General features: G+C 33.9%; 1 protein-coding gene, 1 long non-coding RNA gene and 1 other non-coding gene across 4 annotated transcripts; 2 read left to right on the forward strand and 1 right to left on the reverse strand.

Annotated features, from left to right (window-relative positions):
- Positions 1–18,178: 18,178 nt before the first annotated feature.
- On the reverse strand, positions 18,179–234,602 carry LOC143346552 (glutamate receptor ionotropic, kainate 2). Of its 2 annotated transcripts, none has more exons than XM_076774731.1 (16): positions 234,405–234,602; positions 183,259–183,372; positions 92,551–92,706; positions 89,830–90,041; positions 80,625–80,924; positions 63,572–63,670; positions 51,891–52,064; positions 50,743–50,961; positions 49,212–49,427; positions 48,163–48,247; positions 47,939–48,077; positions 46,815–46,952; positions 28,594–28,792; positions 26,148–26,376; positions 22,388–22,653; positions 18,179–21,456 (listed from the first exon to the last, which is right to left on the reverse strand). In XM_076774731.1, the coding sequence occupies exons 2-16, from the start codon at positions 183,350–183,352 to the stop codon at positions 21,220–21,222; spliced, it is 2,763 nt and encodes a 920-aa protein (XP_076630846.1). In that variant the 5' UTR covers positions 183,353–183,372; positions 234,405–234,602; the 3' UTR covers positions 18,179–21,219. The 2 variants fall into 2 exon arrangements, with proteins under 2 accessions (XP_076630846.1, XP_076630847.1); XM_076774732.1 differs by having other exon boundaries at positions 18,179–21,451; positions 22,383–22,653.
- LOC143347282 (U6atac minor spliceosomal RNA) lies at positions 171,362–171,465 on the forward strand. The gene has a single exon (XR_013080575.1). It is a non-coding gene; the product is annotated as a U6atac minor spliceosomal RNA (small nuclear RNA).
- A 43,706-nt stretch (positions 234,603–278,308) lies between the features above and the next one.
- Positions 278,309–278,860, forward strand: LOC143346537 (uncharacterized). Its single transcript, XR_013080431.1, has 2 exons — positions 278,309–278,601; positions 278,754–278,860. It is a non-coding gene; the product is annotated as an uncharacterized LOC143346537 (long non-coding RNA).
- The last annotated feature ends 9,498 nt before the right edge of the window (positions 278,861–288,358 follow it).

A 288,358-nucleotide genomic window follows, 5' to 3' on the forward strand; every position in this document is an offset into this window, starting at 1 on the left:
TCACAGCTTATTTTGTACCCCATTTTTTTAATAATATTTATTGTAATTTTTGAATTCATACTTTAATAATTGCAATAGTAGCTATTAAATTTTTCACCTAAAATTTCAAGCAGGGAAACGTTAGTTAAATTTTTACTTCATTTATTACAATACATTGTCGTTTAAAGTCGTAATAAGTATGACATTTATTGTGTTTTTTTTGAGGAGCAGAATAATGTATATTAAATTTCTTATTCAAAAGGTTGGAAAAATCTGTTTACGTAGATTTTGGGAATGGAACAATTTTTTTCGTTTTTTTTATGTTGAAAATAAGAAAAAGTAACGTTACGATTTCTTAGTCTAGCGAATTTCTACAAACCAGAATTGATTGTAGATGTAATCACACTGTAATTATATTATAATCACACGGTAATTAGAAGGTTATTACACGTTTGAAAGATTTTTGATTATGATTACATCGAACTGAGACAATAATTACCATATAATTAAAGTGTGATTACATGTAATCCTGTCGTGGCAAATATAATTACATTATGTTCGGCACAACTTTGATATAAACCATAGGAAGAAATAATGTCCTTATTTGTATGCTCGCCTCTGTATTAGGCTCTTGTAATTAATCCCTTGAATAAAAATGACGAATTGAGTTCCTATAACTTGTTTTCACAAATTTAACTTTGTCTGGTTACACTAGCCAAAATATTTAAAATATTTAAATACCATATTTGGAGATAAATTAGGAAACTTAATAAAAAATGAACAATGTCAATTTAATTTATAATAATTGTGCGTACAGTACTGTAATCAATAAATAGTCTGATGATGTAGGTTTGCTTCAAAATAAATCATAAATCAAGGAGTTAATACATATCAATACTTTTGGAGAACAATACATGTAATAAAGATCACAGATTTATTCAAGTAATCAAATGCGTCCCTTTTGTTGCTGGCAGAGTGACTTCCTTTTTTTTCTGGCTGTCCGATAAAGGATCAACAAACTGCCAATCTCCATAAATCCACATATATTAAGAAGCCATTTTCAAATAACAAATTAAAAAATAGATGTTTTTTAAATTTTATTTTCTGAAAGTATGTTGTCAAAAATATATTTGCCAACGGATACTACTCGATTTGTAAAAATAACGTATTACGCGTTCGTTCGTAACTTTTATATTAAAAATTGCACAGTAATAAAACTACACAAACACACCTTTGCACAATAATGTAAAACTTTAAATGCTGATATCTTAAAACCTACCTAGTTATCCCAACACTTAAAATTTGGAGTATGTGAACTAAGAAGTTTAAAAAATATTGACGTTTACTATTTTTTTTTATACCAAGGATAAAAAGAAGGTAAAAAATCGTAAATTAAACTTTAAAATGTCGCCATTTTTTTATCTACAAAGACTAGTACTTCCTAGTACTTCTTCCTAGTTCATACCATAACTGTATTCATACTAATTAAAATGCTTTTAGATTCATTCGTTTCAAATGAACAGAATTGCTGGGATTTTGGCAGTCACAAAGCTACTTTTTTTTGCAAGGACGTTATGTAAAGACATAATTCCCATAATAATCATTACTTTTGTATGAAGAAATTACCTTGTATTCGTGAAACAATACCAAATATATGTACAAAAACTTAGAATCATACAATCTATTGATTTAAAGAAAAAAATTTCTAAAGAAGGCAAAGAAAATGACGCTCCATCACAAGACCCCCCTAACTAATATTTGAGAAGGTTATTTTGAGGATCATTGTGCAGAAAGTGCCGACGAGCATCTTTGGAATGTCAAAAGGTGTTCGGGAATAAGAAGTATTAAGAATCATTGATCCAAAGAAAAAAAAACCAGACCAACTTTGCGATATTTCAACAAGGCCATTAAACATTTCCAAATAGAATATCGAACAAAATATTCGATTATTGGCATAAGGGTTAATCCGATCACTAACTATATAGAACCAGTAGAAAAACAAATAATCGTGTTATACTGCTTGTTTTAAAATACAATTTATTAACTGTAGTCTTTCGAATTATCTAAAAATCATTCGAGGCATATTGGAATCAAGAACATATTATATTTGTACCAACATCTTAGTACAAGTCTGATAAAGTGATGAGTGATGTTTCCAATTTACAATGACTCTTCAAACTATTTGTAACGAACAAACCCTAATACTTATATAATTTTGAATAATGTTACTGTTATTGGGAATGCTATAAAAGATCGACTATATCGTTAAACTTATAAATATTTCTATTTTAACAATATGCTTTGATTGGAAGATGGGAACATTCTTATACAGGGTGTTCGGCTACCCCTAGGAAAAATTTTAATGGGGGATTCTAGAGGCCAAAATAAGACGAAAATCAAGAATACCAATTTGTTGATGGAGGCTTTGTTAAAAAGTTATTAACGTTTAAAGTTCCGTCCGTACTGAATTTTTTTTTCAAAAATGCGCAAGATTTCGGGGGTATGTCTATTCACTAAAAATGATTGTAATTTACCCCCACAATCGAAAATAATTTTTCCAGAACGATTTGAAATTTTTTTTTCGTCGAGAAATTTAGGCATCTAATAAGATTTTCAATAAGAAATTTTTTTTTCGAAAATGCGTAGGAATTCGAGGGTATGTGTAATGACAAAAAATGATTGCAATTAACCCTCGCAACCGAAAATAATTTTTTTAGAACGATTTGAAAAATTTTGTTTTCGCCGAAAAATTTCAGCACCTATCCGATTTTTTTTCTCAAAAGTGGGTAGGATTTCGGGGGTATGTGTATTCACTAAAAATGATTGTAATTGACCTCCACAACTAAAAATAATTTTTTCAGAATGATTTGAAATTTTTAATTTAATTTTTTAATAACTTTTTAACGAAACCTCAGTTAAGAAATTGTTATTCTTGATTTTCGTCTCATTTTGGCTTCTAGAATCGCCCATTAAAATTTTTTTCAGGGGTGGCCGAACACCCTGTATATGGAAAACTGGCATGACAGCCAACGTATTATCATATAATAGTTTTAAGCAAAGTATGACTCATGGTAACATCGTTAATGGATTTAGAGCAACCTTGATGCTGTACCTGAAAAAACTTTTGCACCATCCTCGTTCACTGAAATTCTTAAGCTACAATCTCAAAATCACAAACTCTTAGCTTACACAAACAGTTCAATTATCTTCTGGATCGAATGTAATAAAATGGCTATTTATTTATAATTCTAAATCGACCTTTTGACTCTGACGTGTTCATTAACCAAGACTTCAACTTTATAAAATTGGCAGTTTCTCTGAGTCTGAGAATGGAACTATTGATTCACTGCAAAGGGACATACAGAGAAAAAATACGAAACAAACATTTTTGTACATTAGATGAAGAATTCTACATCGAACTTTAGATTGCAACTTGATAAAATTCACAGTTTCCCTACTTTTGAAAAATTGACATATTGGTCCACTGCATAAAGAAGGAAACACACACAGAAAGGATTGTAAACACACAGAGAAAAAATAAGAAACAAACATTTTTGTATATTAGACGATGAAAATGGAGAAAACGTTTGAAGTCTCCCTTCCAGTTATAGGGGCTAAACCAAGACAAAAAATGACAAAAATTATAAAGATAAGAGAATAACAAAAGATTTATTTAAAGTTGAAGATAATGGGTCATTTGACGGGCCATCGAGATAAATAAGATCTTCGATAAGTTTCCACCCTTCCGTGGCGTCATCGCGGGCGGCTTTTTCCACCCGTCACGAAATCGGTACAGGGCATTCGCGAAGAAGGTAATTCACCGCGCTGTAACCCGTGACGCCACTTTCGGCATAGGGCCATTACTTCTCTTACTTTTTAACGATCCGTCTGGATGCGCTCGGTGTTCCTGTGGGCTGGGATCGGGGCCTCGCGCTCTCTTGGAGGTTCGCCGCCGAGGCGGAGCACCCCGCTGCGATAGTCTGGAGTCCCCTTAACAAGCGCCGATACCATCGTGAGCTCGCTGCCCCGAGACTCGGCTTTGCATACCGCTGCGCGCACGGTGCCGCCGCGTCGGGACGCCTCCTACGCTTGAATTCCGACAGCAAACAGTGAACTATGAATGAGCCGCATCCTTGTCCCGTTCGCTTTATAAATTTTACAGCTTCCTGCCTCGCGGCCCTCCCGTGCGAGACCAGATCTTCCTTCATAACTGACACTTGCTTGGTACTTGGACGGTTGAGCCGCGTGTGCTACAAAGATGGGGACAGGCCCGCCTTAGATATTTGCGGGGATTGCGTGCAATCTTTTATCACCCAGTTTTAATTAAAGTACTAGCTTTTATCGTAAATGTTAGTTTGGGGGAAAAGAAATCCATTATTTTCACGTTTATTTCAAAACTTTATTTAACATGGTTCGGATTGTGCGACTTGGGCCAAATATGTACCGTTTTGTTTGGCTAAGGCTTCGCAGGTGGAAATTCGATTCATCAATTCGTGTGGCACCCAAACATCGAGCTTCTTTTTGAATCTAGCTTTATGCAAATGATTTAAAACTGTTTTATCGTCGATCTTTAGCTCCTGGGCGGTGCTACGACTGCTAACACGTCGATCTACTTCGATCACATCCATGATTTTATCGGCATTTTTCGATGTTGGCTGTGACAGTATCGGGACCATAAACACCATTCACAATTTCAGCTTTCTGGCTTGCATTTTCACCTCCATCAAAGCAAAATTGTAAAATATACTGAATTTTCTCTTTGTTAACTTCCATCTTTTACACCATATAACTTACAACTGTAACCACCAACCAAAAAACTGTAAAAGAATTCTTTTTAGTACGGAATGTCACTTTTCCAACGACCACATAACTACCATCGATATTTATTAAAAATATGTGCAAAACTCTAACAAAATGACGAATGTATAAGCCAACGTAAGTACAAGGAAAGTCAAAACATTCGCCATGTTTACTTCTGAAGTGACAAAATTAAGTACAACATTTTAGGAAGCTATTTTTCTTGTTTTTCTGTTAGCACAATTTTTGATGACGCATTTATATACTGTTTCGTTTATCAATTGTTGTTTTATTTAACCAGATATGTCAATCGCAAAGTACACGTAGTATATGTATACACACCTATACCAGTTTTAGTTTGAAAAAATTTCTCTCACAGTTAGTTAACAGTATCGTGAAAAAAATCTGTAGCAGTATTACAATATTTAGAACCAAGGGGGCCCTTTAAAGATTTTTTTTTTCAGCGATGAATTTTTCCTTATTAATGTCATCGTAATCATGATTTAGTTGGCACTCATTAAAATGATTCAACAAGGTAAGAAAAGTATATTTTTCAGTAAGATTATGCAGTTGTCGAAATCTTAAAATTATTTTTTCATAACCCTATTTAGCACAACAAAAAGTCTTGCTTTTTATTATAGTAGTTCTAAAAGTGCCATCTCCAAAAATGTGCTACTCAGAGTGGACTACCCCCTCCGGTCACCCTTAGCAACACTACTAATCGAAACATTAATAAATAAATCTACATCTTACAAATTTATTTTTATTATCAAAGTCTTGATTCAATATTCTTATGTTATACCTGTTACAATTATCTTAAGGATGACTCTAAATTAAAGGTCGAAACGTCAATAGGCATAATATAGGCTTGTAATTGGAATCGAATCTGACTGTTTTGCATCTTATTAGTTTTTTCAAAATCCTTAAAATTAAAGTTCTGCTTATTAAAATTGTTAGATAATATAAAACGTTTAGTAGTAGATAAATATTTCCTCATTCGAAGATTCGAACAATTTATAACAAATAGTAACTGAATTCGTCGACTTCAAATTTACTAAATTCGTTTACTTCAAAAACAAATTTATTTTGATTTTGGTTGAGTATAAAACGTTTGGTAATTAGTTTGAAACAAGAGTTAACCCAATTAATCCCCACAGCGCCATCAACACCCAAGCATCTTCGCTCTAAATTATAAAGTAATAATTTCGACACATTTCGTGTTCCCGCTTTGCTTGGCATACTAATAAGCTGCGTCAAGTCGACGCCTCGGCGCTTCCTGGCTGAAATTCCTACCATCTACGTAAACTATGCGCGGCGTCTTTTGTTCTGGATACACGCGACGGAATACGTATTCGGAAGCGTCTGAAGCATCCCCCGGCGTATTCAGATTCTTGTATGAATAAATTCCGCAAATCGTACAACCTGCCGCCCTTTGCACGTACACGGCGTTTAATTGTGAAACTTGTTCATGGGCGAAATGAAACGACCGCTTATTAAAACATCGATTACAGGCACACGAATTCCCTAATTTTCGATTAAGATATTTCTGGTTTCCGCGGCCCGGGTTCAGACGATTAATACTGGTTAGGAATCTTGGGCAAAGCAACAGATTATTAATTTAAAGTCATATCATGCTTACTGATTATTAAACAATTAATTACGATTTTATTAATCATAATCTATCATTAAAGAATCAATAATTACGGATTACTGAATAATAGAAGTAATCATAGTCTTTGTAATCAAGAGGAGTGATCAATTAAGTAATTGTTAATCATAATGCGATTACATTTTTTATTATGATCAATAATTTATTTGTAGTAATAATACTGTGAATATTTTTTTTTAAAATACAGTATAAGATTTCAATTATTGTTATACTCCTTTTGAAGATCATTACCACCGATGTTCCTCCATGTTTGAATCGATATCCACATTTTTAAATATATTTATTTAATTTGATTCAAAATTAAGTTTATCTACTGATTTTGATCGATCGAATTTGTTATTCATTAAACAGGAAAAATATTTAAAGAAGACCTTTGACCAAATTAAGTGTTTAAATACTACAATATATATTGTGCAAAAGGAAAATCCAGCTTGTATAGTTTTTCTTTAAATAAATGTGGATATATGGGAATTAATTGAATGTGATAAGTAGAATATTTAAATTGTATCCCTACAGTTGTTAACCTTTCATGATAAATATATTGATATAGCGAGAATTAAAGATGTTGTTTTGCGCTAGTTTCGAGAACACTGACTTAGAAGCAAGATTACGGGGATTTTGATTATTGAAAAATTCATCATCCGTGAAACAAACTTTTGGGTGCCAACTTTTAAGGTGTCGACAAATATCTTGTTCGTTGGACGGGGTAAGTGGTCGTCAAATATTCTACCTTCATCCGCGGTTCGTGAAACCTGAATGCGTCTCACAATTCATTATTCGATTCGTTGAAACGTTCGTGTACCAATGTAATACTCATGTACTCACGAATTCGAGCGAAAGTTTCTTGAATTCCTCGACGATTCCGGGCAGGTAGTGTTCCCCGAAACGGAGTCCGGACTCCCTTACCGGGAAACCCAAGTATAGAAAGATTCCGGAAGTTCTGGAGTGATACCTACCGGGTGGTCTCGGTTCTCTGATGATTACCGTCAGTCATAAAGGGCGCCCGACCAATGACACAATAGAAAAATCTGACGAGTCCATCAGGAATTCTGACCCGGTCGTTTGGCCCATAGAGGCAACACCGATGACTAGGAGGACGCGATCACCGCGTTGTACGGGGTTACAGAAACCTGAAAAGCTGGTCGAAATTAAAATTTCTCGTTCGCCAGAAATAATTTGAAACCCTGTTGGATATAAAGAATATTATTTGGACTTTATATCTGTGTATATTATAACGGAGATATGGTGAAACTTTCACCTATTTAAATAGTTGACATTTACCTTTTAAAGTGTTTTATAAAAGATCATATTTGAATTGTTTTTTTATGTTTAAATTTTAAAAATTTTGATATTTTAAACAGTTGGCAAATATATCGCGCCAATCATGGAAATAATTTCCGAATTCATTACTTATCTTTTGTTTGAATTAAATGTTATTACCATTTTATATTGGTACTGTAGAAAACCCTGATTCTCTTCGGTTAAAAGTTGATAAGCTATACCAACTTCGATAAGCTTAAACGTGAGAACGTAAACTTCTTTAAGCAGGTATTCAAAATATCGACGTTACTAAGTTGAAGTTGGATGTCGTGAAAACGTAATCAGTTATTAAAACTTTAGAAACTTCAGGAGGGCAGATAATTGAGGATTTGCTATATAATTTATTTACCAATGCAATAGTTTCGTAAGCATTCAATTTTATGTAAAGCTTTTTTCAACTAATTTTTTAAACTTGGAAAGTGAAAGATTAAATAGATCAAGATTAATAAAATCAACGTAGATTCAAATTACAGTAGAATCTTTCTTATTCAAATTTTCATTATCCCCACTATCCAAATACTTTATTATTCGAAAGTTCTATAATTCTTCTAATATTTTAAAATGTTTGTACCAAATTCAGTATAAATCTAAATGTGGCACGAATTGTTCACATGGCATTCTAATATCGAATAATGTAATGGAATACGGAAATATTGACAATGTTAATATACCTCAGAATTTTTAAGCACATGAAACTCTAGAAAAAGGTATGATGTGGAATGAAGCGTAAGAAGGATCCAATTTTACTCTAATGAGCCTATTGAAAAATTTGTGTTAATTTAGCAACTAAAATAATACGCAATCAAATTGATGTACAACCTTATTATTTCTTATTTCTATTGTTGATATTTGTGTTCTTTTTTCTAAAATCTATGAAGATCAATATCAGAAAAGAACATATTGTATTACCCAAAAATTTTCAATATCCCTCAATTTGCATGGAAATTACGTTTTACATATTTTATAAATTATAAATATACTTATAGACCCTACAGTTACTCAAACTTTCTAAGCGATCCAAATCATATCCCAATATGACTAGAGTTAATTCGGACAATCGCACAATGGGACGATTCTGTAGTAATGTTGGACATTGGAGAAAAATGCAAAAGTTCAAATTTGACAATTAGACTACATTTGGATTAATCCATATATTTTTCACCATTATGTTCAATATTATTGTTTCAGATTATGTCTGTATTTATTTCAAGGTGTTTAATAATAGATGAGTTATGACATAAATATTTTTCGTAATTTATAAAATTGTGTTGCTCCTGTATGGTAGGTTTACAAATTCTACAATTAATAGAAAATGATCTTAAATAAAGAACGGAATTTAATTACACTACATAGATATTTCGTTCAATTTAAAAAATTGTTTAACTTTTGTTAGCAAAACGTTTTTAGTAATTGTCTATAAAAATGAAGCTCATTCAAGTATTTTTTGTTTTTCACTGCTTCCTCATTAGAAATTTAACTTAATTGCAATCGTTACATATTAATTAGCCTATCTTAAACTATAAATTAAATTATTTTATTATAACTGAATCAAGATTGTATGTATTAATTTATGTACATATTTGTCTTTATTAGTCGGCTGTAAATATTGATGTTCAATATGTTATAATCATTTGAATACTATTTGTTTTTCTTTAGTGTCTTGTCTCGTTGGACAGTTTCCATCGTAACTAATAGAAATTTAATTTAATAAAAAATTTATGTCATCATAACTTTTTGAAATGGCATTATGGATATTTTATTTCATAGCGTTATATCTAAAGAAAAAATAAGTTCAACAACGTGTTATATAATGACCTTTGTATGACCTTTAGATTAGAAATCTACAATAAATAAAACGATAAGAATTATGTTTCCTACATACAGTTATTGTAAAAATGATTCGTACAGTATTTTAATGTCGTAATGTATTATAATGTAATTATTATAAGTAACGATAATATTATAAGGTAAGTCCGGAATAGTTCGATCATTTTTTGTAGAAAAAAATCATAGTAATGTTATTTCTCTTTCCTGTTTGTAACAACGGTCATTATGAGATCAACAAACTAAATTATTTATTTCGTTTACGTCACACAGAATCCTATCTTACCTTTGTTTTAAAATATCAATACTGGTCGATCTCTGCCAGTCATCAAAGTATCACAGTCATTTATAATAATGTGTGTTATTAATAAAAAATCAAATTGAGAATAACTGTGTTTACATTGTTTAATGTGAAAGTATCAATGACTATGAGTTATGTTTACGTTTTACTTATATGTAGGAAACATAATTTCTTGTATTTTATTTATAGCAGATTTCAAAGCTAAAGATCACAAAAAGGTAATTGCATAGTACGTCATTGAATTTGTTTTTTTATCAGTTATAACGTTATGAAATAAAAAATACATAATGCCATTTTTATCATATAAACAGATTTATCGAAATTTTTAATACTGCAGTTCATTCCCATCAAAGTACCGAATAATTTTTGTTGAAAACATTCTTTCATAAAATTAATACATATAAATACCATGTATAAACAAATGTCTATCGATCGCATATACATACTTGTCCCATTGTGAACCAAGACTCTACCGTAATCGATCTTAAGCTTATCAACATTTTTCAGTCTATAATTTCCGGACACAAAACTTCTCTTTTCGAAGAAGGGGCATCATCGAAAGAGTTTGAGGACGATTGGTGTGCAATCTACGTAAATCTCCTGGGCCAAAGGTCGCAAGCTTCCCCGGGGGATCCCCTCGTAGCCAGCTTGCGAACCTTTTCGGCTCATCCCCAACAATTTCAGCCACCCAAAAATTGATTCCATACCACCGGTGGGACGCGATAGAAGGGAGGCCTCGAGGGGAGGGAGAAAAGTTTTGACTCCCTCTCCTGCTGGCAAAACTCGCCAGGAATTCCTGGGGCACGGCTGGCTGGAACCTCTCGTCTCGTTCGAGCGGGTCCCGGCTACGGGGGCAAGCCTCTTATCCACGTAGGATCGGTCTGTGACTTTTGTCGGTGCGCGTTCTCCGGTCCCCTTTGAGTAATGGAAGTCGACCGAAATCAATTTCAATTCCTACGAGCCGGCGCTCGCTCGCCGGCCGCGGTTCTCTCTTTGAAAGAGCCTCTCCGTTTGAGCTTCCATGCACGCTTCCTTGCTTAACACCTTCGGATTTTATGTGAACGGCCTCACTCGCCGATCTTTCCTGTCGTCTCTCTGGCCCCTGGTATGCCGACCATTTCGCGAATGTCACTCGAACGGAGATTCGAGGCCAGCAACCAGCTGATACCGCGCTGAGCTTATCCGGTGATATCTAATTTCGGAACGGCGTGCACCACCGTCGGGACTAGGAACCTCGACAGAAGGAAACAGGCACTTTCGTCTGGGAGCAGTTGCTCGTCTCTCGTATCGGTACTTCTCGAGATATCGTCTGCCGAGGCTGGTACCGATTAGGACGGTCAGGTCCGGACGGATGTAACACGTAGGGGCTGTAGACGTAACGATCGGGGTCCTACCTAAAGTCACTCACATTGAAAATCGTGCAGGTTGTATCGTAAGAAATACTGACTCGGTATAGTTATGGGATAAGGAATTTGGTCGAGAATAAATTAGTAATCTATAACTTAATGCTTGGTCAATTCTCATACGAAGAATGAAGAATTAAACATTATTCTTTATTGATGAGAAAAAAACAATAACAACATTATGCGTCAAATCATCCTCACATTTAAGTCCAAATTTATATACAGGGTGTTCGGTCACCCCTGGGAAAAATTTTAATGGGCCATTCTAGAGGCCAAAATAAGACGAAAATCAAGAATATCAATTTCTTGACTGAGGCTTCGTTAAAAAGTTATTGACGTTTAAAGTTTCACCAGTATTGAATTTTTTTCTAGAAAGTGGGTAGGATTTCGGGGGTATATTTATTGGCCAAAAATGATTGTAATTGACCCCTGCAACCGAAAATAATTTTTTCAGAACGATTTGAAAAAATTGTTTTTTGCCGAAAAATTTCAGCACCTACCCCCTGTCGATTTTCTTTAAAAATTCGTTTTTCATTTTTAATAATTTTGTTTGATATCCTACAGAAAAGTTGTCTAATACTTTTTTGTAGGTACTCATGAGCTCTATTTCAGAAAAGAGTTTCATTGAAATATATTCACTATCGTAGAAGTTATGGCTGTTTGACAATTGGACCATTTTTATGGGGTTTTTCTCATTTTGCGGGGTCAAGGACCAACTTTTCGAATATTTTTGCGATTTGTACATATTCTCCACCAAAATACGCGTGGTTTGCTTTTTTAAATATTAAAATCGTTCAATCCGTTCAGAAGTTATGACGTTTTAAAGATTCACATGAAAATTCGGACAGATATTTCTGGCCAGAAATTATATTTTCGGTAAGGAATTTTTTTCTCGAAAATGCGTAGGATTTCGGGGGTATGTCTGTTGACCAAAAATGCTTGCAATTGACCCCTGCAACTAAAAATAATTTTTCCAAGACGATTCAAAAGTCTTTTATTTCACCCAAAACTTTCAGCACCTACTCGAATTTTTTTCTGGAAAGTGGCTAGGATTTCGGGGGTATGTATAATGACCAAAAATGATTGTAATTACCCACTGTAACTAAATATAATTTTTTTAGTATGATTTGAAATTTTTTAATTTCGTCTAAACATTTCAGTACCTACTCGAATTTTTTTCTCGAAAGTGGGTAGGATTTCGAGGGTATTTCTATTCACTAAAACCGATTGTAATTGACTCCCACAACCAAAAATAATTTTTCCAAAACGATTTGAAATTTTTGAATTTAATTGTTAATAACTTTTTAAGGAAGCCTCCATCAACAAATTTGGTATTCTTGATTTTCGTCTTATTTTGGCCTCTAGAATCCCTCATTAAAATTTTTCCCAGGGGTGGCTGAACACCCTGTATATCATATTACTATTATAATCGAAAGACTGCTTTTTCGTAATACATCGACAACGACGACAACACAGTATAAATATGACTGCTTACATTCTTGTGCGTAATAAATGTTCACATAACTATTATAACCCTAGTTGAAACTAACAGACAATATTTTTGCCTTGATCAAAAACCACTGGCGACAGAAGCGGTCCAAAACAACCTTTTACAACGTCTTCCTGGCAGAAAGCTTGTCGGCGGTATGTTTTAACGTCCGACCAGAAATCATTCGCACGGATGGATGTTGCATTTCCCTGTTTCTCTCTGCTGGTCGACGAAATTACACGAGGGTCGACGAGTTCTACCGGGAAAACACCGGGCGACGTAGAAGGATACAATTTTACGATCCTATTTGAAATTCGGCGCGGTCGTAAAGGACATAAGAGCGGGATGTCAGATCTTGAAAAGGCGGCCGTGATTTCGTGCACCTGTTGTTTTCGCTGGCGCGCGATAAGATCGTGGCTCGCACGAGCGCACGAGACCGTGCGAGTACCATCGGTAGGAGAGAGGCTTCAATTGACCAAGTCAACCTTGCGAAGATGAAGATGTATCGTAGATAACGCGGCCCGTACACCTGCATAACGGCCGTACCTCGCTCGTACCATAAAACTTAATTAACCCCTTCTTCGACGATTTATTCCCTCGTCGATTAAGGGGATTCCTCGATAATCTGAATCTGCCAGGCGCTTAAATCCACGGTCATTTAAATCACACGCGATTCGAGTTTTACTAGTCACGTTTGCTCCGAATGGATTCCGCTCGGTGCTCGTTCCGAATACGACATTTTATTGGACGAGGGTATCGTTCAAAGGGTCTTCTCGTTTTAAAGCCCCGATAAATGGGTCATCTTTCAGAATTTTCTTTTCTAGAAAAAGTAGAGGGAACATTGCATTTTTGGAATACCCGTTAGTTTAAGACGAATGAAAAATTACGGCAGGGGATAGGAATAAATATAACTGCATGATACATACGATCAAGGAATAAGTCCTTAAAGCCTTGAAACTCTTCCTTTTAATACTCCGTATACAAGTTTTTGCTATGAAATCTAAAGGTTAAATGTTCCACTTTGTATATCTACAAATGATCATTCAGAACTAATTATTTCTTCATAGGAAAATAAAGAATACCTAATTTTTGGTTGAAAATATCAGATGGTTTTCTCGGGATGTAAAATTTCAAGCTCCTACCAATCATGGTTGCATGTACAGAGTGTTCACTAAGCGACGATACAAAGAGTAACGTTGTGATTCTATATGAAAAAATAAATGGAATATGTAGAAAAATATGTTTGAAGAAAAACGACTTCGAAAAATCGGATATGCGTGCATCAGGATTTCTTGATTTACCAGATTTCTTTGTATACTACATGTATTTCGAATTCATTTTAATCGGTATTTAAGGTTACACAAAAAATTGAACGTTCACTTTCGAATCAGACTCTTATCATCTACAATATTCCTCAAAATGTTGCCCATTTTGGTATATGAATTATCGTACTCTTCTTAATAAATTTCAATAAGCTTTTTTCAATGTAACAGTTTACATTTTTATAATAATTTGTCTTAACTGTCTAATACAAACGATATTGCTTTACATTATTTCTTTTTCAAAATCCAAGGAATTAGCATCAGAATGCTACGATAAAGTCCTCTATATAGAGGTAACCTAACGCGTGCCCGACAAATTTTTGAAGTTCTTTTCTTTGAATACAAAGCCTCGAATGGAAAAATTTTATTCTATATTTTCGATTTACTTTTTTAATTTCTCCACAAAAACTAACAAAATGTCATGATTTTGATCGTAACGCTTCGAGGTAACGTGACATCCGATATGTAACGCACAGGATTTCGTTCGATAATATATCCACTTCCATATCAGGCTCTAAACCGTGCAACTATGCGGCGACTCGTAAAAGACACGTCACCGTGACCGTAAAAAGACGAAAGTTTCGTTTCATGAAACGCCCGCGATTATGAACGTCCCGTCCCGAAAAATACCGTACAGTTAACAGCTCGTTCGGCAGCCGTAAATGTTGCCCGTAATCGTGTTACGCGCTTTTACGGCCGCAATGAAAAGGAGTATTAATTGATGTCCTTACACCTTTATCACCAAACTGCTGGTAGGCACGACGATACGACTTCATACTTCGAAATCCTTTGATTCGTACCGGTGGAAATTAACCGCGGCTGCGTTTCGCTTTGTGAACGCATCGCCGCCTCCGAGGATCGAATCAATTTCCGCGTATTTCCCGCGCAGCGTAATCGCATGCAACCGGGAGAATTGGCGTGTAATTAGTGGGTAATTGTAAAAGACTCAATGCGTTTTGAACGAATAGTATTGAGCCGGTACAATGCCTGCCCATTGTTTTAAATAGGATTGTACGATACGAATGGACTAATAACATAATCACGAAATACATATTTCTGATATTTTTATATAGAAAAAAGTCCCTTTTGGACCACGACTTTTGGATTATCGTCATGTATTTATTAAATAATACAGTGGAAAAAGAAATTTTGTTTAACGAATTTTAACAACTTATTTCAAAAAATTATTCAGAACAAATTGCGAGACTAATTTCTTAATTTTCCATTATATGGACAGTCTTTTGCAGTACATAGTATTTACTGATTGTTTAAGTACGTACAGAGTGTTCGGTCACCCCTGGGAAAAATTTTAATAGCAGATTCTAGAGGCCAAAATACGACGAAAATCAAGAATACCAATTTGTTGATGGAGGCTTCATTGAGAAGTTATTAACGTTTGAAGTTCCGCCCGTACTGAATTTTTTTCTCGAAAATGCGCAGGATTTCGGGGGTATGTCTATTCACCAAAAATGATCGTAATTGACTCCCGCAACCGAAAATAATTTTTCCAGAACGATTTCAAATTTTTTTTTTCGCTCTGTCGATTTTTCTTAAAAATTCGTTTTTCATTTTTAATAAATTTGGTTGGCGCTGTGCAGAAAAGTTGTTTAATACTTTTCTGTAGATATTCATGGACTCTAGTTCCTCCCAAAATTTCATTGAAATATATTCACTATTGTAGGAGTTGTGGCTGTTTGAATATTGGACCATTTTTATGGGGTTTTTCTCATTTTGCGGAGTCAAGGATCAACATTTCAAATATTTTTGCGATTTCTACATATTCTTCACTTAAGTACGCGTTGTTTGCCGTTTGAAACATTAAAATCGTCCAATCCGTTCAGGATTTATGTTGTTTTAAAGATACGTATGATATTTCAGGGAAGCATTTCTGGCCATAAATTACATTTGCTTTTAGGCATTTTTTTCTAAAAAATGCGTAGGATTTTGGGAGTATGTGTGACGACCAAAAATGATTGTAATTGATCCCCGCAACCAAAAATAATTTTTCCAGAACGATTTCAAATTTTTTAATTTAATTTTTAATATCTTTTTAACGAAGTCTCAGTCAAGAAATTGATATTCTTGATTTTCGTTTTATTTTGGCCTCTAGAATCTCCCATTAAAATTTTTCCCAGCGGTTGCCGAACAACCTGTATAATCTACGTTTGACTGAATGTATCCTAAAGAGAACAATTCTGTATGAAGCTAACAGAAAAGAGCTGCTTAAAAAGTTTCTGTTTTCATTTGAGTAGAATAACGAAGAGGAAATGATGAAGCTTTATAAAAATATAAATTTAAATTTAAAATAGAGTACCTCCCTCCATATCGTTCGTGACGCGGACCCGAACCAGCGAAAATTAACAAGGGATCACAGTATATGTGTACTACCAACCCTAGTTGTTCTGCTCTTAAACATTACTAAATAAAATGATAAATTACGCAAATCTTAATATTGCTTATTAATGACAAATTTAGTTCCATCTTCTATTGATTGCTTCCCTCATTAAAGGAGTAATCAATTATGAAAATATAGAAAAATAATGATTTAATCTCTCATAATTTCTCTTTTCAATGTTATAATATTCAATGTTGTTTATACTTTAATTCAATAATAATCTTTCAATAATAATATTTGGACTCGGAGTATAGAAGTGATCGACGTGGCGTAAAATGGCCCTCACGAGTCTTATACGGTGGTAATAGTTTGCCGCTCGTTCCCCTCAGAGTGTCCACTCGCCGCGGGTGATAGAAGAGGAAGATTAATACGAAAAATCACCAGACGTGTTTGGCGTCGGTTAAGTGACCGGTTGCTAGTCGGCTTCCCTCTGACACAAGCCGCGTCTCGTCGGTAAAGTTAAAAGTGTCCTTTCCGCCGTCGATCGATGTGCTCACGCGGAGAAACGTCCCTTGGTAATAATGACACAAAGATGCCGGCCTACTCTCGGGGGGTTCTGGTACCGCGGAACCTCCAGGTGATTTCTCGGGACGAAAATCTTCTAAACCAAGGGCACGGTTCGTTAGCGTCATTGTGGCCGAGTCCAAATATTGTTGGATTCCATTCCGGACCTACAGCGAAGATTTCTGCCTTCCATGACGTCGTCATTGTGCGACCGTTTTCGAGAATGACGACTTTATGCGCGGTGGTACAAGGCAGTCGAACATTTTACTTTTCTGCCTTCTCGACTCTCCCTCACAGAGTTGACTGCATTTTGTAACGCTTAATTTTGGTCGTTTGTCATTGACTAAATGGCAAAAATGGTAACTATATTACGCACACAGAAACATCTAGATTTCGATCGATTTTATGTTTCTTTTTTGGTGGTATAATAATAAATAATATGCTTCCTTACATAATATAGTATACTACGTATCCTTTAAGTCTGGCCACCATATTTTCATGCATCTTCACTAATCTACCAAATAAATGTTTCGAACAAAACTGTTAGAGAAATCGTCCTAATCGCCACATCTCTATTTTTGCTTTGTAACCAATCACTTCCACTGTATGACGTTACACTGTCGTCCTTATATATTTACCTACTGCCCCAGCTCATTGTCGTGTAATTTAACATTAAATTTAATTGTAACAAGAAGTCTGCTGTCCTTTTATCCACGGCCTAACAAAAACGATTTTTAAATTGGCTGTAAACTTGGATATTAAAATTAAGTAAAATATATATTTTTTTAAATAAAATGTTACGGTCAACTTTCAACCTTTTTCAAACATGTTAATATTGTATATTTTTAGTAAATAAGGGTAACTTAAACATAATAAAAGCGTTTGTTACATTCTTTATATAAATTTTTTTGTCCCGTTATAAATAAACTGACTGGTATGTTCGGTATAATTATTTAGTGTTAGAGAATCTATCAATTATTGTTGCAAACCCAATTAATCACTATTATTTTTAGATCTTGTTACTTGTGAATGATTGTTTAAAATTCTTTCTATGCAGAATACTTCCTTTTTAAAGTTTAGTTTTTTATTTTTAATGAAAATTATTTAGTTACTGTGGAGATAAAAAATATTGACGAGAAGCAAATTAATGGTTTTTCGATTTATAAATAGTGATATATTCTAATGGTAACCTCTTTTACGTTTTGACCTTCATTTGAGGTCTTCAAAAATTTCTACATAATATAATTTTACAACAAAGAACTATCTGTCAGGAATTATAATTAGTGCATAGTAGTTATGTGTGAATTATTTAGAAGTAATTAATTAGAAGTTTCATTATTTTTTTTTCAAAGTGTTAATGCTTTTAATAATAGAAAGATTGTCGCAAATTTTAGTTAGATATTTAAAAGATGAACTTAATAAAGTTACAAAGTATATCGGCCCAAATCCTCTCAACTTTAAAATAAAAAGGTACTAAAGTTTTAACTAAAATTTAAACTTTTCATCGACACAGTGTCTGCCATGAACGTTTACTTATATTTTTGGTGAACAGAGTATTATCCATGCTCATAAAATAAAATAGTTTAATATCCAAGATGACCTTCCTAAATCCTGAATACTATGATAGAGTCAGTAACAAAGGTTTCATTCCGCAAACAGCATTTCCCTTTCTGAACGTAAACGGTTAGATCTAGAATAATTTAAACATTCCAATTGTATATTATGTATATTATGTATATTATGTATATGTATATTATGCAAAACAGAATGCAAATTCTAAAACCTTCTTCTACGACTTATAAATATTTAAAAAGTTAAAAGACAATTTATATATTAGGACTAAGATACTATCTAATAAAATACGTGAACGACATTTAATTTTTACACGAATAATAAATCAACAACGTTTTGGTGCACATTGTTAGTTATATCACATATGATCAAAAGATTTATTCATTCTGTGATTATTTATTGTAATTGCAAATTTAATAAAAATATTTTCGTTTTGTTGTATCAATTTTGAACCATTTTAAGAGTACTGTTAAAATATGATACTTGTTATGATCAGAATATATTTACGTCTTAAACATCTCGAAAAAGATTGCGATATTTTTTTTCATTTTGCAGAGACGAACAAAATTTCATTCAAATAATGAATGCTGAATAAAAATTCTATGTAGCAATTTATTTGTAAAGTTCATTAAAAACAGTTACTCAGATGATCTCCTCATTCAACACGATGCCTATTTCTATTGTATAATTCAAATTATGATTTTTAATCTTTTATTCCTTGTTCAAAATTTTGTATGTGGGTGAGAAGTTTGTCCACATTTGTCCTTGGAAGAATATTTTTATTAATGAAATCAAATTTATTTAGAAAAGTTGTAAGTTTTCTCTGTTGTACATCGATTCTATTAGCATGATTACTATAGACAAAACGAAACAAATTGATCGCTTAAGGCCATTGATAAGCTATTCCTTCTGCCGACTCTCTACTACTATTGAGAGACGAGATGTTGGCACATTATCCATAAACTAAACGACTCAAGGAGCAAAGGGAATCGTTCGCACGCTTCACTTAATCCCCTCCACTATTTAGGTTCTTGGCTCGACCTTGGTTCGTGACCAACTTACTCAATAATAACCAAGAACCTAAGAAGTGGAAGGGATTAGATGGATCATATGGACGATGCCTCTTATCCCTTCCATCATCTCGTCTCACAATAGTAAATATTTTGTATGTGTATATGTGTTCATATATGAAATTATATTTTCTTTTCTTTACTTTGGTTATGTGTTTAACTTTATCTTTGGTAACGTATATTACTGAGAAAGAAAAATAAGTCCCCGGCAGGAAGTGTTCAACAAACATTCTTCATACTAATGATTTCACAATATTGTTAACTCGGATCTAACTTTTCTTCGTTCCTCCAATACATCGTATTTGTTCAATCCCCGAGTGAATTAACCACGTAAACCAAGGATATACTGTACAGCAATGTTTTGCGAAGTATGGGTATGGAAGAATGTTTTTTATGTAGTAAGTTTAACAACTGTGAGGGTATATTATTCTTATACCGTTTTAAATTTACCACTTATCTACAACACAGAAATTATTTTTTTCCTAGGAGGTGACTTAAGAGACCTTGAGTGCCTATAGATTAGTATCTAAATGTAAGTATATCACTCGTGTATGGGTAATTCGACTACTTACTAGCGTTTCCCAACGTGGACGGTAGAGTCTTTCAGAGGGGCGTTTGGACACATTACGGTGATGTTAATATTGAAAGTCGAATGCGATTACTGAAATGCTTAAGTTAATTTTATGAATTTTCAAACATTGTCGTTCCAAGTAAAAACAGGGGGTTTAGTCAAGCAAATTAAGAATTAGAAAAAGATCGGAAGAGAAAAATTATATCTGAAAATGTACTTCCAAAATTTAATGTTGAAAACTTTATTACTTTATTGATCTGTTTTAGAAACACGTCACATTCTTCAAAATATTCAACACCTATGTTATTTACTTTAATTCAATCTTTAAGAATATATTTTCCAAGAATTAAATTTATAAAAGATGCAAAAACTAAATTTTTTATTTTTTTCCTGACGCCGTGGTTATTTCACTTAACTCCTATGACGTCTAATGAAATAATACATTTCATGAACTTTTCATTACGAAACTGTCTCGATTGTTTCAGTGTTTTATGGCTTTATTTATAATTTCCGTTACTCGTATCAAATAAAAGATTTAAGGTGAAAGACTGATAAAAGTAAAAATATTATGGGCATCCTTAAACGTTTTCGAAAAGAAAGAAAAATCAATTGGAATACAAATTTTCTTCACACACTAGCAATGCAAAGTTCCATCGTGTTTCGATTATCTTAGTATTTCTCTAAATGTTAGAAAAGCTTTTTTTATGAATTATTATTGCACCATAATAGCTAAGAATCATTTTTTCTTCCACGCTACTGAGATGCAATTCTTTTATAGCTATGCAATAAATATTATTGGTTATAATAAGTATGGCCAGCAATTTAAGTATCAAAAATTTGCTTCCAAAGTTCAAATGATTAGCTGCATTATAGAATCGTATTTGTAAGCTAAGGGGAGAGGAATGTCGGATCAAAAAAGATTTTGCGAAGGGGCGTTAGGCCGAAAAAGATTGGGAAACGCTGTTCTACGGCAGCGAAGCGTCGATCGATGGGCAGCTTAACCTTAGTTGATCTTGCGATCGTTGTTGCGATTATTCGTGCTGTTATCTTTGTCGAATTTGTCCAACATGTCCAGACGAAGGAAAGAGCCGACTATAGAGCGTGCAGTGGATGCCGCTCTGCCGATGCCACCCTCCATCGAACTCGTGCCACTACTTTTAGAGATTTTAACGGGTTTCGTCTCCGCCCAAATGTTCACGGCGAATTTTAATTCTGCTACCAGCGCCTCCCAAGGAGTAACCTGCAAAAAAGTCGACGAAAAATGGTTTCTTGTCGGAGGACCGTTTAATTAAGTCAACGTCGTTTATTTCGCCACGCGTTTTAATCGCCTAATGAAATATTCTCGTTGTGTTGCCCATTATCGTTTCGGAGAGTAAGCATTCCTGCGCGACTTAATTTTCATTTCTTTCTCGTAGAAATTTCACGACCTTTCCAAACTCAAAAATTACGAAGGTGCACGAGAATTAAAATCAAAGAATTTTAAATATTATGGGACAATATGTACGCTTTGAAATTATAATGTAAAATATGTAGAAGATTTAAACCGTTAAGTACCGGATCATTGTTCTTCTTAAATTGATGTTATATTTCGTTAAACAGGAAATATAATTTTTTTATGAACGGAAAAATTTTACTAACGTGATAACATATTATATAAATAATATACTGGTATATGGGAGTATTTAATTGCATGTAGATTCTTTACAAACATTTTTCTTTTCCGTTTTTAAAAATGTTTAAATTCCAAAGAATTATAATAATGTAAAATAGAATTTTATTACCCAAACAACGAAAATTTTCTAAACTAAAGAAATCAAATAAATTATTGCTGAATACAATTTTTCTTTTTATGTAAGATATGTTATTTATTTAATTTATTAATTTATTGTTCTAGCGGATAAGAGCTCCTTTGCCACAACATAAAGAAAGTAACGTTGATTGTATTGTTTTTCCAGTATTACTTAAAATCGTATAAAAAAACACGAATATAGAAAAGATTATACGAATTTTGTACTTCATTTAGGTCTCACCTTCGAACCTTAAAGGTCATATATTATTGAAATAAACTTAGTTCCAGTTTTTTTAAACATAACAAACATAACATTGGTACTTAATGGGTTAAGTTCCAATCTCAATATGATGCGTAGGAAAGAAGGAACGCAAAAGCTGACCTTTTCGTTCACAGCGATCTTCCGTATATTCCAGAGGAATTCGCAGATGGCGATGACGAATGATCCACAGCATCCAAACAGAAGAACCAGGAACACACCACCAACGTTAGCCAACCCTAACTCGCTTGAGTTCGCTGGTTCTGCATCGCCCTTTGCGCACACTCCACCCCCGTGGCCCTGCCACCATTTATTTTTCAGTTCCTGTAGCACCCCTTTCTCTTGCAGCATCAATATCGCGCCGCTTATGGGTGTTCTGTATGGCGAATCTATACAAATATACGCTTTTCTAAATTGAAATTTGCTAGAAAGACACTATCCTCTTGTTCTAAGTTTTGGGAATGCAATCTTTTACACAATTACAATGAAAAAATGTGGTATCTACTTCGGACGAAGAGGATGTATAATAAGATATTATGTTAAATTGTGTACTTCTTCTACTTTCCCATTATTCCATTAATTTTGTTGACCCACTGGTATCGAATGAAGATGAATTAAAACAAAATACTATTTTCAGGTTCATATTATTTCTTAAATTACTACGTTTCCTTAAAATAATTGAAATATAATATTTTGTTTACTAATGTCTTAAATCTTTCCAATAGATATTTAGTCGAATGAAGAATATTTAGAATGAAATTGATTATTCATACTCTGTGATACTATAGTCTATAGTATAATAAATGTCCTTGCTGCTAACAAAGTTGTAGGTCTAAACTAGTTTTAAGATTGCAGTATATGAATCTTTATACTGTGTAAAGTAATTATCAAATAAGTAGCTTCTTATTTGCTCTTTCGTTCTCCACTTCGATCATCATTGCTTGTTTCAGAGAAGCAATAGCCTAAACGATTAGTTGTCATAGTCTGATGGTCTGATTCGAGGGAAAGATGCTTTTGGTTGCAGATGAGTGTGTGACAACCCGCATCTGTCTACGAATGTTACTGATCTCTCTCTTTGTCAGAGGTTGCAAGTCGTGACCCTTGATTCACAGGATGCGGGGATCAATGGAGAACCCATCGATCAAGAAGATCGTATTTTTCTTCGATCTAATTCACTAAGGGGAAACCAATTTTGCCTCGTTTTCTTAGGTTGAATAATTGCTTGATAATTTTCATTCATTTTGTCTTCTTACAAGGGACATCACCCAAGTATTATACTCCGATTTGGACGAAACTTTATACTTTGTGAATTAATATCTCAGTCAGTAACTTGGTATTTGAGAAAACTTTATATTTTTTCTCATTATTAACACAAAATTGGGAAAATATGTAAAATATGCATGGTCTGTTGATTAATTTAATTAATTGTCAGCTAAGAAAAATTTGTTTCATAAAAAAAAATTTGTAAAAAAACTATTTAATCGAAAATAGTGGCGCTACTTATGGCTTAGCGATATTTTCATTTACACCACCTATTGCTCATGGAAAGCTATACATTTCTTACATTTAACATTTTTTTTCTGAGATACTTAAGGAAATGTGTTTTCCACCCCCAAAAATGAGGCTGAAAAAATTAGCCTAGTCTGAGTATAGATTAAAGAATGTTTTAAAGTAACTAAAATAGTTTTTAAAGAATATTTATGTACCCTAGCAATTTGGTAAAATATGTCACATTTAATTTGTTGCTATGTTTGTGAACTTTTTATAAGCAATGATTTATTTTTTAAATAAGATATACAGTGTGTTAGGAAATGATAGGTTCACTCACATTTATTATCGTAACTTATAGAGAAATGTGTCAACTGCTCTCAAACTTTCAAGATATAATGTCCTTGTATTAACAAATCTGATTGCTAAATTTCGTTTTGGAGTAATATTTCAAAATGATGTAACATAAGAATATCATAATTTTAACATATTTCAACCGTTAATAAATGATAGGTTCACTTTAAAAAACATATTTATACATAGTCATTAAATAATTCTTAACAAAGTAAAAATTAAAATTAATATTTAATAGGTTTTCCACCACTTTTAATTAATAAATTGATTCGCTTTGGCATAGATTCGACAAGATTTGTGAGTTGCCGAGTAGTAATGCGATCCCAAGTGTTCGTAATTGCCGTTTTGAGCTCTTTTACACTATTGAATTGGCGACAATCATCGTAAACATCGCATACTAGTTGTCCCCATAAATTCTCAATCGGGTTAAGATCAGGAGACCTTGATGGCCATATTAACGTGTCTATATTTTTAGTTTTTAACCATTGTTTAGTGCTTGATGAAGCGTGCACTGTTGCGTTATCATGCATGAATGTTAATTTTGCAGACGAAAAACGGCGAATATAGGGCAAAAGGTGTTCTTCTAAAACAGCTTGATATTTTTTTGAATCGAGTCGTGTATCAAGGAAGGCTAATGTCATCTTGCCAAATCCAGAGAACGCCGCCCAAATCATCACAGAACCTTCACCAAAGTTACGCTTTGAAAAATAACGTGGTTCTGTACATAGATTGTGCCAATAGTTCGCCAACCCATCTGGTCCATCTAAGTTGAATTTCTTTTCATCAGACCAAATAATCTAAAAATTTAAAAATATGTAAATTGCAAGGTCCTCGCTAAAAAATGTGCACATACCGAATGCCACTGATGGGTTCACGTTTGATGCAAATCTGCAAATGTTACACGTGTTTTGCAATGCTCCTTTTTAAGCGTTGGGGCAGATTTCATTTTCTTGTATACAAGATTAGAAGATTCTTTTAAAACATTCCATACTGCCACATGTGAAACATTTGGCGCGAATTCGTTGCGTAATCGTCGACTTCCTATTGTTGAATTTGATGCACTCGCGATAATTGCTCTTTTATTGCGTGGTGTCAATTTTGCTGGTCTTCCAGGTGATTTTTTCACACCATATTCATCCCCATTTTTTATAAACTGATTCACCACATTGCAAGATCTGTCTATGCGACGACCAATTTCTCGATGAGACATTCCAGAGTCTTTATACGTCAATATCTGTCCTTTCTCTTTTTCATTCAAAACTTTACCCCTGCCCATTTTTAAAAAAATGCTTTAACACCTTAATAACTCGATACTTCGATACTTTAATACATATCTTTTACACTGCAAATGCATGGGAAGATTCATGAGAAATTGTTTACTGTTTGTTTCCTTTGTAACCAGGATACGTAACAAACGACACGCAAACAAAATGACGGTGTCAAGCAGTCAAATTCACAATGAATGCATTATAACGAAAGAATATTGTGATGTATTAAATTTTGGTACATTAACAAATCGTTTAATCGTCCTTTTAACAAATGAACCTATCATTTATTAACGGTTAAAAGCTGGTTACATTCAGTAAAAGATTTCTAGTTTCTTTTTGAACCGCTATTTCCATATAATGTTTAGCAGAACAGTTTGTTAATATAAAAGCTAAAAATTCTGAAAATTTGAAACTGATTCATGTACTTCTTTCTAAATTATTATCATAAGTATGATTGAACCTATCATTTCCTAACACACTGTAGGTTATCAACGATGACGATACAAAACATAAACATGCGCATATGCGATATTTTTATTAAAACAATGAAAATTGCTAAGGAATACAATGACTTCCACAGCGTTGGCGGAAGGTCATAGCTCGTATTTTAAATTATGTTTTTCACCCTGATATTTGAGAAATGAATTAATGGAATACAATCCTTTTCTTTTCGTACGACGGAATAGGTTTCTCAGTAGGCCTTTAAAACAAATTGTATTCGATTCGATTATAGTTAAATCTAATTCATAATTAATAGTTCCATCGTAACTTACTTCGAGGCAAAGCAATCCCATATCCTTTGTTATCAATAAGTCCTCCAACCTTATCAAGTTCGCAGTTTCTTTCCATCCTGTACTCGATTGTGGTGGATTCCATGAGGAAGGCATAGTCGTATTTCTTCAAAACTCGTTCTACACCCTCGTCATTGGACTTGGTGAAAACACTCGGTCGTGCTTCCATCATTGCAGCCCACATACGTTGATAGGTCGAGTAATTAGAATCCTAATAGATCGGAAAATAACATGTATCAAGGAAATGACCAATGTTTTACAAATCTAAATGTTCGTTTTGACGAGTCCGAAGATGCACACAAAATATTAACTGTGTACGTGACCAAATTAATGCAATTACACAAGCAGAGTGACATATGTTTGTTGAAATTATGTAATATATCATAAATGTATATTATAGTAACTTGAAAGTTGAAACAGAAGCGCAGTTCTACGTAAAGTATACTTAAGGGGTAAGACCACTGTAAAAATCTGAAATAAAGCGTTTTTTTACGATTTTTGTTTTTTTTTGATAGATGGAAAAGTAAGAGGATAATAATATTCAAGAATGTTATTAACCATGTCGATAAGTGTTAAAAAAAAATATTTATTCAAAAATAGTGCAAAATGATGACGCTGGAGCTATTCTCGCGAGGCGTGTTTTGAATTTGAGGTGCTCTGACGCAAATTTGTATCTGGGAAAAAGCAAAAAATTTTTTCTTTATCTACGTGAGTATAACTAGAGAAATACATAGGGGATTTTTGAAATATTAATTTTTATGTAATTGGCGAGCATTTGAAGTAGAAAGTTCAATTTTGTATAAAAAATGGGGCAATCATTTGTCAATAAATAATGTTAAAATTAACTTATCGAAGATCCCCTACGTATTTCCCTAGCTATACTCACATAGATTAAGAGAAAATTTTTTGTTTTTTTCCAGATACGCGTCAGAGTGCCTCAGATTCAAAACACGCCTCGCGAGAAAGGCTCCAGCGTCGTCATTTTGCACTACTTTTGAATAAAAATTTTCTTTTTAACATTTAACGTCATGGTTAGTAACATTCTTGAATATTATTATCTTCTTACTTTTTCATCCATCAAAAAAAAAATCGCAAAAAAACGCTTTATTTCAGGTTTTTACAGTGGTCTTACCCCTTAATCCCTTGGCTGCCAGGTAAATTTTTTAGAGGAAAGCTTTATTATTTACTCTTTTCAAACTTAGGGGATATGGAATATAATTGTTGTGTAATAAAATATTTAATAATAAGTAATGTAAGCTTTTATATTTTGATTATATGCGTGAAAAATTATTTTCTATAGTAATATCTCTTTACAAAGTGGCAAGAAAAAAGCTATGAGAACAGATACCAAACTTATGTGCATATATGCAAGGTGTTCGGCTACCTTTGGGAAAAATTTTAATGGGAGATAGCGGTTGTAGAAGGAACGCCGAGAAATACATTTATCGTAAGTTTAAAAGTTGTTTTCCTGCAAATCCTACATTATTACTTTATATTAATCCCTTGCCTTACGATTTAATTTGCAATTGTGTGTACCATAGTCAGAAATTTTTCACACGTTAAAGAAAACATCTAATTTACATTTATTAATCGATTTAAAGACGATGGAACCATGATTAGAAAATTAAAAAGGTTAGCTGTTTGAAAAGATATGAAATATTAAGGAATACATATAGAATACAATTAGTTTTAGTACGTATTAAGTAGTATTAAGGAATACATATAAAATACAATTAGTTTTAGTTATGACTCGTATTCATCATGTTTTGCTAATAATATGGACCACGAGTCTAACTTGATATTATAAGGGATTAATAAAAGCTTTGGTATACGTATAATTACAATTTCTTTTACTAAGATAAATGGAAAAGTATTTACGATTTATAACTGAATTGAATTAGATATAATCCATACTGCTGAAGAAGGGTATGGTCTTAATTAATCCCTTTATGTTATTAAGCATATTTTTCATTGGTTTTGAACATGTATTTTTAATATCTTTTTTTTAACTTAATAATTGTCCATTTTATGTCGTTCACTTCGGAATTAATTTTAGACCATAGGAGCATAATTACATCCTTTTTCTTATGCAGAAACTTTATTACTTATAATTTTAAACGCAGATCGTAGATCTGAAAATCATCGTACTGAAATTATTTATGTCAGACGGTACAAAAATTCAAATAAAAACTAGTTCGTGTATAATTGGCAAAGTATTGATAGGAGTATAAAATTTCATCAGGGATTGTATTGAATTGGCTATGCCCAAATTAATTTGGACAATATAAACACCAGAGAAATAAGTGAAACGATGCTTGGTAAACATTAGAATGCAATTGGTAATTATTTTTGAATACGTGAAATAGAAAAGCGTTGATTATTTAGATCGGCTATTAATTAGACCGACAGAGAAATAATTAAAACATACTCGGAAGAAAGCAGAAGTGGATCCGCCAAGAACAGCTCCGTATTTGATTTTCGTTTGCTTGGCCAAGTCTTCTACGCCCTTGATCGGATTGTCCATTTTATCGACCGTAAGGAATGCGGCCAAATTGGCAGTATACGAAGAAACCATGATCAACGTGAAGAACCACCACATGCCGGCTACCATACGAATCGAAGGTGCTCTGCAAGAAACAGATATTACGATGAAAATTCACAAGAAAAGAATAATTTTCGTAAAAGTTGAAAAGATTATTGATAATTCTGTATTTTGTAGTTGTTGTGAATTCTGGACACTTTTATTCCATTCTTCCTGAGCGAATATAATTTTCGCTCTATATTTTCTATAATATACAAAGCAAAATGATTGTCTTCATTTATACAGGGTGTTCGGTCATCTTTGGGAAAAATTTTAATGGGAGATTCTAGAGGCCAAAATAAGACGAAAACCAAGAATATCAATTTGTTGATTGAGGCTTCGTTAAAAAGTTATTAAAAAATTTCAAATCATTCACGGAAAAATTATTTTCCTCCTACTCACTTTCTAGAAAAAAAATTCAGTACAGGCAGAACTTCAAACGTTAATAATTTTTTAACGAAGCCTTCATCAACAAATTAGTATTTTTGATTTTCGTCTTATTTTGGCCTCTAGAATCTCCCATTCAAATTTTTCCCAGGGGCAGCTGAACACCTTGTATATGATTGAGTGTATGATATTGTTATATTTGACTGCCAAAGAATACGTTTGACGATATTAAAAATAAATGACGATTAGTTATGGGTCTTATGCAAGTTCTACTAACGTTTTGAATTATCTGCTCGTACGACCAAATTTTATTCCATATTTTTCGAGTTATTCGACTTTTTCTTTCACACAGAATCATCCGCTTACCTGTTGTATCACGATTATTGGAATACTCTATATCTTTTTAAGTTTCGATAGTATATTAATTAGAAATATATCATATTACTGCTCACAGAAAGTATTATTTGTAGAGACATTCTAACGTTAATTCAAATGTTGGCACCTTAGCGTAGCTTACTGCGGGGATTATTAAGGTTAAAATTAGGTTAGGTCTGCGTCGACAATGGGAGAACAAAGCATCGTTACGGTAAGGAAATCCTTGTGGACAATGAATTTAGTGAAGCAGAAAAAACGCTACATATTTTATTTCATTTGACCCAGCAACAAGGAAGATCGTGTATCACTGCATCTATTCTTCCACGAGTTAACAGTTTTACATAGACAGTGATGTTAACTGTCCACATTGACTTTAAATTGAATTATAAAACTAATGACGAGACTACGTATAAGTGTTACTATAATTATTGGAAATAAATGTGGAATAAAATTTGATAATCCCGAAAAAATCGACTTTGAAAATAATTCGGATATTCGTGTAATAAATTATTGCATCGAATAGAGCATAACTTGAAGATCAGCGTAAGTAGAAATGGTGAGTTTGAGTTATTTCGAAAACGAAGCATGAGAAAAATTTTATTCTATATATTCCATTCATTTTTTTACGTGTAATATTGTAGGATATAGTTTACGACACTTAGAATATTGCGTTCGTGTAGGGGAAATTAAATCGCTTTATCATAAATTCGGGGTGAAAATCTCGCGTGTTATCTCGCTCGCCAACAGCGTCAGCTGATTTGTTCCATAGATAGTCGAAAGTTCATCAGATGGTTTAAAATATTGACTCCGACGATAACAGCGAAGAATTTCGGTTACTAAATTTCCAAGATATTACAGGAAAGTAGTGGTGTTTGGTGTTCGGGGCGAACAGAGCGCGAAAGCCAGCGGAGACACGGCGGTGGTGGCGCGAGAAGCACGCATCGCGTTTTCCTAATTAAGCGCAAGCTAAAGGGCCGCGTATGCAAATGACGCCTGTTTGCCTAGTATAGTATACATTTACGTGAATATTCACCGTGCGTCGCGCAAGCGTGCGTAAGGGACCAGGTAAATAGAAATAAAGGACATTGTTCTCTCGCAAACGGCGCGACGCCTCCGACGAATGAATTGTGATTAAATTGCTGGGAAGATACGACGGATGGCAACGATAAGCAATGGATCTTCTCGATCCTGCTAAAACTAATTTATACTAATATACATGGTGTCCCAGAAATACGTACTAACATAAATGAATAATGTTATATCAACGTATCGATGGCTACAAGCACCTATTTTGTATGTCCAGTTTTAGCAATATCGAAAAAAACGGATTCAAAGATTCACTGGTATTTATTAAATCGTCCCATAAGTTTATGCCGTTCGCTATTCTGAAATTGACGACGATAAAATTTGTAATGTAATGGAAAACAAGCATAAATCAGTTTAGGAGATTTCTGAAATTTTAAACATACTAGCATCAATAATTCATAGAAATTTGAAACAAATTGATATTGTGTCAAATCTCGAAGTTTGAAATCCACGCTGGTTTACGGAGTCAAATTTTCTTAATCGTGCTTGAGCCTGGTTGCATGAATATATTTGTTAGCACATAATAAAACTGTATCTTACAAGAAATAAAACACAACAATCTCCAGGCTTATTAGTGTATAAACAATTTGAAATTGTCAACGTTTTAATGAAAAGTGTTGAACTACATTTTAATAAGAAATCAAAGAAACTTTGTGGCGACAACACAATAGCTTTACCAAAGGAATGGGAGGGAGTTGTCGAACGAGAAGAGGTTTACTATTTTTCATAAAATTCCATTATATGTTTAAAAAGTTGCTTCAAGTTGTAGTACAAAACTCGGGACGAATATATGGGACGACATAATATAGTCGAATAAATACTTTCTATGTTACATGTATGCTGCAATGTTAATATCTTAAATATAAATGAATGTATTTAATTAATAACTTAAGCTTTATTCCTCAAAATAACAACTCAATAAAAAAAATTATAAGATCAATATTTAACACTGATGATTTGTGATAACGCATGCTCGGTATATCGTCACTTCGCAATAATAAACTGAAATAATATTTTGTGATTCGAACATCGTAATAATAAAATAAAATAACAAACTGTGACATATACAGGGTGTTCGGCCACTTCTGACAAAAATTTGAATAGCAGATTCTGGAGGCCAAAATACGACGAAAATCAAGAATACCAATTTGTTGATGGAAGCTTCATTGAGAAGTTATTAACGTTTAAAGTTCCGCCCGTACTGAATTTTTTTCTCGAAAATGCGCAGCATTTTGGGGATAGGTATATTCATAAAAAATGATTATAATTGACCTCCGCAATCGAAAATAATTTTTTCAGAACGATTTGAAATTTTTTTTTTCGCCGAAAAATTTAGGCACCCTGTCGATTTTTCTTAAAAATGCGTTTTTCATTTTTAATAAATTTGTTTGACGTTGTATAGAAAAGTTGTCTAATACTTTTTTGTAGATACCCATGAGCTCTATTTCAGAAAAAAGTTTCATTGAAATATATTCATTACTGTAGGAGTTATGACTGTTTAAAAATTGAACCATTTTTATGGGGTTTCTCACATTTTACGATGTGAAGAAGCAATTTTTCGTTATATTTTTGGAATTTCTATATATTCTTCGCCAAAATACGGGTAGTTTGATTTTTGAAACATTAAAATCGTCCAATTCGTTCAGGAATGATGATGTTTTAAAGATTCGCATGAAAATTCAGGCAGACATTTCTGGCCAGAAATTATATTTGTGGTGAGGAATTTTTTTCTCAAAACTGAGTAGGAATTCGAGGGTATGTCTGTTGATCAAAAATACTTGTAATTGACCCCCGCAACCGAAAATAATTTTTTCAGAACGATTTGAAATCTTTTTTCACCGAAAAATTGAGGCCCCCTGTCGATTTTTCTTAAAAATTCGTTTTGCATTTTTAGTAATTTTGTTTGACGTTCTACAGAAAAGTTGCGTAATACTTTTTTGTAGATACCCATGAGCTCTAGTTCTGTACTAAATTTCAATGAGATACGTTCACTATTGTAGGAGTTATGATCGTTTGAAAATTGGATCATTTTTATGGTGTTTTTCTTACTTTACGAGGTCAAGGAATAACTTTTTTAGAATCCTCCAATCCGTTCAGGAGTTATGATATTTTAAAGATTCGCATGAAATTTCAGGGAAACATTTCTGGCCTCACATCAGATTTTCGCTAAGGAATTTTTTTCTCGAAAGTGGGTAGGATTTCGGGGCTATGTGTAATGAACAAAAATGATTATAATCGTCCCTTGCAATCGAAAATAATTTTTTTAGAACGATTTGTAAAATTTCAGCACCTACTCGAATTTTTTTCTCGAAAGTGAGTACGATTTTAAAGGTATGTGTATTCGCCAAAAATGATTCTAATTGGCTTTTGCAACTAAAAATAATTTTTTCAGAATGATTTGAAATTTTTTAATTTAATTTTTTAATAACTTTTTAACAAAACCTCAGTCAAGAAATTGATATTCGTGATTTTCATCTTATTTTGGTATTTAGAATCTCCCATTAAAAATTTTCCCGGAGGTGACCGAACACTCCGTATAAAACGATAGAGCAAAAATGAAATAATATACCTTGATATTAAAATTTTGATTTGTCGTGTGTCACTTAGAACTTACAGTGCATCGCTCGAAATTTATCGTTCATCAGTCGCAGTTTATCGTGAGTCATGTGTAGTTTGACGTGGGTCACTCGTAACATATCGTGGGTCACTATTACTTTATTGTGGTCATTTGAAATTTATCATATATCTGACGTAACTGATTGTAGATTACTTGCACAAAATGTATCGTAAATTGATCACAACATGTAGTTCACCGTAGATTAATTGAAACTCATCGTGGCTCACTCAAAACTTATAATGGGTAGCTGGAAACATATACTGGGTCAGTGGTAATCTATCGTGGTCATTTGAAGTTTGTCTTCAATCAGTCGAAACTTATCATAAGTCTATCATGAATTAGTTGCAATTTACAGTTTACCATAGGTTTTTTAAAATTCGTTGTGGGCTATTAAAATATATACGTAGTATGTTACTCGAAACTTATCGCTAGTCACTTGAAATTTTTCGTGAATTATTTGCAATTTAAAGTTTACAATAGGTCCCTTGAAACTTATCATTGGTCAATCGCAATATGTCGTAGTAGATTTAATATTTTTATGCGAATAAAGGTTTCCTGTATCGTGTTTGTATGTTTTCTATCGATGCCATTAATTATTTGAAAAGATTGTAGATGGCGAAATATTGTCATAGGGATTGCCATATTTTGTTTTATAGCGTAGAGTTACGTTGACAAGTGGATTCTTTGACAAAGAACAAATTCAAAATTAAAAAATGATCTTGTATTCTTTCTCCTCTGTGATCTCAAATTTTGTTGTTACTAAAAACGAAAGAATTTGATACATTTTGAACAAATACCCAAAAAGTTCCACATCAATATTACCAATATTACGTATCGTTTTCGAAACTAACTTTGAATATTGCTATCTGCTACGCCTGTGACTGAACAAAATTAAAAATTAAAATGCAAGTATAGTTTCAAGAAATCAAGAAAGATTTATATTAATAAAAGCGATATTATAAAATTTCTTTCAAAAATTACAACAACAGCAGAAATTTATAACGTCTTCAAATGTTTGAAAACAGTTCTATTAATTATTAATGATGTACTTACAAAATCAAGATCTTTTGTTTATACTTCAAGTTTTACTTACAATACAAATATCGGCTACTTTGTGAAATAAAGGCTATCCAAAGAAATAAAAATCTAGCCGACGCGTCGCGACGTTCGTAGCATTCTATCTCCACATTCGTAACAATAAGACACCGTGCCTATGTCGGAACGATCGTCAACGACGCTATCGTCTTGGAAAATTAACAATAACGTCAGTTTCACGGCGCGCCATCAAGTGGGCTGTGGAAGATATCCAAATATTACTTACATGCAAATCACGGCAATCCATGTCGCGCACGGGTAGCATAAACTAACGCGTAGGAAGCAGTTAGAAGGCTCGCTGTTGTTAGTTGTTCTCCTCGTATAGTCGTCGTTGTCTTTAGTCGGTTCGTCGTCAGTATGTAGCGAGCAAACACGCGCAACGTTACGAGCGGAGAGTTAGCGCCGTGTCGGCGCTAATAAGTGGGAAGCCGCCTCAAATATGTCAGGCAAACAACGGCTCGTTAAGCTTAATTGTCGTGAAAAAAAGAGGATCTCCGCTGGAGGGGGGCACACGAGAACGGTCCGGGGGAAAAAGCGCCGCGTCTGCTTTTGGCACCGTCTCTGTAGGCTTTTCTGCAAACGAACCGCGATATTTTATTCCCTTAAGTAGAATAATGAGATCGGGGATGCCGACGGTGCACGTCGAGGATTTTTATTACTATCTTGCGCGCCGTGTTCTCCAAGCCAAGATGCTGAAGGATGATCGCGCGTCACGAGACTCGCAGTTGCATTTCAAGATTTTCACGCGTGGCCGGCGCATAGTGGGCTGGATCGAAGATTTTGAGTGACGTTTTACCAAAAAATGAACTTTCACATGTCGATTTTTAATCAGTTGGTATTACCTTTCAAATATCTACTGACCTTAAAAATGAAAAAATTGGTAAAATTAATTATAAATTATAGTTGTATCGAATTGTTAAAGTTTAACATCTTCAAATGTACGTTTGACGCTTGAAAAATGTACTTTCTTTTTCACGATACTTTGACAATGTCGTTTAATTTTTTTTCTTCGTTTCTTTTCTAAAATAAACAGCATTATTTTCCATTAAAAAATATTAATTACAGCTGAAATTATTCTATTTAATGTACTAGGAACGTAACGTTGAATGTATAATACTATAGAAAATTGTCAATATTTTTACAATTGACAAGAAATATCTTTCGAGTCCTAAGTTGTTCCATGTTCGGACATATTTCAATGTTTTCGGGATGCTTTCTTTTAGATAATATATAAAAATCATAACCACCTTCGTCCACCTTTTTGAATTATTAATGTTCTACGTTGGACAATTGTCGGAAGAAACCTAGGAAACAAAGTACAAAGATTTTAAAAAGTTTCGGAGTTACAAGAGAAGGAAATATCAAGAACAGCAACAAATGAAGACATTTTTCACAGACTACTATTAACATCTGATCCACTCATATAAACATAAGATTAAAACCATATGAAAGGAGAAAAAAATTATTAGATCCTGAAATTATACAATTACTCAAATAAGGGCAGCAGAACTCAGCCCATAATTTCAAAAACCAAATGGTAAGATTGTATCCTCTCTATACAGGGTGTTCGGCCACTCCTGGGAAAAATTTTAATGGGAGATCCTAGAGGCCAAAATAAGACGAAAATCAAGAATACTAATTTGTTGATGAAGGTTTCGTTAAAAAATTATTAACGTTTGAAGTTCTGCCTGTACTGAATTTTTTTTCTAGAAAGTGGATAGGATTTCGGGAGTAGGTCTATTCACCAAAAATTATTGTAATTGAACCCCGCAACTAAAAATAATTTTTCCAGAACGATTTGAAATTTTTTAATTTTGTCGAAAAATTTCACACCTTCTCGAATTTTTGTCTCGAAAGTGGGTAGGATTTCAGGGGTATGTATACTCACCAAAAATGATTGTAATTGAGCCCCGCAATCAAAAATAATTTTTTCAGAATGATTTGAAATTTTATAATTTAATTTTTTAATGACTTTTGAATGAAGTCAAGAAATTGATATTTTTGACTTTCGTCTTGTTTTGGCCTCTAGAATCTCCCATTAAAATTTTTCCCAGGGGTGGTCAAACACCCTTTATAAGTAAATCTAAATAAAAACGAAAGGTAATACCGCAGAGATGTTTCTAAGATGTTGTAAAGTAAGGCAGGTATAAGGCACAATTTACAGCTTGCAGCAGGGCCTTCATATTTTTTGATTCTTAGTGCTTTTACATGACAAATGCGAAAAAATATTTTAGTTAGGAATTCTCAAATTTTATTAATTGTTTTCGAAATAAATAATTTTTCATCTAATTAGTTTAATGCAGATTTATAGTTAATAATGAACTAGATCAACTGATTCATTAAAAAATATACAATTTTTAATAATGACAAATTATTTATGCATTAGTTTCAAGATTTATTAAATCTAGTAATAAGTCCACCCAAAGTTATACATTATTTATTTTAAAAAATTTGTGGTGTCTGTCACAGTTTCCAAGAAAAAACCGCGCAATTTAGTAACGCGGTCACCCTGCATTATAGAATAGGGCTGTACAATCAGGCGGGAAAAAAGTGGCAGCTAATTTTTGCAAATTCTATAAGATCAAAGTATCAAATACAAGCCTGAAGAGGAATTTTACCGTGATATTGTGGAATATGCAACTTTTTGCTTACTTGTTTGCGATGTATGCATGAAATTTTACATTTTATTTTCAGTAATAAATATACCAGTTTACGAACTTATTGGATAACAATCTTTAATATGTTAGTACTCAGAAATGTTCTACTTACTTCCAGGAACAGCATTCATTTTGTAGAATTGAAATTGATGCCTTCTAAAAATACTTGTACACTTTCCACTTTACGGTATGCACTGACGCTTACGCTCTCGACAAACGACTGACTAACGAAACCGAAGTTTGGATTACAATTGCCTTCCAGATATAAAAATATGACTCATTTCATTTTCTCAACCCTAAGGAGACATCATTAAATTGACGATTTTAACAGGTCAAACCTCCACAGCGAAAAATTATTTTTTGGAGTTTTGGCTACGATTTTGCGATTTGGGACCACTGTGCACTGTGCGGCGATCGAATATTTGCAAAAATATTTCACTCTCCGTCTACTTTTTCGTATTCAACGTATAAAAATAACTTCCAGTTCCTATAGTTTATTCGCAATATTGTCTGTTTCTCAATTTGTGATTAGTCTTCGGCTGGACTTTCTACAGCTTCGAAAATCTTAAAAAAAACTTCCATTGCTAATACAAACTTTAAGAATTCTGTCTGAAATCTAAGTACAGGTAACCCTCCTATAACACGATAGATAGGTTCCTAAAAAATGCCGTGTTGTGTGAAACCGTGTTATTCGAGATCCAGAGCCAGTATAAAAAGGGGAGTTACATTCCGAAAGCTTATTAAAGACAAATATTTTTTTTAATTCTGCATAAGCAACTTAATTTTTATGTTAAATATAAATGTATGTATAACACAAAACAAAAAATATTATTTTAATTTAACGCAACCTTAATTTAATAAATTATAATTTGTTTATATATTTTCATGTAAAGCCACTATAGTTCATTGTTCCTTCGCGTCATTATTTCAAGGTAATTTAGTTTTTAAATATGTTAAGCAAAAATCATGTTATCCAGTGCTGTAGAAGTACAGTGTTATACAAAGGCTTTTCAAATTTTCTTATCGTGTTATAGCGAAACCGTATTATAGGATACCGTGTTGTATGAAGGTTACCTGTATATGGATAATACACTAAAACTTAGCCACCCGAATCTATTTGCTTTAAGAATAATGGAACATGAGCTGAGTTTTCAATTTCCCGAAACAATGTAAATAATGTATTTTATAACCATCACTTTGACAGATTAAATATTACAAAAGGCAAGCTAGTTTTTTAACACCTTCCAAAAATTTCAATAGTATTTTTCTTTAATTTTTAGTATTTGCGATACTAATGTAAAATACGCCACGAATATTCAATTATAGAACCAACAGAGAGCAATTAATAACTATATACTTTGTTTAAAGGTCTACATTTTCAATCGTATGGAGTTTCAACGATGCAACGATTGTTAAAACGCTAAGCCTTGTTACAGATATTCGTTACGACATTTGTTCTCTCATAATTGTTGGAATATTTGATTAATCGCGATTTAATAAAGTTGAAGAGACTTCAATTTACTTGAAGTGGAAGGAACACGTAATTCCAGGGTTGCAGTTGAGCCGGTAAATTAGTTGGAGTCGCGTTGTGGTTTCCGGGCCGCGATTATTGTACGGCTTTGCGTGTATGTAAGGTGGGCTGCGGCGAAACAGGGCGCTCTGTTCAACTCAAAACTTAGGGTATGAGTATAATGGAGCGGCGAGGTGAGCGTGGGTGAGAAGATCCAACGTTAAAGTTGACAGGTCAATTCGATTGTTCGATCTACAGAAGAATTACTTCGGTTGATCCCACCACTTGAATCTTCACTGTACTGCTGACATGTTGTCAATCTAATTGTTGACCATTGATGAACATAAGCTGTTCATTATTGGGCATTGAATGACCAATTAAAATCATTACAAAGTCGAAAATTAAAGTTTTTTTTACAAGGATCTTCTTAAAATTTGATAGAGTGTACACTCCCAGCCAAAAAGATAGCACATGTGTGCTATCTTTAATTTCTCACTGTCACACGTACAATTTTGGGTTTGTAACGCATAATATAGTAAGCTTACGAGCTCAGAACATGCGGATTACTGCAAAAACGTTGCGGCATCACGTTGTTTTGTTTTTCAAAACAGAAACAGTGTTGTATTCTAGGAACGAAATGATTGCACACTCCGTCTACATGTTTATAAACTGCTCAGTATTTCGCGATCTCTTAGGTTTTCAAGACGCGAAAGTATTGCCTAATAATTTACAAGAATGGGACGGGGGGAAAAATTAACGATATCAGAAATAAAGCATATTTTTGAACTGAAAAGGCAAAATTTATCAGTATCTAAAATTTTGAAAATAACTAGTAGAAGTCGCAAGGTAGTCCATAATTTACTTAAAGACGTGGAAAATTATGGTAAAAAGAAGAGTAGTGGAAGACCATCATCGTTGTCACAACGGGATAAACGAACTGTTTTGCGTATAGCTTCCAATACCCAGTGTACAACAAAACAAATCATGCAAAAGGCTGGCGTGAATGCAAGTGTTTCAAGTGTTCGTCGTATATTACAATCATGCAAGCACATTAAAAGACTAAAAATAAAAAAGAAACCTGCATTAACTCCACGGCACAAACAAGAACGTTTACAATTTGCCAAAGATCGAATACACTGGAAGAAGAAGTGGCGAAAAGTGATATTTTCCGACGAGAAAAAATTTAATTTAGATGGACCTGATGGTTTAAACTATTATTTCCACGATCTAAGAAAAGAAAAATTGTCAAAAATTCGGCGAGCAATGGGCGGTGGTGGAGTAATGGTATTGGCGGCAATCGGTTACTTCGGTAAGACGAAAATAAAATTTATTCATAGAAAAATGAACAGTAAATATTATTTGGATTTGATAAAGCAACAAATTATAAAGCATGCCCTACGCATATCTGGGTCTGGATTCATATATCAGCATGATAATGCAGCGGTACATACTGCAAAACTTGTAAAAACCTATTTTGAAAAAGAAAAGATACCTGTTTTATCATGGCCTGCGCGCTCACCGGATATTAATATCATCGAAAATTGTTGGAGTCAACTCAATCAAACAGTTTACAAACATGGGAAACAATACGAGAATTCCACGAACTAAAAGAAGCTATTGTCGCGGAATGGAGCAATTTAAATCAAGAAAGTATTCAAAAATTATATAAGTCGTTACACAATAGAATGATTGAAATTATAGAAAATAAAGGAGGATGTACTCATTATTAAACAATTAATGAATAACTATATAGATTGATAATAAATTAAATAAATGTTTATTATTTTATAAGTGTGCTATCATTTCGTCCTTGGTATACAACATTGTTCTGTTTTGTAAACAAAACGCCGTGATGCCGCGACATCATTACAGCGATCCGCATGTTCTGAGCTCGTAAGTTTACTATATTATGCGTTACAAACCCAAAATTGTACGTGTGTCATTGAGAAATTAAAGTAAGCACACATGTGCTATCTTTTTGGCTGGGAGTGTATATTATGTCATAAAACACATGTGATTTGGAAATTGAATTTCAATCAAATACGCTCCTACAAAGTGGAATAAAATGTTGAAAACAGTCTCACTCAGACTACGGAATCAATCGGACGTGTTATTGTTAGCTCGTACCGTCACGCGTGCCGTAGTTTCAGTGTTGATGAGTACCGTCTCGGAAATAAAATAGCGGTGGTACAATCACCACTACATAAACCTCTGACATAGGTATTCGTACGCCGTACGTATCACCATGTCACAGACAGTAAACCGTTAAAGTGACAAATTCCAATCTACGTATCCTTTCCAAACTAACGAGAACCAAAGTATCCAATCGGAAAATAGCCAAATAACCCAAAAATTCAATATGACCGAAACCAAAACCTCGTACGCCAACATAACAAAACATGAATACACACCAACCCAAGATCAAGCTATTATTCTACAATCAATAGATGGAATCACCATTAAAGAGTACGCCCGGGCAATCGGTAACAAAAGGACTCAAAGCTATCAAATATCTATCAAGGATCTCCAGTGGAAGAATTTGTATGTACCTAGATAGCAAAGAAACGATTACAAACTTAACCTCTAAACACAAAATAATTGCAATAAATAACGTAAATATAGAAATCCGCCCAATGGTATTACCAGCCAAAAGAATCATACTATCAAATATCGCATCTATAATTCCCAACACAGTTATCGAAAACGTTTTCAGAACAAACAATATCAAATTATACTCAAAAATAACCTCACTAAAAGCAGGAATCGTCGACCCGGACCTGGCGCATATTCTAAGTTTCAGAAGACAAGTCTACGTAGATCTAGAAGATGCAAAACAAATTCCGGGCTCCTTTCTTATTACTTTAGAAAATAACACCTACAGAATATTCGCTACCACGGAAAAACAGACATGCTTCAGGTGCAACGAAGAAGGACATATTGCCACATAATGCCCTAACAACCAAAATCCAAATGGAACCAGCTCACCAAAAAATGCCAACCTTCAACCCTTCCCACCGCCCCACACCGAAGATCGGCCTAAAGAAACGGAAATAGATATAGAAATACCAAGTACACTTGAACACATTGAACCAATGTCGCTAGATGATTCTAACACAACAGAACCAATAGCAAGAACATTAGATGACTCGATTACAGATAAAATAAGTAGCAAAAGACCGTTATCCACAACTTCAGAAGAAAGTAACACAAAACCAGTAAAACTAAGCGACCTTGAATTCAAGTCACCAGGCGCAATACTCAAAAAACCCCATAAGAACACTGAACCAGTATCTAGGAAAAGAAAACGGCCCCCATCACCCACCTTTTTGCTAGACAAAATCGACGACATGCTGGAACCAGCCAAAAACTACATTGAAGACCAAAGAAACAACCACGTACTAAGTTATATACAATTTAAAAGCTTCCTAGAAGACTCAATCACAGCTCCAAACCCCTTAGAAATTTCAAAAACGTACACAACCAACACCCCCGCCTTAGCTGGAATGAATCTAAAAATCCACACCTTGCTTAAGGGAGTATTGCTGTCTAGGCTGTCATTTATTCGGCCTTTTTTTGTAATTTTTTATAACGACAGGTAGGTTGTTTTGTAGTGACATTTTGCAGATATATTTATTCGTCTTATAGGTATGTACAGTATTTTTTTCATCAAAAAATATTAAAAATTGTGAGAGTTATAGCTTTTTGTTTAAAAAAAACGCATTTAAACTGGCTTACATGATATTTCAAGATCTAGCAGACCGATTGACTTCAAATTTGGAGAGAATATTCAGCAGATACGCCTTTATAGCTGAAACTAGAGATTTAAAAAAATATTGAGTTTTACTATCTTTTTTGATACGCTAACGACAAAAGAACGATTAACAAATAGAAATTCGAAACTTGAAGCGTCGCCATTTCTTTATTTATCAGGATTTTGACTTCTCCCTAGTTCCTGCTATAACTACAACCTTCCTTATGAAGATACTTTAATCCCCTCTGTTTCAAATTAGCGGCTCGGCTGGAATTCTGGAAGCCATTGGAGCATCTTTTCCAAAAGAGCCATTAAATAAAAAGTTATAATTCCCACGATTTTTAATATTTTTCCATGAAAAAAATATTGTACGTGCTTATAAGATGAATAAATATGTCTACAAAGTCTCAGTACAAAACAGCCTACCTATCATTAGAAAAAAAATCACAAAAAGGGCCGTGAAATTGACAGTCTAGACAGCAATACCTCCTTAATGAACGTAGCATGAAAAACAGACTACACAGACTACATAAAAAAGTAATCCAGAATTCCTCAACAAAAACAGCCACCAATTGGTCATCGGAAATAGAGAGTGACTCCTCTTAATCACAATGAAACATATTATTCAATGGAATATAAATAGCTTTTACACGCAATTCGAACAACTACAGCTCCTCCTTAACCAACACAATTGATCCATCATTTGCCTACAAGAGACAAACCTCAAGAAACTCTACCTCCCAAGACTCAAAGGGTTCGTCATCTTCAACAAAAATAGAGACTGCGACACACAAGCGGGGGAGCACTCATCGCAGTATTTGAAAAATTCAATGCCGTCGAAATTCCGTTAAACACAAACCTAAAAGCAATCGCAGTCATAGTACTATTTCCAAACAAGATACACATATGCAACATCTACCTCTCGAATAGCCATACCCTAAACCCAACTGACTTAGAAACGCTTACAAACCAACTTCCAACACCCTTCATACTAATGGGCGACTTCAATAGCCACCATTATATTTGGGAATCGTGCAAAATAGACGGCCACGGGAAAATAATTGAGAATCTACTAGAAGACCCCGATATCACTTTGCTAAATTCAGGAAGCCCAACACATTTTACAGTAAGTACTGGGAAAACGAGTGCGATCGATCTAACACTCTGTAGTAGTAAATTGACGCAATCCCTAGAATGGGAATCTTTATTAGACCTCCATAACAGCGATCATTTTCCCATAAAAGTTACATACCTAAATTCTACCCCACAATTGCAAAACAAGTCCACTGCCAAATGGAACATTAAAAAAATACACTGGTGTATATAAAACAATAATCATAAATACCCCCCAAAAAGCCCCAAAAAGCGAAATCGATCCTAACAACATCAACCAAGAAATCGAATTACTGGAAATTACTATTAAAAAGGCAGCGCAGGAATCTTCTGATCCAATTAAACCAAAAAGCACAAAAAAAAGAAACACTCCTTGTTGGAACGAAAATTGCCACGCAGCCATGAAAGAAAGCCATAGGGCATTTAACAAAGCAAAGAGACAACCAACAATTGAAAACTTAGTCAACTTCAAAACACTTCGAGTAAAATTTTGCAAGATAATAAAAGAAAGCGAAAGAAAATATATATCAACTATTACAAACAAAACCCTAACAAATACCCTGTGGAAAAAAAATTAAAAATATTAATGGAATAGAATCTTACACTGAAATTCAATTTTTCGATCTAGGAGATAACAAATTTATAACTAATCCACAGGATATAGCCGACACCCTTGCAGAGACATTCCAAAAAAATTCAGAAAATAAAAGCCACGAAGAAATAATCCACATACCCTCGCCGCCCCTTACAAACCCAAAAAACAACAACAGCCATCTAATAGACCCCGTTTCCGAATCCACTTTAAATTCAATCAAACCATAGAAGAGCTAATGAACACTCTCCAAACCAACCACCATACTCAATGGAGTTCTACAAGGTTTGGTAATTAGCGTTACGCTTTTCCTGATAGTAATTAACGACGTTCTAAATAATATCAAACCGCCAATTCAAGAATCCCTGTTCGCGGACGATCTAACATTGACTTGCAGCGGGAAAAACCTATCCATTATCATTGAGCTCCTACAGGAAAGCATCAACGACCTTTTGTCATGGTCCGAAAAATCAGGATTTAAATTCTCTCCCCAAAAAACAAAATTCACCATCTTTTCTAGAAAACGCAAGACAACCATACTTCCCCCAAATACTGAAATCGAAAAAGTAGACAGCATTAGAATATTTGGACTCATCTTTGACCACAAGCTAACGTGGGGGCTACATATGAAATATCTAAAAACCACATGCATAAAAAAAAATGAACATCATAAAAGCTTTGGCAAATTATAGCTGGAGAGCTGATCAAAAGATCATCATACAAACCTACCAGGCTTTAATCAGATCCAAACTCGACTACGGGTCAATAGTTTATAACTCGGCTAAATCCAATACCCTGAAAACAATCGACTTAATTCCTAACGCCGCTCTAAGAATAGCCACATATTGTTTGAATCAAAAGAACCATCATTAGAACAAAGAAGGAAATACCTAAGCCTAAAATACGCAGCCAAAATGTCCTCCGCTCCAAATAATCCCACATACAACAACATATTTACAAATAGATATACCCACCTACAATTAAAAAACCCAAGCTTCCAAATTCATTCTATGGAAGAATTGCCAAATACGATAGTTTCACTATGATTATATTAACATTAACTATTCCATGTAAATTCAGGAAAACAGCTCCCTGGATCCTAAAAACACCAGAAACCAACGTCGAGCTCGCAAAGCTTCCCAAAGACCAAATAAGCAGCACAGAACATAGATTTCACTTCTAACAACTATACAACAAATACCCAAACCACCAAACGATATACACTGATGCATCAAAGACAGATCAGGGAATAGGAGCTGCCATCGTTTGCGACACCACGACAAAAAAATTCCACCTCGCAATGACCTCATCTATTTTGATAGCAGAAACCTGGGCAGTTCTTGAAGCTCTTAACCACATACGAAACCACAATGTCCAACCTTACATCATTTTCACCGACTCAATGAGTATACTCATGGCAATAGCAAACGTAAATCGCGAAACCAAACATGAAGTCATTCTAAACATCCAATATACCTATACGGACCTCAGCAATAACGGCAAACAAATAACCCTAGCCTGGGTTCCGTCCCACCAAGGCATCAAAGGAAACGAGACAGTCAACACAGCCGCCAAAGAAGCAACAGCACTTCCACCAAATAACCCCGCAGACAAGTCCCACACCAAGACTTCATCGCATTACGCTATATCGAACGACAATCATGGAATAAAATATGGATCACGTCTAAGAAAATAAAAACACACGACGTTATTCAAGACTTCTTCCAGATAATGCCTAGCAACAGTATGAGAAGGAAAGACAGGATAATCATGGCCAGGCTTAGAACTGGTCACTGCAAATTCACACATGAGTACCTAATTAAGAAAACGGAACCACCAATGTGCACTGTCTGCATGAAAATCATTACAACCAACCACCTACTATTCGAATGGAGAAGATACAACACCCAAAGACAAAAATATAAAATAACATCGACAGAAGCTCTAACGACAAAGAAACACATAGAAAATACCCTAAACTACCTAAAAGACATCAATATTTACCACTGCATATGACCGGAGAGAAAAGAAGGAAACAGGTCCTAATCGTCACTAATGACCCGTAGGTCGATGCGACGTAAAAGCCGAAAAAAAAAAAAATATGTTGAAAAAATTTGTACATCAGATTTTAAAGAGATCTTTAAATTTGGTCTTCAAATGGGATAGGCAGATAAAGTTGAATTATTTTATTATTATTGTCAGGAGTAACAAGACAAAACATAATCGTAAATCTCACTTGTGTCGATAAAGTAGAGCAGGTAATCGATCGCCACCTGCTGGATTACTTATTGATTATAAATCAGTCTGTAATGTAATGTAACACGTGTCGTACTGCTAATTGTTTTTCTCATTACTTGTTATAAATAAAACATATATAATTAAAATAATACACTGTGCACTAAAAACCTCAACAATTATGAATGGTTTCTTTCTCTATTTTTATTTTGAATTAGTATGAGTGTTTTGCTATGTATGATATTGGAAGAAAAGGATGTATAATGAAATATTTTGTTGACTCGTGGACCATTTTTGTTTCCATACTATTTCATGAATTTTGATGACACTAATAAGAATTTGAGAAATAACGTGAAAATAGGAATTTTATTCTACTAAAATTTGCATTAACATTTTGCTGTAACACATCGTTTAATTCTTCAGTATTTTCGTTTTTCACTTTCTTATTATTTCATAAATTTGACAATCCCTTTAGCTATGTATAATATCACCGTTAGATTTGTAGTCTTAACGCGTATGTCTGAATGTCTTAATAGATTTATTCTTAGAAGGGGAGTCACATAATTTTGACAGAATTTTTTTAAAGTTAATTCTGTATCGTATAAAAATGTTTTTCTGCCCTCGTCTCTCCACTATAATCGTGTACTTACTTGGGAAGTATATCGGAGCCCTGTTGCATGATAGAACCAACGGTGAGCCACATAGAATTATTTAAGTCAAAATTGTTTTCCAATTCCTCCGGATCGGGATTGCAAGGGTGTGGATTATCCCATTCACCGGGCGCTATTCTGGAAGCAAACATTCAAAATGTCACGACTAACGTAGTTCACGGTAGGGATTATGTCCGAAAATTTTCTAAATTTCGTTATTTACTGTACAGGTTTTTAAAAGGAAACAATTTTTAAGGATTTTCGGATTCCCAATTCCTGAATAATATTTGTTAGAATATTTTAGTAATCTTTTAATATCTTGAATATTTTTCAGATGCATTGAAACAATTAAGTAAATTGTAATTAACTTTGAAAGTCTAATATTTAAAACGCCATATTAAATACGATCAAGAATATGGAGGTAATTCAATTTTCCAACTTGTTTAATTTAACTCACTTTTACTCGCACAGGTTCATATTGTGTGATAACGGGTACAAATAATCATTCTATGTTAAAACTGATAAATTTATGGTCGAAGTTCATTTCATAAAGAGTTAATGAGAAGTGCACGTTACTTGTCCCATTAAATTTAACAGAAATGTATGGTTTCATATAAATAAGAAATGGTAATTTTGAAATTTTTACCATTAATGGTTATAAAGATATTCAATTTCATCCATAAATATCCTTTAGAAATTAAACAATGTGGTAGAAATTACTTTTTTTAATAACATAGAGTTAAATTGAGTATTATACATTTAATATGGAATACTTCAAATAAAAACATTATAACAAATATATTTTGAAGAAGCGTAGTTTATAAAATTAATTTTAACAATGTTATCATTAAGTTTTACTTTATACTTTTTTAAATACGAATAGTCAACTTCTGTATGCTGAAATTGATTACTTAAATCTCGAAAAAAGTGCGATGCAGCGAGTTCATTGAAATTATTTATCGATATAAACGTCGCGATCATCAAATATTAAATGAAAAACTTCTGAAACGCAACGTTATCGTAACTTTACGTTTCCTCGGGATCAAGTGTTCAACTAATTTGTAAGAAAAGTTTCGCCTTGGTAGGAACTTCCGGTACATATATTATTCTTCTTACCATCTTACCTAGCTTGCAGGAACAGCATTACTGAAACTGCCAAGAAAGCAGTCGCCATGTAAATCCAGACGTCCGTTGACAGCGGTGACAGGAACGAGAAGAGATCTGGCTCCTTTGCTTCGGGCTTTCTGAATAAAATGCTGATACCTGCCTCGGACACATGAAATGAGATATCAGTGTCGCAGAACTCGCTAGAAAAATGGCGAATAACAAATAACCAGAGGCAATGTACCTAGATTCATAAACGGCATCGTGAAATCGACGGCGCTCTCCCGTTCGTAAGTAATAGTCAGATCGCAAATAGCGAGATCGGCGTCCTGCAACCAAATTTCTATCTGAATTATCAAATTACCGTTGTTTAAATAGTTTTTTATGTTATTCATTTATTTGTTATAAAATAATATAGAAAAAAATGGAAACGTATAGCAGAGGAGAATTGTACAAAAATAATGTATAGGTTATAAAAGTCTGACTCTCTAAATTTTTGAAGTTTATAAAATGTAGTAAGGGACATTTTTGTTTTCAAATAATACCATGGATGTAAAAAAGAATATTGTTAACTTGTAGTAAGAATAATTTGATACAAACTTTTATTCGTTCTGCAATGTATCGATTATTATAGCTATCATCCCTTACCGAGCACAAAAGACTTTAAAAGCAATAATTGAGACTGTAGCACAATGATTACAAAAAGATAGAAAAATGTGAAAGGACAAAGAAGGAAAAAGATTCAGTACAACACTCAAAACAGAAAAAAACATCTGAAAACGAAAGGGAGACTACACATTAAACATATTATAAGAACTGAATTGATTTTCTAAATAAATAATTAAATAAATAAATTTATCGAAAAATCGAACATTTTAAAATTCATTCTTCTCCAAATCTTCATTAAATAATATGAAACGCAAAATGAAAGCAAAACGAATGAATCAAGCAACAGAGAAAACAAAATGATTGATTCAATAATGGTTTAATGGATGGAATAATTTTGACTAGTACCAAACTTCCAATCGTCAATCGACAAACACATTAAATATTTTTACAAAATTTGTTTATAACATAGAAGAAGTAAAAAGTTAATTAGAAATTGTAAATAATTTTGCTGAAATAGTATCAAATGACTATTGATGTCGATGAGTACCTAGAAAGTTCGGAGTAAACACCGAAGGGAATAGAGGAATGGTAACATTTATTAAACTGTACTGTATACACGTAGGCAAAGTTAAATTGCGTTTACTAGATTAGTTAAATTCTGTTTGCATTGATAGTGTTACGTACACGATCTAGCAGACGTCTGATAAGGCCATTCCACTGTTTTGTCTCCGGGTTGTAATTACCGTAGTTTTTGTCAGGTACTAACTCAAATTCGTATTTAAAATTCAGCAGCTTGGAAATCTCCTCGATAAGATCGATGCAGAACCCTTCGTACCGTGTTTGATCGATCAGGATGCCCCGTGTTGCGCTATCCGTCACTTCCATTATGTACGGTGGACCCTATTAAATTGTGTTTGCTCGCTTCAACTTCTATTTCTCATTAGAAACTTTCTACCACTTTGCAATATTTCAGAATAATTGAAAAGACTACTGGAGATTTCTAAGTCTATTAAAAAAATTGTTATCGATGACTCCAGAGGATTTTCATTTACCATCCTTCGCAAGTTGATCGCGAAAGATTGCACGAATTTGCAATATTATAATCAAAGTGATGATATTAATTATTATTTTCACAAATTAATTACTAGTCCTTTGGGTATTGGTTTCGGTAAATTCTGCAAATGTCAAATTATAACAGATTAATTTAAAGTTCTTTTTTCTTTTGGAAACATCTTTTCTATTATAAATTCAAACCAAAACAAAATTCATTTTTTAAAACCAAGTCAAGTATTTGAATATCCAAGTAGCTTGAATATTCGATCAAACTTCAGAAAAGTTTAAATTCAATCTGTTTAAATGTTTGAACAACTTGATTGTTTATACAAAATGAGATAATGATTGTAATGTAATAAGATATTAAGATAATAATAAGAATTATATTTATATTACATACTAAGATTTGTATTCTTGTTTCAAAATTATCTTATTCTAAATTCAAAGAAGTTAAATATTTAAATCGTTCCTTAACTTCTCTTAATTTGTTAGTAAATCAAGCCACCCTAAGTTATTTAAATGAACAGATATTTTCTTTAAATTTCTAGAATTATCATGACTAGTCTTTATTTTATGTAAGCTAAACTAAATGAAATTTATTAATTAAATATAATACTAGAATCAAGCTTGCTTGGATAATAAAAATTATTTAAATAATCAAATACTTAGTTTAATGTAGACAATTTAAGCTAAGCTTGACTCAGCTTGTATTTTCAAGTATTTAAATACCTCCAAGTCGAAGACGTCGTTATTCAAACTATAATTTTAATGCCAATAAGTACATTTGTAAGGTTCCTACGTCACTCAATTTTTTTTATTTTAATAAAATCAAGTGAAATTACTACCTATTATATTTATTAATTTAAAAATTAAACTTGATAAGAAAAAAGGAAACGAAAATCGATAAAAAAAATATTTACAAAAGAATGTAAATATAAATATTGCAGATGTGTTCAAAATAAAGTTTACAGAAATTTACCGTATTATTGCTGACCTTTGGTTCTGAAGATGAACAATCTCTTAACGGTTTGCACGATTAGCTTACTTTGATATTCATGCTATAGTAGATGCATGCAGACTCCTGTGACTGACTATAGTTTATAGTACAGATATGTACTTCAGAAAGTTTGACGAGGAACATCGAAGTTTTCAAAGTACGCACCACTTTGGTGGTAATCATGAATTTCTTCTGCTCGATGGACTTGTACCAGTAGCTCTCACGTTCCTCTTCGCTGTCTACTCTGTGAATTCCATTTGGATCCCAATATCCGATTTGAACGCTCTCTCCTGGCCTCACGTCCATGATTCGGATATTAAAATAGTCTCGATGACCATTCTCGTTGATCGTTATCGGCCCTGTAATCTTACCTTGCTTCGACAACTATAAAATCAACGTTCCGTTACTTAGATTCTATCAAGAAATAATCTTCTTAAATAATCAAGAAGGTGAACAACTTCGGTCACAATTTTAGATCAAGAAAATAGCTATTATAAAAGATGTGGACAAACTGAAATCTACGAATTCCTCATACGAAAAGGAATTAATAAGTTCTTTACTATTTTGCAATTTGAGGCTTCTTTTTCGAGATATAAGCAGTTAAAGTTTAAAATGTCATTCTTGACAGCCGCCATTTATATTCCAAGCAGTTGATCGCAGTTATACAATACTGGACAAAAATATAAAACTTTTCGAATACATAGTTATGTATTTTGTATACATATATAAAAGAAGCATATTCTACATTTCATACATCTTATATATTGCATATATCAACAGTGATGACAAAAAATCTTAAGTTCGAAGGGCATGCAATAAAATGTTGGGCATAAGCTGATTTTGGTTGAACAAAATTCTAAGACAATAACAAAATAATTGACATTAGAAATGTTTGATCAAACGTCACATTAATATTTTTGTATGACCTCTAGCTGTTTATCATTTAACAAACTTTTTCGAATTGCTTTAAATAAATGCAATAATATTGTAAGCAAATGGCAGAGTAAAAATCGAAAATAAACGTCTTATAATGTTGTTCGTTTAAAGTGAACTCAAGTATACATATTTTTTCTAACTTCTGCGTTGTATTTCCTTCAAATTCAGGATTTTGTATACTCATTTTGTAGATGGCATGTACCATGTGGAATACATAAAATGTACATTTTCTTTTTTTAAGTATAGAAAATATAGAAATATGCGAAGTGTCATATTTTTGTCCATGACTATAGTCGGTAACTTCCGGCACGCATAGCTCAGGGAGTTGTTAAGTTGGTGATTTCCGGAGTCTACAGAAAAGTAAAAGATGATTTTACCTCGCGCATGAGGTTGGTAATGTTGGGACCTGCGCTGTATTTCTCTGTATTTTCACAAGAGAGCGGTACCGGGTCAATGGTTACGGGCTCCTCGCTGTCCTTGTTCCTGGCGTTTAGAGCCTCCAATGCGTTGAACAGCAGGAATACAGAATCGTAGAGAACGGCCGATTCCATCTTTATTGCACGAAAGTATTAAACTTTTAAGATACCCTTTAACCAAAACGCCTCGGTATTATATTTTTACCCCTTTATTGGCTCCCAAGGAACCATAATTCTCGAATAAAGTGGCCGATATGAGATGATAATCTCGGATGAAGATAACAATGGCTATGACCGATAACTATTTTACTTTAGGCGTACTTATGAATTGTTTTTCAAAGATTAAGGAATTCTTGCATTTATTCTAAAAAGTTTGTATTTCGACGTGCGTTAAGAAAAGTAGCTTATTTTGTTTGCCTTAGATAAACTTTTGAACTTTTTCACCATGATACTTTCCGTTATGAACCGAAATATACTAGTCTTCCTAAGGCAAATAAAATATAGTATTTTACTCAACAGTCGATTTATTATTCCAAAACGTTATCCCTTTCACAATAGTTCCATTGAATATTATATACTCGTGCCAAGGTTTTTTTCAGTCTTCGAAACATTCCTGAAATTTTGTGATGTGGCGTTGTAAAATAGTACATATTCCTATATTTTTCATTTTTTACGTTTCAATTGAATAAATAAAAAGTTATCATACAAGGTTATCTTGTAGTATCTGTAATATGTTAAAAAACGGTTCAAGGTATAAATTTTAAAAGTTAAGGATTTAACAATTTCTCATTTCCTTTAAATCAAAATAAGTTATTAGTTATTATCCTTTGTTATTTTACCGTAATATTAAATTTTATTGCTTGTGGAGACTAATGGGCAAACTAATAGAATACTAAAAAATTTATATTGATATTGTCATTTAACGTCTATTAGATTTGAAACGATATTGTCATGGTGTGTTTTTCCGAAAATTAATTCTGAGTATTCCTTTGCAGTTTCGGTGATCATTTCTCTAATGCAATATTTTAAATAACTTAAAGAGGTTTTCTAGTTTGTAAGTACAGAAAGAACAATTCTTTCAAATATTTCCTTAGTTTTAGGTCTTAGAAATATGCCTCTAAAATATCATGTTTTGATATGAATTTTGAAATATTTTCGTAGTTGTGGCCTTCGAAAAGCAACCACGTGCAAATGAATATCGGAGCACTTGGAGAAAGTTTTAATATAAATGTGCTTCAGATAATATCTGATGTTTATTCTGGCTAGTACTAATTCTATCTTTTCAAACATTTATTAAATGAAATATAATGGCATGGCTAATTGTATTCAGAAGCTTCTCTTGGTAATTTCTATCGTGACAAGTTTAAAGGGCGAAACTACCCTCCAAAGTTACGGTTTGTTAATGGTATATTATTTAAAACAATTTGATACAGAAGGAGAGTTTTTAAACACACTCTGTACAGTTGTTGGTAGGAAGTAACATGATATATACATTGGGGAAAGCATTTATTGAAAAAGTAAAAAATTTACTTGGAAACACAGGTTAAGGGGCTATTCTACTTTGTAGGCACGAAAAATACATGTTTCTTTGTGATTTTTTTTACGGGCTATTAAAGAGCGATTAATTCCGGGTTTTGTGGATATATTTATTATATATTTAACTATATTTACGAATTTTTGCAACGCATAATATCTGTTAATTACGCTGTTTTTGTTGACAATGAACAACAGTTTTTACGAACGGCGCCCGACTGCATATACAGGGTGTTCGGCCACTCCTGGGAAAAATTTTAATGGGGGATTCTAGAGGCCAAAATAAGACGAAAATCAAGAATACCAATTTGTTGATCGAGGCTTTGTTAAAAAATTATTAACGTTTAAAGTTCCGCCCATAATGAATTTTTTTCTAGAAAATGCGCAAGATTTCGAGGGTATGCGTAATGACCAAAAATTATTGTAATTGACCCCTGCAACTAAAAATATTTTTTCCAAAACGATTTGGAATTTTTTTTTTCCGTCGAAAAATTTCACACATTCTCGAATTTTTTTCTCGAAAGTGGGTACAATTCCGGGAGTATGTCTAGTGACCAAAAATTATTGTAATTTACCTCTGCAACTAAAAATATTTTTTCCAGAACGTTTTGAAATTTTTTTTTTTCGTCGAAAAATTTAGGCGCCAAATTAGATTTTCGGTAAGGAATTTTTTTCTCGATAGTGCGTAGGATTTCGAGGGTACGTGTAATGACCAAAAATGATTGTAATTGACCCCCGCAACCGAAAATAATTTTTCCAAAACGATTTGACAAATTTTTTTTTCGTCGAAAAACTTCAACACCTTCTCGAATTTTTTTCTCGAAAGTGGATAAGATTTCGGAGGTATGTGTAATGACCAAAAATGATTGTAATTGACCCCCGCAGCTGAAAATAATTTTTTCAGAACGATTTGAAATTGTTGAATTTAATTGTTAATAACTTTTTAACGAAGCCTCCATCAACAAATTTTTATTCTTGATTTTCGTCTTATTTTGGCCTCTAGAATCCCTCATTAAAATTTTTCCCAGGGGTGGCCGAACACCCTGTATAATATCTTGCGAACAAGTTATCCGAAATCCACAAACCAAAGATATTCTTAATACAGATAAGTTTGGTTATAGCATGAACTAGGATTTTTTCAAAAAAACCAGAAATGGCAAAATGGCAGCTATTTTACGAAAAAATACTGAATATTTTCATATATTTGGTTGCTGTTTTGTTAATAAAAGAAAAAGTATTGCATATATCGCAATTATCCTAGTTCATGCTATAGGGACGCCAGTTCTAAAGATACTGTATAAATTTTATGTTGATGTCTTGAATAGTTTTCATGTTATCGTCTATACAGTGCCGAAAAACGTAGTTTCGAGAAAAACAGCTTTAAAGTTTCACGTCCAGTTGTTATACCTGCGCGTGGTACATTTCAGCAGGCTATAACTTCGTTGGTTTTCCGAATTTCAGTTTAATATTTGGTAGATATATTTTCGAGACTATATACTAAAAGGAAACGCAAAAAAAATTCGATTTTTTAAATTCCACAAAGTAGAAAACCCCTTTAAGCATGAAAAAATGCCATATGTTAAAAGTAAAATAGTACAACCACTGTAACTAAACCAGTACAACCACTATAACACTAAACCTACCGGCACTTCGAGTATACCCATTCCTACCATGACCGGTCAAATGACCAGTCTTTCTTTTTCTCTTTTACGAGGCAACGTACTTCTAATTTTTGCATTATATGTATAGAAAGTTGTGTTTTGTTGTTTATTCGTAAGATATCCTTCTCTTTTATGTTAAAAAATTTCTTAATTTTCATCGGATAGAAGATAAAACGCCCTTGAAAACGAATTTTGTTGCAAGTCGATACCGTAGTTAGTTCTAGAGAAAACAACTATTTAAGACAAAGTGCTGGCTAGTAATTACGCAAACATCCTGTATTTAAATTCATCTTCAATTAAATAAACAATTTATGGTCCAGTTTTGCTGCACACTAGTCGTACGATCAGTAGGAATTGTTGAAACTTCTTTGAGTATGTAGCGTCAAAGTAAATTTCAAAATAAACATAGAAGATAGCAAAAATTATAGCAGCTGGTATAGTCATTGGATAGAGGATGAAATGCTCTTTAAAATGAGCGTTCGAACAAGTCCATAGCTTTATTAGTTCCGGAGATATAGCGATTTTAATTTGAAGTCGATGCGGTGGCTAGTTTCGGAGATAGGGTTTGTTTACGTTTCGTTGTTGCGCTCGCGAGTTCATTGATCTCGTGCGCGTGACAATAGTAAACAGTGCGTAGTAAATTCTTGGAAATACTACGCCCGAAACTAGGCCACGACAGTCACGTACGCAGGGTAGGTCAGAACCACGCACGTGCGACAAGGAGGTCCGACTCCGATAGACGAAGACAGAGATAGTCGAATATAAAAAAATTGCCATTTACATAAATTACGATATCTGGAAAAGGGAAAGTTGGATCGACAAAAATCGAAAACCATTTTAAAGGCAAGGTTTTGCCGCTTCTAACAATGCCTCAATAATTAATAAAACACTAATAGTTTCGGAACTGCACGCGTCTAAAGTTTTATGATTCTTAATACGCATTAATAGGCCTTTCTGAGGCGCCGAGCAAGATCTTAGTCGAATTAAAAAAATTACCTTTTACATAAATTACGATATCTCGAAAACGGAAAGTCGGATCGTCAAAATCCAAAAACCATTTCAAAGAGGAAGCTTTGCCCTCGCTAACAATGCCTTAATAATTAATAAACCACTAATAGTTTCGGAATTGCACGCGTTTAAAGTTTTAGTATTTTTAATACGTGTTAATAGCCTTTTCTAAGACGGGAAGCGAGACACAGTGAAATTTTAAAAATTACCTTTTACATAAATTACGATATTTCGAAAACGGAAAATCGGATCGACAAAAACCAGAAACCATTTTAAAGGGGAAGGTTTACCGCTTCCAACGATGGCTCAGTTATGCTGAAAACATGGGTAGTTCCGAAACTTCACGCGTCTAAAGTTTAACTATTTTTAATACGCGTTGTTAGATTGTTCTAAGACCGTGGAAACTGTAGATTCACTCCTTTCGTTTTTGCTATACATATATTTCCTATTTACGTCGGAAGCTAACTAGAATTTAGTATCAAATTTTGTTCAGTTTTTTACAAAAAAATATAAATCATTCAACCGGTCAGATGATCGGTCGTGGTAGACAAGACAGACTACATATTTTACTCAGAAAATAAACAATAAGAATAGAAGTAAATATTGTAAAATTGATTGTTCGTATACTATAAGATATGTCGTGAAGTTAAATGGCGCTAAAATAGTATTGTGTGTTAGAAATACACTTTATCTTTTAATTATCTTCTAGAGAATCAACGAGAAAATTAAGCCTACATTGACTGATATTAGACGTAGACATGTTTGCAAGTATTCTAATGTGTAATAAAACACGAGAATATCACAATTAAAACGAACAGAGACACACAAAGTGAAATAATTTAGTAAACTTTGAGAAGCTATAACTCTTGAAATATTAAATTTAAGATATAAGTACCTTAATATTATTTTTCTAAAGATTAAAAGCTTGCATTGAATAATGCAATCAAAATTATACGGCTCTATTTAAAAAAAGGATGCAGTTGCAGTTTTTAGGTGCATCAGTGCATAAAAATGAATAAAATTACATCGAGTATATAAAATATATGAGTATATAAAAATTATACATATAACATTAGTATAAAAAAATATGCTTTTATTTAATTGAAAATTCAGAATAATGTTCACTGAGTTTTAAAAAATATTGAGAATATAGGCGATAAAAGTAATTTATTTTTGTCACTGATTTTATTTTCCTCATTTCCTTCAAAAACCAAACAGAATTTGTTAAAAAAACTTTCTTGTTTCTCCAATGATTTTTAAGGTAAAATTAGGCGGTAAAACTTCGGAGGGTAGTTTTTTGGTCTTAAGCTTGTTTGTATTGTCGTTAACAAAAAACATATCTACATCTTCGTAAAATATCTTTTGATTTAAATTTTTTGCAGCTTTTTGTTTACCATATAAAGCTATACCATTTACGTATTCTAAGAAAATTTAATTCTAGTTTATACTTTCTCTGCAAAAAATTCACAAACTTCGTCCTTTTTCGGTCTTTATAATGGTCCAACTTTTTAAATCTACCACGTAACTCTGTTCCCTTCCTTCCTAGAGGATTAAAAAAACATCACAAACCACTGGTCTACGTTATGAGAGAATCGTTTCATAGAGGAAAGAATTTTACAGTTTCATCTTACAATTCTTCTCCAATTTTCAACAAGAATCATAATTAGCAGACGCGCATTTCTCCGCTATAATAGTGACCCGCCATCTTAAAAAGCAACTTGCCCGCGTGCCTCGTGGCAGCGACGTTGTAATAAGAAATGAAGCATTAAGCCGTCCAATCTTGGAAAATTATAAAACAACAAGGCTTAATCGTGCTACAGGGGTTGCATTTGCATATAGGAGAAAGGGAAACGGTAGGAATATTGCTGTGGACTCTCTATTCGGTGAGCGTGGCCTTGATACAAAGCGAATCGGCGGAGGCTAATGAAACGAAAATTAAGGCAGCCCGTCAGCTGCTCGTAAGTGCCGTGTCGCGGGTGGATTTTCCGGAATAAGGGTGGGTTCGTTGCATTCTCGAGACACGAGCACGGTGCTCCATTATGTCGCGGGGTTAATGAAGAAATTACCTCGGACGGTTGAAGCGGAACGCATTTAGACGATTCTGTCGCGACTGACGCCGTAAACGGTTTTATTATGCACACGGTGAAAAAGTCATAATTAAAACACGTCGATGCGGAACATGCTCCACGACCGCAGCCGCGGGAATCGCCAGAAGACGATGGAAAAACGTGCTCGGGCGTTCAAGGGGCGACTTCGTCGAAGAAAGAATCGCTTTCTGCACGTGTCTGATATTCCCCTTCTTGCGTTTTGCCCACGATTTGTGCCCGTGGTCTCGACTCACGAATTTAACAAGGTTCTATCCAGGGCTGAATCAACCAGCAATCAAAATACCTCCTGGCGGAGGTGTCACAATGTTTGAATATTCGAGTACAGTAATAATTCTTAAAATGAATATCGTTCCGTGGTTGGCTTGTTCATCCCAGCTCGTACCATTTTTTAACACTTTGACGGCCGCTGTCACGTATACGTGACTTTGCGAGCCATCAGATGTCGGCCACTGTCACCTACACGTGATCTACTGTATCAGTCACCATTTCATCATACATTCAACTTATTACGTTTGTTGGGGTTACATTTATAATTCCTTATAATAATATTCCTAACATCTTCGTGTATCTTACTTTGATCTACGATATCAGTGGTGACAGACAACGGTCTTCGTGTGATACGTGCGGCTATTAAAGTGTTAAATGTCGTCTTTCACGCTTCATTGATTTCAAGGAAGATCCCTCCAGTTGGAAGGAATAGAAATGTTCAACTTATGAATCACATTTGGGATTAGATCTGGGTTAAGCTTGTGGCGTCACCTCCCATGCTCGCTATCAGAGGGGTTGCGCTCTCACAAGCGCTCGAACGACCCCTCGGTTACTATATATACACTCCTTGAACGACTTCCCAATATCTCAGTCGTCTAAGGCAGGGCCTGCTAGGAAGCCTTACTGATGAGTCCACTAGCAGGCCCGGATGAAACACGCTCCCTCCTTTCCTTTTCTGTCCTCCTACGAATTCCACGAGTCCCAACCCATAGCAACCCAGCACCACAATTAGTGACCCGGACGGTGAACAGGACAACTAGGAAAGCAGCTCGAGAATTTTCAGGAAACGCAGACCGCATGCAGCGTAGGACGAAGGAGGCAGCGCCAGGACAACGTGTCTAAAATCGTACTAGCAATAACTCTTTCGTAATCCCTCTCCTAAGGTGGCCTTTCGTTCACTCAATCGCTCGTCCTGACTAAATCTACCTGTCGAGGCCGTCGTCTCCAGAAGAACATAGATTCGCAGGATTTGGAGCAGCAGCAATAGTACGTATAGTGAGGCCACATGTAGGACATCAGCATATACGCTCGATGGCTTCAGCAACGCAAGGCACGAGGAAGACTCGCCGCGGCTTAATAACGCCAGACGATCAGAGAACGACCACGCGGCAGCAGAAGCACGCATATCCTACGGCGCAATAGAATCGAAGTTCTAGTCAGGATCGAAAATCTCCAGAGATCGTCAATCGAGATTGAGGCGCTAGACGAAGACACGACGACGACAAGTCCAAGAGGAACGGAACATTGTGTAAATAGGAAAATGTACATAGTATTCGATAAGTCCTGTAAATAGTAGACTAATCCGGTATCGTTAGCACTGGCAGGGGGTAATGTGGCGTCGCCTCCCATGCTCGCCACCAGAGTCGTCTAAAGCAGGGCCTGCTAGGAAGCCTTACTGATGAGTCCACTAGCAGGCCCGAATGAAACGCGCCCCCTCCTTTCCTTTTCTGTCTTTCTACGATTCTCAGAGTTTCTACCCGCAGCAAGCAGCGCCATAAGCTCATATCATTTTTTAAATGTTGTTTTTCATATTTCACTGGCTACTAGAGGGATCCTCTGCTCAGTTTGGAGGGATAGAAATGTTCAACTTACGAATCACGTATGAAGTTCATTTTAAGAATCATTACTGTAGTTTGCATTCGGTCGAACGTTTTGACGTCATGAATGATTGCATTGAAGTACACATGGTGATCATCAAAGATAGGGTATAAGTATTTGGATGATCTAGAGTATTACGAAATATATCGCAACAGATAAATAATAGAATAATTATCACACTTATACAGTGGCTGCGTTAACAATAAACTGTTTAACAATAAAAGTTTCTCTAACTTTAAGTTTTTAAATCGTAAGTCTGAATATTTATTATACAACAAATACAACTTACCCTGTTTCGAGGGAGATATCTTATACATTTTTGCTAGATGGACATGCTTTTAAGATTTCAAAAAGACCGTGGTTCTTGAAAATGAAACTGTATATTTTTATATACAGGGTGTTTGACCACCCCTGGGAAAAATTTTAACGGGAGATTCTAGAAGCCAAAATAAGACGAAAATTAAGAGTACTAATTGATGATGGAATTTGTTGATGGAGGCTTCGTTAAGAAGTTATTAACGTTTAAAGTTCTGCTCGTACTGAATTTTTTTCTCGAAAATGCGCAGGATTTTGGGGATAGGTCTATTCATAAAAAATGATTGTAATTGACCCCCGCAACCGAAAATAATTTTTCCAGAACGATTTAAAATTTTCTTTTTCACCGAAACATTTAGGCACCCTGTCGATTTTTCTTAAAAATACGTTTTTGATTTTTAGTAATTTTGTTTGACGCCCTATAGAAAAGTTGTCTAATACTTTTTTGTAGATACCCATGAGCTCTATTTCAGAAAAAAGTTTCATTGAAATATATTCATTACTGTAGGAGTTATGACTGTTTAAAAATTGAACCATTTTTATGGGGTTTCTCACATTTTACGATGTGAAGAAGCAATTTTTCGTTATATTTTTGGAATTTCTATATATTCTTCGCCAAAATACGGGTAGTTTGATTTTTGAAACATTAAAATCGTCCAATTCGTTCAGGAATGATGATGTTTTAAAGATTTGCATGTTTCAGGGAATGATTTCTGACCACACATTAGATTTTCGGTAAGGAATTTTTTTCTCAAAAATGCGTAGGATTTCGGAATATGTCTATTCACCAAAAATGCTTGTAATTGAGCCCCGCAATCAAAAATAATTTTTTTCAGAATGATTTGAAATTTTTTAATTTAATGTTTTAATAACTTTTTAATGAAGCCTCAGTCATGAAATTGATATTCTTAATTTTCGTCTTATTTTGGCCTCTAGAATCTCCCATTAAAATTTTTCTCAGAAGTGGCCGAATACCCTGTATAAGCGGATAGTGCATTTCAGTGTGAATTCATTGACTTATAATACTTTGGCTTTTAAAGGTCTTTCAAGTTTAGGGGATAATTTAAGCATCTTAAATGATCAAATTCATTTCATATATGTGTATAAATAATGTAAATATACATTTGTTTTCCTTAAAGGGCCTTTCTACTTTGTGGGATTTAAACAATCGAATTTTTTTTGTTGCGTTTCCTTTTAGTATGTAGTTTCGAAAATATATCTACCAAATATTAAATTGAAATTCGGAAAACTAAGGAAGTTATAGGCTGCTGAAATGTACCACGCGCAGGTATAACAACTGGACGTGAAACTTTAAAGCTGTTTTTCTCGAAATTACATTTTTCAGCACTGCATAGACGATAACATGAAAACTGTTCATGATATCAACATCAAATTTATATATTATCTTTAGAATTCGTCTCCCTATAGCATGAACTAGAATAATTGTGATATATGCAATACTTTTTCTTTTATTAACCAAAAAGCAACCGAATATATGAAAATATTCTGTATTTTTTCGTAAAATAGCTGCCATGTTGCTATGTTTCGTTTTTTTGAAAAAATCCTAGTTCATACTATAACCAAACTTATCTGTATTAAGAATATCTTTGGTTTGTGGATTTCGGATAACTTGTTCGCAAGATATTATATACGCAGTCGGGCGCCGTTCGTAAAAACTGTTGTTCATTAATCAACAAAAACAGCGTAATTAATAGATATTATGCGTTGCAAAAATTCGTAAATATAGTTAAATATATAATAAATATATCCACAAAAGCCGGAATTAATCTCTCTTTAATAGCCCGCAAAAAAAATCACAAAGAATCATGTATTTTTCGTGCCTAGAAAGTAGAATGGCCCCTTAATCCATTTCTATTAGCTTTAACCCCTTTATCTCCATTTTAGAATATAAAAATTAATTTGAGAAATATGTTTGAATTCATACTTGGAATCGAACAATGGGCGACAAATGGAACGCATTGTCGAATGAATATATCTCAAGAATAAATCTGGCAGAGCATAATGTAATAAAGATACTTACATTGTATCTTTAGCCGTATATATTATATGACAATTATATACATTTTCTGGAACAGATAATTCATCAGTCACAACTCAATATTCAAGGTGTATACGTTTGATCTAATAACCTTAAGGGGGAATCAAAATCAATATCAGTGTAAATCTCGCATTAGTTTATTGTGCTTAATTGCTTCAATCTGGAAGATTAAGGCAATAACGTTTAACTTATTTATCTTTACGCGCAACATTTCATAATATTTCCATTTTAAAGCTGCTCTGTGAGATCATTATAATTATCTTATTCATTTTACGCAATGGAATTATTAGAGTACTGATTAACTTAAATTGAAAAGCTGACTGTTGTATGGATAGATTCATAGTCGTAAAGATGCTTTGTTACTTTCGTTGAATAAAATATTACAGACGTAGACTTTGAGAAGACTACGAGCTCCCCTTTAACGCGATATCGAATGTAATATACTTTTCGCATTTTTGTTGTATCTACTGGAGTCTCTTCCATCGTTTTTTATAACTTTTATCGTGGAATTTAATCTAATATGGGTATACAACAGTAAAAAGATCTGAAAACAGACGAAGTTTATTCTGGCTCGATTAAAAAAAGCTTTCAATTACTTTTCATCAATATCGATGCTGGAAAATTATACTTGGAATCCGATCGTAAAGACCGTCCTCTAAAAATAATCATTTAAAAAAGTTCTTAATATAGTTTCAAAAGTTCTATTAGTCTAAAAATAAGAGTGACTAAGTTTCTCTTTGAAATTAACCGAATTCTTAGAATATCAATTTCCACGAGATTCGGTCGTGATTAATATTCATTGAATTCTGAAAATACAAATGCCTAAAATATTTATTCAGCATTGCTTAAGTCTCCCGAATATCGACGCCTACTATAGCCGTTCAGCTTTGCAAATACCGATTTCCAAGAGTTCCATTCAGAGCCGATAAAAATCCCAATTAACAAGGAAACGTAGCTTGATTCGTTGCCACGCGTATCTCATGAATATTTCATTTTTAAAACCGCGCGATCGGGACTCCGGGCAGAATTCGAAACGGCGAAAAATACGAGGTGGTTCACTCGATTAAAAGATAGACATCTATTCGCAATTACCAAATTAATTCCATCCACGTCCTTCTCCCTCAAGCTGAGCCCTGTGATGTTGACCGAGGTTGTGTTTCGCACGTTCGAGATGGGCAACTGTGTCGAGTCCTGTGAATTTGATAAACAAAAATCGTTACGAATGTTATCTATCTATGGTAGGTAGAATCTTCTTTTCGAACCAACGAAAGTCTCCGTTATTCGAATATCAACATTAGTGAAGCTTATCGTTTATTATAAAGGGTTAAAAATGGATAATGAAATGTCACACTTTCGACGCATTATGTTGTAATACTTTTTTTTTATTATTATTTAACTTCGTGAATCTCTCGTGAGAGTTATATAGCTATAGATGAATATAACAGTTTACAAAAGTGATTACAAATGGTGTGAATAACTTTTTACAGAATTTTTAAAAAAGTCATCAGTATATAATAAATAAGAATAGAATTTTAAAAAATAAATTGTTTTCTTCTCCTTTGACAATATACCATCGTGGACATCTGTTCACTTAGTAGTTATTTAATTATTACTATTTAGTTATTGTTATGCAAGAGTAATATTATCGAAGAATGTATTGCTGGAGATTCGTGTGAGATCATCGATCAGGCGATCATTGACTGAATTGAGTGGTTGCCTTTACGTCCACAAATCGAAAAGACGTATCCGATTACTACAATAAATCAGTATTTCCATTATAGTTTCAGTATTGTATATCGTGTTAATACATGGAACAGAGTTTAGAATGGTGTCTTCTGACTGAGCGTGAGACCATTAATCAAACTCCTGCAATGATACTTTGGAGGGTAGTTACGGTTACCAATAGATGTTATGGTTGAGGTATTGTACTATGTCATACAGAATATATATCGTCTGATAATGTGAGAAAAATGTAAGAGTCGAGTATCAAAGAATTTTATTTCTATTTTGACTCTATAATGTATTAAATTATTTACTATAAAATGAAGAACAATTCAATTTTATTTTAAATTTAATTTTAGATGCATTAAATTATTTACAACTAAATGAAGAACAATTCAATTTTATTTAATTCGATCGTACATTTGTAAGAAGAATACTATAACGCGAGGAATTTATTCTTGCTGAAAAATGCTTGATAGCAACCCTTTAATATTTAGCCATAGGACAAATTTACGAAGATTTGAAATTGTTGTGTGTAATTTCGCCACAATCATTGCATAAAATAATTCTCGAAGCAAGGCGATGTATAAAGTTTTGAAGTACATGTATTCAAAGAGAAACAAATAAATTAACAAAATTTGTTATTGCTGTTAAACAATTCATTGCATGCTAAAATGATGTCTAGCTTCAACTGTTTCTGAATCTACATATTACTTTGATTCGATGGAGATGCATAAATATTCTGATTTGGCGCAGGTGAATACATGTCTGGATTTAGTGGAGGTTCATATTTATTAATACCATTGTTTTTGTCTGTCGTTCGTGTTTCTTTTTGCAAATACTCTTCTAATAGTAGATGGTGTAGGACGCTTTTGGGTTACTTACGCTATCCTTTCCCGCTTTCGTGCACTCAAATATCAGTAATGTCAATTCCCAAAGCACACCTTTCCCTAATTCTTCATTCACTTATACAAACTCAGAAATTACACACTCTCAACAGGAGCAATAGACAGAAAACATGAGCAAATAAGAAAACCAAGCAACAGTGGTTCATATTATTACAACTACAAGAGAACATGTAGTGCTGTTTTGGTAGTAATTGTTAATGTTAGGTTAATGTTAGGAATAATGGTGTATGCGGATACGAGCGACAGGATTTTACAAATGACTGCGTCCCATCAAGAATTAATGAGTAAACAATTAAACTTGCCTAATTCTGCAATGTATTGCTTGGTTGGTACTATTGTAAAGATTGAGCATACTCTTCTGTGGGCTACAATTTTGTAGGCAATTAAATAATTATGTTGTATTGATTTAATTTCAAAACATGGTTGACTATGATGAGGGGGAGGGGGAGACATTTAAATATTTGAGGGGTTGAGGTGAAGCATGATCCAAAAAAAGTTGGTAAACACTGGTTTAGAATCATTCCAAAAATATGATAATAAAATGTACACAATTAAATACAATGATAATAATTCTTTATTCGATTTAACTTAATTTATCTTAATTTAAAACTTGTAAACAAATTGTGAAAATCAATTCATGAAAATTGAATAATCGATAATTTCTCTTTTTCCCAATTGTATTATAACTTTATACTTATAAAAAATCGTGCGTCATTTATACATACATATACAGGGTGTTCGACCAGCCCTGGGAAAAATTTTAATGAAGGATTCTAGAAGCCAAAATAAGACGAAAATCAAGAATACCAATTTGTTGATGGAGACTTTGTTAAAAAATTATTAACGTTTAAAGTTCCGCCAGTTCCGAATTTTTTTCTCGAAAATGCGCAGGATTTCGTGGGTAAGTCTATTCACCAAAAATGATTGTAATTGACCCCTACAGCTAACAATATTTTTTTCAGAATTATTTGAAATTCTTTTTTATCGTCGAAAAAATTTAGGCATCTAATTAGATTTTCGGTAAAGAATTTTTTTCTCGAAAGTGTGTAAGATTTCGGGGGTGTGTGTAATGACCAAAAATGCTTGTAATTGACCCCTGTAATTAAATATAATTTTTTTAGAATGATTTGAAAATTTTTTTTCCCGTCGAAAAATTTCACACCTCGAATTTTTTCCTAGAAAGTGGGTAGGATTTCGGGGATATGTCTATTCACCAAAAATGATTGTAATTGATCCCCGTAACCGAAAATAATTTGTCCAAAACGATTTGAAACATTTGAATTTAATTGTTAATAACTATTTAATGAAGCCTCCATCAACAAATTGGTATTCTTGATTTTCGTTTTATTTTGGCCTCTAGAGTTCCCCATTAAAATTTTTCCCAGGGGTGGCCGAACCCTGTATATTCATTTTTGTAAATTCTGAAAACGACTCTAAACGGAAGAGATGAAACGTAAATAAAATTAATCTTTCCCATTTCTTTACTCTTACAAGCGTCTCTATTTGTATTTATGAGGAATACTGGAATTGTTCCATGATCCTGTTCGAAGAAAGTTGGCAGAAGCATCTCGGAAAAATGAAAACAATGTATGATGTAAACGCGACAGAAATTACTTTTGAAAGTGGAGATGCTATTTGGCTATTTACCAAAAACCAAGTGGAAAGGAAAGTGACCAAAATTACAACCGGGTTGGAACAGTATATACAATATTGTTATGGGTAAATTCGACTATTTACTTTATCACGTTCAGCGTTCACCTCGAAGTAAATTCAATTCTCTAGTATGGTCGACTACTTTGTAACACAAGCACGATTGCTGAGTATATTACACCATGTGTTGGTTCCCGTTTTAGCTGTTTATCAATGCCAAATGCAATTGTTTTGTATGTCATGAAACTTCGTATTTACAATAAAAGAAATACAAAATATAAGAAGTGCAATTCAATTTTATGAAAAAAAAACAATATTACGAAAGAAAAATTATCGGATGATTTATTTATCCGAAAATGAGTAACTTTTATCCAATTTAATTCTTTCGATTGGACTGATTTTCGAATTTTTAAATTCTTGAATATATTGAACTAAATCTATAATAATAGTCTTAACACTTTTTAATTGTTTTTTGACCAAAAATTTATAAATTTTACATTTTGTAAATATTCTAATATTAGTTTTACAATGTTTTATCATTCAGTAAAATTTTATTAATTTACGTAGCTCAACGGTATCGTAAATATCAGAGAGAATATTCGTGCACATTTCGTCGTTATCCTCAAGAACTTTCACCATAAATTATGTCTGAATTTATGTGAATTGAAAATTGCAGTTAACTTACGTGAATTTAACTTGATAAACTATCAATTGCTTTTAATTGATTTTAGAACTGTGAGACACACTAGGATGCTAGGAAAGCTATTATAAGGAATTACAATTTATTGTGGAATCTGCATAAACATAATAAATCAAATGAATGTTGACATGGCGACTGAAACAGTGAAATCAGTTATAGTTGCTTGCAGTTTTTATTCAGTTTTCGCAAAATGTATTATTACTACTAATTGAAAGACACCAATGTTGGATAGGTCAAGGTGAAGCAATAAGTTAGCAAATCAGTAAGAAACTTTTGCAGCTTAAAAAAAGAATAATAAATATATTCGATCAAGTAAAGCGATAAAGTGATGTGATAGTAGCCCATGATTCACTGATAAGAAGAGGGAGGTTATTTTCTTGCAAACGAAGTTTACGGAAAAATATTATTTTTCTTTTTCAACTTTATTTGAAAATGAAATAAACATTGTTCGAATGGATTGTATGACATTGCAATATCGTGTAAAATCAATTTATCAAGAAAACTTTAATTAGAGTGAATCACGATGAACTGTATAATTATGTGAAATCAATTGTATTGATTACTTTCTTTACTTTTATAATAAGATGAGACGTAGTCGATTATCATGTGACGATCTGCCCGTGGCACTTTTATATTTGTATATTAATTATAAAGGAATTATGACTTCATACGTAACGATGATAATTACGATTACTCTGCACTAATTTCAATTGAGAGTTGTCGAAATTAATGTAACACAATGAGAGCAATTCTTGTAACAGGAAATACGTGTAACAGCTACAGCTTCATGTCAAAACGAGAGTCACTGGCCGTGAAAGTGACCAACAGGAGGCATCGATTTTCTAGAAATCGTTGCGCGCTCTTGTCATTCATGCGCAAATGACAATAATTAGACCCAGTGCGCAACTCCGCTAAATGCGCTCATAGGTTAATCTGAGCGATGGTTAGTCGCATTGAAACTGTTTGTAAGTCCGAGAGGTGCTGCCATCTTAACCAGTTAAGCGTGTGTTGGGAATTCCCAACATTTATTAACGGACCTCAGTTAGTGAATATTATATCAATTTAGCGTACACCTTATTAGTTAAATTACTTAATCAGCCGGCAACCTTTTGTACCTTATGGTACAATACAAATTGCCGTACCATAACGCCGTAAAGGAACCATACTTCGGGACCATACCTGCCCCTTGGAACCGCGGACACCTACCCCTGCACCACCCTCAGTTGGTGGGATTTCGAATGTCTGAGGACTAGCCTACGAGGAATGGGCAGGGGTTTGATTAGTAATTCCAAATCTCCACCTATTTTGGAATGTGTATAAAATCGCGGGGCATGAGTTTTTAGAGTTAGAACAAGTAAGAACACTACAAGAACTGTTACAGATTAGGATCGAACCAAGGACATTGAAAATTAAACTGTTAACACCTATGTAAATATTGTAAATAAATTCAGGTGTTGTAAATATTATCGAACCTTCTATTTACTAAATAAAACGGCTCCACGAACATAGTGGGAGCTTACACGTGTTTGACATGTATGTTCAGCGCGCACAATCGTATGTTTATAATTTTTAATTTTAAAATTATATCAATTTGCGCTTCAAGCGTTAACTTAATATTGCTCGAATATTTGAGGGTGGTGCAATAATGTTTGAACTAAGTATTATATTAAAATTTAACAATCTATTTTAATGCTAGCACAGTATGCTTTTACACTTGTGTTTTGATGTTTAACTTTGAATATGACCCGTGTTTGGTCGATGTTATATTTCAGTCCTGTTGGTCAGAAATTCTGCCCTTAAATATAATTTCTTCAAGTGTTCGGGCGGGGGTGAGGCACGCGGATTGGTGTTGTGTATATGGTTAAATTTGTCAGGGAAGGCGGTCGTTTTCCCTGATTGGAGAAGTATATTTGGTGGGATTTGTTAATGTAACGACCGCCTCCAACTCATCGGTCACCCTCAGGTACCAAGGGCACCATCGAGTGACGTTCGGGAAATTCCGCGTGCCTCGACCGTAGCAGGTAATAATTTTATGAAGCGCCTTGACCCTACTAAAAGACATGCGAAACAAAATAAAACTGAAAACTGTTTAAGCCAAAAATAAAGAAGCATATTGCAAATTATAAAGGTCGTAGAAGGCAATGGATGGTCGATGGCTTCATAAACTTATAGTTGGTACGGATCAGTTCAGGCTTTCTATAGAATATTGGAATCTATTTACAATGTTTGAAAGCCTGAACTGGTTTATGAGGTTTTTAATGAAATGACGTGTAAGGTTTTCTATGGATCGCGCTGTGAATGTTGTTACCGTGTAACAATGTATACATGTCAAACCAAATCTCTATTACGGTGCGTTCGACGTGTATACTCGTCGCAAAAAATATAAAATTACCATTGACTATAAAAACTCGAAATTTTAATAAAATACATTAAGAATATTATTTGGTGGGATGTTTCCTTTATATTATCAATAGAACTGCTAAGTATTTTATACGGAGGGGAGTGGTGGAAATGGTTGGCTCCTGACCCGAAACCTATTCCATACGTAAGCCGCGACTTTAGCGGCGAGTGTTGATTTGCGAAGAAATTGCCTAAACATTTAGCAGGGCCAATACCCTTTGCTCTACGAGGCAGAGTCCTATACATTCTTGAATACAAGATAGAGCGTTTGAAGCAGCATCAACACAATAATCCGAAACATTCGATCCAAAAGATCTCTCTTTCTCGTTTTGAGGTGTCTAAAGTAAAAGTACCTCCACAGTTATTATCAAAATAAAGTGTAAGGTATGAAAAATAACCAAATTAGTATAATATAATAATAACGACGTTACAATAAATTGCTTTCTAACCCCAGGTGAGTGATTCAAACAGCTATAGTAGCAACATTTTACATATCAGGAAGCGAAGAAATGTGCCTTGTCTTTTTTTATCTTTTGACGAAAGCAAGAGTGATCATTCAGAAATGGATTCTTCTAGCGAAAATGAATCAGAAGAGGATTTTTACAGTACAACTGAACTTGAAGACGATTTTCTGCATATGTTATTCTTGTTTATGTATTTTATTATTATTTGAGAATTTTTAAATTTATAATAACAATAACCTTTTCAAAAATAAATTGTTAAGTTTTTATCAAATAAAAATGTAGTTTATTCTTGTTATTCATAAAATTTATAATAGGGCCATTTTGCCCTGCGTTCAGCGTATATACACGTCATTGGTTGATTTTAATTCAGCACACTGTGGGGGATTTTGAAAACTGAATTCCACGCTTAACTGGTTAAGTGAATTCGAACTTGAAAATAATTATTTCTCCAACAGACTGATTTTTCCACGTCCAAGAACATCCTATACAGGGTATTCGGCCACCCCTGGGAAAAATTTTAATGGGAGATTCTAGAGGCCAGAACAAGACGAAAATTAAGAATATCAATTTCTTGATTGAGGCTTCGTTAAAAAGTTATTAAAAAATTAAATTAAAAAATTTCAAATCGTTCTGAAAAAAATATTTTCGATTGCAGGGGACAATTACAAGCATTTTTTATCAAAAGACATAGCCCCAAAATCCTACGTGGTTTCGAGAAAAAAAATTCCGTACCGAAAATATAATTTCTGGTCAGAAATGTCTGCCCGAATTTTCGAATCTTTAAAACATCATAACTTCTGAACGGATTGGACGATTTTAATGTTTCAAACGGCAAATAACGCGTATTGTGGCGAAGAATATATAGAAATTTTAACAATATTGAAAAAGTTGTTCCTTGACCACGTAAAATGAGATTAAACTCCATAAAGATGGTCCAGTTTTCAAAAAGCCATAACTCCTACAATAGTGAACATATTTCAATGAAACTTTTTCTTGAAGTAGAGCTCATGGGTACCTACAAAAAAGTATTGGGCAACTTTTCTGTAGGGCGTAAAACAAAATTATTAAAAATCAAAAACGAATTTATAAGAAAAATCGATAGGGTAGGTGACTAAATTTTTCGCCGAAAATGAATAGTTTCAAATTATTTTGGAGAAATTATTTTTGGTTGCGGGAGTCAATTACAATTACTTTTGGTCAATAGACGTATCCCTGAAATACTACGCACTTTCGAGAAAAAAATTCGAATAAGTAGACAAATTTTTCGACGAGAAAGAAAATTTGAAATTCTTCTTCTTTTCGTTCTGGAAAAATTATTTTCAGTTGCGGAGGTCAATTACAAGCATTTTTTATCAAAAGACATACCTCTAAAATCCTATGCATTTTCGAGAAAAAATTCAGTACGGGTGGAAATTTAAACGTTAATAATTTCTTAACGAAGCTTCCATCAACAAATTGGTATTCTTGATTTTCGTCTTATTTTGGTCTCTAGAATCTTCCATTAAAATTTTTCCCAGGGGTGAACACCCTGTATAAAACGTCCGTTCATCAACTATTGCGTAGATACGCTGAGTGCATTATTTTCGTCGGTGCTCCGAATTCAAGGAGATCCGCGAAAAAGCGTTTCGTCGCTTCATACGTATCCGACATGGTACCTTATTCGACTGGAACGCGACCAATTCTCGCGGAGCGGTGAAACTTGGAATTCGAAAGAGGCGGACGAGAGTACGATGCCTCGCTTTCTGTTGTCTCCGCGCAACAAGCAGGAAACAACTTCGTAACTCGCGCTAGAGCCCGGAAGAACAGACGGCTACTATAAGAAATACATTTGCAAATGGAAGCGAAATGTATCGCGAAACTTTGGCTTCGTTGGCCGTGGCGTTTTTCTTCCGTCGGATTCTTCGCCCGGTTTACGAAGTATTGGGAAACTCCACGCGTTTTCGAACGCTTTTCCACCTTCGAGCACCGGTTCGATTTCGATACTCCGTCGTGTTTCGAGATCGTCGTAGCTGATCGGATCTCGACGATCTTCTTTTATTTTCAGACTATAATTAGAACGTATTTGCCAGAGGTAAAGGGTCGAGCCCGAGGGAGACGAGGTGTTCAGGGTTATCAAAATCGCGGCATCAGGGCGCTGGAAACGCTGACGTTAACGTGGGTCCGCCCCATGTCTCACCTTGGCTCGAAGACGGCAAGTGCCGGCACTCAACGAGGCGCCTTCCACGAATTTCTCGACAGCCAGGACAAATATAGATGCATCGCGAAATTTCTCACGAATTTTCACGATACGCCTTTTCCCCGTCACCGTCGCTGTGTACACGGACAAATTTCGCTATTTGTGAAAGGAAGAGGAGCAACCAAACAACTTCCGTCGTACTACTACCCCGCGATCAAAGAGCTTTTTTGACCGGTGTAGCGTCCTGGCCGTTTAAAAAAGAAGAAGGGAACGTTGCCCAACCGACGCAAAGGGAAGCGAAATTTTGTTCAGAATTTGCGTTGAGACCAAATTAGGTTCGATAGTGGCAACGTTGTTGGAATAAAACAGATCGATATACATATATTTTAATAAAAAGTATTATGTTGCTTGATACGCATAATATAAAATCGTTATGCACGATATGAGAATTGAAAATAGACGATCGCAAAAACAACGCCATGCTCGAATGGCAAGAGAAATAAGTTAAATCAATCGTTAGAAATAAATCACAAATGCAAGAATCGTCATACGGAAAGAATATAATGTAGTAATAAATATAAAATTACGAACGTGATACCTTTGTTGACCTCAGAAATTCTTGTTCTTGAAATCACGGTAATATGTTTATTAATTCAATTAAGTCATTGGGCACATCGACACATAATGTTATACAAAATAAAAATGTTTTTATTTTGATTAAATGTTTTTCTTTATTTTATATATTTATGCGGGGTGTTATAGAATAGCATATGAAAATACTACTGGAACATCCATCACATTCGGTGACGTAGAACATGTACCTAGTTCAGCATATAAATTCATATTGACAGATTAAACATCAACAACTGATAATTTCAAATTTAAACAAGTTACTTGCGTATTGCAATATTCTTTATAGTCGATTAACTGTAAGTTGTAAAAACATTCTTAATTATAATTATGAGTTTATGTTATGTTGCAAAATTACAGTAAATTAAATAAAACGTTTTTTTGCAGTATAACAAAATGTGGCAATGTTTTATTCGTTGATCTGAAATTACTTCGATCGTTAATAACAATGACTACGTTGTCTCTACTAAAAAGAAGAATTTACCTTTTGGAATTTCTAAAACTTTTCTAACATGTTTCGTATTGTTTTATAATTTTTCATAATTTGATAACTGTGTCATTATTTTTAAATCAGTCTTTTAAGAAAGTTAAGCAAACTATATATTTCATCGTTACTCAGGTTATTTTGTAAAGAGTTTTCTATCTAGATTTTGTTTCGATATTAATTAAAATCATCATTAATAAATAAACTGTTTATCTTCCCATACAACCAGAAGCGCTATTTTTATACAAAAGTCTTTGGATGTATAAACACAATAGTGATATACCAAATTTCATAAAATTAAGTCCATCAAGTTTTTGTCGAAAACGAAAATATTGATAAGGCATCGTTCTTTGGAATCCAAAGAATTAGAAACCCACAATTGTTTACCGGCAATACGATGAGAAAGTTGTTTAAAACATAGATGAAGTATTACAGAAAATATTAGAAATTTTTCGTTTCAAGTGGTCAAAATAGTTTTAGATTATAACCAATAAACAAATTTTCACTCCAACAAATAACCAATATCCGGAGAATATTTTTTAACTTTGTTTAAAAACCGAGCACAAGTCAAAATAATTTCGACCATACATAGAGTTAATAAAACACGCATTCTAACATATTACACTAATTTATAAACTATACATATACGTACTCCCATCATGATCTAAATCGGTATCTTCCACGATCGACGCAATGTACAGACAGCATGTTATCAAACCGCCTAAAACGCAAAAGTTACAAAGAGACGCTTGAGAAATGATAACATTAAAGTTGTGTATAATTTATAAAATATAGTATGATAAATATTTTAAATAGGAAAAGCAAAACGTTTGTTTCTCAAGTTTTTTTTGTCATTATTTTTAACATTTTTCCTATTACAAAATAATTATATGTACAAATATTTCTCTATACAGCAAATCTTGGATACTGCGAGAAACACGAAATCGAAATCTTGCAGTTAATATTAATTTTGAGTTCCCAAAAAGACACAAGCCGTGCTACGGCGTTCGGCTTTGTGTCTTGCCGAACGTAGAAAAAGTACAACGAATGGAGGACAAATAAGGATAACAAAATGAGAAACTTATTTATTTTTTATTTTTTGTTAGTGGGACCTTTACCAATATATTTGTGAGAATTTTCTGATTAAAATAAGACCAAATACGACATAACTTGGATCATATTTACGTATTTAACGAGTAACAACTAATTTTTTTGACACTTTCCAACACGATCTTATATTCTATTAAAAGTAGGTTAAAAACACATTATATCGTGTTTGGCCTTATTTTTATCAGAAAACTCTCACATATCCGTTGATAAAAGTTTCATTAAAAAAAAGACAAAAATGAAAATGTTTCATCTTTGCATTATACATACAGGGTGTTCGGCCACCCATGGCAAAAATTTTAATGAGGGATTCTAGAAATCAAAATAAGGCGAAAATCAAGAATATCAATTTGTTGATAGAGGCTTCGTTAAAAAGTTATTAACGTTTAAAGTTCCGCCCGTACTGAATTATTTTCTTGAAAATGCGTGGGATTTCGGGGGTATGTCTATTCACCAAAAATGATTGTAATTGACCCCTACAACTAACAATATTTTTTTCAGAATTATTTGAAATATTTTAATTTCGTCGAAAAATTTCACACCTTCTCGAATTTTTTTCTAGGATTTCGGGGATATGTGTATTCACCAAAAATGATTGTAATTGACCCCCGCAACCGAGAATAATTTTTCCAGAACGATTTGAAATTTTTGAATTTAATTGTTAATAACTTTTTAACGAAGCCTCCATCAACAAATTGGTATTCTTGATTTTCGTCTTATTTTGGCCTCTAGAATCCCCCATTAAAATTTTTCCCAGGGGTGGCCGAACACTCTGTATACTATGTATGTATTGTTTCACCAATATTCGAGCTCAGATCAGGTTACACTATGAGCGGTCCGTTTGATGTTGATCTTTGTTGTATATCAAGGGTAATCCTCTCTCAGTGGTAGGGATAATTACCGTTCACTTATCCAATCGAAAATGACTCGCAGTTATCCAAGCATTGCTGTATTTCATAATGATTTTGTAAAAACTATGTTTATGTACAGAAATCTAGTCGTAATATGTTTGCCATGTATTATAAAATTCAATAAAATCGATATGAAAATCGGTTTTATAAGACTTTTGGAACCGATATAGAACTGAAGAATTTGATATAAAACCGATTTGGAAGCTGACATGGAAACCATAACTGAACCACATACATATAGAAATTAACTCGTAGCTGATGACTTATCTCCTATAAATATGTAATAGATAACGAGTGTTTGGAAGAAAAATGAAAATGAGTATGCATAATAATCACGAATATTTATTCGTTAAAGAATAAAAGAAATATCAAGTTATCTCGTAGCTAGTATTTGAGGAAAGAATCGCGTCGAAAATCATTTCGTCCAAAAAGACTTTGTCAAAAGCTCCTCGTAACTGTTTGAAGAATCAATGTCGATATCGTAACAGTTTTCCAGCCCCAACACGTACATATTGGAAGAGAAGATTTAAGGGTGTAAATACTTACGCGAGGTCGTGAATTACCAACGTGGCTTTTTCGAGAGAATTTCATTAATAAATCCGCGGTTACGCGTTCACCGTACCAAAGTAACTGCATTAACCGTTAGAATAGCCAAGCTTTTTACTAAACGGTCCCATAAATTGCCGCGGGTAATTGTTTTCAGCGATACGCCGTTAATGTCTCGCGGTCCGAACTCTTCTTCGTTCGCCACCGCCCACGGAATCCGCTTTTTATGACGCATTACCTACGAGCACGTAACAATGCTTCCATAAATAACAACATTCACGTTACGTCGAAGGTTTTCGTGCGAGTCTTATCGTCGCCTCTCTTTTTTCAAAGCAAAACAATAGGACTGCCTCCTCGACGTCGAGCGTCTCCCTTATCGCGTCTCGACACGTGTGCATAAAGACAATGCCGGCCGGGATAAAATTTGCAACTTTCTGCGGTTTGCAACGGAGTGTAGCGGAAAAATGAGGCGGTAGTTTCTTTCAAACCTGCTTTCAGGAGACTGGCAAATACGGAGTAACAATGGGGGATGGTTAACCCCCTAAACCGAAGATGGGGGAATCTGTGGCCTAGTAGAAGCCGTCTGTTGCCTATTCAGGCATTTAACACACTTTTTTGCTTATTTTTTTATTTAGTATACGCATTTCATCGCGTGTAGATAATTGTATGAATACATTTTGAATATTTGAGTATTCGAGTACTGTTATTCAAATATTACTATTCGAATATTGTTATTGAAATACAAAAATATTCGTATACTTGCACTATTCAAATACTACGAATATCTGGATACGTGATCAGCGCACAAAATATTTGAGTAGTCAAATACTGGAATTTTATTTGTCGAATATTTGAGTCACTGAAGTGTTAGAATATCCGAATACAAACAAATTCGATAAGTAGGCTTAGCCTTAATCAACAACTGACGCGTGATGATACATGCAATAGCAATTCGTTCATTTATGAGTTCCTAAAAAAACCTTAACTTACATACAGGGTGTTCGACCACCCCTGGGAAAAATTTTAATGGGAGATTCTAGAGGCCAAAATAAGATGAAAATCAAGAACATCAATTTGTTGATGAAGGCTTCGTTAAACAGTTATTAACGTTTAAAGTTCCGACCGTACTGAATTTTTTTCTCGAAAATGCGCAAGATTTCGGGGTATGTCTATTTACCAAAAATGAGTGTAATTGACCCCCACAGCTAACAATATTTTTTCCAAAATGATTTGAAATTTTTTTTCCTTCTCGAATTTTTTTCTCGAAAGTGCCTAGAATTTCGGGGGTATGTGTAATGACCAAAAATGATTGTAATTGCCCCTTGCAATCGAAAATAATTTTTTTAGAACGATATGCAAAATTCGTTTTTCGCCGAAAAATTTCAGCATCTACACGATTTTTTTTCTCGAAAGTGGATAGGATTTTGGAGGTATATGTATTTACCAAAAATAATTATAATTGACCCCCGTAACCGAAAATAATTTTTCCAGAACGATTTGGAATTTTTGAATTTAATTGTTAATAACTTTTTAACGAAGCCTCCATCAACAAATTGGTATTCTTGATTTTCATCTTATTTTGGCCTATAGAATCCCCCATTAAAATTTTTCCCAGGGGTGGCCGAACACCCTGTATATCATGTAATCTTTTATTCAATACGTATTACACCAAAACTTTCTTTTCACATGCATGAATTTTCGACTTATATTAATTACAATTACCGTTAAGCCGTTACTTCAGTTTGTGTTTTAAAAACACACAGCGAATAGAAACGTTATTTTTATCGTTAAAATACGATAAACGTCTGTAACGAGTTTTGTGAAACGTTTAATCGAATGCACACGTGAACGAAATTACTTCAAAGTCGATTTACACAAAAATGAAGCTTTGTATTTACTTATCCTATGCCAAACGATTTATTTTTGTTTATAAAACTACCTTTCGTGTCTTATAAAAAAGCAAATACTCGTAAACAACAGTCTACGCCATTTATTTTTAAATATCCCTTAACAATTTTCCTCGTTTTTATTTTAAATCGTACACATGTACCAAGCGACTCCAAAATAGAATTTTCTCAAAAACGACGTTACACACGAACAAGTTACAATCTATGTTATCGATTTATTTTTGTATACAAAATCACTTGTTATGTTTTATGAACGAATAAACACTCGTGAATAGTCACGTACACGAATTTTGTTACATCTTTTCAACGGTTGGTTACGTTTTATTTCAATAAAACGCGCGCGTGTACCAAGTAGTCTCAAAATCGAATTTTCTCGAAAAGGAAGGTTCTTACGAACGAAACACATTTTAAATCATCGATTTGTTTTCGTATACAAAATCACCTCTCACGTTTTAACGAAAGGTAAATATTTACGAATAGTTGTGTAGACGAATTATTGTTACATACCTACACTATTTATTTCAAATTTAACTCGAGGCCGCGTAGAATAAACTGTACGATATGGTGTCAGACATTTTGTACAGTGGTATGCTAAATATTCTGGTTTCACGGCTTTCATAAAATTACCCGGAGATGTGGATACACATCACGTAATCCACATTCACGCGATGTAAAGGTAAACTTGTAAAACGGTTCAGCTTCAATCTCATAAATATCTCCGCGTTAGTTGAAGTTTGTTGCTTTCAATACGGAATCAACATTAAACGGTGGCGGTTAAATTTCCCGAAATAAGCCCTTTGTTATGGCAAACCAAGTACGCGAAACGCGGAAAATCTATTTTGTATTTCGCTGCAAGTGCAAGTGCAAACGGAAACGAACGAAACGTCCGGCGCTTCGTATCTGTTTTATTAATCCTTCGCGGTCGATGCGTTTTCACGTTTCATATCGCACGGCATAAATCAATTCGGAGACAGTTGTTTGGAGTTGAATATTTTTCTTTCGTCGCAAAAAATATCCCGAGTTTGTACGATCTTTATATAGCGCTTAATAAATCGAACTGTCGATATTTTAAAATGAGTCTATTGTATGTAATTGGGAACACGATAAACTTTTTCCATGAATATGGAGACGGGGTTGATTATACAGAGTGTCCCATTTACCTCAGCACTTTAATCATGTACGAATTTTCCTTCCAAATAAATTGTAGTGAAAGGTTTTTTAAAATAAAAATTTTTAAAATAAAATTATTTTTCCTTAGTATTTTAGTTTGACATTTTTTTTATGACGCTGGGTATAAATTTGCAATACAAATTGTGAAGTTCAACGTATGTAATGAAGTGGTTATATTCATCATATTGGATCTGCTATATTGAATTTCATAATTTCTATTGCAAGACAGTTAGATTCCAAGTTTTAATAAAATATGTCAAAAAGAAATACTTTTACACAAATTTTTAGAGAACATAAAACAAAGAGTTAAATATATTATTTCTTTTTGATTCTGGATTATCGATGTTTTGTTTTTTTAATTAAGTTAGACTTATTTCTATAATTATTGTAACTAATAAAAAAATGAATTGTATCAGGTCGAATTGTGACATCTTCCTAGCTGAACAATTAAGCAAACATTAGTGTCTAATTACATACACATTTTTACTCGCAGATTTTATTACTCTACTGAATTACACGATAAAAAACTGGACATGCGATAAATCTAAGTTGACATTTGAAACATTGAAGAACATTGACTTACAAAAATTGTATATACTATAATGAACTTGTGGAGTTTCTTGAAATAAAATATCAAGAAGAAAAGAAATTAAATTGGCTCACAAGTACTGAAAGTAATTAGGATGACGAAGTTGCGGTGTTCATTCGATATTACACAGGGTGTTCAGCCACCTCTAGGAAAAATTTTAATGGGAGATTCTTGAGGCCAAGATAAGACGAGAATCAAGATTACCAATTTGTTGATTGAGGCCTCATTAAAAAGTTATTAACGTTTAAAGTTGCGCCTGTAGATAGGCAATCTGCGAACAGCTACGTGCGCGCGATAGTGGTTCTCATTCAGTATGAGAAACTCTACTTACTAACGTATCGACAGTCTTACAGTTTTGCGAATGAGAATCACTATCACGCGTATGCAGCTGTACGCAGATTGCCTATCTACAGGCGGAACTTTAAACGTTCATAACTTTTTAACGAAGCCTCAATTAACAAATTGGTATTCTTGATTTTCGTCTTATTTTGGCCTCTAGAATCTCCCATTCAAATTTTTTCCATGGGTGGCCGAACACCCTGTATAATGCAAACATGAAACCTTTCTATTTTTTTTTTTTTTTTTTTAATAAAACTTTTACCAATGTCTTTGCGAGAGTTTTCCAATTAAAATAAGACCAATTTGTTTTGACCAGACGTAATTTGTTTTTAACCTACTTCTAATAGCTTTAGTATTTCAAGATCTATATGCAAAATCCCATTAAAAGGTGAATTATTAAAATTTAAACAAAACATGCATAAAGTAGAATATAGCGTAATACCAGATATGTAATTAGGAAATTACAGTAGTCCGCCAGCAGCTTGACCTCCTTCGCTTGATAGAGTACAGCGATGATGTTATTCGGTTCAACGTCGACGATCACGTTGCAGATGGATAGAGCTCGAAGCTCCTTCAAGATAGGTCGATAATCCGGCCCTTTGCCGAGTCTCCTTATCGTAACGATGCTGTCTTTGTTCCGACTGATTGTCAGGGCTTGTTTGATTCGCGATAAACCGTCGTTGGTTTGGTAGACCGCCGTAAAAGTGGTCCATTTCAAGGATTTGACCACGTCAGCGATCGCCTGGAAAAAAGTTTTCGTTCCCTCTGGTTATAATTTCTTACGACAATCACACAGTTTTCAAAGGTGGCAACACTTCCAGTGCAACCCCTAACAATCAAAATGTTGCCGATAAATTATGTTTTTACATAATATTATTAACTATTAGATTATTTGTCCTGTCTCTCCATCGCTTAGATTTTTTCAAACACAACAGCGTATCCTTTAGGTCTAATTTATGCAAAATATTATCGTAAAATTGGCGATGCTCAACTTTGTAAGTGTTTATATTTATTATATTAGAGAGTCCCTTAGAATAGATAAATAATTTTCGATTGTAACATTTCAATTTTATGAGAATGTTGTTATTTTATCACTGTATTAGTCTTACAAGGAGCGTTCGTGAACAGTCAAAAAAAACGGTTAAAAAATTTCAAATCGTTCTGGAAAAATTATTTTCGGTTGTGGGGGTCAATTACGATAATTTTTGGTGAATAGACCTACTCTCGAAATCCTACCCACTTTCTAAAAAAAAATTCAGTACAGGCGAAGCCTTAAACATTAATAACTTTTTAAGAAAGTCTCCATCAACAAATTAGTATTCTTGATTTCCGTCTTATTTTGGCCTCTAGAAACTCCCATTAAAATTTTTCCCAGGGCTGGTCGAACACCCTGATGAAAAAACCAAATGCATTCCAGAATTCTGTTGAGTACTGCTATTCTGTTGAAAATGAACCAAGTTGCCATATTTGCGGTGACGTGGCAATAATTAAATGTGCATGGTGTAAGAAATCTTTATGTTTCAAACATTTTTTCGACGAGTATCGCTATTATCGAAACTACATAGAGTAATTGCTACACATTGCATGTATTTATAATTTACAAATCGCTCCACCTTTGCCACGATGTCATAGGTGGGTAATAAAAACAATTAATTTTTTCATTGCTGTTAAGAAACTTGTTTCTGTTATTGTTACTTGTTACTTGTTACTGTATAATTTAGTGCTAGCCTACAGTGCTTCATTAAAATCAAAGTTAGAACGGCTACTACCATAGTGGATGTACGCGTAAGATGTAAATCATCAAAATCTGCAAAACTGTACGAGGCAATTTTAAAATGTTACATATCAATGGATTTGGAATAAAATGCTCGTCATTTTTTGTCATTATGAAAATTTCAATAAAATGAAAAATTAAGTTAATAAATTTTGTTTAAACAAATTGTATTTTGTTAAATTTTTTAACATCATGTTATTGTACATAAGAAACCATTAACCTTGCCCATTAATAATTTTTTCGTATGTCTTTCCGTTTTCGAGATAGCCATCTTGAGCCAAAACTTTCAGAGAGTTGTTTCACCCCTTAAACTCGAGTTACCGCAGCTAAAAAAAAAACGTGTCGATTATTTTTGGCTGCTTTATAAGTGTACGAAATTTTATCAAAATCGAAGTCGGACCGTTCGCGAACGTTCCTTGTTAGTGTATTTAATTATGTATACTTTTGGCACAATGTAAACGTGTGTAGATTCTAATTTTAGATTAGGTTATAAAACAGTCTCTAGTTAAAATTATTTCGAATAACGAATACTATAGTCGCTGTTAAATAAACATGTAAATTCAGTTTAACAAGTATAAAAATATGAGCAATTTTAATACTAATTAACTACTAGAAATTCTTTCTTTAATGTAAAATATTTACTTCGCAACTATAATTGAAACATTGGCTTGCAAAGTAGAATTTATGTTCTTCTTAATCAATTTATTTGTTTCACATATTTATGTAACAATTACAATACTTAAAGATTTTTTAAATTATTAATAGAGCAATTTATCGATGGTAATTGAATTTTTCAGTTCATTTAAAAATTTCTACAAAAGTTGTAGATAATGTACAATACACATTTAATCTCTAAAAAGACGTTTTATTTTATAAGAAATAATATAGTAATTTTATCTTATTACTTTCTTACATCTCCGTTTGAAAACTTGTTACAATTACATCGTAAAATTCAGTATGAGAGGTATGAAATGTGGAACAGTTTTCTAAAAGCAAATCTTTCGCGCATAAAAAATAATGGAATAGCTTAAAAAGGCAACTTCAGTGAATCATAATTTAGTTATTAAATGCTCCTGTCAGGAAACTGTATTTGAAATGTCTGTAAAATTGTTTTTGATTTCACAAAATTTTACTTTTGATATTCCTCACGTTTTCCCAGTGCGAGTGTTCCGGTCACGTTAAATTAAAAAATTTCAGCAATATGTTCGTGTGCTTTCAAAAACATTTAACACGGATGTAGTTTTCACAATAAAAACTCGTAATCAGTTTTGCACGTACACTAAATCCAATTTCTGTTTAGACATTATATTTTACAAATTTTTACGAAATTTAGGAAAAAAGGTTTCACCTTTGGTGTGAAGAAATTGTGTTCGGGAAATGTTCCATGTTAAAGAAATATCTGCATTTTCTCTTCAAGGGGTAATTTCATCCCCCAAATTAAATTAATGTTGTGTTATGGATAAACTACTTCTTTGCATAGAATTTCCCAAATTTTCTGAATCTTCGGGTTCGCGATATTTCCTTGTAAATAGTAACCAATAGAAATAGACATTTCTATGAGTTTGTAATATATGTATATTTGAAGAAGTAGATCATCTATTTTCTAATTTTTCTTTATGTTTTGTCTTGGACATTAGTCAGATTTATTCATCGAAGAACAGTGTTTTCCAAACTTGTCTCTTTGTCTCAAAGATTTTGTCGGTATAAAAAAAAATTGTAAGTTTGATTGTCTCGATAATGGAGACATCAAATACAATATAATTTTTTAATTTTACCCAAAATATCCAGAATTGGAAAACGTTGGAAACAACTGTTTTAGTAAAATCTGGATAAAATTCCATTAATTTTTGTACCTTTTTCTGAAATTGTAGTGGATTTCTTTTCCTTTACATTTTACACGAATACATTTTAATGGTGGCCTATGTGCAAAACGTAACGTTTAAATAGTACGCTCATTAACATTTTTATGCCTCTAAATAAAGCCGGAGATATTACACGCGTGATCTCGTAATTTGTAAACTGGAACGGGGAATATACGTCGTAGAGTAATTAGCAAATAAACTATGCAAGTGGATGCACGAAATAACTGTCCGAATGCGTACGATATTTACACACGAAGCGATTGGGAGTTCTTTTCAAACAAAAACGTAAGCACTATTTTCTCGTCAAACTAACAATTGCGATTTGTTAGAAGATGTAGTAATTTGGTAAAAACACGATAATTGTCGCGGATTCAGCAAACGGTGTTGAATGTTTCATAATACGCTATTTCTTGTGAAAATGCAAAGGAAAATTTGCACGTTTCTTAGTAAAACTGCGATGTAAAAAGCTGAGCGTGAAATTGTTAAAAAAAGAAAAAGCAACACAGAAGGCAAAGGAGGTTACAGAGACATTTTCGCGTCGCTCGACGAAAGAATTTTCCGATAAAATTGTGATATTTTCCGGATTGAAAATCTTCGAGAAGAAAGAGCATCGAAAACTATTCGTAAGAATCGTATGTAAAAAATAATTATGGATCATCCTTATCAAGGAATTGTTTATGTATATCCTTAACATAGCGTTTATTAAAGTTAAGGAATGGAAAATGGTATAATCATTTATTTGTTCTTCTTTTAAATTAATGAGGGTAAGTAGTTAAGAGAAAAAACATTTGAAATAAAAGCTATTATAAGTTTTGGAAATACATATTTATTTCATGTAGTAAAAAAATAATTATGACATTTCGAGAAACAGAAGTAAATTTTATTTGGTATCACTGTCGTTACTGTAATTTAAAACAATTAACTTTTTCTTTTTAATTGACACGAACTCATTATCTTCATTGCTTGAAACATTTGGAAGTTTGTTACATTTAAAGCTTCTAGAAAAATATATTTTCTGGCTGCGTAAATTCAGATTGCGTAAGTAGTGTTATAATTTACCATGTAAATTAAGAGATGGGTGTATCTTCTAAATATAAATTTATGAAAGTTATAGAAACAGAATTTATTACGTTCATAACTAATAACTTTAAAGATTGTAAGACGTAGAAAGAATTTTAAAAATTATACACACTCATTTTATAAATAAAATATAATTTATATTTTTATGCCAATTTCACTGGAAACAAATTTCATAAGCAGTAGAGAAGAACGTTAAAAGTAATTGTTTGTTTGTTATTAAAAAAAGAATTTTATAAACATGAAAGAAAATGTCATGCTCGGAAATATAGCTAGAAGTGTAATTTAAAAACTTAATAGGACCATGGAAACTTCAGAATCGTTTATGTCAAATATAATTCTAAGAAATAGGGTGAAAGAACAGTAATTTGAGAAAATGTAAATTACTTTGTAAGGTTTCATCGTTATTATGTTTACTGTCGACTGTAGCTTTAGAAGAAATAACTGATAACGAAGAGGATTCTAATAAAGTTTTCTTCAAAATAATCGACAAATAAAGATGCTTTCAATTTTGATCACGAAACATCCCTTTTTTGCTTACAATAATTTTATTTTACTTTTTTTTATGTAGGTTACTTTAAGTAATCGAATTATATTATAGGAAATAAATGTTTCTTGGAAATAATTAACGTGAAAGTATTCTTAATTTTACCCAAAAAATGCTTCTCAAGCCACTGAAGTGTCCACGGGGTTAACGCAAATTATGTTTAACACTAGGTTTACGGTACGCGTCAGTTTGACGCATTCAGATTCTAAACTTAACGTTATAGGACTCATAAATATTATTTGTTAGCAATTTATGTTGAATTGAATTGATGTAATGATATGGATGTATCCTGTAATTAAAAGAAAAACTGCATTTTAATGCAACTGTCAACGTAGCGAATTATAATAAAAATATGCGCAACGAGTGTCCGTAAACCTAGTGTTAATAGTTAATTTATCACCGTGACAATTTTAAGTTTAACATGACTTAGTAAAGACACTATTTATTAAATAATTTTCTCTCCGTAGTTTCGGTAAAAATCACATAATTAGCTTCGTCGAGCTACGAATTGGTACTTAGAAGAAGTTGAAGAATTAAATCGTTTTTCTAAATTTTAACATTTATATTATAACACATATATTGTCTACTTGAAGAAATGCAACAATATTTTTAGCAGTTAATTTATCACTGTAATAATTTATAATTTAAAGAAGTTGAGAATAATTATATTTTATGGAGAAATATTAAAGAAATTGTTAATCGTGTTTCGGACGCACAGTCTTTACTAACTTTATTCACTTATTTTTTAATTTTATTTGCGAACGCGTTCTATACCACTGTGCGTAGGCTTGTACACAATTCGAATTTACGAGTTTGAAAGCACAACGCGTAATTCTATTTATCGTGAGTGCGCAAAGAGCGAACCTACCCATCGTTCTAATTACGAAATAAAATTAAAACGCGTAACAATTCTTCCACCCGCGTAGCGAGAGAAGAATTTTAATTAGATTTAATCGATGGTCGTTTAATTTATACCAACGATCGGTTTGTTCTTTCCTTTCTCTCTCTTTCCGCCCCACTCTGTCTCTGTCTCTGTCTGTCTGTGTATATCTCTCTCTCTCTCTCGTGTATATCTCGCTCTCCTAAACGCGAAAGAACAAAAGCTGATCCAAAGGCGTGGCTCAAGTTTCGTCTGTGATCGTGCTCATTAGCTTCGAATTGCTTGTTTAATGCGCGAACTACTTCAAAATTGCTCGATTCGCCTCATTAGGCGCGTAATTTAAAATGCATGAATGTCACTTCTCCGATGCGTCGCTACGCCGGGATACGTTCGACACATTTCGACGCGCTTCGAAAAACGACGATGGATTAAATGTGGCACTTTGAAGCGCATAATTATACAGGGTGTTTCATAACAACGATCAGGAACGCTTGGAATCGTGTTACGGTTAAGAAACCGATGGAACTTATAAATTAAATGACAAATCACATTAATTTCTTAATTCGAGGTAACGAAAAGCCAGTTAAATATTAACGTTTATTTGGTATTTTACCACAAAACTTAGGTATCGATTTTTAATTATTTTTTTCTAGGGGAACATTGAAATTATAACTTCATTTTAAATTAATTTTTAAACAAAATTTTACAATAAGTTTTCTTGGTATAAGAGAAGAAAAACTTAAAGTCGATCGATGCATTCTCTCATGAGTTACGATCCACAATGTGAGTGAACTTATTATTTATTTATATACTGTATAAATATGTATTTTCCATTGGACTTTGTTTTTGGGTTATATGAGATTATAATATTTTCGAACTTAAGTACCCCACTTGTCGAGACTTTCAAGAATTTCTAATCGAATACTATTCAGAAAGTTTCGAATCTTCATAGAATGTTTTGAATTATCAGATTTAAGGTTGAAATCGGTCACATAGGATGCCTCCGAATTACAGTCTTCAAAAGAAAAATGGAGTCGTGAAACAATGGAAGGAAGCATGTCAAATGCGCATATTTCACCAGATGATTGCTATGAGAAAAATCGATCTCACTGTGTGCCAATACAGGTCAACCAGCTGTAAAGGACTGAAATATTATTTTACGTGCATGTGAACAACAGACGCTTTTATAATACATAGATGAAGTTATATTATGGGATAAAATGGCTGCATTACTACTATTGTGTTCGTTTACGTTCAATCTAAACGCAAAGCCAATTTTCGAAAGCCGTATAACCAAAGAATTACACCGGAAACGTAAAATACAAATGTTTTGTATGAAATCACATTTTTTCAGGAAATAAAACTTTAACCATAGTACAATCATTTTGACTTGGATAGGTTGCATAAGGTACCTCGTCTATTACATTTTCTTTATAAATAAAAAAGTTATTTAGTAACAAGTATTTTGTATTTTACATAACAAAAAAGTAGATTACTTACAAACATTAACGAAATGAGGGGCCAATTTCTTATTTATTAGACTCGATACTCTATAAATTGCATAAATCTGTTATCTTACGATAATTGAAGTACAGGAGTGCCCACATAAGTGACCAGATTTTTGCCCGCATAAACGACCAGACTTATCCCCACCAATTCTTAAAAGCCAAGCACCTTCGAACATCGAGTGTGTCGAGCGTAACTTGACGCCGGTCGTTATCGATACATTGTATATACAGGGTGTTTGGCCACCCTTGGAAAAATTTTAATGGGAGATTCTAGAAGCCAAAATAAGACGAAAATCAAGAATATCAATTTTTTGATTGAGGCTTCGTGAAAAAATTATTAAAAAATTTCAAATCGTTCATGGAAAAATTATTTCCGTTTGCGGAAGTTAATTACACTCATTTTTGGTCAATAGACATTCCCGCGAAATCCTACCCACTTTCGAGAAAAAAATTCGAGCAGCTGTAAAATCTTTCGGCGAAAAAGAAAAATTTCAAATCGTCCTGAAAAAAATTATTTTCGGTTGCGGGGGTCGATTACAATCATTTTTGGTCAATAGACATACCCTCGAAAGCCTAACCATTCTCGAGAAAAAAATTCCGTACCGAAAATATAATTTCAGGCCAGAAATATTTGTTCATTTCATGCAAATTTTTAAAACATCATAACTTCTGAACGGATTGAAGGATTTTAAAATTTCAAAATGCAAACAACGCGTATTATGATGCAGAATATGTAGAAATTCCAAAAATATTCGAAAAGTTGTTCGTTAACCCCGTAAAGTGAGAAAATCCTCATAAAAATGGTCCAATTTTCAAACGGCCATAACTTCTACAATAGTGAACATATTTCAATGAAACTTTTTTTTGAAATAGAGCTCATAGGTATCTACAAAAAGATATTAGACAACTTCTCTGTAGGGCGTCAAACGAAATTTATAAAAATCAAAAACGAATTTTTAAGAAAAATCGATAGGGGTAGGTGCCTAAATTTTTCGGCGAAAAACAAAATGTCAAATTGTTCTATAAAAATTATATTCGGTTTGGGAGGTCAATTACAATCATTTTTGGTGAATAGACATACCCCCAAAATCCTACGCAGTTTCGAAAAAAAAATTCGAGGACAAATTTTTCGACAAAATTAAAAAATCTTAAATCGTTCTGGAAAAATTATTTTTGGTTGCGGGGGTTAATTACAATCATTTTTGGTGAATAGATATACCGCCGAAATCCTACGTACTTTCAAGAAAAAAAATTCTTTTCCGAAAATATACTGTATGGCTGGACATGTTTCTATAACTTTTTAACGGTGCCTCAATCAACAATTTAGCCTCTAGAATCTCGCATTAAAATTTTTTCCACTGGTGGCCGAACACCCTGTATAGTTTCGGGTGCCAGCTATTGTATCTCACTCGCACTTATCCTCTTTCCTTATCCCCGTTGAATTCTGAGAACTAACCATGCCCACATAAATGACCGAGACCGGTCCCGAGCCTGGTCATTTATGTGGGCACTACTGTACTACTTTCTTGATCGATAAATTCAACAAGTGGATATCTCTCTTTCAGTTTAACGTTCTTTCGTCAACTTTATTTAAATTTAATATTCAAAGGCTCAGAGGCAAATCAAGAACCTCTTTAGAAGGAGAAAGAAGGCAAAATACATAACAGTATATTTTTAAACCTCCTTTTACACGATTTAAAATTTCGATATAATTGATTTATTTGTAGTATATTAAAATAAATATATGTTCTAAAGATTTTATAATTCTTGACAGTGATTGCCTCCATCCGTACCTTAGATTCGCCCTTGGTTAGGATCGATTGAAAGATGGTTTTACGCATAAATGAAGAAAACCGAAAGATCTATATCGTAATCAAGACAAATATATGTAAATAAAAATAAGATATCATTTTCTAAACATTCTCCCATATTGTGTTAATTTCTACACAATTTATCACATTCATGTTTGAAAAAAATGGCTACTATAACTCCCATTTACCTTGCCAATCATCTCACTATCGGGATATACGTTAATGGTCATCGGCGTCAGATTTTTCGGTTTCTGGTCGACCTGCAGTTCCTCGTTCTGTCGCCACGTAAAATCGATGTGCGGAATATCGAAGCGTGCCGCAGTGCTCGCGACAATTCCGTACGTGTAGGGACTCACAGGGCCAAAGATCGCCGCCACACCTTCTTGGATGAGCTCGCAAGCTGCAACGTTAAGGGTATCTTCCACAGTGCCAGTTAGGTAAGTTACGTTGTACTAAACACACAAATGAAGCACCCTCGAGACCGGCTGAGGGCGGCCATGTGAGCCGTCGCGAGTAAACGGAGCAATCTGAACCAAGGGATCGAAATTGCTCGGTGCATCGATTAAGTGTAAGGAATGCTTGGCTAATATTGTGTCGCTATCAACCGTTTGACATTTCTTTCTGGAATAATTAAAATAAATGCGGGTGGGTAATTTTGATTTATCTCTTTTCTTCTTGTAATTACTTGCAGAAGCTAGGCAGAGCGTGTGTAATTTCGTAAATTTACAAATTTTATAAGTTGTGACAAATGTATGGAAAATTTGTCAAACTTCGTGAAAACATACAGTTTATCAATTCATAACAAACATCAGAAATTGTATAGCGAATATATGTATGAAACAGTTGTAAATATTTATTGGATATTATTTTTAACTTTTTCGTTACAATTGATTCACAAATGATTTACAGTTTTAAATGTAATTGTATAACGTCCGTTTGATAAATCGCATCCCTCTCATTTTGTTTTGGTTAAACGTTTTTATCGAGGTTTTCAGTATCGAGCTGATCGATTTCAGTGGACTTTCTATAATAATTCAACAAGTATAATTTGAATCATCGAAATTACTTATAATGAATACAAGACAAAAACTGATAAATACGGTGCATCTTCATTTAAAAATAATAGAACACTCATTAATTGGCTTTTACGTTTCTTGTATTAATGTACTTATTAATTCCATATGATAGTGGTTACTTAATAGCAAGTTTCTACTGTTTCAAAATGTCTGGCACGGCAATTTGACACTAAACCTACCGCGACCGATAAAATGACCGTTTTTACAATTTCGTTTAGAATTTCTAACATACAATATTATTTCAGCGCTATTTAACTTCACAACTTTTCTTATATTATACGTACAATGAATTTTACAATATTCACTTCTATTCTTATTGTTTGTTTTCTGAAAAAAATATGTAGTCTCTCTTGCCTACCACGACCAGTGATTTGACCGGCTGAATGAATTATATTTTTTGTAAAAAACTGGACAGAAGTGTTCTCCATAATTGAGCCACCGTTGGAAGCGGTAAACCTTCTCCTTTAAAATGGCTTTTGGTTTTTGGCTATCCGATTTCCCGTTCTCGAGATATCGTAATTTATGTAAACTGGTAGTTTTCTTAATTTGACTGTCTCCGTCTTCGTCTAATGCATCGCGTCGTATCTCTTTGTCTCGTACGTGAACGAGTAGTCGAGTGACCTAGTTACTACGAGCACTTGCGGTCAACGACCTTGACAAGGCCGTAGTAAGAATGTAAACAAACGCTTCGAACCTTTATATCTCCGGAACTAATTGAGCTATCGACTTGTTTGAACGCTCATTTTAAAGGGGATTTCATCCTCTATCCAACGACTATACCAGCTACTATAATTTTTACTATCTTCTATGTTTATTTTCACATTTACTTTGACGCTACATACCCAAAGTAGTTTCAGCACTTCCCATTGATCATACGACTGGTGTGCCATAAAACTGGATCATAAATTGTTTATTTTATAGAAAATGAATTTAAATTTGTGTACAGGGTGTTTGCGTAATTACTATGCCATTTTTTCGTAAATAATTATTTTCTCTGAAATTAACTACGGTATCGACTTGAAAGAAAATTTGTTTTCAAGAGTACTTTATCTTCAATCCAATAAAAATAACTAATTTACTAATACTATTAAAGTGTTAATGCACGTTTAGAGTAAAAGTATTGAATATTTTTGTACAGGTTCTTAGAATTAAATGCTTTAAGAAAAAATATGAGACATAAAAGAGAAGGATATCTTACGAATAAACATCAAAACATAACTTTCTATACATATAATGCAAAAATTAGAAGTACGTTGCCTCGTAAAAGAGAAAAAGGAAGACTGGTCATTTGACCGGTCATGGTAGGAATGGGTATACATGAAGTGCCGGTAGGTTTAGTATTAATACGTTTTGTTTGCTTTATATATTAATTTATTACCTCTATATTCCACTTGAACAGAAAGAAAGTTTTTCTCCGAGCATAAAATCCCGCCTCGACGCAAAGGCGAAAGAAGTTCGTCCGTTCGACGAGGTTTTACTGTCCGGTCGCCATCTTGCCGCGAAGGATTTAACGCTAAATTTATCACGATACGGAGACAACTGGCGTCGAAGTCCATGGCGCCGGACGACCGTGAGAAAACCGTAACAAACGAGATTGTTATTTTCCCCCGATACTGTTCGCTGGTAATTGACACTCGCATTTCCTTCCGACACCCGTACAATTAATCAAGACGCGACGTCGAAGTTTCTCGGTCGAATGGCTGCCAGTTGCCGCGTCTATGAGCACCGTTAATTAGTTCATTAGTTGTTTTAATCCCCTCGTCGTGGCTGATTTTGCTTCTAGCATCCGGCGCGCTAAACTACTTAGAAGCTGTACCGAATATTCGTACGAACCTGCGGCGGCGGTCCTGAAGCTGTCGGTATTAACATCCACCATCTTGATGACGTGCTGCAACTCGAACGTGGGCGCAACGTGTTCGAATCTCGACTCGTTCACAGCCTTTTCAAACGCAGCCCTGATCTCCTCGTCCCCCGAGTGAAAGATTGCGCCTGATAACAATAAAAAATGCAACATATTAGTTGGCAGTCTTATCAAACATACTTCGAGCTACTTGAGAACTTTTCCGAATGTCGAACGACGCGGGCTCTGGGGTTCTCGCGCGAGTAATTCGAGTTTAATTAGATACCGACGAAACGCTGTACGGAATTCGACTGACAATAGCTTGGACGAACTTATCCCTAATTCTAGCGGAATGTGACTTCAAGTCACGTACCAAGTTTCTGCAACTATAGGATCTTTAAGCAAATATAGGATCTATAGTACCTAGTTTTGTTCATTCTCTGCGAATCTTGGTGTATTTAGTTCACAGAATTTGACTTGTGAACATTTTTTACTTCTTGAGTGTAGAACTCGGAATTACAAACCTTTGCCCTCCGTTTTCAACCAAGTCGTCAAAGGAACGAGATAGGACAGATCCTCTGGATTCCAAGCCACATTTAATAGTAAGGATTTTGCTTCTGGGTTACTCTTATTGACAGACTTTAGGGATCTACTTCTTCGGGGTCAGTAACCCATGATCTGTAGATGGGACTGCAGGAGAGCAAAATTCTCAGAAATGGCGTTTCACTAAATGTTCTTTCCACCGAATAGCGACATTAGTGTATTTGATTTATTCCGTGCATGTATACTAATGACATTTCATGCATTATTAAGTTATAAAATATAAGGGTTTGAGTCCCCTCATTGATCCAGAAAATTGTAGTAAACTTTATTGAGAATATGATACAGAAAAACTTGATACAAAAAGTACACGTGCTGACGCTCTCTTCAGTCTTTTCCAAAACGGGAAACGGAAGTAGGTGGAACATGCGCAAGAACATGCGAAAATGCAGCATTTTATATATACAGGGTGTTCAACCACCCTTGGGAAAAATTTTAATGGAGGATTCTAGAAGCCAAAATAAGATGAAAATGAAGAATACCAATTTCTTGATGGAGGCTTCGTTAAAAAGTTATTAACAATTAAATTCAAAAATTTCAAATCGTTCTGGAAAAATTATTTTCAATTGCGGGGGTCAATTACAATCATTTTTGGTGAATAAACATACCCCCGAAATCTTGCGCATTTTCGACAAAAAAATTCAGTACGTTCGGAACTTTAAACGTTAATAACTGTTTAACGAAGCCTTCATCAACAAATTGGTATTCTTGATTTTCGTCTTATTTTGGCCTCTAGAATCCCTCATTAAAATTTTTCCCAGGGGTGGTCGAACATCCTGTATGTAAGTTAAGGCTTTTTTAGAAACTCATAAATGAACGAATTGCTATTGTATGTATCATCACGCGTCAGTTGTTGACTAAGGCTAAGCCTGCTTATCGAATTTGTTTGCATTAGGATATTCTAAAACTTCAGTGACTCAAATATTCGATAAATAAAATTCCAGTATACCCTGTATATAGAAGAATTATTTGTAAGATATCGTTTACGTCGTTGAACTCCAACAAAAATATATTATATTTATTACAGTGTAATAACTAAAAGCCTTCTAGGTCCTTAATCATCAATTCACCTTGTTGATCGCTAAAAACATTATTCTATGGACTCTGAAAAATAGCAGCGTTCACTCGTCCGTATAATAAACCTTTAGAAATCCTAATATCTTCTAAATCCACTACGGGTGTGAAATACATACAGGGTGTTCGGTCAACCCTGGGAAAAATTTTAATGGGAAATTCTAGAGGCCAAAATAAGACGAAAATCAAAGATATCAATTTGCTGATTGAGGCTTTGTTAAAATGTTATTAACGTTTAAAGTTTCGCCTATAGGAAACTTTAAAGGCAATCTGCGAACAGCTGTGTGCGCGCGGAAGGTTGCGACAGGCCAGTGCTAGTGGTCCTCACGCAAACGACGAACTGGCGGTCGTTGACTGCTGGGGTACATAAAATGTGTGTTTCGTATCACAAATCCAACACGAAATTGACTATCTACGGCGTTTATATCCTTGTACAAATGCAAACTAGTTTAATTGTTCTTTATTTGTTTTCAGGAGGGTTTATTTTAATAATTATTCACAATTAGTAAATAATTATTAAATATGTCTATATCTAAACGGCGAAAACATCGACAGATCGTTTTAGATTCGCATAGACATTCGTTTTCGCTATACCAACAAATAGATTCGCTTAGATATGCTTCATTATAGTTGTAGACGCGGGTAATCACTAGCACTGACCTGCCGTAACTTTCAGCGTGCGCACATCTGTTCGCAGATTGCTGTTCTACAGGTGGAACTTCAAACGTTAATAATTTTTTAACGAAGCCTCAATCAGCAAATTAGTATTCTTGATTTTCATCTTATTTTGGCCTCTAGAATCTCCCATTAAAATTCTTCCCAGGGGTGGCGAGACACCCTGTATATTATTAAATTACAAAATACGTAAATACAGTTCTATAAACTTGGCACGTGACCCTAAGCTACATCCTAGTTGTATTACGGTTGATCGTAGTCGATTTCAGTACGGAAAATAACTCTGGCAATATTGGAACAGCCCGAAAAAGTTTTTATTCGTGTAATAAGTGGAAATAAAGTATGATATACTATGAGTATGTATAGTGCAGTGTAATAAAATATGAAATACAACCCAAGTTTAAGATTGTCAAGTGGAGCACACTATATGCTACAGTAAAAATGATTTATTTATTGATTAGTAGAGTTTTCGAAGTATTTAGTTACAATCTTTCATTGAATAATTACTTATATTCAACAAATAAAAGATTCAAATAACTAATATCAATTAAAAAAGAATAACGAAAGTTTAAATTAATTATAGTAACGAAAACTTTTTATTTATAAATTTTAAACGCAGAAATTCTCTTTACTTTTTTAGGGGAGGAGTATTTCGAATCATTCAGTTTGAAACTCACAATGAGTACATTAATTTAGTAAGGATTATTCGACGTTAATATCGTGTAAATTGAATATCTATAATATTGTAAATATATCATATCCAGTATAACGACAATTATCCAAATTAATAGGGAGACAAATTCATTATTCGTTAAAATGAGAAATGGGTAGGCGAAAGCTTAACATATGTGAAATTTTAAACTTTAAATTAAAACGTACAAAATTTAATTATGGAAAATGAAGGTTATTCATATATTTCTGCTGTTGTTAAAATACGTAATATACTTCTCACATAAAGTTAATATAATGTACGTATAAACAGTTAAATGTACTTTGTAATGGGTATATGAAACTATTAGCGTTATTTGCATATCATTAGAGATTTAATATTCGTTAAATAAAATTAGAAAATGAAATGGAATTATTTTTAAACTAAATTTACAAAAACAATTTTGAATTCAATCTTCAGATTTATTTTATTTATTTCATTAAAATTGTTTGGTGGAATAAAAGCTGCAAACAGATATTTACAAATTTATTTACTTCCTTATTTATTATTCGCATAAAATTTCGCATCAAAGGCACTGTTTTCACTCGCCTAACATACTTGCATAAAATTTGTATTTTAGTAATTTCTACATCACAGATCTTAATTATTCGTAAAAGTGTTTATTTGAATAAAATACTTTGCAAAATGTTATTATTCACTAGGTGGTACAGTTGGGAGAAATTCCTATGTCAGCTACGAAGATGTGTTTTCAGCGAAACAGTCATATTGGTTATTATACGTAATGCGTTGTACTAGATTCTCCTGTTCGATTATTTTACTCTGTAATTGTTCAATTATTTCAAATTTAATTTAATTTTGCGTTTTGCGGTCTCGTTGATAATTTGATATTCTGAGTTACCACGTGACAATAGATTACTGAGTTCCGAAGTCAGTGCATTGAACGTCGAAAACAATTCAAAGACAAGGTAATTGCCGCACGTCGCAATGATCAATGCAAATGGAAGAACAATCAAGCTGATTGTAACAGGTAGAGGAAGCAAGATCGATGCGTGAGCAGTTAACGAGAAGGTAATGCGGATGGTTACAGACGTTTGAGGCTGTCTTTGACTAATTGTAAGATTATACGTTTTACTGGATAAAATGCTTTGAAGATACCATACAAGAAGAAATATGACGAATACATTTATACAGGGTGGGGCAGTAACTATTAGCACCTCAGATATCTTGGAAACTATAAATTTCACAGAAATATTTGCTAAAGTAAATTGTACAGTACGAAGGGTGCTATTGGGTGGCGATAATAGTTTTTTTGCAGGTGGAGGTACTTCGGACATTTGAAGGTCACATGCATTTTTTTAAATGGATCGGTATGTTTTTGCTTCCGTATCACGATAGAGGATCTTAAAACGAGTTCAACGACCTATTACACAGGGTCATTGAAGGTCATAGAAAGTAGAGAAAGGCGATAATACTTACGGTTTTGGTAGTAAATGAAACATGTTTATAGTAGGTGTTCGAAATGATGACCATCACTGTCAATGCACCGTTGGATTCTTTTTACGATTGATTGACTTGCAAGTCTTACAGCGTCAGAACTTATTGATGCACAGGCTGCAATAATTCGCTGTTGCATATCGAGAGATGTAGTTGGTACTTCTTTGTACACTTTCTCTTTCAGTGTTCCCCACAGAAAGAAATCTAAAGGTGTTATGTCTGGTGAACGAGCTGGCCACGATATTGGACCGCCGCGTCCAATCCAACGATTTCGAAATTTTTCATCGAGTTCCCTTCGCGCAATCGATGAATAATGTGCTGGGCATCCATCATGTTGATACCACATGGTTTGTCGTGTAAATAAAGGTAACTCTTCTAGAAAAAGACCCAATGTATCCTTAATAAAATTAGCATAGACGTTGCCATTCAAATTTCCATTGATAAAATAAGGTCCAATAATTTTATCACCTATGATACCGCACCATACATTCACAGACCATTGTTTTTGATGTTCAACCTGTCGCAGCCAATGTGGATTTTCCGCTGCCCATAAATGCATGTTATGCAAATTAACATTCCCGTGATTTGTGAATGTTGCTTAATCAGTAAATAAGACGGTATTAAAAAAAAGCTCATTGTTTTGAATCTGACGTATAGCCCATCGACAAAATTCAACGCGATTCATGAAGTCGTTCCCATGCAATTCTTGGTGAAGACTAACGTGATACGGATGAAATTTGTGACGGTGCAAAATGCGAAGTACGCTCCTCCTACTAATGCCAGATTCGCGTTCAATTTGTCGCGAACTAATATGAGAATTTCTAGACACACTAGCGAGCACACCGATTTCCATTTCTTCGTTAATTACTCGTTTCTGGCGTTCACTTTTACGAACACTTAAACTACCGGTTTGCCTAAGTTTATCATACACATTTTTGTAGGGATATGGTTATGAAATAACAATTTAGATATTATCCCTCGTAACTTCGGTGCTCACACAAGTTTTTAATGTCACAATTTGTCTCAACGTCACACTCGCATCCCACACTCTGAACCTGTCTTTTATCGTTCGCTTTCTTATATTTCGGTTCTCGCACACGTTCATTGCCACACCGATTTCGGCCCTTTACACATCTCTCGCTCGCGCGTACGCTCTCACTCTCTCTCTCACTCGTTTATCTTCGCGATTCTTTCATCACCCACACTGTCACCCACACTCGGCCGTCCTGCAGCGATGTCTGGCCTCAGACATTTTCCGCGTTTTCTTCGTCGCTTCGGTCGGAGCCTGAGTCGTGGACCCAAACTTTCATGTACTCTGCTGCTGTGCTGGTTTCTCCCGGGCCTTCGTGATCGCCTACCCTCTCTACAATATATCGTTTGTTTCGCAGCACTCTCGTTACACGATACAGACCGTAATACTTTGCCGATAACTTTCCGATTGAGCTGCCTGTAATCGACGCATAGTCGTGACGATCCGTCCTTCTTCCGCACTAGAACGACCGGACTCGCAAAATCTGATAATGAGGGTTGAATGATCCCGTCGCGCAACCACTCTCGTATATGCGCATTTACCTCGTCTCGTTCTACCGCGGATAGACGCCTAGCTCGCTGATAAACGGGTTCTTCGTCTTTTAAGATAATTGCCATTTCGACCCCTACCTCACGTATTTTCTTTGCTTCGTAACCATCCACCATAGACATCACACGGCTCGCGGTCTCGGAATTTTTTATGTGGGATATATCCACTCGTCTTGCTTCTTCGCACACGTTTATTTGCAATACTTCGGTCAGGTCGTTCTCCGTCGGCTGAACTCTGCTCAGCTGCTGGATCTCGACACGCCCGTGCTCGATAGTTAGTTGTACGTTATTTAGGAAATCAGCCCCCAGCAAAAGGCTATGCCGCATGAGCGATTCGGGCACAACGTGTGCCTTAATAGTGTACAACGACCCGTCGATCTCGATGGTGGTTGTGAATCCTCCTAAAGTTTTATTTGAAACCGAGCCTATACCGTCGAAGCTTACTTGGTTATACTCTATACGCGGCGCGCCTATTCTATCGTACGCGTCCGCTCGCATCAGCGTTACATCGCTCCCGGTATCGATGAGAGCAGTCATTTCTGAATTATTTATTGTTACGGACTTAATGTATTTCCCTTTCGCAGTTGTTTCGGCAAAATAGCTGTCCACTGCAGCTGACGTCTTTCGTGGGCATCTAGACGCGATGTGTCCAAACTCTCGGCAATGAAAGCACTTCGCCCCTCTGTCCTTTGCTGGGCATTCGGCTGCTCGATGACCTCTCCCTCCGCAGTTGTGGCACCTCTCGATGATCTGCTGCTGTTCCACGTACCCGTCTGCTCGATGACCTCTCCCTCCGCAGTTGTGACACCTCTCGATGATCTGCTGCTGTTCCACGTACCCGTCCACCCCCGTGGTTTTCCTCGAAATTCGACTGGCATCGGCTCTCGGCGGTAGCACCACCTTCTCAAATGCAGCGAAAAGATCGGCCTTCGTCCTGAACCTTTCGATGCGGGCCTGGTTCCGTAGGGTTAGATCGGGAATTCCCTCAAGAAGATACTCGATAATTTCGTCATCGTCGATGGGTACACGGTTCCCTAAAATCAACTTCTGGTGATAATAATCGCTGAAACGCTCACCGTATCTCCAATGTCGTTGCTCAAATTCCCTTTTCCTGGCCACTCTGCTCGGGAGATGGTGGAACATCCCTCGCATTTCCTTTAATAACTCGTCCACGGGCATCGTGACGTATTCTGGTCTAGAGTGGAACCACTCCATTGCTTTCCCCCTCAGCCGCGATCCCAGCAAAATCATCGCTTCACAATTTGTTAGCTGATGCGCACCTCGTAGTAGCTCGAATTGCCGTTCCCAATGCTTGTAAGGCCCGTTACCATCGAAATGGCTTAGCAATTCGGCGATCACCGTTACGCTTATCCGTGTTCGATGTATCTCTTCGGGCGTCGATGTTTGTAAAATATCTTGTCGCAGCCTGACTTCCTCCATCGCTGGTCGAGCTGAATTTGCCGCCAAATGCAACCGCTGCATTTGCTGCATCACCTCGATCTCTCGTCTCGCTATTTCCAGCTCCTTCTGCATCATGTCGCGTTCCCTCCGAGCCATCTCCATCTCGCGTTGCATCCACTCGGTCCTTCTCTCGTCCTCTCCGCGATAGTCCGCAGCCATCGGCACCTGCATGATTTCAGGTGCGGGTGCTGCCAGCCCTTCCGCCTCGACGTTCATGAGCCTGGCGACAAGCTCTATTTTTGGGCCCGCGGTAGACTGTCCTAACTCTCGCAATTTATCTTTTAGTTGTTGCACCGTAAACCCACTGTATTGCTCCATACTTGGATTAGATCTTGACTTAACAAGATTGTTGCACCGAATTTCACCTCTGATTTCGTTAAATCCCGGACGAGCCCCCAATTTGTAGGGATATGGTTATGAAATAACAATTTAGATATTATCCCTCGTAACTTCGGTGCTCACACAAGTTTTTAATGTCACAATTTGTCTCAACGTCACACTCGCATCCCACACTCTGAACCTGTCTTTTATCGTTCGCTTTCTTATATTTCGGTTCTCGCACACGTTCATTGCCACACCGATTTCGGCCCTTTACACATCTCTCGCTCGCGCGTACGCTCTCACTCTCTCTCTCACTCGTTTATCTTCGCGATTCTTTCATCACCCACACTGTCACCCACATTTTTAAATATTTGACGCGAAGGCTGAGACCGATGTGGATATCGTTCAGCATACAAGTTTTTCGCCCTTGCAGAATTTTGTTGGCATTCGCCATAAATAAGAAGCATATCAACCTGCTCTTCAAATGGATACATCGTGCCGGATTGACCGATTTATCGATACTAATCTTATGATGTTTATCTTACTCTGCAAACTATTAAAGTGTCCTTCAAGCAGTGTTTATTCTCAGTGAAGTAAACGGTAAGCATTACGCATTCCTCTACTGTTGACAAAACGTATGTTTCATTTACTACCAAAACCGTAAGTATTATCGCCTTTCTCTACTTTCTATGACCTTCAATGACCCTGTGTAATAGGTCGTTGAACTCGTTTTAAGATCCTCTATCGTGATACGGAAGCAAAAACATACCGATTCATTTAAAAAAATGCATGTGACCTTCAAGTGTCCGAAGTACCTCCACCTGCAAAAAAACTATTATCGCCACCCAATAGCGCCCTTCGTACTGTGCAATTTACTTTAGCAAACATTTCTGTGAAACTTATAGTTTCCAAGATATCTGAGGTGCTAATAGTTACTGCCCCACCCTGTATTTATTATATAATCGTAGTAATGTCTTGTGAAGTAAATGTTTCCAAATATAACAAAAATTGAAACTATTGTGATTCACAGTAGAATCTCTACAAGTGGCACACATCGATTTTTTTGAAAATTTGCATAAATGTTCATTTGATTTATCTAAAAATTTAAATGTAATTGGTTTGTGCCATTCTTTCACTTCGAGGGGGAAATCATCCTTCTTTTTAGGTATTTATGAATCGTAAACGACATAAAATATCACATTGTTTGAAAAATTAGTGTTATCGTTTCTGGATAGCTAAAAATTTCAATTTTTTTCTGATGAATACAGACATTCTTTCTAAATCCATATGTTGTATATAACATTTATATAATTGTAAAATTAATTTGAACATGAGTTTAGTTTTTTTGTACACTTTCTGAAATGAAATATTTTTCTTTCAAAAAAAATTTGTCAACTATTGGTTGAATTAATAGTTGTAATACCCCATTTTAGTTTAATATTACAAATAAACAAAACGACGCGGCCTACGCCGAAAACCGACACAAATTCTACGAACTGAAACACGCGTACGGCGAAATTAGCTGTCCCGCGCCAATCAGCGACGAGCGGGTCAATTCTACAGAGAATAGTTACAATAATTACATTATATGTATGTGGTAGTTAATTAAATATTTAAAAAGAATAGATATCTTTATTCATTCAAAAAAAACTAAAATTTCTCAAATAGAGGACGAGGAATTTCATTTTTATAAAATAATCACTTTTTGATCAAATATTTGTACAGATTTATTGGGTCTCTGAAAATGGTATAACTTATATTTCAACTATTATGTGATACTTTTATGTATATTAAAATTTTATATTAAAGAGAAGGAGTGGCTTGGATTAAATGGTTAATTTTTTGCCAAATTTATCAAATTCTTCAGCAGATTTAGTGTACATTTGTCTAAAGTTTCAGAAAAATCAGCGTGAAGACAACGGAGTTCGTACACGAGTAGAAAATTGTTTCAAACTTTGTTTAAAATTAAAATTAGCATTCTATTCGCCACTAAAATTGGTCACAAACTTTCTTTGTAAGTTTCGATCTTAGTTTTATTCTTATAAAAATCGTCACATATTTTAAGTCTATACAGGGTGTTCGGCCACTCTTGGGAAAAATTGTAATGGGAGATTCCAGAGGCCAAAATAAGAGGAAAATTAACAATATCAATTTCTTGGTTAAAAAGTTATTAAAAAATTAAATTAAAAAATTTCAAATCATTCTAGAAAAATTATTTTCGGTTGCAGGTATCAATTACAACCATTTTTGGTGAATGTATATACCTCCGAGAACCTACGCATTTTCGAGAAAAAAATTCGAATAGGTACAACAATTTTTCGATGAAATTAAACAATTTCAAATCGTTCTGGAAAAATTATTTTTGGTTGCAGGGGTGAATTACAATCATTTTTGGTCAGTACAAATGTCCCCGAAATCCTACGCACTTTCGAGAAAAAAATTGGTGTAGATGGACAAATTTCATTAATAATTTTTAACAATAATTTTGTTAATAACTTTTTAACGAAGCCTCAATCAACAAATTAGTATTCTTGATTTCCGTCTTATTTTGGCCTGTAAAATATCCCATTAAAATTTTTCCCAGGGGTAGTCAAACACCCTGTATACATCAAACGAGTTAGTAAACAAAAATTATTCACACGTATGCATGTCCATATAATAAAATAAAGAAATGATCATATATATAATTGTATATTCTAAAATTTCGAAGAAAGACTATTTATGTTAAAAAATAAGAAAATAGTAACACAGGTTTTATTATTTTGTTATTTCATTATGTGGATGTTTGTAAATAACTTCCATTTATTATACCAAATATACAAACCCTTGCAACAGAATGGAGGTCTTAACCTACATCGACGTCCAATTTCTGAAGAGGACCTAAAGCAAAGGTCAATATTCATTCAGCTAAGTAACCTTCTCTTACAACATCAACCGAGCTTTACGAGGCAGGAGAAAATAAGGTGAAGTTTCCCTTCGCGTACATTAATTCCACTTTCATCCGTCTTGTCTCGCATACCGACAACAACAATATTTTAAAGAAATAACGAGACTTCGTCCTGACGTTTCCTTAGAAAATAAAAGAAGAAAAAATAAAGATAAAGAAAAATGAAACGTTACTCGTGCCAGGCGTCGCGGTGGTTTCGATAACAGTTCTCTCTTTGGGCTTATTACGAAGCGAAGAATACGAGAATCGGCCGAATGATTCCATCGGTCCCGCCACCTTTTGTATCAATGGGATGGATCTTAAAGCGGCGGATATTATTGCCGCCAACGTTTCCATTTCCGCCGACAAAACCTGTCGCAGAGGTACTCCCGGTTATCGATAGGATGGCTGAGAAGCGCGGAAAGGAAGTTGGCTGGTCGAGACGCGGCTACAATCAGCAGGGTGCGAATGGAACGATTTAACACGAATTAGCCCCGGCTAACGTACACAGAAACGTTGAGTGGTTAGACGGGATAAATTCAAACTTCACCGTTATTGCCGATCCCAGGAACCGTTTTCGCGCGCATCGTTGGATTTTCGACGGAAGAAAACGATTTTCGCCCTGGCGCGGCGAGAGATTGTGCAATTTCACCCGAGCTACCTACCTCGTTTCATTGCGATTTCGGCCAATCTTTCGCTACCACTCTCCGGCGAATACGAAGGTAAACAGCTCAAAATATTCGCCAAAGTAATCGTCATCGAATGTTAGGACGTTTTTCAAGGTTGGCTTCACGATAAGAATACTTCGTGTATGGGAAAATGGTAATTAAAAAAGTAGAATTTGTCTGACGAATGCCTTAGATATTTTTCTTCTTCTTCTTGAGGGGTTTACGTTGCATCGACTACGGAGTCATTAGCGACGGATTTCTGTGTGTTATTAATCATATTTTGTCGAAGATGTTTATTTCCTTCAAGTATTGAAAGTGTTTTCTATTCCTTCGTGATCTGTTAGAGCTGTGTCAGTTATTTTTTATCTGTTCAGTTTCACTGCACTCATATAGTAGTTGGTTGATCTTCAGGAACTCGATACCGCAGTAGTTGCAATAGACTTGTTCAGTATTTGGGATCAGGTATTCGTGAGTGAGTTTGGTGTATCCTGCACTTAGTTGGAATGCTATAGCTTTTTCTTTTCTATCAAAATGGTCTGGACGGGCTGACTGGTAAAAATCTTTTATCAGGTTGTTAAGGATTCTTAAGAAACCTTGACATCGCGGGGTTTATGATACGGACGTGACTTCTCCGCTATTTTTGAGGATTAGGCCTTCGAGACATTTTTACTTGACAAATTACGTTATGGTCATTAAGGAAACTCCAAACTCCACACGGGACTTGGAATCCTTGGAGCTCTTCCTTGCCTCAATAGCGATTGACGTATCGTAAACTCGCGGGAGCACACATCTGCAGACCACCGGGGTCTTGGGGGCTTTGGCTTTCCCCAAATTGTTTATAAAAAAGGTAACGTTCTCGCTCACCCTTGCATGGTGTACCTCGACACTGGATAGCAGGATGGGCGGGAATGTTGCAAAGGGTAAGTGTTGAGGGGTTGAGCAAAATGATTTTAATTTTGGTGAAAGAAACTTTCTACTATGCTCAACTTCACACGTTAACGTTAATGACGAGTGAATGTTTGTAGGATACGGAAAGTAAACGTTTGAATCACAATCAGTGGAATATTGTAACAACCAATAACTGTTTATTATAAGTCGGATAACCGAAATGTACAAAGTCTTGAATATACTATTGATCAGTGATGTTTGAGTGTCAATTTTTGTCTGCTGTCTCGGCCAAGGTTCTCCAAGAAGCTAACCTCGCCATGGGCGTACCCAAGGCCCTGGGAGGCAGCATAGGTCTTCGATTGGTCAAAATTGTTAATAATACAGACCAATCAGTTTGGAGGTGACGTTGGTCGGTGGGAGGCGGCATGTAACGGGTATTTTTAATAATTTTCCCTCGTCTGGGTTTTTCCGCGTAGCGGCTATGGGCCCAAGTCAACGCTTGGTGCCCAGATGTTTCCTGCGATACCTGACTCGCCATAAAACATTTGGCACCGATTTTCGATGTTATTGCATATAGTAAAATCATAGAACGCCTGGATTTGGAAGGCCATGCAGATTTGAATGAATTTAATATTTAACTAGCCGCCTTAATGGCACTTGAGTATAGGCAAAACTTGATTGTATGAAAAGTCTGACTCTACATCCGATGGCTTTATGAATTTACTGCTACGCTGCGATACAGAAGAAATCGACATGGTTATTGCGTGTCGTAACAGTAAGAAACACCCTGCCAAGGTGACGACTTTGACTACCCACCGGTTAACGCTACGCGTTTTCGTCACCTTGGTAGAGGAAGCCGAGCTTAGGTTAAAGATAGTATTAAGATTTGGAATTATGTATTCGTTTTTGATCGAGCCTTACGAACTCGACTAGACTCTCCGCAAGACGATTCATACTCTTGTGTACCACAAAGAGCAACGGGCTCTCTATCTGAAGCAACGGACTTCAAGTTTATCGGTATTTTCCCAAACACCAGTTTGGCTGGTCCTTCGAGCACAAGGTTAAAGGAACACAGCAAGGGGCTATGTAATACGCACGTGTATTTTTGTTCTTTTGGTACAGCAAGGGGCTATGTAATACGCACGTGTATTTTTGTTCTTTTGGTCAAAATCCATAACTTGTTTCATTGTTTTTTTACAATTTTTCCTGTGTGGTTTATGAAGTTTTTGAAAGGGATTGGGATCGGAGGATCAGTTAACGTTAAGGTAGTTGTTACTATTGCTGCAGCATCGCCCTTTTCATTTCCCATTATACCTTGGTGTGAGGGAATCCAGATGATGATTACGTCTTTGTTTTTTTGCTATAATTCAGTGTATATCTCCAATATGTTTGCTGTGATTTCGTGATTGCTCGCGTTGTTGTTAGATTCAAGGGCCTTTATCGTTTGTATTTTGTAATCGAGTCCGTGAAAATATTTACTTGTATTAAGTCGTCCCATGAGTTCATATTTTGTACTATACTAGGTTTAACGAGGACTGGCAAGAAATATTGTGCGGTGTATAACTATAGCACCACCCAATATCTTTAATGTTTTGAACTTTTGAGTTGTAATGCAAGAAAATTAACTATATAAGCTTAAAGAGTGTGATAAGTAATGACTTCCATGTAAATATCACTCAAGTTACTCTTACATGAAGCATTAGGGAATTGAAGAAACGATTTTCAGTTGGTGCATAGCTATAACACCACTGTCAATAAGCTAATTTCATTAGGTTTCAAGTCGCGAGAAGTGAATAATTCCATTTCATATTTAATTAAGTCAAGTGAAATTAAATTTATTATATCCATTTGTACACAAATATATCGCGCGGTACATATCTGAGTGCTGAAGAAAAAGATTCAATTTTAATAGATCGGATAGAAAGCATCAGTGCGAGAAATTGCTCGCAGACTCGAAAGATCACACAAAGTTGTGTTAAACTTTTTGAGTAATGTGGATAATTATAGCAAGAATCAAAATAGTGGTCCAAAGAATAAATTATGTCTCCGAAGTGAACGTACCCATCGTTTCCCGATGGATTGTATATCGAGTTTTTAAAAAGATACCTCACATTATTAAATAAAACATTTTAGCTAAATTTTTAAAACGGCATCAAATTGCTAGATTAGAGTACGTTCATTTTTAACACTGAAATACATTTTTTTTAATTTCAAATAATTTGGGAATTTCTTACTAGAGTCAAGTAATATTTTCCGATGAAAAAAAATTTAATTTAGATGAATCAGATGAATTTAATTCATATTGGCGAGATTTACGAAAAGATTCGCGAAACTTTTCGAAAAGAAACTTTGGTGGCAGAAGTTTAATGGTCTTGGGAGCTTTTTATATTCGTGGTTTGATAAATATAGCTTTACCATTCACAAGAAGAGACAGTACAATATGAAATAAAAAAGGTTCTACTGATTACTAAAATATAAAAAAATATCTCAATTGTATCATTGTTATTATTATATTTCACACCTTTTGTTTAGTGTTATAGTTATGCAACAGCTGACAATTGCTTTTTTAGTTGCCTAACTCTTTATACAAAAGTAACTTTACTAATATTTACATGAAACTCATTATTTAACATATTCTTTAAACTCACATAATTAATTTTCTTGCATATCAACTCAAAAGTCCGATACATTAAAAGGATGATACTATACTTATGCACTGTATAAACAGCTGCACACGAGCAACGCATGATCAGACCAAGATCGAAACGTAACGTTGAGATCCCTAAATATTAACAAAGAAGCTATTTTCTAAACCAAAAGTATTTATCCTCAATATTAATATGATATTATTAATTAAATATTATTAATGTAGAATTTAATAAAGAGAATTGTATTTGGAACAAATGTACAAATGATATAATTATATAAACGAATTTGAAACACACCAAGCACACAATCTTTTTACACAAATTAATATTATATAAGAATCACGTCTGTCCTTCACAACCATTCGTTTTGTTCTCCTTGTTGTCTCGCTGTCCCTGATTACCCATTCCTTTACGAACAAAATACCTTCAATCCTTTTGCACATAAATTGACATTCAACAAAATTACAACACGGCACAAATATTCGATACAAATCTCCTACATTAATATTATTATATAATACTATAAATAAGGAAGCAAATGAAAATACAAATTAAGGTATGGAAAACTATATTTCTACATTTAATTTATCTATTTGTTACTATCCACAATATATGCTGATTTTGTGTTTGAACCGTCAGAATTTAAATTAATTATAATCGATTCAATTAATGCATCAATATTGTGATTCAATTGTCAAAAATTTGTGTTGAATAATTTGAACAACATGATTAATATATTTTCTCCAATTTTCAAACGTAACATGTTCTAATGAAATAAATTTTTTACATTTGCAAATCTGAACGTTGTATTATTTACTGTAATATAATTTTTAACTGCAACCAAATCATCTCGACTGGATTTAATGCGTCATGCGAGTGCCTTTCTCAAGGGCTGCTAAAAAGCGCCCCTAAGCAGCGTCGTTTAGCAGTCACTTATCTACGACTGCAACGTCGATCACATGAACTTTTTGTTTATATTTCAAACATAGATTTTGATTGAACTTACTCAAAAAATGATCGAGGTGGTACAAAATATAGGCGAGTCTACCCGATATTAACATTTAGAAAAATGTGATTATTTTGTATAACTATATATAATTTATTCATTTTCAAAGCTAGTGTCTTACAATTTTATCAAAGTCAAATCGTGTTATTCTAGTTTTAATTAAGAATCTGTTAAATATTCATTTACTTTACGAAGATATTACTCCAAAATAAATGATCTTGTTTTATATAGTATAGAATTGTTTAATCTAAATACCATATTAAATTCTTATTCCAGTAATTGTCAGGGTGAAGATCATTTTCCAGTGAATGACGAATACATTACAAATTTTGTACATAAACATTCTGTTTTTTTCAAGAGAGTGCTTTTCAAAAAGTTTGAAAATCACTATTTATAATTAGTAATATGCCTTCGAAGATTTCCTTAATTATAAAGAAGTCATTTTTAATTATAGAAAAGTAGACATACAAATGAATGCATTAAAATCATTCTTGATTCGCAGGTATTCAGAATTGCTTCAATTATTTTTAAATAACGTACCACTAATATCCAATAATTATTAAATACACAACGCAAGCATTATACAAGTTCAGAGAGTGTGGCTTCATTTTCGTTAATGGTAAAATCTTATTAAAAATATTAAGTGTCGAAGGGGTTGGATAAATCACGCGTCATTTCTACAGAACAATTCCAAAAGAGTATAGTTACATGCAGTTTTGTTTCAAACTAATATTGTAGTCTGAGTCACGGAAACCATACATTTGTTATTCGATACGCGATATCAGTTTTCATACGAAAAAAAAACAAAATGTTAGCATCAAATGTTGACGTTAAGATTCGTTTTTTTATAAACAATTCAATTAATAATTTGGAATTTCGTTTACAAATAAATATCAATTGTTAAAATTTCGCTGGAAAATACTCGTACTTAAAAGAAATATTTAAAGCGTAAACTAAAAGAATTTTCAGAAATTTATTTTGACAGATAAAGTAAGCATTTCCAGTACTTTTTACTTTTTATATTTTCCACAATTTCAGTTTTCTAATGTCGATAAAATGATTTTTTTATTTGTCATTTTATTTAGCGACTCTATTTACTTGTAATAAAACAAATTACATGTTCTTGAAAACGTAACATTGAAAAATCAAAAAACGAAATAGAAAATCCTGACTGTGGTTAAACAATGCACTGGAAATACTTATTAATTTATGGACATTTAACTATTATATTTTAGAATCGAATCAAGGAAGTTTAAAGGTACAATTATTTTATACATAGGCTACTGATGCTATTAAATTTTGTAAACAGTGATTCATAAAAGTTATTATATGTATCGAACTTAATAAAAACTTAATGAAAATTAACCACACCTTTAACAATTTTAGTTTAATTTATTTTTATAACTTTTCACTGGATAAAATAATTAACGTCAAACTTTTTTTTAGTATGATATTTTCAATACGATACTTGAAGTGATATTGTAGATCGTATTTTATTGTTAGTATATATTAAAGTTTATTGTCTATGATTTCTAATATTTTGATCAGCATTGAAAAAGAGTTTAAAATAAAAATGCAATATTAAAAATATGTAAATTCTTTCACTAATAATATACATACTTAAGAAGTATACTTATTACTTATTAAAAAATTAGGTTTTAAATAGATACAAAAATTGTCTATTTGTGATTTCTAGTTTATTAGTATTATAAGAATAATACTGACTTTTTGTACATCATTTGCATCTATGGTATAGTTTGCGTCTGTAAATATGAATTATGTATATCCAAGATCGTAGCTAAGCGTAGCTAATCTTAACAGTTTATGTAACCACAATGTTTGAGGATTAAAAGGGTATATATTTTTCTGGTCATTTTCACATATTTTTTGAAGTTAATAAAAATCTTAAAATCTTATAGACTTCAAACTCACAAATAAAATTGTTAAATTCCGTGTTTCTACTACGGTAAAAAGGAAATAATTTGTTTTCATTAGAATACAGAATATTTTTAATTAATGCAGATGCTGACATTGGTAGTACTTACGGATTAAAACCTGGTTTTAACAAATTAAGATAATATATTTCTTTGTGAGTTTTCATTTGTCAATATTAAAAAACAACGTTCTACTAGTTATAAATACGAAGAAACAGAAAGTTTAAATTTTGAAAAAGCGGAAATTAAAAATTTTATATATCTTATCAAAAAATTTCAAATTACACGAATTGTTTCAAAATAATGTTTTCTATGGGTTTCTGTAACTTAATATTTTGTAAAATCTTGTTATATAGTTCAATAAATAGGTCGGTGACCTATCATAGATCAGAGATTCGATTGCGCACCCAGAGGACACCACTATTAATTTAAATAGTTGCACGCGCGTCCACAAATCGTCGAAAAGTATGAACATTGCACTAGTATCAAACGCTAAAAAGTGTGTTTATATTACCAAACTCTTTCTGGGAAAGAAGGCAGCGTATTTGATGAACACGGGAAATTTCAACCGTGAAAATTTTAATCTGAAATATTACTTTTAGCGTTTTCCCGATAAAACAAACGTAACGCGTCGCGTCCGCTGGCGTAGCATTTACAATCCCTCCCGCCTAATTTTGTATAAACGTATGTATAAGGTTATAAAAGTTTGAAGAATACGAATAACGAGCTACATACCGTGTAATTTCAATCGAAACTGTCAATGTCCCATGGGCTAGCGTTAAATGCACCGATATGAATAATTAGCTTGGTGTTTAATGCATATTTTGACATAGTAATTATGTACGGGACACGAGATTGTGTGCACGTGCACACATTTCTGTCGGCTTGCACAATACCAATTGGCAAACATGATCACAGTGTCAGTCATGAAGATAATTTCAATCATTCAGACGGCAGTCATGGGATTAGGCGATGAACCGATCAAGCAGTGGTCAAACTCGACTGACTGACAGGTTACTGCATATCGTATTTCATATCGATACTTAGACATTGTCCTGTAATCCTCCGCCAGCTGTCGTGATTCGACGCCTACGTTGGGATTATGGGGACAATAATGGCTCCTGACTGTTGTGAAATCAATAAGAGACCGTTGATGTCACTGTTCTATGTAGCGTTCTATCAAGAATTATTGAGTTAGGCTTCCTTTCAATCACGGCCGATAGCAATGCATAAAGCCTGTTTATCACCGACGACAAAATCGTATCCCTAATGTAATAGATAAAATGAATTAATCTAAGACAATCAAGATAAATCGAATGGAGGGTTACTTTTAATAAATACTTCCCCATTTTTAAAGTAACAGTTAGTGATTACTAAGTTTAAAATTTATGATTACTTAATTTACAATATTTATATTTATATTTACTTTGTTATTTAAATAATAAAGAATCGAGTGTATATTATTAATTTATATTACACGTACTGTGGTGCTACTTTGCTGGAGGGTAGGATTTCGCGAGAATCTCGTAGGAGGACATAAAACGAAAAGAGGAGGCGCGTTTCGTCCGAGTCTGCTAGTGGACTCATCAGTAAGGCATCCTAGCAGGCCCTGTTTCAAACGACTAGAATATTGGGAAGTCGGTCGAGGATTGAATATACAGGGTGTTCGGCCCCCCTTGGGAAAAATTTTAATGGGGGATTCTAGAGGCCAAAATAAGACGAAAATCAAGAATACCAATTTGTTGATAAAGGCTTCGTTAAAAAGTTGATAACGTTTAAAGTTCTGCCCGCACTGAATTTTTTTGTCGAAAATGCGCAAGATTTCGGGGGTATGTCTATTCACCAAAAATGATTGTAATTAACCCTCGCAACCGAACATAATTTTTCTAGAACGATTTGATATTTTTGAATTTAATTGTTAACAACTTTTTAAGTTCCGTCGGTATTGAATTTTTTTCTCGAAAATGCGCAAGATTTCGGGGGTGTGTCTCTTCACCAAAAATGATTGTATTTGACCCCTGCAACTAAACATAATTTTTCCAGAACGATTTGAAATTTTTTAATTTTGTCGAAAAATTTGTCCACTTTCCTGAATTTTTTTCTAGAAAGTGGGTAGGATTTCGGGGGTATGTCTCTTCACCAAAAATGATTGTAATTAACCCCCACAACCAAAATAATTTTTTTAGAATGATTTGAAATTTTTTAATTTTGACAAAAAATTTAGGCACATTTAACCCAGACCTACCCCCCCCCCTTGTCGATTTTTCTTAGAAATTCGTTTTTCATTTTTCATAAATTTATTTGACGCTCTACAGAAAAGTTGTCTAATACTTTTTTGTAGGTACCCATGTGCTTTACTTCAGAAAAAAGTTTCATTGAAATATATTCACTATTGTAGGAGTTATGGCTGTTTGAAAATTGGACCATTTTTATAGGGTTTTTCTAACTTTACGGGGTTAAAGAACAACTTTTCGAATATTTTTGGAATTTCTACATATTGTCCATCAAAATACGCGTTGTTTGCTTTTTTAAACATTAAAATCGTCCAATCCGTTTGGAAGTTATGACGTTTTAAAGATTCGCATGAAAATTCGGGCAGACATTTCTGGTCATACATTATATTTTCGTTTGGGAATTTTTTTCTCGAAAGTGCGTAGAATTTCGAAGGTATGTGTAATGATCAAAAATGATTGTAACTGACCCCCGCAACCGAAAATAATTTTTCCAGAACGATTTGAAATTTTTTTTTTTCGTCGAAAAATTTAGGCACCTTACCCCCTGTTGATTTTCCTTAAAAATTCGTTTTTGATTTTTAATAATTTCGCTTGACGTCCTACAGAAAAGTTGTTTTAATACTTTTTTGTAGATACCTATGGGCTCTACTTCAAAAAAAAGTTTCATTGAAATATATTCACTCTTATAGGAGTTATGGCTGTTTGAAAATTGGACCATTTTGGTGGGGTTTTCCTAACATTACGGGGCCAAAGAACAACCTTTCCAATATTTTTATAATTGTTACATATTCTACACTAAAATACGCGGCGTTTGGCTTTTTGAATATTAAAATCGTCCAATCCGTTCAGAAGTTAGGGTGTTTTGAAGATTCGCATGAAATTTACGGGAAACATTTTTGGCCTGAAATTAGATTTTCGGTAAGGAATTTTTTTCTCGAAAATGGTTAAGATTTCGAGGGTATCTCTATTAACCAAAACTTATTATAATTGGTCCTTGCAATCAAATATAATTTTTTTAGAACGATTTAAAATTTTTTAATTTTGTTGAAAAATTTCACACCTTCTCGAATTTTTTTCTTCAAACTGGGTAGGATTTCTGGGATATATCTATTCATAAAAAATGATTATAATCGACCCTTCCAATCGGAAATAATTTTTTTGGAACGATTTGAAAAATTTTTTTTTCGCCGAGAAATTTCACCACCTACCCGAATTTTTTTCTCGAAGAAGGGTAGGATTTCGGGGATATGTGTATTCACCAAAAATTATTGTAATTGACTCCCGCAACCGAAAATAATTTTTCCAGAGCGACTTGAAATTTTTGAATTTAATTGTTAATAACTTTTTAACGAAGCCCCCATCAACAAATAGGTATTCTTGATTTTCGTTTTATTTCGGCCTCTAGAGTCCTCTATTAAAATTTTTCCCAGGAGTGGCCGAACACCCTGTATAGCAACCGACGTGACGGGTCAGTCGAGTGCTCATGAGAGCGCGATCCCTCTGATGGCGAGCATGGGAGGCGACGCCACAGTACTACCATAGAAATGTTGATATTGGAATGTTGCTGTTACATTTGCAATATTATAACAATGCGTGGGTTCGATATTGCTTTGAAAATATTCTAGCAATGTTATAGAGACCCTATAATTTCAAGACAATATAGTATCTATATCAGTCTATTTCATGTTAATAAATAATACTGTGATATATGTATATATGAATTATATTGCATCCAAAATATATTATTACGTTGATTTTTATTTATTTCTCAAACTCTTCCAATTAAATGATCCTGTTGATAATGGACAAGAACATAATTGCATATCTTTGGAGACAATAAGATTGTGTTAAATTGCATTATCTAATGTCAGGAACAATTTAGACAGAATTTCACGCTGAAGATTTTTGTCAGATATTCTAGTCAATTTTGTTGATCGTTTCAACAAATGATTGTAAGAAAAGTAGCAGAAATCATCTAACTCACAATATCATTATACAGATAAACTAAATTATGTACATAAAACATAAATTGTTAAGTAAAATTAATGTAATAAAAATATATTTATAAAATATTTTGGAAATTTCGTAGCAATAGTTTCTAAAAAATAAATAAAAATAGAGGTATTGTAAGTGGCAATATTCTTTTCCTTAAATTAAAAATATTGAATAATAACAAATAAGAAGGTAATTTTTTGGTAAATAAATGAAAGAAAGAATGCAATATTGCCAAAGTTGATCGTTCAAGTAACAGTAATTGATTTTTTACTTTATGTCTATGTTAAAGAGATTACTAGAGTAAAAGGAACTTAGTAGGCACATATTTTATAATACTAATATACTATAAAATTGTAGAATTCAAACATAGTATAATGATGCTTCTTAACATCTTAAATGACTTACAATTAGTTGAATTGTTTGTTAGACAAGAATATCATTTTCTGTTGTACTTAAAAAAGCTGCTATTCTATGGGATATTTCTAATTTTATATTTGCAGTATTGTTATTGGAAGTGGCATAGAATTTTTATAGTTATCACAATTGCATTAATTTTATAATTAGCGAATGTACATATACTGTTTGATTAATTAAAAAACTCAACTTGGCTTTATTTTCTGGACTAGAAGAATACCAACAATTTCAATGGTTGATTCTTTAAAGCGTCCCACAAAATTTTTAACAGAGTAACTATGCAATGGATTTAATATAATTCATGAGAGTTCAACGAAAACCCACGGTTTTCATTAGATAATTCCAACTCTAAAATAATAATCTTGTATTAAAGCTACCACTAACTGAATCCCAGTTCTCGGAACATGTTCAATCTCTTCAAATCCTCAAATTTTAACAACGTGCAGTTTCGCCCGCCTAACGACCTCGCGGTAAACGGACATCCTTCACCGAGAGTATCTCCAAGCAATTTCGCGGTTTTCCACCGACGGCCATCAACACAGCCCCTTCTACTGCCGCGTTTCTCACATATACTTAACATGCATAGGATATTTCCCCGATGAGCGTTGATATTTGAAAGAGAAAACCCGTACCTTTTTCCGGAAAAGCAGTAATATGCTTGCCGTTAGCGCGATCTAATGTTCATGGAGATTAAAGTTGTTTGGGGCGCTAAAAATCAAAGACGGAGACGCAGTCAGTCTTAATTTGCCGAGTGAAGAGGATACAGCAGCACAGCAACTGTACAGACGACGGGAGAACTGCCTCATGAGCACTAGGAGGTCTCACTTCGTCATGATATCTCAGTTGTATTTTCGTTCAACCAGGATTGATTTACACCAGTGGTCGCCAACCTTTAACTGTACAGAATTGCATATACGGTAGAGGTGTTGGGAAAATCGAATATTCGAATAATTCACCATCGATCCAAATCGATTTTCGATCTGAATAGAGCAATCGAAAAAGAGAGCAGCACGAAATAAACTGAATACAGCAATACTTAGATAACTGCGAGTCATTTTCGATTGGATAAATGAACGGTAGTCATCCCTACTACTGAGGAGGGGATTCCTCTTGACATAAAACGAAGGTCAACGTTAAGCGAGTCGCGCGTAGTGTTCGGCCACCACTGGAAAAAATTTTAATGGGAGATTCTAGGAGTCAAAATAAGACGAAAATCAAGAATACCAATTTGTTAATTGAGGCTTTGTTAAAAAGTTATTAACGTTTAAAGTTCCGCCTGTAGAACTGCAATCTGCGAACAGCTGCGTGCGCGTGATAGTGGTTCTCATTCAGTATGAGAAACTCTACTTACTGACGTATCGGCAGCCTTACAGTTTTCTGAGTGAGAACCACTATCGCGCGTACGCATTTGTTCGCAGATTGTCGTTCTACAAGCGGAACTTGAAAGGTTAATAACTTTTTAACGGAGCCTTGATCAATAAATTGGTATTTTTGATTTTCATCTTATTTTGGCCCCTAGAATCTCCCATTAAAATTTTTCCCAGGGGTGGCCGAACACCCTGTATAATGCAAACATGAAACCTTTCTACTTTTTTTTTTTTAATAAAACTTTTACCAATGTCTTTGCGAGAGTTTTCCAATTAAAATAAGACCAAACAAGACGTAATTTGTTTTTAACCTACTTCTAATAGAGTAGAAGATCGTGTTCGCGAGGGCCAAAAAATGAGTTATTGACACTGATTAAATACGCAAATATGATGCAACTTATATCGTGTTTAGTCTTATTTTGATTACAAAACCATCACAAATATATTAGTAAAGGTCCCACTAACAAAAAGTAAAAAATAAATAAGTTTTTTCGGTCCCGTGGTCTCGAAACTGATCAGTTCGATGTAAATTGAACGCTTCGTAAACAACCGAGCAGCTTAAATGAACCGTGTGGTTTGAACGAATCCAGATACATAATTTTATGTATCGTCAACAACTAATAACAATGGAGCATTTTATCGTCCAAGTCTTGTATAATTTAAATATGTACAATAAGTCGCATATGCAACATAGACGTGGGTAACATAAAGCAATATATGTATAGGCATATAATAATTTAAAACATTATGGTATTTCAATAAGTTATTATAAAATGCCATATAATAATCACAAATTATTTCTCAAAAACGAAATCTTAAGTACAATTGCGTTTTATTTCTTGTTAGTTTATTTTAGACTGTAAAATCACTTCTTTCATTTCGGTCCATTTGAAATTTTTGATAAGCTTTACCTAATAATAGAAAGCAACAGAAATATTGAAATTATATTTATTCACAGCCTGAAAGAAAAAGAATTTTATTTTAAAAAGATAAAAAAATTTTATTTTTTTCAGAAATATAAGTAATTTATGATTTGAGACAAATAAATACTGTAATACCGAAAAAGTTAAATAAAAGTGTGTAATTACTGATTATTCCATGAAAACTGTTCATTTTTGTGATAATATGAATAAATGTAGTATTTTTCATATTTTTTTTACATTCTGGGCCTTAGATAATTTTTAGTTTGACTATGAATATTTTAGATCTGCTTCTGGAGTGGTTTTTAGACAATGAAAGAATGAATTATATTGGACGATTCAGATGGTATGGAACGGGTTAGATACAAAAATATGAAGAAATTCAATAATTAATAGAGCAGAATTGCAAAGTAGATTAGAAGAGGAATGGCGTAATATAGAAGATTATTTTTTAAAAATTATAGACTCAATGCCAAAGGAATTTTTCGAAGTGACAAAACAAAGAGAATATCCTACTAAATATTAACATTCTTAAAATTATTAATTTTTATAATGTGCTCCAATAATTTTGTGATGTCAATTGATGGACGGAATCGTTTCGTTTTATTCTTTTATAACTATAAGTAATGATATTATTGTTTTTTTCATAGTATTGTGAGTTTATGATCTAAATATTATATTTTTAAAATAAAAAACGTAAAAAGATCTTTTATTATTTCTTTTACTCTTCATATTCCTATCACTTTCTGCGTGTGCTAATAATTTTGTGACTCACTGTAGCTTACTTGAATTCCTTGACATGGTAAACTCGCTGAATAAACGTGTCATTTGGATTAATGAAAATGTTAAAATTCACGTACATATTGTGACTTTAAAAATTTAAATATATATATAACTTTAAATAATGGAAGGCAAATGGCAGTTTTATTTTATGAATTAAACAATTCAAGAATAATTTTTCGTAAATAACTTCTTTGCCAAAGAACAATATCTTCCCTCTTAGTTAAATAGCTGTTACTTGATCGTGGAACAAATTTGAAACTCGTATTATTTAATGATTTATGAAACGAACTTCTTTTAAAGTTTGATAAAGCAGCGCTGCAATTTCGTTCCTGAGCACCGCCGATCGCGCGAACTTTTTGTTTATATTTTTCCACGTTGCGTTGGACAGAGTATAGCATCTTTATATTCGACTTTTGTCTATCATTTTATTTCATGATGGAAATATGTAACATAATTTTATGTATACATTTGAAATCAACGTTAATAGTAAATGTGCCTTCTTTATAGGTGGAAACAAGATGCTTTTTGAAAATAAATATATGCTCCAAAAGATTAATAAATATTGTAATATGGCTTCAGGGAGTTTTGCTTTGGTGAACCCATGACGTCGAAATAAAAATATTTAGTCGATTTTCTATAATATATACATAGATTTATAAAACCTATCCGAAAAGTTTTTACTTAAAATTGTGATTAGAAAATTGAAAATATTGTTACTATAATAATAACAAAAATACAATATTTTTTATTTAAGGAATTGAACGTTTTCAGGCATATTTGATAGTCATAAACCTTTCTCACGAATATTTTTTGACGTAACAATATAAAAAGCGAAATCACTCATCGGACACTATCTTTTTCATCCTTTCGGTCGTAATAATATTTTGAGAACTCTCTATCTCCATCATCGTCGATGAATGTATGTTTGTTTGAGAACTTATGCGATAAAAATGTCCATCTCTTTAGAAAATAATTTCAAATGATTTACGACGGCTGCACATTCGATGGTGAATTGAATTTCCGACAAGTTTGTTCTGTTAGAAAAATGGTACTTCCGCAAGGAACCATTTTTTACGGATTCATATTAAATTCTACGCGTGCTCGATGCTCCGGATACCACTTGAACGAACGTATCGTTCGACGATCGATCATTCACCTTTTTCTCTTTATTCTTTCGGCTCCTCCGGCTCACTTTAATTCCATTACGATAGATTAGAATTTCGAATCGCGTCGACAGCGATTAATATCGACAGCGGATCAAATAACAGAGTATGTGCATTCCGGGAAGGCGTGCAGATATTTTCGACCAGCGAGCGGACTAATCGAATTTAACAAGATTCGAACGCGCGACTGTGTTAAACGTTACGATCGATGGACGACACACGACCTCCAGGAACCGTCGGTTTTCATTTATTGACAAATTCCTCGCTAATGTCGGATGATGAAACCTACAAATTGAACGACGAACAGTAGGAACAAATAATGAACAATAAAATTCTTCGAATTATCTACTTACTCTCGCTAATGATTTCACGCCATTATAATTACTATAATTGTTTATACGAAATTCATTTGATTTAAATCCCGACCGTTTGTCCGTGTTGTTTAAAAATATTAAACAGGACTACTTTTAGCGACATTTAAATTGCGCTTCGGAGACTGTTCAGGCGTGAAACATAGATTTTTAAGGTTCTTTCACAAGAAAGATAATTTATATAAGGTGTTCGGCCACCCCTGGGAAAAATTTTAATGGGAAATTCTACAGGCCAAAATAAGATATAACAAAAATCAAGAATATCAATTTCTTGACCGAGGCTTCGTTAAAAAGTTATTAAAAAATTAAATTAAAATATTTTAAGCTATTCTGTAAAAATTATTTTCGGTTATAGGGGTGGATTATAATCACTTTTAGTCATTACACATTCCTTCGAAAATTTACGCATTTTCGAAAAAAAAATTCTTCACCGAAAATCTAATGTGAGGCCAGAAAGATTCACTGAAATTTCATGTGTATCTTTACACCTTAATAACTTCCGAACGGATTGGAGGATTTTAATATTTAAAAAAGCAAATAATGCGTATTTTAGTGAAGAATATGTAGGAATTGTAACAATAATGACAAAGTTATTTCTTGACCCCGTAAAGTGAGGAAAACCACATAAAAATGGTCCAATTTTCAAATAGCCATAACTCCTGCAATAGTGAACGTGTCTCATTGAAATTTAGTAGGAAAGTAGAGCTCATGGATATCTACAAAAAAGTATTATACAACTTTTCTATAGGGCGTAAAAACAAAATTACTAAAAATGAAAAACGAATTTTTAAGAATAATCGACCAGAAGGTGCTTAAATTTTTCGACGAAAAAAAAAAATTTCAAATCGTTCTAAAAAAAATATTTTTGGCTGCAGAGATCAATTACAATCATTTTTGGTGAATAGATATAGCCCCGAAATCCTACCCACTTCCTAGAAAAAAATTGGAAAAGGTGTGAAATTTTTCGATAAAATTAAAAAATCTCAAATTGTTAAAATAGGTGCGAGTCGGTCTGTTGGGGGGGGGTTTTCTCCCCTGACCCGATCTCTCACCCTTTAACGAGGTGTCCGAATTTCGAGGGATTGGAATTGTGTGGGAAAGTGAATTGTACATTTAAAAATTTCCTTCGCCTGGTCCACCGGACACAGGCCGTTTATTTAAACAAAATAAACTTGAAAATAAACAAAAAGAATGAAGGAAATTAAAATAATCGATATTAACTTTATTTATTATTTAAAATTGCAGGAAAAAACCCCGAGCTGATGGCTCGGAAAAAAAACCTGCGCCGCCGTTGGCTCCTACGGCTCTCGTCTCGGTCTTCTGTAATCAAAAGAAATACCGAAATCCGGCGGTTAATACCTGACAACGCTCGGTGCGTTGTCTGACTCGCTCTAATCCACACGCTCCTTCTTCCGTTTACGGTAAACAGGAGCGGGATTCTTACACAGCGATACACAACTGTGTTAGTGGACTGTATTATTATTTCAACGTTTCAGATTTTGGAAACGTTGAATTGCAGATGGGGAAGGCGAGATTCTAATGTCTATCTTCCCACTGCTGCAGGCTTGGTTTTTGCAGGAGAGGACAACAAGTGGAGGTTGTAAGGCTCCAAAGGTTGTCAACTCCGCGGTCCTTCGCCGTTCCCTGGTCCGTACGGGACCGGTGTGATGCAGAGCCTTAATTGCGCAGAAGCGACTGATTATTAAGGTTCTAACACCACGGTGCCCTTTGAACGTAGTTCTACGTCGAGTGTCCGTACCCACTGATGATCTGGAACCCACGCTCGAGCAGGTCGAAACCAGCCGAGATATTTACCCAGGGAATACCAAATAAGGCCCCTATCGGGTGTTATCCCAAACTTTTGTTTCGACCCTGGAAAACGACGAACCCAACCCAGGGAGAATGCAACAAAGTTGCCCTATAGATTGGGTTTTTGAACCGTGCAATAGCCAAGCAGAGAATCAAGAAATTCTCTCGGTTCTCGAACACGACCACTGATTACAGCAATCCGTGTTCTTCGTCGCAACGGTGGCGATAATCAAGCACTATTTTAGTGTAAATTTGATTATGCTTAGCCACCGATTGCGGGTTAAATCTTTGGAAAGATAATCACGCTGATTTTGATTCATTTCCACTTCTACACGACCACTGATTACAGCAATACGTGTTTATTCAGCACCGATGACGGTAACCAATCACTATAAAAGTGTAAATTTGGTACTTTTTAGCCATCGGTTGCTTTTTGAGCGAAGTGGAAAGAAAATCAGTTGGATTTTGTTTCTTTCCAAAATGGTTCGTTCGTCGCGGTGACCGATTTCTGCATGTGAACGTATGGCCGGAATATTTTGACTCAAGGGCAGGATTATTTAAATCCGCTGCAGTCTCAATTCCGAGCAACTTTGTTCATATGATTCTACGACAAGTTAGACAAAACTAACTTGTCGAGAATCGGTCTCCGACTTCAGACGAGGTCGACTATGAGGTCCGCTCTCGTCGAGAACCAAATAGCGAGTTCACCTGAGACATACCTGCTTAACCGTGGCCACGAGGGAGGGGAAATTTTCATCTCGTGGCGCTGTTTGGTCTAAGCTGTCTGTCTCTTATTAATTTCGAATCCACTCTTCCTTTCGGCGTAGTAACACCTGTTCTCTTGGAACCGTTACTGGGCCGATCGCGGAACTGTTATCGAATGTAAATACGGGGTTTTTCTATGCGGTATTGTATCCGTAACGTATTACGCCTCAGAGAAGCCTCTGGAATGTCGCGTAAACAAGGAACAACACCGTACAAGAAATGGTCCGTTTTTCTCTCGATCACGCGATGGTTTAACCGACGTTTTTCGATTGTCGAATTAACGCGATATTTAAACACAAATCGTTCTGGAAAAATTATTTTCGGTTGCGGGGGTCAATTATAATAATTTTTGGTGAATAGACACATCCTCTAATTAACTTTTTAACGAAGCGTCCATCAACAAATTGATATTCTTGATTTTCGTCTTATTTTGCCTTCTAGAATCTCCTATTGAAATTTTTCCCAGGGGTGGCCGAACACTCTGTAAAATTTGTGATGTGGCCACTACTCTACAAATGCATTGAATATTGCGAAAGTGACTTTCTTTGTCTCCTTTTTTATACCATTCGTAATGTGTATCACTGTTAATAGTACTATGATATAAGATGATCGTTACTCTGTTTTATTATTATTTGGTCATTAAACCCTCATGTAACTTCTTCAGAACCTATATTTCTCTATAATACATATACACAAAAATTCATGAAGTTAAGAGACTTTTTTTTTTCTTTAAATATGGACTGCGACACTTTGTGCATTAATGTAATCGAAATGGAAGAAAATATACTACATATACATATGTAGTCTATTTCATACGTCGTATTATATTCTTTGTTTGTATATTCAGATATTTTGTCTGTTATTTTTTACTTATTTTACATTATTATAATTTATTCTGAAAGCAATTATTTTTGTATTATTTAGTATCAGAATACCTTTTTAATACAAGAATTTCTTTCTTTCACTGCTTCTAAGATAGAATTAGTTAGTTTTTCTTGTATAATGCTGATATATAATTATGATATTTTATGAACAACTGACACCTTATTCGTTACTTTATGTACAGAGAGCGCCATGAAAATCTGGTTTTTTTTTTTTTTAAATAATATAGGCATCAGTGTTTTACGTGAAAAATATACAGGAACTGCAGCATATTTCCGTTGATAATTTGGAATAATGAAGTATCCACAAAATTATTACTGTTATCTAATTTGTAACATCGGAAATAATAGAAGTAAATGACCTGTTAATCATATTTGTAAATGAATTATAATTTTGACATTTCCGACTCAGTCTGGAGAAGAATAAAAAGGAACATCAATTACAATATTACATAAATTTTTCAGAAAAAAAGAAGTAAAAAGGTAAGTGATTAAAAAATGTATTGAAACATTCATTGTAAGATTAGTGATTTTCGTCTTATTTTGGCCTCTAAAATCTCCCATTAAAATTTTTCCCAGGGGTGGCTGAACACCCTGTATAATAGTATACGATAATGAAAAATAAATATCGTCTAAATTATGTCGTGTTTTGTCTTATTTTAATCAAGGAAATATGGGGAATATACTAAAAAAAAGTTTTGTCACTGCATTAGTAATGTGGTTCATCTCCTCAACCACACATTTAATTGCGAATCAGATTACACTACTTGGGCTACGCTCGGTGACTAAACTCCAGAGGGTATCTCCCAGTGGTGAGGATACGAATTTTACTTGAATAGTAAGTATCTTTTTGATATATAGAGAGAGTTTATTGTACCGGGTGCAACGGAATCCAGCGCGCTCTGGTGATCGATTCGCCTCCTTTGTCTTCGCTTTACTTTTGCCGGTGAAATTTTCATTTCCCATCGCGTGATAAAAGTGCGACCCAGCGACGAGTGATAAGGAAAATCGATGCTGCGAACGTGACGCGTCTTCGGTTGGGATATCGACGAGAAACCTCAACGGATGCACGTCCAAGCACGACGACGTGATCAACAGGTTTTGAAGAAAGTTGCAATACTATAAAGCTTCGTCTTAACCCTGGGAAGCTATTCTTTCGGTCTACAAATTAATTCTCTCTGTATTGAATCATCTGTAACATTTATTTAAATTGAATTCTTTCGCGCCGTGTTGGCGTCATAAAGTAGCCTGGAAATACAAAATTTAGAACTTGTCACTCATCTCGCAATATAAAAACATCACTACCTTATGCTCGTGGCATGAAGCAGAAACGTCTTACATACAGGGTGTTCGGCCACCCCTGGGAAAAATTTTAATGGGAGATTCTAGAGGCCAAAATAAGGCGAAAATCAAGAATACCAATTTGTTGATTGAGGCTTCGTTAAAAAATTATTAACGTTTAAAGTTTCACCAGTATTGAATTTTTTTCTCGAAAATGCGTAAGATTTCGGGGGTATGTCTGTTGACTAAAAATGATTGTAATTGACCCCCGCAACCGTAAATAATTTTTCCAGAACGATTTGACATTTTTTTTTTCGTCGAAAAATTTAGGCACCTAATTAGATTTTCGGTAAGGAATTTTTTTCTCGAAAACGCGTAAGATTTCGGGGGTATGTCTATTCACCAAAAATGATTGTAATTGACCCCCGCAACCGAAAATAATTTTTCCAGAACGATTTGAAATTTTTAAATTTAATTGTTAATAACTTCTTAACGAAGCCTCCATTGACAAATTTGTATTCTTGATTTTCGTCTTATTTTGGCCTCTAGAATTCCCCATTTAAGTTTTTCCCAGGGGTGGCCGAACACCCTGTATAGAATATATGATTCTGCAGTCTTTCACTGATTTGAAGTTTTTATTGTTCAGCATCGAGTTTCTATTTCGTTATCAGTTATTCTAACTTACATATATCAGTAGCATGTTTTTTTGTAGAATGATATAATTTGATTTTGATTAACCTTATAGGCCGTTGATTCATGGATCTTGTTTTCGTTTCAAAGGAATATTTTCTACGATATACAATATTTACAGCAGCGTTAAAATATTGTTCACTGCTTTTTAACGTTCAAGACAACAATGTAAAGCAGTTCTAAGATTAGGATTTCAAAATTTCGTTGTTTAAATATTTTGGAGATCATTAGAATATTTAGAATTTTGTCGTAAAATGTTGGGCATTTCACTTCAAATATCCATGGTAACATTCAAATTTGCGAAGTGCCTCCATATAGAAAAAAAATTATAATGACCTCTTTGAAATAATGGAGCGTTTGTGTTATATAAATTAGGTACGAGTAGAAGAAATAGAAATTAATTTACTTATATGTTTGATTTTATTTTGATTTCTGTTTCACTGTGGCGACGAATTATTGAAATCCTATTTTCATGGCGTAGAAACGTCGGGCGAAACGCGAGTCTTCATTAAAATGTTGTCGAGTAATTAAACATTCCGAACATATTTTCTGTTTTTTCTTGTCTCTCCCCATTTCCGTTCCCCAGTGGGTCACGTTCGGCGCGTTAATTAAGCGAAATATTCGACCGGAATAGCAAAAACAAGCCACATGTATAATAAATAGATAGCAAAGTTATCGGGAGACATTGAACCGTAAAATTAAATCCCGCGCTTTTTCCGTCTCACTATATCCTCGTTGATACGTTGTGTAAACGCGGTTTCGAGGCAATCCTGGTGTCACAGTTGACACAGGTTCGGCTGTTTCTTTATCCGCGGGACAATATTATTCCATCGAGAATGGAGCGTTCGCGTCTCGTAAAATCGAATAATCGATATCTACATCATGATTCGCTGATTCTTATGAAAATGGACCATATACGACATTGCGTATATTTTTCCATAGTGAAAGCCTAGGTTTAATGTGAGCCTTGTTAAATTATTGTTACTATACAAAGCTGCATACAAATATACAGGGTGTTCGGCCACCCCTGGGAAAAATTTTAATGGGAGATTCTAGAAGATGAAAATAATACGAAAATCAAGAATACCAATTTGTTGATTGAGGCTTCGTTAAAAAGTTATTAACGTTTAAATGTCCGCCTGTAGATAGGCAACCTGCGTACAGCTGCGTGCGGGCAATAGTGATTCTCACTCAGCATGAGAAACTCTACTTACAATTAGTAACGTATTGACAGCCTCACAGTTTTCTGAGTGAGAACCATTATCACGCGTACGCAGCTGTTCGCAGATTGCCGTTCTACAAGCGGAACTTGAAAGGTTAATAACTTTTTAACGAAGTCTCGTTCAACAAATTGGTATTCTTGATTTTCGGCAGTTGAACACCCTGCATAGTACTTTGGCCAACGAAAGTGCAATTCTCTAAAACCACTACAGAGATCGACTAACATTTTTGTTTACTTAAATGACACCATTCGCAGACTCAGTTTCAGGAAAGGCACAAGTCGACTTATGGTTTTTGGTTTTGTATCTTGCCGAACGTAGAAAAGGACAGCGAATGGAGGATAAATAAGAATAACACAACGTGGAACTTGTTTATTTTTTAATTTTTGTTAATGAAACCTTTACCAATATATTTGTGAGGTTTTTCTGATTAAAATAAGACCATACATGATATAACTTGGATCATATTTGCGTATTTAATGAGTTACAACATCTAATTTTTTTGACACTTTCGAACAGAATCTTATACCTTATTAAAAGAAGGTTAAAAACACATTATATCGTGTTTTGCCTTATTTTAATCGGAAAACTCTTACAAATACATTGATAAAAGTTTCATTAAAAAAAACAAAAATTAAAAAGTTTTATCTTTGCATTATGTATTATGTATGGATTGTCTCACCGATATTCGAGCCCAGTTCAGGTTACACTACACAGTCCGCTTAACGTTGAGTTTCTTTGGTGTGTTAACACTATGACTGTCCACGTCACCCATATATGGGTGACAGAACTCTTAACAGTGTAATTAAAACAATTAATTCTCAAGTTGAAACGTTAAAGAAAATAAATTTCAATAGGCTTCATAAATTTTACCGGAGTTACGAAAATAAGTACTACGACAAGTATTAAATTATGTTGTTTACAGTTGCTTAAAATCAAAGTTTTGGTCTCGTAAACAATGTTACCATTTTAGACTGGCAGTCAACGTGTTAAGGGGAGTCTCCTCTCCTTAGTAGAGATGTCTACCGTTCACTTATCCAATCGAAAATAACACAGTTATCCAAGCATTGTTAATTTTAACATTATTTATTGACAAATGATTGCCTCATTTTTTATATAAAATTGAAGTTTCTACTTCAAATGCTCGCCAATCACACAAAAATTAATGTTTCAAGAATTCCCTACGTAATTCTCTAGCTATACTCATGTAGATTAAGAGAAAATTTTTTATTTTTTACAGTGGTCTTACCCCTTAACCCAAAACAAGAATGACCTTTCCAATAGGTCATTGTATTCGTTTTGAAATACTCTATCAGAATGTAAGTAAAAAAATATACCGTTTCATTTTAAAAAACAGAGATGACCTTTATATCTCCTTGATACCTCCACCTATCAAAAAACTAGTAACATCGGATGATCAGCCTCTCGATACCAAATAATTTTGGCCTGATGCATTCTTTTCCTATCACCAATAACAGCGAAGTTATTCAGGTGGCCGGTTTTTAATGCTTCATTCTATGTAGAAGTCAGATGTTTCAGAAATTAATGTAATATCTGTAAGATCGAGAAAGAGAGATAGAAGTTCTAAGCCGGTTGGCCTAATATAAGAAACGAAAAGTTAATTTAAAACAACGACGTAATATAGTATTTAAGAGAAACACTCCTTTTCGTGCGGATGCTCGCTGTTGACTTTTTTGCTCGTTACCTACGAGACTCAAATTTTTAGAAACATAATAAAAACATAATAATAACGATAACGGTAACGACAACAATTGCGAAACTTCTAGATCGAGTTGCTATTCCTTATTACATCTGTTCCCACATATGGTTGATGATAAAATCGACTGCTGTAATTAAGTTTTAGTACCAAATTAAATGAAATTAAGAATAACGAAATTGTGTTTGAAGGTTTTTTATTTTCTGACTTATAAGGTACTGGAATTCAGGAAAATTTGGGGGAAACTTTTTTACGGAAAAACACAATGTAATAACCTCAGATCATGAATAAATTTGATTATAGAAATACTGTATTAAATTAAATTAAATTAAATTATTTCAAAGACAAGACGATACAAACGAAGGATCCAATTTTGTTTCACATTCGGCTAAGATGGTTTTACAAAATCGGTTGCATGTTTAATGAAAATATTTGCAGACCGAGTAACGCATATTTGCCGATCAAAGCGAAATTCACGTTCGATTATTTGGTTGTTAACACAGGTGACAGGAACTTTCGAGATTAAATTCTAGCAACGTGCTCCGCGTCAGAGAGCTGGAACCGTTGTTAACATAGTTCAATTTCTGAAACATTCCGAAAATTCTTGGGATAAAAGTGCATTGTTCCATTTAAAACAGAAAAAATTGGATTTTCTTCATGGAACATTATATATATTGCAAATTTTATAGATGGCAGTTCATTTTAAATTGAAAGCTGTCGATGTTTATACCTCTTTTAAATAAAACACAGGAAATAATTAAAAAATTGTGATCGCTACGATAAACATCACGTATGTATAAACGTAAGAGAAAAACCATACTATTATCAAGAGGAACAAAGAAATTAATATGAAGGGGAAAATTGGATGCTGTTGATCGTTCCAATTTTTAAAATAATATTGAACTTTCATATTTATTCCAACAACGTGCGAATAAATTAAACGGCGAGGATACGATTGTAACGGAAAATAGTATAGTATGCTATCGGTATTGATGAATATTATATTAATAGTCGATTGGGGCATTATGTTATATGGAAATTTCGCCTATCATATACAAACAGAAGATAAACCAAATTTGTTTTATTACAACTCACTGCGACAATTTAATTGCTCTCATTTTGACTATTAGAAACAACAATATTTATTAAATACATATATATGTATATTGATATACAGATCTTATATACATTTATCTGTTTCTTAAATTTTATTTTAACTCTTTTATTCTCATCTTAAGATTTGATTAAACTTTGAATTTGGACTATAGATAACGACGGTTACCTCTTGTAATTTCTTGATTTTTTAAAAATATATTCGCCATTTGTAAACATTTTAAAAAGGATTTTAAATTCGACATAAAACATATTAAATAAATTTTTAATAAAAATAGTCATAGTTTTTTCATATTTTCAACGGTAATACTGTGGCGTCGCCTCCCATACTCGCCACCAGATGGGTCGCGTTCTCACAAGTGCTCGACCGACCTCTCGGTTGCTATACAGGATGTATACAGGATGTTCGGCCACTTCTGGGAAAAATTTTAATGAGATTCTAGAGGCCAAAATAAGACGAAAATCAAGAATACCAATTTGTTGATGGAGGCTTCGTTAAAAAGTTATTAACAATTAAATTCAAAAATTTCAAATCGTTTTGGAAAAATTATTTTCGGTTGCGGGGATCAATTACAATCATTTTTGGTGAATACACATACCTCCGAAATTCTACCCACTTTCGAAAAAAAAAATCGGTTAGGTGCTGAAATTTTTCGACGGAAAAAAAATTCTTCAAATCGTTCTAAAAAAATTATTTTCGGTTGCGGGGGTTAGTTACAATCATTTTTGGTCATTACACATATCTTCGAAATCCTACGCACTTTCGAGAAAAAAATTCCCAAACGAAAATATAATGTATGACCAGAAATGTCTGCCCGAATTTTCATGCGAATTTTTAAAACGTCATAACTTCCGAACGGATTGGACGATTTTAATGTTTAAAAAAGCACTCAACGCGTATTTTGATGGACAATATGTAGAAATTCCAAAAATATTCGAAAAGTTGTTCTTTAACCCCGTAAAGTTAGAAAAACCCTATAAAAATGGTCCAATTTTCAAACAGCCATAACTCCTACAATAGTGAATATATTTCAATGAAACTTTTTTCTGAAGTAAAGCACATGGGTACCTACAAAAAAGTATTAAACAACTTTTCTGTAGAGCTTCAAATAAATTTATGAAAAATGAAAAATGAATTTCTAAGAAAAATCGACAAGGGGGTAGGTCTGGGTTAAATGTGTCTAAATTTTTCGTCACAATTAAAAAATTTCAAATCATTCTAAAAAAATTATTTTGGTTGCGGGGGTCAATTACAATCATTTTTGGTGAAGAGACATACCCCCGAAATCCTACCCACTTTCTAGAAAAAAATTCAGGAAAGTGGACAAATTTTTCGACAAAATTAAAAAATTTCAAATCGTTCTGGAAAAATTATGTTTAGTTGCAGGGGTCAAATACAATCATTTTTGGTGAATACACATACCTTCGAAATCTTGCGCATTTTCGACAAAAAAATTCAGTGCGGGCAGAACTTTAAACGTTAACAACTTTTTAACGAAGCCTCTATGAACAAATTATTCTTGATTTTCGTTTTATTTTGGCCTCTAGAATCCTCCATTAAAATTTTTCCCAGGGGTGGCCGAACACCCTGTATATGTATACATTCCTCGAACGACTTCCCAATATCCCAGTCGTCTAAGGCAGGGCCTGCTAGGAAGCCTTACTGATGAGTCCACTAGCAGGCCCAAACGAAACGCGCCCCCTCTTTTCTTTTTCTGTCTTCCTACGATTCTCACGAGTTCATACCCGAAGCAAATCAACGCCACAATACAAAGTCTTAGACCCAATTTCGATATTCTTAATTTTTCTTGTTTTATCTGTTGAATTACCTCCTAGAATATTAATCATCAGTGGATAAAATATACATGTATATAATAATGCGATTTTTACACATAAGATAACTGGTATGACAAATGTTAAAGTAGTAGTTTATTTGCAATAAAATATTGTATTATAACATTAGATTTTTAATACACAAGCAAAATTTCCTTGTTAAAAAAAAAGAATAGTTTATCATACTACTATAAATACCTTAATTTCATCAAACATTATAAAACTGTGGAATCCAGGTGGAAGGAAAAATTTTGATGAATGAATTATCAAACAAATCCTTGTAATTTCCTTTCACAATCATCACATTAGAATATAACATTCAATAATATAAATTGATCAAAGAAGGATTGTAAATCAAATGATGCATTAATGCAACATCGATCCTTAATGCGTTGAGCTTGAAATGACTGATAATTTCGAAGTGATCATAATAATTTGGTTACCTATTATAATTTGGACATATGAGGTACATGTACCACAAATAAAATTTAATGTTCTTCATTGTATTCGGAGGATTATGTCCTGTTGACGTTATTTAATAAATATTGCGAAATTTCAAGCACCCTGAAAGTACTATTTTATTGCCTATGAGAACAACCGAATTGCAGAACCGCCGAGTACGAAACAGCCGAAGACAATTGTTTCCGTGTCCCCGATAAATAGTTTACTACGTATTGAATAATTTTTTATTTTCTGGGTTTATAGCCGCAGTGTATCGGAACTGTATCGCCTTCTGAGCTGCCAAGAGTTAAAGGCAGCTTTTACGACGTCAGAGTCTTCTTTCGACCGTACATACAGCCCCCTGGTGACATCACGAACTAAACGGAAGTTTCTAAGAAAATTGTATCACGTTCCTGTACGACTGACCGTTTTTCGTCGGAGCCAGAGGTGGTCGAAGAAATTGAAAATAAGAGAGACATTTTATCGGCGCTGTTGGGGTTGATTTAGAGCGACCCAACATCCTCGACGATACGCTGTTAGAGTTACTTTACGTCACATTACGAGAAATTACAATTTTATATCTGCATAAAGGTTGTATTCAAAGAATTCGATTGCTTTAATACAATTTTGAAAATTACTGACAGATAAGAACAATACAAAGTAAATGTTCTTTGGTTATACGAACAAGAAAATATGGTTTATTTTTCTCTAATAGAACGTTTTACCTGACAACAATGGCTACCTTCTAATACAAACCATATAATTTCTAAAATAAATTAATAGAGACTTATTCATTTAACTGAGATTCACTTTGTTTAATTTTATTAACAGAAATTATTTAGAGAAAATAATGACTTAAACACAATATTTTTATAAATATATAATTTAAAACATGTATGAGGTACAAAAAGTATGGAGAAGTAGGATTGAAATAACATGATAGACATTTTAAATTTTTAATCACTTTTTAAAGAAGATGAAGAAAAAGTTCATTTTACTCTTTTTATGTAAAATGTAATTCTATTTAAGATCTATTTAAAAAGTTTTTTAGAATATTATATACCTGAAAACCCCCAAAATTATAAGAAGAAAGTATTATTATCAATGAACTGATTTTGATAAAAATTGAATCAGATTTTAAAATAAAAATATAGATGTAGAAATATAAAATGTCAAAGGTAAGAAGTAAACAAAGTCTTAGTCATTACATACTACACTAATGTACACCATAAGTGTTGTAATTAATATAAAAATATGGTTTTGTTTGTATAATCCATTTAAAATTTTATTAAAATTGTTGTCAGAAAGTATTATGACGTATTCGTCTGTATCAATTTTTGTCACATTCTAGTGTAACTTTTGTATATTTTTTATAAATTCACTTTCGACAATTATTAAAATTATTAAAAGTTTGATACTGTCGAACGATAAATTAAATTTTTCTATTCTATTCCACAAATTATAAAGATTACTCACTTTAGTTTCGATTATTTAATATAATATACAGGGTGTTCGGCCACCCCTGGGAAAAATTTTAATGGGAGATTCTAGAAGCCAAAATAAGGCGAAAATCAAGAATATCAATTTCTTGACTGAGGCTTCATTAAAAAGTTATTAACAAATTAAATTAAAAAATTTCAAATAGTTCTGGAAAAATTATTTTTAGTTGCAGGGGTCAATTATAAGCATTTTTGGTGAATAGACATATCCCTGAAATTCTACCCACTTTCGAGGAAAAAATTCGGATAGGTGCCTAAATTTTTCGACGAAAAAAAAATTTTTCAAATCGTTCTAAAAAAATTATTTTCAGTTACGGGGGTCAATTACAATAATTTTTGGCGAATAAACCTACCCCCGAAATCCTACCCACGTTCTAGAAAAAAATTCAGTACGGGCTGAACTTTAAACGTTAATAACTTTTTAACGAAATCTCCATCAACAAATTAGTATTCTTGATTTTCGTCTTATTTTGACCTCTAGAAAAATTTTGAAAATTCGTTATCGTTCTTTAAACATAATTTATATGATATTATCAAATTATACATTACAATATTATATTATACAAATATATAAACAGTGTCCAACTGTCAAATAAATAAATAAATATTTCTATACGAAATATGCCCAAAAATTTTAATTGTGATGTAGCAAGTTTCTTCGTTCGATAAATTAATATTTCCAGGTTTGTAACGTGTTTTAAATTTTAATTCGACAACAAGTTAGAATAAACAATTCTGTGATGTATGACATCTAATAATTTCATTCGGATAATAGATCGCGGGTATTAAGACAGAAACGGCCCGAGTTTGAACGTAAAAGCCACAATGTAATTCTAATCGGTCATGGTCATGAGGTTTGCTTAGTGTAACTTAACCAAATAGCAGGAAAGTTAGTTTCCACGGGACACTAGTTGAACTAAACGCTCCTTCATACGCAGCTAATGGTACTCTCCTTTAGATGGAAAATCAAGTAAACAACAAAGCCTCGGATGCGGACGTTATTACTTACTCTACACGTGGTTCTTGTACTCCTATTTTAGCGCATACTTCATAACTGTGGCATAATTGTTTGGGCACAGAAACGACGAAAATTCGTACCATTGTTTCGCAGGTTCATCATAAATTTGACCCAGAAATTAGAAGACCTGGGTAACATCCATCATTGAATTAATTTTTAATATTTCCAAATTGGATGTTTCACATAATTTGTTTCATGTGATTTGTTTTCGAGTTGCAGTGGCTTTCATATTGTAATCATGTTCGTTAAATATAATTATTTAATACTAATATTAGTTCAATCAAATTTTCGTTATACGTGTCATTTTAATAACTAATTTTGAAAATTTTTATATTATTATAATTTTGGTTTATTAAATACACTCTCGAAGTTACATTTATATGTTTTAATTCTCTATAGAACGAAACAAATATTTTTATACTACGTAAAATTGGATCTTATAATTTTTTATTCAAATTTCTTTAAATATGCTATCTAGTAAAGATATCTACCTAGTTAGTATTTGATTAGAATCGGTAGTGCCAATTTATAAGAAATTGCAATGAAATATACTGTTGAAGTCAAAAATTTGAAAAGTAATTAAAAGAACACGTGTATAAAGACAAAAACACATTACCAATAAACGAGTTACAAATATTAACAGTTTACCAAAGGCAAATATTAGTGTAACAGTAATACACCAAATGTACAGATAAAAATACATCCGTAGGAGTATATTTGTAATTTTATTTTACTTTTGAATCTTCAATAGTTTTGGGGTTGTTTAATGAAAGCCTAGCCAAATATGAGTGTTTTAAATGTTCGTTTCGTCATAACTTGAATACGGCTCAATATATTCGAATAAAATTTTATACATGTACATATAGACATCTTACAGTACTTATATACATAGCTCAAAACTGAGCATTTTGAATTCACTGACATTTATTTTCGTTCAATAAGGGCGACAATGGATCTAATTCGCCAGAATTAAGCACGATGGAACCTTTTTCACCTGTCTGTCGGTGAAATTTCCCGGGTGAAACGTGGCAACGTTCGAACAAAGCACGATTAAATCCAAAAATCGTGTTTATTTTACCAGCAATCGGAATAATGGGTTGCTTAATTAGATCCGTGGCGCATAATTGTTGCTTTGTCACGATGATCGTATACGGACGAGCTGGTTCATTACGCGACAGAATAAGCGACGCGTCGACCGTTCCTTCTTCCTTCCCCTTTGAACTCTCATCCTCTGTTTCGCTAAGCCCCTATCCGGGTGCAGATTACCGAGTTTCTAAGTCGACATATCCACTATCCAGAGGAGGACCTATGTAATCGAAACTAAAGCAAGTTGGCACGAGAAGAAAGGATCGATCGCGTTAGCTCGACGAAGATCGCCCTAACGACCGTTTCTCGGCAAAATGAGGGACGACGAAGAACAGACAACAGGGTTGAATAGATAAGGGAGACCCGGGTGAAGAGTGACCTGGGCTGCTAGTGGATCTCCGACAAGTGTATGTTTGTTTTATAACGGCGGAAGAAACTCTCTACGTTACTGGAGAACGTGGAACGATGCACAGATTTCGAAGAATTGAGCAATCGCAAAACTATTTATTAAGTATTCATCATCCCAAGAATTGCTTTGTAATTGTTTCATTTTAAATCTATCGACCACTAATTATTTTTTGACCTATAAAGAAGACAAGTATCGTAATCGAAACAATTTATAAAAAGATTAGTTTTACGCAAATGCATATTTTAGTATCATCACATTTTACCTATTAAATAAAATTTGTTTTAATGCACACCTAAATACGTGAATGGATTTTTAAAAAAACTTTATATTTAATTTTCATATTCTCGCCCTAAGATCTAATTAAATTTTGAGCAAAATCAATTCAAGGAATAATGGTTACCTCTTGTAATATTTTGGTTTTAGAATTTAATAGAATTTCGATTATTGCAAATAATTAATACTCGTAAAATAATGCTCACAGCGCACGCACGTGTTCCTCGCTACAGAGTTCAGTAGGCAATGTGGCCCAGATATCGCATGCACGCTTGTACGGTAACTTCCAGTTCCGCTCGCGCGCTACCAACTTTTGGTATTTCTAAGTCCCTACTTTTATTTCAATATCAAACAAATACAATAAGTATTATAAGTAAGTGAGAAACGTGAAGTCCGATTTTAATTTAACAAATACAATATATTTTGATACGCTCTATGTACAACTCCCGGTTACAAACGACAACTCGGCGGAAAGACGTTACATCCAGACGTTAGTGAGAGAATAGCTTAGCTCAAATGGATTTCTAAGGGTTTTATATTTTAGATATATGGCGGCCATTGTATCGCCACTACACCCTTGCCATTGTGTGAATGGAATGCGTGCAAGGGTAACCTTTAAGCTTTCTGTTTTTACGTATTCCTCCTTGGTGACCAGAGCCATACAAGGTGTTTGTTTTCTTCCAAAGTCTCGCCTGGGTCTCAGACCGTTTCGAACTGGGCCCGGAGACCCTTTTCACTTTTGTTACCATTTTTCTGTCATGCCTCTTTTTCTCTTCCCTTTCTGTTAGGGTAAGGACATGTATACAGGGTGTTTGGCCACCCCTGGGAAAAATTTTAATGGGAGATTCTAGAGGCCAAAATAAGACGAAAATCAAGAATACCAATTTGTTGATGGAAGTTTCGTTAAAAAGTTATTAACGTTTAAAGTTCCGCCCGTCCTGAATTTTTTCCTAGAAAGTGCGCAGGATTTCGGGGGTAAGTCTATTCACCAAAAATGATTGTAATTGACCCCCGCAATCGAAAATAATTTTTCCAAAACAATTTAAAATTTTTTAATTTCGCCGAAAAATTTCAGCACCTACCCCTGTCGATTTTTCTTAATAATTAGTTTTTCATTTTTAATAATTTTGTTTAACGCTCTACAGAAAAGTTGTGCAATACTTTTTTGTAGATATCCATGAACTCTACTTCGCTCCAAAATTTCAATGAAATATATTCACTATTGTAGGAGTTATGACTGTTTGAAAATTGGACCATTTTTATGGAGTTTTTCTCATTTTGCAGGGTCAAGGAATAACTTTTCGAATATTTTTGGAATTTCTACATATTCTTCACCAAAATATACGTTTTTTGCATTTCGAAACATTAAAATTGTCCAATCCGTTCAAGAGTTATGACATTTTAAAGATTCGCATGTTTCAGGGAAGCATTTCTAGCCTCACATTAGATTTTCAGTAAGGAATTTTTTTCTCGAAAATTTGTAGGATTTCGGGGGTATGTATAATGACCAAAAGTTATTGTTATCAACTCTTGCAACCGAACATAATTTTTTTATAACGATTTGAAAAATTTTTCTTTTCGCTAAAAAATTTCAGCCCCTACTCGGATTTTTTTCCTAAAAGTTGGTAGGAATTCGAGGGTATGTGTATTCATAAAAAAATGATTATAATTGACCTCCGTAATCAAAAATAATTTTTTCAGAATGATTTGAAATTTTTTAATTTCATTTTTTAATAACTTTTTAACGAAGCCTCAATCAACAAATTGATATTGTTGATTTTCGTCTTTTTTTGGTCTCTAGAATCTCCCATTAAAATTTTTTCCAGGTGTGGTCGAACACCCTGTATATTCCTCAGAGTTGGGGTCGCGAAAGGCAGTCTTATAGGATTGAGTCGGTTAGACAGTTCTAAGACAGTTGTAAGACACTCTCGGTTAGAGACAAGTCTGTTGGATGGTGTTATTTATACAGTTTGTATACATATACTGTCATAATACACTCGGTAAAACCTACGTAAACCCACTACATAAATATTATAATCGAGGATAGCTCATGGGTGTCCGTTATTTCGCCACCAGTCCCCTGAGATATTTGGTTTGAGGTGAAGATGACCATAACCCTTAGTTGCAGGGTGACTAGGGCATTATCTAAATTTTCCTGAACTTTGCGCGGAAAGTGAAAGTGAAGTAACTGACTTGTTTTGATCGCAAGTGGCTATCTACGATTATAATCGTATATAGCCAATATAACCAATAATTGTGTGTGGACCTGTAGTGACTCAGAACTAACAATAGTCATCCAACACTACTTCAACCTAACTTGTTGCTTACAATTAGTGATCATCCCTTCCACTTGTTGACGTCATACTATGAACTCTCGCGCAATACTCGAGGTTTTACTGTGCCTTACAATAGCTAATTCGACGCGGAGTAAGGCGAATCTCAGTTTGTGTCGAATCCTTTTTAATTGATTCTAAAAATCAATATTATGCCGTGATTATATTGTTGAGGGGTTGAGCAAAATGATTTTAATTTGGCGAAAGAAGCTGTCTACTATGCTCAACTTCACACGTTAACGTTAATGACGAGTGAATGTTTGTAGGATACGGAAAGTAAACGTTTGAATCACAATCAGTGGAATATTATAACAACCAATAACTGTTTATTATAAGTCGGATAGCCGAAATGTACAAAGTCTTGAATCTACTATTGATCAGTGATGTTTGAGTGTCAATTTTTGTCTGCTGTCTCGGCCAAGGTTGTACAAGAAGCTAACCTCGCCATGGGCGTACCCAAGGCCATGGGAGGCAGCATAGGTCTTCGATTGGTCAAAATTGTTAATAATACACACCAATCAGTTTGGAGGCGACGTTGATCGGTGGGAGGCGGCATGTAACGGGTATTTTTAATAATTTTTCCTCGTCTGGGGTTTTCCGCGTAGCGGCTACGGGCCCAGGTCAACACTTGGTGCCCAGATGTTTCCTGCGATACCTGACTCGCCATAAAACATTTGGCACCGGTTTTCGATGTTATTGCATATAGTAAAATCATAGAATGCCTGGATTTGGAAGGCCATGCAGGTTTGAATGAATTTAATATTTAACTAGCCGCCTTAATGGCACTTGGGTATAGGCAAAACTTGATTGTATGAAAGGTCTGACTCTACATCCGATGGCTTTATGAATTTACTGTTACGCTGCAATACAGAAGAAATCGAAATGGTTATTGCGCGCCGTAACATATACAGGGTGGGGCAGTAACTATTAGCACCTCAGATATCTTGGAAACTATAAGTTTCACAGAAATGTTTGCTAAAGTGAATTGCACAGTACGAAGGGCGTTATTGGGTGGCGATAATAGTTTTTTTGCAGGTGGAGGTACTTCAGACATTTGAAGGTCACATCCATTTTTTTAAATGGATCGGTATGTTTTTGCTTCCGTATCACGATAGAGGATCTTAAAACGAGTTCAACGACCTATTACACAAGGTCATTGAAGGTCATAAAAAGTAGAGAAAGGCGATAATACTTACGGTTTTGGTTGTAAATGAAACATACGTATTGTCAACAGTAGAGGAATGCGTAATGCTTACCGTTTACTTTACTAAGAATAAACACTGCTTGAAGGACATTTTAATAGTTTGCAGAGTAAGATAAACATCATAAAATTAGTATCGATAAATCGGTCAATCCGGCACGATGTATCCGTTTAAAGAGCAGGTTGATATGCTTCTTATTTATGGCGAATGCCAACAAAATTCTGTAAGGACGAAAAACTTGTATGCTGAACGATATCCACATCGGTCTCAGCCTTCGCGTCAAACATTTAAAAATGTGTATGATAAACTTAGGCAAACCGGTAGTTTAAGTGTTCGTAAAAGTGAACGCCAGAAACGAGTAACTAACGAAGAAATGGAAATCGGTGTGCTCGCTAGTGTGTCTAGAAATTCTCATATTAGTTCGCGACAAATTGAACGCGAATCTGGCATTAGTAGGAGGAGCGTACCTCGCATTTTGCACCGTTACAAATTTCATCCGTATCACGTTAGTCTTCACCAAGAATTGAATGGGAATGACTTCATGAATCGCGTTGAGTTTTGTCGATGGGCTATACGTCAGATTCAAAACAATGAGCTTTTTTTTAATACCGTCTTATTTACTAATGAAGCAACATTCACAAATCACGGGAATGTTAATTTGCATAACATGCATTTATGGGCAGCGGAAAATCCACATTGGCTGCGACAGGTTGAACATCAAAAACAATGGTCTGTGAATGTAAGGTGCGGTATCATAGGTGATAAAATTATTGGACCTTATTTTATCAATGGAAATTTGAATGGCAATGTCTATGCTAATTTTATTAAGGATACATTGGGTCTTTTGCTAGAAGAGTTACCTTTATTTACACGACAAACCATGTGGTATCAACATGATGGATGCCCAGCACATTATTCATCGAGTGCGCGAAGGGAACTCGATGAAAAATTTCGAAATCGTTGGATTGGACGCGGCGGTCCAATATCGTGGCCAGCTCGTTCACCAGACATAACACATTTAGATTTCTTTCTGTGGGGAACACTGAAAGAGAAAGTGTACAAAGAAGTACCAACTACATCTCACGATATGCAACAGCGAATTATTGCAGCCTGTGCATCAATAAGTTCTGACGCTGTAAGACTTGCAAGTCAATCAATCGTAAAAAGAATCCAACGGTGCATTGACAGTGATGGTCATCATTTCGAACACCTACTATAAACATGTTTCATTTACTACCAAAACCGTAAGTATTATCGTCTTTCTCTACTTTCTATGATCTTCAATGACCTTGTGTAATAGGTCGTTGAACTCGTTTTAAGATCCTCTATCGTGATACGGAAGCAAAAACATACCGATCCATTTAAAAAAATGGATATGACCTTCAAATGTCCGAAGTACCTCCACCTGCAAAAAAACTATTATCGCCACCCAATAGCGCCCTTCGTACTGTGCAATTTACTTTAGCAAATATTTCTGTGAAACTTATAGTTTCCAAGATATCTGAGGTGCTAATAGTTACTGCCCCACCCTGTATATAGGTGAATTTGCGAAAGAAGAGTAATGTATTGTATTAAGCATCGGTGTACCTACGTGAATCCTCAAAGTTTTCAACAATCAGTGTACCAAGATTTATTGGTTAGTAAACGCAGTTAAGGGAATATTAATTAAGTGCCCGATATAATACGCGCCACAAATATAGAACAGCTCGTCAGAGACACAACATGTAACACATACGGTTGGATAAACAGTTGTTAGAAACAGTAACAAGAACAGATGAGGCTAATGCCTGTACGAGTACGAGTAGGCGCCGGAAAGACGCGTTCGCAAAATGTCCGTGCATCGTCGTGTGAACACACCCAATTGCTCACAAGATTACGAATCAAAAACATTCTTGGCAGAAACGTGTTATACATAATTGCTGTGTAATCGACGTATTAAGTACCAGAATTATTTAATTTTAAACTTGATAGGATTCTCTTAACGTTCTTGAAATCATTTAATTTTATTACAGAAGCTACAAGAAACATTTCTATGATTGTTAGGATCATTTCATTTTAATATACAAGCTACAAATAACAGTTTTATATTATTAATTTTACGACTCATTCTTATTACCATTTCTACACACTTAATTGAGTTAAATTGAGTTAAAAGAACAAAAAATAATAATTTATAAGAAATGACATTCTACTTTTTCTTCGTACATTCAAAGCTGAGAAATTTATTCGAATGTTTTGTCTCCGATAGATCATTTTGTGCAATTTTGATACGTGACTGTGTCAGTTTTATCCAAACAAATGTGTGTATTACTATATCGATAGGAATTAAAAGTTATGACGGCACGGAATTGTTTCAAGAACCGACGATTCGGAAAACACTGTGAACGGAGGTTAATTGTTGTTTTTGTTGTGTTTTAATTGAGGTTTTTAAACCGTTTGGGCAAGCCAGTCAATAAATATTGACGGGAACGTGATGCATGGAGTTTATTGAAATTCATTTAGAGGAAAGTGAGTTGTTTCGCGTGAACAACGAGGCAAACAGATCGCCAATAATAGATGACTGAACACTTGTTGCGTGCAAAAGGCATTTAATAAAAATTTATCAAAGATTATCGTTGAAGTTTTCTTAAAACGAAGATATATTGAATATTACACAAACATTTACATCGTATTTTGTATTCCTGCTTCAACGTTTAAACTCAATGATTTCAAACTGGTTCTTGAAGATCAATAAAATCGAAATTGATCCGAACTAATCACTAAATGACGAACCGTACGACAGCCGCGAGTGCTTTGTAATAAATTATAACACAATATAATTTTCCAATTACTTAAAATTTGCACAAAATTCTTAAGAGTCTTTTATTTAAAAAATAGATATTTATTTCTGTTTATTTCCTTTAGAATTATGAAAATTGTATAATATTGACTTGTTCTTCAGAGCGATAATAATTGATTTTCAGGTTATACTATTTATAGTAATAAAATCTGTACAATATTTTAAGACTTCTAAGAGGATCAAGACTTTTACGATGATTAAAAGTTTCATGTATCGAATTATGTTTAAAGTGATTCGAATTTTCCACCATTTTGCAGAGTCGAATCGATTCAAAATGTCCCAAATCTCATCGCTAGACAAGGCTGGGTTAACGATTCATCATCGCTGATTTTTAATATGCAGTTTTATAAACATAAAAAATGGTCTCAACTTTTGTGTTAACCTTTTACAATATCTTTCTCTGCTGTGAAAATACGCGTCGCAACGAGAAAAAAGTATCAACGCTTTTTTCAGAGTGATTTCACTACCTCAATTCGAAATTTCACGCGAACGCAAAATTGTGTCACGTTACGGATAAACTACTTTACCCGCATGCAACTTTTCAGAATTTTTAGAATTTTCGTGTTCGCGATATTGTAAAACTACATGGAATATTGGGTTGATCCATCAGTTCGTGCGAGTTTTATTTTATATTAAATATAACCCATAGGATTTAACTATCGGTTATGTATTATACATAATTCAATAGATTTTGTTATCTTTTTTTAAATTATTATAAAACTTTTGGTTCTGCACTAATAATAAAAAAGAGTTTTGGTCAAAAACTATGAATTTTCAAGCTCCGAAAATAAACATCTCCGTTACATTGATACATTTTACTATATCGAGAAGGTTATGTTGTTGATAAATTAGTACAGAAATGGTATTCACGATTCTAGCAGTCCTATTATGTCATAAATGGTGAGTCGCGCTCTGGTAGACAATTTGACGAAGAACGCCATTTAAAAAAAAAAATGAAAAAAGTACGAAAACTCGTAATATAGAAGAAGTAGAAAATTTCACATTTAAAAAAACGGCACGAACATAAGAACTAAGCCAATAAATACGCATGTGTCGGTTTGGTTAAAAATTTCAACGCCCACGATGCAACGTCGCGACTTCCTTGTCTCTCGCACTGTCCCTGGGTGGTAAACAGAATTTGCATAAGACTGTTAATAGTCCGGGATAATAGGCCACGACAGCTGAAAGGGTTGAACGAGACAACGAGGTGAAGCTACCTCCAAAGTGTTGGGGCAGTACTAAGTCGAAGCTGAGTTGTTAGAGGGCCACTTTAAAAGTCTTAGCGGCGTTAAAGTCACCTTTCACGGGATTCCCGGGGGCGCAAATAAAAACAAAATACAGCGTGACCAGGCTCGCGTTCCGATCGTTGAATCGATAGTACGCAATCGACTGGAACCTTTCGCGTTCATGAATGAAAAGAAGGTACCCGAGAGCACTGGCTTGTAGAAGTCAGTGGCTATAGTATAGTCATTTTATAGATTGAATTCGCTTGGCTGACCGAGTAGATTAAATGTACAGACGTCTTCATTTACCATTGCAATATTGCCGATCGTTACTTTCACAACCGGGAACTTGCTGTTATTTTCGGCCATATAAAAGAGATTTTTCAGTTCGACATACATAACGTTCGCTAGCTTAGGTCCGTGACGCGAATATTATCGAGGGATGTTACTGGGAATTGCTATTGTTTGCTATTAGGCTTGATCGCGTTGCAGGACAAAGTGAAAAACATTCAGAATGAGTGAAATAGAGAGAAATTTTTAACGTTTGTTCATTCTATAGATTTTAAAATTATTAAAAAATCATTGGTTGGGGATGACTCCGCGAACAATATCGAGGGAAAAAGTAGCGAACATTAGCGAGGGACTATCGTAGTTAATAGCAATATATTGAGCAACATATTTTAGACTTATTGATAAATATAATCAAGTATAGGTAAAATGTATTTAAAAAAGTTTTCGAACGACGAATACGAGAGCATTCTTCGTTAAATATGGAATACACAGGTATCTTGTAATTTTCACGTAACGAATAATGAATATATGTATAGACCATATTCTACAAATGTTTTTGTGTGTGCATTTGTATAAATAAGTAATTAATGGGAACTTGATTGTCTAGCCTTTTGTTGGATAAAAATATTAATATGCACAAAATCGTTCAAAGATCGATTAAAATATATAATAATAAAAATTACGCCTCAGAACGACCGATAGTTTCGAAAATAAAGATTCCTCTATACTCACAGCCTGCTTTCGCTTAAATAGGTAAAACTCGAAAATATTAATGTCCTACATTTTGTAACAAAACTCAAAACAAACGAAATGATAAATAAACTCCCCGTATTTTTACGAGAGCTTGATGAAATTTCAATTGATCGACTCGGACGGCGACGTTTTAAGTCTACATATTTAATTCAGTTATTTCTTGTCATGTTTAATTTTTAAAAATATTGAAATGGTAAACTTTCATCAAAACTTGGATATTTTACACAAGCAAAGTTTCTGGATTTGTCGATGTACCCCTGTGGGGACACTTCCCACACCGCAATCGCCAGTAGAGGGTTACGCTCTCTCACAAGAGACTTGACGACCCTTCTATTCCTATACAGGGTGAGTCACCTAACATTTGCACCTCAAATATCTTTGTTATTTTTAAAGATACATCAAATGTCTTGAGGGCAAAATTGAATGGTACAATTGGACTCACACGATTCCAAAAATATTTTTGTTTCTGTCATTTTTTTTAAACAAATGTAGGTCACCTTCATTTTTTTAAATAGAATCACTCTTTTTGAAACACCTACAATGATAGTCCCTTTCATTGGAAATTCAGTGACTATAGTTATTCAAGGTTATTCAAAGTCACGGTCGGAGAAAGTGGTATAAGATGTAAAATGTGGAAGCAGAATACCTGTATTTTACAAATGTGAAACATTAAATGAATTAATTTTCGTCAGTGGGGATTACATCAAAATCGTTCATTTTTTTCTAATGTCTTGTTTACGGACGAAGCAACATTTAGTAATCATGGCTCAATTAATCCTGTTATATGGATTAGCTAGTCCTAAAGCTGATTCTTTTAACACTTTGACTGCCATGTAATGTATATATCGGTGACAGAACTTTTAACAGTGGAACTAAAAAAATTAATTCTCAAGTTGAAATGTTAAAGAAAATAATTTTTAATAGGCTTCATAAATTTTAGTGAGGTTATAAAAGTAACAAGTACGACAAGTTTTAAGTTACGTAGTTTACAATTGTTCAAAGTTTTGGTCTCGTAAATAATTGTACGGTTTTAGACTGGCAGTCAACGTGTTAAGCATTCAGCTATATAAATTAAAGTAAATTGATTTATAAAATATTCTGTACTCTATTAATATTAATATATTTTATGGTAGTAATTGAATCTATTAGCAAGCCCGGAACTTAACGCTCTCTTCTCTTTTCCTTCTCTTTCTTCCTGCTATCTCGCTCACTCACTTTCTTCGTACAGCAAGCTACCATACCCCTTAACTTCTCATCGGTTAAGTCGACGTTCAAATAGCTCAAACTGCAAAACACGGGCAGATTCTTCGCAAACACGGATACCCGTAACAGTCGTAGCAGACTCTGAATGTATTTACAATTTCGTTAAAATTCGATGGTAATCGACCAGTACGACGTGTGATCTGTTGTAACTTAACAGAGATCGTCTGTGCCTATCTTAAATTTTTAATGGAAAGTGGACGAAGAAATCGGAGCGTCCGTTTGCGAAAAATCCTCGTGAATTTTTATGACGGTCCTTTCAAGGAAACTTTCTTTCTCCAAATAGCTGGAAAACTTTCCTGCAACACCAATGCCACGACAAAACTTCGAAACACGCACAACAGAACAATCCCGGCGAAATATCCTTCGCGCCAGATGAAGAAAAATTGGCGTAGTCTCCGTAACCTTTTGGTGTCACATTAGCAAAAATGTCGCGAATAAGAGGTTGTTAAGGCCGTGAAGTTGCACTATCCGCGAAATAAAAGGGAAAGAGAACAGCCTTATATTGAGCATAAACTTTTAAAGCGGCCGTAATCTTGATTATAATTATTATTGCGTTTGCAAACAGTAGTCTCAGTAGCGTCGGTTTGCACAATGTCGTTGCTGTACCAAACTCTACTAAAGGGAATGAACGGACAAGTCTAACAATATCGGGCAATTTCGTTCTTGGCTCGTTCGTTGGAAATTCGAAAAGAGCGAAACGCGTACGCTGAGCAGACATTTTCAGTAAATAGTTCGTAAAATGAAACGAATTAACTAAAAGAATGGCAACGCAAAGTGCAGTACTTCTCAAACATTTGCTTCGAAACATAATTTAACGAGAGAAAGTCGCGTACTAAGTATATACACATTGTTTTTTAATTTTCAAATTTTGTTCTACAAATTAAGTATTCAATAACATTTATATGAACACTGATTGAATATGCAGGAAATCATTCAAATTTCATAGTCATGATAAAAGAATCTTAAACAGAAAGTGTACAAAAATTTCTAGCAAACTATTCTAAATATTGTTCGGTACATTTACTTTTATTAATATGTACACTCTAAACTAGACCAATAACGTATGTGGAGATTCAAAATCGAAATTGGAAATAATTGTGCATACTAATGTGGTAAAATTTCGTCAAATTACTCAAATTTCAATACTTCATTGTAAATTAGCGAAAAATTTCAGCTAAACAATTAAAACGCTAGGAGCATCCTGATCCACAACTGTAGCTCGCATACCTACTTATGTTATTAGTAGACTGCGGATCTTTACGTAAATTCATATTTTTATTAATAGAATGAATGAAATGGGAGCTTTGTAGAGGGTTGTCCCACCCCCAAAAATAATATTTCGTATCCTACTTTAAGTATTTCTTATATTTTTGCATATTACACTCTAGTTATTAGGGTGATTCATTGATTCCAACAACTACCAGTATTTTGGACGAAAGTACCTTTTAATTTTAGCTATTACTTTTGTTTATAGAATAATATTCTGTGGTCCATAGTAATTTCATGTTTTGGGTTATATGTATATTGTTATGAAAATAAAAGTTTAATAACTAACCGATGAACGGACGTAAACTAGTTGCTCCTTACATAAGTTATTTTATTTGTAAAGACGAACACAAGAGGGCGTAATATATACTTTCCTAAGATTGTATTCTTGCTAAGTTACTTGCTTTTTTAATACTTCAACTAAATAAAAGTTTATTGTTTAAACTCTTGAGTAAGTTATTGTATTTATTCTTGAAAGTAGCATAAAACCTAATTTCAATACTAACTATAATTAAAGTATAATTATAAAAGGATAAGAAACGTGGTCCACTGGACGTAACCTCACTCTTGTTAAATAATTCACTTCCATCTCTCTTAAGTCGTGCTAACTGATAAACTATCTTATTCCCTATGACTATACTTAGAAAGAGAATAACTACTACCACTAATTACCAATTCTAAAACAGTCGAAGCAACAGCTGGATGAATGGATGCTGGAATTTCTGGATTAATCGTTTTCGATCTCATTCATCGGCTGCGAACATTGGGCTGGATAAAATCCATAAATGAAAGGATCTAAAAGCGAGCTTTGTATCGCGCTTGTGAATGAAATGTCCACGATAGGATTTCGAATTTTTATTTTCGAAAATCCGCTTATGTTTCTTGAGGAGCGGTTCCATTAGTAACTAAACAACTTCGCTCGATTCCTTTCAGCTGCAAAACTTACAGATTTAAAGAAACGATCCTTGTTGCTTCTCGCTGAAGGTCCAATTAGCTTCGTTGATTTATTATGCACGCAGGCTTTCTCCTTCGTGGCGGATCAAAGGAGGTCTTCGAGTAGTTGCTTTGTCGTGTCAAGGACTTAAACGTAATATCTGGTCCAAGAATACTGGCTATTTCTTTCTCAATTCCTGATTTAAATCCCAGTAAACAAAGAAACGTTTTCATTAAGCGATTCAAGAAAGTAATTTTTATTCGCCCAAGAAAAGCTGAGATAATATTTTATGTCGTAGAATTAAACGCAATAACTCATTGGAAGGCAGCTGAATATTTTAATAATCGATTCCTTTCGACCGAGAACTTATCGCCTTTCGAGCGCCACAGTACGCGAATAGACGAGTTAATTGCTTTATTTAACGTCATTGATTAAATAAGCAATACTTCGATTCTTGAATTGGAGACGGTGCTCTAATAAATGGGTCTAATTACTTTGCTATCACCACGTTACGATATTTGTGACATTTTTAAAAGGGAAAGTACTACCTTTAAAAATGCCCATCAAAAACATTTCCACCAAACTTTTTGAATACTTTAAGTTCCATTAAGAATAATATTTTATCAATTAAAATTTAACCAGTTCAAAAACGAAATAGTCGCTCACAATTTTTTAATGTTAATTTCGATGCAAAATTTATCCGATTTATAAATGCTTTTCTTGTAATTAATAAAATTGTAGTCTTTTTTACGAAATTCCTGTTTCCGTTTTTTTTTTTTTTATACATTTTGGATAGATTTAATATGTTCGAAGTAAAACATATAGTAGGCATTTACATATTGATACAAAATGCTTTTTACTTAGATAAATATAACTGTGAGCATTAATAGTAAACAATACATACATTAAATGAGTATTAATACCGATATTGAATATAGACTTCAAAATGAATGAAAAGTAAGAAACCAGCAATTGAAACAAGCTATTTCCCCTACTGCTTCAGGTTACCCCAAATTCGTGTCTCTGCTGCTCTAACTGTTCTCGTAAATTCGACCACATTACTCCTCTGTTCTAACACGTTCTGGCCGGCTGAATATGCGACAGAGATAAATTCAACAACTCTGCTACCTTGTTCGCAAGATCCTTGCCCCAAAGTCTCCGATTTACCTGTTTAATTTACTATTCCCAATCCGCCCTCACATATCGATAATGGCTTCGATCATTAGGATCGGACTATGTCTGTCTGTATCTACTCAATGTATTATTAAACGTTAAGCCTTTATTCCCTATATCTCTTCTATCTTTGTATTTCACAGAATCCCTTTCTATATTTTATGTTTAAGTTATATTATAAGCTAGTATTAAGTTGGGTTAGCTTTTAAAGCACTCTTACTCGCTGATTTTTGCCCGTTAACTCAGTTCAGTATACTTCCTTCACATACATATTTTATTATCATCTAATGACTGAAGTTGTTAAATAAAATAAAGTATAAAAACTATTTTTTGAATATAGATATTTAGTATGTATATATGTCATTGAATGTTGTTGAATAAAACTTCATATTTAAGTTTTATGATTTCATTTCGAAATCTGATTTGATTTTGAGTAAAATTTGTTCATGGATAAAGACGATTACTTTTTGTACTCCCTTTGATTTTCTGATATTTATTCGTGATTTGTGTACATTATACAAAAATATTTGCAATAAATTTCGAAGATAATTCAATTTTACATAAAAAAATAGAATTCATTTTTTTTCTTACATATTTCCAGCAGTTAATAATTCGAATATAAAATCTAAAATGTAATTTCGTTACTCTTGATTTTTGTCATACTTTATCCTATAGAATTGCTTCCTAAAAAAATTATAATTACTACATAGTACAACAATTTAGAAAATGTTAGAAACGATGGTTTTGGAAAATATGCTCCAAATTCGGATCACCTTTCTTCTGCAAACTCAGACTGTCCTGTAATATTTGTATGGATGTTCAGCACATGTGGTGACGTGTTCAAAGACACGAAAATGTGAGCAGTGTGGCCAGATTTGGCATAATTCAGTGCATCGACGTCGACACTAAAAACGACGAACTTCCTTAGTGTCTGACGGAATGGTGGGGATAGCAGACATACACTACCGCACGAGCCACGTGTACACGAGCTCGGCACTTCGCGCAACTTCGGGAAATCGAGAAAGAAGGCGAGTGTCAGCCTTTCCTTCTTGCACTTGTAACAGCTGAAATTTTATCTCGCGACAATCAGCATACGATTCCAAGTCTCCACTGCCCCAGCATTATTATTTTCCGATCTATGTAAGGTATGACAGTACTATAACGAAAAAAAATTTGCAAAATTTTTTTAGTGGAAATACACGTGTTAAGACTCCCTGATTATATTGTGATTATTAAAAAAAAAGACATTTTTTTTGTTCCTATGCTATTATGATTGCGTCTAAACAGCTAAATGAATTCCAATAATGAAATATCGATTTTCGCGGATGTTAAGGTTTGGACAAGTAGGTGCCGAAAGAAAATATGTTTTTGTCACGGGCGTCATTTACACGAATCACAGAAGAGATACAGTGAGAGAAAAGAATCCGAATTCAAAGCAGGTAAAAGGCTTTTTTTCAACGAATGAAATTACACTGATTCGACGAGAAACTCGTTTGAAAACGTATTCCCTTCTGCATTTTTCGAGCAACGTAAAAACGTCCGGAGTGTCGACGCAGATTTTTCGAGAAAACATTTAAATCCCGGCCGTAGATACATGAAGGAACTCCATCCTGTGCACGGGGTGAAACTCTTTTTTTTCTTTATTCGAAATGAATGTGCGACGAATCGCGGAATCGTGTCTTGTCATTTTGGAAAATTATTTTTGCATCGCAATGACGTTTTTTATGATTCGTTCTGCGAAGAAATGTTTGGATATTTCAACGACCGAAGCAATTTAATTTGAATGAAATAATAAACTATTTTAAGGTTGTCCATGGATGTTTAAATGCCACTTTGCACCATTTACCAAAATTTATTATGTTCTTATTTCATCGTATCCCCTACTTGTTTTGTTAAAACAATGCAATAACTATTTCGCAATAGCGAACAACGCGTTGATTTTTATTTTTGTAATCTGTAAAATTGTTTTAACGTTTCTTCTTTTCAATATAGCTTAATTTCTAAATCGATAAATAGATATTCGTAAACAAATACTCATTTATAGAAATAAACTATTTTATAAAGACAGTAATGAATAACATATCTTCATAACAATTTCCTCTTTTTTTAAGTTGAATCATGCCCAAAATTAAACGAAGACATTTCTAATTAAAAGACTATTCTTCTTACTTAGAATCTGAGTCTTGATAAAAACATTGACAAGTCAATATTTTGAATTTGATGTTTCTTATACTGAGTTTGGTAAATGTGTTTATATTTTAAAAGGCAAACATTAAAGCGATAACTATTACTATTATACTATTATATGTATACATATACATATACGATAACTATTACTGTTATATTATTGTATACAGGGTGTTCGACCACCCCTGGGAAAAATTTTAATGGGAGATTCCAGAGGCTAAAATAAGACGAAAATCAAGAATACTAATTTATTGATGGAGGCTTCGTTAAAAAGTTATTAACATTTAAATTTCTGCCTGTACTGAATTTTTTTTTAGAAAGTGGGTAGGATTTCGGGGGTAGGTTTATTCACCAAAAATTATTCACCAAAAAAAACGATTTGAAATTTTTTAATTATATCGACAAACTCCACATCGACTCGAATTTTTTTCTTAAAAGTGAATAGGATCTCGGGGGTATGTCTATTGACCAAAAGTGATTGTAATTGACCACTGCAGATGAAAAACTTTTTTTCAAAACGATTCGAAATTTTTTTTTTCGCTGAAAAATGTAGGCACCACCCCCTTATCGATTTTTCTTAAAAATTCGTTTTTCATTTTTAATAAATTTGTTTGACGCCGCATAAAAATGTTACTTAATACTTTTTTATAGGTATCCATGGGCTCTGCTTTAGAAAAACATTTCAATGAGATACCTTTACTATTGTAGGAGTTATAGCCGTTTGAAAATTGGACCAGTTTTAAGGGTTTTTCTCAGTTTACGATGTCAAGGAACAACTTTTTTAACATTGTTAAAATTTCTACATATTCTCCACAAAAATACGCGGTGTATGCATTTTGAATAATTAAAATCCTCCAATCCGTTCAGGAGTTATGATGTTTCAAAGAATAACATGAAATTTCGGGGAACCATGTCAGGCCTTGGATTATATTTTCGGTAAGGAATTTTTTTCTCGCAAGTGCGTAGAATTTGAGAGATATGTGTTTTCATGAAAAATGATTGTAATTGAGCTCCGCAACCAAAAATAATTTTTTCTGAATGATTTGAAGTTTTTTAATTTAATTTTTTAATAACTTTTTAATGAAGCCTCAGTCAAGATATTGATATTCTTGATTTTCATCTTATTTTGGCCTCTAGAATCTTGCATTAAAATTTTTCCCAGGGGTGGCCGAACACCCTGTATATGCGATAACTATTACTTTTTATATTAACTCTTTATAACCCTTTATAACTTTAAAATCACATACCCACTGTTCACATTTTTAAGTCTAATTTAATGACGTTATTAATATACATGAATTATGGTTTGGTAGTAATAGCATGGTTTACAACTTTCGTGACTAACAATCGGTATTTAAGATTCCATCATTCTCAAAATGAAATCAGTGCGATAATAATGTTTCTCTTTTATAATATGCAATGTACTTTTTATTTATACTGCATCAACATACTTTTCCTTGATGAATGTACGTTCTTCGTGTGGAAATATGGAGATTGGTTCACTGGAAACTGTTATGTGATGTAACTTTTTGTTTTACTGCAGTTTTTTGCAAAAAAGACAACGGAAAAATATATGTAGGGGTCCGTGCCGGTAAAAATTATTAAATCGCTCACGAAACGTTCGCTGTCCGGCACGAGCGAAGACGCTTACCGCCGAAAAAACCGTCAACACGCGGCGAGCGCCCGGCCGCATAGCTGATGGGTGAATAACCCAGAAAGTGAGAAAAAAACAGTACGGAAGAGAGAGAAATTGAAAAGTTCGGCAACCGCCGAGCGTAGGTGTGAATGTATTGAATAAAATAAATACGAGCGAGCCGCAGAGAACTGCGATATATATTGTCGAGTATTAGCGGAGAGATATTGTCGAAGTATTAGCGGAGTGATTTTATTAGCGAGAGAGAGTTTAGTGTGAGTGTGAATAAAGCATTTATAAAGTTACTTGCTGCGTTTCACGAACAACCACGGTCCCTGATAATCCCACATATATTTTGATCGAGATTGTGTTTTAAAACTTTAGATGAATTTTTAAAATGTTAAACTTTTATTTTTGCATACCTTATTCATTTAGAGATATTAAAATGGCCTTAAATTATTTAACTCTATAGTCCATTTACTTAATTGACATTTGTTTCATTCGATGCTACTACAATATCAAAATTGTTTGTTGCTACAAGTTTTTCAATAAAATGTTATACAAAACACATTAGAATTAGAAGATTCGTCACTATGAATTCTATTGTAAATTTTATTTGAAAGAAACTAATTTTATTTATAATGAGAAAGAGTTTCGATTTGTAAAGTGTCTGTTCTCGAGCATACAATAAATAAGAAATGCTTGTTTCAGAAGAAGCAAACATTGTAGATGTAGCAACAAATAAATAATACGAAATGCTTTTAAAGAAATTCATTTTGAAGTAATTGAAAACATAGAAGAGCTTATGCTGTTGAAGCAAAATATTAAAGCTCGTTTGATTTTTGTAAAAGAATATACATAGAAATTGGTAAGTCAATAATTAAAAATTTTATTGTACGGTCAGATGAAACAAAAATTATAGATTTTCATCCGATAGGTATAAGTAGTATTGATTTCACAAAAGAATAGTTTAATTTTAAGCAATACATTTTAAATAATAATACAAAATACGCCAATTGTGGGAAAAAAATCTTCCCACGCGATGAGTCTAAATATAGGGTGTTCGGCCACCCCTGGGAAAAATTTTAATAGAGGATTCTAGAGGCAAAAATAAGACGAAAATCGAGAATACCAATTTGTTGATAGAGGCTTCGTTAAAAAGTTATTAACAATTAAATTCAAAAATTTCAAATCGTTCTGGAAAAATTATTTTCGATTGCGGGGGTCAATTACAATCATTTTTGGTCAACAGACATATCCCCGAAATCCTACTCAGTTTCGAGAAAAAAATTCCTAAACGAAAATATAATCTATGGCCAGAAATGTACCCCGGAAATTTCATGCAAACCTTTAAAATATCATAACCCCTGAACGGATTGGACGATTTTAATGTTTAAAAAAGCAAACTACGCGTATTTTGGTGGAGAATATGTACAAATTTTAAAAATATTCGAGAAGTTGGTCCTTGACCCCGCAAAATGAGAAAAACCCCATAAAAATGGTCCAATTTTTAAACAGCCATAACTCCTACAATTGTGAATATATTTCAATGAAACTTTTTTCTGAAGTAGAGCTCATGAGTACCTCCAAAAAAGTATTAGACAACTTTTCTGTAGGGCGTCAAACAAAATTACTAAAAATGAAAAAGAAATGTTTTAAAAAAATTGACAGTAGGTGCCTAAATTATTCGACGAAAAAAAAAAATTTTGATCAATTCTAAAAAAATTATTTTCGGTTGCGGGGGTCAATTACAATCAGTTTTGGTGAATAGACTTACCCCCAAAATCCTATCCACTTTCTAGAAAAAAATTCAGTATGGTCGGAACTTTAAACGTTAATAACTGTTTAACAAAGCCTTCATCAACAACTTGGTAGTCTTGATTTTCGTCTTATTTTGGCCTCTAGAATCCCCCATTAAAATTTTTTCCAGGGGTGGCCGAACACCCGGTATAGCAAATAGTATGCAAAATTGATTGGAACCACAGGTATTTAAGATTTTAGACTGGCCAGCTAGTTAAGTGTTTAATACTAACAAAAAATATTTTCTGGATGCACATGATTTTACATCGACTACATTACATTACTTATGGGAATATGTTTAAGTAGAGTGTTTAATTTCGAAAGAAAATGTGTAAAAATTTGATTCGCAATGTACCAAAACGAATTACAACTATTATAGTTAATAACAGTTTGTGGAAAAAATGTGAAATCTACCACTACGTTTTGCAACTGTGCAAAATCGAGGTCACGAATATAATTTTGTAATGGATAATCAATTAGCACAGAGTAATATTACTGCACATCTATTGTAGCAAAAAATTATAGAATAATACACGTTTTTTTGAAGTCTTATTAAATTACGCAAATTAATTATCATTTTCTAAAAAAGATTCTGGTTAAACTACTAAAATTTAATAATAAATATGTTGTAATCCATTAGAAAGTTTTTATTATCGAAATTTATGTTACTTCACGTTGAATAAATAAAATTATGTTGGTCCTAATCGATGCGAAGAATGTCATCGAAAACGCAAACTTGTGTCTGGTTGGCGTTGACGTTTGGATGTGGCCTTCGAAGGTAATCGAGTTGGTTGTTTGGATGCCGAAACGTTTAAAAAATGGAAATGTACGAAAAGAAAAGAGGGGAACAAAGTTAAAAGAATCCCTGCAGAGGACTCGTCCGTTTTCGTTGAATATTCTTGCTTGTTAGTAAAGTGTGTGTTCCAGTTATTAGTTGACCGTTTATTTAGTTAAAAGTTCAAAAAAAAATGAAGAGAGTGACAAGACAAAGACTTGGTCGCTCAAGTAGCACAAGAGCAATAGTTGATGTTGTTTCTCCAACAAATATTTGTAAGTATCAATTTATGTGTTTGCTTCGTTAATATTTATTTTTACTACAATTTGTGAGTATTAAATATATTTCTTTCACGATTAGAAAAGAATTTCCTTAAAAATTTATAAACTAATTTCTGCTTGCTAGCGACGGGTCGCTGCACATCCAGCAATTTTTCTTCTTTGATACAGAAATCATCCATCCTGAGGGCACGCTGATATCTTGGAGGAAGAATGGAGGGTTGCACTATGAAGAGCTGGTTTAATTAAACTTATAACTATTATCCAGAAAGTCGGGCTCAGCCGTACTATTATCGGGAGCTGCAATAGAGTGACGCAAAGGAAGCAAATAGCTGCAAGGATGAAACGGGGTACATCCGTATCTCTTTCTACGATAATATCGACGAAGGAATTATAATGAAAAGGAATAAAAGAACGTGTAACAATATTACTCCTCGACGTTTTAGAATTTCTTTTCGCGCGTCCCGTTGCGTTTTTCATAAGATCAAACAAAAGAAGAGAAGTACGTTTGACCTGTACAAAGGAAGCGTAATTAATTTTTCGTGCGCTTCGTTATTAAAATATTGAGACTACCGTCTAGAAAGTTTCCCACGCTAGCCATCCTTGGCAAATATTTGCACGCGTGTAATTACTAAGTTGTAAAAATATGTAACGCGTATTCGCCCCCCCCCCCCCCCCCGCGGGCAGTCGGCGTCGTCCCGACTAGCGCCGAGATCCCGTGACTGGTGATTCATTGCATATGGTAGGGGTCCCGGCTTTCTCGCAGCTAAGAGCGGGTCGCGTGAGTATTAAACCGAGCCACTGAGCGGATGTGGGAACTCGTGTCACGCTCTTACCGTCAGCATAAGTGACAGAGTAATCCCACACCGACTTAATAAGTACGGCCCAGTTCAACCATTTTTGGCAAAACCAAAGAGTTCGAGGGAGACTCTCGTTTCCGTTCCACTTTGCCTCCCATGGCCCGAATATAGTTTTGGTCGGTTTCCGTTCCTGTTCTTTTTGTCCGGGACCTGTCAATAACGTCAGCACGAGGTGGCATTGGCAGGGCATTGACTCGCTCACCTACGTACACGGTCATTCCTCCAACACTCCGCCTTACCTTCCATGGCCCTAATATAGTTGTAGTCGATCTCCGTTTCTACTCTTCTTACCCGCGCCCTGTCAATAACGTCAGTCCAAGGTGGCATTGACAGGATATTGCCTCTCTCTCCTCGTCACCCCCTTGACTGCCCTCGTGCCATTCCACCATACCAACCATGTCTCTGATATAGTTGCGGTCGGTCTACATTCCTGCTCTTATTATCCGGACCCTGTCAATAATATCAGCCCAAGGCAGTGTGGCCAGATTTGGCAAAATTTAGTGCATCGACGTCGACACTAGAAACGACGAACTTCCTTAGCGTCTAACGGAGTGGTGGGGATAGCAGACATATATTACTGCACGAGCCACGTGTACGTGAGCACTTCGCACAACTTCGGGAAATCGAGAAAGAGGGCGAGTGTTAGCATTTCCTTCTTGCTCTTGTAACAGCTGAAATTTGATCTTGCGACAATCGGCATACGATTCCAAGTCTCGATTGCCCCAGCATTTTTACTTTCCGCTCTATGTAGGTACAAGGAAAGAACCATAATGAAAATACCAAATTTGGCCACACTGGTCCAAGGTGGCGTTGGCAGGGTATTGCCTGAGTCCCATCCTAACCGAATTGCGTTCGTCAAACCGCGTCGTCGGAGCGATCCGCCGCTAGCAATGCCGTTAGTTCTCAAGTTAGTCTGTAAGCTGCGTCCACCTTGTAAATGTCTTTTGTTCTGTCCAATACAACGTGTTAAAACCGCCGATACACAGACTCTACTCACTCTCTGCAACTGAACCCCGACTAATCGACTGGGTTGATAAGCAGACCCTTCTTCCAGTTCCCCTCTCGCCGTCGGAGTATGGTTACAAATTGCTTGTTTCGTTTTACATCAAAGTACATTTTGAAACAATGGTCGACAATCTCTTTAATTTCTCTCGTTTATAAAAGTCCACAAAAAATATGGGAAATTACTTGAAGAAAATATGGAATATCGCTCGAATATCGCATACGCAGTACTGATATACCTATACGTATAACACTGAATGAAAATGAAGTATGAAGATCAGAGTAACATCATTGTATAGTAGCAGTCATTATTCTGTACCACTATTCCATTGTTTAACAAATACTTATTGTTTGTGATGCAACAGAAAGTTTTTAGGCGTGGGTGTTTGAGTGTAATTTTCTGTTATTTATTTTGTAATTTTAAAGAAAAACAGGAAGGTATGTTATTCTATAATAATCGCAGTTTCATAATGTCAATGAGGTTTTAAAGTTATTGTGCGTCTAGTTATAATATACAATTTTATAAGTAACAATATGAAACATTTGATATTAGTGAATCTGTACAGCTTCAATCAGGATCAAATGATGCAGTCTGCATTGTTTTGCAACGCTAAGTTTTCTGAATACACTATTCTATCAATTGTGGGCTCATCATGATTGTGCAGATTTTGAAATATATATATACGATTATTTATTGCATTACTATTAGTTTGCTTTTATAGATACGGTAATCTAAGATAGGTCTAGTTGGAAAAACCGGTATATGAAAAATTTTCTCTTTCGGGAAACGAACTCGAGACCCTGAGAGTCGGAGACAAGCGTCTAATCTACGGAGCTACGAAGGAGTCTATATATGCAAGTATTGTAAAATTGCATACACTATAATTGTATTGTCATATTTTAGACTCGTGTGTTATTAAAACTTTTCTGCAAACCCTTTAATGTAGCTTCAGAACTAATTTCCTACAAAAGTAAGGCTATCTTATATTACTACCCCATTCTCCAGATGCCCAATTTTGCATCAATTTAGAAAAAGCGAAAAATTCATAGGTTTTGTAAGGTCCACAATATTTATAGTCATACAACTATTTCACATGAAATTCTCTAAATTTATTCATCAAAATTTTTTAATTTTGGCTACTCTGAGAGTCTCTAAGTTAACAAATCAAAAGGGTACCTCACATTCCTACCACTTCCTCTATTACTAAGCCGATAAAAGAGTTTTTCTAGAAAATTATAATTTCAAAGATAGAAAGTAGTTTTAGCTTGCATTTTTCCTCGTAGTGTAAGTGGCAGGCATCGTTTTAAAGTGTATTTAGCCTAAACTTTTGGACACCACTTGGACACTATTGTCGGACATTGGTCCGAAAATACTCCCTTTAGTGCCCGAACGGTATGAATAGTCGGTGATTGGGCTAATCATTATCCTTCATTAGGAACGCTATGATCAACTCCTGACGCCGGAATATCTGTAATACGTATAAATTATTCCATCGAATAATTACTATTCCCAAGAAGGACGGAAGCGAACCAAACTGTTATTAGGAACTTTAGTCTCTATAGATTAGTCGGCTTTACAATTGGATATTTTCGAGCTTCGCTGAGTATTCCAGGCGTATCGCTTTCAAACAATTGTATTATCTCCGGAACATTATGAAAAAAAGCCAGTGTCTACCAGGAGAAATTGGAGTAAAAGTTCCAACATCGAATTGCGAGCATATCTAAGGTATTCGTTGCGAGGGCGAAAGGAAATCTTCGTTTATAATCTTCTGGTTAGAAAGAACACTTTTGGTATGCATCAGGCAAATGTGACATTTAAACAAATATAAGAACACAAAGTTCGTTTTTAATTATTGCAAGTTGTGTTAGTTTTAGCCCGATGAGGCTTAAATATAAAATTGGAAAATATTTATGATGTTTCAGCTTTGTTAGTTGATTGAAAATATTGATGTTTAAACGTTTTATAAATGTGTCAATTCTAAATAAAATGTACTTTATTTTCATTGCGTATTTGTTTTTTAAGATGCCTCTAATAACGCAGAATTGCCACTTTTCCGAATAATATTAAAAATTTCATTTTTCATACTATATGCAGGAGATTTGTACTGTAAATTTGTATCACGTTGTAATTTTATTCAATGTTATTTTACGTGCAAAGGAGTCGAATACGTGTTTTGTTCGTTGCGAAATCGGTAACTGGACACAGCAAGACAACTTCATTCAAAAGTATCTACTCGCAAAAAGTAGATGTGATTGCTACATATTAACAGTTTGTGTTGTTCATTGAAAATTGATATTAAAAAATTTGTGTTCAATATGATATTGTAATTATATTATTTGTTATATTAATTGTATATTCTTTGATGCTTTTGCAAACTTCAATAATTGAATTCTTTAGTCCACGTTTCAAAATGATAATTATTGGCAAAAATGCATATAGATTACAAAATATATCGGTTTCGAACCTTACATTGTTTCCAAATTGTTATTTTGTTTCAACAAACAGAATTTCGAGAATTCTAGAAAGTCTACGTGCGTACGTAACCAATGTAACTTTATCGATTTTCATTTTTCTAGTGTACTAGTATTCTCTCTAAATAGAAAACGATAGTTAGACATCAATTCCAAATACATAAACGAGAATACATAATTTTTTAATAATATTTTACACGGAATAAATAGCAGTACATTTTTAATCATTTCTACTGGTGGACTTAACAAGACCTGGTCTTTCTAGAGTCTTTCAGAGTCTTACTTACAATTGGATATCTTCAAGTGGTACTTAGTATTCCAGGTGTATCAAACAAGTTTACTCTCTCTCTGGAACATTATAACAAAAATTGTGAAACTTTGGTCAAAGTTACACCAAAAGTTTCAACATCAACTCGCGAGCATTTCCAGAATATTCATTGCGAAACCGAAAGAAGATTTTCGTTAAAAATGACACAGAAAAGTAGGAATTCTCTGGGCACCAATCGAGCGATTCGGACATTTCGAAATGCATCTTTAAAACCGCTCGAGCGTCCCCGTACTGTTCCACCGTCATATCTCGGAAGCGAAGCATAATTAAAATAAAATACGAATAATTAAATTTTCCATATTTTTATTAAATCTTGAATAACTGCGAGAAACGCGGTACCAAAGTCCCGTAGTTATAAAAGCATGATTAATTTTCAGTTTCCAGAAAAACACAGGCCGAGCCACGGCCTTTTGCTTTATATTTTGCCGACCGTAGAAAAGGACACCGAATGGAGGATAAATAATAATAACACAATGAGAAACTTATTTACTAATATATTTGTGAGGCCTTTTTGATTAAAATGAGACCAAACACGATATAACTTGGATCATATTTGCGTATTTAATGAATTACAATAGGCACAAGTACGCGGGAGTGTGACGTAAAGTGCCTAACAGGTAGTTCCTATGAAAATAAGATAAGAAGAGCAATATTAGAAGACAATAAATAATAAAAGAAATAGATTAATAACAAGAGGCCTTATGACAAAAACTATGTATATCAAAGTATTATAATACTATAGGGTTATACTATAGTTATACTATTATATTTGATATATTTTTTATTTTTTTATATTATTATAGTTTTAAAAATTACATTGTAGGTATATAAAGTCTTTGTATTTTAGATTTCATATTATCCCTGGGAAAAATTTTAATGCGAGATTCTAGAGGTCAAATTAAGACGAAAATCAAGAATACCAATTTATTGATGGAGGCTTCGTTAAAAAGTTATTAACGTTTAAAGTTCCGCCCGTACTGAATTTTTTTCTCGAAAATGTGCAGGATTTCCAGGGTATGTTTATTCACCAAAAACGATTGCAACTGCCCCCTGCAACCGAAAATAATTTTTTCAGAATGATTTGAAACTTTTCAATTTTCAGGGTAACAGACAGTTATAATCAGACATTATATTTTTAGTAATGAATTTTTTTCTCGTAAATGCGTAGGAATTCGGGGGTATATATATTCACTAAAAATGATTGCAATTGACCCCCACAATCAAAAATAATTTTTTCCAGAACGATTTGAAATTTTTTATTTTTGTCAAAAAAATTCACACCTTCTCGAATTTTTTTCTAGAAAATGGGTAGGATTTCCAGGGTATGTCTATTGAGCAAAAATGATTGTAATTGACCTTTGCAACCAAAAATAATTTTTTCAGAACGATTTGAAACTTTTTTTTTTCGTCGACAAATTTAGGCACCTACCCTTGTCGATTTTTCTTAAAAATTCGTTTTTGATTTTTAGTAATTTCGTTTGACGTCCTACAGAAAAGTTGTTTCATACTTTTTTGAAAGTACAAATGAGCTCTACTTCATAAAAAAATTTCATTGAAATATATTCACTATCGTAGGAGTTATGGCTGTTTGAAAATTGGACCATTTTTATGGGGTTTCTCTCATTTTGCGGGGTCAAGGAACAACTTTTTGAATATTTTTATAATTGCTACACATTCTACACTAAAATACGCGTCGTTTGTTTTTTTAAACATTAAAATCGTCCAATCCATTCAGAAGTTATGGTGTTTTAAAGATTCGCATGAAATTTCCGGGGTACATTTCTGGCCATAGATTATATTTTCGTTTAGGAATTTTTTTTCTCGAAACTGAGTAGGATTTCGGGGGTATGCCTGTTGACCAAAAATGTTTGCAATTGACCCCTGCAACTAAAAATAATTTTTCCAAGACGATTCAAAAGTCTTTTTTTTCACCCAAAACTTTCAGCACTTAATCGAATTTTTTTCTCGAAAGTGGGTAGAATTTCGGGGGTATATATAATGACCAAAAATGATTGTAATTGACCCCCGCAACCGAAAATAATTTTTCCAGAACGATTTGAAATTTTTGAATTTAATTGTTAATAACTTTTTAACGAAGCCTCTATCAATAAATTGGTATTCTTAATTTTCGTCTTATTTTGGCCTCTAGAATCTCCCATTAAAATTTTTCCCAGGGGTGGCCGAACACCCTGTATATGCGTCGCCAAATGGTCGGCAGACCTATTGGTTTTATGACATGACCTGAGCCGACGTCGAACAGAGAAAAATCACGAAGATTCGGAAATACAAAATATATCTATTCTCAACAGAAAGTTAAACAAAACAGACAGAATATTCTTCTTTCCGTTGAATTTTTTAATCCGTCCGGTCATGAATCGCAAAGTCGTCTGGGATTACCGCACGTAGAGAACTAAATTGTTCTCCGGGCTAAGAATTCCCCAGGAACGCTCGGTACCGGTACGTCGCGTCAGAGCGTATCCCTTTCATTCCCGCAGCTAGTATTTTCTTCACCTTGGACCACAGATCATTTCCAGCAACAACAGCATCCGTCAACGATGCCAGCAGCATCCCGGCTATTCCCACATATACCGCAACGATACATCACACCTTTATCTACAACTGAATATCGATCGAACTCTCTTCTTCCTCGTTCTGTTCACCGTTCTCCGGATTCTCTTCTTTCGCGTTCTGCCTCGGCGTCGGCGATAACTTTATTTCTCAAAGTAAAGCGCCTCAAAAATCGCTCCCTCGACGGAGGCATCGGGTCGATCAACGGACAACTTCTAATAACGTTATCAGAACTTCCCGCGGTGAGGAGGGGGGGAGGGGTCAGTTTTTCTACGGGAAACGACGATGAAAAGGCGTCTCCCTGGTCCCGTTCCGAGTGAATGGACGCGCACGCATACCCGATCGGGTTACGCGTCTGAAAGGGAAGTAATCACTTACTCGGAGGAGGGCATTTTCGCGATGGCATGCCCCGTTTGAAAAGAGTAGTCGGCTCCCAGTTAGGGCAAAGGAAGTCGCTACCTGTTACGGGGCGTCCCTCTTCCCGTCGCAGGGAGCTGCGAAGCTGTTCAAGCGTAGGAAATCGACGATCCTTCGGACGCCCGACCCGCGCGCGGATTTTTCTCGTAGTCTACGATCCATAGAGCAATACAACTGAAAAACCTATTTTTTTTTTCTTATTGAACGTGGTTATAATGAATTTCAGGTTTTACTAAACACTCTTTGTTTGGCACGTGTAGTTATCACATCGACTTTAATACAAGGTCTACAATACGAAACAAAGCAACAGTATTTATATGTATAGTCCGGGCCACAATATAGCGAGGTCGTAAATTCGAGTGGGTGTCAAAGTTTGCACGTTTCAGCTACCGAAACAAATGAATTGACAGAAATACGAGCAGCTAAGGGCCTTAGACCATAGTCACGGCCGTACGAAGAAATATTTTATCTAGTGTCGCCATTTTTAGAGGTATCATAACAGGTACAGGTCTTACTCAAGTCTTTAATATCTTAATTTACCTGCTTATAATACAGGGTGTTCGGCCACCCCTGAGAAAAATTTTAATGAGAAATTCTGGAGGCCAAAATAAGACGAAAATCAAGAATACCAATTTGTTGATAGAGGCTTCGTTAAAAAGTTATTAACAATTAAATTAAAAAATTTCAAATCGTTCTGGAAAAATTATTTTCGGTTGTGGGGGTCAATTATAATCATTTTTGGTCAATAGACATACCCTCGAAATCCTAATCATTTTCGAGAAAAAAATTCCTTACCGAAAATATAATTTTAGGCCAGAAATGCTTCCCATAAATTTCATGCGAATCTTTAAAACACCATAACTTCTGAATGGATTGGACGATTTTAATGTTTAAAAAAACAAACGACGCGTATTTTAGTGTAGAATGTGTAGCAATTATAAAAATATTCAAAAAGTTGTTCCTTGACCCCGCAAAATGAGAGAAACCCCATAAAAATGGTCCAATTTTCAAACAGCCATAACTCCTACGATAGTGAATATATTTCAATGAAATTTTTTTATGAAGTAGAGCTCATTTGTACCTTCAAAAAAGTATTAAACAACTTTTCTGTAGGACGTCAAACGAAATTACTAAAAATCAAAAACGAATATTTAAGAAAAATCGATAGGTGGTAGATGCCTAAATTTTTCGGCGAAATTGAAAAGTTTCAAATCATTCTGGAAAAATTATTTTCGATTGTGGAGGTCAATTATAATCATTTTTGGTGAATAGACATACTGCCGAAATCTTACCCACTTTCGAGAAAAAGATTCAGTACTGGCGGAACTTTAAACGTTAGTAACTTCTTAACGAATCCACCATCAACAAATTGGTATTCTTGATTTTCGTCTTATTTTGGCCTCTAGAATCTCCCATTAAAATTTTTGCCAGGGGTGGGTGAACATTCTGTATATGCATGTAGAAAATGAAAAAAGGTAGTGCAGTTACGGATACAGAAAAACATTCAGAAAGGCACCCTCAAGCAAGATGTCATGTACGGCCCTAAGTGCCGCAGCAGGAGTCGGTCCCAACTCTCAAGAGTTTAGTTTACGACCTCGCTATATTTTGGCCCAGACTATAATATAGAAATATAGCGAGGTCGTAAACTAAACTTTTAAGGGTTGGGACCGACTACTGCTGCGGCACTTAGGGCCGTACATGACATCTTGCTTGAGGGTGCCTTTCTGAATGTTTTTCTGTATCCGTAACTGCACTACCTTTTTTCATTTTCTAGATGCATATATTATAAGTAGTTAAATTAAGATATTAAAGACTTGAGTAAGACCTTTACCTGTTACGATACCTCTAAAAATGGCTTTTTAAAAATGGCGACACTAGATAAAATATTTCTTCGTACGGCCCTGACTATGGTCTAAGGCCCTTAGCTATTTGTATTTCTGTCAATTCACTTGTTTCGGGATCTGAAACGTGTAAACTTTGACACCCACTCGAGTTTACGACCTCGCTATATTCTGGCCCGGACTATACATTTCGCTTTTAAAGAAGATAAGGTAGTTATCTTCTACATCTATGGCTATTACATTTATCCTCTTAACATTTTTAAACTTTATTTTAACACATTGGTATCGAATAATGTATATACAGTTACGGACAAATGTATTGGCACAGGCAATGTTTTATAATACAATCGTGTGTAAATTAGAAACGAAGAATGATACTTGACCGAATCTTGTTTTAAAATACTGTCTCAAGTTTCTAAATTAAATGTAAAAAAAATAGGAAATTCAAGAAACTATATAATTGGTAATAACAGAAAGTGTACACAGTGAACTGTTTTTATTGAAACAAACTTGTTATTATATCATATTTTTTCTAAATACTTGGAATGTTCGTACGCATGTTGTGGTACGGAATACCCATTGATCGTTCAATTCAAACTGATCGTCTTTTATTACCATTAGTAAACACGTTTAGACAAAAAAACACGAAACAAAATTTCATCTTTATGATAATAACGATTATCGAAGAATTTTCCACAAAGAAATTGTTCGCTACTTAGGCATACACCTAGATATTAAGCTAAATTACAACCACCACTTGCAAATTCAGATAAACAAAGCTCAAAAGGCATTTTTTGCTTAAAAACGTCTTTTCTATTCAATGAATCTTAACAATTCTATTAAAATACTTTGCTATAAATCTTTAATTTGATCTATCTTAAAATACGGATATTCAATTTGGTTTAATATTAGCGTTAAGAAGATGGAAAAATTCAATTAATGGAACTTCATTACATCATTACTTCATCATTTTATGGGTATTCAATTTGGTTTAATATTAGCGTCAAGAAGATGGAAAAATTCAATTAATGGAACTTCATTAGGATAGGTTGGAACAGCGACCCCGAAAATTCCTATACATAGCATTTTTAAAAACATTCTGACGTTTTTAATACTTCGCCAGCTTTTCCGCGTTTTACGCTTACGGCGATCTCGTAAATTCCATCGTACTTTGAAGAACAACAGTTTAGAACGCGCATAACTGTTCCGTGACCAATTGGTAAGATTCTTTTTACGATTTCAGCTTCGAACCAGAAGTGTTGTAGCGTAAGTATTCCTTTTTACGATAAGTCGTATTATATTTCGATACGATTTGTCGAATGACAGGTCGTTACGACTCTGGGGAAAAGAGGACTACAAGATGGTAGACACATCATTGGCAATAGAATTGAAATTGTTTCGATACTATCGATATGTTAACGTTTGAAATTGATACTCCAATACCAAATCATTCTACGTGACGTTATCAAACTATTGAAAATTTATTAAAACAGATCTATCGTATCGATACTTATCGATTATATCAAGTTTGACATCTGTTTAATTATACTCACAATTATACAGACAGTCGGATTGTCAAAATAGTAATTTTCAAAAGTTAGAAGAAATATATGTATATAATACTTTCCGTAATAAGTATATTTAAAATTTTGTTTTATTACTTTTTTGCATCATGACAGCAATTATTTAATTGAATATGGCAAATTCTTCTTGAAAGTAATACTAATGAAAATTTGTAATAATAATTTAGGCGGACAAGCGATAATATGAAATTTGCAACGATAATAAATAAAATGCAACTTACAAAATTAGGACCAAATGACTATTGAGTCGTTCCCAGAACAAATCGATTAACTCCATAAAATAAGAAGTGTAGAAATGTGATGAAATAATGTACATTGTTTTTTAAAATTCCCTTTATAATATAAATTCAAATAAACTTTGTAGAATGCATAAATACAGATGCAGAACTAGATGCATAACATAGAATAGCTTTAAAGTAATCGTCAGTAATGTTACAATTTTTGTGACGAAGGGAGTTAATCGGTTTGGCAAGTAAAATAATAAGTGAAGTTAAATTCAGTGTTCAAATATTTAAACTTTTATTACAGGGGAAGCTAATATTATAAATTAATTATTACAAATTTTTATTATAGATTTTTCATAAAAATGAATATTAACAGTGCTGTTATAATATATTATTTTTTATTAATTCATCAGTAATATAAATGATGTCTTTTTCATCAGCTGTATGTGAGGTCCTGTCATTTCAATTAGTTCTCAAGTTTTTATAGTAATCATGTTTAACAGGAGGAATGACTTTTAGCAGGTCCATCATGTTTCTCCTTTTTTCTCTTGACACAGTTGTTGCGTTGACGGTTGGCGAGAAAAGTTAAACTTGGTGGCCGCATCTCCGTATGGCATCTTGGAGGTCGGAACGAAAGCTCCCGCGGACCAAACGCCGGTATGAATATGTGTGTGAATGGGCTGCTCTCGAAGTCGAATCCTCTCGACTCCTAGCTACGTATCATAAAAAAAAGAGTCGCCGACACGGAGGACCCCTCTTATTATGCACGTTCGAGGAGCAGACCCCCGAACGCATTTCGGCTTAAACCTAAATACTTTGTTCATCGATACGCATTTGACCTTAGCCTAAACACTTCCATCATCGACACCAACGATAAGTTTTCCTTCTCGTGTCAATGTTCCTTGGTTAAACATATACACTAATATACATTTCTTACATAACAGCATAAAATAAATACGTTGCATAATGGTATTGCAAAATGCCAAAGTTATTTGTAAGCTTTGCTTATGTTTTGTAAAAGTTTGCATATGAAAACTAATATTTTCCCTCGTCTTATTATTATTACATTTAGTGACGCCATTCAAATTAAGTAGACTCAACAATTACGAGGACGTTTCATGCAAATAATAATTGTATTACAATCGGAAATGTTAATTGATTGTATTTACTAATATTAAAATTTGGAATGAAAACTTCATGGAAATTCGATACGTTTAATTAAATGTATTTAATTTCGGCACATTCTATCCTATTTACTCGCGCGAACAAAACAAAACTCAATATATACACGTTGGAAATATGGAAGATAAATTTACTGGGATTCGATTATTGTTAAAAACAATAAACGATGTCGCAATTCGCGTAATAAATTATATAAACGCTCTTATACTTCGTTGTAAACGTTTCGTCACTCAAAATAGTCGAGGTGTAACGATTAAAGCTCCGTCGATGAAATTTCGCAAATCTAAGAATGAAATGATTAAGCTTTTTAAACGATATCGATGAGCTCCTAACGGTGTTTGTTTGTTTCGTTTGGCAGAGATTATGGCTCGGGTAGTAAAGCTGCCTGACCAAATGGCGAATACGACGTATGTATATAATTTTCAACGCACGGTACGTCGTATATGAATATGATCCTTATTTACTGCCGCGTCGGGTTCGTACGTTGGAAATTTTAGCAGATCGTCTGCTAGTGTTGCTTAAACCCTTCGAATCACCAGGAATTCTCGTGAACAACAACGGCTTTGCTGGAAAGGGCTAGTCGTGTGCTGGCCGGCTGGAACTCATAAAATCGCGGAAACAGGCCTTCTATGGACGTTTATGTGTCTCGTTCGCTTACAGTTTACCGTCCTTTATGGGTTCTATAGTTTGAATGCGTAAATTATTTCCATATTATTCGATAACCGACCGGCGGTCTAGAATAATGCTCGAATTATATCAGACGCAAATACAGCCACAAAATATTATGTAATCATTCACCAATACTTCCGAGATTTATTTCTATTTCTTTAACACTAAACCTACTGCGACCGGTCAAATGATCAGTTTCAAAATTTCGTTTAGAATTTCTAAAACACTATATTATTTTAGCACCATTCAACTTCACGACTTTTCTTATAGTATACATACAATGAATTGTACAATATTCACTTCTATTCTTATTGTTTTTTTTCCGAGAAAAATATGTAATCTGTCTTGCCTACCACAACCGGTCATCGGACAGGTTGATTTATATTTTAACTGGACAAAATTTGGTATCAAATTCTGGTTAACTTCCAATGTATCAGTTTCCACTGTCTTAGAACAGACTAACAACGCGTATTAAAAACAGTTAAACTTTAGGCGCGTGCAGTTCCGAAACTATTAGTGTTTTATTAATTATTGAGGTATTGTTAGAAGCGGTAAAACCTCCCCTTTAAAATGGCTTTTGGTTTTTGTCGATCCGACTTTCCGTTTTCGAGATATCGTAATTTACGTAAAAGGTAATTTTTTAAATTCCGCTGTTCCTCGCTATTAATGCGTATTAAAAATAGTTAAACTTTAGGCGCGTGCAGTTCCGAAACTATTAGTGTTTTATTAATTATTGCGGTATTGTTAGAAGCGGCAAAGCCTCCCCTTTAAAATGGCCTTTGGTTTTTGTCGATCTGACTTTCCGTTTTCAGGATATCGTAATTTATGTAAAAGGTAATTTTTTAAATTCTGCTGTCCCTCGCTATTAATGCGTATTAAAAATACTAAAAGTTTAGACGCGTACAGTTCCGAAACTATTAGTGTTTTATTAATTATTGAGACATTGTTAGAAGCGGCAAAGCCTCCCCTTTAAAATGGCTTTTGGTTTTTGTCGATCCGACTTTTCGTTTCGAAGATATCGCAGTTTATGTAAATGGTAATTTTTTTAATTCGACTATCTCTGTCTTCGTCTATCGGAGTCGGACCTCCTTGTCGCACGTGCGTGGTGCTGACCTACCCTGCGTACGTGACTGTCGTGGCCTAGTTTCGGGGCGTAGTATTTCCAAGAATTTACTACGCATTGATCAATGAACTCGCAAGCGCAACAGTGAAACGTAAACAAACTTCGAAACCTTGTATCTCCGTAACTAACCACCGCATCGACTTGAAATTAAAATCGCTATATCTCTGGAACTAATAAAGCTATCGACTCGTACAAACGCTCATTTTAAAGGGCATTTCATCCTCTATCTGTTGACCGTATCACCAACTATAATTTATGCTGTTTTCCATGTTTATTTTGACATTTACTTTGACTTTATATGTTTAAAGAAGTTTAAGAAATTCCTATTGATCATAAGATTGATGTGGGATAAAACTTTATTATCAATTGTTTATTTAATTGAAAATGAATTTAAATACAGGATGTTTGCGTGATTACTAGCCAGCACTTTTTCTTAAATAGTTGTTTTCTCTAGAACTAACTACGGTATCGACTTGAAACAAAATTCATTTTCAAGGGTGTTTTATCTCCTATTCGATGAAAATTAAAAAATTTTTTAACATAAAAGAGAAGGATATATCACGAGTAAACATCAAAACGCAACTTTCTATACATATAATGCTAAAATTAGAAGTACGTTGCCTCGTAAAAGAGAAAAAGAAAGATTGGTCATTTGACCGGTCATGGTAGGAGTGGGTATACATGAAGTGCCGGTAGGTTTAATGTTAACGCCTTATGTGATTATCAAACTTACTATTTTTTGAACGTTTCTACGCCCCATTCACTCACTAATTGATTACCAGACTAGAAAAATGTGAAACCATATTCGCACAAATATTCTAATCGTGATAGATAGCTGCTAATTGTTCTTTGTTTTTTTTTAAATTCATTTCTACTAGTGGAGTGTTTCAAATGATTATTAAATCCAGTATCCTTACCATATACAGATCAGGCAAATAGAAATACTATTTCATTTTCGATATTTCATATGTTTTCAGACTCTATGTCAATAATCCGACTAAATTATTGTTTTACCGTTATAATAAGTATATCGTTCTGTTACAACTCATTGTGGGACAGAGTTTAAAATTCGCGGTCTTAGCGCTGTGCTTTTATTGGTTACGTGCGCGCACAGCTGTTCGCAGATTACCGTTCTACAGACGAAACTTTAAACGTTAGTAATGTTATAACGAAGCCTCAGTCAACAAACTGGTATTCTTGAGTTTCGTCTTACTTTGGTCTCTTGAATCTCGCCTGAAAATTTTTAAGGAAAGGTCGAACACCTTGTATATATCTGTACGTGAATGAATGGGAATGAATGATTTTTTAAATATGTTGCACGAACTGTGGTCGAGTGCGTCTTGGGTGGCTACGTAGAGTGGTGTAGTATGAAAGGAAAGACGTTCAGCACTTCCCTAGACAAGGCTGGAACACACATAAAATGGTAAAGCACTGTCGCCTTGACGGCACTTACCACATTTTTCTACGCACCCGTTTGGTTGTCTAGGCGGCAGGGGAGACGAACCTTTACGTGGCGCGTCCCCAGGTGGCTGATAGGGGAAACCGCTGGGATGGGATGCGGGGATGGGGTTATAAGCCTGAAAAGGTTGGTGCGCGCATCCTTGCATGGTGTTCCGGAGGTCGGAGCGAAAGCTCTCGTAGACCAAACACCGGTATGAATGTGTGATGTGTGTGAATGTGTGTGTGAGTGAGCTGGGCATGGGATATTTGCCGCGGGTTATACCTAAGGCCCACGTGGCCCCGCGGCCGACGCCTTAGCCCCATGTATGGGGCCGCGGGCGCTGGTGACCAGGTGCCTGCGGTTGAGGGGGAATACGGTGGGAGGAGTGCCTCCCATCGGGAGGGGCCAGAAAAGGCATAGCGCGGCGGGGCATTCTGTGATGGCTCACTAGAGTTTCTGGTCCCCCGTCAGACGCCTGAGAATGGTCACCGTGAGGTTTTAGCCGGTAAGAGTCCGGCACTACCCTTTGGGTGAACCCGCGGATGTCCATGAGAATTTCTCCACACACAAAAAAAAAAATCTCAATAGAACCTCATGTACCTATTTAGTTGTCCAAGCGGCAAGGGAGGAGAATCCCTACGTGGCGCGTCCACAGGTGGCAGATAGGGGAAGCCGCTGGGATGGAGTCTTCAGCCGAGAGGGCTGGTGGCCGCATCCTCGCATGACATCCCGGATGTCAGAGCAAAAGTTTCCACGGACCAAACATGAATATGTGTGTGAATGAGTGTGCGAATGAGTGTGTGAATGATGAGGTGGAATGGTAAGTACCCGGGGTTCTACCCAAGGGTTGGCCAGTTAGTCGCGGATGAGTTCTACGGTCAACAATAGTCCCGTGGCCGCGGCTCGGTCCCATGTTTCAGGGCCGCTGGTTCTAGTAACCAGGCACCTGCGGTTGAGTGAGTGTGTGATGGAAGGAGTGCCTCCAATCAGGATGGGCCTGAAAAGGCACACCGTGACGAGGGGCTATGTGATGTCTCACTAGAATTCCCGGTCCATCGCTAGGCACTTGAGGATGGTTACTGCGGGGGTTTTAGCCGGTAAGAGTCGGGCATTACCCTTTGAGAAGGCCTGCGGGTGTTTATGAGGATTTCCCCGTGTCGACAAAAAAAAAGTACCACTAGAAGGCCAGGACGAAACGTTTCTCTCTCCTTTTCTTTTCTTAGCTTCTTCTATTTCACATACAACTTTCTTCGTAGAGTAAATTGCAACATACGTGTGGCGATACCTGCCGTACTCGCCACCAGAGGGGCCGCTCTCTCGCAAGCGCTCGAGTGATTCTTCCGTTCCTATACAGGGTGTTCGGCCAACCCTGGGAAAAATTTTAAGGGGGGATTCTAGAGGCCAAAATAAGACAAAAATCAAGAATACCAATTTGTTGATGAGACCTTTGTTAAAAAGTTATTAAAAATTAAATCCAAACATTTCAAATTGTTCTGGAAAAATTATTTTCGGTTGCGGGGGTCAATTACAATCATTTTTGGTGAATAGACATACTTCCCAAATCCTATCCACTTTCCAGAAAAAAATTCGAGTAAGTGCTGAAAGTTTTGGTTGAAAAAAAGACTTTCGAATCGTCTTGGAAAAATTATTTTTAGTTGCAGGGGTCAATTGCAAGCATTTTCGGTCAATAGATATACCCCCGAAATCCTACTCAGTTTCGAGAAAAAAATTCCTTACCGAAAATATAATTTCTGGCCAGAAATATCTGCCCGAATTTTCATGCGAATCTTTAAAACGTCATAACCCCTGAACGGATTGGACGATTTTAATGTTTAAAAAAGCAAACTACGCGTATTTTGGCGGAGAATATGTACAAGTCGCAAAAATATTCGAAAAGTTGGTCATTGACTCCGCAAAATGAGAAAAACCCCATAAAAATGGTCCTATCTTCAAACAGCCATAACTTCTATAATAGTGAGTGTATTTTATTGAAACTTATTTCTGAACTAGTGCTCATGGGTATCTACAAAAAAGTATTAGACAACTTTTCTGTAGGGCGACAAACAATATTACTAAAAATGAAAAAGTAATTTTTAAGAAAAATCGACAAGGGTTAAGGTGTCTAAATTTTTCGACGAAAAAAAAAATTTTGAAATTGTTCTAAAAAAATTATTTTCGTTTGCGGGGGTCAATTTCAATCATTTTTGGTCATTACACATACCTTCAAAATCCTACGCACTTTCGAGAAAAAAATTGCTTACCGAAAATCTGATTAGGTGCCTAAATTTTTCGACGAAAAAAAAAATTTCAAATCATTCTGGAAAAATTCTTTTCGTTTGTGAAGGTCAATTACAATCATTTTTGGTGAATAGGTATACCCCCGAAATCCTACCCACTTTCTAGAAAAAAATTCGAGAAGTGAAATTTTTCGACGAAAAAAAAAAATTTCAAATCGTTTTGGAAAAATTATTTTCGGTTACGGGGGTCAATTACAATCATTTTTGGTGAATAGACATACCCCCGAAATCTTGCGCATTTTCGAGAAAAAAATTCAGTACTGGCGGAAATTTAAACGTTAATAACTTTTTAACGAAGCCTCCATCAACAAATTGGTATTCTTGATTTTCGTCTTATTTTGGCCTCTAGAATCCCCCATTAAAATTTTTCCCAGGGGTGGCCGAACACCCTGTATATCCGCTTTTCAACCGACTATCCAATAACCCGGCGTTTAAGACAGGGCATGCTAGGATGCCATTTATTGACGAGTCTCACTAGAAGGCCCAGAACGAAACCCTCCTCTCTCCTTTCCTTTTCTTAGCTACTACTATTTTGTTTATCACTTCCTTTGTAGACTAAGCAACGTATGTAAGCACCAATCAAATCGAACAAACATTGGACTAGTAACGGAACAGTTCACGCACACAAAATCAGTTTTCATTGGAAAATACAGCAAGCGCCGTAGTTCGCGAATCAAATATGTTTCACTGTTTTTGTGGATGGGTATTAATTAAACAAGACCCGAGGAGGGGGGTAGGAGGACACGAGTCCCATTTTTCATCGGTGATGCAACAATACGACATACTTTTCCTGACGGTTCGACGAGATGCGGGTACAATAACTATTCCCCACGCGACTACTGACAGAAAAGAAATGAATATTCGCGACGGTTTCCAGTCGGAAGGCACAGAAAATGCGACGTCCTTTTCCGTCGAATCGTGGTAATTCGTCAGACGAAATGCGTCCGATAGCGGCAGCGCGTAAATTGCACGTATCTTAACGTTGGCTACACAACCTGCTAGAAACATCCGGCAGTGTTTGGCAGCACTTTACAGCCGTATTACACGACTGCTCTCACCAAGTCACGTACGTAGCCGCGGGTTACCGAAGAAGTACGCGTTTGTCATAGCCCCGGCTTAGTAGGAACTCCCCTTATGAAAATGTCCAAATATTTAGAGAAGAACGGATGGGTTTCATAAGAGGTCTGTTCCAACGTATGCAGTGCCTGCATTTACCATGATATGTACACACTGGCTGCACACATTCGTACGTATTCCCCCGGACGCGAATGCGACGCAGACTGGATATTCTCCGTCGAATAGCGTCGCTAAAAATCCCGCGAAATACTGGGTGTTTCTAAAACGTTTTTCTGAAGCGTACAACTTCCACCTGCGTAAGTATTTTACTGGCCGTGTCGGCGAAACGATGTTCGCGCGCACGTTGGCTCGCGGTTGCATTCTTCGCGAGTTGACACTGTTGGAAATTTATACATTGCACGGTGGAGTATTTGCACCGGAAGGCTAGACGAAAGTTGATTTCAAAAACCGAGCGTGAACCAAAAAACTTTGGTCGATCAAGGCAGCCGAATATTTGCGGAATAATGCACCGATGTTCCCCTTCTTTACATTTTTACATTCATTTTATTGTACGCGTTTCTTTCTTAAGCATGGTCTGAAAGACTGTCGATTTTGGTAGCCATTTCTATATATCTTAATCTTAAATTAAATATTCTTCAATTTATATATTTAATCGCATAGTACGTATACTCAACGAAACAGCTGTACCTCGAATATTCGTTGAAATTTAATTGCAATTTTATTAATTCGGAAGAATTCGTTCGTGCAATTGTTATTTATTATTTATGACCGAGTAAAACGCGTCGTCATAATAAGTAAGCTTTTCCGCTTTATTCAGCACAGGATTTATAGACCTTAGATTTCATCCGTGTAAAAGCTTTCGGATTATAACGAACGCGTGAAACATAATTATGCTTCGAATGATGCTCCGAAATGGTAGACAATGAAAAGTTATCCAGCCATTTATCAATGTCTTCTTAAAATTGCGACAGTGTCTCGAATGTGTTTGATGTAGCGTCCCCTTAAATTATTATTTGCATCGTGACTTCAGTGCTCCGGTAATTAATTTACACGTTTTTCAAACTATTTTATCAACCGTAACGCGATGCTAAGATAAATAGTTCGTGCTCGCGGTACAGAATCGAGTAATCGTTTTCAGTCCCTTGCTTCGACGAGCGAATATTTCGTATGGCTGACTCTAAATAGGCCCATTCTACTGTTCCAAGCCGATTTGGTACAAATAATGAAATATTTGGCGACGTATGCATCACGGTAACAATTTATTTTGCAATACCGACGCACATAAACAAATGATGGAAAAGTGGAAACCTTAATGAGCTATATAAGGGGGTGTTTGCTGTACCATAAGCATATAGAATACCATTTCTTTTGAGGATACGAAAAAATATCAACAGAAGAGAATATAACCTTGTAAAAGTATTTCAACAAAACAACCTTCTTCTTTGAATTTTGTTCGTGTCGTGAAAAGAAACTGAGACGTTGCTAATGATTACATTAAAGTATGCATTTTAATTATCGACGCCAGTTTCTAGGTTTAGAAAATTGAGAAAAATAATTGTGAACCAGAATATACAATTAAAAAAAACGCTAAAAAGAACATACAGGGTAAAATTGCACATTAAAAAAAACAGACAATAGAAATAAACTTTGCAAAAAGAAAGAATGTCTTTGGTTAAAATTGCACATGGTTTCTAACACGTGAACTTTCTATTAGAGCACCATGCGAGACAAAAGAATTAAAAGAATACATTATGGCGACATCGCTATTCTACCTTACCGAACGGAAAAATGTTTGGAATAAAAGTTAATGAGTACTTTGGGAAGAACAAAGTGCAATAATACAAATTTCGAGAAATTGTTTTATTCGATAAAAAGCTCAGGTCAATTTGACTTATTTAAATAGTACTATGTATTTTTTACTTTATAGCATTATAACTGACGAACTTTATGCCATAATAATTTAGTAATATACATATATTTAAAAAAGGTACTGTAGAATATTATTGTAGGGATTTCAGTGAATAGACACACCTTTTTTTAACAAGAACATTTAATAACCTTTAAATAACAATTTAAATTCAATTGGTTTATGTTTTCTGGTGGATGCGTGCGTGATCTTTTGGGCAAGGGTTTTTAGTTTAAGTCAAGCAGTGGAAGGGACGTATTTGAAATATATTTATACTAAGTTTACAGTTGTTTTCCTGCAAATTCTACAGTACGTTTAAAATTTTTGATTGTATACGTATTTTCTTTTAAATTGAAACCAACTTCTGTATTACAAGTATTCGAATAATTCGATCAATTTTTTAGATATACATTATGTAAAATAAGTACCCGGAATTTGTAAATAAAACTCAAATTGCTTATTTAATTATCCAAATTTATTTTGTCGTCTTTAAAGTAGACCCCATTAGAAGCAATGCACATATGCTAACGCTTCTTCCAGTCTTCAAAACACTTTTTAAACGCTGAAGAAGGTAACGCCTTCAACTCCTTCTGCGAATTTTCTTTTATGGCCTCTATCGACTCAAAACGCCTTCCCCGAAGGGGTAATTTGAGTTTCGGAATCAGAAAAAGTCACAGGGGGCCATATCTGGTGAATACGGTGCTTGTTCGATCAAATTTGTTGAGTTCTTAGCCAAAAATTCGCGTAACAAGATCGACGTGTGCGACGGAGCATTATCGTGGTGCAGGATCCAAGAATTGTTTTTCCCCACATCTGGCCGTTTCCGACGAATATTTTCACGCAAGCGTCTCATGGCGCTCAAATAATATTCTTTATTTACTGTTTGTCCATCTGGAAGGAATTCCGAATGAACAACACCACGATAATCAAAGAAAACAGTGAGCATGACCTTAATTTTCGAGCAACTTTGACGCGGTTTTTTAGGGTTTGGTTTATTTTCTAAGCGATATTCCGAAGATTGTTGATTTGTTTGCATATTAATAGTACTCATAAACCCATGTTTCGTCATCGGTTATGATGCGTTTCATGAAGGTAAAGTCACTAGAAGCTCGTGAAATCATGTTTTCAGCAACTGCTTTTCGGTGTTCTTTTTGCAGAAGATTCAGCTCCTTTGCAACAAGTCGTACAGCGACGCGTCTCATGCCCAAAACTTCAGTTAAAATGTTATGCACGGATATGTGAGACATTTCCACTTCATGAGCCACCTCTCTAACACTCAGGCGACGATTATCGATGACCATTTTTTTTATCTTTTCGATGTTTTCGTCAGTCGAAACCATTGACGGTCGGCCGGCACGCGGCAAATCAAAAGCAGTCAAAATGACTGCATTGTGAAAGAATAACTAATGTGTAAAGAAATTTGTTTAAAATTAATTTTTAATATTTTTTATATTATTTACAGTCATACAACAAGTTATTAGTAAGTATTAAAAATAAAAAAAATTTACTTCATTTGGAAAAAAAAATAATTTATGCATTATTGTTTGTACATTTTAAGCAAATGAAAGTGGAAATCTTTTTATGTGTACATCTTTCGCAAACATACTTTTGACATTTTTCACATATATTATTTGTTTTTTTATTGTGGCAAAGTTGTACTTGACAAATTTTTCGTTTGTTAGAATATGCTGTATTTGATGATGTTGCAGTTGATCTTTGTGGGTCTCCATGTTCTCATGAATTTTTCTGTCTTGCAACTCTGTAATCGGTGGAAAGTTGTTCTGCTAATTGAAACAAGAACTGTTTTCGTTGTATTTGTATTCCTGTCGTCTTTGTAAAGGATCCAAGCATTTATAGCAGCCAAATCTAAAATATTGAAAAATATTTGGGGGGGCCATCTACGAGAACTAGATTTTACTGTATATTTTCTGGCCATTTGATCCATCATATCAACTCCAAATTTTGTTTTGTTATAAAATTTAATAGAGTCCGGTAACATTTTTTTATTCCTTTTATCAATTTTCACAATTGATATATATACAGGGTGTTCGGCCACCTCTGGGAAAAATTTTAATGAGGGATTCTAAAGGCCAAAATAAGACGAAAATCAAGAATACCAATTTGTTGATGGAGGTTTCGTTAAAAAGTTATTAACAATTAAATTCAAAAATTTCAAATCGTTCTGGAAAAATTATTTTCAGTTGCGGGGGTCAATTACAATCATTTTTGGTGAATACATATACTTCCGAAATCCTACCCACTTTCGAGAAAAAAATTCGAGTAAGTGCTGAAAGTTTTGGGTGAAAAAAAAGATTTTCGAATCGCCTTGGAAAAATTATTTTTAGTTGCGGGGGTCAATTGCAAGCATTTTTGGTCCACAGACATACCCTCGAAATCCTACTCAGTTTCGAGAAAAAAATTCCTTATCGAAAATGTAATTTCTGGCTAGAAATGTCTGCCCGAATTTTCATGCGAATCTTTAAAACGTCATAACTTTTGAACAGATTGGACGATTTTAATGTTTAAAAAAGCAAACTACGCGTATTTTGGTGGAGAATATGTACAAATCGCAAAAATATTCGAAAAGTTGGTCCTTGACCCCGCAAAATGAGAAAAACCCCATAAAAATGGTCCTATCTTCAAACAGCCATAACTTCTATAATAGTGAGTGTATTTTATTGAAACTTATTTCTGAACTAGTGCTCATGGGTACCTACAAAAAAGTATTAGACAACTTTTCTGTAGGGCGACAAACAATATTACTAAAAATGAAAAAGTAATTTTTAAGAAAAGTCGACAAGGGTTAGGTGCCTAAATTTTTCGACGAAAAAAAAAATTTTCAATCGTTCTAAAAAAATTATTTTCAGTTGTGAGGGTCAATTACAATCATTTTTGGTGAATAGATGTACTCCCGAAATCCTACCCACTTTGTAGAAAAAAATTCGAGAAGGTGTGAAATTTTTCGACGGAAAAAAAAAATTTCAAATCGTCTTGAAAAAATTATTATCGGTTGCGGGGGTCAATTACAATCATTTTTGGTGAATAGACATACCCCCGAAATCTTGCACATTTTCGAGAAAAAAATTCAGTACGGTCGGAACTTTAAACGTTAATAACTGTTTAATAAAGCCTTCATTAACAAATTGGTATTCTTGATTTTCGTCTTATTTTGGCTTCTAGAATCCCCCGTTAAAATTTTTCCCAGGGGTAGCCGAACACCCTGTATAATAGTTACAGTATGCTGGGCTGTGGTATCAAGCAGTCAGTGATACTCCTTCCCCCCTGAACTACGTTATAGCGCGTTGAAGGGGAACGACAATTTATCATGAACTTGTATGTTATCATGTGACGGTAATCAAAAAAAAATATAAACTGTTATTCCAATCCAGAGCCGATCTGGTCGTATAAGAAATTTACTCAATTCAATAATAAAAGTCATTTGATTATTTAAAATTTCCCAAGTAGTCAAAATGACTGCTTTTGGGCAATATAGGTATAACACATATACATATATGTATATATCGGAAATGAAGGAGGGGGGAGGCAACTACAATTATTAATAAACGCATTTATATGTTGTATAAAAAGTCACAAAATTCTAAGAAACTGTTTCATTATATACATAATTGTTTTTCTAATTGAAATTGAAAAGCAGTCAAAATGACTTCCTTAGACAATCTAGTGTTAAATACCTTGTACCATTTGTATGTTTGCGTTTTTGATAGGCACGACTTACTATAGGCTTTTTGTAACATTTTTAATGCTTCGCCACAAGAAATTTCGTTAGAAACGCAAAATTTAAGGCTAATTCTTTGCTCGACAGTTCTTTCCATCGCAAAAATCGCAGCGCACACTCGAGATCGACTGGTATAAATAACTGCCGTGAACACACTGGTTGTCATATTGCGATCAAATTTAGCGTAACAACTGAATACAATGTTGTCTACTTACACACAAAAATTTGTTTCAATACATGCACTGTGGGATTTGAAAGTGAGAAATTCCGGAAACTTATTTTACACAATGTATTACTAATATTGATCGAGACCTGCCCTGTATGTGATTTGTTTTTGACGATGGAAAAATGTTATAGGAAAATATTATTCCATCTTTGTTTGGAAGAGACAAATATCATGATAAGCATATTTTCTTGAGGCCATATTTTGTCGAGGTTTCAAGATCGTAGATGTTTTTACTTTCCGACTTATAAGAAAGGAAATGAGAAAAACTTAACTTATACTCCAGGAAAATTGTATGAAAGTTAATTTGTTATCGTATTTTATGCTGGACAAACTTTCGACGACTTATCGTTCACGTTGTTGAATGTAATAGGTTTGTTGTTATCATTATTATCAAGAAAAAGCTGTAACGTATAAGCCGGACTATAGAAAAATTCTTGTTTTAACAAATTATCAGCCTAGTTGCACAGTTCAAGTTAAAGAAAAGAAAAGGATTTGATGAAATTTAAATCAAACTTTTTATTTCTAATATTATTAATATTACTATTTGTTAACTCCGTAATTGATTCGGGAAGTTAAATTATATAGCAAATCAATGTCTTGTTGATTTACAAAAAAAAAACAATTTATTCAAAACAAAACAGCAACAATGTTTACTATTTTGATTACTTGTAAGGTGATCTAGTAACAGTCCAAATTTGAAGGGGGTATCACTTGTAAGGTGATATCCTTTATAATGTTCAAGTTTAATAAAATTCGCTTGTTCGCATCCGATGCGAAACCAAGTTCAAAGGTCCAAGTTCTTAATGTCCAAGTGATTCTCTTGAGAATGCAAGCAATTCTTTCGAACGTCCAACTAATTCGAGAATGCAGTCAATTCTGATTTTGTCCAATGTCCAGTCCTGGAGGAAGACTCCGTATATTCCTCTTAGTGTCTACCTGGAGGCGTTTGATGTTCGGATTGGACCTTGTCCTGCCCAATCCGAAGTTTAGACAACTTTTGGATTGTGCAACACCCACAGCCTGGTTTGTTTCATCTTGCAAATCAAGGCCTGCAGAACGTTGCACAATCCCTGGGTTTATTTATTACCCATTCTTTATTTTTACGGTCCTAGTGACTGTCCTAGTCTTGATGGTCAACACGTGAGGGTTTGTGTTACATCAATTGCTGTCGAGGGTGGTCTAACCAGGGATCGTTTCCAGAGAAATCTGAAACCGGCATAAGGCCAGACCTAGTCCTTTAGAAATGACATGGAGTCCGTGAAACATTGTGACTTCCTCAAAAACGGCACTGTTCATTGTCGACTGCAGCGAAAACCCTTCACGTGACAGCACCACTATTGTAGGAATGGATGTGGCGCGTGAATGTTTATCGATTGGTATGGCTGTGGAATATTTCGAATGAATTTATTGCAGAGCGAACGCAGCGTGTTTTGGAAAGACTGGTCGAGGTGTGAAAGAAGAATGTTTGGAACAGATCACTTGAGATTGTGTAAATGGAAAGCGCATGGCCACCCAGAGCTCGAGGTGACCGTGACCAAATGAGTTTTTCAAATGGCTGATGACTGAGTCTAGGATGAACGAAATAAAGCGATAGAAAAAATGAAAAAGACAGCAAAAAAAATGAATTCGAAGAAGCATATAAACTTCAGAAAGAGCGTAGAGAGCTTGTTTAGCGAGTAGAGAGTGTCGTTTAGTGAGAGTGGTGAGAGAGTTTTTTGTGAGTTTTTGTGAGTTTTGTGAGTTTTGTGAGAGAGTTTACCGTGTGAGTTAAGGTTACGTTTTTATTATATAATAAATGTTATTGTTATAAAAAATCCTCCAAATAATTTATTCGTACCTCGATTCCCATCTACGAGGAATTTATTGAAAATAATTCCTACACTATTTCTGTTATACCGTTCTTATCCTTTAGCTACTTTAGATAGTCATTACAGAATTTGTAAAAGATTGAACATTTGTTGTACAACTTTTTGCTAATATTTAGACATTAGTACCACGATTTTATAAAATGTTTTATGAAAATGTTACATTTTATAAGTGGAACAGCCAAACTGTCTGAACGGAAAGTGTTAATGGGCGTGTTTAAGTTCTTGGTCCTAAAAATTAGATGAATTTTTTATTTCAAGTATTGTACGAATATCTTTCAATTAACTGAAAAATTAAATCCATTTAATAATAAACAGCAGTAAAATAATGCGTCGCATATTTTTACATGAATTTTTGGACACTGGTGACTTATTTCTCGAGAATTTTAATGCGAAATAAACTACTATTTGCATAAGCAAAATAGAATGTACCATTTATACTCAATAAAATACTCTATTTTCACGTATTAAAATGTAAGCAAACAATAACACTTAGAATTTTTTATTACCATTTAAAGTGACAATTGATTACAAAAGTGTCGATAAATGGAACATTTTCTTTACTTATAACTTACGAAAATATTGAAAGCAGTGTCTAGGAAAAATGTTATGAAATCAGTTTCTCAGTAAAGAGAATTTTCTTGTTTTAGAAACAACGATAATAATTTAATTTCTGGAAGTAATTATGAGAAATGTGTTCACTACTCACCAATCTTGATTGGTCGCGATGCTCCATGACTTTCAGGTAGAATTATCGATAATCCGATAACGATGAATAAAACGATAGATAATCTCCGATCCATATTAAAACCCAAAGAGTAACCTAAAGAAAAATATCAGCTGATTAATACCAGAGATTATGTCATTTTCAGTTAATAAAAATTCATTATTATATCATACAGTATATTTTTATTCTTATATATGGCCTATTTTTATTGTGAGTTTGTAGTCGCCATAGTGGAATCAAAATATGAAGATGTGGCGTGACTTCCCATGCTCACCACCAGAGGGGTCGCGCTCTCACAAGCGCACACCTGACTCCTCTGTTGTTATATTCTATACAATCCTCGACCAACTTCCCAATAGCCAGTCGTTTGAGGCAGGGCTTGCTAGAAACCCGCAGCGAAGCAGCGCCACAAAGACATTAAACCATAATTTTTAATATTTTGACCTTTCATAGGTGCTAGTCAGATTGTAATATGTGTTTTACTTTGTATATTCTTCTTGTTAGGAATTTGGCCAGCTTTATGAAACGGTTGCTTGTAAACACCACTATTTTTGAGAATAGCCAACTTCAATTCACTTGTTAATAGTTACAGCTAAGTGAAGAGTCAGGGCCCTAAAGAATAATTAAAAATTTGAAGCCAAATTAGGAACTCGTACCAGGACTCTGCTTCGTCGTCCTCAATAGCGATTGACGTGTCATAAGCCTTTCAACTAGTCGCGCGATCGATTGACATTTTGGTACCTGTTCATGGTCTCAGGCCGACTGTTGGGAAATTTTCACAAACGACTGCCAAACAACAACTGTGCATTCAAAATTGCTGAAATTTTCACAGGCATTTGTCAAAGCATATACCATTGTACTACCAGAATGCTTTTGACAAGAAACGCCACCTTCATGTCGAGGCTCATAACTTTTCAGACGACTCTCGTAGTGTGCGAAAGTGGAGCGTGAGGAGTTCCTGGTGCTCTCAATGCGCGGTCTGATAACACTAATTTCGAGTCGTAAATACGTTATTGCCGAGTTATTTTTGAAACAAAGAATGTATTAAAATTAAAAATAAAAAGTAGAGGATTTGCGGTGAACTTGTCGATGAGGTACATTCTTACGCATTTCAGTAATCTTGAATTATGTTATTAAGGGCATACCATTAACACTAGATTGCCTAAGGATTTTGACTGCTTTTCAATTTCAATTAGAAAAACAATTATGTATATAATGACACAGTGTCTTAGAATTTTGTGACTTTTTATACAACATATAAATGCGTTTATTAATAATTGTAGTTGCTTCCCCCTTCCTTCATTTCCGATGTATATATATGTGTTATACCTATATTGCCCAAAAGCAGTCATTTTGACTACTTGGGAAATTTTAAATAATCAAATGACTTTTATTATTGAATTGAGTAAATTTCTTATATGACCAGATCGGCTCTGCATTGGAATAACAGTTTATATTTTTTTTTTATTACCGTCACATGATAACATACAAGTTCATGATGTATTGTCGTTCCCCTTCAACGCGCTATAACGTAGTTCAGGGGGGAAGGAGTATCACTGACTGCTTGATGCCACAGCCCAGCATACTGTAACTATTATATATATATATCAATTGTGAAAATTGATAAAAGTAATAAAAAAATGTTACCGGACTCTAATCAATTTTATAACAAAACAAAATTTGGAGTTGATACGACGGATCAAATTGCCAGAAAATATACAGTAAAATCTAGTTCTCGTAGATGGCCCCCCCCAAATATTTTTCAATATTTTAGATTTGGCTGCTATAAATGCTTGGATCCTTTACAAAGAAACGACAGGAATACAAATACAACGAAAACAGTTCTTGTTTCAATTAGCAGAACAGCTTTCCACCAATTACAGAGTTGCAAGACAGAAAAATTGATCAGAACATGAAGACCCACAAAGATCAACTGCAACATCATCAAATACAGCATATTCTAACAAACGAAAAATTTGTCAAGTACGACTTTGCCACAATAACAAAACAAATAATATATGTGAAAAATGTCAAAAGTATGTTTGCGGAAGATGTACACATAAAAAGATTTCCACTTTCATTTGCTTAAAATGTACAAACAATAATGCATAAATTATTTTTTTTTCCAAATGAAGTAAATTTTTTTTATTTTTAATACTTACTAATAACTTGTTGTATGACTGTAAATAATATAAAAAATATTAAAAATTAATTTTAAACCAATTTCTTTACATATTAGTTATTCTTTCACAATGCAGTCATTTTGACTGCTTTTGGGCAATATAGGTATATACTAAGTTTCAGTCTTTCTAGTGTCGATGACATACATATTTCAAGCCCGTTCAAATCTCTGAGAATGTATATCTCAACGACAAGTTGCAAATTTTTTCTAGAAATCTGTTAGACAACTATATAATTTCATTAATAAATTTTTAATTACACCCGTTAGTCGATTGATAACTCCAATTAAATGAATCGATTAGTGCCCAATTCTGGATCGTATATCTTTCATTCCGTTAAAAAACAAAAGAAATCCTGTAATTTCATTTCCTGTCTCACTTTCTCCTGTGTTCATTTCTATAGCCTGTTGGTAATGCCGCGAGTGATACGAAAATGGTTATGGGCTCTCTGGAGGCCCAGAAAAATGGGCCGAAAAAATACATTTGATGTAAATTGATCTCGTATATCTGATTTGTGGTTATACATTGCAGTTCGATAAAATCATTGACAACAGATGTAACAACAGACGTTTGATGTAACAACAGTAAACGTTTTATAGGACCGCGAGCGATAAATGCGTGTTTCGCAGATAACTGAGCAGAGTTGGCATGAAAGTTATGGCTAAAGTTGTTCCAGTCTCGGCAATAGAATCGCTTTTGCCGCGAAAGGATCCACACGGTGAAGTACCATGTCATGAACAATCGAAAATTCTGCGATGGGAATTGATATTCAACATTCATCCTTACAACGAACGTTTCGGTGCTTAATGTTACACAGTTTACTATTCCCCGGTGCGCAACGAGCACAGAATCAATAGCGATTCTTATTTTAACTGTCTGCGGTGTCTACACAGCATAGTGGATTTTAAAGATAAAACTGAAAAGCTGTGAGCGTTTTTGCAAACACGCACGCAGAGATTTCGAGACATTTTCGCTTGTTTCTGTTTTCTTTGTTGATTGATTTATGGCCAGGAACTGTGTTTCCTTGAGCAACAAAAAGTTCCATATACTCCGACCGACTGTTTTCATTTTTACTGTGCAATATTTGCTCTGTCATTGGTTGCTGAAATCACTTGGGTGTACATACTTTAATGTCGTATGGTCGAACTGTCGACACGAAAAACTAAAAATATGATTTTCTAATAACACGTATCAAAAATATGTATTTTTTGTAAATAAATATAGAGTGGTTTACTTTCGGAAGTTTATATATGTATAACGTAAATGTGATAACGAAATACAAATTAGATTTAGAATAATAAAAATTGAAAGTCAATGGAACACACGAGACTCCAATATTCGGAAATGAGAAATCTTTTTTGACGGTCATATTGGTGAAATAAAATCAGGCTACATATTGTTACAAAATTTGATACAAATACTTGCATTGAATAAAGACTAGACTTTACTGGACACTTTTATAGTGAAAATTTTTGTAAAGCTAGCTAAAAATAGTTTAGACATCATCAGTAATTGAAACTATTATTAATTATTTCTTCACTTCGAACTGTATTATTTAAATGAAAGTATAACATACTATTCAAATAGAATTATGCATAACTATTTAAGTAATGACCTAACGAGAAACGAACGATCACGACTGTTTCATTGAACGTGACAAACTGAAAACGATGGGAGAACGTCTGCCTATTGTACTGGAATTACGACGATATCTATCATAGTTTTTTTCCAATTAATATAAAGCGCTGAAATTTGTTATCCATTTATCATTTTGTTATATATTCTAATACCATAGTTGAGTAACTTCATACTCCAATTTTTATCTATAAAAAGAACTATTAATTTTATTAATATATAAATATTTGCACATATTCGCCAATAGCCAGCAGATGTGTATGATAAATGAATTATTTGAATAGTATTTTTGACAGTAAATTTTCAATTATACCTCTTATTTAAATTCTGAATTCTGTAAATTTTGTAGTTTTTTAAATCGTTTCTCCCTTTTTCAACAGCGCTAATTATTCGTACGATTGTCTAAATTGAAATTAACTAATTTACTGAAATTTTCCACTGATTAAATATTTGGATTCATTTTAAGCCGCACGGAAATATCAATATTAGGTAAATCTCTCCAACGTTTCTGTGTTAGTATTACATAATTGGCTGGTCTTTAAAAACAAACCAATTAAGTAGAACAACAATACATACATTGAAATTTGTATAGTGTCAATTAAGGAAATAATTAATTAGAATTTACAATACTTATTAAATTAATAAATTTATTAAAGAAGCTTATTATATTAATATTAATTTTATTATTAAATACTTAATTCTTTAATTTAGTTACTTAATTTAATACTTAAGGAGCCTTTCTATTTTGTGCGATTAAAAAAATCTTTTTTTTTTAATTAAACGGCAATTCTTTAACAATAAAGAAAAAAATGATATAAGTAAATATTATACAGTTTGATAAGAACTATTCGAATAACAAAAACAGAAGAAAAATAATAACACTTACAAATTAAAAACGAATTTATTGTGCTTAAAAAGGACAATTCAGACCCTGAACAAAATAATTAAAAGAACAAAAATTAAGTAAATATCTCCATTGGTTTCTGAGAAAACAGCTTGTGAAACTTTACTTGGGCCATATTAGAAATAGAAAATATAATTGTAAAATAAAATACAATTGATAACTACCAATTGTATATATATATGTTCAAAAAGAGAATATTTTAAATTGTATATTTGCAAAGAAACTATCATGGTTAAGGAAAACAGTATATAAAAATAAGTAATAATTACGGAAGATTAGGTAGTCCAGAAAAATTAGAACGCAATCAAAAATGCTTAATTAATAATTAATTGGAATGGAAAAACCTATAATTGTGAAACATATATTTTTTATGAGTATGTAATCAGTTGGGTGGAAATGTGGTTTATAAACCAAAAGATGTACAAAAGAAATTATTTAAAGTAGTAGAATATACAGAGTGTTCGGCCACCCCTGGGAAAAATTTTAATGGGGGATTCTAGAGGCCAAAATAAGACGAAAACCAAGAATATCAATTTCTTGACTGAGGCTTTGTTAAAAAGTTATTAACAATTAGATTAAAAGATTTCAAATCGTTCTGGAAAAATTATTTTCGGTTGCGGAGGTCAATTATAATCATTTTTGGCGAATACACATAGTCCCGAAATCCTACCCATTTTCGAGAAAAAAATTCAGATAGGTGTTGAAATTTTTTGGCGTAAAAAAATTTTTGAAATCATTCTAAAAAAATTATTTTCGGTTGCAGGAGTCGATTACAATTACTTTTGGTCATTATACATTCCCCCGAAATCCTACGCGTTTTCGAGAAAAAAATTTCTTACCGAAAATATAATTCGATGCCTAATTTTGACGAAAAAAAAAATTTTCAAATCATTCTGGAAAAATTATTTTCGGTTGCGAGGCTCAATTACAATCATTTTTGGTGAATAGATGTACTTCCGAAATCCTACCCAGTTCCTAGAAAAAAATTCGAAAATGTGTGAAATTTTTCGACGGAAAAAAAAATTTCAAATCATTCTGGAAAAATTATTTTCGGTTGCGGGGGTCAATTATAATAATTTTTGGTGAGTAGACCTATCCCTGAAATTCTACCTAGTTCCTAGAAAAAAATTCAATACGGTTGAAACTTTAAACATTAATAACTTTTTAACGTAGCCTTCATCAACAAATTAGTATTCTTGATTTTCGTCTTATTTTGGCTTCTAGAATCTTCCATTAAAATTTTTCCCAGGGGTGGCCGAACACCCTGTAGATAATCTATTATATTTCTTCTTATGAATATATTATTTATGAAAGTTTATCAAAAGTGTTATTAACAAAAATTGTGCCGTTAAACTATGCTTATATTATTAGCTTTACCAAAAATTTAACTCAAAAAAAATTATACAAATACGTTAATCGAATTCTCGTTATCTTTCGTTTAATATTACATTATTTACACTGCATAATGTAACAAATATCAATTATTTATTTGGCTACATGGTGGTCGATTGCCTCATTAAATTATTTTATATATGCAACGAATAAAGAATTCGATCGATAAAAGTCAACGAAATCTGTGTAATTTTGAATTAATCACAACAATTATAACAAATATTTTCCATGTGTTTCAGAAATAGAAATTTTCTATTTCTTAGAGTGATACTTTTTTGAAAATTTGAAAACTATAGGCCTTAGATGGTCAGTTAACTGTGATTTCAATGTTCCGATTTCAGTGATCAGGTCGAACACGGGTTACACAGACAGAACTTTGTGGACAGACAGTTGGTACGTGATTTCTCGGTTCGTGGATTTTTCTGATTTCCGAATTTAAGGGGATTCGAGCACTCGTCACGTTCGCTTTGCCGATTTACTTGAGTGAAGTCAGTGTCCGTGCGATTTTACTAGTGTCAATCGTGATTCACGAAAACGCTTTGATGATCGACGAATGAAAGGAAAGGATTTCGGGCAAATACGTGATCACACGTTGTTTCCCCCTGTTTGCCCTTTACCCGTGTTTGAGACTCTTTTTAAGATAAATTGTACATTTCGATTTTCTTTAATCATTTCAGTGGTGTAAAGTTAGACTTGGATAAAATATTATTTCAAATAGTAAAGAGTTTATTTTATTTTAAATTATGCGTTTAACTATGAAAATAAAATATTTTTGTTGCAAAACGTTTTAAAATAGTTTTTATAAGCAGCATTGTGTTTAAAGAATACTGAAAGTAGAACAGCTTAATTTCTAAATATTCTATTTATTTTTATTTGACATCGAGTTGAATAACTTGGTTTCGTTGTTTATACGATTTTTCACAGTATGCAAATGATTGGCCGAACGGTTGGCCGAATACCCTGTATTTGGCTTCCTTATTTTGGCCATTAAAAAGTAAAATTGACAGAGAATCTTTTTGCTAACAATATCTTTCGTATACATTTTCTTGTACTTTTTAAATAGAAGCATGCATTTGTGTAAGATAACTCGATTCATTATTTTGCACGCATTGTTAAGGAACCTTAACATCGCGAGGTTTACGATGCGGACGTGACTTCTCTGCTATTTTTGAAGATTAAAATTTGGAAATATTTACATTTAGCAATTTACATTATGGTCATTAAAGCAATCTCCAAATTTCACTCGGGACTTTGAATTCTTAATAGGGGCCACAGAGGTTAGATTAAGGGTAAAATAAGGATTTAGAGTTAGATTGATTTGATTGAGCTTGCACCTTATAGATAGTCTCCGCAAGAATACTATATTTGTGAATAATATAACAGCAAGAGGTTCATTTTGTCAGGAAGCAACTAGCTTCCACCATTAATTGGTGTCCCACATTCACTTTACAGTGCACTCGCATTACACTTTATTACACGTAACATTTTACGAGAAACTTTATATATAATGTTTGTATTTAATAACTCAATTGTCGTGTTGAAATTCATCCTACAACATCGTGACTAATGAGAAACAATGCAAGTTATTGAAGACATTTCATTCGGTTCACGATAGATAATGTTTCTAACGTTTTTGCTTTCCAGAGTTTGTTTATTAACAGTGTTAGTTCGAATTGATTTGAAATATACAGTGTGTCCGGCGACCTCTGGGAAAAATTTTAATGGGAGATTCTAGAGATCAAAATAAGACGAATATCAAAAATATCAATTCCTTGATTGAGGCTTCATTAAAAAGTTATTAACGTTTTAAGTTCCGCTCCTACTTAATTTTTTTCTAGAAAGTGGGTAGGATTTCGGGGGTGGCTTTATTCACCAAAAATTATTGTAATTGACCTCCGCAATCGAAAATAATTTTTCCAGAATGATTAGAAATTTTTGTTTTTCGTCGAAAAATTTAGACACCTGTCGATTTTTCATAAAAATTTGTTTTTCATTTTTAATAAATTTGTTTGACGTTGTACAGAAAAGTTGTCTAAAACTTTTTTGTAGGTACCCATGGGCTCTGCTTCTGAAAAAATTTTCAATGAGATACCTTTACTATTGTAGGAATTATGGCCGTTTGAAAATTGAACCAGTTTTATGGGGGTTTTGTCACTTTACGGGGTCAAGGAACAACTTTTTCAATATTGTTAGAATTTCTACATATTCTTCACCAAAATACGCGTTGATTGCATTTCGAAACATTAAAATCGTCCAATACGTTCAGAAGTTATGATGTTTTAAAGATTCGCATGTCGGGGTACATTTATGACCATACATTATATTTTCGTTTGGGAATTTTTTTCTCGAAAGTGCGTAGGATTTCGGGGGTTGACTACTCACAAAAAAATGATTGTAATTGATCCTCGTAACAGAAAATAATTTTTTTAGAACGATTTGAAACAAATGAAATTTCAGGGGAATCATTCATTCATGATCAGACATTATATTTTCGGTAACGAATTTTTTTCTCGAAACTGGGTAGGATTTCGGTAGCATGTGTATTCACCAAAAATGATTGTAATTAACCCCCGCAATCAAATATAATTTTTTCAGAATGATTTGAAATTGTTTAACTTAATTTTTTAACAACTTTTTAATGAAGTCTCAGTCAAGAAATTTGACATTCTTGATTTTCGTCTTATTTTGACCTCTAGAATTTCCCATTAAAATTTTTCCCAGAGGTGGCCGGACACCCTGTATAGTACGTTTTATTAATAGCCTTACTAATCCAAGTTTAATAAGTTTTCAAATTACATTTATCTTTGGATATGTTGTAGTCCTTAACGATTTTTAAACGTATCTCAAAGGATTTTTCATAATTTTGTAAATTGTTGAAGTTACAGACGTGTAAAGTAGAGTGCTACTTTTTTTCAAAAAATTAGAGCTGCTGGACTAACAAATGGATGAGAATGCGCTTTTGGCTGCTTGTAAGGAAGAAATTAGAGTATTAGATAAAAATTGTACCGACTAAAAAAAATTGTTTTTCACCATTCTTTTTACAATTGTTTGAAACGAATACCCTGCTTGTATACCGGGGGAATGTTTAAAAATCTGAAAAAATGATAAAATAGCCCCATTTGTATTCTTGATGGGCATGTTTTTAGAAACGCGCATAATTTAAAATTGGCCCTATGAAAATTAATTTCATCGAACGTTTGTTATTTAACAAGAAAGTTTCACATTAATTCCGGACGATTTTAAAATTTTTTTTATTTTAATTGATGACGTAGAAGGTAAAATTAAGAATAATTGTTCGAATACGATTACTTTGCAATTACAAAATATAACGAGAACCATGATAATGGGAGGAAGGAAATATTTAGATTGTAATATTGGAACGTATGGGCATGTTCTGAAACGAAGTAATTTCCTGACATAAAATACGAACTATCTCATAAAGCATTCAGTTTTCAATGGTCATATTGTAACACATTTATATGCAGAACGACGAGGGAAATATCTTTGTACGCAGAAAGGGCTATAATTCCATTTAAAAGTTAGGTGCAAGTGCAAATTACGCTTGTGTTGTCACACCAAAAGAACAGAAATTACGCCATCAAAAGATAACCCCATTGCGGAATTCAAATTTTTGTGACATTGCATTGAATAAAATCACAGCCTGCTCTTTCTTTCAGAATTACGCTGTATATTTCGCATAGAATACGATTAAATACGCTCGGATACATTTAAGAAGTTCCATATTATATTTATACAATTTTATATATTTCGCTCGTGATTTCAATAGAAATTGTGAAACTCTTTACTTTTCGACTGAAATTATGTTGTTGATTCTGCTCGTGATAATCCTTCACTTTCAATGCACCATATGTGTTAAAATAAATTACATTTGCACGCATACATTTAAGAAGTTCCATACTATGTTTATATTATTATACAGGGTGTTCGGTCACCCCTGGGAAAAATTTTAATGGGGGATTCTAGAGGCCAAAATAAGATGAAAATCAAGAATACCAATATGTTGATGGAGGCTTCGTTAAAAAGTTATTAACAATTAAATTAAAAGATTTCAAAGTCCTTTCAAAGATTTTAAGTCCTCCCATATGTTCGCGTCGAATTTTGTACCACAACTTAAAGCAATATTTTAAACATCTAATGGAATTTTATGAAAAAAGGAAACTTCTCGTTCGACAACTTCCCCCCCCCCCCCCCTTCCTTTGTCAAAGTCATTGTATCATCGCTACAAAACTTTTTTCATTTTTTATTAAAATGTAGTTCAACGGTTTTCATTAAAACATTGACATTTTCAAATTGTTTACCCACTAATAAGCCTAGGGATTGTATTTTATTTCTTATAAGGTTCGGTTTTATTGTATGCTGATAAAAATATTCATGCAATGTTCGAGCATAATCAAGAAAATTTCGTTCTGTAAACCTTGGTGGATTCCAAACTTCGAGCATTGACACAATATCTGTTTGTTTCAAATTTCTATGAATTGTTGATGTTAGTATGTTTAAAGTTTCAGAAATCTCTGAACTGACCTATTAAATTACTAATTTTATCCATGTCAGTTTCAGAATATCGAACGGTACGAACTTATGGGACGACCTAATATTTCACCAGTGTTTTTAATACAAATTGTGAAACTGTTTACCTTTCGACTGAAAATTATGTCGTTGATTCTGTTCGTGATAATCCCTCACTTTGAATACAACATATGTGCACAAAAACGAAGAAAACAGTTTCAAGTACATCTTAGGAAATGTTTCGGTATATAAAAATAAGTTAAACGGTTATTGATACAGACAGGTCACGAAAATGACTTTGGTACACTTCGAACAAGATCCTGATAGGCTCAGCCAAGACTGACTCTGACTTGAAACAGTGGTTGTGACTCAAGTTAGGATGCGGGCGAGGAACGGGAAACATTCTTGTATCCGATTGGTTGTGGGGCGGATCTACGTTAAGTGGAGCAAGGTAGTAGGGTATTTCTTGGGAAGGATCATCAGTTGGAATATCTGGGAAAACATAAGTAATTAAGGAAGGTTCAGCGTAGCGTCAAGGCTATCAGCCTCTATGCTTTAGCACTTAATAGCTTAATTGGATTACGCTAACGTTATTATCCTTTAGATCCTTTAAACTTTCAAGTGATCAGCCAGTTTTACACTACTCAAGATAATTAGAGGCTTATCTGTGTAAATTTCTTACTGAATACGGCAACGAATATTAACTATAGTAGCAACATTCTTTTTGCTCAAAATTATAAAAATTTTTCCTACAAAATATATTTTAAATTCTTAAAATGTTATTGCATAGATACCGATTAGGAAACATAGAAGTATAACTTACAGATAAACAAAATAAGTGTAGAATTAGAAGTAATTCCGAATGAAAATCATTGGAAGATTGTTAGCACAGGAGGAAATATTTTTTTAAATTAAATTGCCAAGAAATGGAAGAGCAAAGAAACAGAAAGAAAAGGTGTTAGAAATACTCATTACTTACACCTTCTATAACTTCAAGAAAATGTAAATAAAAGGAAATTCTGAGTAAATTTTCTGAAGTAATTTCAGTTGTGTTGTAATGTTAAAGCACAAAATTAAATATCTCCTAAATTCTCTTATTAACATTATACATTTTATACACAGAATGACTCAAAGAATCGATTTATATAAAAAGAATCAGTAAGTTCTAATCGAAGAAAATTGCACTTTACAACGGTACTGTTGCATCTGTGAAAACATATTTTATAGTAGTATGATAAACTGTGTTAACCAGTGCAAAATTATCTTCTAAACGAAACCGAATAAGGATAATTACAATGTGAAATAATTATTACGCAGTCCTTGCCATGTTGAAATAATTTCATATTTTCTGGTTAGACTTAAAAACAGATGATACATATTCTTAATAAATGCAACATTTAAGTACCATTGCAGTGTATTCTGGCCATAAGTTGTTCGATATACGACTAATTTACTAATGAAATTCGCTATTAAAGGAATGAAACATTGTATATATCCTTTAGGGATTAATTTTTTCGAGCGGGATGTCGTGTCGCGTGAAACTATTACGTGAGATGGGTTGGAAACTGTTCTGAAAAATTTGTACGTTTCAGCGATGCATTGTTGTAATTTTATAATATTTCATATTATTTCAGGTATCAATAAACTACACACGTCCTTCAAGGGTTAGAAAATTCATTAGATAGCATCGAAACTTGTTAAACTAATTGTGTTTACAGAAATAACTACCAACAAATTTTCATTTCTCCCATCGAGCATTAAAATTCTCAAAATTTGCACCTATAATTTATTCAGATTTTGTATTGTACATGTATATACTAACTAATATTGGCCTTAATACTTTAAAATTTTATTGTTCCATCTGTTCTGTAAGAAACAAGTTAGCCTTCGAATTCTAAGTGTATAGTCTGTACATTTTCTAAATAATTTCGAGACGTTTGGTAGAATTTAAATATCCCAATGTATTTGTCAGAATATTTCAGACATACAAAATTTGTTTGCAAAAATTAAAAAATTAATTTATTATTGATCCATGACATCCTGAATTTTCCAAAGATGTTATCGTGTTGCATCGTTGATGAATTTGTTTAATTACAATTTTAGTGTTTAAAGAAAAAGAATAATCCAAATAATATAGAAAGGAATCCTTCTTAAAGAATCCTTAAAGTAACGTATAATAAGATAAAATACAACGTGTGTCAGAATTCTATCAAATATTTTGGGAATAATAAATTCAGTAAACTTTCTGTTAATTTTCTAAACAATTCTTCGAAGAACGATAAAAAGGACTCTTCCGTAAGTTTCCCCATACGAACTTTTTAGAGGTCACTATCGCTCTTAGACTTCTAACACGAAATCGTAGAGGTTTTACATCGCCCTACTTCAGTCCATGTACAAGTCGTAATAATACAAAACTTTTAAATGTCCCGGGAGACAATTGCTGCTCTCGAATCGTCGACGTTGTCAATAACAAAGAAGTCGATTGTAAACAAAGCCGTAAAATGGTTTAATAAAACGGAGACGATCATTAAACTGCTTTGTTACGAGTCAGATCTTTGTGACGTGGTTCAGTTCGCGAACGACACATACGGAACTTGTAGAGAAGATACTGAATTTTTGGAATTCCGATGTTCGAAAATACTTTTTCCGTAACCGAAGTGATATAAATTACGTCGACTTTCGTTCGCTATAAATCCGAAACGGGATATAAATAAGGGGCTAACGCTGTGAAACGTGGTTACCCCTAAATCGAATGAAACCGGTTGGAAATAACGTGTTATACGAAAGTTCGATCGTTTTGAGTCTGAGGTCTTAAGGGGTAAGACCACTGTAAAAACCTGAAATAAAGCGTTCCTTTGCGATTTTTTTTGGATGGATGCAAAAATAAGAGGATAATAATATTGAAGAATGTTATTAACTATGTCGTTAAGTGTTTAAAAAAAAATATTTATTCAAAAGTAGTGCAAAATGACGACGCTGGAGCCATCCTTGCGAGGCGTGTTGAATTTGAGGAGTTCTGACGCAATTTTGTGTCTGGAAAAAAACAAAAAATTTTCTCTTAATCTACGTGAGTATAGCTAGGGAAATACGTAGGGGATCTTCGATAAGTTAATTTTAACATTATTTATTGACAAATTATTGCTCCATTTTTTCTACAAAATTGAACTTTTCCCTTCAAACGCTCGCCAATCGCACAAAAATTAATGTTTAAAAAATCCCCTACGTATTTCTTTAGCTATACTCATGTAGATTAAGAGAAAATTTGTCGTTTTTTTTCAGATATTTTGCGTCAGTTACACTGCATGCCGCAGAGCGCCTCAAATTCAACATATTTTTGAATAAATATTTTTTTTTAAACACTTAACGACATGGTTAATAACATTCTTGAATATTATTATCTTCTTACTTTTCCATCTATTAAAAAAAAAACGCTTTATTTCAGGTTTTTACAGTGGTCTTATCCCTTAACGAACACAATAAGCCATAAGATGATGGAGGTTCGTCGCCAAATGGAGTCGAAACTTTTTGGAAATTCCGTCGAAAAGAGTAGCCTCGAGAAGAAATTTTCGATTCCTGACGAGAAGTGGAAAGTTGGCCGCGACACTGTTCGCAACAGTTTCGAACGTCTGCCGTTCTATTCGGAAGACCCTTTCTGGCGTGAAACAAAATGGCAAATTACGATATGAAGGGAACTGAAAAGTTCACACGGTCGATTATTGGAATTTAGCGGGAAACACGTTCCGAACACTCGTCAAAAGTTGAATGAAGCGACTGTGTCGGAATTTTTATTTTCCTCGCTGAACTTTGAGTTTTACGCGAGAAGGAAGCAATGTATTTCGAAACGTATTGAACAGTCGTTTCGATTGCAATGGCGGCGCGAGTACCTTCGCCCAATCGAAGTTTCGTTTCCCGAGAAAACGACTAATATTGAGTCATAAATAATTTCCAGCATCCAAGTTTCACTAACGTAACAGCGCTTATAAATGGCACGGAGTCACAAGGTGACGCTTCGTTCTGTTCCATATGATGATAAATTGAGGTTAGGTTTAGAAACAGTACCTTGGCTGCACGTTATATTTTATCCTAATAGTGTTCGCTTCTTAGCTTCAGGAACATGAATGTGTGATAAATAAGTATCTAATTATTTAATGTATACATTTATTATTTTGACATAAAGACCGAAAGTAAGTTGTTTTAAAATTTTATATGACAAAAATCATTAACGAAAAAGTTGCTCGTTGTTTAAATTGAAGATAATAGCCATACAACCTAAAACAAAATCAAAATACTACATAATTAAAAAAATATCAAATCTTTAAACTTTGTGGTACCGCGACAATAATTATTTATGATACATTTTTTCCGTCGCGTTCGACCAATTAAATTTTTTGTTTCACATTGCGATTTACGTTTTATTATTGCCATCGATAGAACTTTTAGTACAGATTACTGATAATTAATATTAATAACGTAGAACTAATCATAGTAGATAAAAATACAGTAAAATGGATAACATTTTTGGCATTTATAATCGTTATTTGCAACTGTTGGATGCAAGGAGCAGGAGGATAGCTAGAAGTGTTTGTATTTATGATTATTTTACAGCATAATTTATTTTATTCTGTACATGTAGCTTCTGTGCAAGCTCGCTAACGACTGAACTTTACCTCTGTGTATGTTTGTTGTTTCTTTGATATGAGTGTTCTAGTCCAAATTGTTCGACGGTGTAGTTGTTTCCTTTCTACAGTATTTTATAATAGGTCTGTGCGTGTTTGTATGTATGCTTTTGTATGTCTGTGTATATTTGTGCCTTTGATATGAATAATTAAAGTGATCATAAACATTTAAATCGACAAAATAATTGTAATCTCATAACTTTTTGTTATTTTGTTTATGGTTTTGGCATAAGGGTGATGATATTTATAATATCGTATATTTATGCAACGAAGACGATTCACCAATAAAAAAGTAAAAATCAAAAACGTATTTGAATATTGACGGATAAATAGTTATTGCAATTTCAATCGCGATTTCCAGTTTTCGAAACAGGTGCGTGTTAACGCTTTGCTTTTGGGCCTCAGGAGATGGCGCTGGGTACGTTTCAAAAATTAATATAGAGTTTTTTAAGTTATGTAGACTGATATACTGTTTTGAGTAATGAGTATCGTATATTATGCAATTATATCTCGTTATGCCTTTTAAGTTTAATAAACAATTTAGATCGTGTTTAAATCGTTAAGTTTCTTTTTCTTAACCTAAATACAGTCCTCTGCAACCGCATTATTTATGACAATGATGATGCATATTGCGAAAACTGGAAGATTTGCATGATTCGTACTTCGCGAAGCAAACAGGAAGCTAAATGAACGATTCGAAATAAAAGTTAACGTCTAAGTTTTCAGCGAAATATACGTCAGTCGAACGCCGATCCCGGAGCATTAACTTTTTTTGTCTCGTCCAACGGAACAGCCGACGTTTATTTAACAGAAAAGTTGGCCGTCCCCGAGTTTCCTATACTTTGGAGAAAAATACCGGGAGGTTTGATTCGGTCTCGAGAAAGAAGGTCAAGATGAAGGAACACCGACAGGCGTTGCAACGGCGCGCGATTTTTATCGGATACAGAACACCCTCGGTCACCCTTTGGTTCGTTGAAAATCTGTGTCAACCTTCATTAAAGGCGGTGTTCTCCGGGGAGGGTACGGAAACAGTAATGATCCGCGACCGGCGAAATTCATTCAATTGACTCTTTCAACGACCCGCGAGTTTTTTCCTTCGTTGGCTCGTCGCGACGCCTCGGGCCATATTAAACACGTCAATGAACGTACGGAAGAGTGTTTTCCTACTTTAACGTAATTATCGTGGATACCAATGAGTAATATTTATGAGTAAAAAATATAAGCATGCACGATTCACTGCTGATAATCTACTGCGATTGAAATTTATCGAATACTTTCATTATATTTTCGATTTAATTAGAATGTAATTGCTAACTAAATATCTGGAAACCTATTTGACATAATGCATATTAAATCTATAATAAAATATAAAAAGTCAGTTAAATGGAAATTAATTTACGAATTAATTAGAAATTGTATTTATTATTTGTACAACTTTGAAAAGATCCATTTAGTTCTTGACAATTTTTATCTTATTTAATTCATAACTATAATTTATATAGAATCTTTACTGGTTGCTCATCATTTGTAAAAATAGCTTGATGTCATTCTAATTAAACAGTATATTGATATTCTTAAGATTCTTACTAAATTTACTCAATTGTAACCATCGTGTTTTAATTTTTTTATGAAAATTACAAAAAAATTGTACTAATTGTAAGTATCATAATAGGTATCATGTCAAAGTGAACATTGGGCAATTTCCTGTTAACTTGTTCATATCTTTATATTATACAATTTGTTAATAAATTGTTGTGTTTACAAATAGATGTTTTTCTATTTGCTAAATAATCGGCTTCACGAATTTTCTTGGAGCCAACAACATGAGTGTTTCTTTTGATCTGAAAGAGGGTGTTCCTCTTTAAGTAGAAAGCAATCTTCAGGAATAAAAGTGGTATACATTTCCCTAGAAAAACATGTATTTTATGCAGAATTCTTCGTAGCAGCAAGAATTGCAGATTTCGATAAGTTAAAAGTTACCTGGGCTTGAAGTTTTAAATGGTTAGTTGAAAAATGTTAAAAATTCATTTCCATTTTCCACAGGTTTTTAATTTTGAGTGAAATAGAACGTCGATTAAAAGAAAATTAATCTCTGGAAGAAACAGTCCAAATCCATGTAACATAGTCAGTTTCAAATTAATACATCATCGATATGATTGCCTTCTGGGACATACTATGCTTAATCTTCAAACGGTCGTGCCAAGTGTCAGTATTTAAAAAAAAAAGCAAAGCTGACATTAATATCCACTTGAATATTAAGAGTTGTGCAAGTCTTATAATGCATATTTGTAAACTGAATATTTATGAGTAGAAAATATAAGCACGCTCGACTCACAGCTGGTAATCTACTGCGATTGAAATTTATCGAATACTTTCATTATATTTTTGATTTAATCAAAATGTAATTGCTAACTAAATATTTGGAAACCTACTTGACGTAATGCATATTAAATCTATAATAAATAGAAAATTTATTTAAAATTAAATATTATTTGAACAATTTTATCTATAATAATTTTAATAATTGTTGTGTTTCCAGCATCAGTAAAATTGTTATGCTATTAAAAAATTAAAAAACATATTGAAAATAATATGCATTAGAAAAATAATTAAACGTCCGTAAACTGTAAAATTAGACTTGATCAAAAATGTGACTTAATATCGATTAGTTTTAATATTTTGTATACCGAACTCTTGTGTTAATAAGATCCTCATGACATACTTTCTACAAGTTTTTTACGTTGTTTAACAGTCTGATTTTTTACCTACGCGAACATGCTTGTCAGAGTCAGAGAATGAACTTTAGCAAATTTTTATCTTTATATTAAAATACATGTAAAACGTTTTTTGAAATACTGAAATAAAGTGCACTGTTTAAGGAACCATTAATTCAATTAACGATGATGACACATCAAACATTTAGAGAAATACTGCTGAACGTTCAATGATTTTTAATGGCTCACTAATGTAAATAATGCATATTAACGCGGCCAGTGTTAATAAATGTAAACAGACTTCAAATATTATATACGCGATCTGTGTGTAAATTAAAGGCACGATACAGGGTGTTCGGCCACCTCTGGGAAAAATTTTAATGGGAGATTTCAGAGGCCAAAATGAGACGAAAATCAAAAATACCAATTTGTTGATGGAGGCTTTGTTAAAAAGCTATTAAAAATTAAATTCAAAAATTTCAAATCGTTCTGGAAAAATTATTTTCGGTTGTGGGGGTCAATTACAATCATTTTTGGTGAATAAACATACCCCCGAAATCTTGCGCATTTTCGAGAAAACAATTCAGTACGGGCGAAACTTTAAACGTTAATAACTTTTTAACGAAGCCTCTATCAACAAATTGGTATTCTTGATTTTCGTCTTATTTTGGCCTGTAGAATCCCCTATTAAAATTTTTCCCAGGGGTGGCTGAACACCCTGTATATATTTAGTTAAATGTGAAAGATAATAGCCATTACACCTTCATTCGTTTAAATTAAAATATATTCTCAAACATTTCCTATTTAAAATAAATTATATACTTATTGGTAAATATCTACACAGATATAATAGTTACAAATAACGTTTTCCTTTTTAGTCTTTTATACTACAATTTCAAGTTCAATCTAAACACAAATTCATGCGCAAAACTAAATTATAACTTCAATCTAAATACAAATTCATGCGCCCCTGTGTGTTCTCACGCTATTGCGACTTCATATAATCGAATTTAGATTTCTCTACCAAAACTATTTTTATTATCTTTAATTAAGAAAGGTAAGAAAAAAATATTTTCGATGAATATTTTTAGAAATATTTTAAAGTTATTTAGAATGCACCACAAACATTTATGCATCGCGACGCATAAAAGGCACAAACAAGACAGTTTGTATACAGGGTGGGGCAGTAACTATTAGCACCTCAGATATCTTGGAAACTATAAGTTTCACAGAAATGTTTGCTAAAGTAAATTGCACAGTACGAAGGGCGCTATTGGGTGGCGATAATAGTTTTTTTGCAGGTGGAGGTACTTCGGACATTTGAAGGTCACATCCATTTTTTTAAATGGATCGGTATGTTTTTGCTTCCGTATCACGATAGAGGATCTTAAAACGAGTTCAACGACCTATTACACAAGGTCATTGAAGGTCATAGAAAGTAGAGAAAGGCGATAATACTTACGGTTTTGGTAGTAAATGAAACATACGTATTGTAAACAGTAGAGGAATGCGTAATGCTTACCATTTACTGCATTGAGAATAAACACTGCTTGAAGGACACTTTAATAGTTTGCAGAGTAAGATAAACATCATAAGATTAGTATCGATAAATCGGCCAATCCGGCACGATGTATCCGTCTGAAGAGCAGGTTGATATGCTTCTTATTTATGGCGAATGCCAACAAAATTCTGTAAGGGCGAAAAACTTGTATGCTGAACGATATCCACATCGGTCTCAGCCTTCGCGTCAAACATTTAAAAATGTGTATGATAAACTTAGGCAAACCGGTAGTTTAAGTGTTCGTAAAAGTGAACGCCAGAAACGAGTAATTAACGAAGAAATGGAAATCGGTGTGCTCGCTAGTGTGTCTAGAAATTCTCATATTAGTTCGCGACAAATTGAACGCGAATCTGGCTTTAGTAGGAGGAGCGTACTTCGCATTTTGCACCGTCACAAATTTCATCCGTATCACGTTAGTCTTCACCAAGAATTGCATGGGAACGACTTCATGAATCGCGTTGAGTTTTGTCGATGGGCTATACGTCAGATTCAAAACAATGAGCTTTTTTTTAATACCGTCTTATTTACTGATGAAGCAACATTCACAAATCACGGGAAAGTTAATTTGCATAACATGCATTTATGGGCAGCGGAAAATCCACATTGGCTGCGACAGGTTGAACATCAAAAACAATGGTCTGTGAATGTAAGGTGCGGTATCATAGGTGATAAAATTATTGGACCTTATTTTATCAATGGAAATTTGAATGGCAATGTCTATGCTAATTTTATTAAGGATACATTGGGTCTTTTGCTAAAAGAGTTACCTTTATTTACACGACAAACCATGTGGTATCAACATGATGGATGCCCAGCACATTATTCATCGATTGCGCGAAGGGAACTCGATGAAAAATTTCGAAATCGTTGGATTGGACGCGACGGTCCAATATCGTGGCCAGCTCGTTCACCAGACATAACACCTTTAGATTTCTTTCTGTGGGGAACACTGAAAGAGAAAGTGTACAAAGAAGTACCAACTACATCTCACGATATGCAACAGCGAATTATTGCAGCCTGTGCATCAATAAGTTCTGACGCTGTAAGACTTGCAAGTCAATCAATCGTAAAAAGAATCCAACGGTGCATTGACAGTGATGGTCATCATTTCGAACACCTACTATAAACATGTTTCATTTACTACCAAAACCGTAAGTATTATCGCCTTTCTCTACTTTCTATGACCTTCAATGACCTTGTGTAATAGGTCGTTGAACTCGTTTTAAGATCCTCTATCGTGATACGGAAGCAAAAACATACCGATCCATTTAAAAAAATGGATGTGACCTTCAAATGTCCGAAGTATCTCCACCTGCAAAAAAACTATTATCGCCACCCAATAGCGCCCTTCGTACTGTGCAATTTACTTTAGCAAACATTTCTGTGAAACTTATAGTTTCCAAGATATCTGAGGTGCTAATAGTTACTGCCCCACCCTGTATATACAATAGGGACACATTTATGATGCAATCAAACACGGTATGATTTCTTGCGCAAAAACGAATCGAAAATGTGGAATAATATTTTTTGATACAAGATTCCGTTTTCGAGAAAATCGACTTTGAAAACTCGTCTGGGACACATATGATACGGTACGTGGTTAATGTGTCCGACGATAACTCGTTAATTATACTTGTTTTCATGCTTGGAAAGATTAACGATATTACAATCCCTATTATCTGTTTTAACTTGTTTTAATTAGTTTGAAGATTGACGGAAAACAGACAATATCATACTACCGACTTTGTTAGCTAATACCAACATAAGTAGAAATAATGAGTTATGATCAGACACGTTAGCTAGGTTGTATTGAATTACACGTCACGCTTGATAAATGTTCGAAATCGATTTTCTCGGTACAGCATTTTTAAAAAGCTATCTGACTACGAGAAATTTATAATTTTGATCATTTTCTATAATTTAATTTTTTTTTTTTGTTAACTATGATCTAGTTTGTACAGCTATGAAAATTTAAATATGGCAATGATTACATTTGTATGCTTGAAAAGGGCTGTACTTTCAATCAAATGGATAATGTCAAAAAATAATATTGCTAGTACAAACAAAAGGTTCTACACTAAAATATTTATATTTTGCGTATTTTTAATCTATATTCACTAATAGCTTTGAGGTTTAATAGAAATCAATAAAGATTAAGTGGATAATTGGAATTGTATTTCATTTCATTCAATTAAACTACAATGTACCTAATTTCATTTGGAGTGTAATAAAAAAATGAATTAATTAATGTAATTAGTTTACACTAATTATAAATTACGTTGTAACTAAATTACAATTACGATTAATAAATAAGAGCTTTAAACAAAAAGTAATTACTACGACGAGTATTACTTATAAATTTATAATATAACAAAAATAAAGTCCGCATTATGTTTTCTCTAAATTTAAAAGTAAATATTACAAAAATGAAAAATGAATAACGTAAAATAAACTCCCACTTATTAAGTTTGCAATTTATATTAAAGAGAAAAAATAATGGCAATTACATGGTGGCACTCATTTAACAAAAGTAATATATAAACAAAATAAAATATATTATTTAATAGGGAAAGACTGAAGAAAGAACATTTTGAACTTATCAGTACTCAATAATAGAGTCATATTGACTGATGATAAATTTATATTATAAATATAAAAACACGCTGTATAGACAAGAAACGAGCTATTCGTTATATAATTATAGAAATATTTTAATTTCAGACGGCTGTAATTCAATTGCAATATATTTTAATTACACTGTATTTCACTTACGCTAATTATTAGAATTATGAGTAATCAATTTAGTTGAAAAGTTTGAATCATGTTACGTTATAATGGAATTACAATGTAACTGAAATACAGTGTAATTAAATTGTTTGATTGAAATACAGTGTAACTGAATTAGCACATTTTTGATTTAAAGTATACTCAAGTCTTTAATGTAAACTTCGACTATAAATAAAATACCTACAGCTTAATTTCAAAATTCTTATTTTTTCGAGTTAAATAATTCAGTTTTCTTTTTAGATATTCCGAGTTTATAATGAAAATGATTTTAAAAAGTCATAATCATATATAATCCTAGTTGTTTCCAATGATCTGTATATTTTTAAAGTGAAACGTGATTACACGTGGTCTTCTTCAAAACACTGTTTTATAAACGAGTTTTACACATTCTTAATTTACTTTTATATACACAATCATTCTGTACTTGTCCGCCCTATGAAATTGTCCTCATTTTGTGCATGCAAGATGTTTCATAAAATTTGGCCGTAACTTAAATGATATATACAACACACAAAACTAATAAAAAAAGTTCGTTCAAACGTTCGTCGTATCAATGCTTGTTTCCGAGTTTTATAGCTGTTTTTATGTCGTCCTGGTAGTTCACGTATTTTCGTAAAAAAAGTTAGCTTAAACGTTCAGGAAGAACTGCTGGTTTTAAGGGAATGATCCAAATGATTTATGGTCCATGATAACGTTCTTCGTGAATAGTCAGCGAGATAATGTATGAAGCTTTAGTATAAATAGCTCAGTTTGCAATAAATGTAATTGAACCACGTTGTGATTCATCCATTCCTCGGACATCTAAATATTTATATGGATATAAATATTCAAAAATAGACTTTCTTTTTATTGCACTCGTCGATATAGTCACTTTTCCGCTTAGGTTCATATCGAAATTTGCAAAATTTCAGATTTTACAGTCGAGAAAGTGAGGTAATATGGTTAGTGGTTGATTTTGGTTTACAATATGTTTCTGACCTTAACACATTGACTCATTTCGGAGCTAGAAAGATTAATTTTCAAGGTGAGGTGTTAACAAAAATAAATCTGGATATGATTTGTGAATTTTTAAAATAAGATTCTATACTATTTCTAAACTGAAATATAACTTTTTCTCAGAAGCTATTTATCCAATTGCCTTATGAACATTCAAATATTATTTTCTATTATTTTACGTATGGATTTTGTATTCTAATACTTTCTAAAAAAGCTTCAAAAACAGTCGATTTTTTTTACAAAAGTTACATTTGTTTAATTGAAAATCTCGCCGTTTTTAAATAAATCAATAAATTTAAACATCTGCATGTGCAACGACAGGAAAATTTAGAGTTAGGCAAATTTAATTTATAAATAACGAATAAAACTGTTAGGCTCATTCTGGATGTCGATTAAAAAGTCAGTTAAATGGAAATTACTTTACGAATTAATTAAAAATTGTATTTGTTATTTGTACAACTTTGAAAAGATCCATTTAGTTCTTGAAAATTTTTATCTTATTTAATTCATAACTATAATTTATATAGAATCTTTACTGGTTGCTCGTCATTTGAAAAAATAGCTTGATGTCATTCTAATTAAACATTATATTGATATTCTTAAGATTCTTACTAAATTTACTCAATTGTAACCATCCTGTTTTAATTTTTGTATGAAAATTACAAAAAAATTGTACTAATTGTAAGTATCATAATAGGTATCATATCAAAGTGAACATTGGGCAATTTCCTGTTAACTTGTTCATATCTTTATATTATACAATTTGTTAATAAATTGTTGTGTTTACAAATGGATGTTTTCCCATTTGCTAAATAATCGGCTTCACGAATTTTGTTGGAGCCAACAACATCAGTGTTTCTTTTGATCTGAAAGAGGGTGTTCCTCTTTAAGTAGAAAGCAATCTTCAGGAATAAAAGTGGTATACATTTCCCTAGAAAAACATGTATTTTATGCAGAATTCTTCGTAGCAGCAAGAATTGCAGATTTCGATAAGTTAAAAGTTACCTGGGCTTGAAGTTTTAAATGGTTAGTTGAAAAATGTTAAAAATTCATTTCCATTTTCCACAGGTTTTTAATTTTGAGTGAAATAGAACGTCGATTAAAAGAAAATTAATCTCTGGAAGAAACAGCCAAATCCATGTAACATAGTCAGTTACAAATTAATACATCATCAATATGATTGCCTTCTGGGGCATACTATGCTTAATCTTCAAACGGTCGTGCCAAGTGTCAGTATTTATAAAAAAAAGCAAAGCTGACATTAATATCCACATGAATATTAAGAGTTGTACAAGTCTTATAATGCATATTTGTAAACTGAATCGAAATAAATTACTCGTCCCTAAAAATATTTGTAGGACCAATTTTAATTTTCCTCCTTAACTCTGTTGAGAGCTCGTGCAATGTGTTGCATGTCGAGAGCTCTTCTTGCACGTCTGTTGATATGCAAGGCGTTTGTTTGTCGTAGTGGACTGTATTTCTGTTGGACGTGGACCCTCTCGTTCGTACGGCGATGAGTGATGTTATTCGACGTTTTGTAATTTGTGTCTGTTGTATGCTAAATGTGGCGTCTTATATCCTAATGCAAGAAGCCAGCCGCATCCAATCAGACCAGGTCGCGAGGTCGCTGGAGCGGACCCTTTATGGCGGTTATTATGTGATTTAGTTTACATTGACACTAAAACCATCTAGCTAATGGCTTGTAGCATCAATGTAAACGCCGAATTGTTGTTGTAAGCGGAACGGCATGCTTCGCGACGCAACAAACTCTGTAACTATGCACAATAATAAATTTGATGTTATTTTTCTTTCATTATACAAAATGTAAAAGAATAATTTTACCTTCCATTTAATAAAATCTAGGAAAACTGTCATCCTACCAACCATGCCAAAAGAATTTGTTGAACATGAAATAATTAGAAAAATGAACTCCATAGCTTCGTTGGTTTGTCAGGAAATAGCGCGTAGCATTTTACTTGGACCACGCGGTGTATGTGTTCGTTAATTTTGTTGAAAGGTAATTAAAAATTGAAGAGTGGTCAAAGTGCACAAACAAAGTGACTTTATTGAAGTATCCCCGAATCAAAACCTTCAAAAGGTGAAAGTTACGATCAGAGTCGAATCGTCGAAAAGTCATATCAGAGACCACGTCGAAGCTTTCAAAGATCAAAGTTACAGTCATATTCGGAGTGCGAAGAAAGAAACACGCGACATTCAAAAACCAAATCAGAGAATAAAAAAATAAACAAAAAAGTTATATTAATAAATTTCAAAGAGTTTAAAAAGTTTACCGCAAAGCTGAAGACTTAGGACCGCAGATCAAACATTTCTATATCATGTTCAATGTTTAAAAACGCAAAAATATATATTCAGTGAGACCCGGAATGTATTCTCATACATTTCATGCGCGAGTCGTATTAAAATTTCATCAAATAATTTATTGAAAATTTTTTAAACATTTATTGAAATAAATTCTTTAAAACGTTTTCCTCCCGTAATATGTACAAATAAGTAAACCGTAATTACGGATCTTTGTCTGTAATACGGAAACATTGTTTTTTGTAATGACTGTTCCCTCAAAATATTTGTTCATATATCAAACGTGAGAATTTTTTCGTCCATTCTTGTACGACCCGAACACTTTTTAGGGCCAGAGCGGCATTACTTTGATTGTGAACAGCGAAAGAGAAAAATGGTAGAGGAAATCTTGTACAACTGTGGAAACACGAAATCGAAGTTGAAATTTTGAGTTTTCAGAAAAGGGCAGTGAATGATGCATAAGTAAGAATAACAAAATGTGATACTTATTTATTTTGTATTTTTTTTTAATGAGACCTTTACTAATGTGTTTGTCAAGTTTTTCGATTAAAAGAAGACCAAACACGATATACACTTGGACCATATTTACCTATATTAATGAGTGTCAATAACTCATTTTTTTAACACTCGCGAACACGATCTTATACATATTAGAAGTAGATTACAAACAAATTATATCGTGTTTGGTCTTCTTTTCAATTGGAAAACTCTCGCAAATACATTGATAAAAGTTTCATTAAACAAAAAACAAAAAAAAAAGGTTTCATCTTTGCGTTAGGTATACACATACTATGTATTTATTGTCTCATCGATATTCGAGCCCAGATCAGGTTACACTACACGCGGCTCGTTTAACTTTGACCTTCGTTGTGTGCCAAGAGGAATTCCCTCTCAGTAGTAGGGATGACTACCGTTCACTTATCCAATCGAAAATGACTCGCAGTTATTCAAGCATTGCTGTACTTCGGTCGGACCACCGGTGAAACAAAGGCAAATTTTCATAATAGGGATGAATTAATGGCTTTCATTTCGATTTTCACCTATTCATCAAACATGTGTAATAATAATTTCACCGCTTGACGTTAACAATCGACGAATGAATGACACTCGTTAGTTTATCGATGCTAGGGAAATCACATATTATTCGTGTAATATTCGTGAATAATTACGATTTTTTCATCAATATACGTAGAATTCGGATCAATTCCTTCTATTAAATTTGAAATTCTAAATTCACGGGTCAGGAGTTTCCTATATTTTTTTAAATTCGAAGCTCTTGCTCCAACAGTCCAGCGAACTTTTGGAAGTTTAAATTGACGGCTACCTATTGCCTCGGCAGTGTGCTTGACACATTCTTCATACTTGGCCGACGTATTCGAGAGATTCGAATTTAATTGCTATGTTATTTCCTAGAACGTTTCCGCAACTCGAAGTTCGCTATTCTTACTTGTTATAGTTCGAATGTTCGTCGAAGCAGTCTCGATTGCATGTTCAGCACTTCGATTACAATTATTGACCATTGCGTTCAATTTTTCTCTTCTTAAAGACCGATATCGCAATTGTCTTTCTTTTTGTAATTTTTAGTCAAACCGTATTAGAAAAGTTTATGGAAGTTCTTGTAAGTTAAGATAATTTCTCTAGGAGTTTATTTGGATATTGTGATTTTTCAATTATTTGAATTATTTTCAATTATTCAATGTGAAATTCCGAGTAATATTATTTCAATTTGTGCGTAGTATCTAAAAATGTAATATTTATTGTTCTTAGAGCGACGTTACAATTCTTCGACCACATGTTGAAGCATATATTTTTATAGTACACCGAACAAAAATGTATTTTTATGAAACATGTAACAGGAATCTACTCTTACATATCCAAATCTATTTCAGTAGTTGCTATAAAATAAAAAAATATGAATTACAACAAAATATATCCACATGTTATCATCAGGAATATTTTATAAACAAACTCGTTGTTAATCGAGTGTTTAAAATAACTGCATATAATTTGATAAGCAGAGTTTAAGGTGTTTAAACAAAAACAAATTATATCAGAAGTTGCTAAAAACAAACTAAAAACATAGTTACAAATATTGAGTAATGTTACTAATAGGTATAGTGTAAAATTATGTAATTTAGTTGAAAACATATTTTTACGCTTATTTTTTACGTTAAAATATTTTACTAATGATAAAATTCATTTTATTGCAAGTTTATGAATGTTAATAGAGTATAAAAATTTTTGTTCCAGTGGGATTTGAACTCGACTAAAAAAATTGAAACGCAGCACATTTATGAATGGTATAAGACTTTTTATTTATGGCAATTCAGTTCTTGCAAACACTTGATGTTTTGGTAGCTGAAGTTTAGCGAATCGTGAATAACTTCGCAATTTTGAAACGTTTTTACGTTTAAAATGTCAAGAAATAAAGTTGAAAGTTAGTTTTATATTTAAAAAAAAAAATTCAAGCGTTTCGTGTAATAAATACGTATGAGAAACATTTCCAAGCTTTATCTATATTTAGGTAATTTTGGGTAGTCTTCTGGTTTAACACTAAATTTACAGACATTGATTATACGTACTTTTATTGGTGCCCGCTATGTTGATAGTTAGTTTAAAGTGCGGGTTTTCTTTTAATTCGAATACACATATATTACATGAATTAAATTTGAAATATGTAATTTGAAACTCGTCACATTTCCGTAAACTATAAGTATTATTTATTAGCAATTTATTTTGGTTGTGATTGAGATAAATACATATATCTTCTAGTTGAAGAAAGACCGTAGTTTAATGTAATTGTCTTGTTATTATTAAATATACATTTTTTCGAGATCAAGTGTACGATGGGGGAGAATTTTTGCGCAAATTTTTTTTAAATCTTTTATCGCGGTCGTGTAAAACATTAAAGATTATAACGTTTCGTACTTAACATTTTTTAAATATCTCTTATAGTTTCACAGATATGTATTAGCAAACATATGAAAAATCAGTATTCTTTTGGCGGGGTGAAAACATCCCTAAAACTGTTTTTGGACAAAAATTTAAAAAGTAATGTAATTAAACTCACGTGTACTTGATTTGTGTAAAATTTCAAACCTTTTGGTGTGTGTCAATTGCTGAACTTTCCTTGTTAGATTGTAAAATAGTAAAGGACTTATCAACTCATACTGACATAAGGATTATATGCTATGGTTACAAATGCAATATACACGTGGATGTATAATACAAAGAAACAAAAGTGAAATGTCTATTGTCCTCCCAACACGATTACGAACGAAAATTTAACAACTGTGGTGGTATATTTGAGTTAATTTCAACAAAAACGTTACTTGTGCAACAGATTATGTGTTCATTATTTTATCACAACTTCAATTTTTGTATCAACGAAGAACAGTGGAATCAAATAATACAAGTATAAATACAATAATACAAGTTAGACTTTTTCTTACCTAGGTAAACACGTTAGGTAAATAGCAGAAGTAATCCAATAGTAAACGACGTCGTATCTCTCGCTAACTGCGGAGGGAGACTCAATTGATTCAGCAGTTCTTTTATCTCCATGGAGAAATGCAATACCTGAATATTCGACTGACCGAGCGTAATTTTATTCCTCATGGAACTCTGAAACCGTGTTGTTGCCATTCCCTGTCAACAATGATCGAGTATTTCGGCAATCGTTACTTGGTTCTGTTTATTGCCGCATAAAAAAACCTTAAATGTAGAAACGAAAGCGCTGCAGTTCGGTAAAGGAACGGAAAGTTTTCTTCCCACTGTTTAAACGACAATCGTGATCGTACGTTACGTGAATGAACGGAAGAACGGGAACGCAGTTTAGACGAAACGGGAAAAGAAAGGCCAAAGAAACTTTCGACGGGACATTCATTACGTGGTATGATTTTCGAATTTCTACGGAAATATTTCCAAAAAATTCCGTTTCGATGTTGAAGGAAAACTGTGGAAGCACAGCAATGCTTCGATAACTGCGAGTCATTTTCGATTGGATAAGTGAACGGTAGACATCCCTATCACTGAGAGGGGATTCCCGTTGACACACAATGAAGGGCCCGCGTGTAGTGTAACCTGATCTGGGCTATGAATTGTCATAAATAAAAGATCTTATACCATTCATAAATGTGCTGCGTTTCAATTTTTTTAGTCGAGTTCAAATCCCACTGGAACAAAAATTTTTATACTCTATTAACATTCATAAACTTGCAATAAAATGAATTTTATCATTAGTAAAATATTTTAACGTAAAAAATAAGCGTAAAAATATGTTTTCAACTAAATTACATAATTTTACACTATACCTATTAGTAACATTACTCAATATTTGTAACTATGTTTTTAGTTTGTTTTTAGCAACTTCTGATATAATTTGTTTTTGTTTAAACACCTTAAACTCTGCTTATCAAATTATATGCAGTTATTTTAAACACTCGATTAACAACGAGTTTGTTTATAAAATATTCCTGATGATAACATGTGGATATATTTTGTTGTAATTCATATTTTTTTATTTTATAGCAACTACTGAAATAGATTTGGATATGTAAGAGTAGATTCCTGTTACATGTTTCATAAAAATACATTTTTGTTCGGTGTACTATAAAAATATATGCTTCAACATGTGGTCGAAGAATTGTAACGTCGCTCTAAGAACAATAAATATTACATTTTTAGATACTACGCACAAATTGAAATAATATTACTCGGAATTTCACATTGAATAATTGAAAATAATTCAAATAATTGAAAAATCACAATATCCAAATAAACTCCTAGAGAAATTATCTTAACTTACAAGAACTTCCATAAACTTTTCTAATACGGTTTGACTAAAAATTACAAAAAGAAAGACAATTGCGATATCGGTCTTTAAGAAGAGAAAAATTGAACGCAATGGTCAATAATTGTAATCGAAGTGCTGAACATGCAATCGAGACTGCTTCGACGAACATTCGAACTATAACAAGTAAGAATAGCGAACTTCGAGTTGCGGAAACGTTCTAGGAAATAACATAGCAATTAAATTCGAATCTCTCGAATACGTCGGCCAAGTATGAAGAATGTGTCAAGCACACTGCCGAGGCAATAGGTAGCCGTCAATTTAAACTTCCAAAAGTTCGCTGGACTGTTGGAGCAAGAGCTTCGAATTTAAAAAAATATAGGAAACTCCTGACCCGTGAATTTAGAATTTCAAATTTAATAGAAGGAATTGATCCGAATTCTACGTATATTGATGAAAAAATCGTAATTATTCACGAATATTACACGAATAATATGTGATTTCCCTAGCATCGATAAACTAACGAGTGTCATTCATTCGTCGATTGTTAACGTCAAGCGGTGAAATTATTATTACACATGTTTGATGAATAGGTGAAAATCGAAATGAAAGCCATTAATTCATCCCTATTATGAAAATTTGCCTTTGTTTCACCGGTGGTCCGACCGAAGTACAGCAATGCTTGAATAACTGCGAGTCATTTTCGATTGGATAAGTGAACGGTAGTCATCCCTACTACTGAGAGGGAATTCCTCTTGGCACACAACGAAGGTCAAAGTTAAACGAGCCGCGTGTAGTGTAACCTGATCTGGGCTCGAATATCGATGAGACAATAAATACATAGTATGTGTATACCTAACGCAAAGATGAAACCTTTTTTTTTTGTTTTTTGTTTAATGAAACTTTTATCAATGTATTTGCGAGAGTTTTCCAATTGAAAAGAAGACCAAACACGATATAATTTGTTTGTAATCTACTTCTAATATGTATAAGATCGTGTTCGCGAGTGTTAAAAAAATGAGTTATTGACACTCATTAATATAGGTAAATATGGTCCAAGTGTATATCGTGTTTGGTCTTCTTTTAATCGAAAAACTTGACAAACACATTAGTAAAGGTCTCATTAAAAAAAAATACAAAATAAATAAGTATCACATTTTGTTATTCTTACTTATGCATCATTCACTGCCCTTTTCTGAAAACTCAAAATTTCAACTTCGATTTCGTGTTTCCACAGTTGTACAAGATTTCCTCTACCATTTTTCTCTTTCGCTGTTCACAATCAAAGTAATGCCGCTCTGGCCCTAAAAAGTGTTCGGGTCGTACAAGAATGGACGAAAAAATTCTCACGTTTGATATATGAACAAATATTTTGAGGGAACAGTCATTACAAAAAACAATGTTTCCGTATTACAGACAAAGATCCGTAATTACGGTTTACTTATTTGTACATATTACGGGAGGAAAACGTTTTAAAGAATTTATTTCAAGAAATGTTTAAAAAATTTTCAAGAAATTATTTGATGAAATTTTAATACGACTCGCGCATGAAATGTATGAGAATACATTCCGGGTCTGTCTGAATATATGTATACTTTTGCGTTTTTGAAACAATAAATACATGGCATATACCTAATGCAAAGATAAAACCTTTTTATTTTTGTTTTTTGTTTAATGAAACTTTCACCAATGTATTTGCGACAGTTGTTCGATAAAAATAAGGTCAAACACGATATAATTTATTTTTAATCAACTTCTAATAAAGAAATGAATTACCACTCATGAATACAATACAATCCAAGTGTATATCGTGTTTGGTCTTACTTTAATCAGAAAAACCTGACAAATACATTAGTAAAGGTCTCGTTAAAAAAAAAATAAAAGATTAATAAACATTACATTATGTTATTATTATTTATTCTCTATTCGATGTCTCTTTCTGCGTTTGGCAAAATACAAAGCCGAATGCCGTAGCTCGGCTTGTACCATTCTGGCAACTGGAAATTAATCATGCTTTTATAACTGAGACTTTGACTCGGGTTTCTCGCACTTACTCAGGATTTGCTGTAGTAGCTGGGGGAAAAATCGCGTTCGAGACTGGAAAATTCGTGCGTTCATCGATGGACACTCTCGAATTCCGCACATTTGCTTTCTATGCTGCCGCTCGGTTCAACAATTTAATAAATTAGCGATCGAGCTTTTACGTTTGCATGGAATGCTGCCAAAGGAGGGTGATAGAAAATGGTCAAATTTTGGGCGGTTCCGGACGCTTAAAATTTTAACGAATCGCTGTCCTATAGGCCCCAAGGAATTGTAAAAGTGCAATTATTTACAAAATACATGATGGGAGAATTGTACAAAATGCAAATGTAATGGTGTGGGAGGTATGTAGAACACAATCACAATTTCGAGACGAATCCATGATACGAATAAAGTCGAAAGCTCTTTTGTAGTTAAAAATCGATATTTGTATTGGTCGCAAAAAGGACACAAATACTATTAGTCAGAACATACATATATTCGAGGACGTAACGTTCTAAATATTCTATAATTTTACTGTTGTGAGGTTATGTTAATCAAGTTGAGAAACGAGAGTGAATAATCATTTATAACATAAAAACGTTTTTTGGTAAAGGGAAACAAAAAAATATATTATGCAGCTAATTTGTCGATCTAGAAATCGACGATAATATTCCTGTTAAAATATATTTGTATTTATGTTACATCACATATGTACAAAATGAAAATATACTTATTAAGGCAAGGATTATACATATACAGGATGTTCGGCCACCACTGGGAAAAATTTTAATGGGAGATTCTAGAGGCCAAAATAAAACGAAGATCAAGAATATCAATTTGTTGATAGAAGCTTCGCTAAAAAGTTATTAAAAAATTAAATTAAAAAATTTCAAATTGTACTAAAAAAATTATTTTCAATTGCAGGGGCCAATTATAATCATTTTTAGTCAATAGACATACCCCCAAAATCCTACGCATTTTCGAGAAAAAAATTCTTTACCGAAAATATACTGTGTGGAAATATTTGTATAACTTTTTAACGAAGCCCCAATCAACAAATTAGTATCCTTGATTTTTGCCTTATTTTGGCCTCTAGAATCATCTCCCATTAAAATTTTTTCCAGGGGTGGTCGAACACCCTGTACATAAATATGTGTATGTTAGTAATATCTACAAATGTGAATACAGAAGAAAAGAAATACTATGTAATATCGAAATTTAGATACAACTTAATTCAGAATCATAAGAATTGAGACCATGAAATATAATATGTTCACAAATTTAAACAAAATATTCTAATTAATGTTAAGCTGTGTAATTGTTTTCCTTTCTGTATAATGCATTTGTTCCAACGTTATGATTTTTACAACTTTCCCGTCATATTTTCTATAAATAACTATATTTCTATTATTTTTTAGAGGCAGGAGCTATCTAAAATTTAATCATGTTCTGCTATCCTCCTTACCTGACCATTTTGTATGGAACCTTTGTACCTATGTCTTTAGACGCCCGTGAAGCACGGACTTGTGACAACGCAAACGACCATCGATCGCGTCGCTGTCATTGTCTAGAAGCTCGTCTTGCCATCACAGAGATTAGGGGACTGACAATGGCGAACGTCGCGGTAATGATAGCGATAGTAATGCTAGTAATGACGATGGTAATAAGTGTAGGATGTGGGCATTGAAACGGAATGGAATTGGAATCTGCGCAGTCACGTTTTAAAGTCGTGTTTTGAAAGCTGATTGTTTATAACGATATAGAGTGAGTTAAAAATAAAAACCAAAATGTCCACGACTAATAAGAAAAGTAAGAATTGGATGAAAGTTTATAAATATTTTTATTTTACATAGACTAAAAGGTAACGATTCCAACATTTATAATTCAATCATATATGTATAATATGTTTATATACATAATAAAAATATTTGACTTACTAACTTCATCAGCTTAATTTAATTAATTACTGGTTTGTTCAAAATGTTTTTATCTAGTATAACATGGTTTAGGGAGAGCTATGAAATGAGTATATAATTTTTCTGCTAATTGTTTTTTTTTCAGTTTTCAACGTGATTTATAATTTTCAAAAAAGAAATCTATTATTTTTGTACACTTTTCGTTCAGTGAATATTAAAACGAATTCGGTAAGCAACATAATAAATACATCTTTTTCTATTTAAACAAAGGAACATTAAGAAGAATGTTTAGGGATAGAAAATAACAATTATCAGAAAGTTTAGAATACTTATCTTAAAACTTTTCCTAAACCACGATATACTAGAAAAAAACATTTTTAACGGACCCACTAATAACAGAAAAAATTAAGCTGATCAAGTTACGCGGTTCACCCCGTATATAAATAACAAATAAATATTGTATGGTATAATTGATTATACAAAATTAGCTGATATTTTTTATATCAAATAATAATTATTCTAAAATATTATAACACTTAAATTTTATTATATTATTAAAATTGTATACGGAATGAATAATTAGGATAAGTAAATAATCTGTACTTTATTATTGGTAATGAATAAACTATAATTTATCATTTTATATTTATATTTTTTATTTATACTTATTATTGATTTATTATTGGATATCTGTAGCATTAAGAATTGTTAATTTTTATATTCAGATATTCAGAATGGTGGTAGTTTTCTTTCTAAATGGTTAATTTTTAATGCTACAGATATTCAGAATGGTGGTAGTTTTGACTGGTAAAATATTTGGATACGAATGTGTAAACAGATACGTTCTATTAGTATATGGGAAAAAAATATAGGGTCATATTTTAAAAAATACCGACGATCAGAAACACGTTGAATGAGTAAATATGAGTTTTAAACTAGAATTAATGTAAATACAACTACACACCCAAACTATGTTTGACTTCTGGAAGCGTTATACGATATGACCATTAATAAACACTAATAATGACATAAATTTAAACATAAATGTCCATAAACACAAATTTTCAATTATATTCTGCCTCGTTTGAGATATTACAAAATAGTGATTGTTTGTAAGCCATACTATTGCTTTGGCCACATATTGATACATATTAATAATAGGATTAAATTAAACTTGAGAAATGTGGATAATCTGTATGGGACTTCAGATTCATGGTGGGTTGTAGAGATGTTAAGTTGTTACTTTATCTAGTTTTTTCGATCAGAGCCAGCTTAATCCTAACTAATCAAATGACGGACCTTAAATTCAAAATAATTGAAAAGAAGTTAATCACATGTTCACCATTTAAGATAATTCCAATTTGATGGACGCTTGTTGTTTAATCCGTTCTTAAAAAGGCTCGTTCGGATCTTGTAAGATTGCATGTGGTGTGCCGATTAAAACTAAGCTCGAAGCACCATCCCTTTTCAGGGGACTAACGAGACGAATTGGTTTTCTATATTTATTAAAACTCAACAAACAATACACGTAACCGAGTCTGAGCTAATGTCTGTGCTAAAGACGAAGTATTTGAATGCTAATGCGAAGTGTTCTAGAGTCTAAAATCAAGCTATTAGCGGTCAAAAACGAAGTGACGACGTTCCGCCGTTTTCCCAAGGCGTTGGCCTTTTGCGCTCTCTTCCACCAAGAGTTTCCGTGGCGGGGGTGCAACGATGCCAATGTACTATACAGAGATGACTTGTTGGCTAGGCACGCTGATTGGCCGTAGCGTAATAGCGACGCCTGCTCTCACACGCATTGTCATTATTGGCTGAGCCGCTCACAACTACAATTCCATCGCGTGACAAAGGACGTGAACAAAACGTATAGGGACAGAGTAGGGTAGGACAAGAGTTAGTGTGACATTGGCGTAACCGTACGCTCAAAATACTAGCCGTGAATAGAACAAAAATGTATCTTTCGTGGTTATGGAGACCCTACTACTATACAGCGTGACGTCAGAGCGAGCCTCTCCAGTTGGAATAAGGCGGCGCGAAGACCTTCTCTCCTTGCCCTTGCCCCGTTTAGTTTGTGGGTGCCTAGCCAACAAGTCATCTCTGTATAGTAGCTTGGCGATCAAGGTGGAGGGTGTTATGTTTGGCAACTCCGGGGATTTTCCACCGCGTGCGTCGGTCTCTGAGCCCGCGTGCAAAACTAACTACGAATAAGGGAGGCCCAAGTATACGAATCCGAGCACGTATGGGCCATCCGACAGTCCGCTGGTGTTGCAATCACTCAAAACTGCCTTCACCGACCAAGTTTATGACAATTTGTTCTATTAACGAGACTCTAACTTTTGCCCATGCTGGCCTTGACAAAAACGCGGTCTGTGTCATAAGTCTGGTCGACTCACCGAAGCCCAAACAGTTGTGTTTATTTTCTACAGATCAAATTCAAGGTGAAACGAACGTTGAACATAGATGGAAAGGTGCATGGTGAATTTCGTTTGTAAATGAATCCTGACTGAACAAGAGATACTCGTTTTAAAGGCGTAAAGTGCAGTAAACGCGACCATAGTGACTGTGGTTGACGTCAAAGGATTATTTTCATACTCTGTCCGCGTTGTGTACTTTGTCTGATGACAGTCGCCGAGAAATGGCACACAAATGACTGAGAAGTTGTCGAAATGGACGCTGCAGATTCGCTCGCGTTTCATCAAACTTCATTCCACTGGTTTTCCGACCTTTAACGTTCGCTTGTAACTATGAGAAGTCTATAACGTGTCACTTAGAAGCGTCGTTCCATCATAAGTTACTTTCCATTTTATTTCACAAACTATTTAAGGAGATAATAACTACAATATTCTGAATCGAAAAATATGAGAAAATGTAGAATTTCGTTCCGATGAAGTTACATTATTAATTGTTCAGCAAGCGGAGGATAATATATTCTATTACAATGGAAGGAAGCTTTTTGGGAACAGCTTTTGCAACGTTGCTTCAACTGGAATAATCACTTTATAAGCTGCGATTATTGATCGTTACACTCGCTTGAGCGTGATAATATTTAGTCGGGTGCTTTAATGTAAATTACAGGAAAAAAGCTGGTTGTCGAACGTGAACGTGTAAAGCTGACAGAATTGTTGCAGATATTTTTTACAGACAAATCGATACGCTCACACGAGATATTACCGATATTTTTTCCACAGATAGTTTCTATACAAGTTTCTCAAAAATAGCAACAGAATAAATACATTCGTTTCTCGATGGATAAAATGTGTTAATTGTGATAGATCTTAATTTGAATAATGAACATTATATTTAATAACAATTTAATAGCTAAGAATTTAAGTTTGGACATTTCAAATACAAAATCCTAGTACATTCAAGGTGAACACTAAATATTTATAATTTGTTTATCATTACTGTTTAAATGTATTACTAAATACAGGTTAATATTACATAATTCAACAATATAAAGAACTTACCACTTTCATTTCTCTCAATATTAATCGAAACAAAGCACTGCGTTTATACGAATTTCACACTTGCAAACACTATTATGAACGTTTTATTCTGCTTCTTGACCATATAAGTAAATTAAAGAAATTGAAACATAAGAACGTTGACAATTGAAGCCATGTAAACAAAACAAAGCTTTCTGATAACGTTGCCAGTTTTCTACTTTTAAATAAGAGGAAAAAATTCGTAAAATTTGAAATGCGTTTATACGAATTTTGCTTACTGTACTTGACGTGTTCAACAAGTTTTAAACTCGAGTGAACTTTTTGTTATGAAAAATGAGCAAAAAAGCTTCTTCTAACAAAACTTCATAAAACGAAACGGTTAAAATTTGTCGAAGATCACATGTCGTGGGTTAAAAAATGAAGAACAGTGATTTTCTCCGATGAAAGCACGGACTACATGACGGAAAGGAAATAAAAATGAGTCGTAACTATAGAGGAAGTAGTACCATGATATGGGTTACGTTTGGTTAAATCTCCAATAATTTGCTTTTCGCCAAAAAACAAATGCCCAAAAATATCAAGAAATATTAGCCTTTGTGTTAGATGAATATGGCGACAACATTGTAGGACAAAATTTTATTTTTGAACACTATTGTTACGAGCGCGAGCGCGAGATCCTGGATTCGGTCGAGGGCAGTACTCGACCGGTGGTTTTAGGTATGGTTAGAAAAGAGACAGGAGTTCCGGACGAACCAGGGGCTCTATACCCTGGGAGCCGTAGGAGTAGGTTACGTGGACGAACCAGGGGCTCTATACCCTGGGAGCCACGGGGTTAAATTTATAAGGAGAAATGTATGGTTTCACGGACGAACCAGGGGCTCTATACCCTGGGAGCCGTTAGAAAGGAGTGGACGAACCAGGGGCTTTATACCCTGGGAGCCACGTAGGTTTTTAGGAAGTTTTAGGATCTTTGCTCTATCGTAATGGTACACCTCGAGCGGTAAAGGTGTACCGGGTCCGTGAGATACTCCCCCGTCTTACCGTTAATCAGGGTTGTATTGATTGAATAATACAAATCAGTGTAACTACTAGTATATATTCTGTTAGGTGCTCAAGTACAAAAGGTGTATTAACAAAACCAGTACTATCGCTAGGTTGCCTCGACGGCGAGAGTTTTAAATCGGCTTTTACGCGGCGCGTTCGCGGGAGCTACTACTCGGTTTATACAATTGAAACTCACGGTTAAAACCACTAAGGTAGGGTGTTGCTCGAAGGGGATTATAGCCCGATCTTGCTTCGAGTATCAAAGTGACGTCGTCTCGAGAGTTTTATGAAAACTGAGCTCCCCGAGTAAGAAAATGCGACCCTTATATACTGGAAAATTATTCAGTACAGTGGCGGGGCATTACCATATAAGGCAATGAAACTGGGCCGGGTGTGCACATACGGCATGAGTCAACCCCGTTCGAGGGGTTGTGCGCTAGATAATCGGGCCAACGCCCAAGCCACCAAACGTTTCAGTCCCATACATGGATGATATGTAACACTATAATGCGGTCATTCATCATGTGAAGTTAGTTAAGGAGTGGTTTCAAAGAATAAATGTTGAAGTTTTATCTTGGCCTTCAAGAAGCCCTGGCCTGAACCAGTTGAAAATGTTTGGGGAATCTTAGCTAGAACAGTTTATGCCAATGGAAATCAGTATTCGAACGTGAATGAGCTGAAAAGTGGCATCCGACAAGCGTGATCTTAAATCAAATTAGAAACTGTATGTAAATTAATAGAGTAGAAAAGGATATTTTAGGTGATACAAAATAAAGAAGGATCTACTAAATACTAAGTTCTGTTTGTTTTTCTGTATCAGCGTTAACCTTTTGTTACTTTTTCAAATATTTGTCCATTATACAGAGTGTTCGGCCACCCCTGGGAAAAACTTTAATGGGCGATTCTAGAAGCCAAAATAAGACGAAAATCAAGACTATCAATTTCTTGACTGAGATTTCGTTACAAAAGTTATTAAAAAAATAAATTAAAAAATTTCAAATCATTCTGAAGAAATTATTTTTGGTTGTTGGGATTAATTACAATCATTTTTGGTGAATACACATATCCCCGAATTCCTACGCATTTACGAGAAAAAAAATTCATTACTGAAAATATAATGTCTGATCATAACTGTCTGTTACCCTGAAAATTGAAAAGTTTCAAATCATTCTGGAAAAATTATTTTCGGTTGCGAAGGGCAATTACAATTATTTTTGGTGAATACACATATCCCCGAAATCCTATCCACTTTCGAGAAAAAAATTCGGGTAGGAGCTGAAATTTTTCGGCGAAAAAAAGATTTTTTAAATCGTTCTAAAAAAATTATTTTCGGTTGCAGGAGTCGATTACAATCATTGTTTGTCATTACACATAACCCCAAAATTCTGCGCATTTTCGAGAAAAAAATTCAATACGGGTGGAACTTTACACGTTAATAACTTTTTAACGATGCCTCCATCAACAAATTGGTGTTCTTGATTTTCGTCCTACTTTGGCCTCTAGAATTTCCCATTACAATTTTTCTCAGAAGTGGCCGAACACCCTGTATAGAGCGAACCTATATTTATTTCATACAAAAATGTCAGTTATTTATAACACATAGTTGATTATTAATATTAATGGGAGTTTATACTTTGAACTAAATTATATTATATTGTTACTTATCTCAAAAATGTGTAATTATAATAAATAAAATAAAAAATGTTGAATAAAATGCACCTTTATATTATAAAATTACAGTAAATCTGATGTTAATAAAATGAACTTCTCATTATTTCGGCCACTGTAGTACCCACATTTTCCGAAACATTCTGTGCATGATAAAATTGAGCCGAGTCCTAAACAATGCGCAAAAGAGTGAAAGAGTATTTCGAAAATTTCTCCGACCACCGTGCATCGATCAAAGCAGTTCCTTTGCTGATAACGATGCAATTTTTTGCAAGCACCTTTTTCTGCGAACCGCTAATACATTACCTTCTCGCGAAGGATCGAGCTTCGAAAAAAAGAAAAGATAGAAATAAATAGAAAATGGACACACTCGAGCCGTCGGAATTCTCGGTTGAAAACAGGTGGCCGATACGCGCAAGAGCATAAACTCGGCTCTCCTTTTTACGTCGCTCAGGGCCAGACCGCTTTCCTGCCACGAAATACTTGCGTCGGATTGGACTCGATTCAAACGCGAGAAGCGAGTTCACCCACACGTAGGTGGAGGTCTCGATTCGGGAAACGGCACTCAAGCCACTCGCGGCTCGTACAGAAATTGAATATCGGAACTAGGTCCGTCGGTCGGCGGCAGTCTTCATGGAATTTCAAGCCCGTCCTTGGCGGGGCAGCGAGTGGTCGAGATTATGAATATCATGATTTTTCGTGGCCGAAAAATTGGGGAAAAATAGCGAGTGTGGAACGCGGGAACGCACGGGTCTGAAAGAACTGGCACTCGAATCGAAAGGGTGAGATAGCGAGGAATAGAAGCCGTCGTTGGCTGCCATTGCTGCAGTCGGAAGTTCACGGCGATATTCCGCCAGCGTTTCTTACTATTATCGCAGTTATGGCGAGTAAATTGTTCCGCCTCTGGAAATTGGAATTAGCGATGTCAGCGTGGACGGGAACAAGTGAACGAAAACGGGAATGTTTGCCCAATTAGCCCGGCGCAATGCGCGCGTGCCATGTACGAAACTAGTTTTCAACGACTGCGAAATTGAAAATAATTAGTTAGTCGGCGGAACGTGGAGTTCGACTTCTCTATCGCGTGGAAAAATCAGCTTCTCGCGGAAATTCTGTGCCAAGATAAGCGGAGGTACACAGCGAACGATATCTCGACGTGCATGTACACTACCGTGCAAAAATATTTGGACACTTGCAAATTATTGCAAAAATGTGAATTATAATATTAGTACAACCCTCTGTTATAAATTTGCTTCAAGACTTTATCTTAAACCGTTATACAATGTCTATAAACACCAAAAAATATTTAACATACATACATTCGTATTGAGTAATGTATACATTTCTATTCTATAGGTTAACGTGTCGCCATCTACAGTAATGATTCTTAAAATGAACTCTAGACGTGATTTGTAAATTGAACGTTTCATCCCTCGCAACTTGGGGGATCCCTCTTGGAGCCAGTGAAGAGTGAAAGACGAAATTTAGAAAACAATACGAGCTATATAAATATCTGTTTGTATTGAATTTTGCCTTCATTGTACGAAAAATGAACATGCTAACCCCGGAGCGATGTTCAACTTAAAAATCATTACTGTATTGCTCAAAGAGGTCGACATATAATTTTTATTAATTACAAAACAAGACCCCGGTGCACCGCATCGACGTGGGTTTACGATACGTCAATCGTTATTGAGTCGAGGAAGTGCTCTAAGGATTCCGAGTCCCGAGTGGAGTTTGGAGATTCCTTAAACGATCGAAACGTAATTTGCTAAATGAACATCTCGCGAAATTCTGATTCTCGAAAATAGCAGTAAGTCACGCCCGCGCCATAAACCCCGTGATGTTGAAGATTCCTTAACACTAAACCTAACGGCACTTCATGTATACCCATTCCTATCATGACCGGTCAAATGACCAGTTTTCCTTCTTCTCTTTTACGAGGCAACGTACTTCTAATTTTTGCAATATATGTATAGAAAGTTGTGTTTTGATGTTTATTCGTAAGATATCCTTCTCTTTTATGTCGCATAGTTTTTCTTAAAGCATTGAATTCTAAGAACCCGCTTAAAAATATTCAATACTTTTACTCTAAACGTGAATTATTCCTTTAATAGTATTAGTAAATTTGTAATTTTTATCGGATAGAAGATAAAACGCTCTTGAGAACAAATTTTTTTTCAAGTCGATACCGTAGTTAATTTCAAAGAAAACAATTCTTTACGAAAAATGGCATAGTAAATATGCAAACACCCTGTATATAAATTTAAATTCATTTTCAATTAAATAAACAATTTATGATTCAGTTTTATGGCATACCAGTCGTATGATCAACAGAAAGTGTTGAAACTACTTTGGGTATGTAGCGTCAAAGTAAATGTGAAAATAAACATAGAAGACAGCGAGAATTATAGTAGCTAGTATAGTCATTGGATAGAGGATGAAACCCCCTTTAAAATGAGCGTTCGAACAAATCGATAGCTCAATTAGTTCCAGAGAAATGACGATTTTAGTTTCAAGCCGATGCGGTGGCTAGATCCGGCGATATAAGGGTTCGAAGTATTTGTTTACATTCTTACTACGGGCTTGTCGAGGTCGTTGACCGCACATGCCCGTAGTAACTAGGTTACTCGGCCAGTCGGTCACGTACGAGACAAAGAGGTACGACGCGACGCGTCAGACGAAGACAGAAATAGTCAAATCAAGAAAAATACCCTTTTACATAAATTACGATATCTCGAAAACGGAAAATCATATCGACAAAATCCAAAAGCCATTTTAAAAAGGAAGGTTTTCCGCTGCTAACGGTGGTTTAATTTATAATAAAACACTAGTAGTTTCGGAACTCTACACGTCTAAAGTTTTAGTATTTTTAATACGTGTTGCTATAGGCTTTTGTACGGCGGACCATGAGGGATAGTGAAAATTGAAAAATTATCCTTTTATATAAATTACGATATCTCCAAAACGGGAAATTGAATCGCCAAATACCAAAAGCCATTTTAAAGGGGAAGGTTTACCGCTTCAAACGGTTGCTCAATTATGGAGAAAACTTCTGTCCAGATTTTTACAAAAAAATATAAATCATTCAACCGGTCAAATGACCGGTTGTGGTAGGCAAGAGAGACTACATATTTTTCTCAGAAAACAAATAATAAGATTAGAAGGGAATATTGTAAAATTCATTGTACGTATACTATAAGAAAAGTCGTGAAATTAAATGGCGTTAAAATAATATTGTGCGTTAGAAATTCTAAACGAAGTTTTAAAAACGGTCATTTGACCGGTCGCGGTAGGTTTAGCGTTAACAACTATATTTCATTTTCATAAAAGAATTTTTGTCAAGTTGCCATGAAATAAGCAATGAAATGATGTCATTTTCATTATTATCTACTGTATCATTATGCTTATTTTGACAATGGCATTTTTTTTGCCTTGTGTGGCGATAAAAGAAATAACATTGTCATAAAACCTAATTATCTTTATGAAACCGAAGAATATTATAAATTAATGGAAAAATATTATAAAATACTATAAATCGCATGGTAGAATACAATTTTTTATAAAATTTCAATGGATTTTATGAAGAAATTTCATGCTTTAAATCATTTGTTAAGGAGAAGAACAAAATTATTTTACAGCCTGTAATTATCTTGATTATTTATTACTTCATAGCAACTTACAAAGGAAAAGTATATTTAATGGATTTATTAGTTTACATTTCTCAATTCATTATGAATGTTTTAGAACTATTTAAGTGTACAATACAAAAAGTCTTGTAGTTGAAGTAGAAAGTACATAAATATTCATTGAAATAATAATTATAAAGTTTCAATCATTAAGTAAAAAATAAAATTCAAAAAATAAATTTTTTGTTCAACTTTTTCTTTATGAAATTTGTAATTATTATATTATCGTAAGTCAACAATTATATGCGATTCCACTGGTCAAAACACACATTTTCATTCAAGTCATTCACGAAATTTAATGATTATAGATAAATTTCACGTTAATAGAACATTTAATTTTTGATATAATTTGCATTACGATGGAAAAATATTTTTTTTGATATGGTCAAACGTTAATATTTAAACTTGTTTTTTTGAATGGGATGATATAAGTTTTTATGTATGTTCTGATGTTCAGAATACTTTTATTTAACATGACGTAAACTCTGTAAGAAACCAAAATTTTTAGTTCCAAAAATTAAAAAATGCGACTTGCATTTGCCAAAGTTTGTGAATACTAGACAAGTTAAGATCTTTTCAGAAAACATAGTCCAAGTGGTGGAAAACTTCTTCAGAAAAAAATATACCTTGCTACTAATAAAAAACTTGTGAAGCTTTAAGTACTGTAATACTTGAATTTCAAAATAATAATGATGCCCACTCACAGATTCCAAAATGTGGATTTTAAAATCAAAATCGCCTACTTTTTTAGTAAAATTTGATTCAAATTAATAATTAGTACTAGCATTCTTTTCCATACTCTCTAATAAAACGCAAACAAATAATGGTAATATTTCGTGCATCACTTATTCAATATACACATTAATGTTTAAAAAAATCACGCCAGAAGAAAAACATTCACCTACAAAAGTACGTACTCAACTTTTTCAATTACTAGTATTTTAATTTTACGTTTTAATCGTTAAGAACATTACTTCTATGTTTTATTCCTTTTATCCACAATTTACATTTACCAGATCCTTAACTGGCTTCCTTATAAGACACTGATAGGATATAAATTGATCGGTAATAGTAGCTCTGGATGGGCTGAACTGGAGCTTAATTGAAAGCTGAAACCGATATAATTACCTAGTGGGAGAAACGATCGGAGAAGCTTGGTTGGAGTTCACAGAATGCGATCAATTATTTATTTATGAAATCGGTAAAGAACCATTACGGCGCATAAGTCATACAGCCTATTCAAACTATACATCAAACAGCAAACAAGTACAGTCATAATAGAAATTGTGATTGTATTAAAGTATCTTTATTAATATGAAGAAGAGAAAAGATGGAAGGAAAAAGAAAAAGAGACAGACAGAAAAGATTTAGTTTTTAGATGAATTTACAAAATATTTTCAGCTTGATGTATCAAAAGAAAGCTCCGATTTTATTGTAATCTATCATTTCTTTTGTTTGTAATTCTATTTATATTATATTTAATGTACATGGTAAAACGTGTAAGTCTGAGTTAGATTCGAATACCACTCTATTTTTGTTTTCTTTTTCATTACATTATACATGCAATCATACTATATACAGGGCGTTCGGCCACCCCTGGGAAAAATTTTAATGGGAGATTCTAGAGGCCAAAATAAGACGAAAATCAAGAATACCAATTTGTTGATAGAGGCTTTGTTAAAAACATATTAACAATTAAATTCAAAAATTTCAAATCGTTCTGGAAAAATTATTTTCGGTTGCGGGGGTCAATTACAATAATTTTTGGTGAATACACATATGCCTGAAATCCTACTCACTTTCGAGATAAAAATTCGAGTAGCTACTGAAATTTTTAGACGAAATTAAAAAATTCCAAATCATACTAAAAAAATTATATTTGGTTACAGGGGTCAATTGCAAGCATTTTTGGTGAATAGACATACCCCGAAATCCTATTCAGTTTCGAGAAAAAAATTCCTTACCGAAAATATAATTTCTGGTCAGAAATATCTGCCCGAATTTTCATGCGAATCTTTAAAACGTCATAACTTCTGAACGGATTGGACGATTTTAATGTTCAAAAAGGCAAACGACGCGTATTTTAGTGTAGAATATGTATAAATTATAAAAATATTCGAAAAGTTGTTCCTTGACCCCCCAAAATGAGAAAAACCCTATAAAAATGGCCCAATTTTCAAACAGCCATAACTCCTACAATAGTGAATATATTTCAATGAAACTTTTTTCTGAAGTAGAGCTCATGGGTACCTACAAAAAAGTATTAGGCAACTTTTCTGTAGGGCGTCAAATAAAATTATCAAAAATGAAAAATTAATTTTTAAGAAAAATCGACAGGGGGTAGGTGCTTAAATTTTTCGGCGAAAAAAAAAAATTTCAAATCGTTCTGTAAAATTTGTTTTCGGTTGCGGGGGTCAATTAGAATCATTTTTGGTCATTAGACATACCGTCGAAATCCTACCTACTTTCGAAAAAAGGGTGGCCGAATACCCTGTATATATCCTAGATTTAATACCTAAAATAAAGTTATGTCTTGTTCTTATATAAAATGTCTATTCAAAATATATATAATGTAAGCTTATTAAGACTAACATTGTCTGTATTAACCAAAAATATATTTTCATTTTTAATTTTTTGACTTGAATTACGAAGGGCAGCTAATTTCTTCAAAATATTAGAATTATCATCGATACCAAAACAGTTCGTAACTATTCTAAAATGATTAGGTTACCGACTTTCGAATTTAACTCTTTGGACTCAATGGACGTATAACTTTGACGTACACTGATAACGAAAAACCATTAGTTTAAAAGATACTTAAATTTAAATATTGCTCTCAGTATTTTTTAATGCATTAATCGATTCAGTTCCTCATTCCTAACAAAGAAGTACTACATTCTTTATGACAAAAAGCCATTAGTTTAAAAAATATATCAATTTAATGATTTAAAAGTTTTAATATTTACGGTAAAATATCTTCTACACTAATTATTTTTCATCATGAATAGGTTAATAGTTCTCCACTGGAAATGACTACTTACATCGAATGATTTGTTAAAATATAATTAATAACCTTTATTTGCCCTCCAGGCGTTTACTTATGAAAGAAAAAATTATAGCAGATTATGCACTCCTCAAGACTATTTGATTTTTTTCTCAAACATTTTCCGATATCATCAACGCTTGTGAAGATAATTGTATAGACTGAGTTCGTGAGACACACTGTATATGAAACAATGCGGTAAATACTGTGACTCAAACGTATACTTTTAAACGTCAAAACATTATAGAAAAACGAAACTCAAATGTGAAAATTGATAATAAAAAAAAGTCTGAATTTTATTGATATCTTTATGCTATTTTTCTCATTTTTAACCGGGTTTCAGGGATTCTGTTTCATTGTGCAATGGCGGCATCAATGCGACGCGAGCGTAAAAACTCGAAGCCGTCGATGGTTATTGGCGAGGCGTCCAGGAACCTTTCGATAAATTTCGACGAGTGCTCGGTACGATTCTCTCTGTTTTCGAAAATTTTCCCGACAAATTCTGACACGAGCCGCGAAAGCTTTTGAAAATTGCGCGATCCGCCACTGCGTAGAACAGAAACTGATGAAAGAGCATGTATAGAATAACGGCATCGACAATGAACGTGACCCCTGTAGATCGACATTCGAACGTAAATAATCGCAAATGCGATTGTAGCGATGTTTGAAGTTGACAGATGGACGAACATCATTAACAAATATTGCAGTTGCAGAATTGGTGTACATTTAATCCGATGCCCGGCGCATGATTGTTAACGTACGTATGCTGTGTCATCGATTTGATCGTTTGAAATACAATAGCGATGCGTTCGATTATTTGCGATATGAAACTTGGAGAAATTATTAATTGAAATTCAGAGAATGGCGTTTACAATTTTTAAGCGATGCGCGATTTAACTCTTTGGGGCATGCTGGGATTAAAAGTGTCCCTTCCTTTTTGGTGCACCCTAATGCATGGTGGGACATTTTTAGTCCCACTTCGAAATATTGCGATAGCTGCATGCGCATAGGTTTATATTTCGTCTTATTTACGTAAAGCAGTTGGTAATATCTTCAATAAATATTACAAATGTATTCACTTGTGTTGGCAACATTCAACATGTCAATACAGGTTCATTAATTGTTGCAAGTTGAATGTTTATTGCGACAATCTTTTTTCCTGGTTTTATGTGAAAAATCGTAGAAGTAAGTTAATTTTTTTAAAAATTAGTTCTATATAAGCAAGTGAAGAGTTTTGTAATAAAAGTTAAAGCTTAAATTTGTTTGTAAATGATGAAAGTATGGTAGGATTTTATTTGTCCCATCATGCAACTTGGGGAGTATGTAATACAAAAAAACATATTTTTATTTATTGTTTATGTTTTAATATTCTTAAAACTATAATTGTAATTTGAACATAGGTAATTTTTGACCCTTCCGTTTCAAAATGAACAGAAAACATCCATCAAGTATTTGTTCCAAAATTTCTAACCTCAAACTGCTTCGTGACGAAAATGAAGACGACACGCGATTTGAAGAAATAGCTTCAGATCAAGAATCTCTCATTGATTCTGAAGCTTCTGATGACTCTGAATTATTCGTCCCACGAAGAAAAAAAGTACGCGTACTTTCTATTTCGGATGAGTCTGAAAATGATATTTCTGTAGAAGAAATTACGCATACACCAGATCAGCATAAAAAGAATATGGCTGAAAGGACTATAAAATGGACACCTAACGGACATATAATTCTAATGGGAGTATTTTCTTCACATTTCGGTCCGACTCGCTATATTACAGATCTGCGAGACCCATCTCCATATGACGTGTGCTGTAAATTTTTCACTGAAGACATTATTCACTCCATCGTTTTTCAAACGAATATATATGCAGTACAGCAAGGCAATAGATACAAATCAACTAATGAGCAAAAAATTCGAGCATTCATTGGTATAAATTTTATAATGGGAATCAATATACTCCCAAGTTATAGAGATGTCTGGGGCACTATACCGAATTTACATAATGAATACATCTGTCAAATAATGACTGTAAATCGTTTTGGGTGGCTTCTCAGCCATATTCATCTAAATGATAATACCTTAATTCCAGGAAGAGAAACTTCCAACTATGATAAACTATATAAAATTCGTCCATTCTTGGGCAAGATACAAGAAAATTAAAAAAAAAATTTTTGTTCTGGTCTCACTTTAGCGATCGATGAATCGATAATAACATTTAAAGGCCGTAATTCAATGAAGTAATATCTTCTGAAAAAAAACCAGTAAAAAAAGAATACAAATTATGGGTTCTAGCAGACAAATCGGGTTATTGCTACAGATTTGATGTATACACTGGAAAACTTGGCAATCAAGTAACAAAAAATCTTGATGAGAAAGTTGTGAATACTCTCACTTCAGATTCAGTTGGAAAAGAACATACAATTTATTTTGATAATTATTTTACAAGTGTAAATTTATTAGAAAACTTGAAATGTAAACAAATCAATGCTTGTGGTGTTGTTAGTGAAATGAGAAAATATTTGCCATCTTTCAGTATAAATATGAAAAATCGAGGAGAATATGAATCATTTGTAAGTGATACGGGAATAATGGCAACAAATGGATAGACAATAAGGCCATCTTCATACTTTCAAATTTTCACAATTCAAATCAACATTCTATAGTACATAGAAAAAATCATATATGGTGATTAAAAAATCGATTACTTGTCGTTCTTTGATCGCAGATTATAATGATAATATGAATGCAGTGGATAAATTTGATCGATTAATGTCTAGTTGTAGCCTTGACCGTCGCAGTAAGAAATGGTGTCGCCGCATACTGTTTTATTTTCTTGATGCGTGTGTCGTTAATGCATATATTTTATATAAACAATTGGGTAAAACAGTCACATTAAAAGCATTTAAAGGTCAATGTTCCGAAGGATTTATTAGTCAAACATTAATAGATAATAACGTACCAACTAAATCTAACAATAAATCATTATTAATCCAAATAAGCAAACACAAACGTGACGTTTCACTAAAAATAAGAAAACAAGATTCAAAACATTCACCAGAACGTTCGTCTCGTAGACGATGTGCGCTTTGTAGTACAAAAAAAAAGCAAGTTCGAACACTATGGTCTTGTACTGTATGCAAAGCGCCTCTGTGCTTAGGGAAAAGGATTTGCTTTAATAAGCATCATTCATGAACCTATGTGGCACGGTGGGACTATTTGAGTCCCATCCTATAACAACAAATTTAATTAAACTATTACTATTTTTTTATCTTTTTACGTTATGCGATACCTTTATTAATAAAAATATACCAATTTTGTTTAATTTAAAACGTAATAAAATTTCTTTGCAACATGGGTCCATTTTATTATCTGAAATCCTGTGCTACAAAGAGTTAAAGGAATTTTAGTCTATTATAAAATTATTTCCGTCGCGTGACAACGCAACTGGCATTTTTCACATTTCAATTTTTGATTTCCAAATTGCTATTCTCTTTTTCTAGAAAATTCCACCGATGATACCTATATAGACTTTTACACTATAAAGAATGCAAAATGAAGCGTAACTATGGATTCCGATGAAATTTTATTTTCACATGACCATCATGCACGTTATTTTAAACCGAACGAATGGAAGCTTTACGAAACAATTGAGAACCTTATAATATGAACGAGTAACGTTCGCGTCACTGGAAAACAAAGAAATGGTGAGAAAAAAGTGTTTCTAATTCTGATTATTATTCGATGGAAATTCTTCTGTTCCGTCGATTCTACAGGTATGCTATGACAGATATTTTTTCGTCTCTAAAATTGAGGGCTCACCTTATCGATAATGATTCGTGGAACACCGATCGCGCACGCCACTCATCCCACCATTTCCGGCTGGCTGGCACTCGATCGAAAGAAAACCCGGAAAATGGAACGCGCTTCAACTTGAACTCGGAGAACCTTCTCGAATGTCGGGACGCCGGGGATAGAGCGTCGAAATCGATGCGAACGTCTCACAAAGTTTCGCGTTCGGTGGCCCCGCCACGGACTGATTTAAATATAGCTTGGATCAGCCTAAATACGCGCTTCCTGACGTTGCCCACCTCGAAGATCCGCCATACTGCCAGACCAAACGAGTCAATGCGTGGACATTAGGATTTCTCAAAAACAACCGACTCGATCTTTACAAAAATTGGCATAAATATACACTGCGTGAAGCAATTATAAAATCACCCTAAAATTTCCAATTCCTATATGTTAGAAACCATTAGAAAATTTTCTTTACTCACATTCATTTCACTTTGTATTAATAAAATTATGTTAGCTTTCACCGACATTTAAATTCAATCGATCTGAAGAATCTTATCAAATATGCAAACGTGCCATTGGATTCCTGTTATCTGGATACCGGAACGTAAAAAAAAGAATAGAATAAAAAGGATTTCCGGACGATAAATATGTGTCATAAAAAATAAATAATTCCTTCAAAGTACTCATCAGTTTTCGTTGGTAATTCTTTTTTTTTTTAAATAAGGTTTATCTGAGTTATTAGTAACATTGGTAATCAGTTGAAAATATAAAATATTATGAAACATGTTACAAAGCAAAGAATTAATCGCTCAAGAGGAATATTACTGTTAATAGCCCACGAATAATTTCTTATGAAAATATTATTTTGGTTTATATATTTTTGTTAACATCTGGAGAAATGGAGTACGCCATATTTGAGATCGCGTTTGCATTTATGTTGAAAAAAATAAATTGAAGAATTCCAGAAAATTGATACTGTTTAGTTTGAATATTCGTTTTCTATCGATATTTTATCAGTGTTGTTTTGTCTAGTGTGTTAGAAGCGTAACAGTGTTAATTTGGTTAAAAATGCTATGTGGAATTTATTTAAGTGGGCACGAAACGAGCAAAATTTTAGCGACGAACTTTTTTCAAAATCCCAATCAACATTGTTATATTGTTAATAAAAAAAGCAAAAAGAATAAAATGTTGTTATTCCAAACAATATTTGACAATGATTACAAATCATTTAAAAAATGAAAAGATTCATTATCAATGTTTTTCAATTAAATTTTAAGTAATTCTACCTTTCTCAAACTTTCCCAATAATATATTTAATTTATTGAAAATACTATCTGTTTTTGTAACCTCCGGAGGCCTCTCACAGCGTCTGTACGTAAGTATGAATTGTGCCCAAGTATAGTGATCAGGTTTTAAACGAGCTAATTTTGGGGCACATTCGAATATCTTTTGAAATTAATGAATTTCGAATCAAATTTACAAATTCTGTGTTTCTGTAGAATATAAAATAATCAAATATGTTTGTAATACCATAATTAAAAAGAAATAATTTCGCTATGTTTGAATACTAAATAGTTTTGATTAATGTAATAGCATACTCTGGAATTATATGCATTTACGGTTTTAAATATAGGTTTTGAAAAGTTGAAATAATTATTTCCTTTGTGAATATACATTCGTTAAAGCTGATGTATTCTAATTATAAAAATAAATAGCGATAATTTGGATTTTTCCCAAATCACATTTTTCAATTGAAGGGGATGTTGTAATTCTACACTATAAAACAATCAACTTTTCGTGCATTTTATTATAATTAGGGCTCTTAAAAAACTATGTTTCATGAAAGACTTTATACAAATTCGTAAAAATAAGGAAACTATCCCCGTTTTATATTTCCTCTATGTATGTTACTTTCTTTTATTTAGCAAATAAAAGGGGGAAAAGAACAGAAATTGGGGTAAGTAGTGAAGCAACTTTATTTGTTGAATTTCTTTTTTTTATCCTGCTTAGTATATCTGTTCTATGTACATTATTTTATTTAGCGAATGAAAATGTTAAATAAAAAAATCTGCAATCGTGGTATGTATTTATAATCAAAAACACATTGAAGAAATACAAAATGTAATATATGTTGCACCATTTAAATTTGTCTGATTAACTATTTCCGGCCAATTGTGCAAAATATCCTTTATAATATAATAATTGTATGTCAAGGGTGGCACGTACATGTTCGAATCACACTGACGATCGACTTCATCGTCCGATCGTATTATAGTTGCAAATATTTTTAGGAACAATTTATGGTGCGCCATTACAGACCAGGAAATTGTTTCAATAAAGTGTAGATAGAACGTTCGGGGTGCTCTTGTTACGGAATAAAGGTGAGCATTTTGGTTATTGACATAAGGGTTAACAAGGAGGTCCGAATTACAAGAGCGAATCACGAAACTCAATTAAAAATACCTGCGCGGTCGGACTTCAATTATGAAACTATTATGCGGTCGAAGTGCTTTTAGTGTTTAACGCAAAATTATGAAGTCATTGAATTATAAATTACGTTGGCTATACCGACCTTTTTGCGAGCTGCGAACCTGCAGAAACGGAATGAATCGAAGGGTAGGGGTGAATTTGCTAAGTCGTTCGATACTGTTCGTTTACCTTCAACAAATTGATTGCTTTATTAATGCTGTATGTGCTGAAATATAACAATGTAACGGAAAACAGTTTGTAATTAGATCTCGTAATAATTCATGCTCGAAAAAAGAAACGACTGCAGAAAATGTTTGACAGAATCGTGAATGAGACGATACGTTAAGCCAAGTTTGAATGAAGTATTATTTGCAAAAACCAAATGTTAGTTATTTATTTGTTCACTTCTGTATTGTACAAAATATTCTTTTGTTTAACAGGGAAATGAACTTTTAATAAATACCATTTTTTGTACATGGCGTGTTTAATTTATTTTATCAAAGAGACCAGTTAAGTAATTAACTTCAGTAATTAAAGGCGAGTTCAATAAGAGTTATTGTTAATATTAAAAAAGGAATTCATTCTTGTTGAAATTTGAATGTTATTGTATTATGTTCTTCAATGTACGGGAGCAAATATGTTTCAAAAACTCTTTGATATTCTTCGCTATTCATTCTTGTAGTAATAAAAGCAATTTGGAGCTTTTCTGATGTACTGGAAGCTCCCCATACCATTATTCTGCCTCCGCCAAAATTACGCATCGTAAAAAATCTTTTTCCTTTTCAAATGTCATGCCAATATGAATGGAGACCATCTGGTTCATCTAAATTAAATTTTCTTTTCGTCGCTCCAAATGATCTAAAAATTCGTAAATGCAAATTGACATTTAAAGAAAAGGTAGGGAACAAATCATATGCAGATACGATAAAGGTTTGCCGTAGTCTAATTTATACTCATGTTTTCACGAACAAATTCCAAACGCTACATTTTATGTGTGTCTTTTAAGCACGGTACTTTTCTCATTTTCAATCGTTTGATTAAAATTCTTTGACCTTAAAACTTTTCTAACTGTATGGGATAAAACATTGAGATTTAACTTTCGTTTTATCTCATTGCTAGATTTTGTTGAATTGGATACTGTATTCACTATTTGGCGTGTGGTTCATGGACTTAATTTTGATGAGTCACCACTGGACTTTTTAGTACTGTAACACTGTAAATCACTCTTTATGTAAATATTGCAAAAGAAAAAGACAACAGTTGTAATTATCACAATAAACGAGACAAAAATGAAGTAAGCTTATAATATTGGCCAACGAAAATACTAATAAAACGAAACAATGTTCGTACTTGCAAGAAAGGACGAACATAAGTTGACTAATTTATCTCATGATTTGTATTGTTTCGCTTTAAACGTTTGTTTATTCATTTAAACATACAGTTTCTTTTTACGTTCATAACCATTATCCTTATCATCCTTGGTATTTATCTTGTCTCTTACTAATGATCATATTATATGTCTGTTATACTAAACAAGGCGCATACCCTGGAGCAAAAATATGTAAGTTCGTTAAGCAACATGCTTATAGAGGTGATTCGTATAACTTTATTGTTAATTTATACGGCATTTCTTCTTAATACGATTACACGTTTAATGTATTAATGAAAAACAAAGAATGTAACATCCGACATTTTCATAATTTTTATACATTTAGCACAGAATTGTTCTGGTTACGACGGCGCGGCGTATAATGTTTTTCTAAATGGAATAAAATCTGAAATCGGAACGTTATAGTGCTTAAAACAATTCACGTCGTTTTGCAACGTCGGACGGATTTCAGTTTATCCACTTTGATATAGTTTACGACCCCTTTTTACAACTTCGCCATTACTTTTTAACTATTTCGTAGGTATTTAGTTTGGTTTCACTGTACATTGCGAGTCGGAAGATTTGTTATAGGAACTCTGTCAAATTGATTCACAGTCCAAAATGGCGTTCCACAAGGCTCAGTGATGAGCGTCACTTTATTCCTATTAGCAATCAACAATGTAACAAAGTTCATAAACCCCCTGTTCAAATAAACCTGTTCGCCGACGATATTACTTTAATCTGCAGTGGAAAAAATTTAAAGACCATCATTGAACTGCTACAAGCAAATGTCAATAATCTCTTAACATGGTCTAAACAAACAGGACTCAGATTTTCCCCTAAAAAAACACAATATATCATCTATACGAGAAAGTATAAGTACCACCCAACATGCCCAAACTTTTCATAGAGAATTCTGAAATAAAACATGTTGACAACATAAGATTGCTTGGGCTTATTTTCGACAACAGAATAACCTGGGTCCCATATCTGAAACATCTAAAAGAATCGTGCTGACGAAGAATAAATATTATTAACCCCTTAATGTTCATGCCCGAGTTTAACTGCTTTGAAAAACGATATTTGTTTAATCTAACGGTTTAAGGAATGATAATATTTGTTTTCCTTCAAATTATACGTTAGATACAACATTATAATTAACAAAAATCGCATTTTTAGAAACAAATCCAATAAAGAAAACTGATCATTCTTGGTTAACTCGAAAAATATGAGCGTTAAGGGGTTAACCCTTAGAGTACGGAGTCTATTTTATAACATAAAGGACGGAGTGGGGTCACTAAAGCCCCCCACACAGAAATTGTTTTGTTTTGTTTATAAGTTGGCATATTAATATTACAAAGACTGTTAGTAAATTATAAAACGATTATTTAATTAAATTTACAACATTTATTTTTAGTAAACAAATAAAATACTATCCGCTTTCAAACATTTCATGTTTTGACATAAAATAAACTTATTAATATAATTAATAATTAAAATAAGGAACACAAACTAAGGAACTCAATTTTACTTCTTTCAACAATAAAAAATACAAAAAAATAAATATAATAATTCATTGCATCAGCTCCATCTCCATCGTTATCACTAAATTCTTTATTCAGTGTCACTAGAATCTATAATATGTTGTAGACAAACGATTTTCTTTTCTTCAGTTCTATGTTCATGACAAACAAAGTTAGAGCATGTGGCATATTTCAATTCAGACTTTTTATCTTTATTTCTAGGAGATAGAAAGCAACGACCATGTTTTATTCCATCCTCTGTTATGAACTTTGTTATGAAAAAAAGGGAATCTGTAACGTAAAGTACGAAATGGGGTAACTTGAGTCCCCCAAACGAAGAACTTACCTTATAATTATAAATAAATTAATAATAGAATGCCACTAATAAGTTTTTATACAGGATTTAAAATAAAACTCGACTACCTAAAGGGAAATAGAGAGAAAGAAATAATTTACGAAGTTATTAAAGAAAAACTAATCTTGGGGGACTTAAAGTCCCCCACTCCGTACTCTAAGGGTTAAAACCCTAGCCCACAACAACTGGCAAGCGGACCAAGAAATACTCATAAAAACTTATCAGACACTAATAAGAAATAAGCTTGACTATGAAGCTATAGTTTTTAACTCAGCAAAACTGAAAGCACTCCAAATAATAGACTCAGTCCAGTATCACGCCTTCAGACTAATTACAGGATGCTATCGCACAACCCCCAAAAGCAGTTTGCTGTTTGAAACAAAAGAAATAACTCAAAGAAGAGAACACTTGAGTCTAAACTATATCGCAAAAATATTGACCATCTCTAATAACCCCACCTATAAAAACATTCTAATACATAGATACACACACACACATCTACAGAAGAAAACCTAAATTAGCAGTCCGTTTTATGTTAGAATAGTTAATAATCCAATCATAAACGAAATCTTATTGACGCCAACAGCTATAAGAGACCAAGGAAAAATCCCCCTCTGAACCAATAAAATCCCAGAAATAAATACGAATTTAGTAATATTATCAAAAACTAAAAAAGTAGTTTGGAACATAAATCCAAATTACTACATTCAGACCACAGTTTCAGCAACTACAGTAAAATATACACTGATGCATCTAAAACCAACCAAGGAACTGGAATAGCTATCATCACAAACAATGAAATTATTAAAAAATGCTTACCTAACCAATCATTGATCTTCACAACGGAAGCCTACGCGATCCTCGAAGCCCTACTTTGATCAAAACAAATAATCTCTCATACTCGATCATCTACACCGACTCGATGAGTGCAATCGAAGCTATAAAAAGCACATCGGCAAAAAAGAAACATGAAATTATACAAATAATACAAGAAACTTCAACGGAACTCATTTGTGACGAGTCACTCATCAACGCCGCGACCCCGGCAACCCGCCATCCACCGGCCCCGCGACTGGCCGCACGCGGGCAACTTCGATTGTGACCGTGACGCGGCGCCGCGCTGCTAATCGCTCTCGCAGCAGGTTTTGCGTGTGACCGGGGATATAAGAGGAACCCTAATGATCACTCGGGGAGCCGTTGGGACGAGATTCTCGGTTGTTACCCATGGGGATCGCAAAGCAATATCGAAACGACACTATTAATTGACGCGAGATGGACATCCCGCTGCGAAATCGAATCACTGCAGCGCCCGCGTGCACTTCCGTATAATACCATAGTTGTAAGTTAGTCAATAACCTCATTGTACATACTCGCACCGGACCGGTTATTTCCAGGCTGACAATGCAACAGAACCCAATACCGTCGAGACAGTAACCGATGGAATAAAGATATATAAACGTTAGCAATACCCGTGTACTTTATATCCGCCCCGACCCCGCTTCTTCACGCAGCCGCTGCTTCGGGAGGAGGCCCGAACGCGGTACTGCGGCCCTTCAGCGCCACCTAACGAGCGTGTGGCGGAACTAGCGTTACATGGAGAGATCCTGTCGTCTAGTAGTCTAGTAGATTAATTGTAAGAATTAGGATAAGCGATTGGCGTGGATGCACAACCTGAAGAAGACGGCACTGGCGGACATACTGGCTGAGGCCCGGGCGGGGGGGACTTCGGGCAATGTCAACGACCTCCGAGCACAGCTCCGTGAGTTCGTCCAGGCACACCCAGACGACGAGCGTATCACAGTGTGGAAATAGTGGGCCGCCACAGAGGAAGAGAAGTCGACCCAACCACCTACGACCAGGAAGGAGGCAACCCAACCCCCGACTTCCCCGTCCGGCGAGAAGTCTATCGAGAAAATACGGAAATGGAACTGCTACCTCACCGGGACAAACGTATATGAATTCCTCGACAGGGCAGAGGAACTCCGCGAAGCCTACGGGTAACCAACGAGCAGCTAATCAGCGGCCTCCCGAGCTCTTCCGAGGAGAACTGCTGGAATGGGCACGGAACAACAGGACGGGCTGGCGATCATGGGAAGACGTAGTGCGAGAATTAAAACTCAATTTCCTCCCCTCGGACAAACAGGACAGCCTAGCCGAGCAGATCCGCGCCCGCAGACAACAGCCGAGAGAGGGAATCCGGGCGTACGTCACGGCTCTATAAACTCTCCTTCCCCGGCAGGGTGAAACATCAAGTTTTCGTGACCCCGACCTCCTGTACAAGAACCTACGCGCCGAATACCAACTTCACCTCTCCCATAGCGACGTATCTACCGTGACAGAACTTCTCCGAAGGGGAGAGAGACTTGAGGAACTACAGCGTCGGCAGACAGCAGAAGAAGAGGCCCGTCGACCAATCGGACCCAGCGCCACGCACCGAACAAGCCTCATCGCCGCAGACTCACCCTATAACCGGCAAAGCCACTGCTGGAGGTGTGGGTAGCCCGGTCATCAGAGGCACGGCTGTACACAGCCATAGCGACTGTTCTGTTACTTCTACGGAAAGGAGAGTGTAAGTCGCCAGCAGTGCGGGTACCCCAATTCCACACGGATGGGAAATGATAACCGGGCTGAACGCACCACGCCTGCTGCTCGGCCCACCAACTAGAGGACGGGCGTATCACTCTGACCGTACTAGCGGCCAAGCGGCAGCTCAGAGTCCTCATCGACACCGGCGCGGCTACCCCCTTCACCAACGCCGGAACCGCAGCCTATCTCCGCAGACACGGATAGAGACAACACCGCGAATCCCTCGCCGCGGCAGTTGTCGACGGGAGCGAAGCCAACATCAAGGAAAGCCTGGAAGGCACCATTACCGTATTAGGCATCAGGGTACGACATCGGTTCTTCGTGCTACCCTCCCTTCCACACGAGATTGTGCTCGGGATGGACGCCCTTACGAAATTGAGGTACGTGGGATCCATCGCCGGGATACCCATTCGAGCGACCACCCGCTTGAGCCGACGGCTAGAGAAGTGTCCCGTCATCTACAGCACCGAAGGATTACGCGTCACCACCCCAGAGGAAGAGCAATACCTCCACACTTTCACAATAAGTTGACACAGCAACCGATGGAATAAAGATATACAGGGTGTTCGGCCACCCCTGGGAAAAATTTTAATAGAGGATTTTAGAGGCCAAAATAAGACGAAAATCAAAAATACCAATTTGTTGATGGAGGCTTCGTAAAAAGTTATTAACAATTAAATTCAAAAATTTCAAATCGTTCTGGAAAAATTATTTTCGGTTGCGGGGGTCAATTACAATCATTTTTGGTGAATAGACATACCTTCGAAATCTTGCGCATTTTAACAAAGCCTTCATGAACAAATTGGTATTTTTGATTTTCGTCTTATTTTGGCCACTAGAATCCCCCATTAAAATTTTTCCCAGGGGTGGCCGAACACCCTGTATAAACGTTAGCAATACCCGTGTACTTTATACCCGCCCTGACCCTGCTCCTTTACGCGGCGTGTTGCGGAATTAGCGTTACACATTAAATCAAACAAACATATAATTCTGACCTGGGTCCCCTTCCATCAAGGCATAGTTGGAAACGAAAGAGCTGATATTCATGCTAAAGACGCAACAACCGCTCTTTCCATCGAACCCAATTGCCCAATTCCTTACGCAGACCTCCTTAAATCGATCCATAAAATAGAAAGGAACAAATGGAATGAAACGTGGAACTCGACAAGAGTGGAACTCGTACGAAGATACACAATATAATACAGGAGTTTTTCTAACAAGTACCAACCCGAAACCTCAAAAGGAAAGATAGAATAATTCTATCAAGACTCAGAACCGGACACTCAAGGATTACTCACGAATACTTACTACAAAAATCAGACCCGCCGATCTGCAACCTTTGTAACCAATTAATATCAACACATCATCTACTATATGAATGTCAAAGATTTGCTGTTCAAAGGAGAAAATATGGACTCCAGCCAGAAACATCGTTAACTTCAGAGGACCACGTCAGGAACACCTTGAACTATCTGAAAGAAACCCAATTGTACCATAAAATTTAATAGAATGACCCAAAAATAACCACATCGATCCTGTCGCTAATGACCTTGCAGTCGATGCGACATTAAACCCAAAGGAAAAAAAAGATTTGTTATAAAATTTATTGACGCAGTCAGTTAGGTTTTTCATGTCTCGACCGGATTTATGGCCCATTTTCGCAGACGAAAAAACTCCAAACGTTAGCTCAGTTTAGCTCCGAAATAATTTCAAAGTCACGTATCGAAAGGACATTCTTAAGGGTCACAAATGTGGTCGACGAAATTAAATTGGCCTTATAAGCCGTGCCGAGGCCCTACCGACCTTTAGCTAGCGGGCCCGCAGAGAAATTTTAGCAAGCTTCCAAAACTTTCGCCTCAGGAAAAACACGAGGGATGCCGGATCGCCAGGGCTGGAAAGTTCGAGGAATTCTGCCACCGCGGAAGATTGGGACAGAGATGACGAGGTGGATGATCGCAGACGTTTTCGTTAGAACGTTTTTAGAACTTTACAGAATTTGTTAAAACACCTTAGACCACTTGAGAACATAGTAAAAAACGCTACAGCGGATATCAGGTGCACGCATCAACATTCGAGCGATTGTTTCAAGCAATCATGGAATTAATACAGTTTGTGCATCAAAACGGACGAAGAGAGCCATTTGCTTTCAGGATACGCCAGGTGTGAAGCATTCAACCTCGGTATTTCCAAATTACGAAGCGCACCACGAAATAATTACTTGCGTATCTTCCACGGCGCTGAAAAGAATTCCACATTTATTCAGTTATGCGGTAGATAATTGTGATTTCGTCGTATTTCTGTCCTGCGTTGGGCACGCGTTGATTGGTTAATTGCAAAAACAAACGTGTCCATATGAATGTAGCTCGTTCCGCGTTGCCGATGCAGTTTCGAGTTAATTGCAACGTCGACTATTCTATAATTGCTCGAGCCAGCTGCCTCTGATACCGTCCGTGTCAAAGTTAAAGTAACTTTGACGCTTTAATAGGACCGCGCAAACCTGTGCAGGATGTAATTTAATGAGGATTACGTTTTTAAAAGCTGTGTCGCGCGACACCGGGAAATTCGAGCCCTTCCAGCCGGGAAAGGAGTTCAGTCAAGTTGTTCGTAACAAAGGTTCGCTATGCACGGTGTTAAGCAGAAATTTTTACTACCCCGGAAATGGTAAGGAAACATTCTCAAAGACATTTTCGCTCGGCGACTACGTAAATTAATTTTCTCAAGTAACGTTCGTGAGGACCCAGCCATATAAAACAACGCATAACGGTACAAATCTTGACAAACGCGTTAACAATCTATAGTATCTGCGTTATAAAAATACAAAGGATGAAGTTACAAGGTTTGGCTAGGCATAGAAATTGTAAAAAGAAAACTAGAATATGTCGTCATTATTAACCAGAGTTACGTAGATTTTATTCGAAAATAACAAATAAAAATATTAGATTTAATAAACTTTTCTTTGTTAAAATAATATCTATACATGAGGTTTAATTTACAAATAAAAAATAAACGGAAGATAGAACAAATTTCAAATTTTTATAAAATTTGTCCAACTCTGTCATTAGCTGTCAGGTTTATTTAAACGATGAAAAAATAACAGAATTTATTGTTGTGGATATAAATTTTACAAAACTGTAATTTAAAAATTCTATTGTCAATTGGTTTAGAAACTGTTATTTGCGTAAAAACAATCAGCGAACCTTTACAATATTCAATGTTGAAGTGTTTTTGAACAACTACAAAGGGCTTCATCGGAAAATGTATTCGATAGCGATATATCGATCTGTGAGTTTTTTTCTTTATCTTTTTCTGCTCCCATTGTTCTATCCATTTTCCACTGTTTCTTGTTTACACTTTTTCAAACTAGTTTCCATAAGGAGTTTTAAATTTTATTTTATGTTATTTATATTGATAGTTACGATATATTCTGTAGAATTGCGTATAAAAATCTGTGTGATTTTATCGTCGATTAAATATTATTGTTGCCAAACTACATGGATAATTCGGTTATTTTTAACACTAGATTTACGGGCATTGATAGCACGTATATTTATTGATACCTCTCATGTTGACGATTACCTTAAAATACGATTTTTCTTTTAATTAGAATATGTATTCATGCCATTGCATCAATCAAATTCAACGTAAGTTGTTAAAAAATAATATTTACATGTTCTGCAATTTTAAATATGGAATCTGACATCCGTCAAATCGACGGCTTCCGTAAATCTAGTGTTGACAGGAAGCAGTATTCCAGGGAAAAAGTTGTTTGTCTTCATGGAAACATAGCGTGTACATTAAAGTCACCGCATTTTGAATTGTGACACTTTCCTGATGAAATATTTTGTTTATATAGCTACTACTTTTGAGACATTTTTCTTCGTAATTTAAAATTACTATTCTTTCGAAAAATTTAAACAATTACCTACCTCATTTCTATTAAAGTGTCCTTATTTTGAGTTGTGACATTTTTCTTACTAAATTTGCAATTTATTTACCATTTTTGTTACGCATTTCTTGTTAAAGGTCCATTCACACATACACACTTACAGTTCTTGCCGATGATCGATATATTGACTAAATAAATAAAACGTACCGAAAGTCCCTATCACTGATGAAAAACGTTTCTAAAAAATACAACACACTGGTCGTACCAAACCCGGGTAGTAACAAGCATCGCGTGAATTTCGCTGCAATTCTGAAAGTGTTAAATGGTATGCAAGCTATAAAATTTAAAAAATATTTCAGTATTTTCTGCGACCAGAGTAGAATATCTCCACGAGGCAACCTTTCACCGTAATATAAAATTTCCTAGAGTACTACGACACGGCCAAAATTTTCACTTTTTTCATGCGTTTCCTACGAGTCGGATCACCGCGCGACGCACAGTGGCTAATTTCATAGATCTAGGTGGACAAAATGAAAATATTAATGTTATCGAAACAGCCCCAAATCCTATAAATTTATATCATATATACTGTAAAATGTCTATAACTAAATAAAATGAAAATCGTTTCTTTGCTAGGTAAAACAACACTGTATTTATTTATATTATACGGACAGTTTTTTTATACCGATAGATTATTTAAGCCGAAAGCTATTATACATTTATCAAATATTAAATATCTTTTGCGTTCTGTGATAATTTTTGCTATGGTTAAGAGAAAAGGTAGTATCTAGTTTGTTATACGTATTAGTTCGCATTTGTTACATTAGTACATGCTATTAAAGGAGATATCATTTTTATGCTAGAAGATTCTGTAATATGTTTAATTTAATTAAGTCTACAATTTGATTTCCGTTTTATTCTTTAATAATTCTTTAATCACTTTAAGGAACATATTGATGTACTAATCTGGACAAAACTTGGTTGTCCAGATCTGCCCGTAGAATTTTTATATGTATTTTCGGGAAGTTATGTCATACCTCGTAGTACTCTCTTCGAGATATGGCTCAACGAAAGAGAGAATTCCGACAAGAACACAAAATTGTAATCATACATTCTTAATTATTTTGATATCGAAAATGCTGAAGAAAAAATATTGAAAATTGTTAGAAATAAGATTATAAATTTTGTTATAAACTTATCAAAACAACAACAACAACAACAACAACAACAGCAACAATAGCTACAACTACTACTACAACTACAACAATAATAATGGTGCCGCCGCCACCACCATCAACAACAACAACAACAACAACAACAGTAATGATGTCAACAACAACAACAACAACAACAACAACAGCAATTCCCCCAACAACAACAACAGCAGCAGTACTAATGGTGCCAACGACAACAACAACAACAACAACAACGACGACGACGACGACGGCAACAAGGACAACTACAATAATGACAATAACAAGAATAATAATATAATTATCATTATTATCGTTATTATTATATAACGAGGCGTTTATATTATAGTTAAAGCACGTAAATATATATAAAAAAACAGATGGTGAATAATGAAAAAAAATTCATGAACATGTTTCTTAAGAAATTTGTCCATTTAAATCGTTTAAATTGCCTACTGTGCAACGCGAAGTTGCTTGCAAGCACAATTCCCTGTCGTCCGTTGAATTTCCCACTCGGCCGAAGGGCATTCTCATGAATCGATTAAACGTAACTTCACGTGATCTACGCCGCGTTGTCGCAACAACGTCCAATCTGCGTCTAAGAACGCCACCGTGTTTCCCATCCGCTCCCCGGTCTCTGAAGTTTTTCTTCCGGCTGTAATTTTCTCGGCTCGGGCAGTTACCGGGGCGCTAACTTTCCGATTGTTTCGCTGCGATTCGCATTGGTTACCGCCCGAAGGCGGGCCCAGTTGAATTGTAAAACTTGGATAGAAATTTTGAACGGTGCCGCCGGAAAATTAAAGCCCACTGCACTACGTCACACGGGGGTAACTCAGAATTCTTGGCCCGAAAGTTCTCGCGGCGTTTCTCGGAAGATTGCGTAAAGCCGCGAGAAGTTTCCAACGGCCGCGCATAATTCCACGCGCTGTAGGATAGAAGGGGCAGATAGAAACGAACGACGGGACACGATTAAAAGCGCACACGGACCGGCGGGCAATTAAATACGACGAAAGACACGCGTCGAAAGTATTAATTGACTAATAACTGTCGCTGGAGAACGAGCTCCACTTGCGTGTGAATATTCAATTCGACGCCAAGTTAATCCAATTGTCAATTATCTGTTTTGTATTTGCTGGCTTAAAAACGGGGATAAAAACTAGTCGCTGACTCGATCGGGATATTTGTTTTTTAGACGTTTTTGAAGCATGTTTATCGCGTGCTAATCGATCGTTCTCGTCCAATAGACAAATAAAAGTATGATGTATCGTTGATGGATTATTCTACGTTCGATCATTCTTTATTCTGAGTATCGGGGATTTTGGTGGCATTTAAATATGATGCAGTTCGCGTAAAATGGAGGAGATATTAAGCCACGATTTTCCTGGATTTGAATTCGTTTAAAGAATATAAGATTTTTCAATTTTTATCTATGTCTAGATCCGAGTTGTTCTTTCTCTTCTTTTTATTCAGAAAGATTGGTCCTTTGGACTAGCTATTGTTTAGGCTGAAAAATGCTTCTTGTAATTTGAGAATTATACAGGGTGTTCGGCCACCCCTAAGAAAAATTTTAATGGGAGATTCTAGAGGCCAAAATAAGACGAAAATCAAGAATACCAATTTGTTGATCGAAGCTTCGTTAGAAGTTATTAACGTGTAAAGTTCCACCCGAATTGAATTTTTTTCTCAAAAATGCGCAGGATTTTGGGGGTATGTCTATTCACAAAAAATTATTGTAATTGACCCCTGCAACAGAAAATAATTTTTCCAAAACGATTTAAAATTTTTTTTCCGTCAAAAAATTTCACACCTCGAATTTTTTTCTTGAAAATGCGTAGGATTTCCGGGGTATGTGTAATGACAAACAATGATTGTAATCGACTCCTGCAACCGAAAGTAATTCTTTTAGAACAATTTGAAGTTTATTTTTTTCGTCGATAAAAGGCACTTAATTAGATTTTCGGTAAGGAATTTTTTTCTCGAAAGTGCGTAGGATTTCGGGGGTATGTCTAATCACAAACAATGATTGTAATTGACTCCTGCAACCGAAAGTAATTTTTTTAGAACGATTTGAAAAATTTTTTTTTTGTCGAAAAATTTCAGCGGCTACTTGATTTTTTTTCTCGAAGGTGAATAGGATTTCAGAGGTATGTGTATTCACCAAAAATGATTGTAATCGATCCCCGCAGCCGAAAATAATTTTTTCAGAACGATTTGAAATATTTTAATTTAATTGTTAATAACATTTAAATGAAGCCACAGTCAAGAAATTGATATTCTTGATTTTCGTCTTATTTTGGTCTCTAGAACCCCCCATTAAAATTTTTCCCAGGAGTGGCCGAACAGCCTGGATATCAATATTTGCAAATTTTGAATTAAAATACTATTGATACTTATTTAGAAGTTTGCCCGCTTCACCGATTTCGATGACCTTGAAATATGTTGTTAAGGTCACTATTCTGAACAACTTTTCCCTATACATATTATCGCCGCTCGGCCTTAGTTTCCGAGATATATTATATTAAAAATGGGTATCGTTATTATTTAGTGTAGTTGTTAGGGGGGGGGGGGGGGGGGACGCAACCCCCAGTCAGCAAAACGAATTTAATATGTTACTGTTCAAGTCGTGGGGGATGTTTTATTTATTGCTCCGCAGGACTCATGGAACGAAGTTCTATATTCTTGTTTTTTGTTGCAGGAAAAAAAATATCTAAAATTGTGGATTTGAATCGACAGTCAGTGAATGACGGCAATAAAATTATTTTTGCGAATATTTGTAAAACGAAGGTCAAGCGGCGGTAACATGTATAGGGAAAAGTTGTTCAGAATAGCGACCTTGACAACATATTTCAAGATTACGAAAATCGGTGAGGAGGGCAAACTTCTAAATAATTACCTACCATTTTTTAAATCTTAATAATATGGCCTTTTTCTTTTTAGCTATTTACATACATATATGAGTAAAGAAGATTATATTAATATTTCACAGCTAGAAATGTTGTACTTCTCTTGTACATCAGATCAATCACTTTTATTTATTATCTTTGATTTGTGGGGACTTGCTGTACGGAGGAAGTAAGTAAGCGAGATAGCAGTAGTTTGCTACAATAGTAGACTCATCAGTAAAGTGGCCTACTGGCGGTGATACTTGTTGCGATACAAGTAATAGGTTTAAGCTGTCAACAGACAATGCAAGCAATGATATTAGTGATGAATCTAAGTGAACAATGCATTAAGTTTAATCGTCACTCCACTTTCCAACATTATGAGAACATTTTGACTTTATCGAAATTTCGGGATTAAAATTTGGACATACATAACAAAATATCTGCGTCTTCAAACAAAAATATGCGGAATTTCGCATTTTGATGGTTTTTAAATAATGTATGTTATAAAGCTCGACATTCTAAATAAGTTTTCCTTATACAGGGTATTCGGCCACCTCTGGGAAAAATTTTAATGAGAGATTCTAGAGACCAAAATAAGATGAAAATCAAGAATATCAATTTCTTGACTGAGGCTTCATTAAAAAGTTATTTAAAAATTAAATTAAAAAACTTCAAATCATTCAGAAAAAATTATTTTTGGTTGCGGAGCTCAATTACAACCATTTTTGGTGAAAACACATACCTCTCAAATTCCACGCACTTGCGAGAAAAAAATTCCTCACCGAAAATATAATCCGAGGCCTGACATGGTTCCCTGAAATTTCATGTTATTCTTTGAAACATCATAACTTCTGAACGGATTGGAGGATTTTTATTTTTCAAAATGCATACATCGCGTATTTTAGTGGAGAATATGTAGAAATTCTAACAATATTGAAAAAGTTGTTCCTTGACATCGTAAACTGAAAAAAACCCTTAAAACTGGTCCAATTTTCAAACGGCTATAACTCCTATAATAGTAAAGATATCTCATTGAAATTTTTTTCTACGGCAGAGCCCATAGATATCTACAAAAAAGTATTAAGCAACATTTTTAAGCGACGTCAAACAAATTTATTAAAAATGGAAAACGAATTTTTAAGAAAAATCGATAAGGTGCTTAAATTTTTCAGCGAAAAAAAAAATTTCGAATCGTTTTAAAAAAAAGTTTTTCGTCTGCAGGGGTTAATTACAATCATTTTTGGTCAATAGACATACCCCCGAAATCCTATCCACTTTCAAGAAAAGAATTCGAGTCGATGTGGAGTTTGTCGACAAAATTAAAAAATTTCAAATCGGTCTGGAAAAATTATTTTCGATTGCGGGGATCAATTACAATAATTTTTGGTGAATAAACCTACCCCCGAAATCCTACCCACTTTCTAGAAAAAAATTCAGTACAGGCGGAAATTTAAATGTTAATAACTTTTTAACGAAGCCTCAATCAACAAATTGGTATTTTTGATTTTCGTCTTATTTTGCCCTCTAGAATCTCCCATTAAAATTTTTCCCAGGGATGGCCGAACATCCTGTATATCATTGTTACATTTCCTGTTAACACGTTTATCTATACATATTTGTTAATAAAGTATTGTGTTTGCAAGTAGGTGTTATATTTTCTATTTGCTATATAAATCGGCTTCACCAATTTTGTGAGTGCCAACAAAAGTAATTATAGTTTTTGCAACGAGTCGTTTCAGCATATTTGTCTTCATGAAACACAATTCATGACCTTTTCACTTTCGCGTGGTAAAACCATTTTATCTCTTATCAATAAAAAGATATGATTTTTTGAAGAAAATGAGATTTCTACAAAAATGTTTCATTTTATTCTTTACTTTTTGATAAATATTTTTACTGTACAAACTCATCCTACAATTTAACCTGCACAGTGTTGTTCTTAAATCTTTGGCGTATCGATTAAAAAAAGAAGACACTTGAATTCATATAGTACAGTCCGAGATATAAGCGATTGAAGATGTGGTGGGGTCTCACAGACCCAGTTGTATCTCTACGTATTTGAGCGTGTGTAATTGAAGATTAAATGCGCAGATATTTTATTATATATGTTCGAATTATAATCCCGAAATTTTGACAAAGTCGAAATAATACATTATTGTTTTAGCAATAGATTTAAATCTAGCTCTCATAATGTTGGAAAATGGAGTAACGCATTCACCGTTGAATGCATTATTCGCTTAGGTCGATGAGCGTACATATACGAATAAGAGGTCGATCGAGTACTTGTGAGAGAGCAGGCCCCCTGCTGGCGAGTGCAGGAGGTATCGTCACAGATTTATGGGCTATAAGTAGTTATAATTACATATTCAAAAATTTAGAAAACACCTAGAAGGCCTATAATTCTTAATAAAAATAAAAGGAAGAATTACGATTGATATTTTCTAAGATAAAAACTCGTTTTTATAGTCCGTTATCACACGTAGGTAATAATTGTAAAATTCAATGTTTTATATTTTGTAAACAAATTTTATATTAGTAGAGTGATAACTTGAAGTTCATATAATTCTGCGTGAACACACAAAAATTATTACACATCATACTTCAATTTCATCACAGTCACTGACATTAAGCGCAAAAGTGATCGATTTGGCGTGAAATGACTATGATATGTGTCTGTCTACTGTTATTACTCTCTCTCAGTCAATATACGTTCAATATAGATATCTACACTTCCTTTAAACTTGCCGCTCGTTGTTTTATTCTCTTCCATTTCCAATAATACGCCATTCTCGTTTTTCTGTTGTACTTCATAGAATTTTTCCATTCATTTTACGTTTAAGTTAAATTATAAGTTAGAATTAATTTGGTTTTGCTTTTTGGTTTCATTTGGTGAATGAAGTCGTTCAATGAAATAAAATATATATCAAGTAATCAATTGTATGCGATCTGGTACTTCGTACAACACGAAATACGAAAAAAATTACAAATATAAAATCTTTCTGTATTGTGAACAAATTAAAATTCCAATTTATCCGTATTTTGTACATGGATGTGTAGTTTCTCTGTACAAATGGAGAAAAAAAATCATTAATATCCAACGAGAAAAATAAAAAATGTGCTATTTTTTAACATATTGTTTAAACAAATAAAAGTTTTGCAAATCTCTTTAGACCATCAAATTCGCTGTTTAAAAATATAAATTTCATCCATTTGAAGCGCACCCCTATCTCTAATAGTTTCCGAGATATTCAACAAAGTATGTTTTGAACCCCCAACTTTGAGGGCTGATTTCACCCCTTAAAGTGAATATTAGCAGTTACAAAAAAATACGTGTCTAATAGATTTATGAGAACTACATAATTGCGAAGTTTCATTAAAATTGGAGATTTACACCTCGGGATGGTCCCTTGTAAGTTGGTTAGTTTGTTAATTTATTACTTTAATGCTTAAAATACTAGATCTATAAAGGAGAAGTTTTTTTCAATAAAAAATGCATGCAACAAGAAGAATATGACACTTAATGCAAAATTTAAAAAAAAATAGAAACATCAATTTTTATTCTGAATTAATATCCTTCTTGTCTATGTTTCATAATACCATATGTTCTAAGATTCTCTAAAATATATTCTAGTGTGGGGATTTGGGATCATTTATTACGAATCTGGAATTGAAAATACCAAAGTCAAGATTCCAGATTCAATATGATGAATATCGTCCTTAAAACTGTGAGTAAAAATATTTTATCTTAACATATCTTATAATAAATTTGTATCTCAGAATTATTGGCAAGTATTCATCATACTGAATATGCAATTTTTAATTGAATTCTTTTCTTGATACCGTCTGTCTTTTATAATAAATCTTCAAATTTTTCAATTAGAATTCGATGACATCATGATAGTATTTTTATCCTAATTTAATATCTTAATATGTATACATATAAGGTTAGCATTTCAACATGATACTCACGAAATTATAATGATTCAAAATATTCAGACTCGTTTTCCGGAAAATCTTAATTTTTGAGTCACGTTATTGTTGCAACAAATGAGCACCATACTGTCGTTGTGAGTAAATAAATGAGGTTACCTCTGATATATTTTCTACTTCTTTGAGTGCATTTGAAACATTAAATTATTAGAAATTAATAAATTGCAATGTAGATAAATTATATCTGGGATAAAATACAATTTTAATAAAATACATTTTCCACAAGTATGGATAAAAATGGTAAGAAACGTACGACTTAATATAATAATTTCTCATTATTTTTCGTTATTAAATACAATCATATTTTATTTTATGTACTTAGGTTCCATAACTTCTGTGTATTATTGTGCTGTAAATGTCTCATTAATTTATAAAGTGTAAAATGAAGTCAGAATTGTCCAAACAATTTTTTTAAAAGCATTAATTATATTTGATTTAACATTAGATAAATTACAGAAAATTTGTCAAAACTAATACTTTAATCGGAACTTACTTTACTCATTCAGAGTTAAATATTATTTATGTCAATGACAGATTCTTTCGAACTTTTTCAAGTTTCTAAATCGTTTCTCTGTATGATATGATAAATGTATATACAAAACGTAAATATTTGAATTATAACAACAAGATTAAAGTGTAAAAATATACTTGTATTTCACTTTTATTGCATGAAGAATTAACAAAAATCAAAAATTAAGAATAAATGGGTAAAATAATATGAGTTAACATTATGGCAGCTACAATCCTAACCGTGGAAAATGTAAACACATGATCTTAAATATAAACCAAATATGGATTATCGAACTCAATTTTTATAAATTAAAAAGAAGTAAACTCTTAGTGAAATTATGAAGCAAAACGTTAGAACTCCATCCTCACAACATACAAATTTAACTCTATTAATTTTAAGAAAATTTATTTGAACAGTCCATATTAAATTTCATAATCCATATTAAATTTCTTTTTCGTGTTTCCGACTACGCGTTCAAATGCATTCCGGTTTAAATTTAATGGAACATTATTGAAGTTGTAGCTTATCGAAATAACGTTTACTCGTATCGTCTGAAATATTTATTCTAAATTCTACGTTTTTAATTATTGTTAATTTTTGAAAAAGAAATATTAAAATAAATGAATGCTTAATCCATCTAGCTTTTATGGTTCATAAATATACACATTTTGGACAAATACGCTGTGTTTTCCACAGCCATTCATGGCCGGCCATGTCGGAGAAAGGCGTGCAGGAACGCGTATTTAACTATTTTACGAATGATCACGTAAATCGGATTAATTGTGAAGCTTCAAAACGCTGGGCGAGTTACAAATTTAATCGCTCATTCGGCCATGTCCGCGGAAGTACTAATTCATCGGATGATTGTACCAGTGAACATACGGATGCTTGAATGAGACATTTTACTCTGATCGGGCATTTATAATTCGCTGGCGTTGAATAAAAGAAACTCTTTTACGTAAAAGAATCCAGGTTGATAATATTTTTTAATGCTTACCTCGCAGAGGATAATTCGTAGAAATGGGTCGAAATCAGATTTTTCGATTCGCGAAGAGATTTGAAACTCTCTTTGGAAGATACAATTACTTTTTGTTAGCTTCGTGCCACTGGATTTAACACTAAACCTACCGCGACCGATCAAATGACCATTTTTAAAATTTCGTTTAGCATTTCTAACACACAATATTATTTTAGCGCCATTTAATTTCATGACTTTTCTTATAGTATACGTACAATGAATTTTACAATATTCACTTCTATTCTTATTGTTTGTTTCCTGCGAAAAATATATAGTCCCTCTTGCTTACCACGACCAGTCATTTGACCGGTTGAATGATTTATATTTTTTTGTAAAAATCTGGACAGAAGTTTTCTCCATAATTCAGCCACCGTTGGAAGCGGTAAACCTTCCCATTTAAAATGGTTTTTGGCAATCCGATTTCCCGTTTTGGAGATATCGTAATTTATATAAAAGGGTAATTTTTCAATTTTCACTATCTCTCATGGTCCGCCGTACAAAAGCCTATAGCAACACGTATTAAAAATACTAAAACTTTAGACGTGTACAGTTCCTGAACTACTAATGTTTTATTATAAATTAAACCACCGGTAGCAACGGAAAACCTTCCTTTTTAAAATGGCTTTTGGATTTTGTCGATCCGATTTTCCGTTTTCGAGATATCGTAATTTATGTAAAATGATATTTTTCTTAATTTGACTATCTTCGTCTTCGTCTAACGCGTCACGTCGTACCTCTTTGGCTCGTACGTGTCCGAGTAGCCGAGTGACCCAGTTACTACGAGCATGTGCGGTCAATGACCTCGACAAGGCCGTAGTAAGAATGTAAACAAACATTTCGAACCCTTATATCTCCGGAATTAGCCACCGCATCGACTTAAAACTAAAATCGTCATATCTCCAGAATTAATTGAGCTATCGACTTGTTCAAACGCTCATTTTAAAGGGGATTTCATTCTCTATCCAATGACTGTACTAGCTATTATAATTCTTGCTGTCTTCTATGTTTATTTTCACATTTACTTCGACGCTACATACCCAAAGTAGTTTCAGCACTTCCTATTGATCATATGACTGGCGTGCCATAAAATTGGATCATAAATTGTTTATTTAATTGAAAATGAATTTAAAATTGTATACAGGGTGTTTGCATAATTATTATGCCATTTTTCGTAAGTAATTGTTTTCTCTGAAATTAACTACGGTATCTAGTTGAAAGAAAATTTGTTTTCAAGAGCGTTTTATCTTCTATCCGACGAAAATTACTAAGTTACTAATATTATTAAAGGAATAATGCACGTTTAGAGTAAAAGTATTGAATATTTTTGTGCAGGTTCTTAGAATTCAATGCTTTAAGAAAAACTATGCGACATAAAAGAGAAGGATATCTTACGAGTAAACTTCAAAACACAACTTTCTATACGTATAATGCAAAAATTAGAAGTACGTTGTCTCGAAAACGAGAAAAAGGAAGACTGGTCATTTGAGCGGTCATGGTAAGAATGGATATACATGAAGTGCCGGTAGGTTTAGTGTTAATGAAAAACTTTTTACCAGGTATTGTATTATCGAAGATTTCGACCCTGAGTGATTCGAATAATCCATAAAAATCACTCAGGTGATTAAGTAACCAGTCCTACTTTACTTCAACCATTAATTCTGTGTGTTTTTTTTGTTATTTAGATATATTTATGCTAAACCTATAACAGGTTCAAATTCTTATGGCCAAATGTCATTGAAGGTTATGACTATATTTTTACATTTTGTCAAGTATCGTTACATACTTTATCAACAATACGTATTAATTAATATGTATTGTTCAAATTATTTAACTAATTCGGAGGAAAATAGCAAATAAACATGCCTATGAACAATTTTCTTTGGAAATTCCTCCTTTTCTTTGTCTTTTTTTCTTTACTCTTTTCATAATATTTATGTTGTTTATTATGTTTTTCGCTGTTGCAGGATCCAATATCGGTTTGAAACGTTGAATAAACCCGCATTTAAAAATGAAAGTTTTCGCATTACAGTTTAATTGCCCCCAATATCAACAAAATTGTGCTAAAACACAAATGATCTAGTGATATTGTTAAGGAAAGATGTAATTGAAAATTTGTTACTTACAAAGTGCGACAATAAAGTTTTTAGGTTGGTAAAAAAACTCGCTTTCGAATGATTTAAGTAAATTTTTTCATGTTGGTTCGAAAAGTAATATACATGTATTTGTATATGCCCCTTGTTTATATAATGAAGTTAAGGACAAATTTTCATAATTTAAATTCTATTTATTGCCATAGTTTTAAAGTGGAATAGAAAACAAGTATCAAATTCTGTTTTAAACCAGGGAAAAGCTACAGAGAGAGTTCAGCCAAAAAAGGGATTGTAAAGATTAACCACCTGCGTTGTTCATCAGACTTAACTTTCTCGAAATTTATGCGTTTCCCTTAGTTTCAACTACTTGTACCAATTTCTGTATTTGTCTCTATTTATGTGCTTTTAAATTAAAATCATTTATAGAAAATGAAATTCTATACAGATATAGGGAGATTATCTTTTATAATTAAGTTTACTTATTAATACATAAGATTAATATATAAGATCAAAGAAAAAGAGTTACACTTTTTATACGTTAATGTGTAGTATTATTTTTTCAAGGATACTTACTGCGATTTTGATGTATTAGTTCATTCAATAGTTTCATGTAAATTAATATGATCTACGTTATATAAAACGCATACTGTTTTAGAAGAAAGCTTCCTACAGTAAATAAACTACTGAAAAAGAATTGATAAAGCATATTTCTTTATTTTTAAAATAGATCCAAAAATATTGGCAGATTTTAGAACATGACCTATTTCGGTACCCTCCTGTTTTCCCGCGTAGACAATCAAACTAATCTAATTATTGGTCAGAAAGTGTAATTCGAGCGGAGAAAAGTTTAATTAAGAAAGAAAAAAAGGAAAAGCCAAAACAGTTAAAAAAATTGTAAATGAAAAACAGAAGAGAAAATCTTTAGCTAAACCTACAATTAAGAAAGTAACGTATAAGCTGGTTAGTTAATACGATTTTTATAAACCTTTTTATGCAATAAACTATTATAAGAGTATATAATGTATGTGTATAATATATAAACAATTATCTGTTTGATGACAAACAACGAATGCATGAATTGTAGCTTGTTTATTGGACCAATGATAGCTCTGAATTTCATCTTGAATAATAAATCTAATTTTATGAAATAACATCATGAACTTATAATTCCGGTAATCGACTTTCTAATTTATTCATAAAATCTGTCGCTAAATATTCTATCGTTTCTAAATTGAATCTATCGGTATTTGTTCATTGGTAACACAAGATAGATGCAATGGAATGCTTTTCAAGTAAACCTTCTAATGTTTTACGAATGGACTCACAACCTGGACAATCTTTACAAATATTCAAGTTGCAAGATTTGTGTGACTCATTGCAATGTATATTTTATAGCATATTTTTAATATAAAAACTATTATTATTAGTCGTTGTTCCTAATGGGCTTAATTTTAAAAAATAGACAATATCAAAAACCTTTTGCCAGGGATTGTATTTACCGCTATCGGAGATTTACGTCGACGAAATGGCAAATGGGTCATTTTAACCAGCCCAATCCTTCTAATGCTAATGAGTAAGTAATTGAATTGATCCAATGAGTAAGTAATTGAACTTTTCCACGGAGGATTTACTTTATTCGCTGCCCGGTCCCAATGTTTCGTCTTTTTTTTACAGAACGTGTAGGAATCGGAGGACGGAGGGGGCGGGAGGCGGAAGGCGAAATAATTTCGAGCGTCTGGGCGAAAAACGCTCGCATATTGGACGTAACGTCTTATTGATGGCTGAAGCTGCCGGGTCCTTTTTGTTTCCTCGTAGAACAGCACAGGCCCGTTAAAGTGCTCGCCCTAATGGTTTCAGCACGTGCAGCCACGTCCGCATTTTTTACTATCAATCATCGTCGCGTGCTTTTCTTTGAAGTTGTCTTACCGGTCGAACCTTTTATACGTTACGATCAATCAGAAATTAGGATGTCTATCAATCGCTCCCTGCCACATAGTTAGAAATTACTTTCGGCTACCTGTATCTTGTCTAACCAGTGATGTAAGAGAAAGCACGGGGCCCTATTATAGGATAAGGTCAGTCGGTCATTTTGGCTCGCGACTTATGCTTATGGAAGCTTTAAAGGACAATGGTGGAAATTGGCCAATTTTGGATTCGAAGGGCAACGAAAAATTTGTGTAGGATAGACGAGGGCCGTTCAATAAGTCCTTCGAAAATCCAAGACCTGGCGCTCGTAGCATCGAAAGTAGTTTGTTTTTAGTAAGCATCATAACTTACTAGACAACTTTCAAAGTTTCAGTTATATCCACCACATGGTTTCATTTTTATTGTCAATTGAAGCAAGGAACTTCCTCTTGCATCGAGACAATGCACGGATGCACGCCTGTGCAGTTTCGATGGCCAATATCATGGAATTAAAGTTCCAATTATTACATCATCCACCGTATTCACCGGATTTGGCCTCCAGTGACTCTTATTATTTCCAAACTTAAAAAAATGGCTCGGCGAACAACTAGGAGGTTACCGCCCAAACAGATGCCTTTTTTGAGAACCTTTCGAAATCTTACTTTTTAGATGGCTTAAAAAAGTTGGAGGAACGCTTGGAAAAGTGTATAGAGTTAAAAGGAGATTATGTTGAAAAATAAAAAAAAAATCTACCTAAAATAATTTGTTTTTCTATCTTTTTCTAAGGACTTATTGAACGACCCTCGTATTTCTACAAGTTTTGAAATACATGTAAATTTTAAAGTATTGCCGCCTGTGAGAAATTCATCTAATTGATGTTGTGGCGGCTTGTTGTATGGAGAAAGTGAGTGAGAGAAGAAGGGAGAGCGTTTTGTCCTGGACCTGCCTTAGATGACAGGACATTCGACGGTCGGTCGAGGAGTGTGCATACAGGGTGACCCTTCAAGGGTGATACAACCGAGGAAGGGGTGATTCTACATAAAAAAGAAAAAATCGAAAGTAAAGACTAAAATTGTTTCATTTGAGGCTTCGTTGTCAAAAAATCAATTTTAAATATTCACCGAGTACGTGTGTATTTAACTATGGTTTAGATGGATAGATCACGAAACAGACTTTTGTTTATGTTTCTACTTGTGAATATTTATATTGACATGACGTCCTGAGAACTTATTATAGTTTCATTTGGTGATGTGTTACTATCTTCAGTTTTGACTAACATAGTTTTAACTAACATTCTATCAATTCTTCGCAATGAGTAGATATACAAATCGAGAATATGTGGGTATGATTCATGCAATGGATGGTATCTTAGATTTAATGATATTAGTGATATTTATAAGTGACTTATGGCTTGTATCGAGATCCATCCACCTAAGCTGTTGTTCTAATAAAGGGAGTTCGGCCACCCCTGGGAAAAATTTTAATGGAAGATTCTAGAGGCCAAAATAAGACGAAAATCAAGAATATTAATTTCTTGACTGAGGCTTCGTTAAAAAGTTATTAAAAAATTAAATTAAAAAACTACAAATCACTCTAAAAAAATTATTTTTGATTGTAGGGGTTAATTACAATCATTTTTTATGAATAGACATACCCCCGAAATACTAACCATTTTCGAGAAAAAAATTCAGTAAGTGGACAATTTTTTTAACAAAGTTGAATACTTCCGAATCGTTTTAGAAAAATTATTTTTGGTTGCATAGGTAAATTGCAATTATTTTTGGTAAATAGTCATACCCCCGAAATCCTAACCATTTTCGAGAAAAAAATTCAGTAAGTAGACAAAATTTTTGGCAAAATTGAAAACTTTCGAATCGTTCTGGAAAAATTATTTTCGGTTGTGGGGGCCAATTGCAATCATTTTTGGTCAATAGATATACCCCCGAAATTCTGCGTATTTTCGAGGAAAAAATTCAGTTCGGGCAGAACTTTAAATATTAATAACTTTTTTACGAAGCCTCCATCAATAAATTGGTATTCTTGATTTTCGTCGTACTTTGATATTTTAATTTTTACCAGGGGTGGCCGAACACCATGTATAACAACAATTTTATAGTTTTTCGGATATGCACAGCATTATCAATTTACAGTGAGTATACCTGCTGATTTTCTAAATAATTATTCTACTGATGAGTCATCATCAAAAGAAGTAAACGACGAAATACATTAATTAGATACGCTTTACAGACGCCAGTACTCCAAAGTTTACATACATACAAAAAACGTTGGATTTCGAACTCTAGTTACTTAGTTTTTAAGCTCTAATAATCAGTCCAAGATTTGGTAATATTAATAGTTTTGGTACGAAGAGCAATATCGCTATTTTGTTCTGGATTTGCTAGTTGAACTCATTAGTAAGACTTGAATAAGTTTGGGACTTACACTTATAGAGACTTTAAATTTACTTAGAAAAAATATTTAGAAATTTTCGTGCTCTAATAACTAGTTCAAGATTTGGTAATATCACTAATTTTAGTACAAAGAGCAATATCGCTGCGTTTTGCTCTGGATTAACTAGTAGGAGTCAATAGTAAGGTTTGATTAACAGACCCTACATTAACTGTGACACTATTAATCGGTTGAACAATTCGAGACTGTTCAAAGGATTAATAACTACACATCTAAGGCAAGATGTGCTACACAGGCCTTACTGATGAGTTCAACTAGCAGATCCATAGGAGAAATGCGATAACGTTGTCCATTATACCAAAGATATTACTTATTATAGAAATACTAGGTGTTTTCTAATATTTTGGTAGCTTTAAAACGGATGAAGAGCCTCCCTCGATTTTCAAGAGGTTCTTGAGGAACCCATAAAACAATTTTATTTTATATTTTCTTAAAATTCTATGGTTTAAATACATTTTTCCAAAATCATTGTGTTCTCTTGTGGAACATATTGCTCGGCAAAAGAACGCTCCAATTATTCCTGAAATTTGTACTTCATTTGTTTAATAACCGAGTTTTTGAAACAACATTTAACTTTCTAGAAAAAATCAGTAGTTCATGAATCTTTCTCAAAGTATGTTAGAGAACAAAGAGGTTCCTATATTTAACAATAGAGAATGTTATTGTAAACATGGAATTTAAATTTTAAGATAGTCAAACAGTTCTTGAGAAAAGCTGCCCATCAATTTGAATTCTTCTCGACTTCAAGAAGAACGTATTGACAGTTTCAGGGTTAATTATTTTATAAATAACTAGTATTCGAGCCTTTTCGTAAATCATGTTAATTTAGAGATATTCTTAACTTTTTCAAAGACTATATTCTTTGTTAAAATTTGTTGGGTATATCCATAAGTTTTCCACGGCGCACGTTATTTATAACCTCAATTTTAATATCAAATTTATCAATCGTGATTGATTTTTTGGCCTTTTAAGATATCATCGGATCTTTCCAAACTACACTTTAGGACCTATCCTACATTTCATAAGTTTAAGGGTTTTCCCATAATTTTTATCTGTGCTAGGAAACCCCCATACCGAATTTTAACCGTCTAGCTTATCGAAAAGTACGAGAAAGAATCTCTAGATGAACGAACAGATGAACTACTCCGGGATTTTATTACACAGACGATGAAATTTTCCTGCTTATCATAACTCATCTACTCCAGAGTCGTATAATAATCTACTTAACTTGGTCTTGATTTCTCTATTATTACCATTTTTTCGCCTGGTATTGATGCAATAACTCTAATTTATAATTATGTTACTGAAATGTTATTTCAACAGATTTACGTAAAATACGAAAAAAATTTGAAATGTTCTTTCGCAACAATTCGTTCCAATAACGATGTCAAACAGAGATCGTAAAAATTCCATTTTAACCTACTACTTACATGTACATATAATGTTTCCTTACGTTATACAAACATTAAATATTAATGTTGAACAATTCGCTGCTTATTAAAAATCGACAACCAAGGCAAGACTGTTAAAAACACAAAAGAAAATTACTAGTGAAGAAGGTGTATATACTACGGAAGGTGTATTATATGGCTCTGGAGCAGAGGAGTTATGATAAGCTGGAAAATTTCATCATTATTCATAGTGTAATCGATACTGAAACTTTTAACATGTTCTTCTCGCAGTAAGAAATGTTTAAATTAGTGGGCAGATTTGAAAGAGATTTATAAATTGCTGATTTTGTAGAAATAAAATTTTCATCTAAAGCAAATTAGTAGTTAAAAAAATCGATATGCGTAATTATGATTCCAATCATGTAATAAGGACAGAAACATTAGGTGCATATTTTCTATTGTTCAGATCTTGATCTTTTACTTCAAATTTTGTACAATATTATTAGTGCAAAACTGTTAACAAAATAAAATAGTATAATAAGTGTGCGGATCGGATAGTAAAAGAAAATGATTACACCGGTTTACATTTTGACATTATATTATTAAACAATATATTATTGTGCACGTAGTAAATAATATTATATATATATATATATACATATATTGAATGGAATATTTGAGAATTTAATCACACACAGCTCTCTCTCTCTCTCTCTCTCTCTCTCTCTCTCTCTCTCTCTTCCTCCCTCACACACCCACGCATACTCAGTCACTCCTCTCACACAATAACAACAATCTCACTCACAATAAACACCATTATATGTTAGTTGCGATTTTCCTACGTAACATTATTCTTTTTGCTTTTACTATTTCACTCAAATGTCCATAATTTCAAGTTTATATTTTACAGGTTCCATAATTTATTTGTAGTTCAAATTAATACAACTATTTTACCCGATGACGTAACAATTAAACTAAAACATTTTATTTGCAAAAGAAAATTTTTATCGATAGAAAAAATACTGAAATATAATAATTAACATCTTGATCACCACGTCATCTCTACATCGATAACAGTACTTTTCACTTTGGAACTAAAACAATTAACTGAAATTTTAAAGAAAATAAATTTCAATAGGATTTGTGCATTTTAGTGAGGCTACGAAAATAAGTACAAAGAGAAATTTTAATTAATTTTAAATAAATTTTATCTCAAGTTTTGACCTCGTAAAAAATTGTATAATTTTAGTCTGGCAGTCAACGCGTTAAGAAGCGAAACAATTAAGGAATATTGTATTTAATTTTGTGGAAACTTAGATAGCTGGTTTTAACAGATTATATGATTTATATTTTTTTGGTGTTTTTTTTTTAAACTGGACAGAAATTTTCTCTATAATTGAGCCACCATTGGAAGCGGTAAATCTCCGCCTTTAAAATGGCTTTTGGTTTTTGGCGAACCGATTTCCCATTTTGGAGATATCGTAATTTATATAAAAGGGTAATTTTTCAATCTTCTCTATTTCTCATGGTCCGCCGTACAAAAGCCTATAGCAACGCGTATTAAAAATACTAAAACTTTAGACGTGTACAGTTCCGAAACTACTAATATTTTATTGCAAATTAAACCACCATTAGAAGTGAAAAACCTTCCTTTTTGAAATGGCTTTTGGATTTTGTAGATCGGACTTTTTGTTTTCGAGATATCGTAATTTATGTAAAAGGGTATTTTTCTTGATTTGACTATCTCTGTCTTCGTCTGACGCGTCGCGTCGGACCTCTTTGTCGCGCGTGAGTCGAGAGTGTCACGTGACCAGGAAGTCGTAGTATTTTCAAGAATTTACTACGCACTGTCTACTACGAGCACGTACGTCATCAATGAAATGTAAACAAATGCTTCAGACCCTTATATCTCCGGAACTAGCCACCGCATTGACTTGAAACTAAAATCGTCATATCTCCGGAACTAATTGAGCTATCGACTTGTTCGAACGCTCATTTTAAAGGGGATTTTATCCTCTATCCAATGACTCTACTAACTACTATAATTCTCGCTGTCTTCTATGTTTATTTTCACATTTACTTTGATGCTACTCACTCAAAGTAGTTTCAGCACTTCCTATGGATCATACGACTGGCGTGCCATAAAACTGGATCATAAATTGTTTATTTAATTGATAATGAATTTAAATTTGTATACAGGGTGTTTGCATAATTACTATGCCATTTTTTCGTAAATAATTGTTTTCTCTGAAATTAACTACGGTATCGACTTGAAAGAAAATTTGTTTTCAAGAGCGTTTTATCTTCTATCCGATGAAAATTACTAATTTACTAATACTATTAAAGGAATAATTCACGTTTAGAGTAAAAGTATTGAATATTTTTAAGCGGGTTCTTAGAATTCAATGCTTTAAGAAAAACTATGCGACATAAAAGAGAAGGATATCTTACGAACAAACATCAAAACACAACTTTCTATACATATAATGCAAAAATTAGAAGTACGTTGTCTCGAAAACGAGGAAAAGGAAGCCTGGTCATTTGACCGGTCGTAGTAGGAATGGGTACACATGAAGTGCCGGTAGGTTTAGTGTTAAGAGAAATTTTAATTAATTTTAAATAAATTTGAATTCAAATTTTGGTTTCATAAAAAATTTTATAGTTTTGGTCTGGCAGTCAACGCATTAGGAAGCGGAATAATTAAGGAATATTGTGCTTAATTTTGTGGAAATTTTGATAGCTGGTTTTAACGGACACATTTACCCTGTGTAACAGGTTTTAACATTCGCGGAACCAGCAACGCTCAATTTACAGCGGAAGTGTGCTCGCGGGTAACGAAATTCTCTGTAATCTCTGTCAGGAGCGGTAAATCTTGAAGGACTTCGGGACAAGTGGCGGAACAGAGTCATCGACGTCGCGCAAAACGGATAGCGGAATACGCGAAGAATTTAACACCCCCGAACAAACCTCTCGGGCGCGGTGCGATTTAAGGACTTGTAAATTCTGGGCAAGGGCATAGATCGTGGCTGGCTAACCACTTCAGCGAGTAAACTTTCGAGTTTAAGATCCTTACTCTCGCCCCCAGCCATCCCTCCAGGAGAAACGTGTCGAAGAAGGGGAATATGAAATTCCCGCGGCGAGGCTTTACGGTTTCTTCTTCCTCGTCATGTCCTACTCGTACTTTTATTTCACCCTCTGTCTTTGCGTTTGCCCAGTCAGAATTCTCCAAGTACGTTATTTAGTAAATAAATTCTTATTTATCAAAAATGGTACGACTTTCTCCCCCAAATATTGATGTAAATACAGTGTGCATCTAAAAATATTCTACGAACAAGCAGAAAGCGATTCCTTGTACGAAACTGAATGAAATTTTTATTTCTCCGCGACTTGAAAATCATGAAAACTGTATATATTTGCATTTATTCACAAATCAAAACCATTTTTTGTACAGAATTTTCGGTTTAAGGGGATAGAATCACCTTTTGAGAAAAATGTAGATTGTCGTAAAATATCTTTGGAACGATGAGAAATATCGAATAAAAATTTACACAAAACTTAAATCCTTTTATATTTATAAAATTATGAACAAATTATTAGAGAAATAATTGTAAATCTAAAAAAAGAGATTTCGTGTAAACATTTTTTCAATATTTTTCGTTGTTTTGGGGTAGAAAAATTTGTATTTTTTGTCAAAAGATTATTTTACAGAACGGTATGCTGGACGAACGTGAAATGGTTTTGTGTTCCGGATGAACTATTTTGCTTGGATAGAATTTTTCAAAATTTTTTACATTTTCGAGTTCCTGATGTTCTCTTGTAAAATACCGAATGTCGAACGATATACAATGCTTATTGTGTTTCCATAGAATGTTTACGTGAGTGAGTCTATGGTTCTTTGAGTGTCTTATTTAAGCCGTCAGTTTTTCCCGAATAATTACAACGATAACGTATATTAAGAAAAAATAATTTAACATGATTCTGAGTTTGAATGCCTGTGACAAAATTAACCCAGGTTTTTTTTATTTTTAATTGAAGGTTTACGTCACATCAACTGTAATTATTATACTGTACTGTTCACCTTTAAGGTTAGATTTTGATGTAGAATTTTTTTAGGACATTATAATGCATTTGCAATTTATTTTTCGGACATTAGTGTCGTTTCAGGATTCAGGTACCGTACAGGAATCTTCAATTGCTAATTTCTCTATAAAAGGGCAAGGGGATAGATTACTCGTTTTGTTTAACACTAGATTTACAGATTATTGATTTCACATATTTTTATCAAAACTTGTCATGATGGCGGTTACATTAAAATACAGTTTTTCTTCTAATTAATACATCAGAAAAATATGCCTTTTACTTATGCTGCTAGTTTTGCATAGAATTTAATCCGTTTGAATCTCAATTAAATACATTTCGTAAGATATCCTACATATTTTTAAAAAAAAATTTATTTTACGAATCATTTTATTAAGTAAAAATAATTTTTAGTAACAATGATAAAATCACATACATATAGTCTTGTTTAACAATTTATAACAAAGTTCGTTATATCGAGGTAACCCGATGTGTGGCCTATACATTTTCAAATTTATTTTCCTTGAAAATAAAGCCTTGAATGGAAAAATTTCATTCTATATTTCCGATTCACTTTTTAATGCCTGTATCACTGCTTATCGGGCATCCGCTATATTTATATCGTAATAACAATCAAATTCAATATAAATTGGAAATAAATAGAATTTATGAATTCTATCATTTTGTCAAATTGACTACCGGAAATCTAGTGTTAATCCTCACTGGTTTAGTATTTCTTCTTTGCGATCTTCAACATATGATATATTTGTAGATGAAGTATAGTTAATTTAATTCGTTGAAAACTTACGATTTCTGCACATTTTTTCCATTATGTTTATATTTTATGAAATTCACATGGTGATTCATCTGCATTACTTTATTATACTATCAACACTAGCCGAGACTTTTTCTTTTACGTATGCATTTAGATAGTCACGCGAAATTGTAGAATTAGAATGATGTATAGTCCGGGCCACGATATAGCGAGCTCGTAAAATTGAGTAGGCGTCAAAGTGAATTGCCAGAAATACGAAACAGACAAGTACCCTAGATTATGATCAGAGCTGTATAAAGAAATGTTTTATCCAGTGTCGTCATGTTTAGAAAACTGTGGGCGCTGCTTCGCTGCGGTGTGAGTCTGCTCGTGAGAATCGTAGGAGAGCAAAAAAGGAAAGAAAGGGGCGCGTTTCGTCCAGGCCTGCTAGTAGACTCATCAGTAAGGCTTCCTAGCAGGCCCTGCCTTAGACGACTAGGATATTGGGAAGTCGATCGAGGAATATATACAGGGTGTTCGGCCACCCCTGGGAAAAATTTTAATGGGGGATTCTAGAGACCAAAATAAGACGAAAATCAAGAATACCAATTTGTTGATGAAGGCTTCGTTAAACAGTTATTAACGTTTAAAGTTCCGAATGTACTGAATTTTTTCTCGAAAGTGATTAGGATTTCTGGGGTATGTCTAATGACCAAAAATGATTGTAATTGACCCCCGCAACCGAAAATAATTTTTTCAGAACGATTTAAAATTTTTTTTTTTCGTCGAAAAATTTAGGCACGATTTTTCTTAAAAATTTGTTTTTCATTTTTAATAAATTTGTTTCACGCTCTACGGAAAAGTTGTCTAATACTCTTTTGTAGGTACCCATGGGCTCTAATTAAAAAAAAAGTTTCATTGAAATATATTCACTATTGTACGAGTTATGGTCGTTTGAAGTTTGGACCACTTTTATGGGGGTTTTCTCATTTTGCGGGGTCAAGGACCAACTTTTCGAATATTTTTGCGATTTCTACATATTCTCTAGCAAAATACGCGTTGTTTGCATTTTTGAAAATTAAAATCCTTCAATCCGTTCAGAAGTTATGACATTTTAAAGATTCGCATGAAATTTTCGGGCAACATTTCTGGCCAGAAATTTTGCCCGCTAAGGAATTTTTTTCTCGAAACTGAGTAGGATTTCGGGGGTATGTCTCTTGACCAAAAATGCTTGCAATTAACCCCTGCAACTAAAAATAATTTTTCCAAGACGATACAAAAGTCTTTTTTTCCACTCAAAAATTTCAGCACCTACCCGATTTTTTTTCTCAAAAGTGGATAGGATTTCGGAGGTATGTTTATTCACCAAAAATGATTGTAATTGACCCCCGCAGCCGAAAATAATTTTTCCAGAACGATTTGAAATTTTTGAATTTAATTGTTGATAACTTTTTAACGAAGCCTCCATCAACAAATTGGTATTCTTGATTTTCGTCTTATTTTGGCCTCTAGAATCCTCTATTAAAATTTTTCCCAGGGGTGGCCGAACACCCTGTATACATATAGCAACCGAGGGGTCGGTCGAGTGCTTGTGAGAGCGCGACCCCTCTGGTGGCGAGCATGGGAGGCGACGCCACATTACCCCCCTGCCAGTGCTAACGATATCGGATTAAGTCTACTATTTACAGGACTTATCGAATACTATGTACATTTTCCTATTTACACAATGTTCCGTTCCTCTTGGACTTGTCGTCGTCGTGTCTTCGTCTAGCGCCTCTATCTCGATTGACGATCTCTGGAGATTTTTGATCCTGACTAGAACTTCGATTCTATTGCGCCGTAGGATATGCGTGCTTCTCTGCTGCCGCGTGGTCGTTCTCTGATCGTCTGGCGTTATTAAGCCGCGGGGCGAGTCTTCCTCGTGCCTTGCGTTGCTGAAGCCATTGAGCGTATACTGCTGCTCCGAATCCTGCGAATCTATGTGTCCTCCTGGAGACGACGGCCTCGACAGGTAGATTTTAGTCAGGACGAGCGATTGAGTGAACGAAAGGCCACCATAGGAGAGGGATTACGAAACAGCTGTTGCTAGTACGATTAAGTAGGGGTAGCTGCTGAAATTTTTCGACGAAAAAGAAATTTTTAAATCATTCTGAAAATATTATTTTCGGCTGCGGGGGTCAATTACAAATATTTTTGGTCATCAGACATACCCCTGATACCCTACGCACTTTCGAGAAAGAAATTCGAGAAGGTGTGAAATTTTTCGACAAAATTAAAAAATTGCAAATTGTTCTAAAAAAATTATTTTTAGTTGCATGGATCAATTATAATCATTTCTATTCAATAGACATACTCCCGAAATCCTATTCACTTTCGAGAAAAAAATTTCTTACCGAAAATATAATCTGAGGCCTGAAATGGTTCCCTGAAAGGGTATAGCCGAATAAGGGTGTCAAATGTGCCTTTGAACCAAATTCGACATACGATGGATCCATCGATAGAGCATCAGAAAAAAACATTTTGTGCCAAGTTTCAACTCTCTACCTTGTTTGGAAGGGTAGTTATAGGGAAAATTCGAATTTGTGCCTATTTCTCCTATTTAATCGAGTACGAAAATTATGAAAAAAATCTGGTGCATTGTAGTTAATGAGATACGTATTTGAGAATTTTTTCCGATTTTTCGATTCCAAATCCTAAGTGTAAAAAATTAAAAACGCAAAAAAACATAGAAAAATACGGATTTCGTATTGCAGCTTTCGAGACATTAGATTTATGTAATTACTGCAAATGCGTATTATCGTTGGTTATGTCTCTGAATTTTTTCAGATTTTTTGGTAGGGTGCGTCGTAGTAGCAAAAATCAAAAACCGATTTTTTCGATTTTTTCGGGCCTAGCACTTTCGTTTTGAAAAGGCGTTAAATTATTTTACAACGAAATTTGCCAGATGCGGAATATTCGAGGACTTTCGCGACGAAGTAACGGTTCCGTATCTGGCAAAATAAAAAAGCGGAAAACCCCAAGCTGACCGAACGGAACATACACTTTGTACTCTTCGCTATTAATAAGAACGCTTGGACCTTAGTACTGAACTCGAACCAGGTAGAGGTAGGGAAACGGAAAAGGAGACCCTTCATAGGTAAAAACTATAAGAAAGATCTGAATAACAGAAGACTTTGACTGTGTACTTGAAAAATGGTTTCTGGGATCCCCTCTTCTACTAATCCAACAATCAAGCGGCTTTTATTAATTCTCGTGAAAAAAGGAAAAGGACCTTTTCTTAGCACGGTGCAAAGAAACGTAATTTTTTGACACATGATCGTTGTGTCTCCTTGTCCTTTCAATTGAAAATAATCGTATGGCAAAATGTAACACACCTACATTCGGTTTTAGTTTCCATACATAAGGAAAAGCCACGAATTATGACTCACTGCCTATGTTGCATGCGATGTTTAATAATAAATTGAACGATAGTATTGGAGATCACACGTAATGTTATTATTTTACACTAAAGGAATCATAATTTCACCAAAAAATATCGGTTAATAAATTTAAAATAAGACGATACAAGTACATTCGATTCTAATGCGAAATCGTTATAATTTCAAAACTTCAATTCAAATGTGGCACGTGTTCTAGTTGTTCAATCACGTAATGTTTGGCATAAATGGTTGCAATCTCCGGGGGTGCGTAAAAAAAAACTAAAAAAGAATTTTAACCCCTGTAGCTAAAGACCACCCTAATGGGCATAGTGGAGGCAGTTTCTCTAAGCTTACGCAAAACAAAAGAGTAGGGGAAGGACCTACAATTGGTTCGCGAGTTTGTCACCTCTGTTCTAGAAGGTCAAATATTTAATCGCGACTCTTCTTAATTTAATTCACAACAAGGAATCCGTTGCAAAAATTTGAAATTATGTGGTATATACTAGTTTTCTTTCCTTGTTGCGAGTAGTCTAGTCCATTCTTCTGTAAGAAATTACAAATAATTTAGCTTTTTATGAAAATATCCTAACACTGTTTTCTTTTTTTTTCGACCGTTTACCGTGGTCTGAACGTTTCCGTTTGTTCTTGTTACACTTGGGATGATCACGTTTCCCATCTTTTACATTATCGTCCGTGTTTCTTTTTTTTTCCGCCTCCATCAGCTCTTCGCTCGCCATGTTCCTTTTTTGCGGTTCCATTTAATACTCGTTCTCATCCTATCCTATCCCCGTGTTCCTCTTATTTTCTTCATTCGGACAATGAGTTGCTTCCACGTCTCTTCATTTTCCGTCTACCTCCGTTACCCTTCCGTACCTACTGGCCTCGTTTCCATATTCTTGAGTGTATTTCGTTCCCGTTCCTTCGTTCTTTAATAAATGTAGCTCCCGAAGCACGCGCCGTACGTGAAACTGCTCTGAGTTTGCACACTATATAACGTAACACCGTTATACAGAATGTCTACGGGTTTTTCCGAAACTAAGGTTAGAAAGGGTTAAAATTAATGTTTTATAAAGTTTCGCAATAAACGCTTTGTTGCGAAGTTGTGAAAAGATATTGCACACACGAAGTAGGTAACAAATGAGCCACCATATAAACAGGTGGATCAAATTGTAGATTGTTGCCCATCGTATTATGCAAGACAGGTTAGAAACTGGTTGGTTACAAAATACCCTGAAAAGAGTATCAATCGCAGTGGACTAATTCTTTGGTTTCTAAGACCATCAAACCTTACATCACTATTTTAATGAAGTTTATTCTACTAACTGGTGCAGAGAATTCAAAATGTAATTGCTGAAAAGAGTAAAGTTGCAGAAAAATAGACATTACCGTAGCATTAAACATTTTTCTCTGCAGTTTCTCTCTATTTTTGTACCAAATTCGAGATGTAACTCCTTCCAATTGTGTGATTCACCCTGTTTGACCACCTCTGGGAAAAATTTTAATGGAAGATTCTAAAGACCAGAATAAGACGAAAATCAAGAATACCAATTTGTTGATTGAGGCTTCGTTAATAAGTTATTTACGTTTAAAGTTCCGCTTGTAAAACGACAATCTGCGAACAGCTGCGTACGCGTGGTAATGGTCCTCACTCACAGAACTGTAAGGCTGTCGATACGTCACTAAGTAGAGTTTTTCGTGCTGAGTGAGAACCATTACCACGCGTACGCAGCTGTCCGCAGATTGCCGTTCTATAGGCGGAACTTTAAACGTTAATAACTTTTTAACGGAGCCTCAATCAACAAATTGGTTTTCTTGATTTTCATCTTATTTTGGTCTTTAGAATCTTCCATTAAAATTTTTCCCAGAGGTGGTCAAACATCTTGTATAACAAAATAATGAAACTTCTTTATAAAAAATGGAGCACAAATATATAGCAAATTATTTGTTACACAGCATGTTACCAGTCAGTCCAAACAAATATGAAATGATGTTAAATCTTTTAAAATTTTTAATTTTTAATTTGCCATCTTCCATATGAGGGTGGTTCTGTGTTTCAATTTCACCGAAAAGCATTTCAATTTTTCGAGTTCATTTCGTAGGCTAAAGTCTAAATCGTATCTCCGAAGATACTTTAGCTTTTGTGGACTAAGGATTTGTTAATTGAAGTCATAAAAAGTATAAATCAAAACTTTGCTTATTACTCTAACATTTTCATTAGAGAAGAAACAAAAACAATGAACCTAATCATAAATTTGAAAGACTTTCCAAATAATTTTTTATGGACACTGTACAGCTTCGAGGCATACAAAATGGCCATCAAAGATACTACAAATCCTATTAACAATAAATTAAGAATATAGTGAAAAATTTAGGCAACTTTATCCTATTATTTTTAATATCTATAACAAAGTGAAATATAATTAACAAATGATCGTAACAATTGAGAAAACAAATTTAATTGAAATGTAAGGAACGTCTGCAACTTTTTCCTTTTTCCAACTGTCGTTGGAATTGTCCAATGAGCATTCGTATTTTTTCTCCACTTCGTTTGCATCTATCTCCATACTAATGCCTAATGCAGTTCTCGCATCACGTTTCTTATTTCTATCTTTGGAGTTCGTAGTTCTAGGATCTCGTAACACACACTTTTCTTAAACAGTTAAATTAAACGCCATCTTCTTTGTTCCATTCCGTTTCGCAATATTTAATGAAATATTTAACAAAAGAAAATGCTTTCTCATCGAAGGTTTCAACCTTTAGTCCGAACAATTTTCTACAAGTTCACGAATAAATTGGATATTATCTGTGAATTATGTATACTGTTATTCGAATAAAAACTTATTCAAGTCAATTTGTGTTCGAATAAATTTCGCCAGCTTTACGAATAAAATTTATTTTAAATTTTTTGCTATTAAAACATTATCCTATTTTACAGTTTCTTAATTTCTGGAATATAATCATGTCATCTTATTTCTTCAAATAAAATTGGAGACAATGATTTTCTATTTGAAATAATTCAATATTTTTAAAAATAACTATCCGCGTTCCCCATGTGTAATGTTTGAGGTCAATAGATGAAATTACAGATCTTATTGCGTTACTGAAATGATGAAAAAAATGTTCATAACAATTTTATAAATGACATTTATTTATGTTAAATTTTGAAGTGAACAGAAAGTGCTTATATTTTGAAAGGGAAAAGTTTACGAATTTATGATCATATAACTGTTCTTCATCCTTAAAGAGAGTAGAAGGACAGTATTAATGCAGGGTAATAATCTCTTTCAAAAGAAGATACTAGTTAATTACAAACAAATTATTTATATAATGAACTTACATTTATTTACATTAATAGAAACATGTAAGAACTATCTACACTTTGAAAGAAATCGTTGGAAACGCAAGCGTTTCATTATTTCGAAACAAAGAAAAATGGACACCACTTTCAAAATAAGCAGTCCATATCAATGTGTATCTGTGAGTGTATGTTGAAAAGTAGAAGGACTTGAAGGTTTGGCTATCTATTTCTGAAGCACTCTGTATTCAAGGTGGTCCATGCTACTATTTCAGATCATAACTCTGTTATCAATAAACTTAGGGAAACGTGTCAAAGGAAGAAGATGAATGGATCAAAGAGGATATCTTTTTTACAAATGCAATAATTCAATTGCATTCAGTAATTTTATTACTCTTTTAAGTAGAAATACATATTTAAGTTCGCGTAGATCAAATCCTCTCGTCATTCTACCTAAAAAATTATTGATACAGGGTAATGAGAGAACAACTAATTTACGAAAAATTTTTAATAACAAAATATATTGTACAATAAAGTGATACAACAACTTGTTACATAACGGAGTTGCTATACAGGGTGTTCGGCCACTCCTGGGAAAAATTGCAATGGGAGATTCTGGAGTCCAAAATAAGACGAAAATCAAGAATGTGAATTTCTCGACTAAGGCTTTATTAGAAAATTATTAAAAAATTAAATTAAAAAATTTCAAATCATTCTGAAAAAATTATTTTCTGTTACGAGGGTCAATTACAATCATTTTTTTGTGAGTAGTCAACCCCCGAAATCCTACGCACTTTCGAGAAAAAAATTCCTAAACGAAAATATAATGTATGGCCATAAATATATCCTGGCATGCGAATTTTTAAAACATTATAACTTCTGAACGTATTGGACCATTTTAATGTTTCAAAATACAATCAACGCGTATTTTGGCGAAGAATTTGTAGAAATTTTAACAATATTGAAAAAGTTGTTCCTTGACTCCGTAAAGTAACAAAACCCCCATAAAACTGGTCCAATTTTCAAACTGCCATAACTCCTACAGTAGTGAACGTATCTCATTGAAATTTAGTATACAAGTAGAGCTCGTGGATACCTACAAAAAAGGTTTAGACAACTTTTTCGTACAGCGCCAACCAAACTAGTTACACATGAAAAACGAATTTTTAAGAAAAATCGACAAGATGGTGCCTAAATTTTTCGACGAAAAAAAAAATTTCAAATCGTTCTAAAAAAATCATTTTTGGTTGTAGGGGTTCATTATAATGATGTTTGGTCAATAGACATACTCCCGAAATCTTACCCACTTTCGAGAAAAAAATTCAGTACGGGCGGAAATTTAAACAGTAATAACTTTTTAACGAAGCCTCCATCAACAAATTGATATTCTTGATTTTCATCCTATTTTGACTTCTAGAATCTCCTATTACAATTTTTCTCAGGGGTGGCCGAACACCCTGTATAGTGTAAACCCAGCTTAAAGGTTAAACCTGCTGCGTGTATTTCGTCCAAAGTTATTTCATGACGAAAGCTTCCTTCGCTGTGTCGAACAAATTTTGCGGCGATTGTTCGTGCTCCACGATGCGAGCAAAGTGTCTCAAGCGTCTCACGAAATGTTTTGTCGGAAAAATTGCACGTAAATAGCGTAATTTCTCCGGGGGATAGGGGTTCGCGAAGACGCATGCAATGTATGGATCTCAATTTTCCGCGGGAGTAAAGAAAGGAACTAACGCCGCGGTGAATTAACGAGAAATTTGACGTAAAACGGCGAGACATTTGTCGAGCGATGTTGAAAATTTCGTTCTGTCGTTGCGAGTGCTGAAGGTGTTGGTCAAATTCTGCTCGGGGTTTCAATACGGATGTTTCGAACAGGAAGAGGGCTCTTTTCCTTAGGGTAGCACGCCAAAATGTCATCGGATAATAATATTTGAGGGAAAAATATCTCGAGAAAATAGCAGTGTCTAAAATATTACGAGCAAATTATTATATCTCGTGACAAATTGTCTCACAGACAACAATATCATGCATCGCCAATGTATGGAGATGGTAATGAATCATAAATATATCGTGAACACCTACCTTATTCACATTTTTGTTTTTTAACATACACGCACAGATACACATTGATATGGACTGTTTATTTTGAAAGTGGTGTCCATTTTCCTTTGTTTCGAAATAATGAAACGTTTGCGTTTCCAACGATTTCTTACAAAGTCTAGATAGTTCTTACATGTTTTTATTAATGTAAATAAATGTAAGTTCATTATATAAATAATTTGTTTGTAATTAACTAGTATCTTCTTTTGAAAGAGATTATTACCCTGTATTAATACTGTCCTTCTACTCTCCTTAAGGATGAAGAACAGTTATGCCATCATAAATTCGCAAACTTTTCCCTTTCGAAATATAAGCACTTTCTGTTCACCTCAAAATTTAACATAAATAACTGTCATTTATAAAATTGTTATGAACATTTTTTTCATCATTTCAGTAACATAATAAGATCTGTAATTTCATCTATTGACCTCAAACATTACACATGGGGAACGCAGATAGTTATTTTTAAAAATATTGAATTACGAGCGTGGTCCCAGAAGTACCTAGCCTGAGGTATGGCGGTTATTGTTTAAAAAGAATGACTATGGTCGGAAGTACCAACCTTACAAAGCTCAAGTTTCAAGTTTGAAGACGCTACATTGTTTAGTATTTGTTTGACAGCCATTAATAGTGAACGCTCTCAGTGAATTTGTAAACATGGAAAAAATTGGTCATCGTTGTGTGATACAATATTTTCATTTGAAAGGTTTCAGTCCAACCAATATCAAAATTGAGCTAGATTCTACTCTAGGGGAGTCTGCTCCTTCATTTACAACAATAAAATATTGGGTGGCAGAATTTAAACGAGGCCGTACGAGCTACCAAGACGAACACCGCAGTGGTCGACCAAATGAAGTGACCATACCGGAAATGGTGAAGAAAATCCACAAAACGGTATTGGACGATCGTCGACTGAAAGTGCGCGAGCTTGCAGAGATGGTAGGTATTTCAAAAAGTGCTGTATAACGCATATTGACTGAAAATTTGGATATGAGAAAGCTGTGCACAAGATGGGTGCCGTGCTTGCTCACAATGGAACAAAAGCAGCGTCGTGAGAATGTTTCAATCGAGTGTTTGGCGATGTTTCGCAGGAATAAAGCCGAGTTTTTGCGTCGATTCATAACCATGGATGAAACCTGGGTACATCACTTCACACCTGAGTCGAAGGAACATTCGAAACAATGGACTGTAAAGGGAGAACCAGCATCAAAGAAGGCAAAGGCAGTTCCATCTGCTGGCAAGATCATGGCGTCAGTTTTTTGGGATGTGCGTGGAATAATTTTCATTGATTATCTCGAAAAAGGAAAAACAATCAACGACGAGTATTATGCGAATTTATTGCTGCGTTTGAGTGACAAAATGAATGAAAAACGGCCGCATTTGGCGAAAAAGAAAGTGTTGTTTCACCAAGACAATGCACCAGTTCACACATCCGTTATCGCGATGGCCAAAATCCAGGAATTGAAGTTCGAATTGCTCCCTTACGCACCCTATTCGCCAGATTTAGCCCCCTCGGATTATTTTCTCTTTCCAAACTTGAAAAAATGGTTTGGTGGTAAAAGATTTTCCAATAATGATGAGGTGGAGTCTGCGGTTAATAGCTATTTTTAGGAATTCGATGGTTCTCACTATAAACAGGATATCGAAACTATTGAACACCGCTGGGAAAAGTGTACCCAGCTAAGAGGAAATTATGTTGAAAAATAAAGATATTTGTTCCTAAATTTCTTGTGTTTGTTTTGTTAGGTCTCCAATTTTATTTCAAGAAATAAGATGACATGATTATATTTCAGAAATTAAAAAAAACTGTAAAATAAGATAACGTTTTAATAGCATAGAATTTAAAATAAATTTTATTCGTAAAGCTGAAAAAATTTATTCGAACACAAATTGACTCGAATAAATTTTTATTCGAACAGTAGTATACATAGTTCACAGATAATATCTTCTTTTTCTTTTATTAAATATTTCATTAAATATTGCGAAATGGAATGGAACAAAGAAGACAGCGTTTAATTTAACTGTTTAAGAAAACAGTGTGTTACAAGACCCTAGAACTACGAACTCCAAAGATAGAAATAAAAAACGTGATACGTGAGCTGCATCACGTTTGGTGCAATTAGACATTAGTATGGAGGTAGATGCAAACGAAGTGGAGAAAAAATACGAATGCTCATTATTGAAGAAGATTAGTAGAAAGCTTTGGGATTATTTTTTAAATAAGCAGTTTGAAAGCTACAGGTTGGATTTATTAAGCGAAAATTATGGCCGACTTTTGAATAGATACAGAGTATGCATAATGCAATCGAGATATGAACGGCTGATGTTTACAAAACGTAAGGAATCGCATTTTCGAACAGTCAAACGGTCGAACGGAAAAAAACAGCTTTTTTCTTTAATTAAATTCTTTTAGCATTCCGAAGCGGCTTTGCCTTTTTCGCTATAGCTTTGTTTCTTATGAAATAATATATGCACACATGTAAAATACGCGAAGCATAAATTTATACCGCCTTATTGAGAGCGTTACTTCGCCGAATAAAGTTCTTCACGATTCTTAAACTCGATTCATTTTACTTGGGCTTTTTGGTACCAGTTACGAAACAAAAATTTTCAATTTAATCACTTTAAAGTCATATAATTAGCTTTTCTAGAAGAAACAGAATGAGATTATACATTATTATTATATCCTATAACTAGGATATGTAAACAGTGCAAAAGACTTTGAGCGTTTTATTTACATCATCTCTCTCATTTAGATAAAGAATATTGCTAAAATATCACGAGGAAAACTCTTAAATTTCTTACTCTTATTACCATGTATAGGTGACAATTTTTAACTAAAGAGCTAATAAAATTGATTCTCAAGATTAAATGTTAAAGAAAATAAATCTAGATAGGAGTTTTGAATTTTAACGGGGCTATGAAAATAAATTCCATGACAAATTGGGGATATGCTTGTTTCCAATTGTCCAAATACAAAGTTTCGTTTTCATGAGTCGCTCAGAGAAACGATTTTACAAATCCTTTTACTTGAGCTCTTTTCTTGGAGGTTATACTTTTGCTCTACTACAATGAAAGAATATTCTTTTGTTAACATCGAAAGAGATGTTTTCTTCGCTGAACCAAGCGATCCCAGAAATAACTGTAAGATTACGACAGCTATTAAGGATTCTTAAGGGGTAAGACCACTCTAAAAACTTGAAATAAAGCGTTTTTCTGCGATTTTGTTTTCGGATGGATGGAAAAGTAAAAGGATGATAATATTCAAGACTATTATCCATGTTGTTAAATGTTATGAAAAAAAATTTATTCAAAAATAGTGCAAAATGACAACGCTGGAGCCATTCTCGCGAGGCGTGTTGAATTTGAGGCGCTCTGACGCAAATTTGTATCTGCAAAAAAACAAAATCTTTTCTCTTAATCTACATGAGTATAGCTAGAGAAATACGTAGGGGATTTTTGAAATATTAATTATTGTGTGATTGGCGAGCATTTGAAGTAAAAAGTTCAATTTTGTACAAAAAATGAGGCAATCATTTGGCAATAAATATTGTTAAAATTAACTTATCTTTTGAGCGACAAATATCGTCATAAATGTCGTTGATAACGAAAAGTTTTTTGTTGAAAAAAAGACTTTAAAAGTGCCTATGAAGCTGTTTATTTAAAAGTATAGTCCTGAGAACTCGGTTCTAAATAATTTAATGCTATTATGGAATTTATACAAAATTCCTGTTAGTTTTGCTAAACTAAAACTGATAATTATCTAAGATCTACTACAATCTAAACATAGAGAACAGCAATTGAAAAACAAACTTCGAATTTGATATAAAAATCAAAGCAAGAAGAATAACGTTATAGAATGTTGTAATTAATTTCTTCACATCGAAAAATATAACCTAATTTTTTATACTTACACGTATTATGTTATATTTTTGAGCAGGAGGGAAACTCAAAGATTGCTCTGGACGGCTCAAAATCACTGGTTGACCTATTATTTTTCTTTTTCAAGTTTTCTACACAAGTAAAAAGTTCATGTCACAAAGAAATTATTTTTTGCTGCAACAAAGGATTATAATTTATATTAATTAGAAGTGAATACAATAAAAAGCTTTATCCGTGCAATGATAATGATAATACCAATATCGTACATTAAGCAGTTGAGCGTGATATTTTTTCTACTGTATATAATAAAAATGATTAAATATATTAATACCATAAATTTAAATTTCACGCGAGAAATTGTTGTCGAAATGAGACGAGTTTCTTATTCGCCACATTTTGGGAACCAGTGCAGATTTTCTGAAAAAGTAACGGTAACTTGGTCGATCGAAATTCTATAAGTAACTACGAACATTTCACAGGCTGTTAACGATCGCTCAATGGAAATTGTATTATTTGCGGGAAACAATTCCACACAATATTTTATTGCTGGAATAATTATGTAAAGCGAACTAAACCGTAAAGCAATTAACGGAAGCGTTTGCAGTTGCAACAAACATCTCCTATGAATAACACATCCATGTTAGCTGAAGCGTAAATTTATTAGTTAATTACAGAGATTTAGTGTTCATCGAAATTTATTTTATTGGCCCTATATAAACGCGGTTCATTGGCGGTTTAATTGAAGAAGCCACGTAGTTAAATTTGAATTTTTGAGAAACTTTTGCTACCGGTAATTACAATTTCCTGTTTTTAAACTTTTAATGAAGAATTTCCATGTTAAACGGTGTAAATTGAATTTCTTTTGCTGTGAAATGTTTTAAACGTTCGAACGTGAATTATTAACTTAATTATTTTCCTATTTTTGCCCGTTGACTGACTGCAACATTTCAATTTGACCCAGCAGGAGCCGACTTGCGGTCGAATCGTTCTTTATTCGTCGGAAGTTCGAGTGTCTCTAATTTGCACATATACCACCGCGGGAATTCGAATCACGTACCTTCGCGAATAAAAAAAACGCAAGCAACTGGCCACATATTTTTGCAATTCAACGACGCGAAAGCCCGCTCGATAAACGAGCAAAAAGTGGCCAAGGGGAATACGAAAAACGATATCGAGCTCATAAAGTTTGCCGCTTAAATCTATAAAAATTTTTAACCATGGATAAAAACCAATTTTCTTCGTTTATTAATTGTTTACGTGTCGTTTCTCCTTACAGTATCTCCCAATTAAACGATTGGTCTATCAATAAATGTAATAGGCAAGAATAGCAATCAAATAGGTAAAATGATTGAGTCAATAATTCTCAAGTCAGTTGAGAATGTTTAGCAACAGATGGAATGGAATTTTCATTTTGTTTGTTTTTAAAATTTTCGTGGTTAAGCAGTCAATTTTGATGTAAATTTAAAATAGTTTTGAATGCTAATATAAAAAAAATCTGGTAACGTGCATATTATGGCGTACCACTGTATTATAAAAATTAATTTTGTATAAGGATGAAATGGAAAATTAACAATGTAAAATTGCACCATAAAATGCTACAATTTTGTATAAGAAAAAACAAACAAGAATTATAAACCTTGTAGGAATGACTAATTTAATAAATCATTACAATAAATAGTAATAAATTCGTAAATCTCCTGAAATTATAAATCTAATTCACTTATACTGTGACAAGAATGTAATTTTTAAAATATATCTTATTAAAAAATTCTTTACAATTCTTTCCGTTTACATTAAAATAAAAATAATTTCTTTTCTTTCTCAGTTTCGTGCAGTTTTTCAAAATTATTACGAGTTTCCTGTTTTTTTCTGTGGATCATTTGCTTTCCAGTTAAAAATATGTGCATGGTTCTCTCAGCAGGAGTATTTTTGTCGCTATATTTGTGCCGGCCGGAACGAATTTACCGCAGGCTCAAGGCGAAATGGAAAACCGTTTCATTTTCGACTTCGCGCGGCAAACGAATACAGTGGATTTATAGGTGCCGATTGTGTCGAACGAAGGTATTCTGTTCATCAGAAGACGATTGAGTTTATTTTTTTGTTCAATGATTGGATTGGAAAGGGTTTTATTATTCTGGAATGAATGTTGCATTCGCGGAAGAATGGATATCCTCACTCTGATATTCTAGGAAATTTCAAAATGAAACTTTATTAGTCCTTTAACTCAATTTCAACTAGTTAAGTTTGCATTTTTATGCTCCAACCCTTGTTCTTAGTTCCTACGAGCACACTTTTCAGTTATTCAAGTCTATAAAAGTATATTTTGATTTCATTGTTCAAAGTATTTGAATTATGTTTGAAATTGTGAAATAATAAACACTTAGATTTAACTAACTATACTCTAATTCCAAATTTAAAATTATTTTTGTCAAGATGTATTTTGAATTTTCTAAAACTGATTCCGATTTTTACTATCAATAAGAATAAATATTCTGTTAATCAATAACAACTTAAAAACTAATAACATTCAACGAGCTATGCAATTTTATCAGTAAAAAATAATAATAAAATTTATTGCTCCTTTAATTTCTGACCTTGTTTTGCTGTGGAAAAAATATGCAGTATTCAAATATAATAAATGGACATACAATAGAAAATATCTATTGCTCTTATAGAAAAGCAACAAAACTTCGTTTTTATTTGTGTAATATACTATTTACGAGAAAAATGCTAATAACATGGCCTATATATTATGAACAAACAGATCCTTATTGTAATACACTATTCCTGATTCCATGTATGTACCCTGTAATTGCGATCTTCGTGTTTATACGGGCTTCGTTCCAAGCGTAAACTAAGCAGCGATAAATTAAATTGGCCCGACCCATTTTCAAATTAAAATTGCGTCTATTCTTCCTCGTTACTAGACCGCCGACGCGCATAAAATCGTGTTCCTATATTTTGAGGACGATTTAAATGTCTGCAGGTGGTATTTTAAATTCAGTAGACGTTCCAATGGATACGTAACACGTATCGAAGCGAATATAGATCGTCGGATAACGAGGTGCACTGACGCGGCGAGCAGGCTGTTAAATGTGGCGAGTGGCGCTTAAAAATGTCGTTTTTCGCTAACATTGAGAATCGTTATAGAATTAATGGCATTTTTTCGCATTTATGATGTAGCTTTGCGAGGGAAGAGCTGAATGACGATACAGCGAAGCTCTTACAGAAATGAAATATGTATCGAATGCGATGACTGTAACATTAACAAATTTTTTATTACGAAGAATAGTTCCAAGATGTGATATTCAAGTGTCAAGAAATAGTTGTTACTAATAATAGTAGAATAAGTGTGTAGGAACTCAAATTTTTTTTTTAAGGTTTCGGCAATATTTGTATGGTATTTTTAAAAAAATATACAGGGTGTTCGGCCGCCCTTGGGAAAAATTTTAATGGGAGATTCTAGAGGCCAAAATAAGAAGAAAATCAAGAACACTAATTTGTTGATGGAAGCTTCGTTAAAAAGTTATTAACGTTTAAATTTCCATCCGTGCTGAATTTTTTTCTAGAAAGTGGATAGGATTTCGGGGGTAGGTGTATTTACCAAAAATGATTGTAATTGTCCCTCACAACCATAAATAATTTTTCCAAAACGATTTGAAACTTTTTAATTTCACCAAAAAATTTTAGCACCTACCCCTGTCGATTTTTCTTAATAATTAGTTTTTCATTTTTAATAAATTTGTTTGACGTTCTGCAGAAAAATTGACTAATACTTTTTTGACAGTACTCATGGGTTCTGCTGCAGAAAAAAATTTCAATGAGATACCTTTACTATCGTAGGAATTATGGTCGTTTGAATATTAGACCATTTTTATGAAGTTTTTCTCATTTTACGGAGTCAAGGAATAACTTTTTCAGTATTGTTAGAATTTTTATATATTCTCCACTAAAATTTGCGTTGTTTGCATTTTGAAAAATTAAAATCCTCCAATTCGTTCAGGAGTTATGACATTTGAAAGATTCGCATGAACTTTCAGGGAAGCATTTCTGGCCTTACATTTCTGATTATCGGTAAAAAATTTTTTTCTCGAAAGTGTGTAAGATTTCGAGGTATGTCTATTCACAAAAAATGCTTGTAATTGACCCCGGTAACTAAATATAATTTTTTTAGTATGATTTAAAATTTTTTAATTTCGCCTAAAAATTTCAGTACCTACCCGAATATTTTTCTCGAAAGTGGGTAGGATTTCGGGTGTATGTATATTCACCAAAAATGATTGTAATTGACCCCCGCAACCGAAAATAATTTTTTCAGAACGATTTGAAATTTTTTCTTTCCGTCGAAAAATTTAGGCACCTACCCCCTGTCGATTTTTCTTAAAAATTACTTTTTCATTTTTAGTATTTTTGTTTGACGCCCTATAGAAAAGTTGTCTAATACTTTTTTGTAGGTACTCATGAGCTCTGCTTCAGAAAAAAGTTTCATTGAAATATATTCACTATTATAGGAGTTATGGCTGTTTGAAAATTGGACCATTTTTATGGCGTTTTTCTCATTTTGCGGGGTCAAAGATCAACTTTTCGAATATTTTTGCGATTTCTACATATTCTCCACCAAAATACGCGTAGTTTGCTTTTTTAAACATCAAAATCGTCCAATCCGTTCAGAAGTTATGACGTTTTGAAGATTCGCATAAAAATTCAGGCAGACATTTCTGGCCAGAAATTATATTTTCGGTAAGGAATTTTTTTCTCGAAACTGAGTAGGATTTCGGGGGTATGTCTGTTGACCAAAAATGCTTGCAATTGACCCCTGCAACTAAAAATAATTTTTCCAAGACGATTCGAAAGTCTTTTTTTTTCACCCAAAACTTTCAGCACTTACTCGAATTTTTTTCTCGAAAGTAGGTAGGATTTCGGAAGTATGTGTATTCACCAAAAATAATTGTAATTGACCCCCGCAACCGAAAATAATTTTTCCAGAACGATTTGAAATTTTTGAATTTAATTGTTAATAACTTTTTAACGAAGCCTCCACCAACAAATTGGTATTCTTCATTTTCGTCTTATTTTGGCCTCTAGAATCCTCTATTAAAATTTTTCCCAGGGGTGGCCGAACACCCTGTATATTACATACAGGAGTCAATTTTGTCACAGCTGGAAAAGTGTACAAATTAAAATACATTTAAGAATCTTTTTCAACCGTAACGATTATTGTAGACTATTCAAGAGAGTTGAAAATAGAAGTCAATATTTCTATGACTCTTAGGTACGCAGTAAAGATGAGAAAAATAAATAAAATAGGTGCACACTGCTGCAGAAAAGTTTGAAGCACTCTCCGATCTTTATAGAAATAAAACTTTTCATATATATACATATATTGTTGTTCAATAGACCATCCATTGAAAACTTTGCTCTTTCCTTTTGAAGGGAAATTACTTAGATATCATAAAAGATAGAAGGAACGAAAAGTTTGCAAATTTCTCTTTCTGGAGAAGCACGAAATATTGTGTTCAATCATCTTGCCATATATGTCTTCTGAATATTCTCTTCTGGCGATTATCTAGTTTTGATTTTGATATTTTCTAAGCAAAAATTTTCACTTCTTTCAGGAAGTTTAAGAATCCACAGCGATAAAATGGCTAAATCCACAAACCAATTATAATTGCTAACTTAAATTATTTTTAAGAACTGCCAAATTAATATGAAAGATAGAAATTTCAATAAAATGTTTTGTTTACGTATGAAGAAAGGTTTATTTATTTAAAGTTACTCAAGTGTATGTCGAGATAACAATTTGGCATGCATATATGTATAGTATGAAATATTTCACAATGAAAAAATAAAGATTTATCTACTGGATGGGATAAGTATATGTAAATTGGTTTTATTCTTTAGGTTTTATTAGCATTAAATTTTGCTCGTGTTCTAGGGCCAATGTACAATATAATTTATAGACCGTCTTTTCTCTATTCCTATTTTTTCTTATTGTTCGTTAGTTTGTAAGGGAACTCGTTAAAAATTACAATCGAGGGTGGTAACGAGACGAGTAAAAAGAAGGCTAACGACCTTCTTAAAAGTATTAGAAACATTCAAGTAAACCATACGCTTATTCTTTATCGGGCCACCCACGGAAGTTGCTCAAGACAACGAACGAAGTAAAGTTAAGTTGGTTGCCCGAGTTTGTGGAAAGTTTGATATGCAGATTAAATTTTAAGTCATGAGTAATCCTCTTTCGGTGGAAGTAAAAATTCCAGGAACTGCGTCGGGTTCTGTTGCCCGCAGTCCCCCTTACTCGGCAATATCGTTGCATTAGTACGCACATATTTGGTCGGTGCTTAAGTAATGTATACGCGGAATTCGATAAATGAAAATAGTACAATTGCAAATATGGACGCCATTTGGTTGTCAACGCGGCGTACAGTGATTGAAAATCTCAAAAAGTTGGTCAACAGCGTTTTTCCGAAACTTTAAAATTCGATTTAAGCCTGAGGAATGTAAAAGAAAGATTTACTAGACTATGTTTTGGCCTGTGATTAAGATATCCTATTATAATATTCATTTTCTATAAACATTAGAAAAAATATTTCAAATAAATCTCAGAGAAAATTGAATTTTATTGTATCATCTCTAATGAAGAACAAAATAAAAGAAGTTTCACTTTTTTAGCAAATTGTCAGCAATTATTATTTTAGACAAAATCCTTCAAACGCAATTTCATTACTCTTGATTTTCGTTTTATGTTGTGTTTGTAGAATAAACCCCTAAAATATTTATTACCTGCAGATATACACACAGTATATTCACACAA

This window comes from Colletes latitarsis, chromosome 10 (genome assembly GCF_051014445.1).
Source record: "Colletes latitarsis isolate SP2378_abdomen chromosome 10, iyColLati1, whole genome shotgun sequence".
Taxonomy (NCBI): Eukaryota; Metazoa; Arthropoda; class Insecta; order Hymenoptera; family Colletidae; genus Colletes; species Colletes latitarsis.

Coding starts and splice junctions, on each gene's coding strand:
- LOC143346552 (XM_076774731.1), bottom strand. CDS start 183,352: ATGGATCGGAGATTATCTATCGTTTTATTCATCGTTATCGGATTATCG. Junction 90,042..92,550: donor CTTCAGGACCGCCGCCGCAG/GTTCGTACGAAT, acceptor TTAACGTTGCAG/CTTGCGAGCTCATCCAAGAA. Junction 21,457..22,387: donor AGATCGCTGTGAACGAAAAG/GTCAGCTTTTGC, acceptor ACTTTTTTGCAG/GTTACTCCTTGGGAGGCGCT.